We start from the raw sequence: 242,819 nt of genomic DNA, 5'->3' as shown, positions 1-242,819 counted from the left end.
ACTGTCTTTGTGCCTGTGTTGGCAGCGTCGCTGGTCTCGGATGTCAGCCGATGTCAACCGAGCACTATCACGCCGCTGGTTTCCAGGGTCCGGTGCCGGTCCCCTCGATGGAGTCTTCCGTGCTGGCGAACACGATCAAGGACGTCCTGATCCTCAGCGCTCTGCTCGTCCTGCTCCTCCTGATTCTCGGTAAGAGTTTATGCGGACAGTTACGCAACGCGAGATGTTTTTACCGGCCTTTCAGAGCCGACGAGAGACGGGGATCGCTCGGTTCTTCCTTCATTCATCACACTTGCGAGAAGTAAATCGCGTCGAGAGGTGGAACCGAGTCCTCGGTTTCCTCGGCAAAGGGGAGAAATCCACGAGAGTGTTTATCAGTCCTCTCGGAAAGCCTCCCTTTTCTGAAAAAATAACGTCAAATTAGGGATGATCCCTCCTGACACTCCCGCTTATTTACCGTCTTACCTGCTCACGGTTATTCGGCTGATTTCCGTAGCCTCAGATTTATCGAGATCCTTTTTCTACGTACTACTCCTGTGCAGGTATGCTCAAGTGGTTCGTCGGCATTTTCTTCCCCGTCGTCAGTCGATGGGGTCTCGACACCCTTTTGGAAGGGGGCTGCAAGATCGAAGGCTACTTTGAGCCGGAACTCCGCTGCTGCAGCATCGTCACCGACTCGGAAGGACGCATCGTGCATCCTGAGACAGGACGAAGATCCGTGCGGATATGCCGAAGGTTCATCGTCGCTGATTGGACCGATCCGTAACTGCTTTTCAACACCTTTGTTTGCTCTTTCAGGCGAACGGAGTTCCTCCTCAATCTCGTACTCTTTCTCACTTGGCCTGTCGCCGTTTGCCACAAGCGTTGCAGAGGCTCGTTAGCCGCCAGACGTGAGAGATGTTACAGCGACGAATCCAAGGTATGTTTATCAGTGATAGATGACGATATCAAAGATCCTGGGTACGGGAATCACGGACAGACGGACAGACGGACAAAGTCGACGAGTAACAAGGGACGTGCAGGAATTGGGAGTAGAAGGAGAAAGAGAAAAGCAAGAGACTTGATATCACCCCTCGACGTGGAAAGACTATTCCGCGGACTTTGCTGGAGGGCGCATTCGCAGGACAAGTAATGGCGTTCCTCCGCCGCCGGGGATCAAGTAGGACCGATCCTCGAGCCCAGGAACAGACCGGAGGAAATGGGAAGTATCCTGGAATACGACTTTTCCCAGTAATAAACTGGCAGAAAAGGGGACAGGGACGAATTGACAGACGTTGTACACTCCTTGGGAATTTATATTCGAGTTATACAGGGTGAACCACGAAGTGAAGGAATTAATTTGTAGGAGTAACTCAAGGGGTTGTACCTAGGCAGGAGGTTGAACAAAGCGGTTTTTCAAGAATTTTTCATCAAGAGACATTTCAATTTATTAATACAAAAATTTGTACACGTATTGGAGTAACATTGAACTTTGTTCTGATATTTTTTATTTGCAAAAATAATGATTTTCAAAGCTTGATGCTTTAGTGCGTCTTATAAAATGTAATAAAATATAGTTTTGAGAAAAACTCGTTCAAAGGTTCACAAGCACTTTCAAACGCTCCGGGGCTTCTTTGCAAATGTGCGCGTAACTTCGAGAATATTTGACTGACCGACGTGAAATTTTTTGTGCATATACTCGACTATATGTACATACGTCACAAAAATGAATTAAAAAAAAATCGCTTTTGAAAAATCCTGACTAGATATAACCTCTTGAAGTTCAAAAGATACTTTGAGAAGGGTTTCTTCAACATTTTCTTGGACGAAACGTTCGGAAGTGACCATAATATATTTCCTCCCTTTCCCGACCCCGATTCGCGAATCATTTGTCAAAGCGTTTCGAGACTTGTAGTTACGAGTCGATTCCATTCCCAGAATTTGCCAAATTAACGCTCATCCCCTAATTGAGCGTCGGCAATAATTCGGCCGGAGCCGCAAATCGATCGACATTCGTTTCGTATTGGGCAATATCCGTTGCGGTTCGGATCCCGTTTCGGATAGTAAATGACTGACCGTAGTTCTGACCGATTCTAGATATGCCTGCTAAAAGAGGAGGTAGACGGGGACTCGTGTTGCGGCCGGAAATTAATAAGCGTCAACACCTACGGGGACTGTAGGAATTCCAAGATGGAGGACGAAGACACGAGATATGTTATGAACGAGCTCAAACGGTCCAGAGACTCGCTCCAAGACGGCGGTAAGAGGTGCAAGGTAGGGCTGAGAAATCGGAAGTGAATCACTCGTCGGAGGAGAACGACGATCAAGATCGACGTCAAAGGATATTTTGTCTGTTTGCCTGCATAATCCGATCTCTGTCGGTTGAGGAGAGAATTACGAGAGAAACGGAAAGAGAGACGAAGAGTGATGTGCCGTTTGATTAGGGAGCGAGAAAAGAGTCTGACAATTAATTATACGTCGAGTAGGTCGACGGTCGACGTGTCGGGGATACGTAGAGATTGTGTGTGTTTTATTTTATTTTTTTATTATTAAATAGACCGTTTCTCGTAACCCATGATGTATTGTAGTATATCTATATCGATAACCGACGAATAACTATAATTGTCTTGTTTTTCTCAATAAAAATTATCTCACCAATTAACATACGCACGTCTGCAGACAGAATAGGCCTTTTCATTTTACAAATTTTTTCTTCAATCTTACTCGATTTTTTCTTCTTTTTCACACTTATAAACTCTTTCGCAATTAGACCAACGACAGTTTATCTCTGTATTGCAGAGCTGCAGATCGCTCACGATTAGTCAGGATTACTCGTCCAGGAATTCCTGCCTCACTGGTAAGTTCGGCTCACTTGTTCGTAAGTCCCGTTTTCCGAATATGTCAGCCACGTAAGTGGGTTAAAAAAAATTTTCGAAAACGAAAACAAAAACCCAATCCAATCAGAGTTGAAGAAGCCAAATCAAAGTTCCCGTGCATTTCGTCAAAAGAATCTCATCGTGTTATGAAATTTCAACGGAATTCAATATTACTTACAATTCGGTAACTGTTTTTAAAGAAAAAAAAACAAAAAAAATTTTTGTACGTATTTCTATACTTTTTTATTTAGACTGTGAAGAAATTGGGGAGTTGGAGATTAGATTTTGAGATGATCGAAAAATTGACCCCCCGTGGGTTTGCAATCAAACTTGAGGGAATACAAAACGAAATTTGATTTAAAATTGATCAGCAAAGGACAACGTTCATAGGGAGTAGAACTTTGAATTCAAAAAGGGGTGAAGTTATAATTTCGCAAATCCCGTCAGATAAAGAAAGAAATATAAGCATAAAAGAAGAGAAAAAGCTGGTGATGTGTACGTATTATAAATCATCCCCTAGTCTCCGCGCAGCTCGCCATCGGAGAAAGTAAACACATGCCGGCAATATTCAAGTTAAAAAGTTTGTTCACGTGCCAATTAAAAACGCCCGCTCGCCTCCCTCGTTTTCATCACGTTGTTATTTAACCCAGCGCGCAGTATCTCGAGTAAATTGTAAGAATTATCCAAGTTCTGCTCGACCCTCTCTTCCGCCTCGTCTGGTCATCTCTCCCTTTTTCCTCCGTCATTTTTTATTCATTTTTTTTTCTTTCTTTTGAATTTTCCGGGATCTCACTTCCGGTTGCACCCACCCTGTGAAAACGACGCGATAATTTTATGGGGGAACGAGGCGATCAATTTGAACGATAGTCCGTCGCTTTTAATTCCGACCGGAAGTCCGCGTCTATGACAGACGGTTGTAAAAAGTTTTGCGAGCTTCCTTTTTCCCCTACTCTCTCTCTCTCCCCCTCTCTTTACCGACGATTTTCGCCCCCCTTCTGCCGTCACCTCCATATTTCAACCCCCAGAGCAATCCGCCCTCGAGTTCGTCGCCCAGCTCCTTAATATCAGAGTCGTTTTTCGGAACCTGAAACATCCCATTGGAGGCCTCAACGTGCCGGTGGGAACGCCGTACAGTTTAAGAGGGTACTTTATGAACGCGGAGAACGGGGGTTACCGGTTCATCACGGCGTGCCCCTTCAAGCAGGTAAGAGCTTCCCCCAAGACGTCGCCCAAAGCCGGTGAAAATTAAAATTTAAAAAGAAGAAAGGGACGGGGCTGCCGGTGTCAAGTTGAAATAAGAAAGAAGGGAAAACATTGGGAGGGGGGAGAAAAAAAATATTCCACCCCATATTTCGCAGGATATTAATTTTTCCATTACACTATATTAACAGTATAAATCGCGGAATTTTACAAAATTCGAAACAGGCTTCAATTACGCGGTTCAGAAGCATTTTCTTTCCTCTACACTATCTCTGATTCTTTCGTCCGAATTCTAATAAATATACATACGCACATTATTTTTTTTCTCCATCACGCTTTGCATATCTCCATCGGCGGGGAATTTTGCGAGGATCCCTTATTGGCTGTATTTCGATCTGCGAAATAATATAAACGCTGTTTTTACCCCTCGAAACTCGGTTTTTACACGTATCATGCACATTTGTATCAGATTTTGAATACGAGAAAGAAGCGTGAGGTTTAGTTTAAGATTTATTTATGCACGGTGATTCAAAAGTGTAGCCGTTTTTGTTTTCTGTTTTCTGTTTTTTTTTTTTTATTGGTAGTAGAAAGCGTCCTTTCTATAAATTAATACAAAATGCATGGAGAATATTTTTGGTAAAGAAAGAGCGAAGAATGGCAGTCAAAAGCTGGTGGAAAAGTTTTCGTGTAACTCACGCTCGCTTTGCCTCGGGTCTTTTTTTTTTTTTTTGACGTCCGTTTCTTTACTCGTTCATTATTCTTTTTATTTTCATTTTTATCGTCGTGAGAAACAAAACGCTGAATATTATACGAGAAGAAACGGGAAGAACGGTTCATTTCCGGAATATTATAATACACACACCCCGTCTCTCGTTTTCATCGTAGGAGGGGTATAAAACAGTGTGAAAACGTGGCTATTCCGCGGGGGGCGTTTCGCTACTCGGATCGAGGAAACTCCGCTGCGGAAAAGAGGGCTGGATGGGGAAAATTTTTGGTGGGGGGGAGTTAATCGTTGCCCAGCTCTTGCGAGTAAACTGTTGTTTCAAAAGTAAAATTACTCCTCGGGATGTCATTTAAAACGAAGTTTTCATCTCGTCAGAAAATTTACAACATCTCGTAAAGTCTTGAGACCTTCGATACATTACAACCGCTTCTCTTATTCTCTCTTTGCCATTTTCTCTCTCTCTCTCTCTCTCTCTTTCTCTTTCGCACGAATTTATATCAAACTAACCATGAATAATAATCACATTTATTCCTAGTTATAAAAATGAAAAACGTGATTTTTCAAGCCAGGATGATTTTATTACTGCGGATTTATTTCGCGCGAATCCCGCGTCAACCCTTAAATTTCACGTTTTTTGGATACCGTGGAAGTCAATTGGGACAATTTATTCCAGCACTGGCTGATCGATAACGGATTTAACAAGAAGCCGCTAAAACCTGCGCGGACTTATCCGAGCAATCAGTTTATGCGAACATTCGCTGACGCGGAAGAGGTTCTCAGGAGCGAAGAGATATCCCTGAAACCCAAGGGAATCTGCCTCAACGTCCAGTTTCCTGACCAAGAGTGATCGTCGATACGTGTAATCGCGTTTCGCAACTATAATAAATATGTAATTATAGACTCGATTAAATACACGTACGATCCTTACTTTGCCGATTTATTATTGGCCGCTTTTTACGAAGGGAGAAATCGTCGCGAAAATTTATACGAAATTTAGTGAATTGTTCGGGAAATTTTGAACGTTTCGAGCCGGATTGTTTTGTCCCGTTTTCCCTGCCGGCAGATCGATGCTCGTTAGTCATTCCTTATTTCGTACCGCTGCGGAGGGAATTGAGAACCCGTAAAGTTCGTAACGACGCCAATCCACCGAAGTCTCGATAAAGCTCCGCAAAGACAAACGAAATTACAGAACTTTATTCCTGATTTTCTGTTTCCCATCTTCGCCCCACTTTTCCCTTAAATAATTAGGCTTATAGATCGAGACGTTACGATTGGCTCAAGGCGGGCATTGAGGGTAAAAAAAATATTCAACTAAAGGAAAATTTGTTACATCGATTTTTGGTTCTGTATTTTATGGGTCTGAAGTTGTTTGTGATATTGTTTCATATATATTTTATTTTTTTAATATTTGAAAAATTTACGTATTGATAGTGAATTCGTTTTACATACTCTGGTGAAATCGTTTTCGTTTGGAATGCTGGAGAAACAGAGAGAAAAAAGGAATCTTGCGAAGTTGAAGACAAATTTTACGTAAAAATTGCATCTTGAATGACAGGAGAAGCGACGCTGTTACTACGTAAGCCATGAATTAGTAAAAATAAGTTCGGTTTCATTTATATCCTTTGGTTGAAAATTTTTTCCCTCAGGCACCGGTGTAGGTATATAAATATAAAATTCAATTTTGAACCCGTGAATCGCTGTTGCTGTAGAACGGAATAGAATGATTCTCTATGAAACTCAAGGGGCGTGAAATTGTGCCATTGCTTTCTCTGGCTGACGATTTTTTTCGCCGTTTCTTGTCTTTCTTATTCTTGAACGTTTTTGCGTCTCTTTCTTCTCTCTCTTTCTCTGTGATTGAATCGGGAGAGCACAAAACCGTCAAACACATGGTCGCGGCCTAAAGTACTTCGTGATTTTACTACATCGCGTTATGCAGATCGAAAATGAAAACGTGAACAGGTACTTCGTGAAGTTCAAATTTGACTATACTTAAGCTTCATCAAGATTGTATAATGAGATGTATTGGAGAGGTGGGATTGGAATTCCGAATTTGAAAAGTTCCGAAAACGCCGAGTTCCAAATTTTTTCATGGCGAAACTTCAAGTAGAGAAATTAAACTCTGACGAAACATGACAAATTTATCCAACCAACTGATTCCAATGACTCGATTTGAATGTAACGAAGAATAACTTGGTGGCTGAAATTTTTGAAGAATAAATTTAAGCTTCGGATATACTTGCAACAAATTCGTATTCCTATTTACGAACTTATTCGTGAGAGAGTAATATTCAAGTGGTACGAAAGTGAGGTTTAGAAATTTTTGTGACAAGATAGAATCGTATTTACGTGACCTTGAAACCGAGCGATTGGATATCGGTGGTGAGAATTAAACGGTGGAAAATGAGCGGAGTCGATGGCCGCGTTTTCGACATAGAATGGAGAAGGTATAAAGGAGGCAGCGATCGAGTTTCCGAACAAGCATCGCATCGACGAGGAATAGAGAACAATGGGAAGCTCCGTTAAAGTTTTGCCGCGTATAGAAGCTTGCGGCGCAAAACTGCGATTACGGGTATAAAGAGCCGAGCTGTAAAACGAAGGGAAAAAATGAGCGAAAGAGAGTGGGAAAAAAAAGGAATCCGTAAAAAGCGAGGAAACACGAGCAAGAGAAGAAAAAACACACAACGGAAGCTGCAGATAACCCGGAGCCGTAGGGCAGGGAAAAAATGGGGGAGTGGATGCGCGCAGTCAAGGCTTGTGTAACTCACACGAGCCGCGAGGAGCAGGCGATAAAACTACGAAGCGCGTGAAACGTCAACATCCGATCGTATCGGAGAGGCTGGTTGGCCAAAAGGCTACTTTGTGTCAATCACTTTATCCGTAAGCTACGAGGATCGATTTCGAGCGGGAGAAAAATTGAAAGGACTGGAATTACACGCGAAAGCTCGTTCAAATCGAATCGGAATTGTTGAAAAATTGAGTCTTCCATTTCAATATCATTTTCTACGAAGTTACTGGAACAGATTTTCTTTCTTCATGTTTGTTAATCGTAGTTATAATGAATAACGATGCTGTGTTGTAAAATCGAATCTTCAGCGATACCGAAATGATACAAAAAAAAAACAAACTTTTCAATGAATTTTTGGAGAATCTTCTTTTGAATAAGATCAGACATCGAGGAGTGATTCATCGAGTCGAGGAAATTCACAAAACTGAAAATCTTGCATCATTCGGAATTTCGATGTTTCAGATTTTCAAATTTTACTCATTTTCGGCCAATTCGAAACTTTGACGTTTCGTCAAAGTTTGATTTCTTTACTTCGAGTATCGCCATAAAAAAATTCGGATTTCGTCGTTTTCGGAGCTTTTCAACTTTCGGAATTTCAACCCAGTTCCGTATTCAAATTTCCCACTATTTTCTACACAGTATTTTTAAAGAGATCCTCGTACCTTGCCAACGTAACAATCCTACAAACCACCCAAGGTGCGATCATCTCCTGACAAAATCATCGAAATGCATCGAATTTTTCTCTTCCCTCGGCTCACCGATGCAGCATGCACTCGAGTTTGTGTACTTTCCCCCGACCTAACAGGATCACCAAAGGCGGCCACGGTAAGTGTATAAATATTTGGCTCACGAGCCTTCTCGAGGGCTTGACGAAGGGCGTAAACCACAAGTCGGTGGCGTCTGGATGCAGCCGGATTTTTCCTTCTCCATCTCGAGCCGCGAACGGGGGAAAGAAGCGGTTTTTCGAACCAATCGCATATCTCTCTCTCTCTCCCTCTCTCTCTCTCTCTCTGCTCGCCGACGTTTCGCTCTGCGTCTCCTTCTTTCCTCACGGAGAGATGAAAATCCCGGCGTGCGGGCGACTAACCCGAGAGCTCGGTTCATTCTTACTTGCGTAATCCTGGCGAAGCTCCCCCGGGGGCTTAACAATCAGAGGAAAAGGCGCTGCCGGCTCTCCGGGCGTCGCGATTAACCCAAAACTAGATACTAACTTTATTCTTCGAGACCTTCTCTGGGCGTTGGCTTTGTGCATAGGTATATATGTATATATATACACATGTACAATACGCAATACATACATATTTCAACATTCTAATTCTCGAAAACTTTCCACGGTATACAGATGAGAATAATTTCGCGCAACGGGCTTGCGAAATGATCGATATTATTATAATATACAAAAATACACGTATAATTTTTCTCACGCAATTATTGTCTGGGCAAAATAAGTGACGGGGATTGGAAAATTAGAAGCTTTATATCGAGACTCGTATTGATTGATTATCGTTTTATATTTACAGACAGAATTAAACCCTTCTACCGAGCAACGCAACGTTCCAAGTTGATTATTAGTTGATAGTTAATAATTAAGTCGAACGTTTCCTTTTGTTAGAATGTAAAAAAAAATTTCAACTCGAGATTAAAATCCGGTCGAAGAATTTCTTCGTGATTATCGTTTTCTTCTTCTTCTTCTCGAATCGTGGTCACCGCATCTTTGCATCCGCAGTGCACGGTTCGACCGCATTCGGGAAAGGTGCATCATCACGATCATGAGAATCGTGATGCCGATTCGTGTTTCGCGGTTTGCGGCTGAAACAGACGCGGAACGCTCATGGCATGGTGGGAAATGAAATGCAAGATGGATAAAATAAGCTTGGAAATCGGAAGCCCTTATTCAGCTTCGTTTTGTACCGACAGCGGCTGGCTGGCTCCGAAAATTGTCGTAAACGGCATCCTGCAAGCTGCCAAGCTTCCGTCTCACGCCTCTCGGTACACGAGAGAGAGAAAAAAAAGAGTGGAAGAGAGGATTCTCTCTCTTTCCGCCCTGCGGGCCACATAATCTAAGGTCTTCACGCCGTCTGGATACGCAAAGCTGGCGATCAGAAGGATAAAATAACAGGCGTCAAAGAGCGTGTTTCAATCGCCGTTTGCGACGTCAATTGAAAGCTCTTTCAGCCAACTAAACTCTCCATAGAGACTTTAATGAATCCGGATTGATCGTCTAGTCGGATTCCGCTCTCATCGTCTCCTCGAGACAAGTTTGAAATTTCCGAATGGTATAATTGACGATTTTTCACCGCCGATTTCACGACCGGTGGAGTATTATTTCGCGAATCGAGCTTTATCCGGGAATCAATTGACACTCGAGACGAGGAGAGCGCTGTGATCAGAGTATGGTATCCGTTCTTCAACGAGCAATTTGTCCCGCGCTTGATACTTTAATTGAATTTCATCTTAGTAGCAGCAATGGCGTGTCAAACGAGCTGACGACAATCGGCAACGTTTATCCGGGCCAAGTGGATCACTCGGTGATATTTTATAGGCACGAAAATAGATCGGGATGAATGAGAAGAGCCGTTATTATATTACAGCATACACACGCGTGTGGTTCACAGCGTCTTGTCATTATCGTTATAGTATATATATATACACATATGTGTATATGTATATATATATATGTGTATTCGTTATTCAAACAGGGAGAAAAACTCGGCCTCGATTAGACACGCGATATACACCCAGCTCATTCATCGCACGTCGAGAGGCTGCTGCTGCCGGCGACCAAACTCGGTGATTATTTTAATTATCGTTAAATATTTGTTCAACTTAGCCGAGCATCTCGAAATTTTCAAGCCCGTGTCCGCCTGCGGGAGAGAGAAGAGTATATAAGTTTCAGGGAGGAAAAAGAAATTAAGGAAAGAGATTAAACTGTTGCAGTAAAACGAATGTTCGGAATGGAGATCGGCGATAAAATTGCATAATTAGAAATGATTACGGATTCATCATGCGGGGTAAGGCAAAAGATGTATAATTATACCGATCGGTTAGAATGCTCTCAGGGATTGCAGGACGATAGGAACGAATTATTATGTATAAAACCACTTCAACTTTTTACGATTATCTCAACAAGAAAGTAAACTCGTCCTCGGTGATCCGGACCGTTAAATCTCGTCGTTTCGAACCCGGACAAACTCGCATAACTCGAGATTCTAACCGGGGCCTTGAGCTGCTGAGAGCCGGCTTGAATTGGTCCACTGGGATCCATGAGAGAGCGATTGCGAAATCGAAGACGCATGCCATTCCGAATTCAGACGAGTTTTTTTTCTGCCAACTGATCCCTGCAGATCAAATAATAATGTGAAAATGGAAAGAGAGAGGGAGAAGGCAAAAAATGTTCGACCCCGCGTAATTCAGCCAAAGTAGGTCTCAGTTAATAATATTCGGGATGGGTCTGCATATTTGTGCACAAGGATTTTCGACAGCCCGGAACTCAAATCTGAAGTTATTCTCGAGCTGCATAATCGGCGTTTCAAACGAACGGTAAAATATTACATATTTTGCGTTTTCCTCAAAAACTGCGATCGATAGATCGAAAATTACTTGACCATCGTGTAGAGTGTAAAGTTCTACATCGAATTATGTCCTCACATGTCGGAAGCAAAGTTGGATTAACAAATTAAGACAAAAAACTATTTGACCAAACTTCCCCAGACTCCGTCGATAAATAGAATTTCTTTTTTTCTCATTTATTAAACCGACTCCGTTTCGAACATATGAGGACATAATTCGATGTAGAATTTTTCGCTCTACACGATGGTAAAGTAATTTTTCATCTATCGATAGCAGTTTTTGAGGAAAACACAAAAAATGTCAAATTTTACTGTTTTTTTTTCGAAACGCCAGCTATGCAGCTTAAAAATGACTTCAGATTTGAGTTTCTGAGGCTCGAAAATCCTTGTACACAAGGATGCAGCTATATTCTGAATATTTTTTATTCGACCAATTTCGACTGGACTACAAGATTGAGGAGCGAGCGACTCGGAAATTCAGGATCGAATAATCCTGAAATTATCCAGCCACGTGTAGCAGGTTCTTATTTCACGGTTAATTGGATACTTCGAGAAGATTTTTCGCCTCCCTGCATTCCGATCACGATTTCCATTAATTTTTATCACCTTGTTAAATTTTCACCCATGCAGTGAGTGGATGTTACAGATATCGACCCCCGCGATGCAGACAACAAGTTGAAAGAAACGTTACGCAGCCTCTGAGTGTTGCAAGACGAGGACCAGAAACTGAGCTACGTGATTTCATTTACCTTCAGACCAGTCACGATCAGGCGCGATATCACTGTGAATGTAATACACGTGCCGTAAAAGAAATGAGAACCGAGTTGGAAAAGCTCGAGTCCTGTGAAATTATGGAGCAACTAATTTAGCGAATGAAAATCTTCCGTCGCCTCGCACTGCCTCGAGAGTAGCGTTATTGTTTCTCTTACATATATGCATAAAAAGCGCAACTGCATAGGAAGTTACGGAGTGAGCCTGCAGCTGTGCGAGATATGGAACGAGGGACAAGGTTCGCAATTAGGTTTCAAAAATATAATGCAAAAACAGCGCATAGAGGTACGGCAGCGGACAAAAAGAAAATAGAGAAGAAAAAAAGAAAACAAAACGTCGAGAATCAGATGAAAGCTCTGCAGTAACTACATAATTACGCCTCTGCCAACCTGCACTCCAACTATGCGAATGCGCATGATTTTAAACATTGGATTGACGAGAGGGTCGGCGAACTTTGCCCCGATTTTTCCCTTAGGGAACAAAAAAGAAGAAGTTACAACTTTTTTTCTTAAATTTTGTTCTCTTAAGGATATGTTGAAGAATCTGAACAAACATTGCCAAATCCCCTTTGCGCCACAGCGTCTCATATATGAAACACCTATTTTGAAGTAGTTAGTCAAGATTTATAATCAATTTTTGAGATGTAGCTGTCATTTTTTAAAAATTGTTGAATATACCTGATTTTTTCAAAATAAATGCAATCGTGGGAATGTTATTGGAATTGGAAACGTGGAACTCGGCAATCTTGGGTTTATGGGGTCGCTGAAAACGAATCCGACGTCAGAATTTCAAAATACAAGACAGTGAATGCAATATGGCTTACCAAAAATATAAAAATTGATCCCATTCGCTCATATTAGATACGTCATTTTGATTAATGAAAATTTCATGAGATTTGACTGCAAAGAAAAATGTATGCTTCGAAAGGATATAATTGTAAGGATTCGAGAGCTTTTTCTTCTCCTCTCATCAAGGAGTTATTTTTGAGATCCGCAAGACTTGAGCCTCAGTTTTCGAATCCTGATTTTACCATTTTCTCTTCCAATCAATTTCTAAACACTTTTTAACCGCCCACTCGCGTGATATGCAATTTTTGTAAGGCTCTCATTTTTGAACCCTTCGCGGGATAAAAATCCTCCACCTCCCACCAACGAGCCTGGTGAATTCCTCACTCCGATTACCGCGCATTTCGCTCAACCAGGTTGCATCCGATCGTCGATTTCGCCCGAGGCATGCCGGGTAGCCGAGCAACGTTCTTACGCAAGGGAATCGTGCCCACTAAAACGAGTTCGACGAGCACTCGCGGCGTGCCCTGCATGCGCTTGCGAGTGGATATAATCGTCCGTAACTCTACAAACGAAATGAAATTCACGTGGGAATTTGGAACTAAACTCGCCCCGCCGACGCTCCGCTTCATCCACTTCAAGAAAAGAATATATTCTTCACTCCCATTATTACCAGCGGCCTCGAGTTAAGGACGGCTGCATTCACGCTAAGAGGTTCAAGTTGCATTCTTCCTTATACCTGCGTGTCTCGGTAAAGAATTCACCTTCGTTCTTTCTCTCAGGGACCCAAAAAAAGGCCCCATGCCCTTGAAAGTCAATCGACAGTATTTTACATATTGCAAATATCTGTTGTTTACTCATTTGTTTTTATTTCTTCGTTAATCGGAATAAACTTAACTTTGCGCTCTTGAAATAATTTGAACCTATAATTATCACCGTCCAGCATGCGATATTGTATAATTGGGTTATTAACAAAATTTCGATATGCTTGTGACAGCAAAAAATGGTGCTGTGGTTGCATATTTGTCCGTTACTCTTAGTCACGAGTTTACGTACCGATACATCAAGTGGAATGTTAATGAGAGTAGATAAAAAATCAGTTCAATGTCGTCTTGCTACATCCGAGATATCAGGGACCTGGAAACCACCGCAAGAATCGTTCGACAAACTTGTCATTCCATTTCGACACTTCCTGTTCCCCTCGTAGTCGCAGACAAGTATAACGTTGCGGCGTCGGTTCGAAAAGATAACAAACATACAGCATTGCTAGAGTCGAGAACAGGGATACCTACTCTTCTCAATAAAAAAAGAAAAAGGTTGGATAAAAGTCAAAGCCCCAAAAACTTCTCACGCATTTAAAGTGTCACTCGATCGTAGTCCAGTGTCCTCGTCGAAGATCGGCTGGACCAGAAGAGACCAGAGACCAGAGACCAGACCATACAGACGGACCTTGCTCGCACACATGGGATTGACACACGTCTCTATAAGGATGAGGCTGAGGAGGAGGAAAGCTAGACTATCCTTTGTTAATGACTGCCGGTCTCTCGGTCCCACACCGAGAGAAGCGTTCGCCTCGCAAACGAGGAGAAGAGAGTCGGTCACAGGCTGCCGCACCAACACATTCTCGAGGGGCCCACGTGGGGTCCCAGATGGACGAGAGGGGGGCTGGCGGATGGTCGTCGGTCGGCACCGGATTTCTCGGAGGGACTCCTTGCTAGTCGCCGCCGCTTCCTTGGGCCCATCGCGTGTCGCGTCTGTAGCCGAGAGAAGAGCTCTCCGAGTCTTTTGCCCCTTGGGTGTTTTTTGGTTTTTGTTCGTACGTCACTCCCTTTTTTCTTCTTCTTATTCTTCGTTGTTCTTCTTTTCACGATTTTCGAAACCGCGGTGGATCGATCAACTCTCAGATTGTATAAAATCGATCCCGGTCTCGATGGTGGTTCACTCCACTCTCGTCGTTCACAGTGCGCGTTGATCAATGCGATCAATGAATTCCACCCCGTGTGACCCGTGTAATTAAATGTGCGTGATCGTCGGAAGGTGGTTTCTTCTTTTTTTTCATTTGACAGTGTCGTGGATGGTGCAGTTTTGTGTGTGTTACTCTTAGTTTGAGAATAATTCGGCGACGTGAGAGATATAGAGACGATGAAAACGATGCGTTTGGATCAAGGAACGTTTCTCTATTTTTCTGAGATGCTGGGATAAGCCTCGGGTACGTACTTGAGCATCTAAAAATCACGAATTTTCAATCCCATATAAAAGTTTGTCCTCTCTGCCTTCAATTTAAGTGACTTTATTTGGCCGGAAGGAAAAACTAGTCTGGATCGCAGACTGCGGGTCTGGACTGCATCGCGTCGTTTTTCATGCTTAGTTCAGCTTAGTTCGGAATGCGTTTCATATTTACCTTGTGTAGAACTGGAAGAGGAAGGAACGATCGTGTCCACCAGACTGTTTTCTAATTCGAATTTCACGCGCTTCTGAATGTTAGATCCTCTCATCCGTTTTTTTTTCCCCCGGCTATTGTCAGACGCTCCAAATAAACAACATCGGTATATTGATAAGCGTCTAATTCATTCCCTGTTTGTTCACGTGCCGCTACTGCTGTTGCGTTTTTCAAATTTTTATTCGGTTCATAAATTATTCTCTCCGCATGTATCTATATATAATCAATAACTTTTCACAACGTATACAACTAGTTCAAATATGCGTGAAAAAAAGCTCCATAATTATTTCCCGTATCATGTTTTTTTTTAAATACTACGTTACAAATTTTCAAATTATTCTTCAACTTCTGACTTCATCATCAAGAAGTTCCTTAATTCAGGCATTCGCATTTACATGAGTATGATGAATATATTGATGCATGACATATGGCTTCGGTGCGTTCTGGAGTCCAATCACAATTACCGACATTGTTCTGCTTCTCCATTATCGTGAGTCAGAGAGCGTTATGGTGAATGTGGGAGGTGAAAGAGGGAAGATTGTAGATAAAAGATAAGAAAAAAAAAAAAAAAATGAAATTAACGCTTTCCGCACGCACACGGTGCATAAAACTAGTCCGAGATAACGCGTCCTCTAATCTACGAACGTTTCCGCGATTCTTCTTCCGCTCCTCGAGCGGATGCTGAATCCTAATCGCACGATGCAGAATCCGCCGTTCACGTTCACATTTCTGTCGTTACGATGGATGAAAAATTGAAAGTTAAAAAAAAAAAAAAAAAAATTGCAATGACGCGCTATTTTTTATCCCACTTCCGTCACGCGTCTGCACAGCAGAGTGAGATTTGACACCCGTATCAAAAAGGCTCTGGGGGGGAAATCCTATTTCTGTCGGTAGTATTGCAACGTAAGCACGTGTCCAGCCGCGTGACTCTTCCGTTATCTTATCTTCGTTCCCTCGTACCGTACATCATTCACAAACACGGCTAACGAATTACATCGAAACCGGGTAAATTTCCTCGCGTTTAATTTTCATCTAATCTAATTGAGAATACCGAGTCACGAGGAGCGGAAAAAGATGAAACGAGCCGTTTGATAAAGCTTCTAGACGCAGTCAGTCAGTCAGCTGCCCCGGACATCGTAAAGCACGCCCCCTCTCAGATGGGAAAAACAAAAAAAGAGAAACAAAAGGAGACGCGAAGCAACGATTGGGAGTCTCGTACAAAAGCTGTCCTAAGAAACACATCGCGCATCGTGATTTTTCCGGCCGATTCGTCGATCCTCCGAATGATAGATAGAAAGCTCCGCAAGCTCTCGGAACGGATTCTCGATCGATCAAATCCCGAGCGTAACGACGACGTCGAGGCGGCGGAAAAAAGCGGGAATTTCGGTAGGATCGACACTCTGCGTGACCGTAAATTTCAGCAATGGATGAGATTCTTATGTGTGTCCCGGGAGGAGGGGGGAGGTTGGCGTTTTACACACCTCCTAAACCCGGGCGCGTCCTCCTCGTCCTCGTGAAAGAGTCTGGATAGAGGGTCACGAGCCCGAGTTATGACTCCGGCGATTCGAGATACGGCCCATTAATCTCCGTAACAAATTGGTGTTAACCTTTTGCCCGATAAGGTGCGGTTCTTTCCTCGGTTCCTGTCAACTACGGTACCAACGCCGGGAGTTGTTAATGCTGCAACGCGGTCTGCAGTCACGTCGAACAGATTATACCCATTCACGGAGTATTCACACGTACCCGGCTGATATCTTCCCCACCTCAGTCTTTCGGAGATTCGTGGGAGTGAGATCACGTACGTCGTCGCTTTCGAACCTCAGCGAGTATTAATTCGTACGCACACTGTGACTCGTCTTGGTATATTTCATCGCTCCAAGATGAGCGATCTACCAAGACCCAACGCTTGTAACGTATCTCCTTTAATGCTCGTCAATGGTTAGGATGCCGCGACCCTCGCTTTGTTCACGAATAAATTACATCGACGATGATGCCGGTTCTTCGCGATATTTCAGTATGGATATTTTTGTAAATAACGATTAAGCAAACTTCAGTTTTCCATTCAAATCACTATCATTCAAAAATGATAATTGATAATAAAGTACAAGTGTGAAAGAATTGATAAACAAAGTTTAAAAATTAATATTTTTCGTACTTTTTCTATCTTCGTACGGACTTTCTCGTATCAAACCCCAAACCTAATCTCCCATCATGCTATCGTTAAACCGCCCCTGATAGCGTTAATAACGACAAAGTCCATCGCATCTTGGCGAAAACGTTTTCCTTTTTCTTCCGAATATACACCCATATCAGCTATCAACCGAAAACTTCAAGACTTATTTATCGACGTGAAAAAGACAAAAACAAGCTTTGTAAGTAACAAATAAAGGTTTTGGTTAATAGTCGATGTACAGAATCGAAATTTGTTTATCTGAATAGAAACTCTAAGAGAAATTTTCATTTTTTTTTTTTGTTCACCTGTATAATTTTTTCAACAACTACAAAAAAAAAAGTCTCAAATGTGGATCGTGCAAAGAGACGATTAGTTGCATATTTGGCTAAACTATCAGAAGAGTGTAGATTTTTACTTTACAATACAGTTCAAGGCGTAATGAAATCGTTGATCAAATTCAATATACCTATAAAAAAAAAACATTCATTTTCATCAGTTGAGACTGTTCTTCCCTGTGATATCAATTTCAGATTGCGAGTCATAAATTTCCGAACGTAATTTTCACTGGTTTTATTCGTTTTCCTCGCGAAGGCGTCGAATTTTCACAGCAACGTTACACCTTCCTTTCCAAAAGTATTTCAAGAGCCTCTACGTGTAAAGCGAAGTGTAAAAGTTTTGCTCCACGAGTTCCAAAGACTCCGTTGATCTTTCGGGATCACTGCGTTGGTCCGTAGAACCCGTTTGCTTCGGTTATAACGCTGACGTTTCGTAGAGTCCACATGTGTTTCGATCTTTTTCCAAACCGCTGTTGGTCTCCGTGGATATCTTCCTTTTTCCCCCCTTCTCTTTATTCTTCCTCTGCAAATAGAGCACGTGTAAACGTGTAGGCATATATACATACAATAACCGGCTAGAAATAAACGAAGCATAGCGAACTGCAGTTTGAAGAGACGTCGTCCTGTTCCGTGACTTTTTTTTCTCCTTCACACATGCATGTATACATATATAGACGTACTCGGTAATAACCGATGATCACTGAGATATTTTTAGGCGTTAATCCAACCGTCTGCTTTACGAACTCCGTTATAACAGAGACGTGTATGATCGTTACATCAGAATTAGCAAGTGAATTGACTCACGTTGCAGAGCTTGGCGATGACTGACATCACCGGTGGGCCAAAGTTATTATTACGATATATATATATATTTAGCAGTGCAAGAGTGCCCGTGACAATGGTGTAATTTAAGCAGTCGTTTGTAGTGGTTACAACGGCCCGGACCGAAATTTGATGCAAAGCAATTACAGATGCTTGACCGATAATTCCTCTTATTCCACCTCGTCGCTACGTCTTTTACGGACCCAGCTGCGTTGTTAGTACAATTATTGCACAATATCGCCGAGATTAGATCTCGCCCGTTCGTTGTTTACACGTGATTAACAACCGGTACACGGTTTTGATCTGTCTTCAGATTACAACCGTTGGTTAATAATGTGCGGCGAAAATTAATTATCTTCGCGTCGGTTATACGTATCAGAACGGCGGCAGCTTGCAATAGCGGATTGATCGTATTTCATTTATTCCGAAGTCCGGTGAAGGAACCAGATAAGACGATGAGTAAAGTCTCGTGAATGTATGAAAAAAAAAAAAAAAACAATCAATGTTTCCGTTTACCTGGTCTGCGATTCACTTTGAAATGTTACAGTAGAATCCATTTAAGAGGTTATTTCTAGTTAGGAGGCCGAAAAAAGCGATATTTCAACCAGAGACATTTCAATTTGATAATATAAAAGTTTATATACATATTGGGGCAGCATTGAACTTGATTCTGATATTTTTAATTTGTAAAAGTAATGATTTTTAAAGCTTGATGCTTTAATGCATCTTGCGGTGAGCGAGATATCTCTGGACTGGATCGTGTGAAATGAAAAAACAAAAAATACGAAGGAATAAGCAAAATATTAATTTTTAACAAAAGAAGAAGTCGGACAGACGTGATATTTTCTTTGTAAGCACTTGAGCATATGCAAACAACGAAAATGAAATAGAAAAGAATGGATTTTCGAAAAATCTAGACCAAGTACAACCCCTTAAGCAGTGTGATATCCCTGCTTCTCTTCTCTTTTTTTTTCATTTTCGTCGGACCGGTCACTAAGCTCTGGTACAATGCAGTTGACCCTCTGACGTTTGAAAATTGTAAATGAACACAAGGCACGTACACGCGTATATGCAGTCACATGGAAGCTGAGAGTGAAGAGAACTGACGAGTCGCTCGGAGCGTCGCCAACACTTGAAACCCGTTTGAAACGGCGCGAGGTAAAGTTTTTTCTTACCGTCATTCCGGCGCCGCTGGTCTTCCACAGGCTCGTGTGAACGGACCCTTAGAACTTCCAAGGCTGACAATGAGAAGACCGCGCGGTTCACCGTCCATTAAGACGAACAATCGCACTTCGAGCCTTACCTCAAGGGTTTTTATCACCAATGGAGTCCGAATTGTCCAGCGTCAATTCCTCCGCGCACATTCGCACGGAGACACCTTGATAATCCGTCGAACCAGTTCAGGGTCGAACCGAGCCGAACATGGCTAATTGTCCTCCATTTGGCCGGTCACGTACCTCGACGTTTCCATTTTCAATCCTATATCCGGTTTGAATTAATTCACCTATCGATTAGGGGCTTTGATAGGTCGTTAAACCCATGCATATTATACCTGGGGAACCGTGACTGGCGTGGCTAATCGGCAACGCGTAATTTCGTCGGTTCGTTGCGAGCATGTGCGGTAGGGTGGTTCATATTTAATCTTTATTCTTTTTTTAAAGGTGCCACTAGAAGAATTTATGACAAATACTGAAAAATAAACGTCGTAAAACCTGCAGGAGGTGGGAAAATACTTAGAGGTGTGCACATAAAAATAAATAAAAAATATTACAACAATTGTTAGTAACGTCTAAATATTTTCCTACCTTCTCCGGGTCTTACAACAATTTTTTTTTTTTTTTTTTTCAGTATTTGTAACAAATTTTTCAAGTGGCACCCTAAAGAAAATAGTTCAAAAATGTTTCAACCTAATGGGCAGTGATGAAATCACTCGACCAGTCACGACCAATTTCACCAATTCACTGCCAGACGATAATGTCAAGACCGTTTTTGTACAGTACATATTCTGATCACTTGTGATTTGTGTTTCAGACCGAGGAGTAAGGTATAAATCGAGTAAAACAAGCCACCAGATTCTCCCCCGCAAAATGTGACGTCGTTGGTACCATGATGAGTGGTTTCGAAGAGGTCGCATTCAAGCCGCTTACAGGAGGCGGCAGCATCCCGTTCGCCGACGATGACGCTTCGACGATACCGAGCCAATCGGCTCTCTACCCACCGGAGAACCTGCAAGTGTTTCCGGGGGAACCGGAAGCGCGGCTTACCATTGGCCACTTCCGGGGTCCGCTGCTGAAGAGCTGCACGGAGAGCAGCGTGCCTTCGACGCGGAGTCTGAGCCAGAGTCTCGGAGCGGCGAGATCGGCGCTGAGGAAGAGCCGGACGGACGGGTGCGTTCCATTCGCCGGAAGTGGAGCGGTGGGGACGCGGAGGCGACCAGAAGTCGGTCCGGGGGTGGAGAACGGGGCGCAGCAGGAGTCGTCGAGCGGAGAGGACAGGTCGAAGAGCACGAACTCGATCGACGCCCACTCCGTGAACAACATCCTCGACCAGTACGAGGATCTCGATTACAGTCCGTCGTCGGGTCTCAGCGACGTCGGTAGCATAGACGTGAACAATTTCGAGGCGACGATGAACCTCCAGAGGCAAAGGGAGGCGGCATCAAAGTTGAAGAAGCCGAAACCAGGGCCGATTTTACCGCAGACAAAAATTGGCGCGAAAATCGGTAAGCCGATCGGTCTGCAGACTGACCAGCATCGGGTCAACTCCGAGGTCGAGATCCTTCTGCGGAAGGGCGAGGTCCAGAAGAGGGTCGACGCCTGGCTCAGCCAGAGCCAGAGCCAGGGATTTAAGGGGGGCAAAGAGCGCCCTCTTGTAAGGTCTAACAGTAGCAGCTGCTCCGGGTACGGCAAGGCCCCGAATGCCGAGGGTATAAGGGCGAAGCCTAAGGGAGGGGCTGAGACGCTGAGCTGCGACGAGCTGAGCGAGGAGAAGGTGCGTCGCGAGAAAGTCAGCGTGGGGGTGAACACAAGCCGTGGGCCCTACAAGGAGTACCTGGCGAACAGGAGTAGGGCCCGGCAGCAAGAGCAGGCACCGAAAACTACAGCGTCGCGGATCCCGCAGCGGGGAAACGCCGCGGTTAACGTGAGTAAAGCCCCGAAGACCGGTGGCGAAGCGGAGAGGGATAAGGAGAAGGCCCGGAACGGGCCCATCGCCGTGCCGACGCGGCGATCCTCGTTGAAGCGCGCTGCCGCCGCTGGCGGTGAAGTCGGGACAGTCAAGGCCGCGGGGCCCTGCACGAAGGGCCCGAGTCCGATCGGCGAGTCGCGGCCAAATAAGGAGGGAGAAAGCTGCCGCTCGGTTATCGACGCGACCTTGGCGCCGACGCTTCGGGCCCCCGCCGATCGGAAGGAGGGCCGATCGCGGGCCCCGCCGGTACCGAGGAAGGCGAATCCCGTGTCGAGCTTCAAACCGAACAACGCGATGTACGCGACCCTCCAGACCGAGGAGGATCAGCCCTTCGCCACCAGTCTTGGTAGCGAATCGGTTGTCCGGTCTCATTACGCGACCCCGAAGATCATTGAGAAGATTTACGAACGACCGATGCTCGTCATTCATGCCGATGACCTGGAGGACGTTCTCAGGCCGAACGCTGCCGCAAAGGTCTCGGCTTACGGCGATCGGCAAATCGGAAAACCGCGTACCACGGTCGGCGGGGTTTTTGCCCCACCGCCGGAAGACGATCGTGCCTTTATCGAGATCGAGGCTGGATCGCGGAGTGAGCTGCTTGAGACCATCATGGAGGACCAGAGGAAGGAGAATGGGGACCACCGGGAACCCAGGTTCGGCACCGCGAACCACCTCGAGACGATTTATGCCTCTCCGAGATCGTCGGGGATAGGGAAGGTCGGAGAATCGGCCAGGAACACCTTTACTACTTTCCGACAATCGCCAAGCGTGGTGAATTCTCAGGACGTGCAAAATGGGAACCAGGAGCTCGAAGCGAAGCCGGAAACGCCGTTGACGAACGGTGCTCTTCGTCCGGAACCGGAAATCGGCAAGGAGAAAATTCCGCCGGTTGTCAACGCGGTCCTGATGAAGACCCTGCGGTTTGAACAGGATCTGCCAGCCGTTGTGATAACGCCGAAAATCGAGCCACCAGAGAAAATTGAACCGGTTTTTAACCCACCGATCAACGGTTTCAACTCGCGGGACGTTCTCAGCAGCGATTACGACAACGTTTTGCTTCAGGATTCGCTCAGGGCCAAGGAAGAGAAGCTCTACGTTACGAAAGAGGAGATGGAGCATGAACGGTTAATGGAAATGCTGCGGAAGGGCGACTTCGAGGCAGCTAAATCGGTAAGTAAAATCATGAAAATTGTTTTGTGTGGGTTCTTTTACCGCTACTGCGGCGCATTTCCGAACAAAAAAAAAAAACTTGGTCCGAGGTTCAGCCGTTCTTCGCTCCTCGTCAGAGATCAGTACTCGACACGCGGGAGATTCAAGGGTCAGACGGATTCGGTATTTCTTGTACCTCTCGTTAGTGCCGTTACGGTCTACAAATCGCGTTATTCTACGCGCAGTAAAAACTGCGTGTAATTTTTCTACGGTTTCTGATTACGGGAAGCGTAAGAAGAAGAATTATTATCACTCTTTTACTATTCTGCCTTTGAAACCTACTCTTCTTGCTGTACGAGGTCGAAAAAAGAGCCAGGAATAATGGATGGTAAAATCGTACTGGATTTTAGACCTTCCAAACTGTACCCCTCCCGCCCTTAAACAAGAATTACTGATTATGAATACCACCTATAAACCATCTTCGAGCAATTTATTACGCTTATGGTCTCGGGAATAAAGGACATTATAAATATTGTACCTAAGTATTCGTCGGTAAAAAGGATCAGAAAAGATAATGAAATCCCGAATGAACTAATCTAACAATGAGACTGTACTTGCAATAATTCTAGCCAAAACAAATGACAAATTTTGTCTACCGATGTGCTAGCGCGTGTTTTCTTGCACGAGATGGAAACGACGGGTTTGTGAATTATGTCGCAATTGCGGAGATTGATGAGGCGAATGACGTAAGTTGGAATTAAGCCGTCGGAGGGTGCAATCAAAGGGTAAACCGTACACACGCGGTTCTCGTTTCGGTGATAAATCGAGGCGGATTTTCCTGGCGGCGATTAACCCGCGGCCAAAGTAACTCCGGATAGACAATTCCCCGTTCGTAAGTTCTCCAACTCGCTATTCGGGAAGAGATTAGCGGTAACCCTTCAACCGACGAGTCTAGAATCGGTACCGAAACGCCAGGTTATAAAATCAAGAGAGTGAGCGAGCTTCGATTGATCCTATTTCTCAGATATAACGGAACACACTGCTACCACGGTTTTCCGCAAAACCACGGGGAGGAGAGATTTTCCTTTGAAATATGCCCGCCATTCCTCTTACCCGAATAAATTACACCACCACACCCTCAAGGATCTTTCATTTCACCGAATCTGACTCCTCCTGTAGGAGATTTTCCCTGAATTCGGAAATTCAGTCTTGGCCTGGATCACGGAATAAGTAACAATATAATAATAAGTAATAATAATTTCTTACTCGCGACGTGAATGATTTGATTCACTGCGAAACAAGGTAAACACGTGTATTCCACTGTCGCTCGAAAATTCGTTCTCCTTCGTAATTACTAACGCCCGCAAATGAATTCTAAAGAAACTCCTAAATCGAATGGTTGAGAAAACTTCAAATCGATCATCAAGTACTGACATCATTCGGTGTAGATGTGCGAAATGCATTTTTAATTATTCGTAAAGCGACAGTTGCGTCAAGTTTTTTTTTTTTCTTCTCTTATTTCGCTTCTTGGCTGAAATTTCTTACAAGTTTCTCTTTATCTTCTCTACCCGCAACTCTACGGCGTGAACATCGTGCGGCTTGTAAGACTCCGAGGCGAATCTTCACCGCGTTCACTTAGGTTCTCACTCCTGGCCGCGACCTCGTTGAGCAGTCAACCTGTCCACCCACACCTCTATAGTCAACCACCTCGGAGATCGTGCCTTATTGGCCTTTCTCTGGCGCAATAAATTCCTATCGACAACGCCCGCTTGACCGTCCAAGTGTGGTGAAAAAAAAAGAAAAAGAAAAGTAATATAAAATGAGAAAATAAGAAAAATGATAAACACCCGGCTAGATTTAATACGCGCGTTTAAACGCGTGTCTCTCGAGAACGCAATAAAGCGAAATATACGGCTACGAGTTGTTGCCGGAGCTTTCCGAACGCGAAGAACGAGAGATTGCTTCTTCGTTTTTACTTTGTGTTTTTTTTTTTTTTTTCTCTCAGTTTTTTCATCCAAATCACTACCGCACGGTAACCTTAACTCGGATTTGCCAAGTTTTCACCCTTCGGGTTATTACTGCAGTGTAACGCAGGATGAGCTGGAAGCTCTGCTTGTACAGGATTATTTCCGGCCGTCTGTCTCTCACGAAAACCCTTCCCTTCTGTACACTGAAAGGGCGAACAGGAACCCCATACCTATCCTAAGCGAAACTTGAGCACGAAAGGAAATTGAATTTTGCGCAGGTATACGGATTCGCTGCCCTGCTCGATTAACGCTGACAATATCCTATACGTAGGTATATATCCGTCTCTATGTTTCGGTTATCAAAGGCTGAAGAACTCCGCGAAGCTGCTGTTTATTATGCTTGTATGAAGCAAGCATGTTTTATTCGGGTTTCATGCTTTATGTACGCAGTTTTCGTTTTCACGACCGTAGAGTCAGTCTGCTGATGCGCATGCGCGGAGGTGTTAAAAGCGGTCCTTTCCGTACTCCGCGCATGCGCCGTCGGGAACAAGTCCGACATTACGTGACCCTGACCTCAATTTCGCGCATCGTGAAAAACGCGTAACATACTCGCGTTATGTAAAGAATCGTGTTTACCACTGAAATTGAACCGAAGTTAGACTTATATTTCACTCCGATTACGAAAGAATTCATTCCTGTACAAGCATTTAATTGAAATTCGAATCAGATTATGCAATAAATTTCCGCGTGTTGAAAATCTACAAAATATCACATTTTCGAAAATCCCATGCCGTAGCTCGATTCCATTTTCCGATCCATCGGCATTCTCACCCTCGGACGAATCTTCATAACGACGGTGTGAAACCGAGCTCAAGGACATATCGCCTTCCGAAATAATTGTATAATCTATCGAAGGATCCGCCCGACGTAGCCAGAGGCGAGAAAAGTTACGGGACGCGTCGTCGCGCGATTCGGTTGATCTATTCACGGTGCGAGGGTGGCATTTTACCTCCAGCATTGCGGGGGGTGAATCCCGGAGAGCCTCGGTCGCTGGCGTCTCTCGCTTCGTACGTGATGAGACTCCGGTCTCCGTAGCTCCGTACCGAACACGCGGACGACTTCCGGTGCGGAACACCTTCCCCGCGAAACCCCTCAACGGCCTCCGGATCCGGACTCGGGTGGCTCTACCCTGGGGAGCATTCGCCCAGCGAATCGTCGGCTGTTCCGCTAAACTCTGTGTTTAGGGTCGGCGTGTATACGTATAAGCTCCGAGTCACAAGTGCCGGGGTAATTGAAACGCTCACGCGATTCCGTAGTATGCTAAATAAATTGATGGTTAATCGTTGCAATAATCTTTGAAACGTCGTTGATATAACAAAAAAATATCCAGCAAAAGGTAACTGTTCAGTGTAGGTATACTTATAATATCCAATTATAAATTTCTTGAATATTTTTTGATTGTAATAAATAATCAATATACACATATGAAATTCTCTCTGCGATGGCGACTTCTTTGTTTTTTCAGTCCATTTTCAACAAATTTTCTGCACCTATTTTACATACTTAAACACAGACTTTTCTAATCCTGAGACACGGTTGCATAATTTGTTTATGTTGCATGTATATGTACGGCACTGAATAGCGAAGGGGCGAAAGTTGTGCGATAAAATTTGTCTTAATTTTATGGCAGGTTCCATATTTTGGCAGCCCTTTGGGCGCAGCCCTTGCCACGCGATGGGCATAAATACTAATTACCAACAAGTTTGCCACCTGCCGTTGGAAAATCCGCGAGGTAATTGAGCCTGAGACCCGACCCTCGAATTCGCGGCTAAGGATCATCCCTAGCAAGCCTCGAGAATAATATCCGACCTGGCTGGCTCCCGCGAGATCGCAGAGAGACAAACGGGGCGACATCGGCTTTAGTTAATCTTCGTTTGGACCGGTGGTTCTGTTACAGGGGCGAGAAATGACCCCGTGGGTCGAAAAATGGTCGACATTGACGTTCACCATCCGAATATCGCACGGTGTTTTTTTTAAATTAATGTGATTCGTGTGAGGTGGAAATCGATGCTTTTTGGTATTATTTCGATCACGGGCTTTATCGCACGTTGTTGAGAAATTATCTAATTAAATAACTTATTAAATATAACCGCGACAATTGTTTTAAGAATGAGGGAAAAACGATAACTGAAATGATAAACACGTGCTCAGATATCGATTTTTCGTTTTAAATAGTTTTTGAATATCAAAAAATTGAGTACATTTCGTTTACTTCACTACAAGATAACTTGTACTTTGTTAGGAAAACTTTTTTTTTTTAAGGAAGAAATTCGCTGATACGGAGCTCCTTCTTCCTTCAATAGTCAACTAAATGTTGTTGTTTGTTGATAAAATATGAATGTCAGTGCATTCGTGAAAATTTAAATATTCGACGATACCGAAAACGTAGCGAAGAAAAAGGGGATCAATAAACTGCTGGGGATATAATCTTCTTATGGGAAGGGGGGTGAGGCTGAGAATGTGCGCCGTGCCAAAAGATCAGTAATCACTTGGTGAAATCGAACGAATCTGTTGGATTTTTAACTATTTTGAAACAATTTGAAATGCAAAATCAGCATGATAATATCTTGGTAGTTATTTAGTGATTTTTATTCTCCTTGGATTCTTTGTAAAAATTGAAGTTTCGCAAACAGTCGATGCACGATTATCTCTCAACGAAGAATCGTCGAAAAAGTATCGACCCTTGCCACTGCACGAACCCCTTCTCGACTCGAAGAAAACTGTGTAATATCTATTCTGCTTACCTGCCGACGAAGCGCACGAAATTTACTCGTTAGCTACGATAGGCGGTGCAGTGAGTCGAGGAGGTGGATTTCCGGAGAAAGAACAACTCGGCAAACAGGCAGGCAAATAATCCCATACCTCACCAGGCACAAGAACTCTCGAAGTATACCTCGAATTGTGGGGTGTGCGGGCAATAACCGTGAGAAAAGAAAAGAAAATCGCAACTGAAATTACGAGAGGGAAAATAAGGGGGAATTTCCAGCGTGTATGAGCCAATCAGCAAACTGCGCAACCCTCTCCCGCAGATGTGTCGGAAACAATTTGCGCCCCCCCCCGGCCATTCACCGCGGACAAGAACAACGTGGTCAGCATCCCAGATCGAGGGACTGTGCCAATCCTGAATTTCTGCGAGGATAACTCATTTACTTCCACTAAGGAAACGGTGCCGGATACCGAGCCGCGATCAGCTGGGAACAGAATTTCAACTCCACAGGTATAAAGGCACTTTTGTCCGTCTCGAAATCGGTTTAAAGAATTCTGATACTCGTTTCGAAAGGCGATGGGAAAACTCGATTTATACAAAGCTCTCTTTTCTTTTGCTGTGCGGTATGAAATATGTCTGATATTTCTTGGCCAATATTTGATAGTAACAATATTTGACACTTTTTGGTAGTTTACAATGCTGGGAACAACGATAAACGCAGGTTAATTGGCTCGGAGCGATAAAAGCTCGCTATAAGAAAGGCGAGGATGTTTGACAGCAAGGATAGCGAGGAGAGGATCGGGCACCGCATATCGCATATCCTGCAGACAGTGACTAAATCGAGGCAGGCGGTGCATGGGGAGAGTTGCAAGTAAGGCCAAACCGCAAGCTCTGCTAATTAAGTCTGGCTCTGGCACACCGGGTTTATATATCAAGTCTAAAACCGCCGGGTGTGCACCGATGAAATTTGTTTGTTGCAGTGGTAACCGCGGTAATTAGCCGGGAACAAAGCACAACTCGTTGCAGTTGCAGGAAGGGATGAAAATTCCGGTACCAATGCATCTGAGTGTAATTAACGTTACAATGATGCATTAAGGAAAATTAAGCTCTTTGTGGAATCGCGTTTTGTTCGAGACAACTGACATACCAGAGACTTTAGGCTGCATCGCGACTAAACCAGCTGCGGTTTGTTCGTTCACTCGGTCATCCGATCTCCGTGGTTTCAATTCTACCGCCCCCGCCCAAAGCTCACTGTTATAGTTTCTCTCCAGCCAGTTGATGTATTCAGACCGAATTCAAACGCGGTGCCGTTTCATTCCTGACTGACTAACCCTCTTTGTTCTCGCTCCTTGATTGGTATCGAAGCGACCTGCAGGTAGCCGGCGGCGAATTTCACCTTGTTGTACCTAATTAGGATCATGAGAAGAGCGACTGATAAATGAGAAAGTGGAATTAATTTAAGACGGTTGAACCGTTGCTGGTTAATTGTCGAGACTTAAAAATTCTTTCCCAAACCATTTCAATTCGATTTCGGCTACTTTGCCAATTTCGAGATCCTGTTTGGTCGGTGTTGAGAACAGACGGTGGATGACTGATGACGAATGACGCTGGAGTTTGGCTTTGACTGAGGAACAATCGGTGTGGGGACGGCTCACAACGATCGTCGACGAACTGGGTTGGGAATAGAGAGAACGAGGGTGTTGGAGAGGGTGAAAGGGAGGCTGGAGGTTCCCGCTGTGGCTTCAATTACTTATCAGCATCTCACGCGGATGACAGATCGCCTCAACCGATGTGATACAAACGTGAAAGTGTGAGGGAAACGGGAATCGAATCCGCATTAGGGACGGAGGGGAGGTTCAGAAGAGCGGGAACAGCTGGGATTCAAATCGCGATCAGAGTGGATAAATGATCGGGAAAATTCTCCCCGATTTCAACACGAATTAAGCGAATGTGCGTATCATACTTACGTCTGGCACAGGTGCAACAGTTTAGAGAGAAAAAGAATACCGAAATACGATGAAGAAGGAATGGCGAATTACTCCGTGGAACGGGTGTACAAAAAATTGAAAATCATTTACTTCACTCAGCGATGTGTTGGAGTATATCGAAAAATATTGAACACGTATTTCTCATCACGTTCTAATTTCTCTATTTAAGGGGTAGAAGACAGCCTTGAACTTCACCCCCAATAAATAAGGTACGCAATTTATCGTCTGTTGATGATCAACGATGTTAATCGGTTTTATCAAGAAAATCATGGTCATTATCGAGAACTTTTACAATACCGATTTTTGGGGTCAAACTTTAAGGGCGCTTCTTTCCCTTCAACGGCTCAGTTGGCACGTGAAAAAAAATACCTGTCCAATCGTTTTTGGTGTACAACAACATATCCCAAAATCAGTAAAATCGATGATGTACACTTCGAGTGCTTTCCACGCGAGTTAATCGCCCCTGTTTTTCTACTAGGCGTAGAATCATGGGCGACGGGTTTTTGCTACCGAAAATATCCGTCGAAAGGATAGTCCGTGACCCGTGGAAGATGTCGGAGGGCAGAGATCACGGGACGAGCTATCGTCTCGCAAAATCTGGGATGTCACCCACGGGACGAGGGGGATACATGGACATGAAATCAAATCGAACCACATGGTCGAGGTCTCGGGTGATCGGAGCGGAAAAACAGGAGCACATAGGAGGAGAAATAGAGATCAGTGGGACTTGGTTATTTCCCTGCATCGCGAGAATTCTCAACCCGCCCCCCTTATTGTCCCCGGCGTTAAAACCGACGCCGCTCGCGTGCTTCGCCGAGGTTATTAGACGTCCGGGTGTCGTTCCGGTAAAAAAGTGTCCCGGCACCTGGACCCGGGGTCTCGTTCCACGAGTTGATGGCCGTTGTTCGGCCATCGTGCAAGAGTCCGAGCCCCACTTCGTCGAATTGACTCTTACTTTTTATTATTCAAACTTTGCCACCCCGAAACCCTTCTCTCGTACCGCTTGTCAAATATTTATCGAGGTCGAATTCCGGCCAAAAATATACTATACGCACATAGGCTTGACCTTGAAATAAAGAGTTGCGCCACTATTTGATGTACCAAATCAGAACTCGTGTTTCACGCTTCAAACGGTGACATCCACGCATCCTGATCAATGGACCTGGAAACTTATTCAGGATCACTCCGACCGGTGAACCTCGTTCACGGAATTCTTCCTCCGAAATCTCTCGCTGCTTCTTTTACGTATTTTGATACCGATTCAAAAACGGCCCCTTCGAATTCACCGGTTCACCGAGGAAAGAGCTTGGAACTGGATCGTTGATTTCGCCATTCAGACCGATTCCCGCAGTCTGCACCGTCACAGCTGCATTCGCCCGGAGGGCAGCGGCCTTTGGTGCTCTCTTGGTGTGTACCCTGGATACTCCACGCTTCAGCCTCGCCGCTGACAATGGCTTCGAGATTGTCGAGGGCTCTTTGTGGCGAGGTGCACGACTGGTCTTGGCAGTCCTCCTCGCCTAGACCCCCGTCTCTGAAGATGAATTCCGGAGAATTTTCCGACTGCGGCAGGGCGTCAAGACAGCAAACGCTTCCTTCTTCCTCTCTCCGCCTAGCTATGATACAATTTCACGGCTAGGTGGGATCGCCGGCAATAAAACCACCCCGGCCGTGAATCCTTGACAAAACTCAACAGCACCCATACCCATCTTCGTAATTGGAGCTTGTTTCGCGGACTTTTTGCAAGGTGTTCCGTTACGGATCACAAAGTTCTCGGACCGCTGTTGCAAGCATCCGTACTCGCCGTTCAACCGACGAGCAAACTTTCTTACAGCCTATTTATGAACGTCCGTCGATTTCGCCACGTCTGCAATTAAGTTCAAACGGGTAGCGATAAAAACTTCACCACCGACGATCGTTTCCTCTGGTTGTCGATTCGTTTCTCCTTATCTTTTTTTTTTTAACTTCACCCCATCGCCGGTATACGCCAGTTATTGTATTCGCGAGTCGTCACGCCTCTGGAAGTCCGAGAAACGCGAATCGCGATAGGTGCTGTAAATCAGGAACCAGACGGACCGTGAGTCCTGGACGACGCGTACACCCCCAAGCCTGGTCATGGGACCCGGAGAAGGATCCACGGCACATCCGCACCATCAGCTCGGAGATTGGATTGAATCGTAGAAGGGCGAGAGCGGAGGGTCCGCCCTCGCGAATCAATTTGGTTGTGGCAGGTCATGCATCAAAACGCGAACCCGACACGACATTACCGCCGCCCTTGTCCAGACCACGGACTTCCCACATCAACCAGCCCATTTCCTGCATCCCTCGAGCTTGAGCCGGCGATGCGGAATCGACGGTATTCGGGGGCGAATCCAGCGATCGGTGTTTTCGAACTTGACACCCCATTGCGGATGGCTGCGATGACGTACATCCATACCCATAAATGTAATCCGAGAGACAATGCAGCGTTCGGATATGTCAGACGGTGCTGGCAACTTGTATTGTCCAGGACTACTGGTCTCCGGGTTGGCATTCCGCCTCCGGGACGCGTGCGTCGTGTCGGGTTGCTGTAGCAACCGTTGGGGATGAATCTGGCGACGCCGGGCGTCGCGTCGCGGGCGGGGCTGTTAGACTCTCAGTGCGCCTTGCGACGCCGGACTTGTTGGTACCGCGTTGGCGGTGGTCAGCCTGGGAGAATAGACTTGTTTCCGAAACGAATACTTCGAGACAAACTTTCTCGCTGGGTGAGAAAAGTCGCGTTAAAGTGCTTCGGTTCTGTGAAGTGCTGAGAATAGTACAATATCGAACTTATCGCGCGACGGAGGAATATACTTAGTCGAATGTACAGAAACGCGAAGTAAGGGAGACAACCGAGCGCGTCGCGATGAAAAGCGACGAACAATGAATTATCGTTTATTGCAATAGTAAGGACACGTCGTCGCTCCTTTATTCCTCGATGTGCGGACCATCAATCCTGAAACACATTTTGCACGTAGTCCGACCGGCTGGTTCGACGACCTCGCTATTCTCAACTTCCTCGTTTCTTCCAATATCTGTTTTTCGTTACACCTTGTAGGGAGAATTTTTTTTTTTTTTCCTTTTCTTCTCTTGTTCAAAAAACTTGTTGTATTAATTTTTACTCGACGAGTACAATGCGACGCGGTATGACAGGGACGATCAACGACGGTTGAATCGTCGTTCCCGAAACGCACGAGCCAACAGGTTACTCACGCATTAACTCTGCCGAAATACACCGTCCCACGGTAAAAGTTCTGGCTTTAATTATAAGGGCGGAGAAGAACGGCTCGTTTCGGATTAACCCTCGTCCTTATCCCTTTTTACCACACGGCGCCATGCGCCCTAATTATAACCGATTTATTCACCTCCGATTTACTTTACTTTCCTGCATCTCACTGTCAAGATTCACCTGAAAATAATACACAACTAAAACCATTTTCTCACGAAATATAAACAAGTGATAGTAAATGAAGAGACGAGTCGCGAAACAGTCCGTTTTTGACTTTTCATCCGAAATTAAGCTCCCGGAATTTTCAACACCCGTTAAGCTGGGTGCTTAGTTTAACCAACCGTGGTTTAATTAATTGAAAATACACGATGGGCGATCCCATCACCCTCTCGGCTCGACAATATTCGCGGCTTGTTGTTGGCGACTCCTAAGCCCCGTTCGTTTTCCTTTTTGATTTACCTTTATTCCGTATATTTTAAGTGCGCTTTTTTACCATTTCTTTCTTCTTACCCTCATTTTTCGCTTGAAGCAGCTGCTACAGCCGATGGTGGATGCCTGTCGTTTTCCCGTAAGTCCGGGGTAATTACAGGTTTATATTTTACGCGCGAATTACGATCTCTGGACAACGGTTAACCGCATCGGCGTTAATGGGCAAAAATTTGTACAAACAGCTGCAAGCGTGCGATCGTATTGCACGAAAACTGCAGTTTCGCACTTTATATCCTAGGCACTTTACGTTTTTTTTTTTTTTTACTTCATTTCCGATCCGTTCTACGTGTGTCGCCGCAGCGTTATTGTGAGCAAAATTTCCCTGCGACGATGTTACGTTAAAATACGTACCTACGTCGGGAAAATGCGATAGAAGTAAAAAATATAAAATATAAAAGGAAAGAAAGAATAGAGTAAAACCGAAGAAGAATAATGAAATAAAGAGGAGGGGAAAATAAACAGGAATAAAAATCTGGTAAAATGTGGTCAGAGATATCGAAGAATTTTATACATTGTGGACATAACCGCGCGCATCTATGTATATATTTTATATACATATTATACGTATAGGTACAGGTATATCAGGATGTACAGGCATTCATAATATTTTCCAGAAACATTTCAAGCGAAAAATTTCGCTGGAGGATTTTTTTTCACAGCAACCGCGTCTTGTCGGTATATTTTTCCTATTTTACAAAAACAAAAAGTACGTGTCCATATTTTCTCACAAGTTTTGATTCAAATTTTCGATTTTCCATGATATTGTGTTGCGTGCTACGGCAAGTACCGATGTAAATAATAATAATAATAATAATAATAATAATAATAATAATAGTATTATTAACAGAACGATAAGAACGCGAGCGTTGTTCAAACTGTACGGAAAATTGATTTATTAGTACAAATGGCAAAAATTCTATAGATAAAAAATGAAATATTGAACGTCGGGGTTGTTTATTTTGATATTTTTTTTCACCGATCGTTCATCGCGTGAAATTTTCATAATTAGCATAGTAACGGAGACGATTGTAAGGGAAGAGCGTTGATAATAATAACAGTTATTAATATTCGTATAATAAGAATGAAATAGCTGTAATTAAGAGACGGTCCTCTTGAATCGAAACTACCTAACCCAACGCTATCTCCACCCTCTCGTATAACTGCGCCTTTATGTGTGTATATACATATATATCTATATATAAATATATATATATACATATATTTACATATTTCCCTCTGTCTCGTTGTGAATAATGGGTTTTAAGGATTGGCCGCGAGAACTAAGAGAATTTATCGCGTGCTAGAGACGGATGCACCCGCTGCAGACATAAATGCATTTAAACAATTACGCTGCATCTGCTAGGAACGGAATTAATGCCTTTTGTGATATTCGTTCAACGACGTAATGATATTATTAGAAAATCCTTGAAAAGTTCGGTATATATTAATTACGGAAGTTGATTAAAGTCGATGTATTATACTCTATTCGCTATATACAATCAGAATAAAATACTCCCTTTAATTATTTTCAATTACTCAACTTTGCGAGAGCGATCGAATTACAGCGGCGTAAGGTCGTTAAGGTATGATTCGAAAAAATTAGATCTCAAACTCTCGGGACACGTGAATAAGTAAGAAAAGAAAAGAGAAAATGAAAAAAATATATATATATATATACTATATATAAGGCAAAATGAGAAAGGAGAGGGAAAATATTGCGCGACAAGATCGTGTCTCGCATTCAAGACGAGCCTGTCACTCTCTGGTAAAAGTCAAGCGGAAATTCTCTGCCGTTGAAGAAGAGCGATGAATTTAATATTAATTTATCCGGTTGTACCAACTCCGTCAGCCTCCGAGACGTCGGTGAATTTTCTTCCTCTTGCCAATTTCAGCGCAAAGCCTTCGCCCCTAAATGCCAATTCATTCCTTTGCTGCAAAATTCATTGTATGTAAGGGTGCGATTAAAGAGCTCCGACTTGCGAATCGCTAATTGTTATACGTACAAGTAAAATGAATTTTACGGATTAAAAATTGTCGCCGATTCTCCTTAATTTTTTTTCTTCGTTCACTCTTCGCTCCTCTTTCCGCCGTATGCTCAGTAATGATCGCGATCGAAACGTCTCCTTCAGCTCGGGCAACGATTAAGCGGTGAAACGAAATGAAATGAAAAAAAAAAAATCTAAAAAAACGTCCCAAGTGCCCGATTTCGCCCGGGGGAAAAGATAAATAATCTCGTGTCTGCGGTGTTGTGTGCACGCGAAAAGGGACCGAGGGGTGGGAATCGGTATGCTCGACGGGATAACTTCCGTCTCAGCGAAATATCCGTCGTATCCGGGACGCCGGGGCGTCGCGACGTGCACAAAGGGCGCGGATTCGAGCCAGAGTTATAGGTGTGTTGTATACATGTATATACCTAGGCGTATTTCAACCCTGGGAAAACTTTCATACAAGATCCTTAGGGGTGGCGTGGGACGAGTTCCTCGGACTGCAGAGACTGGATTCGATGCAGGGCGGCAAGAATTTACCCTCCGTGACGTGGGTAACTGACCCCGAGAAATCAACCTTCGGCTAAAGAGAAATAATGGCGTAAACACGTATATATATATATATGTATATATATATAAGTCGGAAATTTTCCTCCCCAAGTCCATTTTGCTCTCCAGCTTTCAACGGATGACCAGGAAAGTATTACGAAACTTTTCGCTTATCGTTCATCAACCCTTGTGCTTATATTTTTTGGTTCAGTTCCCGTAGACGTTAAAAAAATTAAAAAACACACATATATATATATATATATATATATATATATATATATATATATATATATATATATGTATGTATGTATATCCAGCCCAGAGATGGATTCGATAGCGAAAGGTGAATGAAACGAATGAATTTTCGCACCCTCGGAGAGTTGGAATAAGAAAATGGGGTCCAGGAGAGCGATTACAGGAATAAGAAAAAAGGGATGAAATTAATTAGTGAAATTAACCGTTTGCGAGGGCTGGAAAAATTAACGCAAGGGGGCTACTCGATTTTCGGTTAAATTCGTTTCCGTGTGAAATTAGCAGCGAGTCCGCTTGTTGGATGTACCCGGCATCGAGGGTATCGAAAATCGAATCTCCGTACTATAAACATTCACCTTAACCCGCGTCAACCCCTGTCTGCTCGAAGCGAAGGTCTCCTACCCTCTTGCCGGCTATAGACGTCACTCCAAATCGCTCGTTTCGAGCTGTGTGAAAGCGACAATGACACATTAATCTCACTGCCATTCTGCCGGACAACGATCGCTTCGCTCATTTTTTCATTATCGCACAGGTCGATAAGAGAGAAATTTTTTTCTAGAGTTTTCATTGCGATAAATAAATTTCGATTCTGTACATCGGGTGATAAACCAATACCTTTATTTGTTAATTATAAACTCGAAATTCGTGTTAACCGGTGTTATCGTTACCACTGCTATTACGTTCATTCTTTCCATAATTCTCCCCTCGTTTCGATTGTTATTCACACGTATTGTCTTCGCCACCCTGCATTGAATTCAGAATGTTTTCCTCTCGCGATTTCAATTAACACCTCAAATCCATTATGCATGTCTATATGTATGCGAGTGAACTCTGCATACGCGCGAGTTTCACCGCATTAAATAATATCTCGATGGCTGCACCGGGCGGCGGTTAAATTGGGGCTTAAATACCGGTCGCAAAACAACGGAGCTTTTGTCTAGCATCGTGGTGACCAGCTGTTTGCCAAACCGGATGATTGAGGAACTTTTTTAGTTTAATTTGCGCCCACATAAAGGAGCCAACTCCACGTGCCTCCGACTTTAATAACACCCCGTGTGCTTTATTCTATTTTCCTCGACCGTGAAACGTCGAACAATTTGTCCGAGAATCCATCCGAGGATTTCGATCCGAAAAATCCTCCAAATTTTCGACGCGTGATGCTCTAAACTCAAAAATGAAACAAAGAAAGGAAAAAAAAAAATAACGACGCAGTTTTCAACACGATTTACAAAGAAATAGACCAATTGCACGGAAATTAAATAATTGTCGAAACAAAATAAGGAATAAAGGAAAAGAAAGATTAGAGAGACGGAAAAATGTGAAGCTAGTTGAGCCGTGATGAGATATGGAAGTGAATGGCTCCGGTTTTCCGTTTTCAGCAGCAGTCGTGAAAGAAGCCTTGAAGTGCGCTCTGGTTGATTGCGAAATTACTGTGGCGAAGTGAAAGAATTTTCAAATTGTTCGTAGCGGGGAAATTTTGTCTAAGCTCTTTGAAACCATCTGGTATTAACACAGTTAACGAAGAAATATTCGTCAACGCGCGACGTTTTCTAATTTATTATAAAATAATTGCTCCGTATTAATCAAGCAGCCCGATAGTTGAGTCAACGAATTAGCCTCGTTCAATTCAATTCACGATCTGCAGAGTTGATTCGGGAACGATGAATTTTTTCCTTTTAATCAATCGATAATTGCGATACGAAATAAATCGTTCACGAAAGTTTCAACGGAAGAAGTGACAGAAATTTATACAATATTTGTTTAATTATGTAAAAAAATTTGAAAAAGCTCAATCATCTCAAAAAAGGAAAGTTGGAAGCCTCTTTACAACGGATGGGAAATTATATTAAAACGAAGATGATTAATTCCGTGTCCCGTTTTCGAAGATTATAAATTCCGAGGATCCAAGAAATACGAGGCTCGTGATCTAGATCCGTTCGCCGTTCGTGCAGCGCTTCGCTCTCAGCCGTCAAAAGTTTGAAAGTCTCGAAACTCACGGGGCTCGTTACAACCTCGGCTAATTATCTCTCCCTCTCCCTCTCCCTCTCTTTCTCTCTCTCTCTCTCGGAAGATTAGTAATTGCAAGTAAGTGAGCAACGGGGGAACAGGTACAAATTACGCAGCAATCTGGTCGAATTATCGTGCCGAACAAAAACTCGGCTCACTCGAACACGTCCGGAACTTTCTCAGATCATCCTTGTGAATTTTCAAACAGCGAGTTCTTTTTCTCTCTGTTAAAAACAGCGTCAACCGCCAATAATTTTCCACCCCACCTTAATTCTCTCCCTTTTCTTCGCGTAATATTTGACTTTCCGCCCCCGACGTTTTCAGAAATATATATATACATATATATAAATAATACCGCGACAATTGTGTGATGAACCGAAATCGGGGTTTTTCTCAGTTTCAGGGAAGCTTCTCGTCCCGATTGGGATTTCAAACATCCAAAACGAATTTGAATAATTTCGCCCTTCCGTAGCTTCGCGATTTACGATTCCGGTTTTTTTTTTTTTTTGGGTTCTTTTTTTTTGTTTTTTTTTTTCGACACGCTTCCTCCTCCCCTTGTCACCCGTATACGCTACACCTTTGAATTTCTCCTTTACTTCCACCCTCTCCACCCCCTCTCACTTTTTTCCGAATTACCGCAGGTGCGCGCCTCTTCTCCTCGCCTCGGCGTAATGTTATAGGCTTCTTGCATATTTCATCTCGGAAGGGAAAAGTGTCACGAGAAAAGTGGAAAGACAAGAGAGCGAGCTTGTCCCGGCTTCTTTTTCTTCCTATTATTGTTATTATTATTATTCTTCTTCTTCTTCTTCTTCTTCTTTCTCCTCGTCCCCTTTTATTCGCTTATTTCGCCCCAGCGAGCATTTGTTTTCGCGTTATAGAGACTCGATGGAAAGTTTTTCGTCTCGCGGGTTCTTCTTCCTTTTTTTTGCAAAATAAAATGAAAAGTAAAAAAATCTCGAGTCGCAAAATTCCTTCGGTAGAAACGCGTATAATTTTGAATGAATAAACGATGTTATTATACACGCGTAATATATTTATTATTATTGTTATTATTATACCTTCGCGGAAATAGGAAAATTTCTCGAAAAGGAGTGTAATTTTCACGGAGCGTGACGCCTGCCAATGACCGCAAAAACTTTACTGCGAATAATAAGGAAACTCACGGCTCCGCCGCTTGTACAACGATAAGCGGCACGAACATGCGGAATTTCACTCAATGCGACCATGCTCGTCCTTTATTACAACGGATAATTAAATTCGGTCTACGTTTTGGCCGCGGCTTTATTTAACGCGTGCGAGAGATCGGCGGATAGCGGGAAAAGGGTTGAGAGAAAGTGCCAAAATTTGAGTACATTAAACGCGAGAATGGCGGGTTGAAGCTGAACTTTAAAAATTTTAATCTCTGATCAGTAATTAATTGATGAGGGTTACGTGATTCCAATGATTTGATCAAGGTAGCAATTTATCGGTTTCAACGGGGTTGGGGTTGAAATTACGAATTTTGAAAGTTCCGGAAACGTCTAATTGCGAATTAATTTTATGGCGAAACTTGAAGTAAAGGAAACAATAAAGTTTCGTATGGTCGGAAATCAGACGGCTTAGAATTCCGCAATGCAAGATTCCAAAAATTCAAATTACGGTAGGGCAAAATTCTAAACAATAAAGTTTTCATACGGTAAAATTCTGAAAATTAAAATATACCAACATAGCGTAGTTTAATCAACGAGTCGGTGTGAAGAATCAGAAAAACTGAAAGTTAGAATGACCAGGATTCCGAACGTAAAAATATCGAAAATCCAAAACAAAAAAAGATAAAATTTGTGAAATTTCAGCGAGCCAGATATTCACGGAACTGAAAATCGTGGATCATTCGGAATTTCGATGTTTCAGATTTTCAAATTTTCTCATTTTCGGAACTTTGAACGTCTCGTTTCGAACCATTCAAGACTTTGATGTTTCGTCAAAGTTTGATTTCCTTACTTTAGGTTTCGCCACAAGAAAATTCGAAATTTGGCGGTTTCGGAACTTTCTAAATTTTGAATTTCAACAGCACCCCGTATCAGAGCAATTAGATCTTACGCTAGAGTGTAGAAGTTTTTGCGGACCAGTAATGTAATAAATCGCAGCTCTTCGGTGAAAAGTATTTTAAACCGGATATCATAGCGACACGGGAAGCAGCGTGCGTCATTTTCCGTTCGAAGATAGGATTGAAATCCCTGCGGTTCCCAAGGGAGCGTGGAGAAGAGGATCGAGTGTGGGAATAGAGCAAGGAAGGAAGGAAGGAAGGAAGAGTGGCGCAGAATAAGGTGGAGCAGCAGGTTGACGGGGCTAAGAAATCGTGGCACTGTTGGTTCCATTCCGTTTGTCGACGGGGGAAGAAAAAGTCGAGCTTTGCTCACGCGCCCGTTGTGCGAAGAAAAGGAAATGAAAGATTGCGTTAACCGGCGAAGCGTAAAAGTGGAAAATATGAAAATAGAGTTGAGGTTTTATCTGAAATACCACCACTGAACTCAATTTCCGTTTTCATCCGGTTCGCGGGTTATTGACGTTCCATCGAGTTACCGGAATGAAAAGTGAAGAAAGGAATGTAGCTGAGGAGAAGCTGAGAGAGAGAGAAAAATATGAGAAAAAGGACCAAGTAAAATGGGGGAAAATGAAAGAGTACAGAAACGAGCGTCTTAAAAGGTCAATAAAAATTCCCCCCCTTTTTCATCCTCCTCAACGGGGATCAGAGAGTCACTCTCTCCTGTTTACCTCCCTTCCTATTTTTCCGTGCTTTTCCTTCACTCGAAAGAAAAAAGGAGAAAGAAACAAAGAAAGAAAAAAAAAAAAGAAAAAAAAGGAGAGATGGCGAGAGAGGAAAACCGCAATCAACTAAAATAGAACGCAAAAAAAAAAAATTCTTCTCGATACTTTTCATCGGCAGCTCCGTCGGGGGTTGCAATTCCGTTAATTGCGGGGGATGAAAAATTCGTAGATCATCGAGTTACCGGTGCAATTTTACGCGGTGAAAAACGCGACGACGAATGTAGCGGAAAACTACGGGAATGAAATTACATTGACCAGGGTTGTCGGCTCCCACCCCTCGGCTTCCCCCCCCAGCGGCCTCCCTCTTCCCGTATTATACAGGCGCGTTGGATCCGATGTTTTATTGAAATTTTTCAAGCCGTTCTTTAAACCCCGTTACGTGGTTTGCGGCTCGATCTTCTCCGCCTTCTTTCGAATATCCGAGCTCGGTCCCGTCTATAAGCTCGCTGAATTTATCACCGCGTTTCGAGAATATGATTCACCCTGTTCTAGACTATGGGGAAAATGCTTTCTCAGGAAAAAAAAACGCAGGCTTTTCTTTCTTAACATGGCAGTTTCTTTCAGGAAACTCTGTATCGACTCACTGAAAATAATCGTAGAATTATCCCAGCGCTGTTTTTGAACACAGAAAACAGGAATCGATTTTCGATCCCGCTACCGATGAAACACTGCGTTATCTTTTTTTTTTTTTTTTTAGCGCGGGATTTCATTTCCGTACTTAAATACGAGTACATGATATGATTTATAAGTTTGTAAGAATTAATCAAGTCATTACTTGAAGACATTTACGAAAGTTGATGAATTTCTACGAGCTAGGTTAAAGTTGGTTACGTTATCGAGTAGCGAGACTTCAGGAAAGTGATCGCTGTTTTCCAGTTGTCGGACGACTGCGAAGGAGCCAAGTTTTCGTAACACGAGTACGTCTTACTTTGTTACGAAAATAACGGTTTTTCCGTTACATCGGTATAACAGCGTTGCTAATATCAACGGGGCGGGGTTGAAATGCCGAATTTGAAAAGTTCCGAAAGCTCCAAACTACGAATTTTTTGGTAGCGAAACTTGAAATAAAGAAATCAAACTTTTGACGTAATATCAAAATTTCAAATGGTCTGAAACCCGACAAGTCAAAGTTGCGATAGTGAAATTTTGGAATATAATTTTTTGAAAATTTGTTTTTCATAATTTTGCTCTATCGTAACTTGAATTTTCGGAATCTTGAATTCGGAACTTGGAGCCATCGGCTTTCCGAACATTCGAAATTTTGTCGTTTCGTGAGAGTTTGATCAATGCAGTTCAAGTTTCGCCAGCAAATAATTCGGAACTTGTCAAATTCGAAACTTCAATAAACTTAGTACTGCAGCTCGAGCCGATCTCAGAATTTTTATAAGAAACGAGGATGACCCTGTAAAGACCTAATTAATTATTCCCACGCGAGTGTAAGATCGTTGAAAAATCGTGCGAACCGAATTGACTTTGGTGTCAGCGGTGGGACGATCCTCCAGTGCGACAAAAAAAATGTCGAAAAATCACTCTCCCGTTCCGGAGGGTTGCGGCACGATACCGCGTCATTGAATTGCGAGGGTGAAGTCGTCCTCCCGAGTTCCGGGGGGGGCAAAGCGTCACGATAGGTTGCCTGCAGAGCGGGGGTGGCGGGTCTCGGGGGTTGGAGGAAGAGTCGAGCATGTGCTGCGTTCTTCAGGGTGCCGAGCGGGTCTTTCCGTCGACGGGGATGCGGCCGGGAAGCGGTTCGTTGTGTCCCGAAGGCGCGGACCTCCCGCTGGAGTCGCTCTGGGCAGCGGGCCTCGACGAAGGGATGGGTTTCCCTCAGCGTTGCTCCTACGCCCACCACTCTCTACCGACGCCGGAAGACCCGTGGCGGGACCGGAAGCCGGGCTGCAGCCGAACCCCGACGACGTCGACGGGTATCGGCTCCTCGGTGACGGACGAGATATGGACCTCGGCTCCGGAGCGTCGTCTGCTGCGAACCTCGACGACGTCGACGGGCCTCGGCTCGTCGTTGAACCTCCACGAGTCTCGCGACGCCGAGCTCGACGACTGCCGTCGCTTCTTTCCCGGCACTCCGGCGACTTCCGGCCTCGGATCTTCGTGCGAACGTCGCTCCGTCGGTCCCCCAGATCTACCCGACCACCTGTGGCCCGTCTCCGTCGACGACTCCGGCTGCTACTCGGCCCGCCTTAACGCGTCGCTTCGCAACACCGTAACCAGACAGCCAAGGCCCAACCACGATTGGATGCGCGCCGAGCGTGTGTCCAGGTTCAACAAGCATCGGACAATCGGAAGATCCCCGCAAAGGGAGCCCGAGGTTTGGAGGTCGAGGATCGACGATCTTGATCCTGGATACGCCACCGGCAGGATCACCCTGCCTCACAGGTGTCATCATCAGGCTAGACGCAGCTTTTCTACTTCCATTGTCGCCGACCTCGCAAACGCCTCGCCTAAGGGCTCCCAGCAGAGCCTCGGAAGTCGCGAGTTCATGGTGAGTTTTATGTGAACGTAAATTTCAGGACTTGACGAATGAACGTTGACGAATTAATCGATCTTGATGATTTGTTTGTGATTAAAAAAAAAAAGAAAAAAAATGAAAAAAACACCCATAGATGCTGTTAACGTTTCAGCCCTTTGGTCGGAGCCCTCCTCGGCACTGTGACAAATTTTATTTCACATCACTTAAGTTATATATGGTCCGTTTGACAACGATCAAAAACGAGAAAAAAGAAAAACGAGGAACTACTCTTGCTATGCGGTACAACAATTCTCAAGAACCAGTAGGCGTTGCAGACACAATAAACAATTCAAAACCCGATAGTATACTTACTAACTTTGACATAAAAGGACCACTCAAGGTAAATTGCTGAACCTTAGATGAACGAACACCTGAAATTTGAAAAAATGGAAATTCTTTTTATTCTTTGGACCATCAGCGGCGCCGATGTGGAAATTTTATCGATTTTATTTCGTATAATTTTCTCTCAGTGTAAGATAAAATTCAGGATAATTTTCACAACAAAATTGAAAGGAACCTGATTTTTCTGCAGATTTTTTAAAATCGACAACGACAATCCGAAGCGTATAAACGATCTATTAGAAATTCGATGATTCCGGCCTAAGCTTGTTACTCGGGGATTTTTGGGGTCGCTGATCACGAATCTGAAGTCAGAATTTGATCGTTTCTAAATCCAAGATAGCTGATCCAACATGGCGAATGTAAAATCTAAAAACCTATAAAAATTCAATCACACCGTTCGAAACTTGTTACTAGGAGGTTTTTGGGGTTGTACGAAGCAACAAAGATCTTTCGAAGTTGTACAATAAACTGTGATAAGGCTATAAGGACATGGACATTTTTTAGGTGATTGAAAGGGTTGATACATACACGGTTAAAAAAAAAAAAATGTCCCGTTAAATCCACTAAAATTTTTGGGTTGATTAAAACCATTTGTTAGTATACGACTAAGTGGGGGAAAAAAAGTAAAAATTACAACTTGAAGATTGATATGATAATTCAATTGTAAAATTACCAAAAATTTTTATCACACTCGTTAACAGAAATGTAAGAAATTTCGCAAATAAGAAGTCAATCTTTTGTTGTTAGTCAAGTTTTTTCTAACAGTGATACGACGCGAGTATGCACGACATATATATATAAGTATATGTGCATTACATATGTATCAAGGATCACCGAACGGTATTAATTAACAGAAACTAGAGCCGTATTTACGGCGAGCTTACCAGTGTAAATTCTCGAGAAGTTGCCTGCGCGTGCATAACCGAATCCAATTACCGGCGGTACCGGTAAAAGGGGCGAAACTCGGTGACGCCGGGGGGTGGAAATGGCCGAGGGTAAAGCCCGTGGCCCGTGACGGGCGGATTCCGCGGGTTGCACCATGAAGGTTATACGGGAAATAGTGCGTCCCGTTAACGTCATCGAGTATACGGTAACGAAATTGCGTTCGCAAAACGGCTGCGAGCTCAAAGACCGAGAGCGCGAGGATGGGGTTGATTAAAAATTTTTAAACTTCGTGGCCCTGCATGCATGCGACCGTGTTCAAATTAAACGTAAATTTCTTCCTACTCCTGGAGGGCGGCTCTGAAATTGGAGAGGAGTTTGAAAAACGGAAGGTTGTAAAGTCGGAGGGGAAAAAAAAAACAATAAAAAAAAGTAAATAAAAAAATTTACACGACGGGTTAATTCTTGCAACGCAGCTTCTTTTTTTCGAATTCTTTTTACCGTTATCTAGGGGGGTGGAGGGAAAAAATTGCGGATGATCGATTTCAACTCTTCACCTACCGGCGTTTGTTAATTGATAGCCCGACTAAAACGGATCGCTCGGCAATTTGAGGGAAAAGTTCGACGCGTGGCTGCAATTGACGGTCCGAAAGAGAGATCGTTGAAAATTATCACACTTGAGCGTAAAAATATTCCAATTTCGGGCGCAAGGTGTTTTCGTTACCAGGTGGAAAATCAAATTCGAAGGACGTCGACTTTGACCCCTTCGATATATGTTACAGTGTATCCTTCCCACTATCCTGCGGGATAGTTTAATAATCCCCATTTACGATAATCCAGTATAATCGGGATTAACTTGATCCCGTTTGCTCGATGGCGCGTAGCTTTGTCACCGCTTCGACGATATTGCTCCGAAGGTCTAAAAGACGACGCGATTCCCGGTTTGTGCTGAAGGAATTCAACCTACGGGATATTAATCATCGATGAAAAAATAAACAAGTATTATCCTGCGATAGATTCTGCGAGAAGTTGACTTTATTCCAGATAATTGGAGAGAAGGATCGATAAAGACACAGCGGTTTTTAATTTAACGTAATTATATTCAATGTTGTTTATTTTGTCATTCTTTTTCTTCTTCTTCTTTTTCCCTCCGACGAATGACGAACGAGGGATGAACGCGACTTTCACTCCTTCTCTCTCTAACTTCCATCTCTCGGGGGTTTACGTATAATTAGACTTGAATTTCAAAGCCCCCCGTAACTCTGCCATATTTTCATTTCATCCCATGAAAATCCGACTAATACCGTAACCTTCCCCGACAGAATATCGAGCCTCCTTTCGTTTTCACCTTCGCATCCGAAACGACGTTAAAACGGCTCGAGCTTCGTTAATCCGAGTATTTGAGATAAAAAATATTCTGCGGAGTTTCAAAGCTCGTTACAGTTATTTGCAAATTTTTGTCTCCAGATTCTAAAAAAAAAAAAGAACATTATACTACTATAAATAACGAACCGTGCGGTGTGGAAAAAATCACAATTGCGAAAAGTACGAACGCGCGGTACGTATTGCAAGCGAAAACTCGGAGTAAATTGAGTTACAGTTTCCTCAGAAGAATAAAGTCGACTAGGTTATATTACGTGTACATATATAAGCGAGGAGACGAAGCAGAAGAAGAATAAAAAGAAGATAAATGAAAAGAAACACTGATGAAACAAGAAAAAATAAATAAAAAATGTTAAAAAAACTCTCGCGCTCACTTTTGCAGCTGCTTTTGCTTTTGCTGCAACTGCAGCGACGAAACTTTTATATTAAACCCCACGGACTCGTCTTCAACCCGTCGCCTCGCTTCAGTTCAAACTATTCCCCCGTGAAACGGTGTTTTCGTCGCCGTTTATTCCCAAGAATTTGCGAAAATGCGATCTTGCGATAAAACGACACGCGTAGCGTTTGTGCATTATTTATTTATTTATTTATTTTTTTTATTCATCTCACGTTCGACGAAACTTTGCTTTATTTATTTTTTATAACATACAACATCGACAAGTTTCCGAAATTCTTTTTCATCCGCAAAGTTCGGACCAGCTGGCGAGTAAATGACAAATTGATACGGTTTCGGAACGAGACGGAAGAAAGAAAGAAACAAAAATTTACAAAAACTTGAGCAAGTGGTGAGGAAATTGCGAAAAAGAAGCTCGAAGGTAGGAACAAGAATAAAAATTAGCCGGCAACTTTGAGGCCGTTTTTATTACGACTAGTCGAAAAAGAGAAGCGCGGATAAAACGAATTGATATCCGAACCGGTACGTATGGAAGTTGAAAGTTCGTCATAATCGTGGGTGAAAACACCGCCGTGCAATCTTGCGCTGCAGCAAAGTGCGGCAAAGCTTGACCCGATTTTCCGCAAGCTGCGTTATAGTTTCCAAGGGATATACGAGGTGGGAAATCCACCCGATATTAGCCGCCGTTTTCGCGATATTAAGAATGCGGCTATCGGAGCCTCGAGCTTTCATTATACGCCCCGGTTAAATCGACTTCTCCGCGTCAAAAAAAAAAGCTCGGATTATACTTGAGCGGAATTTATGCGAGGCGTGCGAAATATTTCTTATTCTCATAACGGCAGCTCGTTTATATATGCGTGTATATATTTAATACTTCACATTTTCGGTCGTTAATGCTTCAACGTGGACTAGATATATTGCCGCAAACTTCAACGTTTGCCCTTCTCCGATTGTATATTAAAGCACGTATGTATTTGTCGTTGGTAAAATGTTAATTTATTATATTTACACGCGTGTAAATATTTATTTATAATAATTCATGTCGCACTTGACCGTTTTCGAAATTACAAGAGAGACACGTAAAATCGATTAAGAATGTTGAGAATGAAAGTATACGCTCGATAAATCGATCGCCGCCATTCCAATGGGTGATATATGTATTTACACAATTATGAATTGAATCGCGAGGTTTTCAACTACGAGTTGAATTAAATTCGATAGATTGAACACTCGATTTGAATCAGTAATAACCATTAATTAAACCGGCAGGCGAGTTATTCTCTACGAATTGAATACAGTGAAATTTGGAATGAGGTGAAACTTTTTTAACGACGAACGAAATCAATCGAATGGGTAAAAATTTTCTGGCCATTAAAAGGAATAGGTCCAATTTTTCCGAAGCCGAACCGAAGCTTCGGAATGCATTCTTAAACAGGCGAACGAAGAAATAACTTTTTGCAGATTGGAGGTGACACCGTTGAAAAACAGGTTTAAACGAAGAGACTTCTCACTCGCGTAGTTAGTGGAGGTCTATAATCTACACATGCAGCAGAACCAACGAACCGACCAAACGAGCCATGGCTCTAATAATCCTTGCGGGTGTCCGAGTAAGAGGAAAACTTTCTCGATGCAAATGTAATTAGTCGAGTCGAGGGTCAGCAATTCCTGCCGCGGATAGTAAAAGCTGCCGGATCGCGTTTTCCACGTACCAACAGTAAAATAACGTATACCACCGACGGTAAATTTTCATCAGGCCGGGTTTGAAATTCCCAAATTTGAGAAAGTTCCTAAAGCGAAATGTTTCAACTTATTTGATGGTGGAACTTAAAGTGAAGAAACCAAACTTTGACCAAATGTTAAGGTTTCGAATGGTCCGAAACTCGCCGCTCAAAGTTTCGAAAGGACAGAGTGCCGAAAGGGCGAGAATGAGAAAATTTGAAAATCTAAAGCATCGAAATTCCGAATGATCCAAGAATTTGAGGTCTGTGAATTTCTGGCTTGGCGAAATTTCACCAGTTTCATTTATCTTTGCTTTAGATTTCCGATATTTTTGCGTTAGGAATCCTGGTCATTCGGCTTTTCTGTTTTTCTCATTTTCTCTGCACCCACCCGTTGATTAAGCTACGCTGTGTCAGTATATTTTAATTTCCGGAATTTTGCTCTATCGAAACTTATTTTTCGGAACTTTGCTCTATCGTAACTTGAATTATCGGAATCTTGCATTTCGGAACTTTGATCCGTCGGCTTTCGGATCATTCGAAACTTTGTTGTTTCTTCAAAGTTTGATTCCTCAACTTCAAGTATCGCCAGCAAATAAATCAGAATTAGGCGCTTTCGCAACTTTTCGAATTCGGAACTTCGACCCCACATCCATTTCCTCTTTACTTGTCTCGTGACTAAACAGTTTGGCTAGATTAAAAAAAAAAAAGGAGAAAAAAAAACCGCTCAACTGAAATCCGAAAATTGTTCTCCCGCCACTCTCAGACAAACAGGTTACACAAAAACCGTTCGGGATTCCCGATTCCACCCACACGAATCGTCTACATAAGTCGGCTACTAATAAGTGGACAAGAATAGACGCTGCGGTGTTTCGAAAATAGTAAATATTAAGGCACGAGGAGCCAGCTGCCGACCCGAAAATGGCGGGAAAATTGCGAATTCCGAGGGAAGACGGCTGGCTAGACGGGCGGAAGATCAAAGTCTCGTTGCACCTTCTTTCACCACCACCTCCGGGTCTCCACTCTGGCATTTTGCGATCACCGAGCGTAAGACGCGGTGACGTGACAAACGGTGACTAAACGTGTTAAAATAGTGACAGAGGCCGGGAGCGGCGAGAAAAGGGGAACGAGAGAGAGAGAGAGAGAGAGAAAGAGAGAGAGAGAGAGAGGAGTTGCATTCCAGTCCAGGAGACCACCTTCTCGGAGTCGGCCGGCTTTCGTTTAGTCCGCGTTCCAAGTTTCGAATCGGGTCGAAATTAATCGGGAACCATTACAAATGGGCGAAAGAAAAATATTGTGCGATGTAACGAAGAGTTCAGTGCAGGTCTTGCGTATTTAACAAGTGAAGTGTATTCCTGCAGCTGATCTTCATCGGATGTGAGAAAATCTACGTTGTTTTGCCGAAAAAAATATACAATTAGACGGGGTGGAAAATTTATTAAAATCGGATAAGCGAATTTTGAGCACGAAGATTGCGATCTAAGTTTCGACCATGGGTGGTGACCGGAGTTTGTTCCGGTGTCTGGTCGCCGGAATTGCTTTCTCGAGTTGGAGCGTGAAGGATAATACGTAGTGCAGTCGGCGGATAGCGAAGTGCATTATACAGGTCACGTGGCATTTTGCAGAGCGTGAAGAACCGATACGGTATTCTTGTATTATTGTGTCGAGGAAGAGAAACGAGAGATCGAGTTTGCGCGGAAGGAATGTCTGCGTGCATCTTACGGAAAAAGGATTATTACAAGGATGTCGATAACGCGAGGTTCGCGGGATCGAATTTTTTGGCTGGCCGAATGGCGGGAACGGTGGCTTTTTCCTTTAATATACGTTTATATTTGTTCCGAATAATGGAGAAGAGTAATTAGAAAACAATATGCCGCAGCAGAAGTTTTATTGCGGTGATCGTGACAGCGGACGATTACCAGATCTCAGAAGTGAACTTTGTCAGTTGATTTCTTACAGAAATCTTAACGGCACGATTGTAAGAACCGGTGAGGAACCGATCGTTGGAGAGAAAATCAAGGTACGAAGGGGCGCGGTTGGAGTTACGAATTTCAAAAGGTTCGAGAGTGCATAATTATTTGGTGGCGAAACTTGAAGTTAATGAATCAAACTCTCACGAAAGAACAAAATTTTGAATGGTCGGAAAGCCGACGGCTCGAAATTCCGAATTGCAAGATTCTGAAAATTCAAGTTACGATAGAGCAAAATTCCGGAAATTAAAATGACCAGGTATCCGAACGTGAAAATATTGATAACCCAAAACAAAGTAAGATCAAATTGGTGAAATTTTACCAAGCCAGAAATTCATGGAACTGAAAATCTTCGATCATTCGGAATTTCTCATTTTCGCACTTTTGGAACTTGGAGCCTCGATTTTCAGCCAATTCGAAACTTTGATTTCTTTACTTGAGCTTCGCCACCAAAACATTCGAAATTTAGCCGTTTCAGAACTTTTCAAATTCGAAATTTCAACCCCGTCCCGTTATAAAATAATTTCGGCACTGATATGAAGGACACGGATGCTGCAATTTTTGAAAACTTGCAGAGAGACAAAGAACGAACAATTTATACAATCTTGCCTCATTCGTTTTTCCGTATTCTAACTCAACTTACGACTCTAATTAATAACAATCCGCTCAGATTGTATAAAAGGAGCTAATGATCGTTTATAATTCTCTTCTTATTTCGTACAATTTTCTCCTTTGTCTTATGAAGAAGACTGGCAAACATAAAAAGACGCTCCGCGATGAAAAAGTTGGAGCTACGCGTTTTCCTCGTTCTCTCGGGGTTTGTTTCTTCTCTCCGAGCGGTTGAATACTTTCTTATCGTTGGTGAAAAAAAATCTCGCTCTGATACTGAAAATATCGGACAAGAGTGAAGCAATTTTTGTATAAAAAATGCGAGACTACGTCGAAACTTTTTATCGTTACCGTGAATTGCGGATCTCCTCGCTAATTAAAAACTACGCGAATCGCGAGTCCCGGCTTCCCGTTCCCACGGTAAATGTTGACACGTTATAATTCAAGGCTCAACGGCCGTTCTAATTGTATAAAATACGAGTTTAAACAATTCATAGTGATAAAGCTCATCCCGCGGATTAGAGCCACGTACAGAAATCCGTACAGTCTGATTAACGCCGCGGGTTCTGCAAAATATGCTTCACACACACGCGCACACGGATATTAAACACGTGATTTTATCCCCGAGCTTACGTTCAACGCTGAAAAAATATGTCCAAAATAATGAATCACCGAAATGATTTATACATGGGGAATTCCATGCGGATCCGACCCTCGCCAATTCTGATTTAGTCGAAAATAATTTCTGTAATATTCTCAACTTTCGAACAATACGCTGAAATTTTTCAGATTTTTTATTCAGCGTCTCAATTATTCATAAATATTTAAAGTGATTTCGAAAATGACCTTGTTTAAGATTCTCAAAAAATTTTCACAAACCGTATCTTTTATTAAAAACATTTCAAGACCGGTTCCATAACGGGCCGAGTTTTTCCCATTTATTTTCAACGCGTTCAATTTTTTCACTAATATTTCTATATCGATCCCATCGTGAAGCGATTTCTGTCTATTTTTTTGGCACATTCAACTTTTTTTTTATCAAGTTCATAACGATCCCGTCTATAAATGTTTCAAGTGAAAATCCAAAGTTTTGAGATTTTTTCGGGCACTCCCAAGCCGTTTAAACGATGTTTCGGTTGATCAAAAAAATTGAAGGTGCTTTAAAAAAATTGAAATAAAATCTGCTCATTATGCGCATGGTCTCGGAATGTTTGGAAAATTAAATAAAGTTTTGAAAAGAATTTTTGAGACTCATAAAAGAGGTTCTTTTTGAAATCATAAATAAGAGTTGTGTTCGCATGGCATTCCCCATATGCATATAAGTGTGACGCACGTGACACGAGTTTAAGTAAAAATCGTATTTCACTCGGTTGATTAACGCCCTACGTATATTTTGCGTCGATGGGCCGAGCGAGGGTGACGTCAAAAAATAAGGGCCACCCTAGAAATTTTTCCCATGCTTTTTTACCCTGTAAAACCGTAATCGCCGATGCGGACGATAATCCGTTCACTATATTTAGGCACAAAGGAGAAACCCCCCGTTCACCTTAACCAGGAAAATACCTCATGGTCAAGGAGTGGCTATTTTATATGCATTGTATACGTATACAGTGTACCACGTACGGTTAGACATAGGCGCGAAGATATTTCAAACCGTTGAGCGTGATTAATTCGACTGGACTCGCTGGACGGCGTATAATATGCGTAATATCATATTCGTTTTCGGCGAGTGAATTTAAAGTTCATAAAAACCACTTCGCAGTGAATTAAAAAGAGTAAATAAAGTATCGCAATATTTCCCCGATTTCTAGCTGCAATACGTAGGTTATATCGTATTCGAAATTGGAATCGCTTTTCTTCCGACTCGCCGATAATTACATTCGTAGAACGACTTCTGACCTTCCACTCCCACTAAAACAATTTGTTTTACGCTGGAAATTCCGGCGTCTCAAAAATTTCATCAGTTTTTTCTCAGGTGGGCGGATCAATCCACGCGTAATGAGATCCGATCAAGCACATCTTTCCCGGCGGGCGTTAATTAGTACACCGGGTGAATATCGTGTCCCGGTAATTTAATTAACGACGCTGACAGAGAAAGCGATACACCTGAAATTCGTACATATGTCTGCATAAATATACGTGGTTGGAAGCGAAGACGCTTCGGGACTCGGGATGAGAGATAGTTCGATATTTCTCCGGGGGATGGAGAGCGACGAATTAACCTGAAATCGTCTTCAATTTCGTCAGACAATTATACAGGGAGAGAATACCGGGTGCAGGGGATGCTTCGCAATTCTACAGCAGGTTGAAAGCGGCCGGGAGACTCGAGACGTTTGAAACCTAAATCAACCCGCGCCTCACACCCCCTTTTCCCACCTCGCCCCGCGAGTGTAATAAGAGAGATTACAATTCACGTGAACACCTCAAGCCCCTCGAGGAACTCGAATTATTTTCTTAATTCAACCCTCTCGATCTCCTTCTTACACAGGATCGCAAATTGTTACAGCTATTAGTTCTCAGTCTTCGTCCCTCTGTAAGGGTGAAATAGGGGGGGTGCGAGTTTTTGACAAGAAAAAGAAACGAGAAAAGGATATTCGATCGGAACCTTTATGATTTTATTGATTTAATTGGAAATTTGAAACGAATTAATATCGCGTTGTCAATAATTTGAAGGATATTATCCATCGCTGTATCGTTGTTTTAAGGTTTTTTTGTTTTTTTTCTTCAAATTGTCACACGTTTCGATTCGCGAATCAATTCTATCGATGTATACAATTATTGTAACTTTGTGTTGCAGTATTAAAGCAAATACAGCGAAACATAGAAGATACAGAGCAAATTCTTATATCCAAGTAAATAAGTGCTCTCAAGTTAACGTTTAGAAAAATACTGTTTTTACAATAATAGCAACTGGCACGGCAACCAAGTAATTTATCTATTTTTAACATGCTTTCATCGCGAAGAGCTAAGATACTCTTGTTTAAATATACAGGGTGAGAAAGTATTTTCTTATTTCTAATTATTACTATTCTATACTCGTTAAATATTCTGTGAATAAAGTCCAACTCGAGAAGCTTGAGTTTCATCCTCCAGCCTCGATCATTGTTCGAATAGAGTTAATTTTCCGACCTGACTTCAGAGCTTATTTTACCCCAAAATAACTTTCAAGTTTGAAATTGGGGCTTTAAACAGCTGCTGTGCATCGAGAAGCGTCTTGATTGAATGCGGAAATACAGTTGAAGTAAAAGTTGAATCCATCTAAAGCCGGGAGTACCCGATGTTTGAAATCAGCGAGTTTGAAAGCGCAGCGGGGAAGAAGTTGAGGGGCGGAACCCCGCGAGAATTTAGATAGCCTTTAGACGATCGCGAAAGCGCGAAGAAGAAAGTTCGGATGTATCTGAAATGAAATCTAAAGTCGTTTAATTCCTGCACAGAAGAAAATATCTCCCCTCTATACGTTGCATATATATATATATATATATATATATATAAATATATAGGGTGAGCCGAAAGAAAAAAAGAAAACGGGACCGATTTGAATCGTGAATAAAATATGAAACGACAGAATTAATTATCGTATCGCGATTTCAGAAGGAAATTTAGTTGAACGATCATATTGAATGTTAATTTAATTTGTTTAATTTTCCCAGCGACTTTTTGAAAATCTGTTTTTTCCAAGAGCGTCTATCTGAACAACGAATGAAGATTTTTCATATTTTCAGACGCGAAATGAAAGATTCGTTCTTTTGCTTTGAAGGGAAAAAATTTATTCACGTTTAAAATCGGTCCCGTCGTTTTTCCGCCCACCCTGTATACCTGCGGAGGCTCGATATTTGCGGATTTAAGATTACAGTTGTAAAAAAATATAATCCAGAAGCTATTTGCTCGGCTGTAGGTATAATAAGCAGTGGCGCTTTGTTTCCCTCGAGTGCAACGTGCAGCAGCAGCAGCAGCAACGCGAATGGCACTAATGGCAAAAGGCGTCCGTCGCCGAGTCGAGAGTCTACAATTTATAGTAATTAAGCTCGTAAAACGGCGCACACACCGTCTGTACCCTGTTATTGCGTTTCGAATACTCCGCGAGTTATGATCCTCCGTATTTCAGACCGTTTAAAACACCGCCGCCCTCTAGGGTGGGGAAAAGAGAGGGAGGAAAATAAAAAAAAAAAAAAAACATCCCCCTTTTTAACCCGCATCAGACGCAAGGAAAAAAGGGGACGAACGGCTAATGCGAAAGCCACTGCACCTCTGATCTTCCTTTTACAGTTGGAACCAAAGTGAAATGTCTTCAATTTTCAACCCCCTTGAGATATCATTTTTCATATTTAATTCGCAGTAATCGGAGTGAAAGTGATCGGTACGTAACGAAATTTATTTATCTGAATAGAAGGTCTGAAATTTTTTTCTGTTCACCTGTGTAATTTTTTTAAAAATACGATCAGTTGAATGTTTGGCCAAACTATCCGGGTCAGAGAATTTTTGGCATCTCGTTTCGGTGCTCGGCGGTTTCAAAGGGACGAATCCCTGCGTGCCGGTCAAAAGGGCAAGGGGAGAAAAGGGACACACGAGTTTTCCCGTGTCGGAAAATTTTACCGCATCTACGTGTTCGCCAAAACCAGGGTTAAAATTCATTCGAGGGGTCGTGAAAGTTTTCTTTTTTACGCCCGAGAAATTGACAAGTCTGACCGATTTATATAATATCCGGCCGAAATTTCTCGATCTCTGTTTTTCTCTCATACACGTTGTTATAATTATCGTTGTATCTTTCCTCATCTTATTAGTCAATTTTGCTAAATAAAATAAGTGAATTATTTTTATTCCGCAGGTGTTGAAATTCTCCTTTACAAATGAATTGGAACATCTTCGTTTCAACAATTCTCTACATCGTTCAGCTTTCTATTTTCTATCTGTACACGAGCATCTATTTTTTACTCAGAACTGCCAGAAATCTGTTTTCGCGAAGTTCAGCCTAACAAACTTCTCGGTGAAATCTAATAAAACGTCACGGCTCAGCCTCTGAACTTCTCAAGCTTATTTCGTACCGAGAATACGATACGTGTTTGTGATGTATATAATACGTGTGCGTATATATACATATATATTATATACTTGAACTGTTTGTATCGTTTTATCTCATTAGCCCGAAATCTGGAGACGAGCTACTCAGTATATTTGCTTTACTGAAATTGGACTAATTGCTGTTGAAAACCGCTGCGGAAAATTTATCCTAAACCTTGAGAAATTCCACTTACACCCGTATCAACTTGAAATTTCAACACAAGACGCAACGATATTACTTGAAATATAATCCATCAATTTAAAACCCCTTATATAATTCACCGAACTCTGCGGTGAATCGTTGAGACTGAATAAATATTTCGTATACGAGATGTTTAAATTTTAGCAACAACTTTTTTACACGTCAAACTTTTCTCGCTATCGCGGTGAAAAGTTTGACAATGACGTTGAACAACATTCGCCGAATAGATTGTGAAAAGTATATAACGCAACGGCCGAACCTAAAGCCGCGATCCTTGCGATCGGAAATTCTGTCCTCGAGGAGGCAATTTTCACAACGTGTCGAGAAAATTCTTGAAACTTGGCCGGTATTGACGCAGCGATTTCTCGGCCTCCTCGCTCCTTAAACATCGGAAAAGTTTTTCGGCCGTGTGTGAATGCGTGTCTGTCACACCTACATCCGCGCCGATTCGGAAGCGAAAATTACGCGGCTAAGCGTTTCCAACTTCCTCGGCAACATGTACGCACGTGTATTAAGGTTCACCCACACATTGAGCACTCGTCGGATCGATCGTGAAACGTCCTGTTTTCGAACATCCGTGGAAAGGACTCAAGGACCAACGGATCCTGGACAAATACACGTGTTTATCTACGGTGACACCGCAGTGAACAGAGACCGTAATGGTTCGTTTCTTTTCGTTCTTTATTTTCATCGCTGTACCGATTTTACTGATTCCTTTTTTCGCTTCCAAGCCTCGTTGACTCGAAGTAATTATAATTCAGGTTTTAAGACTTGTTCGGGTGTTTTTTTTTTTTGTTTTTAACTCATTTTCTTTTACTTCTTACGTTTCGTCGTTCTCATTTTACTGATTTTCTGTAATTTTGAACTTCATTCCTAGAACCTATAATATCCTATAAAACGACGCTGTAAAAGCTCTCGGATACGTGGTGAGATAATTCGACAAACTTTCGTGAAAAATCGCTTTTGTTGCGAACGAAGAATGAAAGGATCGATGATTCCTTTGGCGGTGCTGCCTGGACGTGTCAATCCTTAAATGATACCCCGATTTTCGTCTTTGAAAAAACACAACCGGACATCTCAGGTGGAACTCGGATATACTTTATTTTTTCATACGCGTTCAAACACAAAACAAAGTTCTTTGTAGCTTTCAAAAGAAACTCGAATTGATCGAATAGCTTTATTCGTTAAAAAATTTCATACGAAAAGCATTTTTTTTTTCTCCTCGCACTGATCTTTTTATTTGTTCCTTATTTTCATGGTAAGAAAAAAAAAAAAATGGTTTCCTCAAATTTATGTAAATTAATATTTAAATTTTAAAGCGTGACGTATTTCGAAATTATAATTCAATTTTCCGATTCGTATTTTCACGCGTAACGTGTCACAAATAAATATGTACACACGGCATAGACGTAACTGAATTTGTTCGAAAAATTTTAGCCACATTTTATTACAGGTAGGACATACACGTGCGAATATTTATAACCGTCGCAAGGCGATATGCTTCTATAATTTCTCGGGGGATCTAAAAGCCGTAGCCGGTTGCAATGTGTTTTATATCCCGCAAGGGACATTCGAGATCTTCGATCGGTCGGCTCGGTGCTCCGGACGTGTAATTTTCCATCCCCAAAGAAAAAAGGTGTCTGAAAAGTATGCGTATAAACGGCGAAACAAATGCAACAAAAATGTTGAATAAAAGAAAAAAAAAAAAAATCGTGAATTATCCTCCCGGGATATATTGCCACTCTCTTTTTATCCTCCCGTGTTGAATTTGCATGTTCTAATCTTGGATATCAAATTTACGGAGCAGAATAAAAAAAAATTTTTTTTAAACTGCATGCATGTTGCACCGCCGTTACACGGTGCAGATACATCGAGAGTACGAATGTTGACACGAGTAACAGGAGACGATGCAGAAAAAAGGAAAAATGGCGGAGAGAGGGAGGAGAAATAATGGTGATAATAATAATAAAACGAAAAGGAATTGGAATAAAAAAGCAAATGCGGTAGCGAGTAAAGGAGAAACCGTGCGGGCAGAAATCAAGCTGATATGCGATAGTTTGTACATCAACGGCTCGAATAAACAGCATCTCATGTATTATACGTCAGGTGTATTATTTTGCAGCATATAATATCAGCTTGCCGTGTAAAGTTTTCAACGTGTTTTATACACAGGTATACGTCTGGTGTTAGTGACGTGTCCACATTGCACGCGTCGCGTTACGTTACGGCTCGTCTTACAGTCCTTCGCGAATTGAATTCGCATGTGCGTCGATACCTGCATCACCTGACCAAATTGATTATCGATAACTCGCGAGAAATGAATTGGAAACGGGTGAATCGGTGTTGCGAGCAGTGGTGGAAGATTGCGGGAAACCAAAAAGTCTCCGAAGTCTGTTCGGAGTATCAGCCGATCTCAATGTTTAATTTCGGAGCTTTCATTTTTCTACATCTTCACATTCTGTGCTTTATTCATTCGGGAATACAGACTGCAATGAAAATGGTTTTTCAGATAAAAGAGGTTTTGGTTAAATGAACTTTTGGGAAAACAGTTATTCTACTAGGTGATTTATCGAAACTCCCGATTACGTTGCACTGATTATTTGTAATTTTCAAAATTCGTGTCTCGAAAATTTCGGGTTTTCGACCAGTCGATTCCTCGACTTTTCGCTCTTTCGAGATTTTAAGCCCCACCGTAGTACAGTAAAGTAGAGAAAAAAAAAAGACAGTGAAAAGGAAAATGCGCAAACATTGTAAAACAGAGATTTTTACTTCTTCAAAAGGAAGTAGAACGGGCGAGGGGGGGGAGGAGAGAAAGAAAAATTCACCCCACATTTTAATGTTATCCCAAACGTCGTGTAAATTTCGTGTATATAACCGCAGGCGGTCTAGTCGAAGAGGAAAATGGAGAATGAGTGATACAACGTACGTGCTTCGAGTTCAGCCTCCGTTTTTCCTTTTCTCTTTCTTTCTCTTTGCGTTCGCTGCTTTTTGCATTTTTTTCGTTCCTCTATTTTATTTTTTTCAACCGTCACGCCACCGAGCGGAGGGAAGAATATTTTCACCGCGTGAATATTCAGCAGCGCGTGTACCGAGGATATCGTTGATAGGAGTTGGGAACAAAACTCGGGACGATACACTGACTCGTTTTGCAGTTCCGAGCTTCCGGTTTCAACATCCGGACCGTTTAGGGAACGACGGTGCAATTTTCACCAGGCTCAAAGTCGGTAAACCGAAAACGTATACGGTTTGGAAAAAAAAGTCTGTCAATATTTATCCTACTTTTTTTTTTGAATATTTTTTTCCCCACTGTTGCTGTTCTTGTTACCGTTTAACAGCGAGTTTTACACGATTTCCGCAATTTTCCATCCTTGGCAAAATATCGGAGTCGTTTTAGGGAATCAAAGTGGATATTACCGAACTTCAACCCTTCTTGGGGCGAGATAAAAATCGCTTCCTCTTTTCCCGGCCGTACACAACCCTCGATGTCCATCGTTGGATCTGTGTTCGTTCATGTCCCGCGTAGATGTGCGGACTTTGTTCGAAGGGTTGGGGGTAGTTTTGCGGGGCGCCAGCTCGTCGAACGTCGCCGCACACAATCGCCTAACGCGGCTGTGTATAATAACTGATATACAAAAAAAGTATACGGCACGTCGAAGGATAATAATAATGATAAGAATAATAATAGTAATAGCGATACCGGCAACATTTGCATATTGTAATAACAGCGAAACGTCTAGGGGAGAAAAATTGAGAGATAAGATAACCACGCTGATTCCTTATAATTCGCGGATTTGTCAGCAACAAAAAGGCCCGCGGCTTCCGGTAAAAGATGATCTTCCGCGGACCGGAAACGTACTCAATCACCGATCGTTTTTGATATTTTTTTTTCTTTTATCTCCAAGTATAAACCAGACTGCAGCAACTCGATGGAACGGGGTTGAGATTCTGAATTTAAAAAGTTCCGAAAGAGCCACATTTCGAAATATTTGATGGCGAAACTTGAAGTTCAGAGATCAAAGTTTGAGGGAACATCAAAGTTCCGAAAGTGCGAAAATGAGAAAATTTGAAAATCTGAAGCATCGAAATTCCGAGTGATCCAAGATTTTTAGTTCCATGAATTTCTGGCTTAGTGAAATTTCACCACTTTCTTTGTTTTGGATTTTCCATATTTTTACGTTTGTAACCCTGGTCATTCCGACTTTCGGTATTTCCAATATTTTTTACACCCACTCGTCGAGTAAACCGCGCTGTGCGATTATGTTTTAATTTTCCGAATGTTACTTTATGGTAAGTTTACTTTTTGTAACTCTGCTCTACCGTAACATGAATTTTCGGAACTTCGAACCATCGGCCTTCCGACCATTCGAAACTCTGTTGTTTCTTCAAAGTATGATTTCTTAACTTGAAGTTTCGCGATCAAATAATTCGGAATTAGGCGCTTTCGGAACTTCATCCCCTCTGAATCTGATTTCAAATTCAGCCCCTCGGTTCATCATCCCTCACGGAAATATCGAGCGAGCTGCAAAACACGGTAGCTGGAGTCAAGTGTTATTCAGAGAGGAAGAGAGAAGGGCAAGAGTAACAAAGGTGAGGATTCTGAAGTCCGAAGAGAATGGCTACTGCCACTCAAAAAGGGGTGGAGGGCGGCCTCCCTTCGTTCTTTTATCATTCCGACGAAGGTGCAGAGAGCGCCGAGGGCACTCAGTGAGCACGAGAGTTCTCGACTTGACTCTCTCTCTCTCTCTCTCTCTCTCTCTCTCTCTCTCTCTCTCTCTCTCTCTCTCTCTCTCTCTCTCTCTCTCTCTCTCTCTCTCTTTGCTCTCAGCGAGGTATCATGCCTGCTTACAAGTGAGCTTAATAAACAGCCCGGCCTCGAGAGCGCGCGAAACAAATCGCGATTTTTACCCCCGGCAAGAAACTTTTCGGCGAGCTTTCACCCCCTCCTTATAAGACTTTTCTCCCGTCAACCGAGACGTGGACTTTAATGCCTGAGGGACAGTCTTGTTGCCTACAGATTGCGGAGGTATGCTTTATCGCTGAACCCTCTGAAGAATTCACCCGCCAAACGGAGGACGAAGGACGACGTCCTGCTGGAAAAAAAAAAAAACAAAAAAAAACTTGGGGGAATTAGGAGGGAAAACTTATTCGACAGCTGTCTTGTTTTCACCGGAATTGTTTCCGCGGCAACTTTGTAGACTTCAAGCTGTGTGCGTCGTGTGTCACGGACTCGCTGCGAACTGGAGAAACGGGCCTTTTCAACTTTTTTTTTTGCATTCCTGCTTTGGTTAGTTATTTTTTGTTTTTCATTATTTTCCCCCAGATCCCGGCGAACTTGCATCGCCGACGTCGATGTTTCGCTCCCCATTCGTTTCCTGGACATTGAAAAATGATCTCTTTCTTCTGCTGCCCGCGTCTCTGAATCGGGTTAATATTTTAAACCACTCAAGCCACCCGAAAGGCCAAAACCACCACCCCAGCTTTTGGTCTCATCCTCGGTACCGTGTCAGTGAAAAACTTGATTTTCTGAGGGGAAAAAATGTACGAAATACGTTGGTACGTTCAGTCAACCCTAAAGAACCTCAAAGTGGATCCGTAATTGTGGAGAATTGCAAAAATTGCGAGGTTTTAGCAAAAGCTCTGTAATAAGTCGAATTAATTACCGGTATCTCTTAATTACTCGATGCTTTAATCCGGCTTAATCAATTCACCTTTCACCGTCCGCGAAAAAACCTCTCGTTGTTAAGCGTATAAATCTCTCGACGTTTCATTCGCTGCAGTCTTCGCTGTGCAGGATCATTCTACTATTATGTGCAGATATTTTAATCGGGTAGAAAAGAAATCGCCAAGAAAGCTGCTCTTTGAGCCAACCTCTCGAAATTTCCAGCTATCTCTTTCGCCCTAAAAGTTTTCCCCTTTTTTTCCCCGCTTCGCGGCGGCTTTGATTATTCCCGTACATAGCGTATTCCGCGATAACCGCGCTTCCAGAGCTTGCAACGAAAAGCGTATAGGTATACAATGAGAGCACTTCCACCATATAGATTCGGCATTCCACCTGGACCGTGTTCAGTTTTCTTCTTTCCGGTTCTATAAACTGGGGTTCTCGGTATTCGCGGAAATTCACGATTCTTGGCAAAGGATCCCAGGATTACGGATAACGCGGTGAATAAATATCAGAGACGATTTTCACGGCGTGGGAATGCCAAATTTTTTTCTACATTTTCTCTCATTCTTTGTTTGATACCCCGCCCCCCGGTTTAATTAAACTGATCCGACAAAGCTTTTATCGGAAATTATTAAACACTCGGAATCGTTCCTCGATTTTTATCCTCCGTTCTATTCACTCGCACATTCTTAATTCATTCCATTCATTTTCCCCTATCGCTTAATTATCCACTTATCAAGCATTTCATTCGCATTCGCGAGCATCTATGAATAAAATACGAAAAAATTTGTTACCCCAATTTTCACCGCGAAGTGGCTCATGCAGTTTTTAAATATAATTTCATCTCAATTTCCAGGAAGACTTTACACGTGTAGTTGTACGTGGTTCCTGCTCTCGGGTCCTTTTCACTGCGGGCAGTTAATAATGCGCAAGCTCCTCTTACCGCAGTTTTCTTTCATTATAACAAGTGGTCAGCAACAGCAGGTCTCGGTTAGAGCAACGAGGTCTAATCCCAGGCAATTAGTCTTCGCCCGGTTTTACCTCCAGGACTATTTTGTTCCTTTTATTTTATTTGTTTTACTTTTTTTTGTTTTCTCCCGTTCCGTCTCGTTTTTAGGACGATAAAGAAAGCCTCACGGTCAGCATTAGGTAATAAATAGGAGAAAAACACGAGCCCCTAATTAACACTCATTGCGTGAAATTTGGCCGTTTATTCTGCCAGAGATAGCAATTTAAACCGAATTCAGTCAAAAATTATCACAATTGTAATTCGTTGCTTGCAAATGATATGTATGTTTTTACCATATGATTGAGGGAAAAACAAATAAACAAAATGAAAGTTGAATCTACGAAGGTAGGAAGTTAAATTCCGGTCTCTTTTATGGCTTGTTTAAGGAATTGGAGCGAAGCTACACCCTCTCAACACCTGGAGGCGGAAGTCCGATATGTTGTCCACCTTGCAGCCCGCCACCAGCACCAACGGCTTACATTTCGAGCGCCAGAGCGTCGTCTCGTCGTCTGGGAGTCGGAGGACCTTCATCCCCGGAAAGAGATCCGCTCGGAAGATTGCTCAGGTTAGCTTGAATCGGTGTATTTTTGTCTATTTATTTTATTTTTTTTTTTCTTTAGAATTAACGAAAGCAACGAAGTTGAGAAAGTAGTCGGTTTCGGTTTTTACTGACCGAAAATCCGGACGGCACGGTGCAACTTTGAACTAAAACGCGTTTCCGGACTTTTGAAATTTCGCGAACCGAACTCGGATAGTCAGCCGTTTGTCAATTGTAACAGTTTCCATCCAACCTTCGACCGAAACTCGGCGGGCATTCTGCGACCGGAACATCGTTTAATCTTCGACGATCCGCAGAGTGCAAAACTCTACAAATTGAAATTTGTCGAACGTACTTCTGCGAAGTCGGGATCGGACTCGTGTATTGTGCGAATATTACAGAAGCGTGTTTTCCGTCCAACAAGGCATCGTTTCTGCGGTAGGTAAATAAATTCAAGAAAAAAGAAAGAAGCAATCAATAAGTGAATATAAATGAGGAGTAAAAAACCGCGAAGCTTGGTTCATTGTCGTCTGTTGGCGGAAGAAGGCATTACCATATCATGTTTACGGTATAAAGTACCGAAGCACATTTGCCGCGAGGTGCGCGGGGTGGGTATCTCGTTTGACTGATCAACCGAGTCAACATTTGTCGAATCCGGTTTCGCGTAGATCAAAGGTTACACGAGTACCTCAGCCGTGGTGGAAGGAGGAATAGATTTCAATTCGTGCTGAAATCGAACGGAATTGACGCTGCATCCATGATTCGGTCGCATGGCACTTTTTTCGCTACTAATTGCAGTAATCTTGAGGGGTTCTACGCAGTCAGGAGGCTCAAAAAAAAAAAAAACAGCAATTTTTCAAGGATTTTTTACCAGGCAACAGTATTTCGATTTATGGATAGAAAAAGTTATGTACATATTGGGGTAATATTGAACTTCGTTCTGATATATTTTATTTACAAAAATAATGATTTTTAAAACTGCTAGAGCACCTCTAAAAGAAGGCTTCTTCCGGTGAGCAAGATATCTCTAGACTGGATCATCCGAAGTGAAAAAACAAAAACAGATTTAGTTAATACGAGGTATTATCTGATCATTGATCGAACGAATATGCATAACATTAATTTCTCATAAAACGGTGGCTTTTAAAAAAAAATTTTCGCCTTTGTCTGTTTATGAAATGGAAAATATTTATCGGCGAGAAAAAGCCTTCGATCAAGGACTGGAAAATATATTCATAAAGCTTGCATAAAAATTTGATACTGATCGGTTCAGCCGTTTCCGAGAAATCTCGTTCACCGGCTTTGAAAACATTATTTTGAGAAAAACGCGTTCAAAGTTTCCAAAGCTCTTTCATACGCTCCAGGGCGTCTTTGAAATTATACGCGTAACTTTGAAAATATTTGTCGAATTGACGTGAAATTTTCAGCACATATACTTGAATGTATGAACATTACTGAAATAAAATTTAAGAAAAATCGATTTTTGAAATATCCAGACCAAGACCGACTGCATAATACAAGAAGAAAAATATCCCTCTGATTATTTTTGATTATGTATATAAGTTGTTGCATCGACTAATCCTCTCTCACGGCATTGTTGCAGATTCTTGAAGACCTTCTACAGGGAATTGGGGACCAGGGATCCACCCCACCTTCCGGCGTGGGCGGCTCCTCTACCTCTTGGCACCCTCTGCCCGGCTCATTTTCAGCCTCATCTACAGCTGATTCACAAAAGCGAGCAGGAGCATCGCCTCGAGAACATAAAAATCGACCAGATCTTCGCTCCCGTTAGGGTGAGTCGATTTTCGCTTTGGTTAATCAACCCCTTTTTGATACGTTTGCATTAAGGTAACCGTTTTTAACCCCTTATTGCATAAATTGTGAAGGCAATGGAATAAAAATTGTACATTTACTCGAATAGTTAACGGAACAATTGGAGATATTTCTTGTGAAACCAGGCACATGGGGTACCTGAAATTTCACAGTATGTTTAGGGTTGGACCGGCCGATAGAGGACTGCGCAATATTACCGCGTGCACCGAACAAACAACACGCAAACGGTATCGCGAGTTTTCCGTGCCTGGGGGAAACGGAGGACGGTGGAAATTGGGCAGTGTGCCATTCCGACTGTTCATGTTATGATTATACAGATAATTGGAATTCCCCGGTCTACCACTGCATTACGAACGGCTTTTCGCAGCTGCAAACACTCGCGCATTGTACACGCGACAGTTTCAATCAGATTATAAAAGTGGTAGAGAAGGATCGAGGGATGATGTGACGCAGAAAAAACATTCAAGACTTTTGTACCACGGAAGTAATTGGAACCAATTTTACTCGTGAATGAGAAAGAGATACAATTTCCAAGAAGAGGAGGGATAGTTTGAGTGACGTCGACTGTATGATTAGCCCCGTTTTCACCGGTATAAAATATAACCGGAAGAAGTTCCCCGGGCGAAAGGGATCCTCGATTTTTACCGATCACGGTTCAAGGAAGGAATCAGGCGGTGGAAGAAGTCGAAACGGGGTGGGATTCGCGGGGTTCTTCAACCGTGGATAAACAGATGAGACGAGGCTACCTGGAGCGGATCAGAGAGTATCGCGGGATGTATTTTATTGTTGGTGAGATACAGGCACGGGAAGAGAGGAAGAAAAGAAGAAAGAAATAGACTTCCGTCGGTTTATAGCTTCAATCCTCCGAGTAGCGGGTAGCCAGTTCTGTTCTCCGAAACAAACCCCTACGCGAGAAGCGCGCACACACGCGATATAACGCAGCCCAAGATATCAAACCAAAGTATGATAAATTGGCAACGAAAAACGCGCACGCCAACATTTTTACGAGGAACGAATAATGCCGTTGGAATTGTAGTGTGCGTGCGGCGTATATTCATCGGTACCGATATTGCGATACCGAGAGTTCTGTGCACGTTTTTCTCGCTCTTCTGATGCATCACTTTGCTAATGGAACCAGCTCGAGAAGAAACGATTTTTCTCCAGTTTACGGTGCCTTCCTTTTTCTGATCATAGCGAATTGCGCGATTTCGAGGTTTACCTTTGTGCAAAAGTACCAGGCCTGGCTTGGGGGATATTATTTTCAATTTGTGTCTGACGTCGGGTGGAAACTGGGGGACAATTCTGTAAACTGGTTCATACTGTCGCTAATTATACTAATGCTTCCAAACTGCCACCGCGCTGGTCGCTTCAATGGAATGCAAATTAGTATCTGATGCAAAGGTGGAGAGGTTTCTGTGCCGGTTGGACATGTTACGTATAGGTATATGTATAAATGTACCTCGAGAACTAAACTGTATTCAACGGTGCTTGGTTTACATGGAAATGTACTGCTGGGGGAGGGGCTGTATTATTTACATACTTATGCGTATCGCTATGCATATGATATAATATTATACACGACGTTCTCTCGGGAGAGTAGGCACATCCTAGCTGTATATTTAAATTTACGAAAATTTGTGTTGCTGGGTGAATCGTGCCTCTGTAAATGATCTACATATGTATCTAGATATGCGATATAATATCTGCAGCGCGGATACGGGCACTTGTAATGTAATTGCTTTACGCGTCGTTGCACAGAATCAGGTGAACCGTGCACGGTAATATTATTACCATATAAAGCTCGAAAATTGTCGAGATCAAACGGTAAGTTCGACTTTTACCGAAGCTATCGAAACACTCTGGAGTTGCACTTCTTTAACCTTTATGGGTGACCCACACCTCTTAAACTTCTGAGTTGGCGCGTAAAAATAAAATACGTATCGAATATTTTTAGGTCCCCTGAAAAATATCGCAAAATGAATGAAATCGGCGATATGCATCTCGGGTATCTTCCAACGTACTCTCACATCGAGAGTAGACCTCAACCAACGAATATCAATGAATTCCAGCTCAGTGACGGCTCGGTGTCGGAAGCGCCTCGTCGAGTGGCTATCGAAGGAGGACCAGGCAGCGGTCGAACGACGCTGTGCCTGCGGCTTTTGCACCAATGGGCGACTCAGGTCGACGGCGGTTCACCGGCACTGGCGCTGATCGTGCCGCTCCGTGAACTCCGGGGAAGTTCGGTGCTGAGTTACCTGTCGCGAGAGCTACTGCCACGGACATCGGGGCTGGGGGACGCGGCTACCCAGGTGTGGAGAACGCTGCACCTGATGGAGGACCGCGTCCTCTTCGTCCTGGACGGGTACGACGAGTGCGTGGGAGGCCGGCCCTCCCTCAGCGACGCGATCGACCTCTTGGAGGGTCGCCTCTTCCCCGACGCCCGCATCCTGGTCACCTGCTCGCCCAAGAATTCCGGGGCCCTTTCGCCCCTCGTTCAGAGACGCGTTAACCTCGCTGGCCTCGAGTGGCCCCACGTCGAGAGATTATGCGCGGCCTATTTCATCCACAACGACATCGCCGATCGCGTACGCGACTTCCTCGAGGTCCTTAACGCCCAGCCGCAACCCGTTCGACAACTTGGACAACATCCCCTTGGATGGGTTATGCTGTGTTCGCTCTACCAGGACTCGGGTACGTTGTACGCTATATTGAACTAATTTTTGGGGGAGGGTTCGATTCGAAAGGTAAAGGCTGGGCGACGGATTCGTTATTATTAACTCAGAGCACCAATGAACAGCTCGCATTTCAGGCAAACTAGATGAAATTAATTGTCCAAAACTTGTATTAAAGACAGTAAGTTCGACGTCCAGAGGATAGTTAATCGTTGTAATCGCGACGTACTTTGGTCACAACATCTTAGAAATTGCAAGAAATCGATTTCATTTGTTCAAAATCAGCTTGAAATAACTTTGAAAACGATTCTTGATCCGTAATTGCATAAACCTTTATTTCGCTTATAGGAATATTTGTAACGCGTAGATTGAAGTTATTGCATACGTAAATGAAAAACTTGAGGTACTAAATAAAATACTTTTTTTTTTTTTATTGAAGAATACAAAAAGAAAAAAAACAGTCAATTTTGAAGGTTATATTTTTGCATTAACGAAAAGTCCAAGTTTCCAATCACGAAGTAACCGAAAGCGAAACGAAACGTGAATTCTTCGCGGACGATTTTTTCGATTTTGGCAAAAGACTGAGAAAAAAATTCTCCATCCGACATTCCCCGTGTCATTTATTTTTCCACCTTCGCTCTCATGGCTAATTAAAAATTCCTTCACCCCCTTCAGGCAGCCTCCCGGAGGAAGGGAGCGCACTGGTCCAAGCAGCGGTGAAATGCATCGTAAAGCGAAGCCTGGACCCGCCACTCTCCTACACCGAAGAAATACCGGGTCACTGCAGAAAGCGGTTGGAGGACTTCGGCCGACTGGCTTTGGGAGCGCTCCGCGAGGGGCGCTGCTGCTACACGGAGGCGGAGCTTCGGGCCCGAGGTGGGGGGTTAGAAGTGACGCGTCTGGGTTTCCTCACGCGGGGCCTGACCTTTGGCCAGCGCAGGAAGCCCGAGCTTTTCACACCGATCCACGCGGCAGTCACCGAGTTCCTGGCCGCCTATTACCTAACCTCGGTTGCTCAGTACGCCAACATCCTGCGCCGAGAGCTGGAGGGCCTTCCCGCCGGTATAATCGGGCACCTCGCGGGCCTGCTGGGCCCCAAGACCCACCTGATCCTAAACCAGCTCTGCCCCCTCGAGGTTCCGCCGCGGGCCGTCTTCTCCCTCCTTAAATCGGCCGGCGCAAGTGACGGCAACATCACCGCCGTCTGCAGGCTCGTCGGTGCTGGCCCCGGGTTTGGGCCCGCTCCCAACGAGCCTCGCGTCGCTCCCCTCGTCCACACTGTTCCTATAGAGCTTGAGGGCTGGGCCCGCATCCTCGAGTCCTCCGCCTGCACGCTCGAGGCTCTCGAGGTCGTTTTTCAGGTCGAAAGAGGCTCGGATCCCAGGTTTCTTGACGACTTTTTTGAGGCCCTTGCCGCAAACGAGAGCGTCAGATTGGTCAGGATCACCTCGCTTCTCGGGCACGAGTTTCCGGTGGACGAGGCTCAGCGGCTTGCTCGTCACCTGAAGAGCGTGCTCGGGAAAAATCGACTCAACGATTTCGAACTCGTCATTACCTGTCTGGAGGAGTCGGCGCATGACAGGTGAGTCGATTCGATTAATTCCACAACTCACCGTTTCTTTACGCTTATACATGTGTTAGAAAAATCTTGGTATCGGTAACTGTTGTAATCGTACGAGAAATGAAAAGTTCACTTTTTAAAATTTGGGAAATTTGATAAGGCTTGGTTTTATTTTCGCTGATAGTATCTAATATACAACTGCGTTATAGACTCGGTGGGTATTACTAAACAGCTGCAGTCAGCTGGACTTCGTAGATTTGTTTCAAAGCTGAAGCATTCCTTTTCAATTACAACACTCCTGCCGAAACGAGGCAAATTTCGCAGCACAGTATCAAGAATATTCAATTAAACCGGATTACTCCGCCTGTGTATACCGAAGTATACACCCTGTGACTATTCCGAAACCCAGATAACTCGAGGGTCACAATGCTCGGCGCCTCTACTCGCATATAGACTGCAGATTGTGCCGGAGAAGTTTGTCGAGTCGATGTAACGGCGGGGTTGCATATAATGCAGCGTGTGCATGCATTGTTATATTTTCAGCTTATACCGTATCTGTATCCATATACCGTAGAGGTTTACGTAACTTTGCACGTAGAACTTGTCGCTCAAACTTCCGAGCAGCAAGTACTTTGAGTATGTATCCGAAGCGTTTGCCGCGATCCGTATTACCCGGTTCATCATAGACATCATACACACGTCGACCTATCGTCGAACTTTCAAAGTACCCCGGGTCTTCCATCTCGTTAATAACACGCTTACCATTATACGCTGTAAGCCGAGAGTTTTCTGTGAAACTCAACGCTGAACGCCTGCCGACAGGCAACCGAAGCTGCACTTTGGATATTTCGCCGTGAGTGATGTAGCTTCGGTTGCCTATCGGCAGGCGTTCACCGTTGAGTTTCACAGAAATTCACCGATATAATATAGAAATGCGAAATGTTTTATTGTACTCGATTTACCCTTTGAAGCGTACACTTTTCGTTGCAGTTCAAATTTCTTGAAACTGTGTATTTAGAGGTTCTCGAGGTCATCAAAAATGGGGCCAGATCTGAGAAACTTTCGAAAGCGAAAATGGTGGGTCTAATATGAGCGAATAGAATCAAATTTTATATTTAGAGCCCGCCGTATTGGATCCGCCATCTTGAGTTTTCAAATTCTGACGACGGATTCGTTTTCAGCGACCCCAAAAACCAAAGATTACCGAGTTCCGCTTTTCTAGTCCCCATAGCTTTCCCAGAATTACATTTATCCTGCAAAAACAGACATTTTCAACACTTTGTTTATTTATTTATTTATAGCACTAACTATATTCGCGGAATCATCATAATCCCTATTAAAACAACAACACTGAAGTCTCAGAAGTCCAATTGTGCAAAAAAATGACTGCGATATCTAAAAAGTTAAATATAAAACTTGAATAACCGATTCAAAAAAGGTGTCTCGTATACGAGACGCTGTACCGCAAAGGGTTAAACGATAATCGAACACTTACTCGGAGTAGACGAGGGGAAAATTTGTCAATTTTTTTTTTTCGTTCTTCAATTCAGGCTCGAGTGCGTTGTCAGCGCACTCTGTCGGGGCTTGGCCAACGCCTCGCCGCAATTGGCTCGCTTAGTTTTGGACATGAATTTGTCCGGTGAACAAGTTTCAAGGGTCTGCGAGGCCCTAAGAAGCTGCGTCCAGGTCCAGGCTCTCCATTTGCCCCATCTGGGATGTGGCCGTGAAGGACTCGCCTCGGTCGCTGAACTCCTCAAGGAGCGGCCTCTCCTCGCCCTGAATCTCGCCGGAAGTTGGGGTGCCAAAAACGAGGATCCGTCAAGCTCGGGAATCAGCATGGGTGAGTTAATCTTTTGCCAATTTAAAAAAGGAAGAGGAAATTTTATAATATAAATAATCAATACGTCATCAAGAATTTGATATATATATATATAAATACAAATTATCGTACGGTGTTAAGTTTATAATTTCATTTTTAATTCTCTTTTCTTTTTCCTCTCTTTGTTTCTTTATCGTCGAAGATCGTAAAGTGAAGAAATCCTTGAAAACTTTACCCCCCTGTTTACGTATCGTCATCCTAGCCTGATGTGTAATTTTAATCCTAATATTTTCCGATACGAGGTGATCGTTGCCAAGGAATGAGAACAAAAATAATGGGAAAAATTATTGATACCAGTAAAAAACAAAAAAAAAATAAATAAATAATAAACAAAAATAACGACGAAAAACACGAGAGGGAGAAAAAGGGGGGTTTGAATGCGGATATAAAGTTTGGATATACCTAAAGTGCGGACGGAGTTTGGGAAGCTGTATCAATTTCGGTGTACATACCTAAGCACGATTCCCGTTTCTCGATATATCGCTATCTTTTATATATACGGTTATACGTGCCGCAAGCCGAGAGATATCATTTGAATATCAGCGTGTCAGCAAACAGCCTATTTTCAAACTCTTCGAAAGAGGGAAAAAGAGAGAGAGAGAGAGAGAGAGAGTGAAAGATGGCCAAGGATATATATAATATATATATATTCCCGAATTTCAGCTTCCCGCATTCCGCGAGTTGTAGCTGCGTAAACATTTCTATACACACGTGATACGGGTGACGTTTGCGTATCTTTTGCCGGAGTTTATAGGATGAGTGATTCATGCAAATATCACATTTTTACTATAACACATCTGTACCTGACAAATTTGATTTCTCCATATCTTTCGCACAACTTGCGTCAATTTTTCTTTTTCAAATACGACGTGAACGTAATAAATTTAACGAATTTCGTTATACATACGATAAAATGATTGAAGTTTTCAATAATATCTTTAAACGCAACGTAGGTTGAATTTTTTTTGTTTTTTTGTTTTTCAAAAAATTTCAAGCTAACCATGGTGGTTTCCAGTGATCCCGGAAGTCCTTGAGGTCCTGGAAATGTTCTTGAATTTGCCTTATCCTTGAAAAGTCCTGGAAATAATCTATTTTTAAGATTTGCCGCGAACGATATATTTATTTGTGTTTACTGAGTAAAAGTATTTTTAAAAATTGGTTACTCTTACTTTGGCCGTATTTTTATTTCTTCCTGAATGTTCTTGAAAACCAGGAAATGTCCTCAAAATGTCCTTGGATTTTTTGTGATCACGCGTAAAAAACTAGCAGCATAATTGTTAAACTTGACAAATCCCTCCCCCAAATTTTCTTGCGAATACCGCAAAATCAAGACTCTGTATACGTTATATATATATATTGACAGGGTTATTTAAATTTCGGCAAACTCATTTTCCCAGTATGTATTACGAAGGTATTACCTATCACACTGCATACATACATATATACATATATAAATATACTCTGTAGACTTCATGCGAGAAAATTGAAGATCCTTCTTCTACGGTAAAACAGGCTATATTATAATACAGGGTTAATATGAATAAAGATGAAGGCCTATTCGGTTAAAAGACGCCTGGCAGCTGAATGTTGACGAGAAGTGCGCAGGCTGGTACAGCTTTAAGCTTTGGCTTTATACCCGGGGAATAAATTCGCGATTTATAATTCGCGCGCAGCATCTCGCGGCTTTTCAACGCACCAGACAACGCCGATATTAATAAGAATTTCGCGAATAAGGGGTGTGAAGGGGGTGAGATGCGTCAGGGAGCGGATCCCCGACAAATTCCGATTTCCAACCGCGAGTATATTCTCCCAACCCGCTTAATTCCACCGATTCGCAACTCGCGATTATCCCGCGTATTAATCAACAGTGTCAAGCCCCGTTCTCATCCCTCCTTAATGGGTTATACGCAATAGCTGGTTCCTCCATTTCCACCCCCTGTTTTACCGCCCCCGATTTTGCCCACCCTCACCGCGCCCCGTCTCATTCACTTAAGACGAACGAGAGTTCGCCAAAAGCACTCGGGATTGCGGTAATCTCGTTGCGCGTTGCTCTGGTTATACTCTGTAATGTTGTTCGTTATTCAAGTTCAACTTCTAGTAGATTAGAGAAAGGGTGAGAGGAGAGATTGAGATTCGGCGTGGCTAACAAACCGGAAGAATTAATTCTCTCCGACTTGTGGAAATGATAACTTTCTAACGCGTTCATTGACGCGAGAATATTAAATTAACAATATTTACAAATATTTGCATTACACTATGTGCGTATACGTAAGTACGCGAGAGGAAATAATTAAAAACAGACTGAAAATATAACAACAATATCATCGGACAAATAATACCCGAAATTCTTCACCGAGATATTTTCGACAACGTTCAATATTGTTTTTCTCCTCGTCGAAAAGTTTCTCTAATACTTTTGCGTAGTCCTCCACTTGTTATTCCCGGCGAATTGATTGGTGCTATAAATCAAGGATTGCTGCGCGACCTAGAAACAAGCGGGGGAAAAATAACTCCTAGATCGTATTATTTTAGCGACGCTGTAATAATTTCTCGTCCACGAAATGAAACTGACGACGCACCGAAAATCCAATACTCGAACAACTTTTTATTTTATTTTTTTTTTTTGCCGAAAATTAAACAAGAGAAGAAAGAAAGAAAAAAAAAAACACAGACACGGAGGATCCAATTCGGTTTGAAATTTATCGCCTAAACTATGCAGGCGACCCGATAATTGGCGCCTGCAGAATTTTTCCACGACTCATCTACGTCCCTCGGTCTCTTGTTTTTCACCCCTCCGACCTTACGGGGTCTCTTTTTTCCCTCGTATTATTTTATTTATTTATATCTTTCTCACACCAATTAATCCGTCAGCGTTTTTCGCCCGTCTTTCTTTTTCCGCCAGTTTGGACTTTTATTGCGCGCGTTCCGGCGATCAGAAATACTCGACGTTGGGTCAGGTCTCTTCTTGTAATGATTTAGCGACTTCGGAATACAACCGCGTATCTGTCTTATCGCCGCTTTGAAATGGGTTGACAGATCGATTGACGACGGGAAAAAGAATCTGGACGATGAGTCGAAGACTCTTTTCTGTCCGCGTAACGCTGTCCCTTATTTTACGTGTATGAAACTCCTCGAGGCGACAGTTTACCGATAGTTTTCTTCCCCCTTCGCATTCTCTTCCACTTTTTGTTACTCTCTGCATTTTTTATGCCTCTTATCATCTTCCACCCCAACAGATACTTTCTCCCTTGTACAGTCCCTATTTCCCTCCTTTCTTTTATGTATATTTTTTCATCTTTCGTCTAACGCAGATTGAATTTTTGAAAAATCTGTCACACGTGTTCCTGCAGTGAAACTGCGAAAAGTCGTAAAATCGGGATAAAAGCGTCGACAAATGATTTGCAAAAATGGATAACAGTCAACGATTTTGGATATTCTTCGCCATTTTTATAATCATTTTTAGGGGGTGTCACAGCTGCGAGATAAAAGAAAATTTCATCCCCTGAGACGCCTCTCGCGTTTAGGTATAACTTATTTAATAGATAATTGTTTCGACAAGCAGCGTAAAATTGTTGTGTCTAATATTGAAAATCCATGATAGATTTGTTATCGGTTGCGCACTTTGTCGGTAGGTATTTTTCCCGGAATTGCGGAACCACTCAGACCAATTGCCCCTCGCCTCGAGGTTTAAACTTGACGTAGACGTATTGCAGAACTGTCGGGTATTGAGGAAAGAGGGATAAAGAAAGAGAAGTTCAGACACCCGTTTTCAATTTACTTCTTCTATTATCGCGCCCGTCCGTCCGAAGGCTGATAATTGCCAATAGAAAACGATTTAGATACCTTCGGAGAGGTGGAAATGGAACTTTCCTCTTCGGGGAAATGCGAAAACGAATTCGTCAACGTCGCCGCGATTTTTCCTTCCCCGGAGAAATAAAACGAGCCGAAACGCTGAGGTGAAACTTCGTCAAAATACCTACCCAAGTTCGGAAGCGCGAGTTCGTGAAGTGGAGAAAATTTCGAGAGCTTTAACGCGAACGTGAGGGAGAATAAACGGAATAAGCGATCGAAACGACGCATTCTCAGGACTTGTTCACGAACTGCACGAACTGCAGTCGCTTTTGCAGATGAAAATAGAGGACGAGGAGCGAATTGCCACGTGTTGTGAATGTGCCACCGAACCAGGCACCTCACGTTTTCGTATGCTAACGCCGTATATCCACGGCCAGTGCAGGATCGAGAGATTAGGTAGAAGGCTTGAAATTCCAAGTTTCAAAAGTTCAGAGATGCGAATTTTTTACCGTTGAAACTCAGTGTAAAGGAATCAAACGTTGAATAAACATAAATAAACCAGAAATGGCCACCAGGATAAAATTAATCGAGTCCAAAAAAATCATCCAACATGACTCGATTGAATCGATAAAAATTAACCGATTATTCGATTATTTCGTATTGTTTTGAAACGATGCATATAAAACAAAAATTTCGTAAATTTCAGTATGCGGTCTTAATAGCGGAATTTTTTTTTGTTGATAATTTACAGTTTCATTAAAAATATTTTTCAATTTCAGGCACAAATATTCAAATAGGTACTTATTGTTAGTAATTAAGACAATAATCGCATAAATTGACTGTGTATTGCATCGTTCGTGGTGTTAAAAAAACAAAAACCGATTGTGAGATAAAATTATCGAGTCTCTCGATCAATCAATTATAGTCGATGAATCGGGAAAAAAGGATCGATTTAATTCGAAAATCGTTTGTTTTTCCTCATTTTCATCTTAAACTGACCCCTGCAAATTTCCATTGATCAGTGATTCCTTTTTTCAGGTTCCGGTTCTGGTTCGGGGAGCAGCGGTTGCGCTTCCAGCACCCTCGGAACTCTGCCTCTGAACCGATGCTACTCGTCGCTTCCTCGCGGAGCGCCAACGGCTTACGGAAGTCTGACGAGGCCCGCGACCCTTCCTCGACTTCCGCTGGGCCTTGGGCCTGTCCCTATGCCCACCGACAGGGAAAACGGCAGCAAACGCAACAGCGACAGCGTTCTCTGTCATCGACTACCCCTTCTTCATCCCCTGCCGACCTGCGATCTTCCGAGTCATCAGGGTACCGGTTTTCACGAGATATTCAGCGCCATAAGGTGAGCATTTCCCCTGGTATTTTTTTCTTTCTTTTCAAAAATAGAAGGGTCGCAATATCGAATTTTTAAAGGAGTAAAAACTTAATTTATTGAATTTAAAAGTAGGGAAAATCGAGGTATGAAGGAGTAGAAAAATAAAAAGGTCAGAACACGGAATTTCGAAATTTCAAATCTTCGCAATTCGTCTTGATATTAATATAAAGTCGTGTACGGATTTCAGAATTTTGGTTCTATGTTTTGACCTTTTTATATTTTGTTTTTCATTATTTCGACTTTCTATATTTTCGATTTTCTATACGTGGACTTTCTACACTTCGATAATTCTGCGAATTAGATTTTATAGTCTTTGAAAATTTGATATTTGGGTCCCTCTATTAATCGGCTATTCCTCCGTCTTCTGTTTGAACATCAATTTTTTCATCACCCTAATGAAGGGTTGTAAAATTTACATAGATTAAAGAATTTTTTTAAGAAACCATTTCGCAGATTATTTTTCTTCTCTCAATTTTTAGTGACAAGTATCCGAAGAGTTTTTTATCCCGATAATTATTGTTTCCAAACGTTTCTGTTACTTTCCGATCTTTTCTCAACATTTTTATTCCTTTCCAAAAGTGATGTACAAATTTTTTTTACTTATCTCATTCGTCATGACGACTTAATTCAAATCTATTAGAATCGAAATCCACATACCTCTGTTGATTTTAATATTACACATACGTATTGTACATAATTCATAATTTGAGAAGTAAAAGAGTCGAAGAATCGACCGTGAAATAGTTCTGCATATATTTTTCTTGGGGGAAAATTTTACTTCTTCCACCTCGAGGAGTAAGACGCGAGGGTAAAAAATTCATGGATACCATTCGTGCTTCCCTTATATATGGCGGTTCTATAGAACGATGGATCTCTTGAAGGACCACCTCTCAGGCGGTATAATAAACCTGCAGGAAGCGTCTCTGGGGCAAACATTCTTAACCCAATTCCTAACGAACGATTGTAGAAAACTCACCCCTGATAAAACGTGCCACCGATATTCAGCCGCTGATCAGAAAGTAAGAGAAGAAGGAAAAAAAGATTATTTCCACCGTCGAGTGGCGTCGCATGAAAAATGTGACGGGATTTTAATTAACTCATTATTACACGTGTGATAAAATCTACATTCGTATGTACGTACAACACAAACATTACCGTATATAATTCTAACACCTCGCGGAATCGATGAGATATTGCTTGAATATTTAACAAACAGATCAGCGAACTCTTACAGTTTTGTATGATAAAATACGGTTCGAAAATTTCAAACTGTTATAAATCAGTGAAGTATTGTTGATAAATTCACGGGGCTGAGTTTTAATTTCCGCACTTTTTTCCCGTTCACGTGTATAAAGAAGGTAGAGAGGAGAGAGCAAATTGCAGATGAAGTCAAGAAAGAGAGTCGAGTATTCGTTAAGGTCACAAAGTGATAATAATAATGTAAATAATAATTATCTTTTCTCGCTGTGTAAAAATTTGCATTACTCGTCGCTGTGATAATTGAATGAATAATCTTGAAAAAAAGCGTTGCTGGCCCCTGTATAATTTCCCCTTATTTCCGCCTTCGTGTAAATTATATTGTAGTAAATCGATTATCTCCCCAAATCGATGAGGTAGACCCATTCTCTCGCCCGTTTACCCTCTCGAGTCTCCTTCTTCTCTCCTTTGCCAAGTTCCACGGCCGAACTCCTTAAAAGCATTCAGTGAATTGAGTGCCTAACTACCAAACGCCCGTCGAGCATCCATTAGCCAACGCTTCGTCATTTTCTACCCCTTAACGCCTCCCCGAGGCGTTTGCGGTTGTGCAAGTTTCAACAGGCAGGGGGAGAGTTTTCAAAAACGTTCGATTTTTGTCGAACGTCTCATTTACTCCACCGCGCTTTTCAAGCCTCGTGATAAAGTTCGCTGTCATTCCCTCCAACGATCCAAGAAGTCCGTGATAATAGCGCTAAGCGATTCTTCTGACGAAGAAAGAAAAAAAAAAAAAAAAAATGCTACAATAAATTGAATCACAGCGAACAAAGATAACAATCAGAACAGAGTTACACAAGAGCAGGAAGTCGGCAAAGCCTTCGCGGCTCAGAGTGTAATAATCGAAGAATTTCAACCAACGCGACGGTTGGATGTAAGGAAAGATGGAATGAAGAAAGGGGGAGTGGGCGGAAAATCATGGAAACAAAGAAGCAAGGAAATCCGGTAAAATTGTGGTAGCTGAAATCCTCCACCCCCTGGCGGCTAACCGTTGTTTTATTGTTCATTCAATTTGACGGGTTTGCGAGCGATGCGTCTGGTTACCTCTGACACTTATAACGCACGTATCACAGCCCTCGGTCCTTTTTCGTGATCGATGGGGCTTCGAAAGCAGCCCCATGCCGCGGTATCATGTCTGTCCATACGTCATGAGTGTGTATGAAATATCGCGAGGCGGGGGCGAGGAAAAGTTCTCCTTGAAAAAGCTTTAGAAATGTTTCGTTTCCTTTTATTTTTCACGAGAGGGAGCGAGGGCGCGTCGATGCTATATGTATATTCACGTGTTATACGTATGTACATACGTACGTATATTCGCCGCGGATGGGTTGGGAAATTTTCCAATTTTCCCATTTTCGCCAATGAAATTCAGAATTGTAAACAACCCTCGGCGGTGAGCCGGTGCAGATTACACGGATGACTCTCATTTGGCAGATCAGCAACAGCAAACGATTACATCCTCGATTTCCATTAATTCATACCCGTATTGCGTTACAGCAATTTTGACCGCGTATTTCACGGTTTTGCTGTTCCGAAAGGATTTCCGCGAGTTTTACCACGCGCACTTGTTACGAGATATAAACTGCCTAACGAACAAACATTATTCGAAAAAAGATAAACAACCTGCTGTCGCGTTGTTATTGCACACGCCCCGCGATAAGGCAATATTTTTATTTATTTATTTATTTATTTTTTAAAAAACCGCGTAAACTCACGGGGTCGGGATATTAACGGGCTAAAATTATCCACCCCCTGGGGCTGATCGAAACTCGTCGTCGATCGTGCGTAACAGCGAGAGTATGAATTATAACTCAACGTCAAATGACGTTCCTACCGTCGAGTGCGGTAGCAACAATTTAACAGAGTACGGTAAATAACGCTTGGAAGCTAGAACCCCATTTTAATACTCGGGTTTGTAAAAAACGCGTCTTGAATAAATTTTACCCTACAATTTATTGTTCTCCTCGCGATTCGACTAATCACAACGGAATTAAATTTCGCTGCAAGCTCGAGTCACGCGGTCAAGTTAATTTCCCTTACGTTTCTGCTCACCTTTTACGTGCGGCTATTAATTACCGCAATGCCCAAAATTCCGAGGAAAAAATTTTTGCCAACGCGTCGATGCTTTTACGCCGCTTTCAGAGAGCCGAACTGCAAACTCCGGTCCTTGAACGTGTCCAAATGTCTTCTGGGAAGTCTCGACGCCGGATGTCTCGCCGAGACTATCAGACTGGCCCGAAATCTCGACGCTCTAAGGGCCGCAGGAGCCTCCCGACCAGCCGACATGATGCCCCTGGTTCTGGCCCTGACCGAGGCCCCCTGTCTTCAGCTCCTGGATCTGGCGAGTCCTCGATTAGCCCTCGACGATCATCCGTCCCGACTGCTGTGCCACGCACTCGCCAGAAATTCGACCCTAAAGCTACTCAGTCTGGAAGGATGGACGTTTAGAATAGAGGTGAGTCTTTATTTTTTCTTTTATTAATTACAGATACAGATTCCTGCACCGACACAGTTACCGACAGTTAGCCAAAACGCAAACCCTATTCTAGAATGCTTTAGGGTGGATGATATCCAGTGATCGCAATTCCACCATGGGGTGAGGGTGAGAATTTCGACATATTGAAGAATCCAATAGGATTTCAAAATTTATACAATCTAAGGGGTAAAGAGTTGAAGATATAACAGTCCTACAAAAAAATCTGAGATTGTCAGGATTATGAGAAATATATCAGATGAAAGTGCGCGTGGATTTCTATACTTTGTTGTTGCTGCATGTTGAAATTCTGGAAAACGTGTAATCTACATCTTTGCGTGTTTGAAGATTCGGTATTGTTACGGGAATTCTGTTACACAATGACGAAATTCGCCAGCATCGCTATGCGGTATGCATGCACAGTAATTAATTATCGATCAACGGAAAGAAGCGATTGTTTCGTGTCCTGCTAATTACCCGTCTCATACCGTCTATGGTTACATAATAGGTACACGCATACAAGGCAAACAACAATCTACCCCTCATACACACGAGTGTGTACGTGTACGTACAAGTACACCGAATTTGCTCGCCTCATTCGCCTTAAACCATCGTCGTGCGTAGCCGAGGCAGCGGAGACAAACTCCTCAGCACCTCGAAACTTCCTGAAATAATGGCCGGTATTCTGTTATCCAAACCCCCGGCAGCACCAACTCGACGGTTAAGCTCCTCGCAATAGACGAACCTCGTTAAGGCATCCCCGAGTTTACCAACCCTTGGATTATACGCGGAATTCTTTGTAAGACCGCGGAGAACTTTGTAAGCGAAGAAACACGTGATTTTGTGAATTTTTTAAAAGACCCCCAAATTGTACTTCATTTTACATCGTATTTTTTTTTTCATTTTTCACTGGTAAATTGAAGCGGTAAATCATCGAGTAAATATAAATAAGTATTCCAATCGCTGAACGAGTATATTATACCTGTATGCCTATAATGCGCACGGCACGAGTTGGTAACAAGTTTTTTATTCCGTAACAATATATCCTTTTCCGTGATATTACCTGCAATAAATTTCACAGCTTGGTGGGGGCAAAGAGGCAGAGAGACGGGGTTTTTCGGGGTTGGTGGCCCCCCCCAAAATTTGCATGAGAATACGCGTTACTTAGCGGGCCCGTGGGTATAGAGCGAGATAGCTGAACAGCAGAGGTGTAATATAAAATACTTGTATAATATCTGGAGGCGGAAAATACGGTCAGCGCAAGAATAACACAAGCATAATAATTCGCAAATGAAATTATTAGAAATTATTATATACCTATGGTGTGTGTATATATCGCAACTGCAAGCTGCCGCGCGATTCACGCCGGCGGTGGGATTCGAGCAACGAACAAAGGGAGATTTACCTGCGCCCTATTCACAATCTGCACCCCGCGATGCCGCCTGGTATAATACCTGCAACGATTCTCGAAACAATAGGCCACCCCCGTAATTCCCACCCCCGCATTCTCCGACAGAATGCAGGGAACCATTTGGCTAGAAATGTTAGCGAACGCCGAGATTTCAAACGCATCGAATCTGGATGTAGACAATAATACATCGTCCGATCGATGCTGAATTGCATTATGCAGGATTATTGTGGGCGGACCATTCCTGTTAATTTTATTTCTCTAAAGATAATTCTAGCTCAACAAGTAATCGTTAATTATATACATTGATCGATAAAATTCGAAGTAGGTATACCAGAAGGGTTCCGGATACAGATTCCTGCACCGACGCAGTTACCGACAGTTAGGTATAGAAGAAGAGTTCTGGATACAGATTCCTGCACCGACACAGTTACCGACAATTAACGAAGACACAAACCCTATTCTAGAATGCTCGAGGATGGAGGATATCCTACACTCTTGAACATTTCATTCAATCATCACACAAGCAGCTCGGGCATTTAAAGACGCGCGTTTCTTGGGCTGGCTTTACTGAAATTCAAAATACATTGAAAATCCCTGTGAAATATTCCCTTCGCGGGGATTTACGAGGGTTTTGTGGAAATGATCCGACAGAATCGATTCGTCGATTTCGCCCGAATATGTATTCCTTCAAAACCAGTGGGGGGATGATTTAGCCGGCAGATACAGGGCAAACGCTGCGGTCTTGATGACGGGTATCTGAGCAGCAGCATATTGTTTGGTTTTGCGAGCAAAGCTGGCGAGGATCACGGAACTGAAATTGCCTCGAGTATAACAGGGGTCTAGAATCGAGATCATGAGTCTGTGTGTTTGTGTAAAAAGGGAAAAGAACACACCCCGACGACATATTATTCCCCGCTCGAATATTCTTGCGAAGCTGCGAGCTTATCCGGGTTTCAGACGACCGCGGCCACTTTTCTCCTCCCGCGGTTTTTTACACCCGCAGACGGAAAAATCCCTGCCCGAATTTTCATCCGACTACGCGCAAGAAAATCCACTCTCAACCCTCCAACCATTAGTCATCGTATACACATATACGTCGAGTTTATCGCGGCGTGAATCAAAAAAATTGTACTACGGAGGTTAAAGCTTCCAGATAACTTATAATTGCTTCGATTGATTCGTAAATTATTCGCCCGAGAGTTCGCAAAGTTTTTGCGCTCATTTTGTACCCGACGAAACTCTCGTTTTTGATCTTTTTTCCGCCGTCGCGTGTTGCCCTGATATTACGCGAGGTCCTATACTTTTCCCTTTTCTCGCTTTTTCGTGTATACACACGCGGCTGTACAATTTCGAGAGGCCCTCTCAGCGATGGGGAGAACGAATCCCATAACCGTTATGTTTCATCGTCTTAATAGTGAGTTATCTCGAGGAGCAGTGCAGAGTCGCGTAGCGGGGTTGTATAGCCCTGTATAATATTCCGCGAGGGAAATTTATACAAGCTTCCAGTATAAGGTATATTATACAGGGATATACCTACCGGCGGCGGCCGGCTCTGCAGGAGTTAACGAGGCGTTTAAAATCGCCGACATCGTTATTTAACCGGTATAATGAGAGGGTGTTAACGTTTTTAAGGACGTGAGAATATTATCTCTTATGTATACGTATTTTCGTACCAGCTACGTAGGCGTGTTGAACATTTTTTTTTTTTTTTTTTCGTCACGAAAATTTACCTCCGCGCTGTATCGCGGGGAAGGGTCACGGAAGGGTGCGGATAAATATAATTAATCATTGTTAGTTTTGCCAGAATTATTCGATGAATATATTATACGAACGACGCGGAGATTGAAAATTCAATTCTATACACGAGATATACGTATACACGTTATACGTGTACATAGTTACGCGATATAATAAGGAAATTTACACATACGTAGGTACACACGCGTACACACACCCAACTACTTTCAAAGAGAAACGAGAACAAACTACACAGCTAGCCTGTGCAAACGCCTGACCTTTTCAGGAACTAAATGAACGAATTAATTATTAATGAGTTTAATTAATTATCAGCGTATTAAAAACCGCACTATTCCAACGTTTGTACTTCAGTTATTAATTACTGCACGTGAATGCTGCAGTATAACCATTCGGCACAGTTTGCAGGTTTTTATCATCCCTAAAAATAGTCGAGAATTTCATAAATTATAAATAATATATAATTTCATAAATTTTTATAAATATAGATCGATGCTTGTAGCAAATCAATTAATAACCTTTTGAATAAGGCGAGCCAAAATCCTATAACGAAACCGAAGGAATCTGGTGGAATTTTCAAAAATTTTAAAGCAATTCGAAATGAATCATTGATGCGACAAAGCTCTTTGAAAATCCAATAAATATTATCCGATTACTTTCGTTCTTCCTTACGAATTCGGCAATTCGATGAAATACGAAAAAATCTTTTTCCCCAGGAATCCGACAGCCTGACGGTATTTTCCGAGCTTTTACGATGCACAAGTGTCCGGGAACTGAGCTTGTGCAACGCTCGACTTCACCTGGCAGTTCACGAAGGGCCTCTCTCGAGGTTGGGTCGTCGAGACGACGCGGGAGCCGAGCTTTTAAGGGCTGCGGAACCGCCGGCGTGCCCAGCGATAGTTTTCCTGAGACTGGCGGGTTTCCAGGTGAGTTTCAGGCGCCGATCCCTCCGCCAAAAGGTCCGTTTCACCCTTCGCACCCCGAGTAAAACCCCCGAATTCTCCAGGTGACCGTGAACGACCGGCTCGCCTTGCGAGGTCCGCTGCTGCTGCCGTTCCTGGGCGGTTTCACCGCGCTTAGCGAGCTCGATCTGTCTCTGGACAAATCGACGATCGGAGGAAACAGCGGTTCGCTTTTATTCATCGACGACAAGATCCTGACGAGCTTCTTCGGCTGCCTTTCTTCTAACTTCCGGAGCCTCCAGTCACTGAGGATGAACTTCTGGCGTGTCACGCTCGAGGATTGCGACCGGACGATGCGGCACATATCCAAATATCTAAAGCTCTGCGGGCTGAGCTTCCTCAAGATGAACGGTCTCATCGTTACCGACAGCGTCAAGAAGGTACAGGTCGAGCACAGCTTCCTCGGCACCGTCGTCGCCAGTCTCCAAGCACTCACCTGGCTCTGCATCGACGGTATCGAGCTTTCCGAGGCGCAGGCCTCCTTTCTCGGCAAAATCCTCAGGGACCGTTTCCCCGGTTCTTCTCTCGAGATTAGCGCCAAGGATGTGAACGTCAAGGCCGTCAAGGCGCTCGTCGCTGCCGTCGAGGACGCCGGAAGGGCCGAGGTCCTTTACACCGGTGGCGCCCATTGCAGACTACGGTTAACGAAGGTCCAGAAGAACGGGAAGCACAAAAAGAAGTGAGACTCTACGCTGCGATTCGGCTAATACCGATTCGACACGTCTGATTGATGGACGAACTGTAATATCGATCTGCAGCAGCTCCGAGGGTTGCAGGGACTCAATTTCTGGTTATATTTCGATACCGGAATAAAGGGAGTTGCTAGGCGACTTTGATTCACGCTCGGAAGTTCGTATCCTTTATCCGATCATAATATATTATATATTATACGCGGTATCGTATATATAGCATACATATGGGTTTTTTTAGAGCGGATATAGATCGATGTGGCTTTTGACCCCGTTCGCTCGGTAAAATATCTGCAAACTTTCGTATCAGCGAGAAAAATGTCGAGAAATATTTTTTTTCTTCTTTTTCTTCTTCTTATTTTTCTCAAGATGTCACACGATATTCTTATTTTATTATACAAAGCTCGCGATCGATTCCGCATACGTAATTTTATTTCCCTCTTATGTAATATACAGTAAGGTATTAAAGCCATTTTTCTCTATCGTTTTTTTCTTTATCTCCTAACGTGACGTCTACGTAGATTAATATCGAGCGTTGCGTCGAATTTTCGGATGTTGAATATTTAAGTTATTCTGCAGTTTTTGAAATTGACCGTACATGCGATAAATCGACATTGAAAATGCAGAAAATAAAGAAATTAGTATATCGTTGAACGAGCCAAACTCGTTTTTTTTTTTTAATGTTTTTAATCACCCAATTAACGTTTTAATTATACTTGTATTTAAACGCGGAGATGTTTTTTCATTTCCGAATCGTCGGATTCGTAATTTAAGTTTTATCTATAACCGTGCCAAAATAAAATAAAAATATAGGTATAATAAAATTTAATACCAAATAGAGGCTACAATATAATTCATTAATCTAGATGATGATAGTGTTTCAGAATCAAGTTTCAGGGACACATTGTTAAGGAAATATATTCATCGCAGGCTTAATTAGGCTGTATCAATATTTATTACTCTCAGAGTAATTAATGAACTAAAAAATTCTGCAAGATCTTTATTTCTATTTGCTAACGGAAAGCCGGTTGATTGTTTTTTCTACAATTATTTATCCAACGGATCGTCGAATCATTCGGACGCCTGAAAATTATGTTACACATCAATTGCAGACGCGTGCGCAGCCTTGTCCCAAAAATTATTTAGATACCTTATATATCGCTTTCTTATCTATCGTACAAAATGTCGTATCTTGTTTAATCGGGTCAACGCAAAGTAGAGATTTGTAGTCGCTTTGTAATAGACAATATACGTACAACACTCGAAGTGTAATTGTTAAAAATTTATCTTAGTTCGCCCAAGGGATTGCATAATATATATATTATTTATACATCTGTCTAGAGTCTACTTTATCCATCGTGGATAGAAAAAGTATTGTAAAAAGTTTACGCAGCAAGTAAATTCGTAATCCGTGTATATATAATAACATACGTATATACGTGACGTTGAACAAAATTTTGAAAAAATTTCTAGGTTTCTTTATCATTTGCAAAAAACAGGCTGTCCATGTTATATTATGATGAAAAGTACGAATTATCCGAAAAATCATTTGTTGCTTAGATGATAATATATGTGTATACTACGCAAAGTTTTAAATGACATTTTTCGAAGTATATTCGATGGATATTGGATCAGCTGAGCTCTGTATAATAGTAATTAATTATATATGCATTATATAACTCAAAGATATATTATATCTCTGTATAATAGTAATTAATTATATATGCATTATATAACTCAAAGATATATTATATATATATATATATATATATAATATATCTTTGAGTTATATAATGCATATATAATTAATTACTATTATACAGAGCTCAGCTGATCCAATATCCATCGAATATACTTCGAAAAATGTCATTTAAAACTTATATATATAATATATTTATGAGTGTGGGTGTACATATTATATATTATATATATACGTATGCATGCGATATTGCTGATCAGATTGTTGGAAATTTAGAAATTTTATGAAATATGATACAGAATACAGATTATTGTTGTTGTTTTTTTATTATTATTATTATTATTATAGGTATATACACGTACGTATAAACACATAAAAGTTATCTTCAAAGAAACAGGCTATTGTATAAATTTATAAACTGATCTTTCCTATATAGCGTATAAATTATAATCACACGATGATACGATTATTATTATTATGAAAAAAAAAAAATTACAAGTAACGATTATTATTAGTATCATACAAAACATGACAAATGAACCGACAACCGAGTGATTTGTAAAATTGACTGCCAAACGATATTGTATAATTGTATCATAGAATAGAATTTGAGATTCTTTATTGATATATATATGTATATTATATATACTATTATTATTATAACAGTATCATTATATTAATTAAAGGCATAATCCGTCGCTCGTGTATGCATATAATTATCGTAACCATATAATATATATTATGGACGTACGGTATAAAGTAATCACAACACAATTAGTAACAGGAACGGTTGATAAATTTGTTTTTGCCTATAAGCGTTGAAGTGATGAATTTTTAGGGTCGCACTAAATTTGATACAATATTGATTATTTATATGACATATGTATAATTCCAGAATGTATCGTAATAGTCGATTGTTATAGCTTTATGCGACAGAGACGAGATAATTAATCGATCATTTCAAACAGCGTGATATAATAATAATAATAATAATAATAATAATAATAATAATAATAATAATAATAGTAATTGATTTGCAAAATTAATTATACGCGACAATTTGTATTTTTTTCCAATTTTTATATTATACTTTCGCATAGGTATTAAAGGTATATTATACATGTAAATAAGGTGGAAAAAAGTAAAATAATGAAAAATCAATTCAACAATAATGAAGAAGATTCGAAGAGAATTGAAATACATAAATTTGTAAACAGACAAATGACCGTATGCAGATATACAAAGTATATTTCTGCATTGTATAATCTGTGAAAATATCAAATTGTGGTTTCTGCATAAATTTTACACAACTGAATTATGCTGCATGGGTATTAAAGTTTCAGCTTTGGAGAAAAAAAGAAATTATGAAGAACAGATGAGACTATAAGATTGAAATTATCCTGCGAAACGCGGAGCGAAAATCGTTCCTTTCTCCACGACGCTATTGTACCGTAGCTTGAAAGCGATTTTACTATGAAAAATATTTATGTATTTATATATGTATACACATATCCTCCAAATAAATGTAATACGTGTTTGAAGAGCCCGTTACTGCTTTGAAAACCCATTGATTATCATTTATACGTACGTTTTTAAATCACGGAACGGATGCTTTTTTTTCACTTGATACATTTTTCAACCGAAATACAGTCGACTTAATAATTCAGTATTCACGTAACAGGTAAAGAGATCAGAGATTGAATTGCTTCGCTGTGACGGTTTGAATTTGAAGACGTCTCTAAAAATCACAATATGATTTCTTCAGATTTTTTTTTGTCCTTTAATGGAGTAGGAAGAAATAAGCGGAATCCAGGTTTCAAAATTCTATATTGAGCGTTTCATTATCGTTCGTTTATTTGTTTTTAATTCTGTTATTTCTCAATCATTATTATTTACATCATTTTCGTGTGGTATATAAATTACAAAAATCAGAATGATATTATTATTATTTCATAGATACATATTACGGTAACCTGTTTACTAATCAATGACGGTATAATGATAATGACAAGAATGATTATAATTCAAACGGAACATTACAGTGAAAAATTAAATGCAGGAAACACCGATTGTGAGTTAAATTTATTCCCAAGTAGGAGCTGAAAAACCGCATCAATTTATTTATTAAATACGAATTGAAACGATAATGGGTAGCGATAAGAGAATCAGGATTGTACCTGATTTGCTTCTCCATTTTACAACGTATAACTAACTCAACGCGCTATTCGGATAATAATTTATATTACCATTTATAATCATATTAGCATATTGTATTATAGAGGGCAATTGCGTATAATAAATATATTATTTATAGATAGAATATGCATTTACAATGTATTTACCTCGTCTACATAGAGTAAAATTTTTCATATCACTTTTAATCCTGTTTTACGATGGAATTCGCTACCTATTTGCACGTTTAACGACGAGGCGAAAATACGTGCAACCGCAACTATATAAGTTTCATCGTGATTAATGAATTATGCATGGAATGTTCCGATTCTCTTTATATTTATTTGTAGTATTGAACTAAAATTATCTATTACTTGCTGACGAAAATTTATCGGCGATATATATATATATGTATGTGTGTATTATTTTTTAAATAGAACATATATTTATTGTATATTACATGCACCGATTCGTTTATTACAATGTACATCATTTGTTTTACTTGTAATTATACATTTAGTGTCATTATTCCTGTAGAAATTTTTAGAATTTTACGTCAAGATGATAGCACGATTTAGATTATCCTAAATTTTGGTCCTAAGCGTGATAAATGCGGATTGATATAAAAAAATGAAAAAATAATTAGGCAAGGGAGTAACAAAATGCAATTTGTATATTATTAACTTGATGAATTTTTAACGAGGCGTTTGTTTCTTACTGTAAGTTTAATTTTGACTGGCCTTTGATGATACTCCTAACTACGTTGAAGAAAAAGGAAACTAGAAATTTTTCAATATTAATTGTGTACTATTTAACCACGTGTGCTAAGTTTAACGATAAATAATAATAACACTTAAATTACCTATTATACACTGTTGCACATATACAGATTAATATTGAGAACAACCTTTCTTTCTTTCATTTTTAATATATTAAATACGTATTACGTGTTAGGCCAGTAAACGAAAAACTCAGCACCACGGATTAAACGGAACGAAAAACGATTTAATTATTACAACCATGATGCGTTTTTTAAGTAAAATTCTTTTCCTATTAAGATTACACAGTATATATAATATACACGTGATATATATATATATTTATATATTCTTAAAAAAGTAAAAATATTCAACGATAATATTATATATTGATTCTACGATATTCGCGCCCCGATGCGAAGACCGACGACAGGCTTAAATAATATTACAGTAAATTATACATGGTCTAATTTCACTACAATTTTTAACGTCGATCGTCTTCCGGCAGGACTCAGAAGTAATATTTTAAATTAAACGGTAAGATCTAAAAAAATATAATTATCTATGCTGACTCGAGTTCACTGCGAAATTGAACTGGAAATGGAATAGATCGATCGTGAACTAATTTGTGACAAGGAAAACTGTGATGCAGGAAAAAAAAAACACAGGCAAGTTTGTCCATTAATTCGTCCATGCAAAAGCAAGGAATGACGTGTTCATTGTGGTACGTATGAAAAAAGAAAATAAAAACAAACTCTGCATCGAGTCCCTGTTCTTTGATCGTTAAACGACTTGCAATCTAAGTTTGTAACCGCGTCTGCCTACCGCGTTAGAACCACAAAAATTGAATACAGTAAATAGGCTTTTAGCTAAGGCGACGTTCCTCGCCTTTTTGCCACAGGTGGCACAGACGAAAAGGGCATCCTCGTACCTCCAATTACAATTATTTGTAAAAAGTCCATCATCATCAACGTTGTCATTTCCTACTCCAATTTTACTATCGATCGTCGATCACATAGGCGCATAGTCGAGCTGAACGGTAAGCTGTTTGACGCCGGCAGCCTGGAATATCATCTGAGTATGCGCGACGACGTATTTTGGATCGACGGTCCTTGCGACCTCGAGTTTCAAACAGCCGACGTAAATGTCTGAGCACAGTGTCCAAAAGTGTGGCTCCTGCACGCTGTAGACCCCGGCCAACTGCGTGATCTTGTTATAGCACTGGGGAAGAACGTGATCGAGAGCCGCCGGCTGTCTCTGCATGAGAATGGTGACGGACTCGGAAATCAGTGACAAAACGCTGAGTGCTATCAGGACGGCAATGAACATCGAGCAGATCGGATCGGCTATCATCCAGCCAAACATCTGCATCAATACAGCCGATATTATTACCCCGACGGATCCGAGCGTGTCTGCCAGAATATGGAGGAACACTCCCTTCATTATCTGGGAATTACCACCGCCCTGGCTTCCATCTATCTCTATGTCGTGGTGGTCGTGGCTGTGGCCATGACCGTGGTTATGCGAGTGCCCGTGGCTGTCCCCGTGAGAGTGCCCATGGCCTCCGCCGTGGCTGTGACCGTGGCCGTGCTGAAAGGCGTAAACGCCGACAAGGTTTACGAGCAGTCCAAGGACGGAGACAACGAAGAGGCGTTCATGTTTCACTTCTGGGGGCTCAATGGCTCGTTCCACTGCCTCTGACATTATGAAGAAAGCGATGAAGAGGAGGAAGAGACCGTTTACAAAACCGGCGAGAACCTCGGCTCTCACATAGCCATACGAGAAACGCTCGTTGGCGCGCCACTTGGTTATAACTGACGCCGCGAGTCCTGCTACGAGGCCTGTGCAATCGAAGAACATGTGAAAACTGTCCGATATCAGACCCAGACTGTTGGTCCATATTCCGTAAGTGAGTTCGACGAAGGCGAATGAGAGGTTCAGTATCAGGAAGAGAAACAAGTTCCGGGAGTTCTTGTCGGAGAATATCAGACGCTTCCAACTCAGGACCTTCTCCTTTATTCGACTACCTAATCCTCGAGAATCCTTGTGCGAGAGGGGAAGCATCCTTAACGATTGTACGAGCAACCTGAAATAGGAAAAAATTAATATCCGACAAGAGAGGATTTTCGCCGGTTTTCATTCTGTTTATTAGTATTCTATAAAAAATTTCGATTCACAAGATGTGAACCATACAGAGTAATGTATTCATCAAATACGAATGAATTTACTTAGAGTAACTACCTGAAGTCTGAAAGGACGATAATCTAATCGAAGGTAACCGAACAATTAACTCGATCCCATTAAGTCTTGATTTTATTAAATATAAACCTGAGCAACAAGTGGCAAAAAGAAAACTTTCCGAATTCCATATATTAATAATATCAAACAAGCTATAATCAACCTTTAATTCCGATGCAAAATTGATTGTGTTCGCAAAAAAATACACTTCATTTATTTAATATTAGCCTATCTTAGAGACGACATCACACGGAATCACACACGATACGAACACGTGTAGTCGTATAAATAAAAAATACCTATCGAATGTGCCCGCCAAGGACATAGCTCTTCAAATAATGTGTCGATATCGCTACACGAAACAGCGAGATCTGACTTCGCAACGTGGAATTCCTTACTGATTTCACGACAGAGACCGGCAATATTCAAGTTGTTCTAGTATTTTTATTGCAATGTAGTTTTGGTACTTAGCGAATTTTTTTTAAATCTCATGTTTTTGCTTAAATTGGTATTCTACCTTATGGCAGAGGTTTGGCTGGCAGTTGGACAGTTTCAAATTCGAATACAAATATGTTTGGGGCACTTTTAGGAGCGTGCAATAAAACCGAGCTATCCGCGCTGAGATGACGGAAATCGTCAATGCTCCCTCTTTTCTATCAGACATTCGGTGAAATAGGCGAGCGACACGTCGTCCACGTAAACAGAAGGTTAAGAACCGGGAGTTCTTCCAATTTATGATCATACTTGCCAGGCTGACAGATGCGGTGAAACGTTGGAATCGTCGGTTGCGAGAAAGGCTTGTTTACTTCAGGCGTGCGGAGTCGCAAGACATCTTCGGGGCATCAAAATATCAGGAATCCCGGCGGCGGTAAGTCCACCGAGTGCGCCATGTTCGCTGATTCGACTCGACACGCTTCTTCGAAAGCCCGCTGACTCGACTCGATCGCTGGCACTCTTGCCGCTCTTGCTGTCACCCATCGCAGTGGTAACTGGGTAACGGCAATTCCAGTATACTCTGTCTCTCTCGCGCTATGCTGTGATTGGCTGAGTCTTCTCGCTCTGCGCCGTGATTGGCTGAGCAGCCATGAAGCCCAGCCAATCACGGCGCGGAGCAAGAGAGACAGAGTATACTGGAATTCCTTTAACCGGTCACGCATGCGAGCATTGGTATGCTATGTTTATGTGTAGGTATCGTGGTAGGTATAAAACTCGATGTGTCAATCTGACAACTCAGCTGACTGCGACACGCGATAATCCAGAGCAATGCTCGCACTCGCAACTCTCGATACTATCGAACTTCCTTCAAAAAGGAATTTTAATGATAGATAAAAAGCTGGTATAACCGAAAGGAAAATCGGAAATCTGAAACAAAAGCCTTTCATTCTTCTTCGTTCCTCGTTTCAATAAACCGTCTTGTAAACCAGTCGGATTGACGCATCGTTATTCCTGAAAATCAAACGACTACGGGAGCCGGAAATCGACGAGCGACAATCCAGAGGTCGCAGCGGTCGCGGATTTCCAGAATGGCTGAAGTCGGGTTTCCCTTTTCTTTCCGAGTCGTCAGCCATCATGGTGAGTGGATATTTCGCACGCTGTTCCGCGCTATTTTACCAGTTCTAGTGCCTCGAGGGGCTTCGATTATTCCCCAATTTAACCTCTGTTATTTAGTCCCGCTTTATTCGATCAGCCGCACTGGAAATACTCGCGCAAATATTCGCCAATGAATCACAAACCTCGAGCCTCGTTATCACGGCCACATGGTGTACACAACAAACCTGCACGCCCTTTGAATCGTTTTAAATAACCTCAGTTTTTCGTGTCCCGTGTGAGAATCTTGTGACGAGATTTTTATTAGGCTGGAAAAATATGATTTAACCACTCCAAGCTTCGGCTGGCCTTTTGACAGAGAACACGACAACCTAACCTGTCTGAATTCGGTCAGCAACGCGATTTAATTGTATTTTTCGGCTACTACAATTACTTCACGAATGATGAGACTTTACACTGCTAGACAAACACTGTGGTGGTTGAAACTGATTTAATGAGTCTGACGTACAGATGGCAAACTACTGCCTAACGCTGAAGGATTCTTTCGCTCACCGTCAAGCTCTAACGATGGATGTTATTTAATTTTATATATTTCATTTTACAGCCGCCTAAGAAGGACACGAAGGGGTCTTCTAAGCAACCCCAGAAGACCCAGAAAAAGAAGGAGGGAGGATCTGGTGGCAAAGCCAAAAAGAAGGTTCGAAATTTTGTTCACTTCATTATTTGTTGTTACATGGCGCAAGCCAAAACAAATTTGCAGTTTAAAATTCTAAGGAGTGCAGACATTTTTACTACATCTTTTTGCACAATACAAACTGAAATAACTTCTCGTATACAATAATTCTTAAATCGTTCATTGTCAAGGATAATTATCTCAAATGACGATCATACCAATTGCCGGATATTCTATGAAGGCGAAAATACTGATTTAATGAGACTGATGAGAAAAATTTGAAACACAAGATTTTTGAATCAGGGATGTGTTGTGTGACAATTATGTAAACTTTTTTTTGTGTTATCGTAATTGCAGAAGTGGTCCAAGGGAAAAGTTCGCGACAAGTTGAACAACCAGGTCCTGTTCGACAAAGGAACATACGACAAATTGCTGAAAGAAGTGCCTCAGTACAAACTGATCACACCCTCAATCGTCAGTGAAAGATTGAAGATCCGTGGATCTCTGGCCAGGCGAGCGCTCAACGAACTTCAGCAGAAGGGACTGATCAAGCAGGTCGTTCAACACCACGCCCAACTTATCTACACCCGAACCACAAAGGGTGATGACCCAGCTGCATAAGCTGCTGTTTCCACCTTACCATGTATAATTTGGTTTAATAATAAATAAGGAAAAACCCAAATTAACTTTTACCCTGAGTATATTATACATCTTGAAAATATTTGCGAAATTCAGCGTCACCAATATAAAAGATAAACAACAGATGCGATTTCAATATACAAGGGATAACCTTGACAGTTAAAGTAATTGTGGTATATTCTTAATAGTTAATTAAAATTATTTCGCTAGCAGTTACGCGACACCGAAAAGTGCAGAAGCCAAAGCGGCCTTTAAATTTACGCCTGACGCGCTATCTGACGGCAACTTGCCATACAGGGGCGATTACCGCAAATTCGTTCGAAATCATTCGACGTTTGCAAGCGTGCGGAGACACTCGCAGCCGAGATTTGCACGCCACGTTATACAAATATTAAATAATTATCGTCTATAAATATTCTACTAAAGTACCGTTAGCTTTCTCGTTTACGAAATATAGGAAAATGACAACAAATATCGTTAAACGAACGGCTCCGTAAAATAAATACCGTCTGCGTCAAATTATTCGAAAACAAAGTATGATAAATTCGAATTCTTTGTCGTGGAATAAACTTCCAGGGGATACCATGTTTAAAAAAATACGCTAAATGAATATTGAATTAATTAGGTAGAATTACCACCTTCGGTGGTGTGGAAACGAGTATATATTTGAAATAAGTATCAGTTTTTAATATTCCTCAAAATTGTTGTTCTGAGATAAATTTGTTGGTTGAAGGTCTGTGCGCGATTCATGACATTTCCTTTTATTGTAGATAGAATTTCACGACTTTATCCAATAACTGTTCAAACTTTTTTGGTGTTGAAAGTCAGTAAACAAACCGTCAAGTATGTTGATTTTTCGGTCCTTTAAGAAGGGCTATCCTCAGAGATTATCAATACACAGAAGCAAAGGAGAAAAATTAAGAACCCCTCGGGTCGGCGTCAAAAGGCAACGGGTGTCAACAAAGAAGGCGGGAATAGCAAAATTTACTCGTTGACAAAATAACAAAATAAAGTAAAATGACAAAGTGAAGTAGACCGCATATTTACTGACCTCCGACACCGAAAACGTTTCAATCATTTCCTTTCATTTCTTGTACGTTGCCAAATATCAGATTGCGAAACGCTCTGTACCTGATGACAAGGTTGTCAAACAACAGTTGAAGAAAATATGAAGAGTGTTTGACGGTTGACACAGGCAACGGAGAGCGATATTTTCGCGGTCGTAAATTAACCAGTAATTCATATGATCTCGAGTGAAAAAAAAATCCGTATTCCATGCAAACCGTACTTCTCTCGTTGAAATTAGATCTCTCCAAACCGAACGTAATGAGTAATCCGCAATCGTCAGAGAAAGCTGTTTAATTTTTTTCCCTACGTTACATTTCGGCATTATACGTATATTATCTGTGATAAACGAAACCCCCAGGTGAGAAATAGACAGATGGGGAGGCCGTGGCACCGGTCAATTGTTTATTGTTTTATTATGGCCACGGTTGAATGAGACAAGCATTTTTCTGTGCCAAATTTTCCTCCAGGTACAAGTTGGACTTAATGCCAAATTTCCAGTGATCTCTGCACCTGCCTCCAGCACAATCTTCAATGACAGGCCAGGTAGGCCTCCCCATTTCCGTATTGCAAGTGTTTCGCCTCGGTCTATGACCTGGATTCTAAAATTTGTTCACCAAAAAGAAGGGCACCGAAAAAGAGGTACATTCACGTAGTCTAAAGCGCTTTTCTTTCCCTTCAAACGATCGCTTTACTGTATCGTAACAAAGAAAAGATCGACAAATGCGAACAGACAGTCCAAAGAGGCTTGATAAAGTACTTTGTTATTTCAAAGGAGTCAGGGCACCTCCAATGAAGAGCCTTTGGCATGGCCACGCGACTCAGCCCCCGAAATTCGGAGGTGAACGCGCTTGAACAGCGAGGCTATCTAATCGGGAAAAAAATTGGACAAGTAAGTAAACCATTTTATTTCCAAAAAATTCATGATTATTTGCACCACAGTTTGTTATGAATTAAATATAAGTTTTAATAGAGTCTATGAATTGAGGTTCCGTAGAGAAAAATGTAGAGATACTGGTACAACAATTTTCGTGTGAATTTCTGCTTCATTCTTGTCGCGCAATAGCTGCAGTTTATCGGTAGAACACAGATCTATGTGAAAACTTATCTTCACAATTCTTAAAACAAGAATGTATCGAGTCTTACGAAATATCAAATCACTGTTTTACCAGGGTAGCAGTATTCAATGGTTACAAAGTGATTGATTCACCCCAGTTAGCACAAAACTTGAAATCGTCAAAATGACGTCTAAAGGATGTCTTATGCGCCATTTTTTGAAAAGATATCTCAATGCCTAAAAGATGTCCTTGGTACCTCATAGACGTTAGAAAATGGTGCATGAGACATCCTTTAGACGTCTTTTTTGACGACTTCAAGTTTTGTGCTAACTGGGTCTTTACTTACTTGCACCGCTATTTCAAAACTCAGTATGTTTGCTTGATAAATTCGATGCTCTGAATGAAGATCAATTGACCGATTCACAGGGATCGTACGCCACGGTCCATTTGGCCGACTATGTGGACGGAACGAGTCCAAAGAAGATGCGGCTGGCGTGCAAGATATTCGATAAGGAGAAGGCCCCCCGTGATTTCCTGGACAAGTTCTTCCCGCGAGAGTTGGAGATCCTGACGAAGATCGAGAACCCGCACATAATCCAGGTGCACAGCATCCTGCAGCGCGGTCCTCGGGTCTTCATCTTCATGAGGTACGCGGACAACGGCGATCTCCTGGACTTCGTGAAGAGGAACGGCGTGGTCCCGGAGCAGCAGTCGAAGTTGTGGTTCCGGCAGATGGCATCCGGGCTTCACTACCTCCACGGGAAGAACATCGCGCATCGGGACCTCAAGTGCGAGAATATCCTCCTATCCCGTCGGTTTAACGTCAAGCTCGCGGATTTCGGGTTCGCCAGGTTCTGCGCCGACAACGATGGCCGTCGGGTGCTGAGCCAGACGTATTGCGGATCGGCGGCGTACGCGGCGCCGGAAGTCGTCTCGGGGACGCCGTACAACCCGAAACTGGCCGACGTCTGGTCCCTCGGGATAATCCTCTTCATAATGCTCAACGCCTCGATGCCGTTCGACGATTCGAACCTCCGGAAGCTCCTCAAGGACCAGATGTCCAGGAACTGGGTCTTCCGCTCACGCGTTCGCGACACCGTCTCCGCCCTCGCCAAGAGCATCGTCCGTCACATCCTCGAGCCCGACATCACCCTCAGACTCACCCTCGACCGGGTCCTCGGTCACGAATGGGTTCGCACGAGGAAAGAAAAGCCCGGATCTCTCGGCAGCAGGCTAGTTCATTCTGCGCCCCCGATCCACCCCCAGGTGAATAGAACAAAACCAGTTAAGCCGAGGTCCTTGCAACGCGATCGCGACCTTTCACCTGTCGACGCTAATGACGCAGCATCCACTCGCTCGCGTTCAGAGATCGGTCGGAAAATCGGGTCCGCTGTAACGAGCTTTGTCAGATATTGGGGGAGGATTTTCGGCTCCGGAGCTCAGTCTTCGTCTGCCTCATCTGCCGATCGGAAAGACCAACGAAATCTAACTTGCGGCCGGAAGTCGATCGTAGTTATCGCAGGGCCTTCCAGTTCTCGCTCGTTTCCGTCGACTGAAAAAGAATACGGTTTTCGTATCGCTGTCGAACCGCCGGAAAATTTCCCAAAATTTACAACGCCGGTATCTGAAGAGGTCAGGATCAAACGGTCGCAAAATATTGACACGGAATTTGCATACATTCCAGATCTTATAAGCGAATTAGTATTCCGGCGGCATCCGGTGCCTGAGAAACTTCAGTCATTGATCGACTCGATTCAAAAGGAAGCTGAATTATCTTTAAAACTTGATTTATCCTCGGCACCGTCTGCCCAAAATTCTATTGCTGCTTATTCCGTTGATCAGGAAACAGCCGTTCAGGTTTCTCTGGGGGAATTAGAACCAAGTCCGTTGATCGAGTCACATTCTAACGACAAATTTTTAAAGGTTGAGAAGTATGACGATCACAGTAAATTAAACGGAACCTCAAGTCGTCGGGCATCCGTGATATTTAAAGTGAAGGGATCAGTTTTCAGCCTTCGTCAGGCTAAAAACATCCAAGTAACCCGATAATGCGCATGAAATTAAAGAAAGCTTGTATCAGGTGAATTTTTCTTCATTTATTTTTCTATTTCTTTCCAAAGTCGAGGCTTGGCAGGAAATGGGAGAAACAATTTTTTATCAATAAACTATTGTAACATGAAAAACTTGAGTATTTTATTCTTTTTTTCACAAACTCTTAGGATGCGGGAAAAATAGATTACGATATTGTGTACATGCTAACGACAGTATTTTTGCCCAAAGGTCAGCGGGGGAGGCGTGAACATGGGTGGTTCGGGATTAGCACCGACCGGAAGTCCTCCAGCGGCGGCTAGAACGGGGATAACAATGTTCAAGAATCAAGAAAACGCCGTCCAAAGTACCGGTGCTAAGTCTATGGATGCAACGACTAAAGATTCAGCTGGACAGCCGCCAATTGTCGTTGAATAAGTGACAAGTGTGAATTGCTACTACAAATTAGAAAATAAAAAAAAGTTTTTACGAACGGACAATGAATTTACCATGTAGAAATTGAAACTACCAACCCTCGTACTTACTTCAATGTTGTTATATTCTTATACAATTTTATGATCAATTTATTATATGCCAAATAAACTTGTTAAGAACTGTCTGTGAAAATTTGTTCGAATCTGTATTAGATTTAAGAGCAACCCAATGAACACTATGCATATCTCAAGTAACGTACGTCGGTACTCGATTTTGACTGATTCCATAACCCTATAATGAGAATTTCGATCACAGTGAATTGGAGCAAATCGTATTGACCGTGATTCAATTTTAATGCGGTGTATTTATTTTGATTTACATTATGGTAAACAATAAAAAAAAATATAATGCTCATATTTGGGATACTGAGATTCTGTTAACGGAGAAAGAAAAGAATCGCACCATTCATCAGCATAATTCGTGTTTTTGTGGCATTGCCTATATTTTCACATTTAGGAACTACAATGAATCAATTAGCTTGCGATCGGATGTAACAGCGAAAAAGTGCAAAGACTTTTATCTGGTTGCGGATTAGCTGGATTGAAGAACGCTGAATTTGAATTGATGGGTTCTTCCGGTCTAAATCGGTATGACTAAGCTCAACCGATTACGTGTTTTGAATGATTCGATAAACCTAGAATAACATGCAATGTCAAAAGGCATTGCTAAGGACGATTGCACACGATACGAGATCATTGTGAACAACAGATCGGACGCAAACGCCGCAGGACATACGATTTCGTCGTATTTCTATAGTAATTTTTCAGGTATCGCTTCTACGGTCTTTTTGGAGTGTTTCGTGCATTCCCCAGATTCCAGTTGGTCTAAAAGATGTCTGACGAATCAATTCTAAGACTAAAGACTTTGGGCTGACGAGAAAAGAGAGCTAACCCCTTTGCATTTTTGGCGAGAATTTTCGCGACTTTAGAAAGTCCTGAAAAAAATTCTTTGATGCACTATTCTGACGTAATTTTGCGAGAGAAAACGATTGAGCGCAGTCCCAATACGCTGCGAGCAACGGATCAAAAGTTAGAGCCGAAAAACGAGGACCTGAGTTTTCGACATTTTTCAGCAGGTGCATTTTCGATCGTAACTTCTGTGCTGTTGATCCCAGGCCACTTTCGCTGTGTTTTCTGAGTTCCTGGGGGTCCAATTAGTCAGGAAAGGGTCATACGAATCGAATCTGAGACGAAAAATTTCCGGTCGAAAATTTGGCAAAAAAGTAAGGCTAACCCCTTTGCATTTTTGGCGAAAATTTTCGCGATTTTGAAAAGTGCTGGAATAAATTCTCTGATGCACTATTCTGACGTAATTTTGCAAGAGGAAACGATTGAGCGCAGTCCCAATACGCTGCGAGCAACGGATCGAAAGTTAGAGCCGAAAAACGAGGACCTGAGTTTTCGACATTTTTCAGCAGGTGCATTTTCGATCGTAACTTCTGTGCTGTTGATCCCAGGCCACTTTCGCTGTGTTTTCTGAGTTCCTGGGGGTCCAATTAGTCAGGAAAGGGTCATACAAATCGAATCTGAGACGAAAAATTTCCGGTCGAAAATTTGGCAAAAAAGTAAGGCTAACCCCTTTGCATTTTTGGCGAAAATTTCCGCGATTTTGAACAGTGGAGGAATAAATTCTTTGATGCACTATTCTGACGTAATTTTGCAAGTGAAAACGATTGACCGCAGTCCCAATACGCTGCGAGCAACGGATCGAAAGTTAGAGCCGAAAAACGAGGACCTGAGTTTTCGACATTTTTCAGCAGGTGCATTTTCGATCGTAACTTCTGTGCTGTTGATCCCAGGCCACTTTCGCTGTGTTTTCTGAGTTCCTGGGGGTCCAATTAGTCAGGAAAGGGTCATACAAATCGAATCTGAGACGAAAAATTTCCGGTCGAAAATTTGGCAAAAAAGTAAGGCTAACCCCTTTGCATTTTTGGCGAAAATTTTCGCGATTTTGAAAAGTGCTGGAATAAATTCTTTGATGCACTGTTCTGACGTAATTCTGCGAGAGAAAACGATTGAGCGCAGTCCCAATACGCTGCGAGCAACGGATCAAAAGTTAGAGCCGAAAAACGAGGACCTGAGTTTTTGACATTTTTCAGCAGGTGCATTTTCAATCGTAACTTCTGTGCTGTTGATCCCAGGCCACTTTCGCTGTGTTTTTTGAGTTCCTGGGGGTCCAATTAGTCAGGAAAGGGTCATACAAATCGAATCTGAGACGAAAAATTTCCGGTCGAAAATTTGGCAAAAAAGTAAGGCTAACCCCTTTGCATTTTTGGCGAAAATTTTCGCGATTTTGAAAAGTGCTGGAATAAATTCTTTGATGCACTGTTCTGACGTAATTTTGCGAGAGAAAACGATTGAGCGCAGTCCCAATACGCTGCGAGCAACGGATCAAAAGTTAGAGCCGAAAAACGAGGACCTGAGTTTTCGACATTTTTCAGCAGGTGCATTTTCGATCGTAACTTCTGTGCTGTTGATCCCAGGCCACTTTCGCTGTGTTTTCTGAGTTCCTGGGGGTCCAATTAGTCAGGAAAGGGTCATACAAATCGAATCTGAGACGAAAAATTTCCGATCGAAAATTTGGCAACAAAGTAAGGCTAACCCCTTTGCATTTTTGGCGAAAATTTTCGCGATTTTGAAAAGTGCTGGAATAAATTCTTTGATGCACTGTTCTGACGTAATTTTGCGAGAGAAAACGATTGAGCGCAGTCCCAATACGCTGCGAGCAACGGATCAAAAGTTAGAGCCGAAAAACGAGGACCTGAGTTTTCGACATTTTTCAGCAGGTGCATTTTCGATCGTAACTTCTGTGCTGTTGATCCCAGGCCACTTTCGCTGTGTTTTCTGAGTTCCTGGGGGTCCAATTAGTCAGGAAAGGGTCATACAAATCGAATCTGAGACGAAAAATTTCCGGTCGAAAATTTGGCAAAAAAGTAAGGCTAACCCCTTTGCATTTTTGGCGAAAATTTTCGCGATTTTGAAAAGTGCTGGAATAAATTCTTTGATGCACTATTCTGACGTAATTTTGCGAGAGAAAACGATTGAGCGCAGTCCCAATACGCTGCGAGCAACGGATCAAAAGTTAGAGCCGAAAAACGAGGACCTGAGTTTTCGACATTTTTCAGCAGGTGCATTTTCGATCGTAACTTCTGTGCTGTTGATCCCAGGCCACTTTCGCTGTGTTTTCTGAGTTCCTGGGGGTCCAATTAGTCAGGAAAGGGTCATACAAATCGAATCTGAGACGAAAAATTTCCGGTCGAAAATTTGGCAAAAAAGTAAGGCTAACCCCTTTGCATTTTTGGCGAAAATTTTCGCGATTTTGAAAAGCGCTGGAATAAATTCTTTGATGCACTATTCTGACGTAATTTTGCGAGAGAAAACGATTGAGCGCAGTCCCAATACGCTGCGAGCAACGGATCAAAAGTCAGAGCCGAAAAACGAGGACCTGAGTTTTCGACATTTTTCAGCAGGTGCATTTTCGATCGTAACTTCTGTGCTGTTGATCCCAGGCCACTTTCGCTGTGTTTTCTGAGTTCCTGGGGGTCCAATTAGTCAGGAAAGGGTCATACAAATCGAATCTGAGACGAAAAATTTCCGGTCGAAAATTTGGCAAAAAAGTAAGGCTAACCCCTTTGCACTTTTGGCGAAAATTTTCGCGATTTTGAAAAGTGCTGGAATAAATTCTTTGATGCACTATTCTGACGTAATTTTGCGAGAGAAAACGATTGAGCGCAGTCCCAATACGCTGCGAGCAACGGATCAAAAGTTAGAGCCGAAAAACGAGTACCTGAGTTTTCGACATTTTTCAGCAGGTGCATTTTCGATCGTAACTTCTGTGCTGTTGATCCCAGGCCACTTTCGCTGTGTTTTCTGAGTTCCTGGGGGTCCAATTAGTCAGGAAAGGGTCATACAAATCGAATCTGAGACGAAAAATTTCCGGTCGAAAATTTGGCAAAAAAGTAAGGCTAACCCCTTTGCATTTTTGGCGAAAATTTTCGCGATTTTGAAAAGTGCTGGAATAAATTCTTTGATGCACTGTTCTGACGTAATTTTGCGAGAGAAAACGATTGAGCGCAGTCCCAATACGCTGCGAGCAACGGATCAAAAGTTAGAGCCGAAAAACGAGGACCTGAGTTTTCGACATTTTTCAGCAGGTGCATTTTCGATCGTAACTTCTGTGCTGTTGATCCCAGGCCACTTTCGCTGTGTTTTCTGAGTTCCTGGGGGTCCAATTAGTCAGGAAAGGGTCATACAAATCGAATCTGAGACGAAAAATTTCCGGTCGAAAATTAGGCAAAAAAGTAAGGCTAACCCCTTTGCATTTTTGGCGAAAATTTTCGCGATTTTGAAAAGTGCTGGAATAAATTCTTTGATGCACTATTCTGACGTAATTTTGCGAGAGAAAACGATTGAGCGCAGTCCCAATACGCTGCGAGCAACGGATTAAAAGTTAGAGCCGAAAAACGAGGACCTGAGTTTTCGACATTTTTCAGCAGGTGCATTTTCGATCGTAACTTCTGTGCTGTTGATCCCAGGCCACTTTCGCTGTGTTTTCTGAGTTCCTGGGGGTCCAATTAGTCAGGAAAGGGTCATACAAATCGAATCTGAGACGAAAAATTTCCGGTCGAAAATTTGGCAAAAAAGTAAGGCTAACCCCTTTGCATTTTTGGCGAAAATTTTCGCGATTTTGAAAAGTGCTGGAATAAATTCTTTGATGCACTATTCTGACGTAATTTTGCGAGAGAAAACGATTGAGCGCAGTCCCAATACGCTGCGAGCAACGGATCAAAAGTTAGAGCCGAAAAACGAGGACCTGAGTTTTCGACATTTTTCAGAAGGTGCATTTTCAATCGTAACTTCTGTGCTGTTGATCCCAGGCCACTTTCGCTGTGTTTTCTGTGTTCCTGGGGGTCCAATTAGTCAGGAAAGGGTCATACAAATCGAATCTGAGACGAAAAATTTCCGGTCGAAAATTTGGCAAAAAAGTAAGGCTAACCCCTTTGCATTTTTGGCGAAAATTTTCGCGATTTTGAAAAGTGCTGGAATAAATTCTTTGATGCACTGTTCTGACGTAATTTTGCGAGAGAAAACGATTGAGCGCAGTCCCAATACGCTGCGAGCAACGGATCAAAAGTTAGAGCCGAAAAACGAGGACCTGAGTTTTCGACATTTTTCAGCAGGTGCATTTTCGATCGTAACTTCTGTGCTGTTGATCCCAGGCCACTTTCGCTGTGTTTTCTGAGTTCCTGGGGGTCCAATTAGTCAGGAAAGGGTCATACAAATCGAATCTGAGACAAAAAATTTCCGGTCGAAAATTTGGCAAAAAAGTAAGGCTAAGAAATTTTTCGCGATTTTGAAAAGTGCTGGAATAAATTCTTTGATGCACTGTTCTGACGTAATTTTGCGAGAGAAAACGATTGAGCGCAGTCCCAATACGCTGCGAGCAACGGATCAAAAGTTAGAGCCGAAAAACGAGGACCTGAGTTTTCGACATTTTTCAGCAGGTGCATTTTCGATCGTAACTTCTGTGCTGTTGATCCCAGGCCACTTTCGCTGTGTTTTCTAAGTTCCTGGGGGTCCAATTAGTCAGGAAAGGGTCATACAAATCGAATCTGAGACGAAAAATTTCCGGTCGAAAATTTGGCAAAAAAGTAAGGCTAACCCCTTTGCACTTTTGGCGAAAATTTTCGCGATTTTGAAAAGTGCTGGAATAAATTCTTTGATGCACTATTCTGACGTAATTTTGCGAGAGAAAACGATTGAGCGCAGTCCCAATACGCTGCGAGCAACGGATCAAAAGTTAGAGCCGAAAAACGAGTACCTGAGTTTTCGACATTTTTCAGCAGGTGCATTTTCGATCGTAACTTCTGTGCTGTTGATCCCAGGCCACTTTCGCTGTGTTTTCTGAGTTCCTGGGGGTCCAATTAGTCAGGAAAGGGTCATACAAATCGAATCTGAGACGAAAAATTTCCGGTCGAAAATTTGGCAAAAAAGTAAGGCTAACCCCTTTGCATTTTTGGCGAAAATTTTCGCGATTTTGAAAAGTGCTGGAATAAATTCTTTGATGCACTGTTCTGACGTAATTTTGCGAGAGAAAACGATTGAGCGCAGTCCCAATACGCTGCGAGCAACGGATCAAAAGTTAGAGCCGAAAAACGAGGACCTGAGTTTTCGACATTTTTCAGCAGGTGCATTTTCGATCGTAACTTCTGTGCTGTTGATCCCAGGCCACTTTCGCTGTGTTTTCTGAGTTCCTGGGGGTCCAATTAGTCAGGAAAGGGTCATACAAATCGAATCTGAGACGAAAAATTTCCGGTCGAAAATTAGGCAAAAAAGTAAGGCTAACCCCTTTGCATTTTTGGCGAAAATTTTCGCGATTTTGAAAAGTGCTGGAATAAATTCTTTGATGCACTATTCTGACGTAATTTTGCGAGAGAAAACGATTGAGCGCAGTCCCAATACGCTGCGAGCAACGGATTAAAAGTTAGAGCCGAAAAACGAGGACCTGAGTTTTCGACATTTTTCAGCAGGTGCATTTTCGATCGTAACTTCTGTGCTGTTGATCCCAGGCCACTTTCGCTGTGTTTTCTGAGTTCCTGGGGGTCCAATTAGTCAGGAAAGGGTCATACAAATCGAATCTGAGACGAAAAATTTCCGGTCGAAAATTTGGCAAAAAAGTAAGGCTAACCCCTTTGCATTTTTGGCGAAAATTTTCGCGATTTTGAAAAGTGCTGGAATAAATTCTTTGATGCACTATTCTGACGTAATTTTGCGAGAGAAAACGATTGAGCGCAGTCCCAATACGCTGCGAGCAACGGATCAAAAGTTAGAGCCGAAAAACGAGGACCTGAGTTTTCGACATTTTTCAGAAGGTGCATTTTCAATCGTAACTTCTGTGCTGTTGATCCCAGGCCACTTTCGCTGTGTTTTCTGTGTTCCTGGGGGTCCAATTAGTCAGGAAAGGGTCATACAAATCGAATCTGAGACGAAAAATTTCCGGTCGAAAATTTGGCAAAAAAGTAAGGCTAACCCCTTTGCATTTTTGGCGAAAATTTTCGCGATTTTGAAAAGTGCTGGAATAAATTCTTTGATGCACTGTTCTGACGTAATTTTGCGAGAGAAAACGATTGAGCGCAGTCCCAATACGCTGCGAGCAACGGATCAAAAGTTAGAGCCGAAAAACGAGGACCTGAGTTTTCGACATTTTTCAGCAGGTGCATTTTCGATCGTAACTTCTGTGCTGTTGATCCCAGGCCACTTTCGCTGTGTTTTCTGAGTTCCTGGGGGTCCAATTAGTCAGGAAAGGGTCATACAAATCGAATCTGAGACGAAAAATTTCCGGTCGAAAATTTGGCAAAAAAGTAAGGCTAACCCCTTTGCATTTTTGGCGAAAATTTTCGCGATTTTGAAAAGCGCTGGAATAAATTCTTTGATGCACTATTCTGACGTAATTTTGCGAGAGAAAACGATTGAGCGCAGTCCCAATACGCTGCGAGCAACGGATCAAAAGTCAGAGCCGAAAAACGAGGACCTGAGTTTTCGACATTTTTCAGCAGGTGCATTTTCGATCGTAACTTCTGTGCTGTTGATCCCAGGCCACTTTCGCTGTGTTTTCTGAGTTCCTGGGGGTCCAATTAGTCAGGAAAGGGTCATACAAATCGAATCTGAGACGAAAAATTTCCGGTCGAAAATTTGGCAAAAAAGTAAGGCTAACCCCTTTGCATTTTTGGCGAAAATTTTCGCGATTTTGAAAAGTGCTGGAATAAATTCTTTGATGCACTGTTCTGACGTAATTTTGCGAGAGAAAACGATTGAGCGCAGTCCCAATACGCTGCGAGCAACGGATCAAAAGTTAGAGCCGAAAAACGAGGACCTGAGTTTTCGACATTTTTCAGCAGGTGCATTTTCGATCGTAACTTCTGTGCTGTTGATCCCAGGCCACTTTCGCTGTGTTTTCTGAGTTCCTGGGGGTCCAATTAGTCAGGAAAGGGTCATACAAATCGAATCTGAGACAAAAAATTTCCGGTCGAAAATTTGGCAAAAAAGTAAGGCTAAGAAATTTTTCGCGATTTTGAAAAGTGCTGGAATAAATTCTTTGATGCACTGTTCTGACGTAATTTTGCGAGAGAAAACGATTGAGCGCAGTCCCAATACGCTGCGAGCAACGGATCAAAAGTTAGAGCCGAAAAACGAGGACCTGAGTTTTCGACATTTTTCAGCAGGTGCATTTTCGATCGTAACTTCTGTGCTGTTGATCCCAGGCCACTTTCGCTGTGTTTTCTAAGTTCCTGGGGGTCCAATTAGTCAGGAAAGGGTCATACAAATCGAATCTGAGACGAAAAATTTCCGGTCGAAAATTTGGCAAAAAAGTAAGGCTAACCCCTTTGCACTTTTGGCGAAAATTTTCGCGATTTTGAAAAGTGCTGGAATAAATTCTTTGATGCACTATTCTGACGTAATTTTGCGAGAGAAAACGATTGAGCGCAGTCCCAATACGCTGCGAGCAACGGATCAAAAGTTAGAGCCGAAAAACGAGTACCTGAGTTTTCGACATTTTTCAGCAGGTGCATTTTCGATCGTAACTTCTGTGCTGTTGATCCCAGGCCACTTTCGCTGTGTTTTCTGAGTTCCTGGGGGTCCAATTAGTCAGGAAAGGGTCATACAAATCGAATCTGAGACGAAAAATTTCCGGTCGAAAATTTGGCAAAAAAGTAAGGCTAACCCCTTTGCATTTTTGGCGAAAATTTTCGCGATTTTGAAAAGTGCTGGAATAAATTCTTTGATGCACTGTTCTGACGTAATTTTGCGAGAGAAAACGATTGAGCGCAGTCCCAATACGCTGCGAGCAACGGATCAAAAGTTAGAGCCGAAAAACGAGGACCTGAGTTTTCGACATTTTTCAGCAGGTGCATTTTCGATCGTAACTTCTGTGCTGTTGATCCCAGGCCACTTTCGCTGTGTTTTCTGAGTTCCTGGGGGTCCAATTAGTCAGGAAAGGGTCATACAAATCGAATCTGAGACGAAAAATTTCCGGTCGAAAATTAGGCAAAAAAGTAAGGCTAACCCCTTTGCATTTTTGGCGAAAATTTTCGCGATTTTGAAAAGTGCTGGAATAAATTCTTTGATGCACTATTCTGACGTAATTTTGCGAGAGAAAACGATTGAGCGCAGTCCCAATACGCTGCGAGCAACGGATTAAAAGTTAGAGCCGAAAAACGAGGACCTGAGTTTTCGACATTTTTCAGCAGGTGCATTTTCGATCGTAACTTCTGTGCTGTTGATCCCAGGCCACTTTCGCTGTGTTTTCTGAGTTCCTGGGGGTCCAATTAGTCAGGAAAGGGTCATACAAATCGAATCTGAGACGAAAAATTTCCGGTCGAAAATTTGGCAAAAAAGTAAGGCTAACCCCTTTGCATTTTTGGCGAAAATTTTCGCGATTTTGAAAAGTGCTGGAATAAATTCTTTGATGCACTATTCTGACGTAATTTTGCGAGAGAAAACGATTGAGCGCAGTCCCAATACGCTGCGAGCAACGGATCAAAAGTTAGAGCCGAAAAACGAGGACCTGAGTTTTCGACATTTTTCAGAAGGTGCATTTTCAATCGTAACTTCTGTGCTGTTGATCCCAGGCCACTTTCGCTGTGTTTTCTGTGTTCCTGGGGGTCCAATTAGTCAGGAAAGGGTCATACAAATCGAATCTGAGACGAAAAATTTCCGGTCGAAAATTTGGCAAAAAAGTAAGGCTAACCCCTTTGCATTTTTGGCGAAAATTTTCGCGATTTTGAAAAGTGCTGGAATAAATTCTTTGATGCACTGTTCTGACGTAATTTTGCGAGAGAAAACGATTGAGCGCAGTCCCAATACGCTGCGAGCAACGGATCAAAAGTTAGAGCCGAAAAACGAGGACCTGAGTTTTCGACATTTTTCAGCAGGTGCATTTTCGATCGTAACTTCTGTGCTGTTGATCCCAGGCCACTTTCGCTGTGTTTTCTGAGTTCCTGGGGGTCCAATTAGTCAGGAAAGGGTCATACAAATCGAATCTGAGACAAAAAATTTCCGGTCGAAAATTTGGCAAAAAAGTAAGGCTAAGAAATTTTTCGCGATTTTGAAAAGTGCCGGAATGAATTCTTTGATGCACTATTCTGACGTAATTTTGCGAGAGAAAACGATTGAGCGCAGTTCCAATACGCTGCGAGCAACGGATCAAAAGTTAGAGCCGAAAAACGAGGACCTGAGTTTTCGACATTTTTCAGCAGGTGCATTTTCGATCGTAACTTCTGTGCTGTTGATCCCAGGCCACTTTCGCTGTGTTTTCTGAGTTCCTGGGGGTCCAATTAGTCAGGAAAGGGTCATACAAATCGAATCTGAGACAAAAAATTTCCGGTCGAAAATTTGGCAAAAAAGTAAGGCTAAGAAATTTTTCGCGATTTTGAAAAGTGCCGGAATGAATTCTTTGATGCACTATTCTGACGTAATTTTGCGAGAGAAAACGATTGAGCGCAGTTCCAATACGCTGCGAGCAACGGATCAAAAGTTAGAGCCGAAAAACGAGGACCTGAGTTTTCGACATTTTTCAGAAGGTGCATTTTCAATCGTAACTTCTGTGCTGTTGATCCCAGGCCACTTTCGCTGTGTTTTCTGTGTTCCTGGGGGTCCAATTAGTCAGGAAAGGGTCATACAAATCGAATCTGAGACGAAAAATTTCCGGTCGAAAATTTGGCAAAAAAGTAAGGCTAACCCCTTTGCATTTTTGGCGAAAATTTTCGCGATTTTGAAAAGTGCTGGAATAAATTCTTTGATGCACTGTTCTGACGTAATTTTGCGAGAGAAAACGATTGAGCGCAGTCCCAATACGCTGCGAGCAACGGATCAAAAGTTAGAGCCGAAAAACGAGGACCTGAGTTTTCGACATTTTTCAGCAGGTGCATTTTCGATCGTAACTTCTGTGCTGTTGATCCCAGGCCACTTTTGCTGTGTTTTCTGAGTTCCTGGGGGTCCAATTAGTCAGGAAAGGGTCATACAAATCGAATCTGAGACAAAAAATTTCCGGTCGAAAATTTGGCAAAAAAGTAAGGCTAAGAAATTTTTCGCGATTTTGAAAAGTGCCGGAATGAATTCTTTGATGCACTATTCTGACGTAATTTTGCGAGAGAAAACGATTGAGTGCAGTTCCAATACGCTGCGAGCAACGGATCAAAAGTTAGAGCCGAAAAACGAGGACCTGAGTTTTCGACATTTTTCAGCAGGTGCATTTTCGATCGTAACTTCTGTGCTGTTGATCCCAGGCCTCTTTCGCTGTGTTTTCTGAGTTCCTGGGGGTCCAATTAGTCAGGAAAGGGTCATACAAATCGAATCTGAGACGAAAAACTCCGGTCGAAAATTTGGCAAAAAAGTAAGGCTAACCCCTTTGCATTTTTGGCGAAAATTTTCGCGATTTTGAAAAGTGCTGGAATAAATTCTTTGATGCACTATTCTGACGTAATTTTGCGAGAGAAAACGATTGAGCGCAGTCCCAATACGCTGCGAGCAACGGATCAAAAGTTAGAGCCGAAAAACGAGGACCTGAGTTTTCGACATTTTTCAGCAGGTGCATTTTCGATCGTAACTTCTGTGCTGTTGATCCCAGGCCTCTTTCGCTGTGTTTTCTGAGTTCCTGGGGGTCCAATTAGTCAGGAAAGGGTCATACAAATCGAATCTGAGACGAAAAACTCCGGTCGAAAATTTGGCAAAAAAGTAAGGCTAACCCCTTTGCATTTTTGGCGAAAATTTTCGCGATTTTGAAAAGTGCTGGAATAAATTCTTTGATGCACTATTCTGACGTAATTTTGCGAGAGAAAACGATTGAGCGCAGTCCCAATACGCTGCGAGCAACGGATTAAAAGTTAGAGCCGAAAAACGAGGACCTGAGTTTTCGACATTTTTCAGCAGGTGCATTTTCGATCGTAACTTCTGTGCTGTTGATCCCAGGCCACTTTCGCTGTGTTTTCTGAGTTCCTGGGGGTCCAATTAGTCAGGAAAGGGTCATACAAATCGAATCTGAGACGAAAAATTTCCGGTCGAAAATTTGGCAAAAAAGTAAGGCTAACCCCTTTGCATTTTTGGCGAAAATTTTCGCGATTTTGAAAAGTGCTGGAATAAATTCTTTGATGCACTATTCTGACGTAATTTTGCGAGAGAAAACGATTGAGCGCAGTCCCAATACGCTGCGAGCAACGGATCAAAAGTTAGAGCCGAAAAACGAGGACCTGAGTTTTCGACATTTTTCAGAAGGTGCATTTTCAATCGTAACTTCTGTGCTGTTGATCCCAGGCCACTTTCGCTGTGTTTTCTGTGTTCCTGGGGGTCCAATTAGTCAGGAAAGGGTCATACAAATCGAATCTGAGACGAAAAATTTCCGGTCGAAAATTTGGCAAAAAAGTAAGGCTAACCCCTTTGCATTTTTGGCGAAAATTTTCGCGATTTTGAAAAGTGCTGGAATAAATTCTTTGATGCACTATTCTGACGTAATTTTGCGAGAGAAAACGATTGAGCGCAGTCCCAATACGCTGCGAGCAACGGATTAAAAGTTAGAGCCGAAAAACGAGGACCTGAGTTTTCGACATTTTTCAGCAGGTGCATTTTCGATCGTAACTTCTGTGCTGTTGATCCCAGGCCACTTTCGCTGTGTTTTCTGAGTTCCTGGGGGTCCAATTAGTCAGGAAAGGGTCATACAAATCGAATCTGAGACGAAAAATTTCCGGTCGAAAATTTGGCAAAAAAGTAAGGCTAACCCCTTTGCATTTTTGGCGAAAATTTTCGCGATTTTGAAAAGTGCTGGAATAAATTCTTTGATGCACTATTCTGACGTAATTTTGCGAGAGAAAACGATTGAGCGCAGTCCCAATACGCTGCGAGCAACGGATCAAAAGTTAGAGCCGAAAAACGAGGACCTGAGTTTTCGACATTTTTCAGAAGGTGCATTTTCAATCGTAACTTCTGTGCTGTTGATCCCAGGCCACTTTCGCTGTGTTTTCTGTGTTCCTGGGGGTCCAATTAGTCAGGAAAGGGTCATACAAATCGAATCTGAGACGAAAAATTTCCGGTCGAAAATTTGGCAAAAAAGTAAGGCTAACCCCTTTGCATTTTTGGCGAAAATTTTCGCGATTTTGAAAAGTGCTGGAATAAATTCTTTGATGCACTGTTCTGACGTAATTTTGCGAGAGAAAACGATTGAGCGCAGTCCCAATACGCTGCGAGCAACGGATCAAAAGTTAGAGCCGAAAAACGAGGACCTGAGTTTTCGACATTTTTCAGCAGGTGCATTTTCGATCGTAACTTCTGTGCTGTTGATCCCAGGCCACTTTCGCTGTGTTTTCTGAGTTCCTGGGGGTCCAATTAGTCAGGAAAGGGTCATACAAATCGAATCTGAGACAAAAAATTTCCGGTCGAAAATCTGGCAAAAAAGTAAGGCTAAGAAATTTTTCGCGATTTTGAAAAGTGCCGGAATGAATTCTTTGATGCACTATTCTGACGTAATTTTGCGAGAGAAAACGATTGAGCGCAGTTCCAATACGCTGCGAGCAACGGATCAAAAGTTAGAGCCGAAAAACGAGGACCTGAGTTTTCGACATTTTTCAGCAGGTGCATTTTCGATCGTAACTTCTGTGCTGTTGATCCCAGGCCTCTTTCGCTGTGTTTTCTGAGTTCCTGGGGGTCCAATTAGTCAGGAAAGGGTCATACAAATCGAATCTGAGACGAAAAACTCCGGTCGAAAATTTGGCAAAAAAGTAAGGCTAACCCCTTTGCATTTTTGGCGAAAATTTTCGCGATTTTGAAAAGTGCTGGAATAAATTCTTTGATGCACTATTCTGACGTAATTTTGCGAGAGAAAACGATTGAGCGCAGTCCCAATACGCTGCGAGCAACGGATCAAAAGTTAGAGCCGAAAAACGAGGACCTGAGTTTTCGACATTTTTCAGCAGGTGCATTTTCGATCGTAACTTCTGTGCTGTTGATCCCAGGCCACTTTCGCTGTGTTTTCTGAGTTCCTGGGGGTCCAATTAATCAGGAAAGGGTCATACAAATCGAATCTGAGACGAAAAATTTCCGGTCGAAAATTTGGCAAAAAAGTAAGGCTAACCCCTTTGCATTTTTGGCGAAAATTTTCGCGATTTTGAAAAGCGCTGGAATAAATTCTTTGATGCACTATTCTGACGTAATTTTGCGAGAGAAAACGATTGAGCGCAGTCCCAATACGCTGCGAGCAACGGATCAAAAGTCAGAGCCGAAAAACGAGGACCTGAGTTTTCGACATTTTTCAGCAGGTGCATTTTCGATCGTAACTTCTGTGCTGTTGATCCCAGGCCACTTTCGCTGTGTTTTCTGAGTTCCTGGGGGTCCAATTAGTCAGGAAAGGGTCATACAAATCGAATCTGAGACGAAAAATTTCCGGTCGAAAATTTGGCAAAAAAGTAAGGCTAACCCCTTTGCATTTTTGGCGAAAATTTTCGCGATTTTGAAAAGTGCTGGAATGAATTCTTTGATGCACTATTCTGACGTAATTTTGCGAGAGAAAACGATTGAGCGCAGTCCCAATACGCTGCGAGCAACTGATCAAGACTTAGAGCCGAAAAACGAGGACCTGAGTTTCCGCCATTTCTCTGCTGTTGGTCCTTAGCTCTTCCTGCTGCGTTTACCGAGTTTCTGGGGTTCCAATTAGTCAGGAAAAAGTCATACAAATCTAATGATTTTTGATATTATTTCCAAATTCAAGATGGTCTCATGACTGAGAAAGGATTTGAGAATCCGTTTGTAACAATGCAAGATTAGAACCCCGCTGTGTTGCAGCATCCCAAAAGTAGCTACTTCCAAACAAAAATGGTTACATTTTGTCTCCAACAAGTTTATTTCAACAGAAACAATGCACTGTTACCTCTTCACCAGTAATTTCTATTTTACATTATAATGACAGATCGTCTAATCGTAACGATAAACACTCATAGGTACACTGTCAGAGTTGTAGGGATTGGGAAATAGTAAATGTGAACCGTTGAAGAAGTCAGAGTAGTATCACAAAATTGACATAACGTAAGATGTATCTTGTATTAATGACTAAATAAAATACTACAGTTATAAGCATGGTATATAAATAAATGCTTAAGCAATATGTACATGTATGTATGCGTCTATTCGTTATGTAAGAATTAAGTAAAGGCCGCTGATTTATATTATAGTATACAGTCGTCTATCATTTTCATTTCTCTATTACACAAGTTTGTTCATACAACGATATCAAAAATATTCATTAGGGACTAATAATTCAAACTCGATTACACTTTTCGTATAGAATAAATAAACTCAGTGTTATCAAAAATTTTATTTTTTCCTTCACGTCCGTATTGCAAACTCTATTCATTGTAGAAATTTACTGTACAGCTCACTCGTTTTATTTCAACCTCACCATACATGTTTCTCGTTAATTTCATCCTATATTGATTTTGATAGTTAAAGGATAGTAATTGTTAGAATGAATATAACCAGTGCCAGTTATATACAGACAAAAAAGGAAATTACATATAGTTCTGTTTGTACAGCGGGATACTTCAGTAAATGTATTTACCGAATCGAATTGGAGCCATAAGTGTCGCGTCGATAACAACAAAAAAATAAAATAAAAATTATTCTCAATATGCAGTAAATTCAGCTGAAGGTATAAATCTAAAAATACTGCTCGAATAATAAACCGGGTCTACGTTTACATGATCCATGCATGTATAAGCTACTTGTGTCCCTTAAGACTATGTAATCGTGTAACTACTAAGTGTCCACTATCTTACTCTATAATACGTTCTAATTTTCCTCTCCACTTTACTTAGTTTTGAATACAATAAGGCAACGGTTATCCTCTAAATAAATAAAGACTTTTCAAATAATGTACATTATCCGCTCCGGCTAGATACCATTATTCATGTATCTTACATACAATCATAGCGCGCTCGCCTATAGTCGTAGACGAGATCATGATTTTTACAACGTAACTGGATTCCGTCCGTCGTGTGAGTGTGTGTGCATGTCTGCGCGCCTAGTTTGGTTTTCATTCACAAGTTTTCTCAATATGTCTGTTTAAAAATTTTGCACGTAGAGAATGTTAGCAAAAATATAATTTAGTATATTATAATTATTATTCATTAATATATATATATATTTTTATATATAGATATATAAAAACTTTGTTAAAATATAAAAAAAAAAAGAAACAACGATTTGAGCAAATACGTATTTCCTATAAAGTTATATACATACACACTCATTATTATTATTTTATACTTCGCATATATATAATATACATATATATGTATATTCATATATTTATATATATATCAAAATATTATTGTTATTGCACATGGGTATACATAATAGTACCGTTAATTTAGATATTTCTTTCTTCCCTCTTACAGTGTTCCAACTTCTTCCGATACTTTCTTCTTCGTCCCTTAAATATATACTTTAAACTATATTCACATACGTAACATATTAATGTCCTCCTGTGGCCTCCGCACGTTGCATTTCTGTGTAATCGTTGACTTTCCTCCTGTGATAATTTATTTAACAAAATCAGGAATTGTATGAAAAAAATTTCTACACAACTACGGAGTGTATCGTGTGTAAATATATACAGATATATGAATATGTGTATACATATTTTATGTACAATTGTTCTTAAGCGAACGCTCTACGATCGATTTTGATAAACAAATTTTTATCTCCAAGGCACTGTAGCATCTAGCAGGTAGGTATATTTATAATCAATATTTGTCAAACCATGTGTACAAAATATATACCATATTCTAATATTTGTTGCTGTCAGAGATACGTACGAATATACTCTCAATACTTTTATAAGCGGTGCATATAATTTAAATGCCAGTTACACGGAAGACATGCTAGTAGAGTTTGCGATTCGTTTAATATTGTTCTAAGATATTGTTTCTCGCCCGTTTTCCGTTATTACCGAAAATTGTAACTCACCGTCACTAGTCACAGTTGCGTTACGAAATCTACATACGGTTATGAATGATTTGCAATTGACGGTAAAAGTTCTGAATCAAAATTAGCAACGTGAAGTTAAAACGAAGTTCGATGCATAAGTAGGGCTACGATTCCTTTTAATTCCGACGTTCATGTTTTGACGCTAAGTACTATTCACGATCTAGAAAGTATGACAGTCTGTACTCGAAAAAATGATTAAGTAGTTCGTCGCGAAGATTGAGGATCGATTATCATATACTTGAAATCAGTTCAATTGCTGTATGATGCAGTCTTTGAAACTCATCGTAAACAACTCGGACGTATGCGTGATTTTGAATACTGAACTAACTCGGTGCAGGTTTCACTCGTAAAAATTGTGCAACAAACTTGACACAAAGACTAAAATTAAAGTTAAAATGTCAAGCGATGAAGTGGAACTTCAATTATTCAAGTCAACTTAACAATCGTTCGAATGAACGGCGGGTGGCGGACTTCGTAAGAGATATGAGGAAATGATTTGTAAAAAAAAAAAAAAAAAAAAAAATAGAGCACGTCTCTTTCTAATGAGAGAGAGAGAGAGAGAGAGGAGAGAGTCAAGTCCGTACCTCAATAAATATATCACTCGAAGTTTGACAGATACGTGTAGCTTTGAAGTACGCTCGCTCGGTGTGGAGGACGGGGGTTGCTCGAAGTGAAGATGTGGGTAAAAAAAAATGAAAATGGCGGAGTCTCCGGATCGCGGAGTTCGAAGAGAGCCGACGTCATTGCTTTATCGGCTTCTTGAAGACGACTTCCGGTTTTCGTACGGGCTTTGCAGCCCGGCGCTCTATTCTCAGGGCTCGGTTCAGATCGACCTCAGGCCCCGGAGTCTCCGCCGCCATTTGTCAGTTTCCGGTACTGCTCGGCCGCCTTCCGGGTGTCTGCGTCGTCGCCACGGCGGCCGCCGCGGCGCTCAGCGCCGGAAGCGGGGTCTGGTGACAGTGGGCGCAGTGCAGACAAACCGTGCAGGCCCCGAGTTTCCGGGCCAGAAGGGCCCGCAGCTTCAGTGCCGGGCCCAACTTCATCCTCATCGGACCCGTCAGGTGGTCCTCGGAGAGAAGCGGAAGCGCGGCGCCGTCTATTCGGTGCTCCCGAAAGTTCTGAAAAATTAACATCAAGCGTAAAGGGGTTGGTTCACCAAAATTTTGCAAGTTTTTATAAAATGAAAGGAATTCGGAGGCCGCATAGACAAGGGGATAAATCAAACTGGCTGAACTTAATTGCTTGTTCAATGTATTTCTATGTATTATCAAAATTATTCGTCTAGATAAATTTATGCTACGTTATAAGCAGATAAAAGTTAATATTAATATGGAAAGTTAACTTCGATATTCGGAAAAGAAATACAGAATATTTCATCCTTTTCTTGTTATCTTTAGCGAGTCAAATTATTGAACCTCTTTCACAGATCATTCTTCAACTCGATGTTAATCTGGGAATTACCTTGTAACATTTTTAATCAGTTTGACAACTTTGACCGCTTTCTTCTGGATCATTGCAAACTTGTATTTTTGTTCTTGGCTAATATCTCCATTTTTGATCCATCCTATTAAGTTGACAGAGAAACGCCCGAGTAATTTACGATGTGTACTTTCATATTTATAGATCCGACTTTGTGCACACATAACATAAAGAATTTGAACTGCGATATTTCTTTGCCAGGGACTAATATAAATGATTGAGTGAAATCGTGAGAAAAAAAAAAAAAAAAAAAACCAGAGATAAGAATACACGCCGGTCTGCGTAATGGTTCGCGATGTTGAGTGAACGGGCGTGAATATCAACCGACTGAAGTGAGATGATTTTGTTAACAAACTTATAAATCCATTTGCTAAATTCAACAAATCCTATTTCTTCGCGTCTTTTTGTAGAAAATAAACCGAGGCTGTCGTCCTCGCTAATTTATGCTGATATTCGAAGTGAAAACGAACGTAAGGCGGCAACTGTGGTTTCGAGGCGTACGTACGCTCTTATTAGTGACGAACAACGGGTATATAGCTGCAGTGTACCTACGTTGTAATTAAACGTCTAAAAATATCGTCCCGGGCGATCCTGCAGTACCCACAGCGTGCATACACTATACGTATGTATATAATAACAAACCATCGGTCTGGACAGTTAATAACAAACGTGCGGTAAGACGGGCAGCGTCAGCATTTATACGATAGTATACCGGGTGAAATTTCTCTTTGAATAGATCACAGAAGGACGGTCGGTCGGGACACGCGATACATCTCTCAAGCCATATATTCACGAGGCAGCAGCATACGGCGGTGGCAAATAAATTTCTTGAAGCCGGAGAAAGAGGACCGGAGAACAATTTCATTCACCTGGGGGCAGAAGGTCCGCAGTCGGAACGAAGCAGCGGCGGGGTGAAGAAGCGAGTGCCCCGGGGATCCGGCCGAGAGTACCAGCCGGGCAATTAGAAGGAACAGCACTCACGGATGCTGGAAAGTGATCGAGCTGCCGGCTGGCCTGCTCCTCGTTCTTCGGGGAATACGACGAGGCCTCGCTACCAACTCACTGACACTCGTTATGAATGAAATATTCCGGGTGTTGTAGCAAACTCCGCCGGATGCTGCACGCAACTACCAACTTACGTGGGTATACGCCTCGCAGTCGTTCTTTCTCCGATCCAACCTTCTTCTTCTCCGGCTAGGCCATACGCACGAACCATCGACCAGCCCACAACCGGTCTCCACCACGGCAGAGCACGCGTGACTCGACCTCTTTGTGTTTATGATGCTGATGCTGCCGGTTACTCTCTAGGTGCTGCTGCCTTCAGCTCGAGTGATCGCTAATTACCGCGCCATAAAAGCGTTGGATAAGGGTTTCATTTTATGTAACTCATCCTCGGTCGCCCTCGATTGCGGGCACGGAACCATTCGGCGAGAATTGATTCGGCGGTAAGATGATATCCAACCTTGGATGAGTTGTTTGCGGCCGTTGCTTTTAACGGAGCTTCGCGATCTACAAGGCGGTTGTAATCCTCTGAAGCGGACATTTTTCATCGGAAATGATTTGTCGAATACTCGATTTCTGGTATATCTTTTGGTCAATTTATTTACAACTGGTCAGATTTACCTGAAACCCGGTTTTCGGTGATTTTTCTAACTGTGATTTCCAGTCGATCGTCTGGGTATTCGTGGTGTAGAAAATATGCACGAATTGCACTACCGAAACAACTTTCAAAATTTTGAGAACACTGGTTCCGATTCGTTTAATACGCTGGGTAGAAACGAGCGTATCAGATGTCTCGGCTAAATATCGCAAGAAGATGAGATACGGGTGCGAGTTGGGGAGGAATGAGGAGGCGGAGGTAGATTCATTAGCATTTTTTGCGAGAGAAGCTATAAGAGGTAATTAAGTACGAACTGTACGACTGCAGCTCGCCATGCAGCGGCGAGCAATTAGCGAGAAGATGACGGGGATTTCTTGCACATGCGAATGAATATTAGCAAATTAAACGAGGTTAGTTTCGCTGTGATTTTGCTACGCCCTTATGCGCGTCCCGCAGGACCCAGTTCCGAATATGAATCAACGAATTCGGAATACATGTGCGTAGAAATTCTTCTCTCTCCTGAATTAGCACACACGTTGAACTCGATGTCAGGTCGCCTCGGGTTGGCATTTCGGTTATCCCGATCTTCGCGAGTAGGTGATTGCGTTATGGAACGATAGTTGCTAATAACGTGTTTGAAGAAGAAGTAATTGTTGCCGACCGAGTCGTCCGCAACATACGCTCGGGGGTCTTCGGGACGGATCCCGAGCCTGTGGAGTTTGGAACTGGGTGGAGAAAATACAGGTTGTCTTCCCAGGTCGCCCGCGGTGCAGCACGAAGATGATATATCCCTGTGACCGCAACTACGTCCGCTGTTGACCCTCGCCGCCGCGGCGCGAACCTATCGTATTAGTTTTCAAGGGGTTTCTTTACTCGGCGGATGCCTGGACTGGCTCCCGCTCAGCTTCGGCCTCAACCGGTGGTCTCTCGCTTGCTTCTCGAACAAACGGAAGAGCTCCCAAGACACGTCTATAAAATACACGCCGAGTGACCATCGGGAGTGGAATGTTCAAATAATCAACGGTTTCACCTAGGACCGACAGATTTATTGATATATTCATGCGTCGCTGACCACTTGTCGGGCGAACTATAAAAACCACCGTACGAAATCTCCTTCGATTATCCGAAAACGCTGCTTTTCTATACAGTAAAGATATACATTTGCGAACGGCGATGTCGCGAGTGGGTTGACCGTAATCAGCACGCGTACCTACCGCTGTCTGGTTCGAGAAATGGAATTTTCATTTTCGGGTCGAGTCGTGCAGCTAAAACGGATTTTGAGGAGAGTAATCCAATTATACGTGTCAGTATGAGTGGTTACACTTATTTTAAAAAGTCTAAAACACCTTTGCGACATTTTACTCGTTCATCACTGCGCGTTACCATCCGTCTCATCAATTACGCAAATGCTGAAGTCACGGCCAGCAAGGGCACAATTTCATTCCAGTTAGTACAAACGGGAGAACTTGCGATTCCGCAGCCGATAAGTAATAACTTTTTGAATAGTCGAAGGATATGCCTGTGATTGCCACTCAGCGTAAATCAAAATCCAACATGGCACTCTAAGGAACGGTAATTGGTTGGTACTGAAGTGGAAGAAGATGAAGAAGAAAGATGAAAAACAACGCTTTGCGTGCTGCGCTATAGTCGCGCAGGACATCGAGAAGCTCGGTATTCCAATTCGTTATATACCGCATGTTGTTCTCGAGCAATTATAATAAGTCCTCAAGAGTTTCGCATGTGATACTTTAAGCATAGACGAGAGATCGAGAACGTTCAGAAGTGGAGAATCGTTTAGGAATTATGCGCTTCCTCAGGCAAATCACTCTGAAGTTTTTTATCACTTTCAAATGTTCCAGCTAACTGGCCATTCGATTTCAATCTGCGAATGGCTATCCGTGCACACATTAACGCACAGTAGCGTAATATTTGCAGGTATACCATGCCAATAAGAGGTGTACAAAATCGTTAAATTGGAAAGCAGCAGAGACGGTAAATTTAAGCGCGCGGAGATTTGTCTCAGGAAATGGGGGTCAACAGGATATTGCGATCAGGCTCTCTCCGCGCTCGGGACAATACTTTCTGACATACTCGACGCACAGTTCAACCAAACCCGCGTACACCTGTCTCGCGGGCAAGTTTAGCGAACGGAGCGAAGCTGGAAGAAATTGAATAACGCGCAAACGGTCGCGAAGAAACGAGAGAACGGGGGAGAGGAGGAGAGGGGGGGGGGGGGGGGCAAAAAGTATTGAAAATGTCAAACGACGTGTACGCGAGGTCCCGCATGTCGAACGGCGTGCAAAAAGTACCGCGAAGCGGTCAGCACCGGCAAACACACAGGTATCAACGCGAGAGCGGCTGGTGCGGCTGGATCAGGGGCCCGGGAAGCGGCCGGCTGCAGCAGCGTCGGGCGAAACGGGGTTACCTAAGGTTAGGCTGGGCCCCTGGGCCCTCGGCGGTTGGCTGGGTCGGGTGGGTCCGCGTCGCGACGACGACGCCGCGATCGGCTCGAGGACCGGTGACCCGCCACTCCCTGCCGAGGTCACCCCGCGACGCCCCGCGAGCGGCGGCTGGCGGGAGACGCGGACCGCATAGGCCGCTGGCACCGGCCTAACCAGATCAACATCCCGGTGCTGCCGGGGCCCGGAGACCTGCGTTCCCGGTGCTCCGGTTCGATCGGATCTGGGATCGTCGCCGGGTGACGGGCGGCGGGAGCGCCGCGGTGAGAAGCCGGGAGCCGGTGCGGCTTCCGACGTACGTCCGCGGCTATCGATTGTCGGCCGATGCCGAACTCATAGAGGCGGAGGGCCCGTATTTATTGCCTTGAGAAAATTATGTGCGATCGATCGACGATTTGAGTGCCGGCGCGGAGGTTTCGTCCTCTTCTTCTTCTTCTCTTCGTCTTCCATCTTCTTGTTTTAATGAACTTGGAACGTTTCTTCGCTCGCGGGACTCACGATATCCTGCACACACGCCGGCGACGGGACTCTCCAGAGATTTAAGAAGTATAAATATGCTAATGCAGTACGCAGGTTTCGTCCGTATGTATATGCAGCGCCACACCGGTGAACGGCGAAATGTTAATTGATTCGGTTTTTAAATCACGCTACTATGCACCACCTCATCTGCCCACGTATTCTCGATCCGCTCGGCTGTTTCGTTTTATTTATTTGTTGCCTTTTTTCTTTCTCCGTTGCTCTTTCGGCCGACGACGCTGCAACAGCCTTGAAATAATTAACATTTTACGCCCGTTCAGCCTCACTTTATACGTCCATGTAATGCAATGGAGTTGACAATTTTTTTTCCTCCTTAATTTACATTTCTTGTTTTTTTTTTTATCTCCTTCTTCTGAATATCTGTATTTACGACCGAGGTGGCTCCTTGGCAAAAGGTTACATTTTAAATCAGTTGAGCATAATTCCACGGTATTCAACGTACAGGTCTGGATTTCGTCAAGTCAAACCACAGGGAGAGGGGCAACGATAATGAGGACTTGTAGAGGCGTTTTGAGTTTCTGCTAGAGGAAGTCGTTCTCCCGATTATCCCGTCGGCGTCATCGCCGCGTCAGCCTGAAGCAAATGGAACACAAGGACGAGGACTGCACCTCGGTCCGTCCGGTGCTCGGCTCAAGTTTTACTTCAGCGTAATGATCTGAATCTAGATCCGTGTCTCACTTGCTCGCGGTCACCGCGTACGCGGTGTATCTACTCTGATGATGGTAACAAAATATTACTCGGACCGATACGAAGCGCATGTTGAAAATTCATCAACAAATAGCGTAGGGATGAGCGACGAGTATCTAATGGTAGGCACAGACGGACAACAAACCGTGTAAAGTGTTTTTTTTATTAATATCACGAGCCTCGGAGATTCAACTGTTCTGTGAAGCCATGCAACCGATCCTGTTGTAAGAAACTTTTCAGTGGGACATGAATACCGTCGTTTTCAAGAGAAGTGCACATCTGGCCGAGTGTGGTCTACGGTGAAAAAAGAAGAGGAGTTTCGCCCTGGTCCCTGTCACCGTATAATTGAGGGACATTCAAAGAACATTAGCGAAGACTAGCGGAGCGAAGGGAGGGCAGTCGAGAGAGCAGGTGGGCAGTCAGGCGTATTAATTGCTCATCAGCAGTAATGAAGGGTTTATAAGTTGATATTAGCATAACTAACTGGTTTCCTGGTAATGAAGCAGCTATACGCTTTCGCGAACACGTCTTATTCATATGATCTGGCCTGGTTGCTGGCTCGCCGCGTGCCTCTCCCGGTTCCCTGATTCTAGACCAACCGAGCGACGGCCTGCATGCGACGAGGATATTCACCGAGGTACCTGAACCCAAGCAAACTGCACACCGGAAACGTGCGATGACCATCGTTTAGGGGTTAGAACATCTTCGACACGCGATTATCCGTTACGAAAACATCCGTGGTTCAGTTCTAGCACCGATTATCATTTCCGCATTCAGGCACAACAATTCTCCGCAGATAATTCCATTCTCTCGTTTCGGTTTACAGTAAACAATGATCCCATCTTGTACAATCGAGCGCAGAGAAGAAAATTTCCAACCGGTATTGGACTATGAAAATTTCGTACCGTAAGCAAATTGCCGGATACAATGCAAAGTTCCACAATGTAGAAATGTTGTAAACAATGTAAACAGTCGTGGAATTCCAATATCAGCTCTACGATTTCATATTTCAAGACACCCGAGAGAGATTCGAAAGATATTCAAGCCTTTCAGGTCGCCGAACACCCTGTAAACGTCCTTGCGGTACACATGGAGTCATTATCGAGGTAATATACGACGTGAACGAGAGAGAGAGAGAGAGAGAGAGAGAGAGAGAGAGAGAGAGAGAGAGAGAGAGAGAGAGAACGGGATGCAGAAAGTGGCGAAGTAGGCGACGAGGAGAAACACGGAAGAACATAAGCCGAGGAAACCTCGTAGAACAGCCGCGTGCTCGAGAACACGGTTTCCTTCGAATCGTGTTCCCACATCGGATCACGCTGAATAGTAGTTAAATGTATTATTATCATACAAGACATTTGTACAGGTACAGCCGAGATTCCCATGGACGAGAGGAGCTGCATCGGGGGCTACTCACGAGCTGACGTATCTAAGCTCTCCTGATCCGCCGCCCCGCCGCAACAAGGATCAGCGCCGATCATTGAGATTTGTCTCCGACAATGAGCGGCTACCATTTGCTTCATCCATCCGGGTGACTCGACCGCGGCTGCTTCTCCCCGTTTGTCGATCATACGATAAAAGTGATTGACTTTTGAAACGGGTCCAGAAGCTACCTTCGGACCGACTGTCCGACGGCTGCTTCGTCCGAGATTTTTTATACATTTTCTTCTTACTCTCTCCCTCTCTCTCTTCTCATCTTCAATTAGCATCACTATACGATGCTCGTTATATTCTACCATAGGTACTTATACAAATTCCAGCTATCCCCATCACTTCATCGTCACTGTCCTGCACGACCCCAGATGAAAATATGCCAACTATCCTGGTTATCCACTTCGACTATCCACCGTGCTGGAAATTTTTAGGCAATCACAGTAAGGGCTTATACTCTCAAACTGCGACAGAAATTTTTTGCGGTTTTTACTTCCCTGGCATTTCTTCACGCTGATAGTGAGATCGATATGCGGCTGATGCCAGTGATACAGAAACTCCTGAGCTCTTGCTGTATAATTTCCTTAATTGCCAGGGTAAGAAGTGCTAATGCCACCAGAAACTAGTGTTTTGGGACTGTGCGTAAATACTGCGGATGGCGAATTGATTGTTGGATAGAAACGCGGAGGAATCTAGATGCTCGCATACTTCCTAGGAGGGAGAAGAGCTAGGCGGCTAGATGCGATGGAGTGCGAAGCGGGCACAGCGCGGCGTGGCGAGACTCGGGCTGGTTGGTGTGTCTTGAAAGGCAACCTTGCAATGACCTCAGGTGAACCCGGGTACTCGACATGTGGTGCGACCGTACTCTGCACGGCGACTAGACCTCCGGGAGGTTGGATAGATATCGCGGCAAGATCTACTCTGGTAGGCACGGGAGTCCGGGCTATGCGCAGCACCTTGGACGGCCAGTAGTTGCAACGCCGAGGAATTTCACGAATGCGAAATTCGCACTGATATCCCGCACCAAAATGCGCATAGACTGCTCGACGACGGCGATGGTCCAAGCGATACAAGATATCATCCCGAGTTACACGTTGTTCGCCACCAGGATGGAACCTATACACCACCTACTCGGTTCATCGAGCTTGTTGGCGATGCTTTCTGGCCAGGGGGTCGAGTTGACAATAGGACCGGTAGTATTCTCGATCTGAAGAGACGACGGGGTCCGCGGGGACGATCCGGGAAACAACGCAGAGCGAAGTGGTGGTGGTGGTTGTCTTGGGCGTTGGTATGTAGGCTGCAGCGCTATCGCTTATCGTTGCAGGCGAACAGAACCGACTGTAACTGGGATCCTGATTCCCATCTGCCCGATGCTGTGCTGCGGGTGGGGCACCGAAAGAGTAGCGAGAGTTAGCGGCAGAACGACATCGATCACCGTCTCCTCGAACGCGACTGACATTTTGGTGCCCGACGAGAGGGCCGGCGAGCCGATCGTTCATGTGTGTATAAAAATGACGCGTATAATGTCACGGAGGCTACCTACGCCCGAGACTATAAAAAGTAACGCAAGGTTGGCCGGGGCCGGACGATCCCAGCCTGCAGGTGTTGCGCAAATGCCGACGAAGATATCTTGAGTCGAAAAGGTTTTGACTGTAAGCTGACGGAGAAAGACATTTGTGGAACCCCGGTGTGATACTTGAAATTAATTTACACAGCAACTGAATTGTAGTAATTATGGGAAAATGACTTCGGCGACGAGGTGCAAGAAACTGTTTGTCCGGATAGTATATAACCGAAATCACGAAGCATGTCCGTTTAGTCTTGATTGTTTCTAAACATCTCGTGCTTGTGGACACGTCGTGTATAGAGAGTCACGAACGAGGATTTAATTGCCCCTTTGAAGAGATGTAAACGCGGTATCATTCAAAAGCTTGCATGTGTAGACATGTAAATAACTAATTGCTTGTTCGCTGCTAATAACTCTGGAGACACCTTGTACTACTGTCCAACAGAGAGAGTAACCAACAGCGTTTCAAACGAAGCCCTGGCGAGTCGCGGCAACCTTTGATCTTTCGAGACACAACAAGTTCTCCGACAGTTTGGTCGCTCCGATCTCCCCCTACCCCTTCCCCTTTCTTGAGTTCCTTGAACCCACCTTTTGCCAAATGTTTCTACTGCATTTCGGCCCTCTGCCATACATGGATTTCATCTTGAGAGTATCCCAGAAAGTGAAAAAGCTCGACAAGTTGAAACCACCGTTTTCTCCATCTTAAGATTAGCTCGCGATCAAGCTTTGCACGAAGATCGAGCTCGTTCACGATGTCTGGTTAATTTTTCGAGTCGAATTTTAGTAGTCGAATACCTACGACGATATCGCTACATCGGGATAGCTTTTGATTTGAAGAATTGGTTCGTAGTTTATCCTTCGTTTCCTTCGATCGGTCTCGGTGTTCTCGAGAAGATTTCGAAAACGCCGATTCACAAGTTCCGACGAACCGAATAAGCTTTAAGCGATCTTTAGGAAGCGGTTAATCCGGCATAAATGGGTCGTATGATCGTGAGACCTCGCGAAGAGGCGAGGCCCGGTCATTCCGTCAGGCGCTACATCATCGGACGTGATTCAAGACGCTGCGCGCTGGTCACTTCTTTGACTCAGATCGTTGTTTCAGTCCTAATTGATTAACTTTGTACTCCATGTCGAACCAGCGGAGAAGATCGCTCGATCCTCTCAACGAAACAGAACCCTAGAGAGCCGGCAGCGGGACGAAGAGAGAGAACGCCGTGCCGTCCTCTCGGCACTCTTTGCTCACGCTCACGCTCACCGGCTCCCGGTCAAGCGTGACCCGAACTGATGTCGCGCACTTTCGTGTCCGTCCTACACCGGGTTCACAACGTTGTCATTCTTTTTGTGATCTTCATCGCTCTTCCCGTTACACTTGACGGTTATTGGTTCTCCCCGGTATCTTCGATCCAAAAAACCGAGACAAAAAGATGCTTCATTTTTTGTCAAACAATTAATCTCGAGTAACAGAGTCCGGGTGAGGCCCGGTTCAATTAGATCATGGACATTGGCATTCACTGCTCAGTAAGAATCGATACTGATTTCAGATCCAATTTTCTCGAAAATGCGACGTGATAGACAGCATCTGTCAACGGTATAAAGAGTCACGCTGGACAGTCAACTCCATGCATGATGCAAAAACCGTGTAGGACCATGAATATATTCAGTGCCAACTGATCCGTGACTAGCGATGATTGCCGGTAGTTCGAGTTGTGCGTTATACGGAAAAAAATAAAATACACACACGCGTGTGGATACTCGTACTTTTGTTCCCAAAGATTTTCTCCTCTTCTTCTCGTAATACACACTGTGGTGGATAAGAAATTCTGCATGTACATGTAAGAATGCGAATGCAGCTTTCGAGGAGTTGGTCGTTCGGTCCAAGAGGTGACGTACGTGGCCAGGCAGATCTCATCGTCGTGACGTAACGAGCCGGAGTCTCCAACACACATGTATCAGCCGGCAATCCTACGTTGAGTTGTTAGGGTACCGGGGAATTGCATCTAGTGCGCCACTGGAGCGCACCGTGGTCGTAAGTCAAGAGGCGCGAGGCTCTGCTCGGGCACCTTTCCAATATGCCTGGGTGTACAACCCGAGGAGGAGAAGGTAGGAAGGTAGGCATAACGCCGCATGCAGCATGCAGCTAAACAGTCCGACCGACCGCGGAGTGAGATATAAACTGTCTAATCCGTATCACATTTTACGCGAGATCGAATCACGCTGCCTGGCAAACCGGCGGTGACTACGAGAACAGAAGGCGAACAGCCCCGTTTCGAATGTGACGTAGGTATCTACCTACCTTCCTACCTCCTACCTACCTACCTACTCGTTGCAACAGAGACTCTATAAATATGACAAAGTGTCATGTTCTCCAGCAAGTATACTGCGTCCCTCGATAGTACTGCCAAGGTATTAGGTATTATGCATGCTGTTACCATGAACAAAAATCAACGGCAATACCTCCACAACTCAACCATTGTATCTATCAGCTCTTTTCATTCGAGATAAAGACCCGAGGGATTCGATATCCGGTGATATTACCGCGGTCGTTGCGCGTGGAACGCGTACTGATGCTTATATACCGATACCGATTTTTACAGACTGGGTATTCAAAGTCTCCGGAAATCGGCAACGGGTACTATAAATGGTTTATAAAGAAAGTTCCTTTTTTTTAAACGGATTTATAGCCGTTTTCAAGCATTGTCGAAACTGATCAGTGCTAAAGATTACGTGTCACCAATTATTAGTTAGCTCTAAGCGAAAGATAAAAGAATAATGATTCTGAGTTAGGCCGTGAAATATTCGAAATGAGAAGAAAAATGGGAGGTACTGGATGATATCCTCTTACAGGCGGTTCCGCGGCAGTTGTACGAACACAAGTACGAAGGCAATAAAAGCAGAAAAATCAATCGAGCCCGCATTACCATACGTTATTGGTCGGCATCGGTCGCCGTGGGGTCGGACTGACTCAGCGTTGCCATAACTCTAAATAAATAAACCCTAGGACAGATAAATCTGCGATGCCGTGAGCGTGTTTAATGCAAATGCAATCATGTCCGAAGAGCTCCAGACGGTGCTTAAAACTTAGGTTCTTACCGGACGGAGAGGCTGAAGCCGTACGCGGTCTCGAAGAGATATTTGCGGATCGTTTGCCATCGGGCAAGTGACGCGACCCACGCACTGCCCTCGTTGACCCGATCCCATAGCCGATGTGCCTCCCATGTACAAACAAGAATCAGACTCGCGAACACGTACGTACGCGTCGGTTCCAAGGCAACATCGTCGAGGTAATATTCCCTGGCACGCTTAACAGTGGCGCGCGTTCTTCTTGCTACACGGTAGCATGATGAACACTACTTATGTTTCCCGGACGGAAATAAGCGGCGCACACGTGCCGCTCCGAGTAAACCGTGCGAATGATAAACTGGTATTGTTTGCCTCATAGTCGCGGCCCGAGGTTTCTCGACTTATACATCTGTAGACTGCAGAAGCCATCATTGGTAACAAGAAGCACGCTTTGCGATCCGCACGCGTATGACACGAGTCCGATAAACATCCATTACGAAACATTCCTACCGGACTATTGGAGCATTTGACATTTATTTAACTTGTCTACTACCGGACTTCGGTGCTTCCGCCATCGGGGGTCGGTAACAGCAACATTTCGTAAGGAATCCTTTTGCTGCGCAAGAAGCACTTCATGAGCGTTAGTGATCGTTCGCAATGACGGATGACGATTCAAGTCGCCGATACGACACAGGGTCCCTGTCGGGGGCTCCTCTTCACGCACAGCAACTCTGGCTCCGGGAGAAGAGCCGGAGACTGTCGCATACGGTGCACACCTGCAGCCGCCTTCGACGAGAAGCAAGGAGGAGGTGGAGGACGGCAAAGTAAATCTTAACGATCTGTTGACAACGCTCAGTTACGAGGAGCGATGCGATCTCGAGTCGAAGACGACGACGACGACGACGTCGAGGTTGGAGCCTTATATACCTTCTAATAGACAAATATGCCTTAATGCCTCGAGAAATGAGATTTACGCTCGGTCCTTTAAGCCAACTTCAACAACGTGTATCCGGTTACTTCACCCGCCTCTACAACATCCGAGGCTTAATGCCCTCGTTGATTTCTCTAGTCCCCACCCCCTACCCATATTTTTTTTTTGCTCCCTCACTTTTGCAAAATTTGCAATTATATAATTATTTTTTCTTTTCTCTTTCGACATAAGCACGCTGCTTCATTCTCGCGGTGTTCAAACGAGCCGGTTGAAAGCGTGCATGGATTGCCTGTACCAACTATGAGTAATGGAGGTCAACACTTACAGACGAAGGATTGTAACCGAGTCTAGTTTAAATTAGGTACTTACGGCTGCCAGTCGAGGTATTGGCGGCGCAAAGCATTAAGCAGTAATGGATTCTTACCTGCAACAAAGAAGGTATTACATGTATACTAAATTGAAGAAAAATGACAGCCGGTGTGCAAAAAGTTCGCTAACGTTCCCCAGTGTTTCTACACTATAACACATACCCAAAAAAGAAATTGCCGCACACCTGGCCACCTAGCGTGTACGTACAAGAGCGCCTCCACATAATTCTCGTCAAAATGATCGATCAATTTGCAGGCTCTCCGAGGCGCATTAGATTACTCATTTACTACATACCACCCGATTTAACTTGAATCATACACAAAGGTAAAACCAGTTCGCGAATGATTCACCACGAATACTTAACCGCCGCGTTCCGATTTATTTCCGAGAACGTCGTGTCGCGGGCAATGCTAGCACCACGATAGCTAGGAACTAGCTAACTAACCGAGTGCCTACAATCCAGCCAGCTAACGAACTAACTAACTGTTGTATTGAAAAGAAACAAGTGTAACGGAGGTGCAGGATAATTTGAAAAGCACTTTCAGAGATCGTCAGAAGCGGGGGTCGATCTTCGGGCACAAAGAGCTTGCTATGTTATTAATTACAGGGCAGCAGGGGGTAGCCCAGTGATAATTATTACCACCGATGCATCTGCCCGCAGCAATAACTCGGCTAATTGTTCGGAGCGTCCAGTGTAGAAGTCTAGTCGTTCAGTACGGTGAGTTGCAGGTTAGATTTCCTGGTACCCGTTTCTTGTCAAATAAAATTCACCCACAACCGGCAGGAAGGAAATGTTTTCACGACGGTAGGCAAGTCCTCAAATTGTTATTTGTTTTTCAAATATCAGCACACAAAGGTGGCGGTTATATTCAATTCTGCTTCCGAATTCCAATTCAAAAGTTTGCAGATGCGGAAATCATCATCGATGATAGATATATACAGAGGGTAGATTCCCGGAAATGTGTTTGATCGCTCGGAGGCGCTTTGAAAAGATTAGAACGGCGCCTGAGGGCCGATTGTGACCGAGCGTTGAGTTTGCGCTCTCGTCAAAAGTTTCAGAGTCGCCTGTATGCCCTTCCACGTACGGAGCAGGTACACAGCTCAGCAGCACCACCTCCTTTGATTACATTTTAATCGATACTATTTCACTCGTTGATTGAGTTTTTGTCGGGACCTGAGGCAGCGCCGCGCCACGCCGCGGCAGGCCGCATTGCGCAAGACGGGTTAGAGAAAACCGAATTAATGCGTAAGTGGATCAACGCGAAGCCACCATTCCAAAAGACCGACAGAGGACAATGGACAATGTTGTCTCGAGATCCCATGATACCTAAGTTGGAAGCTATCTGAGTTACGGCTCTCCAAGAATCTAGCCGTTTCCACGAGTCCGCCAACTCCAGAGCCCTATGACCGGGCACTCAGAGAGTTTCTACTATTTCCGCTTAATAAGGGCGGCAGTCACGCCGGCGACGTTTCGGCTCCAGAGAATCGATTCCACGGGGCAGTTGAATCGGGGGACAAGGTCAGACTTATAAGAGCTAGTCGGAGTTAACAAGCCAAGCGAGTAACGCGGGTTGCGATGGCGGCGCTGTGCTTCTACGAGCTCAAAGTCAAAGTGCATCTCGATCGACGAGGCCACGTTCCACTGCTGCCTCTTGACGTCCTGAGCCGAGAGAGAGACGAAGGCTGAGGGACGCTCCAGGGGAAGCGAGGATCTGATCGCATCGTGTGTGGTCGACTCTAAAGAGGTTAAGATGGGGTGCCGCGCGCTCCACCCACGCAATCCGCTTCGATTTACTAATCTTTATATACAGTCTGCTGCTGCCGCTTCTCCTTGCGGCCGACTAATTTCTCAATATGTGCTTCAACTACGTTGAGTATCTATTTCGGAAAATTTCAGCTGTCGATGACTCATGTTTGCGACAAGTGTTCATTAACGAAGTTGCAATAACGTACCTCAACTCCAAGACAAAAAAACTCCAAAACTTGTACACACGTTGACTTTGAACCGTAAATAAAGCGTATCGCAATGGTGTACAGTCGAGGCAATTTCCCGCTTCATTTTCGCATCACCAGTTTATTTATTTGACACATCTGCTGAGCGGGATAAGGTTACTAACGAACTCGTGTTAATTAATGCCAGTTGTAAGTGAGAGAGCTACCGCCTCTTGGGTTCTGCACTTTTCCGACCACGCTGGTTAGATTGCAGTTTGTTTGCATGTGTGTACGTACCTCTTCGCGACTCTTCGCTTTACCTTTTGCAGCTCGAGCTTATCTCGCGCCAACTCACAGTGAGTGCAGAGGTCGCGACTCGTGCTGTGAAACGCTGTCCGCGGTTCAACGAGCCGCGTGCTCTTTTTGTAACCGCGATATCTGATACGAATTCACTCGAGGAAAAAGTACTCGGTCGAAGGGAGTATACATCAACTAAATACATGGAAAATTCTAACGATTTTATACCGATTCAAACAACGTGAACTTTTTCTTCTTCCTCATTGGTACCACACAAATCAATTTACTGGATCATCGCGCGCGTGAAAATTCCAAGCGTTGCAGTTTCACCATACATAGGTTCGCACACATACCAACCTGCCCAGGTATCTCGCGATCATTAATACGCGCTGTGATCATTAAAAACTGTAATGATCGATCGGATCTAACGCGCAATCATTAAACTGGAAAGATGAAGGTGCGGTTGCAAGAGAACATGCGTACCCTCCCTCGATATGCCTTTCACCCGACAGTGGTGAAGCAAAAAAAAAATAAAATTATGAAAAACTTTGGGCAAAGTATGTGGTACCTTTCCGCGCGATCGGTCCTTCATTTCTCAACCCCATTGTTAGACATTTACATTATAAGTATATTTGGATTGTATACATACGCAGCTTGCGTACACGGCATCAATCGGCCGTCGTTTCTTTCTTTGGTTTATTAGAATTTTTCATTCTCTATTTAGTCAGTTTGTTTTTTTTTCCTTTTTCTTTTTTTTTTATTGTTCTCTTTTCGCACCGTAATTACTTCTAGTCTGCTCGCGGTGGTTCAATAGCCAAACTTATAATTTAATGGTTAATTATATAAGAGTCTCCCGCGGTTGGGACGCGGGTAGCCACTGGGCGGCCACGGTGACGTGCAGGAATGTTTTCTCTTATCTCCCTCGCACTCTTCCTATCCCTCGTGCCCTCCTTATTCCTCCCTGCCTCCCTCCAGTTGGTTTTATAGTCGCAAGCGGTCGGCATTGGCCGACGAGTCAGTGAGGACCAATCAGTGCATAACAGCTTCCCTTTTTGTGTACACATGTATATACATACACGTGTGTGTAGGCTGCTGCTGGTTTGTTGTTCAGTTTTACCTCCTTCGAAGATTGTTTATAATACTGCCGAGAACGTGCACTGTAATACTTTCTTCACGTATTCAGGCTAACGCAAACAATGCCTAATGTTTTTATGCAATAACGGATAAAAAAACAGAACGAGAAAATGATGGCTCGAGTGATGGAGAGTGCAGGAGACGAAGAACACACAAGGTACGGATAGAAGTCCCTGCAATGCATTAGATCTTTCCGTGGATCTGGCGTAGAAATAAGATCTTTCTTCTTCTTCTTCTTCTTCTTCTTCTTCATCTTCATCTTCGTCTTCATCTTGTTCTTCTTCTTCTCAGATTCGCGTCACTGCGGCAGATCTACGCAGAGTTTCAGCAGAAGTCGAGCCCGAGAGATTGAGAACGGGTTTCACCGTGGAAATAATTACGCTCTGCGACGAGGATACGGGCGTCCATCCTCTCCGACGTTCACCACCGTATGCCGCGCGCGTCGCGTCGATGCTGTACACACCGATGCACGCCGATGTAATTAACGGCTCTGTAAATCAGCACCGGTTAACGCCGCCGCGAACCACAGAAGTTATGGTCTTGGCAGTTTTCCGATTTGTTAGCCAACTTGTTTATGAATGGGGCACGATAGGATAGGATGGGATAGGACAGGACAGGACAGGATAGGATAGGTGGGTGGATGAGTGTTGTACTGGGCACCTGACTGGCCTGTTGCACTCTTCCATGCTCTTTAATATCACTGCAGAAGACACCGAGTGAGTTTTGACTCTTATTACACATTTTTAAGCATGCTTGCTTTTTCGCTAATGGATCGTACTTGGGAGTTGAATACGGCATTTGCGGAATGCAATATAAATATAGGTAGTCGTTGGTTACACATTCTTCAAGATTTCCGTAAGATCATTTAACCGTTCATCCGATCATCAACGTCTATCAGATCCGTTCCAGATGAGTGTATGTATACTTTATACGACGCGGTTTTTTCCCGTTCATGCAGCTGAGCTCACCAATCCGTACCCTGTAAAGGACATTCGGGTAAAGGCAGGTTAGTACGTTCCGTCGAAATGGCTATATTATAACAGTACTGATCGCGACCACGCGAGAAGGGATATCGTGTAAAGTGAAGAAAATGACAAAAATAGTTGTCGGCTCTGCAGAGTTGATACAAGACGGTGGGTACGTAGGTACACAGATACCATTGAGATGAGGTGATACAGATCTGTCCATGAGCATCGCGGTGGGTGGTTCTCCGGAGTAGGGGGAGGTACGGACGTTCGGTCAACCTGCAGATCGTTCCGCGTCCTCGAACATCGCGCACAGTTTATTTCTCTATCCATCTATCCGGCTATCCTCTTCTGTGTCGTGTACACCGTGCCCTCTCCCCGCCATTGCGCGAAGATGGGGCCCAGGGGATCGGAGGAGAACGTCGCGCGGTAATCGTCAAACAAATTTCTTCCTCTTCTTATTTTTCTTCTCTTTTTTCCTCTTCGTTTTTTTTTTTTTTTTATCTTCTACTTCTAGCTCTCAGCTCTCCGCCGCATCCCCGGAGGGCCTTCCGTTGAGGACGCCATCCGTCGATGATGAGTGTGTGTCCACGTAGCGAGCCTACCTGCTACACAAACACCTCCTCGTCGAGACAGGGCAAGTGTGCGTATGTACCCGAGCACTTTGGCGACCGTTGTATGTAGCAGCGACTAGGCGTATTCCAAACGATAATTGGACTCCTTGGGTTGATTGCAGCGTCTTGGCGTTGCGCGGAAAGAAAAAGCATGGCATAAACGATGCGCGGCTTGTGGCACAGGTGGTCGACTTTCCGTGTGCTGTACTCGAGACGACGGCTTGGTATCCCAGAGCAGTATTCCGCGCTGGATATACACTTCTATGTCAGCAATTTGGTACCGTTAGGTTCGCGCGCTGAAGGTTACGCTGCGGGCTTATTCAAGGATTGATCAATTTCGTCTACCACTATTTTCGTCTTATCTAACCGGGTACATTGCAATGTTTTCAGATACTGCAACGCCCTGCACGAGTTTGCGCAAAATCGTCAGGATCACAAGGGGATCAACTTCGAGCGAACTCCCCCCGACGATGAGACCAGAGTCATTCGATAACGCGACAGTACCAGCGAGATATCTCTCAGAGTTGTTTTGGCCCTTGGGGAGTCTCAGCGTTACTGGGTGCTTTTATAAAATGTTGGACAGTAGGTGGAGGGAGAGGAAGAGTGTTCTCTCTTCTGGAAGTAATCGATTCCGGTTAACATCGCGGAGGAGAGGAACCTGAAGGAGCGACACGGGTCCCACGTGATATCATCTATATGGACCGTTCGCAGGGCCCCTGCTCCTCATCTCCGAGAAGTCCAATAAAAGGAGTGTCAATGGGACCATGGGGACCAGCCCAGAGAGCGACTAGTCAGTCCCCCTAACTCACCGTATAATCACCGCCATTGTATTATTGACAGCGCGACAGGGCGACATTGCAGCGAGAGAAAAAAGAGCACACGAGAAATAATAACAAAATGGAAATAAAGAAAAAGTAGCTCCGTCGTTACTGCGACGTGGCAGGAGCCGTCGGATGAGATCGAACCGGCAGCAGCTTCTCCACCTCTGGCCGAAATTACCGCGGGTTAATACACCTCCGTGCCGTAGTCTTCGAGAGATTAAAATTATGATAAAAGTCGGAACATTTATGAGCGTCGATGTGTACACAACAGGTCTTCGCCTGGTCAACAGGAGCGGAAGGTGAAAGAATTCCTGATTAAATTGCCGATTTATGTTAATTTTGCTTATGTATACCGCGGGTGTTCAACGTCGCAATTCAAGGCTGTTCGTCTTGTGGTATACGGTCAAAGGTTATGGGCTTTACTTGTAATGAAGGTGATTAATCTGTGAAACATAATTTAGAAACTTTTTTTTACGCAATATAGGCATTTAATTCTTCTCGCAACCAAGGTCGTTACACGAATCCAGCTTTCGTTTATTGTTGTCATGTTAGTTTTGCTTCGCATCTATAGGATATATTAAAAAACGCGTCAGATAAGACAGGTATGTAATGCACATATCTATTTACTGCTGTACTTAAATCACCTATTTGTACTAACATATTTCATATATAGTTAAATCAATGTGCTCGCCGTGTTGGGAATGTGTTCATAAATATTACATAAGACGTTACATGGATTAATTTTATTAGTTACATCGTTAAAGAAAGATATATGCATTAATAGGTGTGTGAGTCTTAAACAAAATCAAGCGGCGATATCAAGGTGTATTCGTACGACAACTTTAAACTTTTACTTCTGTCTTCTCTATGAATAATACATCCTCGCGATTGAGACGGCAAATCAGATATACAAACTTCAGTAGTTATTACTGGTCGCTACGATGATAGCTATGCTAATTGTAATCAATACTTTATCCAATGCCTTCGCGAATGTAACCCATAAGCGCCTTAACCGGCCAGTTAGTTCGAATTACCGGTTCTTATAAACACATTACCACAAATCGTGGATTTGCACATAACTTTCCGTAATCTTACTGGTGAAACTGACGAGGAAGAAAAAATCCGAAAATTAATGTTTTGTAACTGGAGAATGTTTTTTGTCATCTTCATACCAAAAAGTCGTGTAATGTGCTGGGTAATCAAGTAATGAATCAAATAGTTCGCGTTTAATGATTGTCGTGCAATTTCCTACGTGTCGTTATGCTATAATTATAGCAAATACAACACCCAGAACACAAACAAATCAAAATCTCACTTTACGTGTATTACATACTAAGTCTACTTGATGACACGAGAGCACACCTTAAAAGTCTTCTTTAATCATCTACTTGATCAAAAACAGAAAACGAGTGAAAAGTAAGAAAAATTTAATGAAGTTCCCCGTGGGAAGCACCACAGAAGTAAGAAAATAAGTTGAAAAAGGATTTGATAAAAGGGAAAAAGAAAAAGAAGGAGAAGAAGAACGGGAAGAGAAATGTTATCGAAATCAATTGTTGGGCCAATAAACAGGGAGTCAAAAAGAGGCTAATTGTCGGTATACAGTACCGTGGAACCACCGCGTCCTTTCCCCCCTGCCCCTCTGCCGTCGGTTGCCCCAACCCCCCTGTTGGTTGCGGTATGTAATTACAAGGGAGTGACTCGCCGCGATGGAGGTGCTTATCGGTTCGGTCCCATAAGAGAGAGAGAGGAGAAGATGGGGCCTGATCCAGCCCGTGGGACCACCGGTCATTTAATCCCATGACACTGTGCATTGTGGCCTGAAAGGCTTCCAGCACCGCGTACCTACCAACTTTACCGAGTGAAATTTCTCGTCACTTCTCGGAGTTACGATCCACTACTCATAATGCGATCGGGTAAACTAAATCGTCGCAGTAACATTACCGTGGACGTAAATATTTTACATAAATATGTCAGAGCGGAGACGCATTGAAGGGAATGAAACTGACGCGTAATCATTGCTGCGCCGTTGAGATCTCGATTTGTAATGACAAATGGCTAATGACTGGTGACTAATGATCAATTTCTATCCCCGTCCATGTATTGCCGCGTTAGGGAAACTGAGAGCCAAGCCGGGTGAACCGCGTATCTCTTTACACAAGAAATCGAGGCTGCTGCAGTATATGCAGGGAATCGTGGACAATGAATCGTGACCGAGTCCCGACAAGAAACGTGTTGTTTCATTCCCTGCTACGGAGCGAGAGAGACGAACGGTGGGTAATGTGTTAGATAACAAACAATGACGACGGCATATATATCGGATCGGTAAAGAATTGAGAAGGGTTACAGAGGCGACGATATATCTTTGGGGAAATGGGTAGTCGTTGACGTCTCGTGTAGAGGCACTCCGTGTGGTGGGACGACTGCGCACCAGATTAGGACCGGCGATAGCTGGAGGAGTGAATGTCCCGAGATTTTTTGCACTTAGGAGGAGAGGTGAATATTCACTCCGATCGAGCGAATGGGACGAATACGAGGAGAGGGGGGTCGGCTGACCCCAAAATAGCGGAGCACTTCATATCCCGGTGACTCGGTCCCGATAGAGTTCCAGTCCGTTCGCGAATCAAGTCCATATGGTTCCATTAGCGAAGATGCAAGACCGGCGAACAATGTTTACCAGGGTAAACGCTCCGGGAGGTTAGTTGCAGTGTCTGAGCGCCACGTGGCCGGTCTCTCGGGCTGCCGTGATTGCAGCGTTAGGGTCCATCATTACGAGACCTCGAGATGACCTTCTGCGGACCCCCGTGCCCGCAGGGACGCGCACGGCGGACGGACACGTACGAATGCAGTTCACCGGGGAATCTCGATCTGCGCTCGGGAGATGCATTCGGCGTCTGCGGACGCGAAGATCGAGCGGGTAAGGCGGATTTCACAAAGGGCGCAGAGCGGAGCCCCCAGGTGGTGCAATTTCGGCGGGTCGATTTCCCGTCGCGAGAGATTCAAGATTCGCTGAAACGAACGCTCCCAGGTTCAGCTCCGCGGTTGGATGGAGAGAGGACCTATTGTGTTCCGGACGTAGGTACCGTCGCCGGCGCGGTAATCAGAGCATGATTATTTGTGAACAAAGAGGATAATTTATGATCACGTGATCTTTCATTGGGATCGGACCAGGCTGCGGCTGCGGGTGCCCCGTTGAGATGAAGAAATGGCAGGACTCAGGGGGAGGGCATCGCCAGCTCCGTTCCAGGGGCCAGGGGGCGGGGAGAAAGAGGGAGGAGGGCAGGTGAAGAGCATCAGAGTCATGCGAGCTCCCTCAGGGGTCTGACCCCCTGACCCTATCAGCCTGCTCGCGCCGGCCGAGTGCTCGGCATTGTTCTTCCATAACCGTACCCTGCGCAATACACAGCCGCCGAACGGCATTGTCTTTTCGTTGAGCAAAAGCTCGCCGCCTATGCTGTCTGCTGCAGAACGACGTAATTTATTGACTTATAAACCGTCTAATTATCCCTAGGTAATTGCTCAATTTTCGATCGATCGGTGCACCTACCAATAATAAAGCTACCTGAATACATCTCCTCCTTCTGTGCATGACCTATGACCAGGTCTCGGACCCTCGTCCTTGTCTCAACTCGATACCGCAAACGGGTGGAGAAGATGAAAAAATTTTCAACATAGACCCTCTTTTGTTGGCCAATTGTAAATAGAGTGACTCACTGACCGGCAGTGTAACTTTTCTGAAGGAATAAAACAAAAAAGTACATAAGAACCCAATCGAAACGAAGTAAAAAAGGCGAAGAGAAAAAAGTAATGCCTCCAAACTATTACCCACGAGCTCTTACGGGGGTAACAAAGCCACAAATGTCAGAGGTCGCTCCGGGCACGTTCAGCCCGCACCACAGCTCGATCCATCCAACCTCTCAGCTCGAGATCAAGAACAACGCGGAGGCGAGCAAACAATGCACTGTTTGACGTAGCGATATTATTTCGTTACCATTCTCCTGTTTCCAATCAGAAGATATTGCGCTGCTGCAGGTGACACGCAATTTCGTCAACCAGCCCATAGCACGATATCGGTAATCGTTATCCTAATTCATCCAAGTTTGTAAGTTCCGAACAACTCTCAAGATGCTTTCCAACTTCGCGCGCGATGTTCGCAAGATGTACCGGAGACCGCTACCTCCCGCAGGGCTGTGTCATCGGCACCATTTACGCACGGATGGGCTTAAGACCGTGAAGGCGCGGTTTCTCCGGGCGACGTAGAAGCCGGCGATCATCATAGCATCGATCTAGATTGGAGGTGTCATTATGGAGGTCGGTTCGCCTCGCGTCATCGAATCCGTGGGCATAGCTGCCGGTGGAGCAGGAGGAGTTGGCGACGGTCATCACGGCTGTGTAGAGGCCAACCTCACAAACCACCTTGCACGAAGCTTGCGGCTTTTTCCCCGTCTTCTTAGTCGAGGCTCGAGTCTTCTTCGCGGTGCCTTCAGCCCGTGGAATTTCCCGATGACTGTTATTAGGTCGACGATGCCGTGTTGTCCTCGCATCGCTTCGCGCGCTACTTTTTACATTTCGGTCGACTTGATTTTACGCGCCGGTGCATATCCGTTGCCGTTGCCGTTGCCGTTGCCACAACGATTCAGGGTCGTCGTTGTCGCGGATCAAATCATACCATCATTCCGTGGATAACCATCATTCCCATCATTATTTCTCATCTCAATTATCCCCAGTATACTCTCATACTCGTCTTCCTAGCCCGGTCTGCTTCCGTTAGCGCATCACCGCGAGCTGGAGGCGGATTACCCGCTGCCAGAAGTGGCCATTTGTCCGTGAAGATACATCGATGATCGAGATGGCCCCGCCATGCGGCGTATCAGGAGAGCTCACCCAATTCTCCCGCAATAAAACTCTCTTTCGAACGGGGGACGAGGAGACGGGTGGACGGTCGACGGCGGTCGAGAGCCAGTTCTTAGAACTTGGAGGCTTCGAAGCTCCGAGGCTTCGAGGCTTCGAGCTCGGGACCAGGAGGATGATGGCTGACGGGACGTGAACGTGAACTCGAACGCACGCGCCAGGGGCAAGCAGAGGCTCGAGCTCTGTAATCACTCGGCGAGCACGCACACCCGCAAGCTCACACGGATGAGAGTATAAGCCCACACTCCGGATCTTCCGCATACTAATTCCCCGAGGTGGTTGGGCTGCGAAGCGTGTATCTACGTCGCGTAGGTGCGCGCCGTACGCGTCTGGGCCCAAGAGGGCCCCTCGACGGCACGCCAGGCTCACGCTCACGCGCGTCCTCCCAGCCGCACATCTGCGTAATTGTCCCCGCCGGCAGCATTCGAACGGGTCTACGTTCAGCAGCCCGAAGTAGAAGGAGAAGAAGAAGAAGACGAAGAAGAAAAAAGAAGAAGAAGACGAAGAGTAAGAAGGCAGAGGAGGGTCCGACGTACAGTATAGTTTCTTTCAAAACAGCGAGTACTCTCTGCCTGGGAAGTCGGTCCTGGCTCTATCGTTTCCAAGGAGAACATTGTCAGTCATTTTTCTCAACTTCTGAGCAATTACTGGCGTCGTCGTTTCCATCCAACAAAGTCGGAACCGCGACATTGTATACTTATCGGCAGTGGTCGGGGTTTAATTTTGCAGTTCTGCGTTACGGGCGTATTGTTTGTGGTGGGAAAAGATTGCAGATTCCATTAAAACGTCAGGTGGTTTGTTGCACACGAAACCCGGCGTCGACTGAACCACCGTATTTTGGTCCAAAAGGTTGTTAACTTCAGTTTCAGGAAACGAACACGCAGTTTTTGAGTTTTCATTCCCCTTCCAAAGAGTTTACATGTCACGAATGTTGAATCGGTCAATTCTTCCCTTGTATAACGCCGTAACCTCTGCACCTATCCGTATTTAAGTGAGTTTTGAATTCACAAGTACCCCCGAGGCGATGAGGCCAGTGGTGGGTTGGGTAACCACCGGTCTACCATTTCTCAGCACGCGGTCTGCATAATCCCTCCAAGCTACGCAAAGTTCTTGCGCCTGCCTCGCCCCGGGACGAAACGCGGGCTTAATGATCAGCGTTTCGTGATTTATTTTTGGAAGAGGGTTAAATCGGCGCCGTACGCTGCTCCTCTTCTTAAGCTCTTCACCAGCATCTCGACCAGCGTATACCAAGAGACGTATTTTCCGCCGCGGCATCAGCCTGCTGCCGTAGCCGGAAGCAACGCCACAGATTACACGGGTACAGCGCGCGTCATTCCGGTTATTTCACCCCTTCTACCATTTCATAATTGCTCTGCAGTTACTATCACAGGCTTAACGCGGAGATCTTATCGGTTTGATTCAAAACCACGATTCCACGCAGTCGAGGATTTTTTTTTGCACCATATATCAATGTAGTTCCTAGCCTTAGCCTCGCTAATATGCAGCTGCAATCTAACGTTAGTGATCATATCCAACGACTGGAAATCGTTTACTAGACGCGTGTGGTCCCCATATACTATGACGCAACAGTATCGCCCCATCATTGTACATGAGGCAGATGAAAAGCGACATAATACGAATGGATCGATATTTCTTATTTTTTGGATTCACGGAAAAACTGACCGAGTAATGTAGTAATCACGTTTTGGTAAATTGGCACCAGCAACGCTATCTGGCGCACCAAAGGGAAAACACGGGGTATCATGTTTATCATATGCTCAAATAACGCGGCTGGTTAGCAGCTAGCTAGATCAGAAGCAATGTTGCACGACTCTGTGTACAGGTAAAGAAAGCTGGTGGCGTCTGTGGCGTTACCGTAGGTGAGGTGCATGAGCTGGCTGGTCGTCGGGTATGTGTTCTTCTCTCTTTCTCCTACTCCATAGCGATGCGCGCATGCATGCATGCATGCATTATACGTGGTGTATGATATATCACTGCAGCAAACACGGGTATATAACGACGTACGAACAGCTCGGCCTATATTTGTAGATGTGTTGAAGATATCAGAGCCGAGCAAAAGGCGTACATATGGGTACAACCGGCGGGGTCACATGCCTCGCACGTCTCTCACAATCAGACACATGTTCCACGTTGTGTGATTTCGACACGGCCGCATTTCTAAATCATGTCGATGCCTGACTGCCTCAGACTGCCATGCTTGGTGGTATATAGGCGATGGCGATCCCATCCCCGGTACCACCGGGTTGTTACCTCATTGTGTTCATACGATATGCTCAATTCGCTTTAAATAGCATTATCTTGTTCGCTTATTCAGACGGCAGTCGGTCAGGTACTGGGAAAGTATCCTCCATCCGTCCCGTATGTCGGTTGGATCGATCGGCAGCGGCGCCACCACCGTCGCTGCCTGTTATACCGAGGGTAATAAATCTTCTTAACACTTTAGGCTTGCCGATATTCTTATATGTTAGACTGCTGCCTTTACGCGCCAACACCGAAGAACGCTACAGCTAGGAACATGTACCAGTCAAACCGACTTACCAAGACAGTTGATTATTTTTACTATTCGATGGAGCTCGAAGGGCCTGCAGATATTTCGACGAATAAGTCAAGCTCACAGACCGAGACGGTAAGACGAACAACATCGATGATTGGAAGAGCTGCTGATTGTCGTTGCATTAGCGCTGGTACAGGATCTGGTCATGGTCTTCACGCGGTTACTATTACCAAGCACATGGAGTCCGTCGCAGGAAACGTGAATGAGACCATGACTGAGTCGACAAAATTACAGAAGACATGACGGCGAGTAGAGGTGACACAAGTACCAAGAGGTAAGGTAGAGGACATGAGTGTTAACGGATTCTTTCAAGTATCGGAAGAATGAATTTGACATAGACGTTTTATCATAATCCCCGAAGAAGTGACGCGCTTTCCAACGTTTAATTTCATGACAATAAGTCGCCCGAGAAGAGTAAGCAATGTTCGTGCAGTAATGGCTAATAGGATTGAGTGAATCGAGGGAATCGCGAGGCTGCCTTGGTGCTAATGCCTTCTTTCCTTCCTGTCACAATCGCTTATACTCATCGAGCTCTCCTCTTAACAGGCAAAGTTAACGATCCCCATTAGGGCACGCCACGCTTGCTTGACTAATCGCAATGCGCATGACTTCATAGTTCACGTAGAAAGGCTATTCGTCTCGTACATCCTCGAAACTGTCAGCCTGATTCTAAACCTCCCACACAGATGCAAAAGCCTTTTCCTTTATCTGAGCGTACATAAATATGATCAATACATTATAGAGTTCAGCATTACTCGGGCAAAGACGAGCACTGCATGAACCGTAAAAGCTGTCTCCCCTTCTCGATTTTCTCTATTTTTGCTGAATCGAATACTTAAGGTGCCCTCACGTTTATCCGCAATGCTAGTACGTGATAAATACAAGGAAGGGTTGGCAAAGTGATGCAATGTAACGTAACGCAAGTGAGCTCGTCTAAGAGCGAAATGGCGTGACGACGTGTAGCGCAACCCAGATCTGTCACACGGAAGGGACCTCCGCGTTGGTGGATCACGTGATCAGGTAGGTAGGTATCGAGGTGAAGCAAAGGTGAGGGCAGCTCATTCATCAACCACGTTTAACTACGCGGTTCGTTCTACGTATTACGAGCGTCAGCCGAAGAGGAAAAAGGGGCACATATCAGAGCACGTGATTCGTGATTCCCAGCTCGTTTACGCCGCCGCGCGTATTGCAATCGAGCGCTTCAAAGCAGCCGCGCGCCGGTTGCATAATGCCTTGCAAATGATAACGAGATAGGTATCCATCCTTCTCTACGTGTCTTCCGTAGGGAAAGTTAAAGGTTCAATCTAGGCATAGAGCGGAATTCTTTGACCGAAGAAAAATTCCACGATCACTTGATGTATTCACGTGGGAATCCGTACAGCCTCTGGTGAATGAGATTTTCCCGAAGTAGTTTCGTCGGTCAGTACGGGAAATCTCAAAGAGAAATCCAGCCCGTCTCTCAGACACCTGCAAACTCGAGATGACATTCAGTTCCGATGAGTCCGACCTCGGCAAGGTCGAATAAGGAACCCTGACGTCCGCTTCGACTGGCAGGTGTCGTTCGTGAGGAACATGATTGGTGACTCTCGTTCTTGACGCAGCGGGATGCCGCCTAGCTGCATAACAGTACAACGTTCCGTTATAACTGCACACCGTTTTACTGTTCCCGGCCAAAGAAGTTCGAGATAAGATGTATTGCTATCTAGTTAACTCATATTCGTGTATCGTTTGGATAAAAACAAAACACAAAATTATCACTCTTTGAAGGAGAATAATTAGGATAAAAGTAATAAATCTGAAAAACGAATCGAGATAAACAGCTCAGAATATCTGTATCTGAAATTTCTAATCGCGTGCCGGCCTCCAGGCTTGAACGATGACACAGTGCTGGCCGTAGTATCGTTTGATGGCCAGTGTATGGGACTCGATTCAGGAAGACAGTGGAGACAGGGGTTGACATGAGCACAATGCGCGAGTTGACGGAGTTTTTACGTCAAACAATAGATGGTTCAGCAGAAGGAAAACATCCTTTGTGTCGCGTGAACGAAGTGTGAAATGGAAACACTTCTTTGGATAGTGGAATTATCCGGGTAAGCTACTGCAAGTGGACAAGAAGTTATACGAGTGATGAGCACCAGACGCAATCTTTAAAGTGATTACGAGCATTCCTCTTCCCCCGGTTTTCACCCTTGAATTGTATAATCATTTAAAGAAATCCCGGACGTGAAACTCTGCGTATTTGGAAAAAGCTTCCTAATAATATATGGCACCAATTTATAACGATCTCTCGGATTCAGTGATAATTCATTCGGATTATTGTTACTTCTAACCTCGGGCTATGACATTCATCACCGATGTGATTCCATGCCTGGTCATTACTGCGGCCCTCGGTATAACAATGGTGCATATCTTCCAGCTGGTTCATGTGTGGGTTATACGTAGCAGAGCATATGATCGTGGCTGATCTCGCGGCATAATGGCGTTGCAGTGAAAACGACTCACCGCCAGCTGGCGATGGAGGAGTCATCGTGAAGCAACCACGAGTATGAAAACGTGAGTGATGGCTCGAGGATGGGGAACACGATCTACAGCTCATTACCATTATCTATCTCGTATCGGCGTACATATAACAGTTATACACTAGGAAATTAGGACCGCGGCAAGTTCGCCGAAGAACATTGTACGATTGCAGAAGAGTACGCAACGTTTAGTGAGCACAAGTGTAACAGTGCAGAGCAAAATGGAATGGCGTATGAAATCAAACATAGAGAGAGTTGATAGAAAAAAGCGTGGAAGAATCAGGGGAATCCAGAATATTTTTTTCTAATCGGCTTGCGCAATATCAAGAATAGTTGATGCTTGCCTGAAACGATCGATTGAAGGCTTGATAGACATCGGATTATTGACAGATGATGAGATGAAGCCGGTTGAAAGAGAGAAAGCGCGCACGTGGCTGAACGGACCAATTAGTCCCAGCGACGAGATTGTAGTCACGGTTAGGAGGAAACCAGGCCCGCCGATCGCTGACCGATGACCGACCACGCGCTGCTCCATCAGGAACCATTAACGGCCGCCAAAGTAGTGGTCAAAATCCATTCACATGAGGAAATACCGCTTTCTACTTATTCGGATTTACATAGGCCAAAAATTAGAAACCGATATTATTAAGATGTTGCGTTTTTTTTTTTGTTTTTTTTTTTGATGATACGTGCAGTGGCACGTGCTAGTGCAGCAGGCGATAGTTGATCAAGATTCTTCGCAATTATGTAAGTAAAAATTCACCGCAAAAACTTTGCATTTAGCATTTAGCTTTGCATTATATTAAACACAGCTGTAATCTCAGTTTTCTTCGCCTCGAAACTTACGATTAGCTAACAATCAGATTATTACTGCCACACACCGTGGCGGCTCCATCAGCTTCTAGCCCGGTGGCCCGGTGGTGCCGAGTAAAGGTATCTCTCTCTCGGTAAATTACAGGAAGCTGCGGACCACCCGGAAGGTCTTCAGATTACTACCAAGGGTGGTCCAAGACCAATTCGTACTTGCAATCAAGCTCGGTATCCAGGACCCTCCAAGGTCAGCCGAATTAATCGGACGAAAGCAAGATGAGCTCGGTCCATGATGAAGAAGAGGAATGGAGGTGTAGATATAGTATTGAAATCGGCTAATGAATATTTTCTTCCCATCGGCTGCCGCGATGCGATGCTATGCAATGTAATGCAAAGCGTCGTGCTTTGTCTCGACTCACGATTATCGCTTATTAATGATTAATTGATTGCTGCGGCAAGCCCGTTGCAGAGTGTGGTACGTGTGTGAAGGTGTTACATGTTAACTTCGATGTAACAAGAGGTCAACTTGGTTCAGATCATGCTCTGCTCTTGCTCGTTAGAAAGTATGGGTAGGTATACCCTACGCGACGTGCGCCAGTCGATCACCCAACGAACGGGACGAACTCGTATGGGAAGAGGCCGAGAAACGGATACGGAATTGAAACCCTTTTCCACCGTCAAAGCGTACCCGGTGGCGCACCTTGATATCCTATCGCTTTTTAGCTTCTCAATTACGGAACTTCGTTACACGTCTTTGCTCAATATTGATTCCAATGAAAAACGATAATGAAACCATTTCCTTCAAGTACCCCGATCTGTATTTGGTAACCCTCAATAATGATCTGAGGAGTCTAAGCCGTTCATTTAACGTAAAAAAAAGTTGCTGGATGTAAAAAATGTGTTTTTCAAAAAAATGAAAAATAACCTTTTCGCGCATCAGCAGAGAATGTTTCTTGGACTTTGGACAGGAAATCCGTGATAGGTAGTAGCGTGAAGCAGGGTTTGGTAGAAGCGCAATGTCGCCCGAAGAGATTATCTTAGCGGAGATGACGGTAGGAGGAAGAGAAGAGTTTAGCAGACCGTTGCACAATTCTCAAGTTTTATTTAGTAAGTATGTATATACGTTCATACATACGTATATATACGACGGGATGAACCACGGCGGGGAAAGTTGAATCTTGCGAGACTTGATTTAGTAGACAAAATCCTTAACTGGATCTCTCGCTCGACTAGAGTCGAGCGGAGTGGAGTGGATTGAAGCGAACTCGAGACTCCGTTCGAGTCGTCACATTGGTGCTGAGAGTGGGTATAAACCTCTCGAGATAGATCGGTTGTGTAACCCCCCCTACAAGCTATCCAAGTATCCACACATCGTGGAATAGATTTTATTATACACGCGCGATCACGCAACCGATTGGCTACACGTTGTGCTACACGAACCTCTGTGCCGACGTCTTTGTTGTTCTCCCCTCTTTTTTTTTCACCTAATATCTTTTTTCTTCGAGTGACAATACAAGGACGCAGACCGACCAGGTGCTCCGCGATTAAATATAACACCGACCGCATGCAACGGTATCCGAGAAAGTGACGGGGCTCAGTTCTCTTATCCTACAAACACCTCCACAGGGGGAAACTCGAGTAAAATGAACAATTGAGATATTTTTTTATCTCTGGCGAGTATTGCACAGTATTGGTGAGACACGTTTCAGGCTGACTTCAGAAACTCTCGGTAATGGTGTATAACGATCGATGAACAATGTTCATGGACGAATTTTAACACGCTTCGATTCGCAACCAAGCGACGATTCTCAACGCATATGTTTATGCCAGATTTTATCAGGTAAAAAATCTATTTTCTTAATCGTAAATTTTATCGGCCTAGCACGTGTCCCGTTAAATTGTCTAATTAGCATACCTAATTACAACGAATAGCCTAATGTGTCACTTGGGCAGATGATACCTGCAAGGATGCGTAGTGTAGAGTTTCCAGAACTTTTTCATTTCAAAAACGGAAATGACTTGTACTTTTGACATTAATTTTTTTCCTCAATTTTCTTCGCGTCTATTTGCAAATAAATTGATACCATACTACCGTAAGAGCTGTCAATCTTTTCCAAGGCGCGATTTCAACTCTCTGGGCAATGTTCAACCTTACAAAACATGTGTCAAACAGTCAACCAACGAATCTCTTTATTTCCGTATTTTCTATCATGTCGTCGTGTCTACGTCTTTAAACTGCAGAGTATCTGCCACAGAAATAAGTTCGTTTTTTTCTTCTTGCTATTTTCTTACTTTTGTTACAACCGAAGCACGAAAGACCGCGAATAAACCGATAATAAAAACTGTATCACAATTTCTGCACATGCGGCAGCCGACTGCGGCGCGTGTTATATATGGCGCATGCATGGAACCTAGACGACAGGGAAATTTCACCGGTACAATCTCGCTATGCCGAGGTCCCTGTATGTTCGAGAGAAAGCGAGTCGGGGACTAAGTCTCGTGTATCCGAGGTGTCCGGAAGGTAAGAACACGTCGGGATGTTGAAGGCATCGCTGCAAGTCCCCACTGCATGCAGCAGGGTCATTACAACGCTCCCTGGGACCGCGACGTCGACGGAATGGACCCGTACGTCTTCCTGCTCCTGTCCAATTGACTGATGTGTCTATACCCGCGGCACTACTTTATGCGCTGAAATACCTACTCCGCAGCTGCATCGAGTACTGCCTATTCCCCGATCGAGGATAAATCGAAATATCGTCCGCATAGCCGTAACAGTAATCGCGATTTTCCACGACGCACACTACTGATCACACCATGGGGACTTGGACTGATTTCTAGTAAGTGCAAAGTAGTCGAGCTGTATATACAGTCGGTGGTTAACGTTTAGGTTGTCTGTCGACGCGTGACATGCGAAGTTCATGGAATGTTAGGAACAAGAATAGCTAAGATAATAGTGGTGGAGAAACTCACCTGGGCATACTCGGAGCATATATCGATGGACGAGACGTAGTTGACGACATCGTCGACGGACCACCTGTTGACGGACTGACCATCGCCGCAAGGCATGTGACCGCACAATGATGGACACCTGACGGGTGGCGGTGTGCTGGTACGTTGGGCTGGTTTTGGCTTGGGCGAGACGCTTTCCGGCCTCTTAATTTCAGTCCGCTGTCTCTTACGGGGTGCGAATCCCCCGGAATTTGAGAGATCGAGAGGACTCGTCACAGCCGCGTCCCTCTTGTTAGCTCCTGGTGATCGGGACAAATGCGAAGAGGACGGGTTCAGAACTCCGATATCGAGAAAGGTGACCAAAGGCAAGTCAAGAAAAAATAGGCACTCACCCTTCAGGTAAGTCTCGAGCTCGGCTACGTTCTGCGCCGCGTTGGCGGTCCTGACCATGTGGATGAGGGCCTGCGTCGAGGACATATCGAGCATCGCTGGGAAGACTGGATTGTTGAACACTGTTTCCTGCTTCTGCTCTTTCGCGTCGTTATTCGACAGAGGTGAGGTCGTCGGGACGGTTTGTGGCTGAGGTGCGACCAGGGGTGCCATGAGGCCCACGAATGGCGCTGATCCGGCCTTGAAAGCCGGAAACCTCGGATCGAGACCGGGTGTAAACCCGTTTCTCGGGGTGCTGAAGTAGCTGAAAGAGAGAAAAAGATATTCTCGTTCACGATGTGTGCAAGGAGATACGACAGGTTTTTCCGCGATGACAGATTCCCGATGCTGCGCGTACACGGAACGCGTTTTATATCGCGTGCGGAATGCGACAGGCGAGGTGTGGACAGATATTCCAATTTTTCTAATTACCATTGCGTGATCGTTTGGCGATCATTTGAAATTCTTTGCCGGTTACAGACACGCGTTACGTGCAGTTAGGCACACATTTCATCTGTACCTACGAGTCTCTCGTACCTCGCAGCTATATCGCCTCACAGATACGATCGCGCACTGTCGAACGAATTATGAAATTATAAACCCGTGCGACACGGTTCAGCCGTGCGACGCCTAGCCGGCCAACGCGCGATATGTGTGTAATGCATGTGTACAATATTTGTACCGTGGAATTAGGCGTCACCAACTGTGCAGACCACTGATAAGATCGAGAAACCCGATTTGTCACCTCGCCTCGTCGTGTCGGTAAACGGGTATGTCGGATAATTTGAATTTTGTTTTGCTCTATTCTTTTTTCACGTGTATCTCTCAACGATATAGCTATATTATACAATCACGATTTATCGATGTATACACAAATGTGTATATATATATATATATATATATATATCAGTTTTCCCAATGTGACAAATCGTCGCAGATCTTGGCTCTAGATTAATAAAGTCTCAACGAATGAAAACGAGTATTTAAATAATTCGTAATAATTCAGCCTGTTATTACTGTTTATCCAAAGTTGAAAGACTCTCCGAACGAGTTAATGAGAGACAAAGATAATAAGAATATAACTTGTGTGTCTCGCTTACTCGTTCGGATGGGCGTTATTGTACTTCGCTGCGAGACTCCTCATGAAGTCGCTGTAGTTTCTGCCCATCATCTGCTCCATGTGCTTGAGATGGTGCGGAGGCTGGGGGCCTTCCGGTCCCCCGAGTGACGTCGCATTAGGAGGCGTACCTGGATGACTCAGCGACAGCGGGGTCACGCTCCTTGACGACGTCGAATTATTGTCGGGTGTTAGCCGCTCCGTTTTTACCTGTAATACAAAATTCAAGCCCCGTTGTCATCTACTCACGCTTGAAAGGGAAAATCAGTTGAAGAAGAAGAAAAATCGTAAGAAATAGGGACCGTGGTGGAAAATTTCAGGCGATTATTGGACACGCGTTGAACACAGCGCCATGCTTATCCGGCACATGAGATTAGACTTATTGTTCGTTGATAATCCGACGTTATCCGACAGCCGTCTACCGGTAACAGGGTAAATTCTGTCTAGATTCACTTAGAAAGACCTCAAGGTAGGTAAGCACATACATGCACGGACATAGTCAGAAGCAGGGAAATATCTCCTAGCATTAATCCTACGAACAGATTGCATCTGAGATATGGTAATGAAGGCAGCGTGTGGCGTAACAGTTGACTCCTCGCGGGCAACACCGCCGTGACACTAAGCGTCTCGCGCAAGTCTCGCTTCTTCTTATAATGCTGCTGCTGATGCTGACGCTGATGCTGACGCTGCTTCCACTCAGTGCACATACTGTCCTTTCCACAATACACATTGCAAGTCTCTCTACGTGTACAATACAAACACACTCTACAGAAAAGACAACAGAATAAACAAACAAATCGTTACTCGTCTCTCGCAGCGGTCTGACAAGGAAGGTATTCCATGTCGATCTCATGATCTTGCCGATTGGATTTATTTTTTAACGTGTCGTATTAGAGTAAAAACTATGTGACACGTTTTTTTTGTTTACCTGCCATTAAACACTTGGAGGGGGTGAAAACGACCCCTAAATATGGATACTCAACGGGGTGATTGCTTAATGCACTTGATGGATTTGAATGAAACCAACGCTGAAATGTTTTACTGATATGAATAGCCGGTAGATTCTATGAATAGCAACATTACAGCGTTGGTTTGATTCAAATCCGTCTACCACATGAAGAGATCAACCCATCGGGTGCCCATCTTTGGGGATCGTTTTCACCCCCTTAAAGTGTGTTTAATAGTAGATAAAAACAAATACGTGCCAAAAAAATTCCAAAAAAAATTAAATCAGAGAGATCGACCTAGGATACCTTCCTTGTGAGTGAGAAGCCTGTAAACCAGATTTCGAACGGCCTGTCAATAAGTCTGAAAAGTATATGAAAAGAATATTCTGGGGGTAAAAAATCTGGCACAAAAATTAATGCACGATCACCAGCCTCTGGTGGACTATCGTGGGGTTTGACTTGACCAATCCTGATGGACTTGGAGCACAGTTTTCTCACCTGAGCGGTGTCGAGTCCGTTTTGGTTCTGCCGCCTGCGACCTCGAGGCGGCCTGGGGGTTGCGGCTCCAGAAAGGTGCGCACCCTGAGGGCTGCCGCCCCGGGCGTCCCTGCCGTCCACCGCTGCGTTAGCAGCCAGGGTGTCACCGTCGTTCGTCTCCGTGTGAGTCGCTAGATCGGCCGCTTCACCGCGGTCCCCAACTCGAGTACCGCCACCCGAGGATACGGTCTCACCCGCCACCTCACCTGAAACGATAAAAAACCCTTAATTGCAGCTAATTTTACGCTGGACGCAGGATAAAGTGAGGAGGGGACAGAATCGTTCACGTTTCCAACTGCAGTCATCCGTCGCACAGCTTCGTTCAAGCTGGCTTTGAGTTTCCACATGTCAAAACCTGGTTCTGTTCATTCGTCATACTTGCATTATAATACATGAGAACAAGGAGATTGACTACCGTTGAGGAAGATGTACCGTGTACATCGCTCTGAATTCTTTGATGCTGTGTATTTCCGAAGCAGAGTTATACCGCAGTGCGGATCGTCATGCACCAGTGAAAATATGGTCGACCGTTCGACTCGAATGATTACAAACTGTAACGAATGGCCGCTGCCGTCGTCGTCGTTGAGTATCGATCTTGGTTGGCAAGAAACGACCGCTTATTGGTATCCAGAGGTCGCCTTGTGGTTAGAGTTTACGTGTATCTAATTATTGCGCCGCATATTTCGACCTTCAATGCCTTCTGTCGATCAGTCCACTTCCTGCTTATCCATGAGATTCATTCCAGAAGCGAAAAATTCCGAGAGATTCAAATACAGGGCACTTTACGGACAAAAATGCCGCGAGCTTTCTTGAATTTCTAAGGTAAAAAGAAATTCTACAGCTCTGTCTTTTCTTTTTGTTTGTCATTTCCTACAATATATCTGAGATCGATCGCGACTGAGCATAGAACTCGAATGATCCTGGTTGACAATCAGATAGCAGAAATGTCGGAGGTGCTGGATCGTAAGGAAGGTACAGCATGGACGCGTACATATGAGAATAAGTTTATTATCTACTCGAAGATAAAGATAAGCAAGGCATTCGGAGTCCGCGGTCTGAAGTTGTATAAACATCATGCCTCGGAGATGCAGAAGTCAATTAATTTTACAGTGACAATTTCTAAAGATAATTAATCGGCGAAGTACTAAGTATACGAAGTGCGCATGCTCGTATATATTGGTAAGACCGGGTGCGTGTGTACATTTCTAACGTCTAATACCGCGCACGACTCGGTTTCAACTCGTGTGTGTGTGAGTCTCTGTGCCTGCGTTTGTTTTTCAATATACGTGCGCAAAGGAATAAGATCAGAATCAAGTTCCCACCGCGGGTAATTACCGTAATTAAAATCTTGTCGGTTGTAAATTTGTCCTCCCTTCTTTCGTTCTCTACTCGCTTTTTCGTACGTACCTACACGTATCCCATGGATGCAATGCGCGTGTATAATGAACGGACGAGCGTGTACCTAAAAACCAATAAATGACAAGGAAATGTCTCCACGCGGGGGAATATGAGCCAACGAGTGGATAAAATACCACCGCATAAAATAGAACCTAATTATTCGAAGGCCTTCGTTACACGCTTTGCCGATCTTCTTGGTTTCTCGCGCGTACACGCATGCGGTAATATAGTATATTCTGAAATGAAGATATAAACCGCGCTCATTCCGCACCGCGTTTTCCGATTGACTACTACTAGGCACTTGTGAATAAGCCCTGCACCTAATTAAAAAATTCAATCCGAGAGCTTCGCTCGCTGTAATCAGATTTTCGGAGAGTATGACAGACGCTGTTACACTGCGTGTACAGTACAGGCACCTGAATACCTGTTATAAAACTAAAAAACTGCATCCTCGGCGACGCCTGAAGGCGCGCACGCTCGAAGTCTCACAAGGCAATAAACTTGCGCAGCGCGTAAAGTTGGTTTAGTGCTTTTCACTCGTTTTTTCCCATTCGTTTCTTCATTTTTCATCACTTTGCTTTCTCCTTCTTCTTATTTCACATTATATCAGGATCCAATGTCCGCAGCCGCGGTACGCGAAGAAAGAAATGAAATCGTATCTCTCTTGGATATCTCACTCACGCATTAAAATTTCAGCTTTATTTTTCACCCCGGTCAGGTGTATTTTAATACTATATACTGTTACATCGCGGATGATACTGCATGGGTGGCATGTATGAAATTTTCAGCAGTCAAAAATTCCCAAAGTATAGATTTATACGCCTGACGCAGAAAATATAAACTTGTACTGTACCCACACAATAATTTCGTAACCTAATCATCATCGCTGCACAAGTTTTCATCAGTATTTATCGTGACTGGTTAATTGTAAAAACTTCACATACCTACGTGTTCATATAACATTGAGTTATTTACTCCAAATATTATGATTGGTAGATTTTTGTATACCTAGAACTACTATGAATTGTTGATTGTCAATAAACTAAAACAAGTCTGAGAACCTGAGTTCGCCCAGAAAACTAATTACGCAAGCAAGTCTCCTCAGTGAACGCTTTTTCACTTGAATATTTCAATTGAATCAGTTATAGGGATGAACAGCGAAAATGTTTTGAAATAATTTTTTCTCTTTCCTTCTTGTCTACGTTTCAAAAACCTGTCCCGCGTAAAGCAGGTGGACTTATTTGTCATAGTTTTTTGTCACCTGTTTACTTAACTCTCTCATACTCATCCGGGAGTTCGATGTGGTTGACAACTGGCAAGTAGTTGCAGAGTAGCACTGCAAGACGACAAGATGTTTAAACTATTTACGTACAAAGTGGCTCCTCGGAACGGTGAAGAATAATTATGATTATTTCACCAGCTCTCGGATACACACGCGCGGGTAAACCAGTGAAGTCGCCGAGTGGTGCTAGGCGGGCATCCATCGGTTCTATAGTCACGTTCGCAATGAGCCCGAATATCATTTAAATAGCGTTAATAGCAGGTGCACGTTTCGGTTAAACACACCTCGTATTACCCGAACACAACTTGCGTGGGATTGTATGGTAGCTACTTCGGTATATCCGACGTCTTTCTTGTTGCGCACCACACGCGACCGCGCCTACTCAAAGATCCACTCGACGTCGTCACACTCTTTTTCATGCAGCCGGTAATCGAAACGAGAGGTATATTTTCTCCAATCAAATAAAATATAGATTTCACCAAGAAGGGAGAGAGAGAGAAATAGGAAGAGAACGAAACGAGAAGCTCGGAAAGGTTGCGAGATCGATCCACGAATGGATAAATAATCAAATTTTCTCGTTATGTAAGTTATCATCCGTACATAGATGAAAAAAATTATATGCTTCTCGTGGGGAATGCGAGGTGGCAGAAACGGATTCATTAGCCGGTACGAATTTCCATAATTGGGCAGTAATTCGGAGTCGTAAACCTTCCGAGGTTGTTAGGAACGTTTCGCCCCGGTGGACATAATCCTTGCGTAGTAAACTAACACGTGGCGTTAATTCTCTGTCTCTTTCTCTTTCTCTCTCTCTCTGTCTCTCTCTTCCTCAATCCAAATACGTGAAAATTTTTGTAACCTCTTCTAGGAACGGCTCGACAAAAATATACTAGGTGATAAAAATTTCAATCACGATGAACGATCAAGCTATTCAATGAAATTCCGTGTATGGTGAAAAAAAAAAAAAAAAAACACTTCGGTTGCAAGAAGTTCAATAAAATTGTCCCACGACTGAATGACAAGGATCAAGAAAGTTAAAGAAATGAAGAAAAATTAAACGTCACCATATCTCTTCGCATTCCATCGGACCGTGATCGGAATCGATCGAATCGCCAATCGATTTACCAAGACCTGACCAACCGTTTCAAAGTTCCGCGAGCTGACACAGCCGCCCTGATCCCTGAACAAACGCGCACTCCTCGTTCAAGGATCCTGTGCAAGGAATCCACGACAAGTGGCGCTAGGATGGGAGGATTTATGTTGGCAATAAATGGAGGGATCGGTATTACCCGTAATTCTTGGCCGCAGCGATTGCCCAGTGTTACGTGTAGCTTTGCGGTGGTTTCCCGCTTTGTATTCATCCGAAAGAGGGACAAAGGTCAGTGTCCGGTAGCCGCTCGGAATACATCCGATAATTTATGGCAGTCGTTAACGGCGCAGAATCTTCGCCGAGCAAGGCGAACTCCCCTACCTTCAGAGCCGAAACTGCACTCCGTCGGCGATCTTATCAGGTCGCGCACCTTGGCGCCTTCCTTCGCCAAAGATAACCCAACCAGCTATCTCCACCGTCTTTTCGGAGTTTGCTGGAGGCGGGAATGCAGCCCCTTCGGGCATTGTTGTTGTCGTAAAATGGCACCCCCCGCCCGCGGGTGCTGCAAGGTGTGCGTCAGATTGACCATGGTGCTCGCATGGCGATCAAGATAGCTTTGACAAATCGGAAAAATTTATGGCCGCTCGGTCAAGTCGGGTAATCACTTTGCTGTGGTGATCGTCAGAAATTGACGATGGGTCGTAGGTCATACTTTATACCGTATAAGACGATAAAATTACCGTTTTCGAACAAGGTTAACGAATACTCGGTTTGCATAAAGTTCGTTCCAGTTAGTTGACCGTTGATCCGATTCCGCTACACGATATTTATCGTCAATGAACATCTTCTATTTTTCTCATCAGCTGTCAAAGTCGACTCTTCTCTTACCGCTCATGATTTTCCCTCGCGTCAGTCCGTACATAAAATTCCTTCTATCGTTTTTGACGTTTTTTTTTTTTCTTCGAAATATAAGTATCAGAGAGCGTTGGCGTGGCAGTCGTCGTCGCACGGAAGGTTTGCCTGTCCGATCGGCGTTGGCATACACGGGAGAGATCGAGGAAAGACGCGTGGTCGAACGTAAGAGCGTGAATGGTTATCGAATGGTAGCATCGATATTTGAATAATTTTAACGAGCAGACAACCTGCACAAGCGATAACGCGTCGCTGCGCATACTGTGGTACAGGTATCGATGGCCGCGTGTTGGTCAGAGAATCCGATGACGATGACGATAATTGCCGCGTTTCGTATATATGCAGGTACCCGCGTATGAGATATACAAGGTACGAGGACACGTCGTACCCAAAATTACACCAGCAGCCGGTCAACACTCCGTCGTTTCGGTTACAAGTCACATTAAAGTTACAACGGGAACAAGTCACTCGGAAATACTCGCGCCAGCATCGACGATGTGATAAATCATTCAACTTTTCGACCCATGGTTCACAAAGTTATCCCGATGAACGAGGGGACATTCGTCTGAACGATAAATATTTGAATAAAATTCGAGTCACTTTAGTAGGATTTTTCAGTCCTTCTTGAAGCGTTTTTCGTAAATGGGCATAAAAGGCGATAATATGCGTAGCTGTATGCACATCGTGTAGACCTAAACGCGGGAAAAAAACTCGAGATAAATATATTTTTAAAATCGGTTAGCTGCTGGGGCGATTTGTGTACGGTGTGTGTGTGCGCGTGTGTAAACTAGAAATAACCGCGTAGGCTTAAGGCACGCCTTGTACGGAATCAACGATTAGGTTGGTTCGTGGTTAGAAGAAGCGGACCCTCAACGCCATAGTCCGTCAACCGTGGCAAAGCTCTTCTTTTGCTTACTCCCATCAACGCTGTTCGACATCGTCGTCCAGCTGTCTGTCGGCAGTTCATATGTAATAAGATCCGTAAAGTTGGTAATGTATTATACGTGTGTAGAGGAGGTATGTCATACGAATATAACACACGTCAGGTCGGATGTCGAAACGCATTGAATGGGACGGAATCTTGTCTTCCTTTTTACTTCCTCCATTTCTTAGATATATTGGAAAACCGAACAAATTGCAATTCCTCTTTCATCTGTCCACGTGTGCTTCTACTTCTTCTTCTTCTTCTTCTTCTTCATATTGATTTTCTTCTTTCCCCTTTTCTCCTTCGGCAGCAACGGGTCTGCGATTTGATATATTCACTCGTCGAGAGAACGAGGATAAGAAAGAAAAGAGAAAGAAGGGAGACAGTGTGTTTGCTACGGAGGATGGAGAAGAAGCGCGACTTGCGATCCAGCAGCAAGACATACCTGCACCCGGTCCGAAGCAGGGTGAGATAACAACGCGGGTAACTTGGGATCGCAATTAAACGGCACAAAAAGGTCGGCCCTTGGGGCACGCGACACGACTTGCCACTCAGCGATACTCGTTCAACTGACGTTCCTGTGATCCGCTTCGTAGTTTGCGGTCACTCCTGCCGGTGCAGCAGCTGCCGACGAGACGAGGAGATCATGCGGGGTTGATTGAACCGTGATTATAGCTTCGGGTACGCACACGGCAGCTGGTATCCAACAAACTGCAAAATTCTGGAGCTACGTAAGCTCAGTGATAATCACGCGTACCACAGAGTGGAGAATCGCAGTGTCGACGACATCGCGCCACGCGAGGATAAAAGATGTCGGATACAGGTACTCGTGTCTTTTCGGATACGAACGTTACTTGCGGTATCCGTCGCGGTCATACTCGCTGCAAATCGAGAGCCGTGGGCAACGAAATCAGAGAAATGACACCTGGGTCGTTTGTCACTGGCTCTACGTAACTCTGCAGGGCTTACGACTCGGTGTTTTTCTTATACTTACTCCGCAGCAGCACCCGGTCTCTCTGCCTGCTATCCGTCTCTCGACAGACGTGTACATACATAATACTTGATCGCAGTTAGGTATACTTGGTATACTTGAACAGGTGCGTAATATACTTACACACTGCACTATATGGCGTACATAATTCGTATATGCATATTTGCTTACGCACACGAACGAACACAGAGGCAAATGGGTGCCTGCATTAGAACACGCCGTCAACTCGTACAGATGCAGGCATGATCTACGTTTCGCATACAAATATAAGTATAACGTGGCACAACATATGCGGAGAGCCGGTGATGAGTATTACACACGGGATCCATTCCATACCGTTTTTCAGGCTGGTCAAATATTCACAGGGCAAAGCCCGCGTCGGGCAAGCAAATAACTCGACGGACTACTATAACCAGGAGTCGAAAGCTCCGACGGTTATGATATTTGCTGAACGTGTTCGGGCTAGTCCACCACCACCAGCCGTGTAGCTACCGCCGCTTCTATATGGAGTTGGTTTGTTCGTTCGTTCGTTCATTTGGTCGACTTTAACACAAGTGGGTACCTAATTAAAAAGCCGTTCAAGCACAGGTACATGTCCTGGGTACAAAAATGGCTCTATTGCGCACAGTGAAACACGCACGTTTCATCGGCTGGCGTGCAGACTTTTCAACACGGGGAAAACTTTGTGGTAGCGGAAAACGGGACCGACGAATTAATTACGTACGCGATTCCGATCAACTCCGCACGAGACTCCCTAATTCGAATTTTTTAATCGACAAGTCGACGTTTTCGAGCTCAGTCCGAATACACGGCAATCCTACCGCGTTCCTCGAGTATTATTGGCGCAATGTCGAAAAATGCGACCAGACAATCGTACCTACTTGGACCAAGACGTAAGATGACCCCTTAGGCGCAGTTCCACGGCGGTACCGAGACGACAAATGAGTTCTGCTTTGTAGCCAGTTAGTAATGGTAAGAGAAAGGTGTAGCAATCTATAAGAGGCTTACCGTTGTTAACGATAGCTGTAACACGTGAGCGATGTTAGTTGATTTTAACACGTCGTTACGAGATTTCACACCCTGGGTGTACCTTCGCGAAGAGAAGAGAAGGTTTTCTAAGGCGTCCACCAAATCGGTCCGACCAGAACGTCCGTCCATCGCCGGGGTGGTGCAGCGAGGTACGGGGCGAACAATGCTCAGGCTGTTGGTTCAATTTCTCGCACATCTATTTCCAAACAATTTTACTCGTGTGTTTTATTTCCCTTCGTATCTTTTTTTCCTTTTATTTATTATTATTATTCTTATTTTATATATTTTTTTTTATCACACGTCCGCGGCTTTCAGAAGACGCACGTGATGCAGCTCGACTGCCACCGCCGCATCATCGGGAGCGATTCAACGACGAAATTTACTTTACGATCACACCAAGCAAAGGAGGAGGTCGTGCTCAGAAGCAGAAGTAGCAGCAGCAAAAGCATACCTGCCTACCACACTGTACCGTCGGTTTTTATTTATTTATTGACGTGTTAGTTTACCGGTGCGACGTTTATACCTCCTCCTCGGTAAGAAGAAGATAAAGATGAAGAAAAAGAAGATGAGTTTCTGCAGTTTGTTCACAAAATCATCACGCCCCGCCGCCTCATCTCCTAAACCCATATTTATAGGTGCTACTTCTTCGGCGTCAGGTGAGTATACACACAGGCTCTCGACACCCGTTCGTTCCTCTTCTTTCTGCAGAGCTCTCATCCGCGGAGATTCAGCGCTGCGATACAGTTAGGCAAATAGAGGATTCGGGTTCCTAGATTTGATTCATATACTCTCCTACGGTGCGTATTATATGTAGTGCGTGCCTGTAATAGGCGTGCTACAAAAAAAATACGAGTTCTCGTAAACGGTAACAAGCTTCATACCCTTCACGTCGTATATTCGACGGCTAATTTTTCCGACTCGTCACGACTCGAGGTATCTATGTGACGAAATAGCCGAGAATCTTCCGTAAGAGCGTGCAAGGCATCTGAATAAAATCGCATACGAATACACCACGCAAGGCGTCAGCTTAAGCCGACCCACCTGAATTCGTACAATCCGGTTTCAGTTACGCACGAAGAGATTTAGGAGGTACTTTTTCTTATTCTACGTTAAATTCGCTGAATTAAATACCATATCATAGAAGCGAATACGTTGGTGAACTCTGATGCCGAAAAAAGTTTGTTCATCATCGCGGTTAATCGACGCGCAACTTCCGCCGGTTATTCTATGAAGTAAACACTTGAAAAAGAAAACAAAAAGGAATAGAGAGAAGAGGAGGAAGAAAATAGAATAAAATAAAATAAAATAAAATACAGAAATAAATAGGTGTGCGGCTAGGACGTAGCCGAATACAGTGTGATCGGAGGAACCCGAAGTAGTAGCCAGACGGTGCCGAATGGCGGTGTGGTGGGGAGCATAAATTATCCTGCACAGCCTCTTGGTAAACGAATTGACCCGCGGGGTCAAAAAAGAAGTGCTGTGTGACAGGAATAATAATTGCCGGGGAATGTGTTTTGGGTAGCATTAATTATTCCCGCGTTAAAAGCTTCTTCGGATAGATTATTATATTATATTATACATTAGTAAAGCAAAGAATGTCGCGTGTAGCCCCGACGACCCTGCATACCAACCCTGGTTTGACCTCCGAATAATTTTGAAGATAAGTATTTTCCGTTCGTCGACGAAGCATCCGTATCTTCTCGTTCTCAACAATCACGGATGTAAATCTAAACAATGAATCATTACGGGACTAGATTGCGGAGATGAAATTTTCAATCAAGGTTTAATTCCGGACGGCATAATTAACCAGTCACGATAGCGAAGACAGGGATCGCTGTTCAAAGCCACGGAAAACGTGAACGGAACGCTTTCACCGTAAGGTGCGAGTAGCCATTTACTGGATATTTAATTAGTAAGGTGATATTCTCAAATTTCTCTAAACGGACCGAGATCTTTAGCGCCACTATATGCCAGTCTCTGACAAATTATCGATCAAATAAGAATAAGAAATGGAAGAAGATAACGAGGAAGAGATTCGGAAGCCAAGATATATTCGAGTCGCTGCTTTGGCACGAACATACTTATGAGGAACCTGAGCCGGATGTATTTCCGTATCGGAGTCGCTTCCTTTCAGACGACGTCACGTCGTTTCCGATACATCCGGGGGCAACTATGCAGTCCAAGTATATCGATTCAATCCCGGAAGACCGTGCAAAGTCAATACTTTCGTAAAATTTAGTCAATTTCTTAGGGAATCTTTATTGATTCTATTCTGTGTCAATTGCCTGCCAAAAAACTATCAATAGCTTCTACATTTAGTACCGCAATTTCTTTTGTAGTTTCCATATAAACCAACCAGAAGTTTTCATCAAGAAATCGTACTTGACTTTTGATCTTGCCTCGAACCATTATATTGGACAGTACACCGTACAAAATTGAAGAAAATTCGTCCTGTTACAGGCACCAGATTGATGTCTATTTCCTGTGAACTTCCTAGTTTCGGAAACGAACAATCGTATTCGTAATTCTCAAACAATCTTTCCATCAGATGTGCGACCACATTGAAAAATGTTATACATCCAACAATGTAAATGAACAATATTGTGCTATTTTTGCGCAATACGATGCTAGTAATACCTTCCACTCGTTCGACGACCTGGTTCATTTGAATACATCGCTTTGATCGGCATACCGCAAAGCACTAAATTTTTTTTTGCCGACATTCTGCATTAATTTGTGTAAATATTTGAAATGGTGAACTGTCGTAGGTACTTACCGCTAAAAGGTCATGTGAAAAAGCGTAACCGTTATTCAGCATAATGAAAATCGAGTGCACTAGGAGCGAATGGAGTGGATAGTATCGACGACGCCGACGTCCGTAGGACCGTGGCGTTAAAATCTCTTATGCGACCGTAATGACCTTGGGTCGGCCGGGCGTGAGGCGCTCTTTAACAAAGCACGTCAGCTGTTTACAGTCGGAGATATAGCGGGAACGTGTCAGGGAACAGAGCTAAAAGAGCGAAGGTGCGACACAATGGCACGGCCACGTGATCGGCAAGTGTTTATTACTGGCGTGGCGGCGGCGCGGAGCATCGCGGTGTCAGGCGTCCAGGTAGCCGCGCCCCGAGTTTGGAGCGAAGGTCAAACGATGACGGCGACGACGACGACGACGATTCAGTGTCGCTGTCGCTGTCGCTGTCGTTTTCCTCCTCAGCCGAGTTGCTGACTCGAAAAGGGGGCCGCATTCGTGCCAGCCAATAAGCAACGCATTCCTCAAACCGATTAGCTCCCATTGTCTCGGTCGGCGTTACCTTCCATACGTTCTTAAACAATTAAGGAAGACTCTCAACCCTGCAGACTCTGGTTGAAAGATTCTAGCTTTTCGCCGACGTTCGGTGGTTCAACCTTTAATCTACGCAGCGGCAAAACTTGGGATCTTCTTTTTTTCAAATCTGTAAAACAGATCTCTATCGGACAGCAATAGCGAAGAGTTAATCAGTGGCCTCGACTCATCGCTCGATTACGGATTCAACCGGTGTGTCAATCTTACCGATTCAATACACCGCAACATTCTACTGCATGTTGCATTGGATTACTATTCACTGTTTCGTATACTTATCACTATTGATCAGTAACTGTTCACTGATTGCTATTTAGAGAATGGTGGAGTAGCTCACTAATTTAATTTGTTAAATTTCTAATTCACTCCGATTGCGAAACGACTGTTTACTATTGTGAGTGGCATAACAGTTCTAAGAAAACGTCCCTTATAATTAGATTAATTCTTTTCCAAGTCTAAATTTAAAAGCCTGATGGATTTAGGATTGATTTTTAGCGTTAATCGCACCAAACTTTAATAAAAGAACTCGTACCTACAATTCACCATTAACTTTTCGCCTCACAGACCTCATCCCCGTCCATTTCAGCACACAAAGAGCCGCTTCACGGTTACCACGGAAAAGAAACTTCCTGATACTCGACAGTTGAAAGAAATGGCTTTTGGCTTTCAGGATCGTGATCGTCCGAGCCCCCATGGTAGAGAAAATAAGAAACTGGAGAGGTTGAGAAGAAGAAGAAGAAGAAGAAGAAGAAGAAGAAGAAGCGAATTAAGAGACAGTCCTCGGGAAGCAAAGTAAGGATATTTTTTACCGGGATCTTGGATAACGGTTAGAAAAGGATGTACTAAAAACTCTGGTAATTACCGAACGAAAGTTTGGAAGATCCGCGAGCGGGAGTCACAAAGGGACGCCGTCGAGGACCTGATCCCCTGTACACTATAAGGTGGAAATAAAGAAGGAGCCGAGATGGCGGCGGCCTCTTGGCGAGCCTGAAAGAGGGACGCGGGATCCTTGACAGGGCCGGTAATTTTGGTTACCGAGTACCGGGACCGGACGACTACGCGACGTCTCAATCGTACATTCACGACATTCTCAAGAATCGTCGTAGGGCCCCAGGTGGGTACGGTGACCCCGGTTACGGCCGGAGAAAAACGGCCACGAGGTCATGCCGAGTTGCATTTCGCGAGCGCATCGGACAGATGTCGGCTCGTAAAACAGGGACGAAGCGTTGTCTTCCCATCGTAACTTCCGACTGCAGGATGGCGGCAGGTACCTGCGGCACTCGAAGACCTGCTCCGCGAAGAGAAACCGAGTATAAAAGGCACCGTTGCAGCGTGGCATGCAGCGTTGCATCTTGCACCTCGTGCGATGACGCGGCTACTCACCAAGATGGATTATTATAGTGGTTTCTTCGAGGGTTTCTTCTTATTCCTCGGTGAGAAGCGTCGTCACGGCGACAAAGGGTCGAGGCTGCCATAGGTCATCCGAAGGTCATGGTAGCCTACCCGACGCCACTGGCAGCCGGTCGACGAGTCATCTTTGCAGGTACCCACCACTAGCACATTGCCAATTGTCTGTGTCATTTCGCGTTTTGCGTCAGCTGCGCTGACGTTCCTACCGGGAGACGAATACCTTCCTAGCTGGTTCACAATCAGCGCACAGGTCACCGCGTAGCTGGTACGAGCTATCGCAAAAATTGCTTCGCCATTTTCGTAAACGAGTGAAGTGCGGTGAGTCCTACACGGCGGTAGGAACTTCCCGAATGCTCGCTCCGTGTTTTACTGGCAGCCTTTTATCGACGGTTCCAGTTCACTGGAAACAGATTATTGTGCCGTTTCTTCATCTCAGAGTCAGCCTGCGAAGACATTTGTGTAGGTAAAGGTGAGGTGAGGTGAGGTAAGGTAAGGAACGAGGCGAGACACGAAGTGAAAACACGTTTTGGGTCGCTCGGAGGACACGCGGCACCTCGACTCTCCCTTCCACCTTTGCCCTCTCCTCATATTCCACCATTCCATTAACCAGCCGCCTTCACCCTTGTACCCGCGTGGCGAAGACCGTGCGCCAAATCATTATTCATCGTGGATGTGGACAAGCTGGATGAAACTGAGGAGTTAAGAGGATTAGCAGACGACGTCGTCGCTTATTCTCTGGTCCTCCTCAGATTCTCACCACCGCCGACTACCTGACTACCTGACCAAAAATGTCGGTGACGCCTCTGGGTGACTGCATGATATTTCAAGATACTTCGCAGTCATAAATTTGCTTCTAATGACTCTCAAGTACGTCTGCATGTCACGATTTAGACAGACTGCATCAACAAGACGTGTTGAATTGTACTCGGGGCGAGGGGGAATTTTTCACTTTTTTAAACGAACAATTTAGTGTTCATACATTCTCGCAGTACGCAGCAGTCTCCGAAGAGTTGCAATATCCGACTTTTGCGCTACTACCAAGTCAAGCCTACCAAAGCTTTACGGTTTCTAACATAAAGACAGAGTAGAATTTCAAACTTATAAAGTTGAAGAATCACTCCACGTCCCTTTTGCCCAAGTGTCATGTTCCTCGATTTATCGTAATTATATATGCAAATAAGAAGAGATGAACATGACGGGTGATTAATAATATCAAAGAAGACATCTCAATTCTACTTGTGCCAAAAATCCGCTGATATATACAGTAAGTATCAAGTTATGTTAACATAGCAAAACACGGTCAGCCCATGAGATTCGATTATTTCCTTCTGCCCAAGTATTCCCTTTTTCCCCAATCTCGTCCCTTCTAGTCATCACATGGCGGCATGATTAATTACAAATTTGTTAAAAGACGTTGTGAATCGGATATACCAGCTTGTCTTCATTACGCCCGTCTTGGAACCCCGTGGAAGCACGAACAACAGCCTTCAGCTTTAGAAATTTTCCGTTTATTTTCATTCAGGGAGCGTGAGGATAGTTGGACGCGTAAACACATATGGTAGGGAAAGTGTGAAGTGATATTAATTAGCGCGCGACGTAAGCGCATGCATATACGGTGGTGGACGAGGATATTCTCAACTTTTCTGCTAGCTCAGAGGCACGGAATTATCTTACGCATGATCAGAAGGACGTGATGAGGAGATGAGAATCGTTGATGTATATGTATAAACGCTGCTGCCCCGCGTGCCGAGCCGTAGGAGAAGTGAAATGGCTGATGTATTTTTCGAGACACCCGATACACGAAAGTTACCTGGGTCGGGACCCTGAACTCCCTCTCGCGATGACCCCGGACGGTCGAAAGGTCGTCCCGAGGAATGTCGGGCTCTGATATACCGCGCTAATGAACCGTCGCGGCGCTTCCAACTCCGTTTCGGTATCCAACAGGGAAACTTATCTGCAATAGGGGCCTAACCGCCAGTTTTCGGCCCACCTTCCATTTCTCATCATTTATTTAGACCCGAGAAAAAGGCTCCCAAAACCCTCCGACTTCACAATTCAGCAGTTCAAAAGGTTTCACAAAGTATTTGGAATGCTTTCCATCCGAACAAGTGTCTCCGCTTATTATCGCTTTCAGGTAACCCAATAATAGTAATAAAAAAAAAAAAACAAACTTGGAATAACTCTAGGCGATACACTGAACTATCGTAGGATTGAACTAATTACAAATTCATCGTAAATTTTTTTTACCCTTCCCGAATAGTTGTGTAATACCTATGTGTTTTACGTGCATCGTATTTTTAGGAGGCATATAACACTGAAGTCTGCATACAAGTGAGCGTGGAAAAGTTGTTTCCGTCTTGTCGGTGGCGTGGCGCAAAAATTTCAATATAGATATGGATGTATGAGCGAGTGTGCGGCGTGGGTAATTGAATACTCGTTTCACAGTGATTCGTGCCGACCAAGGACGTTGAGGAAGTGAAGAAGACTCGGGACCTGGTGGCGCGATGTAACATGTGTTTGACGCGGCTGTCGCAAGTCGGCGACGACCTGCAGATCCTTGATAATACAGCCTGACTCGGCTTACGGCCTGCGGCGAGTCTTATCCTCGCCCCGGGCCCCGGGTCTCGACGCCGCGGTTGATCCTTCCTTTCAGCCCGACCTTTGACCCGGCCGGAGGCGCGCTTATGGCCAACGGTCTCGCTTGCGCGAGTGTCGTTAAAAATTCTCCAAGACTGCATTGCCTGGACGTCGGTATAAAATATTCGCAAAAAGGCGCGGGAGTGACGATTGGCCGAGTAATAATACGCGCTGAGTTATAGATCGTTGATCAGAGATAACCGTCTGGAGGAAGTGTTGGTGTAAAATAAGACGAGGAGAAAAACCAAATTATCAAACGGCCACACGGCATATGGTCAATTGAGCAGTTTAGGAAAAAAATAAGATGCGAGAAACGGGATATCGCGCGAGAGCGCAACATTTACTTGTAAATTGGAGAGATCTGACTGGGAATTGTGAAAACTAGATTCATGTTTTATGTAAAACGGCTGTGGTGGTATAATCGTGCGGTACAGAAAATTCCGGAGAGTTATTGGGGCGTGATGGAGAAGAACCCATAAATGGGCCCACGCCGTACATCGCGAGGAAAAGCGATAAAATTCGACGACTAGCACCTACTCTGGTCTTCTGTCTCTGGTTCATGATCCTTTGGGCCTGCAGCGAACTGCGGAGCGCTCGAGTTAAATTATTTCATGAAGAAGCTGTGCAACGGCATGCAGCCGCAACGACTCCAGGGATAAGTTTAGCACAGCACGGACTCCTTTGCGATATCTCGTCACGACCATCTGCCGACAGACACGCCTTGACACACAACAATGCATGCATGAATTAATAGCTCCTGCCACGTACCACCTCTTGTTACAACAAGATCCACATCTTCATTATACCACCGGGAGGTCGAATCTCTTTGTTTCGTTATCGCGTGCAAGAGTAAAATACCGATGCAAATTTTTTGCACAAAACAGGCGCGTTGATTCTTCACCTTTGGTGATATAAGAAACGTACTGATTATGGTCAAGAATCATTTTTTCTAATCTCAACTTGATAATACGAAAAACAGGTTTTTAGAAAAATTAATATCTGTCGTTCTTTTCAACAAACTCCTGCGTTGATCTCGAAAGCGGCTGGATGAAAAAATTTTAAACTTACAGGATTTTAAAATCAAATGATAGTCATAAAAAATTGGCATATCCGGTTTAATTTGAAGTTCCGGCTTTACCTTAAATTAATCGATTCTCAACGTTTAACCGAGAAACCTATACTTTTACTTCATAATTATTTTTTCTCGTTGAACAACTATCGCGAAAGTTCGTCAGACAGACCGACAGACTCTTCCATTTCATTCTAGTGAAAAGTATCGCGAAAATACTGTTTTACCAGCTTGTTTTGTCTCTTTATCCATAATACCATTAAAAAAACTAAAGACTAAGCAAGAATTAATATCGTAATTATAAACTTGTCGTGGGTGGAATGGATAAGAGTAAAATTTGAGAAAAATCATTTTAAAGTTGAGGTTGCAAACTTTGAAGATGCCTTTTCTACATTCTTCTATCCATAACCATTCGCAAGGTTACAGACATATTTAGATAACTCAAAGTTTAGAATTTGGAGCTAAATGAAAGTGGTTAAACACCTAATTCCTCTCGCAAGTATCACATAGATATATCTAAAAAAAAAAAAAAACTCACAAGATTATAGTCACCGGGATTTTTTGTTTTTTGACGTGTCTCGTGAGCGGAAGACGCGTTATAGGATGTGGCCGAAGAGAGCTTACCTGTAACAAACAAAGAGAAGAAAAAGAGATTATTTCTATGCATGTATGTGCGTATAAATAAGTCAAAGTGTTTCAAGCCTCTTGAACTTTAATCTATAAACCTACCACAAGCATTTTAATAAACATAAAATAGAGAAAGTGGAAACTTCCTATGTGACTTCTACGACGTATATTTTTCACCCGTACTATACGCCCCACGCTTTATGCACCCAACCTGCCTGTGTGTATGTACATAGGTATATAATACTTGTACATTCATATGTAGCGAGCGAACTAACACACGTGTCAAAAATGATTTCACGGTTGATAAGAAGCAATTGTTAAAGACTTCCAGCTTCGAAACGTCGTCGATGGACAACTCATTGTCTCTGTTTCAATAACTTGTTGTCACACGTAAGTCTTCGCCGTGACTCATACCCGCTCAACTCGTTTCGGTGCAGTTCTAAATCAGTGTCGAAAAATTCACGCATGGGAATTTACTCATTTCTCCTCAAATGTCAGGCAAAAAGATTGACAAAAAAAATAAAAAAATTTCGAAACGGAATAATATTACACTTTGATTGCTATTTAATTTTATTCTTCTTTTTATTAGCTTTTATCGTCACGCACTTATTCGCGCAGTTTCTAGGTATAGAATAAAATAATCCGAGCATCTCGCGGCGCAGATTTATTGCACGATGAAATTAATTGCTTTACGACTATTAAAAACTTGCCAACTCATTTACTCTCAATTTTAAGGCTATTCAATTTAAGCGACGAAAAACGTGGAATGCAAGCTATGATACACATCAAATGACCTAGGATTTATTGTATCAAGAGTAGGTAACTTCTCGAAAATTTTATTGCCAAAAGAAGAGAAACGAATCCTGATTTTAACATCGCAAATATCTCTCAACTCTAAAAGCTCCATAAATCAATGGAAGGAGTGAAAAAAAAATGTCGCGTATAAATAATAATAATAAAAAAAAACATTCGAGATGTTCTCCCGTCTTTCGGATCCACGAGGGAACGAGGAGACGAGAAAAGGAACAAGAAACACGGGGAATAGTTGGGTTACGGCGACGTGGGAACGAAGAGGGGGGAGAGGGAGGGCAGAGAGTGACATGAATGACGACGCGTACTCCCGTCACGTGGGCAGGGCACAATGCGGGGTGCGGCATCACCTCTGACACGGTGAGGTCGAGACCTCAGATCGGTGACTGCTGGAGGCTAGAGTCCTCCGCAAACGGGTATAAGGTGTATACGCGAGTGTCGAGAGTCTGGCATATACGCCGCATCGAGACGAGGGACTTCACTCGTAGTTGCGTGTAGGCATGGGATATATGTTATTGTGCAGCAGTGCTCTGCCCAACCCACACACACCGACGCCAACACACTAATCCTCGAGGAATTTCACCGGGACCGGAATACAAATAACAATTTAGACAAGATAGACTCTGCGCTCGAAACACGATCGGTCCACATCCGATCGTCTGGCAGGCACTGCTCAACTTTACCGTCTTCGAAGAAGGTCGAACCGACGATATTGAATGGTTCCAGCTTAAGCCTGTCAGCTAATGAAAGCCGAGGATCGATTCGATGCAGTGAGACCGGCGCCTGGATGCGACGACGACCTTATTGTTAGAAAAAATTGATAATCTTATTCGTTCAAGTTACATTACAAAAGTATGTGAAACTACCGTCAACGTTCAAGCACAATACCTCAATTGCAAATGTTGTGTTACTGCGGTATTTTCAAAAAAAAAAAAAAAAACTGAGCGATAGTCAAAGTAATTGACCGTAAGTAATTCAGGTCACTTGACAACCGTACGCTGCTACTGCGAAATACAAATCAAACTAAAAATACAACGGACCAGGGGAATTTAACCAAGATATTTCCTTGGGTGTACAATTTCGGTTGAGGTGCAGTTTCCTGATATCGTATGACAGAACCCGAACGGGAGTGAAACCCTATGGATACGAATGGCCTTCCTATGGTATAACAGAACACAAGGTGCGTCCTGCACGTCCTGCGCCACACGCAAGTAAAGTACAATAGAGTGGTATGGAGGTACGGACGTACACATGCATACGGTACCCCACCTCGTAAAGGTTAAACGCGCGATCTCGCCCACGGCGACTCGTATCTTACGGATGAAGACGTTTATGACGAACCTCGTGCCATATCTACACGCACCCCACCTTCTTCCTCCTCCCCCTTCGGGAGGACGCGAAGCGCCGCGGCATCACTCCTTCGACCAACATGGTTATCTGTCTCTCGGGAGTGTCGCGTAGTCGTGGAAATTTCACACGTAGATGGGTGTCGTAGAATGACGCAATCGAAGAAAAGGACGCGGATTAAATAGTGGATTAAACTCGTTCTCGAATATACATGTATATCGTAGACGTATATGTAGTGATAAGCGATACAAAATGCGAGACCCAAAATAAGATACTTTTCCACTTTGACAATGGTCGCAGGAATATGAGGAACGTCGTGTTGCAATATTCACAGCGATCCAAGCACCGTATCCAGAGACTGGAGAGTACGCGCGGCAGTGGACTGTGACTTTGGGATGAAAGAGCGAAGATAGTTGATGGCAGGAATTATGCACGGTGAGTCTGACCAGCTGGACCGCAAGAGGTTAGACCTCGCTGTCGCCGGGGTCAAAATCGCTGACGCAAAACCTCCTCTCCGCATTGTGCGTACATATAAGTATGTACGTGGGTACATATAGCGCTTCGCGAACGCAACCGAGGAGGAACGAGCGAGTCGCGAAGCCAAGACGACGGCAAACACGAGCGCCACACATGACGAGCGTTACACACGTATGCGTACATGCCTTATGCATACGTATAGGCAGATACACGCCCGGTGTCAACAGCGCTCCGCAAAAGTCAGAGGTGACACTGTTATAAAGGTGACGATGGTTTACCGTTGCGTAACTCTTCACTCTCTCGTCAGCTCTCTGTCCCCCTCGGAGAGTCTCTCCTCTCCGCCTCTCGCGGTCCCTGCTTCCAGCTTGACGGTAAACAGAAACCACGACACGTAGATATACGTCTGGAGGTAAGCTACGGCCTGCTTCGATGAGTGTAAAGAAAAATCGTTCATTTTGCCACCTTCTTTCTTTGTCCCAGACACACGTTCGCCAATAACCATTATCCATTATTCCTGGGCTGCAATTTGCGAACGTTGTTACGGAATATCTTTCTCCTACATAAGTACCGAAAGTTTTTACCCCTTATAAAACAGCGTCGATTAGAAAAAGCATCGGACATCCAGCTACTCACGAATCACGGAAAGTCAAGCGTGCAGCAGCTATACTGAGAAGATAGATCTTTAATGAGGATCTACAGAACTGGTTTGAAATTGAACAGGCGTAACGCGACGGCTAGCCAAGAATTTATTTATTTCTTTCTTTTTCGCAGACTTTGTTCAATCTATTATTTTATCCTTCTCCTTTCCCGTAGCCGTTCAGTCTTCACATAATTGGAAAGAATGGTATCTGCACGGTTAGACGGTACCGTGAGGTGATCGATCAACGTCGTACAAGCGCGGGCAATTGCGCCTGTCGTTAGACTTATCTTGCGAATTGATAAACTGAAACTGATCTCTTGTTATCGATTAAATCAAACACTTTAACGCCCTGGTTGTGCTACGCGACTGTCGATCGTAGGATCGGAGGTTGCGGTATCAATCGACAAAGTGTTAAAGGTTCCCTTCAATGGGGACACTAAAGAACGTGAAAATGTTTATCGCGGAGCACAACGAGCAATGAATTCCAACGAAGGCGTCGATACTTTGTTACCATGCCCCACTCCCACGCTGATTTAACGTCCTCTAAAACCGATCGTATACACGACATGGCTTAATAAGCATTGGCAAGAGATCGGGTAACCCGAGTCCCCTCGTCAATCCCAGAAATAACGACCTAACTACGAGGATCCAAACAGCTTTACCTCGGGGCAGTTTAACGGCGACACGCACCTCCTCGATTTCTAAAAGCTCGAATAAAAATCGGAATGCCGCAAGTGTGAAGAGCGGATGAATTGTCCACAAGTCGACGGAAGGAAGGAAGGAAGACGAGCCTATTATTTCGTATCAATCGCAGGTATTATTTATCGCAACGTCGACCTAAAGCGCGCATGATAGCAAGAGGCGTACGTACGTAGGCCGGTGTCGAAAGAGAGGCCAAGGATACGTATCGATCTGTATAACGGTTACAAAATTAGCGTTCCCGGGTCTGGCACCCGAGCTCACTGAGAACACACAAGCGAACAAACAAGCAAACGAGCAATACGAAAGATAGTAGGTAGGTAGTAGCCTAAAAAGTAATAATTTTTTACGTTACGCCACGCGTCTCGAGTTCTACCAATACCTACATCTAACTTACTTTCTCTTTTTAGTGAGAAACAATTCAGCCCGAATAAACCTGCGGACACTCTGCAGGAACGCGTTCCCGATTCCTTCAGTATCGTAAATCGTTCGCGGTCACGGCGTGTAGCTCAGTGGGCAATCGCGTACCGGCTGAGAACCGCTGCTCCACATCGGACGCAGGGCGGACCGGTTCGGGTCATCGAGGTTCTCCGGTGAGGTCAGGCAGGCGTCCTCTGAACGTGCGCGTTGCAAAGGAGGCGCGCACCCCTGATCACCAACACGTGGAAACGGTGTCGCTCCACTTCTGGAACGATTTATGCTGCACACTGGCCGCGCCCAGCCGCCGCGTCGCGTCATCCAGGTGTGCATTCGCAGTTCGCACACGTGTCCAAGGCGTCCGCCTCGACTTCGTGCCGGTGTGTCGCGATGCTGCGGGCAGGTGATAAGCCCACGAGCTGCACGGAGCCCGGACCCTGTCGAACCGAGAGAAGGAATATCGCCGTGAGATGTCCCCAGATATCGGTGCCGGGCTGCCAGGTCTGTGGGACCCGCCCGCCCGCGGCCGAGATCCTGGGTCAAGATAACGCCGGACTAATGTCACGCCCGACCTGACACTTCGAGATCGAGAGACGAGGTTGTAAAGTGATATTAAAGGATTAGCGTTTCTCTAACGCCGGACGAAACCACCTGACACCTTTGTTCGGACACCCGGTACCTGAGCGTTGAGATATACGTTAAAAAGGCACTCGCCTAACCGCGAATTTCATTCCTTCTTCTCACCTCTCGCGATACGTCCCAACAATTCTAAGCTCACAATTCTTCCAATAGATTTGACCTCTGCACTCCTTATGCGATATTCAAGCATGATGGTTATCAGCTACCAAAAACTTATTGCTATAGATCGTCGCATCGTACTGCTGGAAAGTCAATAATTTTTCCGTATAATCTTATCCGTATGATTCTGAATCGTCGAGGAAATGTCATATTCGTAGCGGCGCGGTAAGAAGGTAGATTTCTCCATTCCGAGTTCAACGTTTACATCCAACTCCGACGTAACATCTACATGCGCAACAGTTTGTCGCCGCTAGTCTCTTCCTGCCTTCGACTGCATAAGCTATCCCTAATAGGACAAACAAGTGACATTAACGACAAATAACAATTGAGATATCCAACCATTACCCGGCACCGACGTCGTGGCGGCGGCCGAGTACCACAGTACGAGCATTCATTACGTGTACCATAAATATGAAGGAATTAACTTTCAAAGATGTCGACGCGAGGCTGTCACTTGGGTGAAAAACGAAGCTGCAGAAGCGGGGTGAACGGTAATTGAAAAAAAAGCTCTTCGTACCCGGTTCAATCCGCCTCGGGGAGAACCAAGGCCGCGTATCAACGACCTGCGTGACCCCGCACCGTTTGAACCCTCAGCCCTGGTGCAGACACGCTAACAATACAACGGACAGAGACCCATACACTGTGGCCTAAGTGCGTTTACACTGCAGCGAAGCGCGTGCGGCGGGCCCCTGGTGCCGACGACGCACTGCAAGTAAGGAGGCAAGGAGCTGCGCAGACCATCGGGCCCACTCAAGTCACGAGTCACGAGTCTGGAGTCACACGTCGCATAAGGCAATGGTATGTGCTCGTCCGGCCTGCCTGTCTGCCTAGCTGCCCGACCGACTATCAGCTCGGCGGCCTACCTCCGGCTGGATGAATGGTTTTGTCTTCGCGATCTGACGTTACGGTCTAAAAGGTTTTGGGCATATTATATAGAGTTGTCCTTTATCTGTGCTGGACCACCACCCCCCAAACCACCTTTCCGTTCCTTTTTTTCCTCTAGACTTTAGAATTCAACAGCTCTATCTCCTCCATTATTTTTCTTTTGCTTCAGCCTAGGTCATATGTAAAGCTTTTCAATTGACGTTAACCCTAGTGGTCACACCTCAGTAGAATCGCATAGCGGTCACACTGGGTGAAATTCAACCCAAACGTAATATATTGCTTCAAAAATGAGATCTAGCAATCTGAAAAATAAGATATCTAAGTATTGTTTAAGGATCGCAGAAAAAGCTCTCTCTCAGTTTTCTTAGCCAAAATTCATTGTTTATATATTGTAAAACATCGGCAAAGTTGAAGAAAGTGTCAAACATGTCGAAGAGCAGGTCGTTACTTCATGTGAAGAATGGCGCCATGAGGCCCATTTCCCATTTTCATGACTAAGCGACTCTACGAGGAGTTTGAATCATATTTGGGGAGAAATTCACCCCAAGTGACCTATCGGGTCTTAACGATGAAACTTTGGATCAAGGTTTTCGCAGTGAATAATGACTGAGGTCATGTCGTCAAAAAAGCATCTCGACTCTCGTCACACGAATCAGTAAAGAACCATCAGCTCCTCGTCAGATCACGAAGGACTCTCTCCACCTGCGTTTGCAGCGGTGCCCTCATTAAGCGACATTGTTCGGACGTCCATGTTCCGGGTTGAGGTCGAGGCGAATATACAGCTATGCCTTGGACAGGAGTCGTAGGGTGGGGCGCAGTGAGCGAAGCGCAGGAGTGCGGCTGCAGCGGTGGCAACCGCGGGTGCAATCTCCTGGACAATTAGCCTGGAGTTCGTGACGGGCCCCTCCTCGTCGCTGGCTTGAAACAACTTCTGTTCTCGTTCAGGAAGAGAGCTGCTCAAGCCAGGTTCCCCGCCCGCTTCAATCCGCAGTCCTAGTTTCTTACCTGTCGCTTAGGTCCGATCGACCGGCGGCAGGTGAACGTCACGTAGCGACACGACAACGGTGATGGGACCGGTTCAAAATAGGCGTTATATATTCAGTTTGGTTTTTTTTTTTTTCTTTTTTTGTTTCGCTTCCCTCGATCATCACAACATTTCTACGGTCAAGATTGATTCAAGTTAATACTTTCGATCTTGGATCCAGAGAACGTGGCGTCAAGTCTTATGTAAGGATTTAGTTTTAGCGGGTGGAAAGTCCTGAAAACATGACACAATTAATGATATACGATCTGCAATCCAAACAATTTCCCACTTTTTTTTAACCTTTATTTCGCAAGCTCGTATTTACGATCGACGGCAAGTTTTTGATACTCCGGGACTTAAGTGCAGGATACAAGGTGCACACATAACATGATTGAATTTTAGACGTCAGCGGCTCATATAGTAGCTGATAGAGGAAATCAACGAGGCGCGGCGAGTGCTCCTCCCAAACGATCCTTGCTCGAGAGCTCCTGCCCAGCGATCGCTCAAGATAATTAATTACCCGAAGCCTTTCACACGCCATACGGTATAATATGAGATTCGAGGTGTAGAGCCGGACGGGCGGAGAGGCAGTCAGGCGTGGGCGAGGCGCGAAAGATCCATTCATTACTACAGGAGTAACTGGCTGTTTCGGGCGCACAGCATCGCCCGCTGGCAAACGATGCGACTCCGATAAGCGTAGATTAGTCGCACATTCCCCCTCTCAAAAACAAAAGATGTAAAAAAAAAGGTGGAAAGACTAAATATAAAACATATTTGCCGGCTGTCGTACATGCGGATTATCGTAATACACGGAAATCTCACAATCAGTGTAGCTATTCACGCACAAGCGGTACAAAAATATTGCGCGATGAGTTTGTTTCTCCTCATCTTTGATCTCTCCGTGACGTTGGCATCGTATTACGAATAAAAACTGAGCAAGATCGGAATCGGTTCCTGATTCAGCCGTGCAGCTCACTTCTTGAAGTATCACGCCGATCGGAGTTCGTTCGGTTGGCCGTAGTTGAGAATACGAAGGAGGACCCCCTGTTGGCGCCGTCGCTTAAACACTCCTCGATCAAGCTCGGGAAACGATCTATGGGATCCATCGGTGCCCCGGAGTCCCCTTACCGAGATATCTTACCAGTCGTATAGCCGCTGCGTGGGCAGTCGCTGTTTGTCTTGCCCTCGACTCCTCGCGGCGCTGCAGATACTCGAGATCGTAACCACCTCGAGCACGCGGACACGCACAGACATGTAGATACTCACATTTGTATCCGAGCTTACACACCTCCGTTGCAAAGCAACACCGCCAGACTCTGTTTGACAGCTGTTGACAGTTGAGCAAGTATCTATTGCTCGCTCTTGTTAACCAGGAAGGCGGCAGCACCCTTCTACCTGGTGCATGCTCACCGTATATCACCGTGAAATTATGACAACCGTAGACGCCATACGATAGGTACACGATACCAGAGAAAATCTGATACCTGGCTAACACAGCGTCCGGAATTAATTCACTGGTTGCGGTCGTTTCGAACAAATGTAATATCATTACCGGATTTGATAGATTATTGAAAATGCGTTCCTCTCAAATTCCGGTATAAGCGTTGTAGGAGCAGCGGTAGATTTGAACCGCTGAATCGAACCTGAATTCTGAACTCGAGGCTACGAACCATGCAAACTCGTCGACGCGTGGGAGTTTTGATGGATCGCTATTCACGACCTTTTGCACATATATTATACCCGTACCCGTACACGTCTACGCTATCGCACAATGGTAGATTAAATAGCATCGATCGATTCCGATAGTGGCAAGGTTATACATTGATCTGTGTTTCAGGCAGTGGATTTCTACGGCAACATCCCACATGCAGGCTTGGCATATCAACGTTTGATCTTCGGCGCTATAAGAACCTCAATATCCGTCAGTTGGGAATAATGAAGATAATACTGGAAAGTATAAGTGGGTGGTCATTTAAACTCTGCCACTCGTCGCGATCTAAGTAGGCGAGTTGATCGATCAACTCGTTGCATGCATCACTTGGCTTGGGAGAACTCGGTGTAAAAAGAGACCACACGGTACACCTGATTAATTACCGACAATTATTGAAGGTAGGCAGATAAACTCCCTTGCCCGGTCTGTCCCAGATACATATAACATCGATTTACGCAGTTGATACTGCAGAGGAGAACGAGTTTCACCGCGCACTGAACGCTGTTCGAAATCCATCACGTCCAAGGAGAGAGAAAGAGAGAGAGACCAAGTGCAACTTGTAAACTTTGGCACCGCGCAGTTCGTGTCTTTTGGATTGGTAATACCTACCATAAGCAAAGCAGCACTGAATACGTGTTACGAAAACGCGATATATCAGTGAACTGATCGCGATGAAAAGTCGATGCAAGTTTCTTGTAAATCAAGAATAGCAAAACTACTTGTCACCAGTTGCACTATCACGGTGAACATGCCGAGCGTCGAAGAAGCCATGCCGATGTTGCACCCCGTCGCTTACGACGCGCGGTGAAGTCGGAGCAGAGCACAAGAGTCAGAGAAGAAGAAGCGGTAGGAGAAGGTGAGGTTGGCCGAGGTGCCCCCGGGGCGGCGGGTCACCCAGATTTCAATCTAGATACAGCATTCCTCAGTTAATTAGTACTGCCTGCCCAGCCAGCGATCTCCATCACTGACTGAACTGCTGTCCAGCCACCACTTCGCTCCTACACGCATGTGCCTAACCCGAGGTTACCTACACCTCGAGGAACGAAGGTGTGCGCCCGTCACCCATAAGACCGCATCGATGATCACGTATGTGTGCAACCTGTCCGTACACGCGTATAGATCAGAGCACGAGTGCAGTTGGCCCGGCGTCGGCGGGTCTTCGAGGCGTCCGGCAATCAACCTTCGATGATGATGCTGCCCGTGCTGCCGTTACGGCAGCCCTCTTCTTGCCTTCTTAGTTAAATGTTTATCCGGTTTATTTTTCATCACTCTTTGTCTTTTTTTATATTGCTTTCTATGCACTTTTTTCTATCCTTTTCATCTCAAGGCCGCTTCCAGGTCTGCTTCTCTTACATGGCACATCGAACAGTAGCCCCGGTGGAGAAATTCCTGCCTGTTGTGCTAACCGCGTTCATCGTTTGGCTACGATATTATCACAACCGGAAAAAAACGTCGCAACTATATTGATTCAGTTATGATTTCGTAACTGTAATAATAGCATCTATAGTTTATGAGTTGTGGATTCGTTGTAGCAAATTGATTTCTATTTAAATGCTCAAATTGCGTAGCGACAATTTCTAAAAATTGTTGGAACACTCCAACACCGGAATACTCACCAATAGGTGTCATTGCGGACATATAACATATTTATTACACAAAGCGTTAGGTTTCGAGAAACGTTTAGAAATCGGGTTATCTTCTTGACATAGTGCGCGATCGGCGATGTATCGAAAGTGAATCGACGGATCAGATGTAACAGTTCCACAGTTGTACCTATTCATCTTTCTGTGTTACTGGTATATACGCATGTAGGAGTATAAAATAGCGTTAAAGAATCCTTGCTAATTTCAGCCACGAATGGTATTCTGTAAGCTTTACGTATACAACGTGTGCGTGTTTGTGCGTGTGTTTGGATCGTATGGTTACGAGGTGAATTAGAATGATTTACAATGATTAGCTCAGCCATAAATATTCACGCCACCAATAGCGTAAGTAGCGACGGAGCAGGCTAGCCGACATTTACAGGCATGTATGAGTGTACCACATTCGAGGGTCAATTAATTATCAATACAACTTCCGTCAAATTGGCATCGAAACTCAACTAATGGCCGATGAACTTACCCGGTATAACACAAGTACACAACCAGATGCTGCGTGTGACCCACGGCATTAATCACACCAGTTTGCATCATTTTTGATTACCACTGACGATACATAATTCCGACCTAGGTCGATAAATTTTACCAATTTTCTGACATTTTTATACGTTTCAGATAAAGCCGATTCCTAATGCTCCTAGGTACGTTAGACGCCTGCCCGAAGCAATATCGTGCCTCGAATGTCGAAGAAAGTAATAAATGATAATAACCGAGAACTTGAAGACACTAAATAACGTTTATTAAACGCGATTACCGGGACTTCGTACGGATCGTAATAAGTTTTCGCTTCTTCGATACCAGCAACCAGAGTTAAAATTTCATGTTTTCTCACCGACGCGAGAGCACCCGAGTTAACGATCTCGTTTTATCGCTACGGCCTCTCCGCGTTCATCGCCGATCTCGAATAGCCGGCTATAGGCTGAGAAATGCGTGGCTGAGAAGCGACCCGGTGGTCACCACCTACTCGACTCGGCGATCAATGCCTGCTAATTGAAACGCAATGTCACATGCAGGCCCGCGACGACGCCCCCGGCTAATGAACCAATTGTGAAATGCGTCGTTAATTTGGCCCCGTCGCGTCAGAGTCGTCCGGCTATGCTGTGATTAGACAGAACGGTTCGAAAACAAGTCGGGATAACGATCCTTCCGCTGATAAACAAATTTCTCCAAAATAAAAGTTGACAAGTTATACGCGCACCTACATATTTCACCTTCGGTTACGTGAAAAATTAACAATAATGCGAGAGATTATTACAAGCAATAATATAAGATCGTTCCTTGAGGATGCAGACCGGGTTGAAATTCGCTAATTGACAGATTCGCGGTGCAAATATCGCCTCCCTGGATAAGCTTGACGGTAAGACCGTTGGGCCCGAATTTTTATTGGTCAAAGGTTGATGCCGCACTATAGTGCAGTAAGAAAGTAAAGTCGACCGCACTGTCGCGGGCTGAGCTAATTATACCCGACAACTTCTTTCATGCAATTCTGCAGCCCTCGTGCAGTAATAAACGTTAAAGTAACTGTTCAAATATTTCCCTCTTTACGATCCTCGAGACGCGTATATGCATGTAAGGGAATTATCTTCAACAGAATTACCGTTTGCGGTGGTTCCGGATTTTTACCGCAAGAAGAAAAATCGGTCAATCCGATACTTTTAAATCGTGCATTTTTACACGTACACCCAGAGAAAGCTATTCACTCTTTCGATAAAATCGATTCATAGCTTTATTTTCTGGAATTCTTTTTTCCACTCAGAATCGATTTGTAGCCAGCATTATGGACTAATAAGCACCTCGTAAACTCAAGAATAACATCCAGAAAATTTCCCTAAAGAGTACAAATGATTCGAAAAGCTTTTGAGAACACATTTAAAATACTGGTCGAGAAGCCAGATATTGAGCTTAAAAAAAAAGTATTTGGAGGCGGAAGGGATTACGAATAATGGGCGCAGTTGATAATGGCTGAAACTGCCGAACGAACGAATTGACCATGGTATTTGTTTATCCATTTGTTTGTACGATGTTGACCCGAGAAGAAATAACTGCATGTCGTAATTCGGTGCGGAGCACGTATTATTGTCAGCAAATTACCACCGAATAATAGCTCGGGGCTACGACGTGGCAGCGAACGGAATCTGTCTTATGGTTTTTCTTTAGCCGGTGGTGTGCAGCAGACTCAAATATCCCTGAGTCAGAACGGCGGTGACTCAGGTGTGTCCACGTTCTAACGAAAGCGGTCAATCGAGTTTTTCTTCGCGTAGCATAAAGTCGATTAAAAAACAATAGAATTCAGCCTCGTGTTCTGGATCGAAACGGGGCCCGTTGCATAATGCCTTGACAAATTACCGGAGGATGCTGAGAGGTGAAACGATTCGTGATGAACGATTAGCGAGCAAGGATTGAAAATTCGGCAAGTATAATAATTTTCGTTCATGCGAGAATCGCAACAATTCCAATATTAATCGGCAGGCTTCGGGTTTATATACGTGCAAGCCGGAAGATCGAAGGTTAATCAAAAGAGTCCAGTGCCGCGACTAACGTTCTTGCACCTCTTTATTGCACCATCTTTCACATTCATGGATGCACTGAAAGCCCGGGCTTCAGCACTCACCTCGGTGGTTGAGTAGAACTCACAATCGGCGTTAAGTGGCTCCAAACGGCTCTACTATACGGAGTGAAGTTCACGATGTGTAAAAAGAAATAGGAACGAGACGAAGTAGAAAAGAAAAAACAAATCTCTGACAAACCAAAATGCGTGGATATTTTTTCAAACCTTTTATTTTCGACGTGGGACTTTTTTTACGACCAACGGAAGGTCCGCAAGAATAACGGAACTGACTTGAAAGAGTTACACCTGACCATGTCGCTAAGTTCATATCGCTAGGATTTTGGATTTTTATAAATTTGGCTATTTTTTTAAATTTGGCTATTTCGAAAGGATAAGAAAGCGCTGATTCTGATGTACGAGATCTGGCTTGGAGAATAAAGAGAAATAAACATCGAACGAGAAAAACTGAACACATGGAGAAATTGACGGAGGACGAGCAGGAGTTTGTTAAAGACTGTCACGTTTCGGGGTTTTTCTACATCATCACCACAAGCACATCAAATTGAAGGTGGAAAAAATTTATAAGATTGAATTCGAAAGAGTTTGCTGCCCTGAAAATCTACCAACGATCTATGCGTGTCGAAATAGACGATAAGTACCATCTTTGTTACGGGTTACGTAACCTCGTGATGGATTTCGGACCTGCGAACCCAAGTGCAACCTGATACAGGTTGTAGGCGGAGAATGATGTCGAATGCTTGGGTTAATAAAATACATGGGACTAGGTGGTTCGAAAAATAACGGACAGACGTTGTTCTTGAGTCGGTAAAAAAAAAAAAAAAAAAGAAAAGCTAAGAAAAATAAAATCAACGAACACTTCGATTGCATGAAAATGTGCGAATTTCAATAAAATTTACCGTTCACCGCCCATTTCGAGGTGGTACATACGTGTAAACTTGTACAGGATAACGGAGGAAAAAAAAATGCCAACGTTCACACACAGATTATTTCCAGCAGCAGAGTACTGGATGGTGGTGGGATTACGGTACTTAGATACACAGGGATAATGTAAGTTGGAACTTGGTTGGGAACGTTTTCTCTGATCGGGCATGGAAGCTGAGCGTTAGGTGAGTTGTCAACCAGTAGAGAGCCGGGTGCGGTTCACTCGGGGAGGCAATACAGCCGCGCTCGTATTCCCAGGACGTAGCATTAACCGTGGAATCATCCTGAAATATGGGGAGATAAAAACAGCAGGCTACGAGGAGGAGGAGGAGGAAGAGGAGGAAAGCCGCGGTCTTCTCTTCCTCCCTGGCAGCAGCACCCTGCAGTTGCAGTCAGGTCAGGTTACACGCTTCGGCAGCGAGTGTCATCCTCGCGACTTAACAAGCAACTAACCTTCGCCCGACCAATCGCCTCTCCTTACTTGAAAAAGACGTTAATATCCTCATCCCGTTTCGCGCATGCCATCGTCAAAGGTGCACTGGTTGACTTTCCACTCTCCGAATCCCCAGGATAAGTGAAGTAAGATAGTTTACGATACTTTTGAAAGAAAGATGATTCATCAAAGGTAGATTTTATCGACGTCTCTAAGTGATCTTTCCGCGATGCATTTCGATTGGTCCGTATCAATGATTTTTCAAAACACCAAAAACGTTCAGAGTGTCTAAACCGTGAGAAAGGATGACCCCGTTTACAGGTATTAAAGCGAACAGAGCGTCGTTGATGTTCACTGGAAATAATTCCAACGGTCCATTCGCGCCCATACAAAAAATGTTGGATTTCATTTTATCTTCGAGGGTGCAGCGATAGATTCAATTGCCGTCCGATGTTAACAACACAACGCATAGTGTAATGAGATTCGAATTCCACAACCGACTCGCTAAGAATTATGCATATTGGGAACTCCGGTACAGTCTTAAATACAATTAGGCGTATTAGGAAGTTGAAGGGCCGCGTAAGAGCGTTCCAAGGGTCGTAGACGTCCTTAAGAAAGTGTCGAGTTGAAATAATGGCTGAAAACACGTCTATATCAACCCGGAGATCTCCATCGCCTCATTTTCACGATCGTCCCCGTCCTTTCTCGTCCATGGGAGCCTCTTTCGCTCCTCTCGCAGCTCCCCCCCCCCCCCCCCCCCCCCCGCTTCACATAAGACGATCCTCGTAAACTCGCCGTTTTACCGCATCTCCCGGCATATTTACAGCATTTAAACATATTTACGGTGCACCCTTCTTGATTTTCACTCACATATTTCTCTCCTTCCCTCCCTCCAGAGTCTAAATTAAGTCACGCTTGAGGCAGGCTGCGGCCGTCCTCTCGCAAATTCTTAATTTCTCGCTTTTCCAGTATCCGATGAAAATCACGCCTCGCGCCGTATTCCTATCTCTTTTACATTCTCAGCCCTACGTTGAATAGCGTTGAGAATATTCGACGTCCCTAGGAATGGGGAAAAACTAAACAAAGCGTGGGCGTGTTCCGAGTCGTCGTGGTACACAAAACGAAATACAAGATAAGTAAAAATAGTGTTTGAATTTACGTACAGGAAGTTGACTGGACAACAAAGGGTTTTTAGAGACCGGCTGCGGGGGCTGAGGCAAACGCCTTCGGGCTATTTGGTATTCGAAAGGGACGCTCAAGCCAGACGTCATACCAACACGGTGCCAAGTGCCGGTCATCGTGGGATGCAGACGCCGTCGGTGACATCTAAATATGCGGAGACTCAAGTACCTCGCACTTACCGTCGCTTCACGCTACTTGCCGACAAGAAAGATTAAGCAATTTCTACTATCGACAGTGTCAAAAAAAAAAAAATGCAAGGTTGCAAGTTGACAAGTTGATCTGATTCCTAATCGCCAAGGTTTCCGCATTTGCGAAAAAGGTGCTTTCAAAATATAAAAGGCGGAAACGGCTATGCAGTTTTCTCTGGACAGAGTTCCTTTGGAGAAACGACACATTTTTCATATCGTGAGAGAGGGAGAGACAGAGAGAGAGAGAGAGAAGCTCTCGCATGATCAATTTGGAAGCGAACCACCTGAACAGCCGAATGATTCGGGATGAATGGTCGGTCACTGCATAGTGAATACACACATCTGTTTGGTATCATTACCGACTGGCTCGACGCGTCCGTAAAAATACAGCCACTCATCCGTGACGTAAAGTTGAAAATATATTTTTCCCACAATTCCATACCAAACAGGTGGTTTTAAGAATTCGAGTCTACAGTACATATATAAACCATTAAGCTGAGGGATTACGTGAGTTGAAAGGAGAATATTGAGGTGTATTTAGGGGGTCGGTGAAAGAAGACGCTTAGACAAACCCTCGCCAAAGTAAACGAAGGTATAATTTACCAGCTTTTTTCGAACTTTCCCTATTTCTTTTCTCTAGAGCTCCCACTCTCTTTCTCTTTCTCTTTCTCTTTCTCTCTCTGGCTCTCTCACACTCTGTCTTTTCTGTCACTCTCGAACGACCGAGGACTAGTGAACAACAAGATTTCCGAGCGATAAAATTGGCAACTCCAACCATAGCGCCTTGAAATTTACAGAGAAAGTTAAGCTTGCACATCGTTTGTAAAAAAAATGAATTCGATCCAAATTTCTTGGCTAGAAAATTAACTCTAGAATACAAACACAAGCGACATGAAATACCTACACTTACGAGTCCATTAATAACACGAGACGGAGAATCAAAATTTAATAAAATACCGAACTGAATTTTTCTAATTCCAAAAACTTGAAAAGGTTGGGCTGGAAATTTTGGCTGCCAGCTTCAGCTTTGTTCAATAACCGATAGCTTCGATCGACTTTTGAAACATCCTGATTTTCGCACTACCACCATTCTTCGACTCCCCAAGCCGTGTGGCCAAGCGAGTGTGACGTTAATCTTTGATGAAACGGTCAAACCTATCGATCGCAGTTACTCAACCGGGTTCACAGATCAATCGTCGAATCGCAAGACTGCGGCTACAATAAGCCGATAACACAATAAGACATTGGCTGAAAAGATTTAAGGATAGTAATCGGTGCGCGTGTAAGCCGCAGCTACCATATCATAATTGTAATCAGCAACCATATCTGCAGTACAATGCAAAGCCCAAGTAGAAGGTACGTTAGGTTCTTGCGTACAACACGTGCAGCATGAGCGGTACAACTGGTAGATACGTTTACACGGGGGCACAAAATAAAGTTTTGACCGACGCCAAAGAGACCAGCGGTTCTTGTACTTGGGCTAATGGACTCGGCTGTAATGCAGTTTGTATCCGCTAACGATCTCTCTTTTTACACACACACACACATACAATGATTAACCCCGTTTGCCCGATCGCCTTTACACTCGACCCTTTCACGATATGACATTTACCGTGATTGCTGAACTAGGATTTGTGGTTTTCTTCAAATACCAAATTTAGCAGGTAATATCTCTTTGTTCGACTTAATTAGCCGTTTCTGGTATACAATAATTTGTCACTTACGTAAGGAGTATAGGTATTGGTTAATTAGTTGGGTCAGCTGTTCGTTTAGCTGACCACAATAGCTCTTAGCGTCACCGAAGGAATATGATTTTTTTTCACAGAGCACCCTTTCATCCGTAGGCTTTACTTCTGTCCGTTCCAAAACCCTCGACACGGGACTCGACAACGCTTAGATTACGGATTTCAAACCTTGGAGGAAAAATCGTATACTCATGCATCGCGGAGTAAGATTCGATGATTAAAAAACCTCTTTCGGCGTAAATTTAACAGCTTTTTCGACCTTCGCACAAATCAATTCAAATAGGAAAAAAGTTTCAAAATCCCGAGAAGATAGAAAAAAAAAATTGATTATAAGGTTCGATTCAGCGTTAATTGCATGACTGGTAGGACAAAATATGTAACCTGACCTGTAAACCATCTATGAATGAGTAAGTTTCTGTAGAATACTCAACATACTTCGACGATTAGAAATGGACTAGCCGCTGCTGCTACACTAATTCAACTCCTCTGTAAGTCATAGTCCAAAAAGCAGTTGTTGCTGTTGTCCAGGGAAGCCACGCTGTTTGAAACTAATAGCTTCGCTATTATTGCCGAAAATGACTTGCCAGCTTTCGTTTGAGGCGCGGATCGCCGCCGCTATACCGAATGCCGATAGTGATAGACTCGCCCAATTTTCTCAGCATTGGAGGATTCATGCTTGAGGTGATGAATGCGGTTGTCGAAAAATACGTCAAGTTTCATTTTTGCTCCACAGTCGATTAGAACGAAGTCTGAACTTTACCTACCCAAAACGGAAATGAAGAAAAAAAAACAAAAACCACAACAACGAGCAACGTACCTGCAATAGCTGTGCATTCTCTACGATTGCAAATCATTCCGAGACCCATAAAAAAGCGACGCTAGTCTGTCAAATAAATAACGAAACAGTTGATTGGGTTTCTGTACATGAATGTCAGCGGCTAACGTTTCTTCAACTCCGTCTCGGTGCCGAACCACCGCAACTCTGTGTAAATTAAGGTGGTTCATTTTTTAACCTTTTTTTTTAAGACGATACTCGAAAATTTGGTAGCAAAGATATTTAGAGATCGCTACCAATTGTTGTAATATTTTTTATTTATTTTCATGTGTACGCCTTACGGTATTTTACATATATGAAGGTGTATGATTTGAATATCCGAATGTCGAAGCGAGGTCTTTCTTCCGTGTGACTTAACCAGCGCGCAGCGAGTACCTACAGCATTAGGTACGTACATCCGGAGTAAATTATTAATCCGACAGTGGGCCGTGTGCGGTGTTCGGTGAGCACGTCGATCATTACAGACGAAAAGTTTTTAATACGAACCCACGGGGCTAGGCAAACGCGATTGGATTCGCTTTACCGTTTGAAACCAGAGCCAAAAAAGAAACCTTTTACCAGCGGTGAGCGCCGACAAAAAACGTTAATTTATGGCCTGTGTACACTGCATAATTCGACTTTTAGCCGGGGTCAGCGGGAGCCGCGACCTGCAGGCTCCTAGGCAATGCTGGTGTTAATTTCTACACGAGGTTCCCGTGCCTGTGTTGGTGCAACGCGCATCGCCCGTAATGTATCGAAAAAAATAGAATCGAGAATAGAACGCCTCGGACCTTAAGGTATTACACGCACCGGCGAACGTAGAGCAAAAAGCAATTTACGATTAAAAACTTTGTACGCAATCAATCATTCGTCATATTCGACGGTACGTAATATCGGTACCTGCGTGTAAATGCCTGACGGCGGCGTACAGCTGCGCTAAAATCATCTCCGTCAACATTATACGTACGCATACGTACCTACCTACATTTTCTTTGTCACTGTGTATGTTCTTCGTTCCGTATATGTATACACCCTTCTTACCCGCTTCGTACCAACAAAATTCTACTCCTCTCTCCGTTATTACAATACAATACCGACGGCTTTATCGTCGTCAGGATCTTTTAGTTTTATTTCTATTCGACTGGTTTACTCCCCCCCTCCCGCGGAATTGAAAACGGTACATTTGATTGGCCAAAGTAAATACACTTTGACGCAAGGGCTATAATACTCGAGATTTTTTAGCGAGCTTTCGAGGACTTTGAGTATAATGAGCGGCGTCCTTTGGAGACTCGAATAATCATATGCGTATGGGTATGTAGGTGTTTTTGTGTGTAGGTATATATTATACTTGTTTATGCCAAGTGTCGGTAATTAAATTTTTTCTCATTTGCTTTCTTCTCAACGGCTGACCGTTTAACCCGCTGTAATGACATTAATTTCCACAAGTAATTGCCGTCATACGCCTGCTACACGCGGATACGATGATAACAGGTGATTGAAACTTCTTGTAACCTAATTAAAATATAATACACTCGCGACAATGTTTCAGTTAATATTCCCCGAGGCTCTGATAAAAAACGTGACGATTTTTTTCTTGGCAGCAGCAGCAGCAGCAAATTACTTGATAGGCCGAGAGCAAACAAGAACGGAAAAAAAGCAAAAAAAAAAAACAGTCAATTCTCAATCCGGTTATTCGATTATTGCGAATTCTTCTGTAATCTATAATCATCGCGTTCTCGTCGCGAATCTTTATTCTTCTAGCATATACTTGTTTGCTTTGTAAATTTTCAATAGAATTCCAGTGAAATATTTAATTTCTGCTATCATAAAATACGAATTTTATAATTAATTCAAATAATGATTAAGTGCAAAAATAAAAATGCAGCAAAAACCAAACTTTGAACGATCGAAAGTTTGTTATTGCTTCAATTATCAATTGAATGTGGTACTTATACACAAACTATTCAAGTCCGATGTAATATTATACGAAAATAAAATCTATTTGTCTGTTGATGTAAAATTAACTAAATCACTTGTGAAAAATATCATTTCGATTGATCATAAATTTAATACAAACACCGGCGTACATGCAAAGGATTAGAATAACCGAGTGAGACGTCGGTTAGAATCGACCGCTGTGGCAGAGAATTCTCGCGGTATTTTTCGATTAGTTCCTAATTTCGTATATTTGAAGGTATAAGAATTAGGAGAAGAGGAAGCACGGTTCTAAGCGTGAAAACTCGTCAATGCGGAGTCCGCGATATACGTTCCGGCTCAGCGAACCGCGCTAGTATTATCTCTCGATTTATAGATCTCCGATCCAGGCCGAGGCTGCAACCTCAAAATCACGCCAGTTTTTTCGGGCAACAAATCACCAAATCGCAACGTCATCACAAAGTTTTCCCAATTAATCAAATTAGCAACCGCTATACGATAAATCGCAGCGAGTTGATTTCTGCAACGGCTTAATTATCATCGGTGTATCGATTTTCCACGCGTGACGGTCAACTAATTGTCGCCAAGCAACAAGAAAGAATTATTATTAGGTCTTGAAAAATTTCACTGAAAATTGACGAGCTAATTTTTCTCACAAAAATATTATACACATTCAACGGTTACTCTGCACTCTGCAGACGAATATACTATCAGTGACTTAAAGAAGGGTTGTATTTGACGAGATTGCCTCAAAGACGCGATAATTCTGGACACTTTGAGATCGAAGGAAACCTTGACAATATTTTGGAAAGATCGAGAAAAGGAATGAGGCTGGATTTATTAAGGTTAACGCAACGAAACATGACGAAAAAAAATCATTATTGCACAATTTTACAACGACTTTGAAGAAGTTGATTTTTAAAAATAAGATTACGTTTCCTTTATCACGATTTACTAAAATTCCAACATTCTCGAAGGTGCGAAATAACGATTTTTCCCAAACACGCGTGATCGTTACAGCAACGTTACCGACCTAATCCTCATGAAAAGGAATATACGATTGAAATAGAGAGTCGAGCGAGCGTTTAGAATGAAAGCGCCGTTTCTTTTCGACGACTTAAAATTAGAGGAAGGTGGGGGAGGGTAAAAAAAAAAAAAATAAAAGCCGAAGGCAAGTAAATCGACTCACCAGTATAGCACCAAGCCGGCCAGACGACGGGGCTCTCGGTGTCGAGCTCCCTCATCCTCTCAACGACCCGCGGACATCGCCACTCCGATCGTCCCGGTGTAACGTTCGTCAAAATGTCCAGTTTGCAAATGTTTACCCGCAGCCTCAGCGTTGAAACAAGGGATGGAGGTAGGCAGGGAGGGGGGATTTCTCTCCGACGATCGATCGATTGATTCCTTCGACGACGATTAGGACTCGTCGCGATAAAACGGGGAGAGAGAGAGAAAGAGAAAGAGAGAGAGAGAAAGAGAGAAAGAGAGAGAGAGAGAGAGAGAGGAGACACTTCAGGCCGTAGGGTGAGATCGAGGCGTACGGAGAAAGGGCTTGAAGGCAACGTTCGTCCTTCCGGAGCGTCGTCGACCTTGGCCGATGCACCTGTCGACTTATCCCACGGTTCGAACTGTCACTTAATTAGCTTGGCGACGGTGGCGGCGTTCCGGGTCTGAGGATGGCTAATTCATGGACCCGGCCTAGCCGGTGGGTCCTTTAATTAAGCTCGACGCGTCGTCGTCCTCCGGCGTAAATCCCATGTGACATGCGCTGCACGTGGCGCGGTCAGGCAGGATGGGCGGTGGTTAAAAAAAAATATATCGTTCACTGTTTCACACAGATGCATTGGTGATGATGATAACGAGGATGACGACGGCGAATCGCGGAGGTAATTTTCTCCGACTCGTAAACGTGTCTCTCGATGATAGAATTATTAAGACGGTGGTGACAACGGAGTAAAATCACTGTTTCACAAGTAGTAACAGGAGGTACGATATCGGACGCCTTATCGATAACAGCGACATAGAGGGTCGTCGGTTGGTTCGTTCCTCACTCCCTCCTCCTCGTCCTCGCGCGGAGCACACCGGGAATTCCCGTTTCCTTACAGCCGTTATAATTATGACAATTGTAAATAGACCGCGCGTCTCGGGGATGACGGAAATCCGCGAAATATGCGACACTTGCGATGCGACAGAGGAGATGATCCAGCAGAGCGCAGGTTGGCGCAGCACTTGGTTCGGTGCACCTGCCGCGAGGGTCCGCGTCGGAATGGGAGCGGGGCAACGGGCGGCAGGTAGGCAGGCCCTCGTCCCGCAGGTACAACGGAATTAGGTGGGGGATCGGTCACATGGGGAGTCGCTTCGGCCACACGGAGCTCCGTCTCGCCCTGAAGGAGTAGGAGCACAATCGTCCGCGACGCACGGCCGAACGAACGCTCTATGCCTGTCACTGCGACTCCCTCCCTCCCGCCCTCCGCCGTACTCTTTATGCATACATACCTGCTCGCATTCGGTTCAATCATGTTCCTCTGCCTCACCGTCAACTTGTTTTATCGTTACTTTTATCTCTTCTCTTTCTTCTATCTTTGCCTGCTTTCATCTGTGTATTCATCTTTCTAACTTATTGCTAATATCTGTAGTATTCACTTTTACCTACTTTTATCAACTCTCTGTTATACTTTCTCAACTTTGCTTCTAATCTTCTTGTCGGTTTTATGGTATTTTATACCTGTTCACATTTTACGTTTACATCGATGTTCTACACAATGCCCGAGGGGACTTGTCTCAGGGCGAATAAACGTTTCTCCCTTCCTCTCTCTCTCTCTCTCTCTATCTCTATTTTACTAATGTAAACTTCTCATTCTGTCGTCATGTTCTACTTTTAAATAATTCAGCTTTTCTCTCTTTCTTCCCGTCTTGTACTTACATTTGTATTTATTTATTTTTCTTCCCTCTTTTTGCAAAACTACTTATTTTCTTTCTATTTTTCTTTTTTATATCGTATTTCACTCAATTATCCACGATATTGTACCTCAACGAAATTGCCTCAGGGCTTAATATTAGGCTACGGCATTAATAAACCCACATATGATCTGATCTGATCCGATCTATCTCTCTTTAGCATCTAGATAAGCTCTTTACAAATATTGCACAATTACGTACTTATTTTAATCAGAAGCACAAAAGGATTCATAGTTTTTTTTTTTTTAATTTCCTAACCGATATCAGAATACAAAAACAATTATTTTTCAATACATCTATTCGAGAGAAATTCTGTTATAATTGTCGATAACTGTCTAAACCCTAAAGATTTTTGCCTCACGCTAGCGTGTAGATATAATTTTCACTTTATTATAGCTCGTCGCGATTTTACAATCATATCCCGATATTTCACTCGGAAATGAGAACAACATTCTTTTGGAATCGCGAATCGCGGTTTTACGCCTATGAAATGAACAAATCCGCGATATAAATCGTGACAATATGTCAAACTCGTGCGGAGAATCACAGCTGTCACGTATGTTGATGTATAATTTATGTGTGCCAGATATAATCGGAATTGACCACTCGTCGAGACACGAACGAAACTCGAGCCGGAGAAGATTCGTATCGTGACATTATAGATTTGCGAACTATAACGAAAAATTCAGTGGCAGACTTTTCGGATCGCAATTTTGCTCATTTAAAATCATGTTCCACTTAAATAATTAGTCACTTTGTTTTTGTTTTTCTATGTATATAAGATTTGAAATTATTACATAAATTTTATTATGAAGAAAAATAAATAAATAAATAAATAAAATAAACGTATCGTTTATGCACACCGACGTCGCTGACTTCAACCTCGTTGAAATTCCGTATCCGACGTACTTTTTGTGCTACCGTGAATTGAATTTCTTTAAAAATCCTCCCCATCATCACTCGCAGTGTCGTTAAATTCGTATGATTGAAACTTCGCGTGTAACATGAGAGGCGGTCGAGTGCAGTAATAAGCCGTGAGTGCATTTATCCAGAAAACCGGAGGCCAGCGCACAGTGCCTATACCAACCGGTGGCGTATATCGAGCGTGTATTTATTCCAATGATTTACGACCACGGTCTGGATAGGCGCGTTCAGGTTCCTGAGGAAGCTCCTGCGAGACAAGGGACTACAACGTCTTCATGTGCCGCAGCTTCCCTGCGCCCACTTTTTGCTAACGGTACAAATTAATTGCAGAGGATTCAGACAAAAGCGATTTTAACATCGGCGATGATTTATGTCCAGTTCACGCGCCTCGGACGCTCCCGTATTGATAAAATGGATAATTTCCGTGGTTGCTCCTTTTTTTTTCTATTTGCATGCCGTTTTTACAATAAAACGTGTCAGAAATAGTGGGACTCATTTTCACAGTGCACGATTTGAAAATTTTCTAAAAATCGTTCCTGATTAGTACTAGATAAAAAAAATATGATTGTTGTTTTCAACCTGCCTTTGTAGACGTCGAACCTGCGCTCATTTTGACTTTTGTTCTTCGGTGTAAATTTTTTCTCTTAACTCTCGGCACTGATGCCGGTTTTACGTATCTCAGTGCAAGTCAACCACCATTACATTCTATTCTTTTTCCTTTTCTTTCTCTTCGAATTCTGTTGTAAAATGTGTTTTGAGGAATTGCCATTAGGGCCGAAACGTCGATTCTCATCAAGTTTTTCTTCATTTTAACCCGACAACAGCTTGAAAAATTTTCAAATTAAATATAAAATTCTCTGAAAGAATTATCACGAGATTTCGGGTCGGATTAATCATTATTATTATTATTATTGATCAACCAACAATAAATTACAAACGTAAGAAACCTGCAGGAAGTTACAGGAACCTGTGCGTAAGACTGGTGTACTAACAACGAAAAAATCAAAATAAATAAATCCTAAAACAACCACGCAACTGAAGAAAAAAAAAAAAAAAAAAAAAAAAAAAAAAAACAACGACCGTAAACGAATGACATCGAAAATTCACCGATACGCTACCGAGGGTAATAAAATGTGACACGTCGGCTCGTGGAGGCAGCTTTTGCCGGCTACCGGCGGCAGGTTGACTCGGATTCGAAGGCTGTAGCGATATAACGGCAAGAGCTGAGAGGCCGCAAATACGCAGGTATATATCCTCGCCCAACTATTAAACCAGATATCCACCGCGCACTTGTTAAGCGTGTACTCCACACGCGTAGTAACGCCGCGTAGCCACTTAGAGAGAAAGAGTAGGTAGGTACTGGAATGGAAGTGGTGGTCGTGACACGATCCAGCGATGCGTGAGCGCTGGATGGACGGACGATACCTACTTTTCGTTCATTTTATTGCCACATTATTCCTCTTCTTCTTCTTCTTCTTCCTCTTCTGGTCCTTTTCCTCCTCCGTCTTCTTCTTATTCTGCTTCTTCGTAAGGAATTACGTGTTTAAAATTATACGTTTTGAGAGTAGAAACCGGCGCGCGCGCGCCTCGCGAGCTGCCTCGAGTCCATTCCGTTCCCCATCCATATCCATGTAACGTGTGCTTACGTGGGGACACGCGAGTGGGCCGTGATGGCGACGGTAATTAAAATCGTTTTAATCGTCGTATGCAGCTACATTATCGAGGAGAAAATTAACCGCTTCTAACTGCAGCGTCGCGACGACGTGCAGCGAACTGAGCTGTATCCGTTAATCGCGGTGATTAACCTTGCGGCTTTGAAAAAAATCCCAGCTCATTCGCCCGAGATAACGAATTGCGCGAATTAACCTTTAAAGTGAAACATGGAGTGTTTCGCGTTCGCGTGATTTCTTGCCATGTGTACATATATTTTGCAAACAAGAAGGCGCGCGGCGTTCTCCCCTCTACGAAAATAAAAAAAACCCCAGACTGTCGGATCTTGGACTAGAAGCCTCGAAGAAGTTGCCTGAATTTTTTCAGAATTTTTGGATCCCTTTAAATGGCGAAAACAACGGCAAGACGCGGAAGATGTCCGCATGTTTCACTTTAAAGGTTAAAGGTCAAATCGAACCCTGTGCAAGGTGTTTTCATTGCCGATGACGTTGTTGAATATCAGCCTGAAGATCACAACTAAAAGCAACAGCTGCAGCAAATTGAATCAATGATCGATGAATTGATCCTAACGGTATATTTTGACGCGAAGACGTTCGGAATTTATCAATCAATATGATGAATTATTGCGCTGCGTTTTAGCCGTTCGGACAGAAACGATAATACCTACTGTAGACAGTAATTTGGCAATTATTCAAATAGAGTTTGAAACAATTCGCTGCTGTAGTCTTGTTGCAGGTGCAACTTGTTCAATGAGTTTTGTATAACCTAATACCGTTAGCAAAGAATATACCGTTTGCGGGCTTTGCCACTCGTCGAAAATATCTCTAAATAACGGCAGAAGGATCAACACTTGTTAACAACCACCGTGTACTGAAAAAAAAACGAATAAGAAAATTAGCGAAAAAACGTTACGTCCACGGTGTAAGAACACCTGTACAAAATTATTACGTTCTCCATATATATACATTACATTCAAGTATGATATTTCGGACTGACGATTTAAGCCGGAGAAAAGAGTTTACAAAAAACAAAAAGATCTGAGGCTAATTTATTTCGACTCGCTTCTGGCAAATTTCGTAACGCACATGTCAGAGCGGCCATTAAATCTCTATCACGAAATTCCCCGACTTTTCCAAGTTTTCGAAACAAAAATCTGAACAATTCGGGTAAATTGGTTATAGCAAATTGATAAAGTATATACTCATGACAGTACGAACTGTCATTTGGGTCACACTGTCTCATCCGGCCGATGAGTAAAATCTTTTGTAAGTTGATATTTCGGAATATTCAAAGTTTGATGAAAACCTTCCGGCAATGGTGAAGAAAAAGTGTGTTGTCGATCCAATTTATCCGAAGCTTAAAAAAAATCACGGGACGTATTTGTGCGAAGAAAAAAATACAGTAGACGATTTTCCGACTTTTCGCAAAAACCTCCGACATTTCCCTGACTGTTGCAGAAGTTTCGAATACCGTGACATTTCCAGTTTTTCCAGAATTCTCTGACCAGTAGCGTGGATAGGTAATTTGCATTGTACAAGAAGATCCGTAGTCAAGGAGAAAGAACGCCGTGAGGATAAATGTAAGAAAAAAAATAAAATCATTATCGACTTGACCAGTAAAATTATCAGAGGGTTTATCGCGTTACGGAAAGCAAAGTATCCCTAATTACGAGGTCATGGTACGAAACGCGGTGCAATGAACAATCGCGAAGTATATTAGTGCACGCATATATACACCAGCTGCACTATAATAAACCGAAACAGGTACAAGAAGAAACTGTAATTGTTCCTGCAATTAGTTTCTGTAAATACATATATTGCCATTATGACGTATTAACCGACAAAAGCGTTTTCTACGCTCATTTTTACAACCTTACGACTGCTTGCTTTGTTGAGCAGATATTACGGGCAGGTACCTTATACATTATGTCTGTAAATGCATACGTGCTTAAGGATCCGTCCAATGTTGGTGCAGGATGCAAGCAAATACTTGTACAGTTTAAGTACTTAAACCCATTGGGCAATGGATAATAATATGAATTGGAATATATAGTAAATAATGATGATTATCGAATCAAGCTTTCGAGAAAAGAGAAACAGAAAATAAAAGCAAACTGTTGATTGTGGAATAATTCTCACTTAAATCTAGGCATAATTTCTTCTTTCGTTATTATTGTTATTGTTTTCAATATTATGTTTTTTTCATCAATTTCACATCATCGTGTGATGGACCATTTCAAGTTACTTCCTTCTAATCAAACGGGATCTCTCCATCGAGAATTCGAGAGTCTTTATATTAATCCCTCATAAAACTGACACTTCCACGTCGACGTCCCGTTCCAGTCTCGTTTCCTAACCACGTTTATCGGTCCAAAAGGATGAAAACACGAGGAAGAGGAGAGAAAAAAAGCTACCACCAGACACCTAAAAGCATTTCGATATATAGCGTAAACAAATATATATACATATATATGTGTGAGGAGTTAATTGAGACGTCGTATTGAGCGCGTCGCAACGGCACTAAAATCCGGAGAAAAGATAGGATATCCTGAGCAGGCGGCGTGTTTCGGGTTCGAATGAGGGCGGATACCCTGAAACCTGGGATGTCGTCTGGATCGGGTTTTTTACGTCTATAGACAACCCGGAGCTGTTACGGCGGGAAACTTAAGATCATCATCAACGTCGTTCGTGGGGAAAAACGGAATGAGTCGCTGGAAATGGAAATTACGTTTGTTCCGATTTTTAAATGAATAAATTATGAGTTGATTAAAAAATTATTTATTATGTATTTTACGATTTATTCTTAAACAGAAGTAAGAAATCACTTTTGCATTGGATTTTTCGAATCAAGAATACAGGATACTAGATTTTCAATTAAACATGAGTTGAACTCTAAATGAAACTACGAATATAAGTTCAAGGAAAAAACCTGACGTGGAACTTTTTGAGTATTTTTCCGGTTTGACTGAGTAAAAATCTATAAGTTACAGTGTAAAAATCTGTGCAGTCTTTTGATTGCAGACCTGTGTTATTTGTAAGAATTTTTCAAGCTTAATATTGAACCTTTCTTTTCCTCCAAATGAACTCAAAATGTATACCGCCGGTTTCTTTATTAATTTATCGTCCACTCGAGAGAAGATAAATGAGCACGAATATGTGATATTATACTATTTGAAGAAACGAGCAGATATATACGGCTATTCAAACATGGATATAACGGATTTTTCTCACTTGTGCCGTGATTATCCACTGATCAAGATTCGCGAGTTGATTCTCGTCAAAAATATTCGCCAGATTTTTAGCCACGCCCTTTCACGCAACAGTATTGTAGTTTATTGCTGTATACACGCCGCGCATAATTATACGCCTGTAATTTATTTTCATTCCTTACTCCGGCTAATTATCATTGGTTTATAAGCGAGCGTTGAACAGACCTCGCCTTTTTACGACAAATCTTGCATGTAAGTTTGTAAGTATATAAATTGAGACGTCCGTAGCGTCGAAAGTGTAGATCGAACGAACGTCAAACATCAATCGTAAATTTGTTATACCGAATCGTTTCTCGGGAATAATGAATTGGAGATTCACCGTTTCAATTAACGACAATTTTAATACATACCTTCTCGCTACAAATTTAAAATTTTCGTGTTTGCGTTATAATACGACGGAGAATGTTTTTTCAACTGTAATCACGTCGTTGTCGTCGTCTCGACAACACCGTCAAAATTGACTCTACTTGAAAATTTTACAACCTGAATATAATTACTTTCGCGACTTTTTCGATACAGACGTGCAGGAATCCATATATTCTTATGCCGCGGTATATGCGTGTAAATAAATGAATCGAGTGAACATAGGAGGAGAAAAAACGTCAAGTAAAATATACGCCTCGCATATTCTTGCAATGTATTGCTAAATGAATCGTAGTTTAGTGTAAAGACGATCGCGATATTTACGCGACTTCTGAACAGCCGGTAAGACATCGATAAATTAAATTTAGTGCAGCTGCAGAGTGTATATATACGTCACGGGCCGAATTTACACCGAGAAAAGGAGAGAATGAAAAAGACGGAGAAAGAAGAGGGAATGAGAGAATGAGAGAGAAAGAGAGAGAGATTTCGGGGTTACAAAAGTCATTGATAAAAGCGGCCGATCTGGTTGAATGGACAGAGCTGGAACGATTGACGTTAACAAATTTTACATGGTTGACTTTTAACTCTCCGCGTTCGATCCTGCATCACGACACAGAAATCCCCCCCCCCCAGGATGACCGATGAAAATTAGAGTAGTACCGTTGAACCTCGAACGAAATGAAAGAGAAGAAGAGAGAAAGAAAAAAAAAGAATAAGAAAAATAACGATGATAAAGAACCGAAGAAGCGGAGACCGGATGTCGAAGTGACAATAAAACTGATCCAGCCTCGAGCGAGAGGAAAAAAAAAACAAACAAACCGATAAATAAATGACATAAATATGTAAGTCTAATTGAATCAGAACAAGAAATGCGTACCTGATAACCAGTTTCAAAAAAAAAAAAGAAAAAATCATTTTGAAATTTTTTAATAAATAAGAAGGGGGGAGGGGGAGAGGGGAGAAACACAAGGAGAACGAGGGTCGATAAAATATGTCCGAGCATCAGATTCTAACGTTCATCGAGCAATCAGATAACATTATTAGACCAGGGTTGCCGGTCGTGTTTGCATCGATATCCAATTAGTAACGCGAGGTAATCCGAGACTAGGCGATTAATTTTCTGCGGCCGCGTCTCCGAAATGCCCGAGGATAGGAGAGAAAAAGATGGGGGGGAGAGAGAGAGAAAAACTCGTGTCGCCGATGGGACGACCGTCGTCAGAGAGGATAAACCGATAATAGGAGATTTACGATTAATAACTCCGAAGCGCTGCAGCGGCAATGAAGACGTTCGACGTCCCACGGAATGCGCTTTTTTTTCCACATAATATTCACGAGACGCCATCATCGACGCGTGACGCGTTTACGCGGCCGCGCGCGTTCGAATCAAGACTCGAGTCGACTTAAAATATCGTAAAGCGACTCAACGGGCTCTCTCACTTAATTACGACCCTATGAAATATACTGCGCAATTATAATACACCGTATATATACAAAATGACGGACAAGTGAATTTAGTGTCTTTCGGATAACTCGAAGCTCCGCCAGGCCATTTCCTATTACGCCCATTTTGATATCATTATACGGGCATCCATGCTCTTACGGTATCGCCGTATGCGATTTCAGACAAGGCTACGAAATGAAGACGAGTTTATTTTTTCTTTTTTTCTTGTTCTTATCAGTGATCATAAATTCTATGGTGGTGAAATTTTTGATTCCAAAAGAAAGTGATTTCAAGATCTTGCGTTCGTCAGAAAAAGTTGTAGCCCAATGAACACACAGATTCGTAATGTTTCAACAGTCATCAAACGTAGTATCAGCAACTGTATAATCATACTAACAAGAAGCCACCAATTGTATACATTTATTTTTGCAATTCGAACAATGTTTGAAAATTATACTTCAACGATGCTGATTTTACTGTAGTCACACTCATTTCCAAATGAAAAACAACAAAATGAGACTTTTCTTACAATTAGTATAACCAGTCGAACTCGATGTTTCGGATCACGGTGCGGTGAGCCTAAGCCGCATGATCGGAGACGAATGACTCGGACCCGACGTCGGAGAATCGCTTCGGAGTAAAATCAAAGGATGATACACTTTTATTGCGATTAATGGTGGAACATGGTCCCGGCAAGAGTGGCGGGCACGGATGGATACGTCACGTGAAAAGAGAGCTTTGAGTTGAACTCGGTTCTCGATTCTTGGTTCTCTTCTGTTCTTAGGAAGCACGGACTGGCCGACCCGCCGCTCGAGCAGCACAAAGTGCAATTTAATAATTTTTGCGTCATAAAATCGGAGGAATGAGCGAGGCTAAAAATGAATAACTGGAAGATCGTTCACCCTGGAGGGCAGCATCGGCATCAACGGCAAAAGCGGCAGCAGCAGAGAGCAGTTCGTCCAGTTCGTCCGTTCGCCGTTGAAAGTGGCGCTCGAATGCGCCTCGCCGAGACAAACTGACCCGAAGCCGCATTGTTCATTTTTTTTATCTTCCGGGTGGAATAGATTATCTTTTATTTACGAGCGATCCGCACCGCTCTGGAGACGAGAAAATTGTTTGGGAAGGTGCCTCGGGGGTAGCTTGAACCGAGAGAAGAAGATTGTAAGAGTGGGCATACCCACTTCCAGAGAAAAGAGATCTGCGGAGTGGTCATGGACGGAGGAGAGAAGGATCTAGAATTTTATTCTAAAAGCTGTAAACCATTCAATATACCGACACTACCAAGGTGAGATCCACTCAAGATCCATCACCTGCCTTCCCTTGGCCACCTTTGCAGTACTCTTGATGATCAGTGGTACAAGTGTTTCTCCTTTCGTGTGCAACTGACGAGTAGGTGACCGATGTGTGCCCAGTTATAAAGCTGTACAAGCATAATTCACTTCCCAGGTAATCTTCAAAGACCCGTTCACGCGTTTCACCTCGATGGCTTGTGTAACGATGCTAGAACTGTGTTTTTTCACTCATCTGGTTCCTTGTCTCCGTTCGCCGCGGCCTCGTTTCTCCTCAAGGAGTTTCGTGAGTTAGGAATAATTGACTACTTTCCGGTAAATTCATTAGTCCAGATTATGAGAATGTAGTCATCCGACGAATAGTCACCGCTATCTCGGTTCAATTACCCTCTTCTAACAAGGAACGTATCCCAGGTCGATCTCTGCGATTTGATTTTTTTTTTTTACAATGTGTTACAGTGGACTAAAAACTAAGCGACATGTATTTTTTTTCATGTGCCATTAAACACTTTAAGGGAGGGTGCCAAATCGCACCTTAAGGTGCATTACTTTGAAGGGTGGTTCCACCCCTTTAAAGTATTTTATGGTGGATAAAAAAATACGTGTCGCTTACATATTACAAAAGCAATCGAATCGGAGATATCGACCTGGGATTATACCTTCCCTGTAAGAGACTGGCAAGAATCTTATTGTTAGATCGGAAATGGTGAAGACCAGTGGATCAACCTCGTCTCTACAGTATCCTACAATAATTCCTTCTATGTTACAAGGCTCGTCAAGGATCACCTGTCGGACAGTCGAACGGACGTGATGACCCGCAGAGAGAGAGAGAGAGAGAGAGAACAGGAAGAAGAAGAAAAAGAAGAGGAAGAAGAAGATGAAATTGGGCCGAAAAAATGGGGCTTCAATCTAGTGTATTGTTGCGGTCACTCGATGCGCAGTCCGTGATCTGCCAAGAACGACTGGCTCCGCTATAATGATACTCCGGGAGTATTAAAGTCCGGTCGCAAAAAGAAGTACCAGAGATGGATGGTAAACTTAGCTCGCGATTCAAGCTCAGCTAGTTCTTCAGTCGCGACGCGAGTCAAGTTCATCAGGATCTCCGTTCCTTGCGATGAATATACAGGTTCGTTGTTGAAGACGTCTAAAAGACGAAAAGAAAAACAAAAAAAATTGGTCAATGAAAGTTCCCGGTGCATTATATCGAGGACGGTCTGCAGGCATAGTTCTGGGTACGCGAAGCGTGATCCGAATCAACCAGGGAAGAAAAATACTAGAAACGAACGAGAGAAGAAACACGTGGAACTTTGAATAAAGTCCAATCGAGACGGTGAAAAATTTCCACGTGTTTTACGACAAGTCAACGGCCTCGAAAATCAATCAAGGTAATTTCAGAATATCTGATCTTTTACGCAGATTACATATAAAAATGTGACGCGCACGTACGAGATAATGTCAACATTGCACATCCTCTTCTTTATACACACACACACTCGCCCGAGAGTTAATATGCTCGACAAATAGAATATATTTTTTAATAATTAGGGGGGAGGGGGGGGGGGGGAAGAGACCCAATGACGACAATTCTTCAATCCGCTATCGCTTTGATGGAATGGCTAACGACGGCGGCCATCGCGAGACGTTCCTCACCATGAGTTTGCTGCCCACCTTGTTCCATACATGCGGCGATTCAATTCGGCAAACCGATACGGTGTAACCTGCCGCTCGAGTACGCGGCCGCCCTTCTCTCTCTCTCTCTCTCTCTCTCTCTCTATCTCCTTCTTCGACTTGCCAACAATCGATGTAATCTTCGATCTAGAAAGAACAACCCGTGCCCAGGAGGCGGGGCTCCGGTTCCTCGGGTGCCGCGTTAAGCCGGGAAGCACTTGGCAGCTTCTTTCCTCGATGTGAGAGAGAAGGAGAGATCGATGTGTCGGGTCCAGAGAACGGATCGCCGATCCCATTCGCAAACTCTGTAACATCGACTCGCGGATACCTCCGTCCAACGATGCACGTGATCCTTGAACCCAGAATCGAAAATGCAGTATGACGGAAAGATATGGTGGAACTGAACCTTGGTTAATGGTTTGACATGCCCAAACCATCGTCAACTTTTAGACCATTTTCACGGTCGGTATGACGTACATCTTGTATCGCATAGGCCCTAAACCAAGATCCAAGACAATTACCAATCATTTATACGCTTGAATTGTAATTTTGCGAAAAACCATTAATTTTGAACATAAAGTTTGATTGGTCCCATGGAATTAACACACTTCTATTCTGGAAGGGGACGAGAAGAAGCGTGTACAGCATAAATGAGCACGTAGATCTGAACTGAGCTGAGTGGAATTGAGATGATATCGCGGCTCGGCATGGTTATCGAAGCGCTGAGTGTAGGCCCAGCTGGTTCTCTCGGTGCCGCACGTCCGCCAATGACGCACTTCCGGTCACCTCAACCCATGCTGGCCGGCAAGCTATGCTTGGCTCCACAATAATAGCCGAGAGCCGTTGCTATAGATTTATCCAGCGTGACTTTTTGCCCCGTGACGACCCCGCGGAGAGATATTTGCTCTTCTTCCTCCGCAGCTGTATTTCCTCCGTTTCCCTTACTTTTCGTTGTCATGTTTTTTTTATTCGACTTTAATGCCCTTCCTGGTTCTCTATAAATGTTGCGCTTCCGCCGCCGGACGCGAATTCGCATTGATTCGTACGAGAATAGGACAGGAATGTAAGTAGAGTAACGCGATTTTTTTTTCCTTTTTCTTATGATGTACCAGCCCGGCGATCGCAGCCTCTGTTTGTAATTTCAAAAAACTTGACATCCTCGATTGATCGCTAATTATAAGAAAGTATGAAAGTGAAAGAAATAAGAGACGAGATGAAGGAGGAAAAGAAAGTGATAGATTTCGTCGTGACAAATAATTCCCAAATTCCCCGGGTGACGATAAGAAAAGACATTGACAAGAAATGTTTTCTGATTGCTCGCCAATTTCTCTCTCAATCTGAACTGCCTGTTTTTCTCCCTACTCTGTCATTCCATCGAGAATCGGACGTTTCAATTCACCTCTGAATAAGACTGATGAACCGTGCAAACATAATTGATTCATTGTCAGAAGACTGTTCGACGTAATTATTTCGCAAAATGAAATATATTATACTCAAGTGTACGCATATTTTTAGTAATTGAAGAACACGAGACATTTACACTCTGCTTTTTACCAACGTACAGAAAAAGTAAAGAATAAAAGATAAGAGAAGAACGAAACTCGGAACTGATCGGACGATAAAATATTTCGTATGTTAACGGCGAAGAAATATTCTTATGCTTACCCATGTATATAATATATACATATACCTATTCGTCTATACATGCATTCAATTATAGATCAATATACCAACAACGCGATTGTGTCTGTGATCCAAATTTTTTTACACTACCTTTTTCAAATCAAAGAAATTGATGGGCCAGCAGCATTATTGCGCAATTACTTCACGCGGATGTACCATTATATTGGATCATTATCGATCGATCTGTATCTTTCTCACCTCGGCTTTCACTCGCGTTGCTTTTATACACGTAGAAGATAGATAGATAGATACGAATAGATACACCGTCTACGTGAGGAGAATCAGATCTATTTGACACGTACGGATTATAATTGGAACAGAAGTTATACGTATACTCTATAAGCCGATGCTCAATAATCAATTGGCTAAGTTCCTGAAACTAATATTGTAGACTAGAGAGTCTAGATTCACCATCGATCTCATTTGCTTTCACAACAATATTAAAATCTTCCTAACACTTGTCTATTTTATTTTCCAAAAATTAGATTACTTTAATTTCCATCAAATCATAAAAAAGTCATGTCAGATCTCGATTTTTCGAGTACAGAATGAAAATCAAACCCGAGAATTATATCGTATGAATTGTGCTAATTCTGACTACATTTTTCGACGAGAAAAAAAAAAAAGAAAAAGAAAAACATTTTTACTACGTAATATTGGTAATGAATTATTGCGGCGCTATAATAATTCACTCCATCACATATGTTCCGGTATAGTCGAGTGATTCGAAAAACCCGTTAAGTCTATAGTTACAGGTGTTTGTACTACTTTCTACACTTATAACGATTCACCGCGCGCAATCGTAGTAATTTCATAAAAACTAATGGATAACACTTGAATGGGATAAAAATAAGTCTATGGAAAAAATGCGCCCCCGATAATATATTTATAATATAGATATGAGTACGAGAAGGAAAAAATTACAGTAGGATACCTTTAACAATTTTTTTCAGGCGTACGTGACTCGTACGTATAGATACATAGAGACACATGTAAATATATGTATATGAGGCGTTCCAAAATCTTTGATAAGATTTTGAAAGAAATCGTAAATCTCTTTAAAAAATCATTCATCAAATCAGAGATACGGTATCTATTATAATATATTTTTAACAGGTGTGCAAGTAGAAAAATCGATTTAAAAGAAATAGAAAAAAACGAGGTCCTACTCTGAATCTTGTGTGAAAATGTTTCATATCGGTAACGAAATATTTTTTTTTCCTTATTTCATAAAAATCAATTTGGATTTTTTCAGATGGGTTTAAAAAATCATAGGGTAAAGACGAGCGATTGAAAAAATTTGAGCCCTTTTTTCGTAAGCTTTTCAAGGATCGTACTAACGTAAGAAAAATCCTTGGTGAAATTAAAAAATGTCACGGTCAACCGTTTACTGAGTTGGCGTGAAATGCCCCATATATATGTATATATATACACACACACACACACATATATATAATACATATTATACATATCCCGCTCATACTACCGGCGAGAGTAACGGCCAAAGGCAGAGATTATCAACGGACATTAATGCTTAATTGTTTCAATATAAATTAACTTGGATAAAATGCATTTTCAATTATATCTACCGGATAATAAACGTCGTCGTATTTTATGAATTACATAATAACGTCCCGCGTAGCCCACAGCATAATATGTGTACGTATACATATAATATTACGACACGGAGGTAAAACGATTCGCTTTCTGTTCTCTTTTAACACGCACTGAAACGTAGAACATTGCATATATTCACCGTATATTAAAATGGAAAAGATTTCACTCGTCGCTGTAAAAAGGTATCATATTCATACATACAATCGACTAAATCGATATGAATCTAAATTTTCGAGAATAGTAAATAAGTTTGGCTTGAAAAATAAATTCATTTTCAGACCCCGACGATCATTTAATAACCAGGTGTAAGAAAATTAAATTACCACCGCGAAGCGACTGAAATAGCCTGCGATTTATACAAGTTTACGAACTATCGGAACAACAACGCGACTTAGCTAAAGATTTGGCCAGTGATTTGAGTTGCAAGATACGGCCACTTTGACGGGGATATGCGTTACGCCTCGACAAAGAAGCGGAGAAACATTTTGTACAAGAAGAAGCTTCGCCTGGGGGAAAACCCCGGGGATAACAAAGTTACGTTGAATCGTTTTTACGGAAACGTCCGCTGATTTACAGACCATGAATATACATTCGACGTCCGTAAGATCTCAATTAAAACGCCAATGTGGATTGAGCGAGGTGCGTTGCAGCCTCGGCGAGTTTTCCGGTTTGAAGATACGGATGACAGGAGGTTTAAGTCAAACTCGTATACGCACTATTACGTAAATATAATATAAGGTATACGTGGCTAAGTCGTTTAACGTCAGGTTTATCACCTTCTTTTTCTCGTATTATGAAAAATAAATAAAAAAAAAAAAAGAGACGATAATACACTCTCCGCAGTGATTTCATGGAGCAACAGACCAAACTCTCCGTGCTCTTCCAGATATGTATATTATAAGTATAGATAATATTTACCCGCATATAAGCGATAATGTATTCAAATTCATTTCATACAGCCGTTCTTCACACATCGCATACACCCAGCTTAAAGAGCGGGCGCGTCTCTTGAGTAGTTTTAAATTTCAAAAGATCCATCCGTAGTGAAGATAGGTAGAGGTAAGTACCTGCAGGCGGGCTCTTGCCGAGCTGCATCTGTGGGCATTATATACCAGTTCGTTCGAAATATCTGTCACCGAGTTCAATGTATGTATAATTATCAAGTGTAAAGAGCAGCCGTTCTTCCCTCTTCTATCTTCCGTAAGTCTGATTTCTAAATGAAACGTATGATGAAAAAAAAAAAAAAAAAAAAAGAAATAAAGAAAAGATTACGTAGAATTTTGGAAATGTTTAGATTTTCGGGAAAAGAGAATATCCGCGAATCGCGTAATTTGAAATTATGTCTTTTTCCAAATAATGGTATCTCTTTTCCGTCAAACTTTGACGAATGATAAGGTTTTCGATTGCGCTTTTAGCGAATTAAAAGAAATCACTCGACTATTCGCGTCTAGCTTATTTTCCCTCGATTTAAGGTTACAATTAAACACCGGGCAAAGAGTGCATATATTTGAACATGGCGAAATACACGTTTTGTTACTATTTAAAAATCTGAGTTTAGCCAAATAGCGATCGATAGAGATCAGTTAACAGCTAAAAAATTCTATTTGGCTCAACTAACATCTGTTAATAATAACGTAACATTTATATCACCATATTCAAACCTACGTTTGTCAACAGTAAATAAACTCTCTTCTCAACGTACGTTACCGCGGAATAAAATCAAATATCTTCGGCATCTTATATTCAATTTTCCGAATTCTTTTCATCCAACCGACGATCACAATCATACCTAAAACGAGTAATTAAACAAAGATCCGCGATCATCCCCTCAAAATCTGAAGAGCAATATAACGGCTGATAATTTCTTATGGTATTAGTCACGGGTTTCGGTAGTCGGCGTAGCGGCGCGTTACACAATTGTAACAAGTCTCCCTGCGGTAGCTTATTGTTAGATCACCGCTGTACCTAAGCGCGGTCCGCGTCCCAAGAAGAAGCCCGACATGTTCGAGAATCGTGCACGTGAGCGATGGACAAGCGGTCCAGAATACATCCGGCGTATCGTTACACGTGCGATGGTGTAGGTGAGTAATCGAGGTGTAAAACTGTTGATTGCCGGCGCAGCATCTCAGCTTCTCTCTTCCCTCCGGACCCGCAGTGGTAGCCGTGGGCGTGCCGGGCACGACCGAAGGGAGACTTCCAAGACCCGAGGAAGCCCTCCTCCTCCTCCTCCTCCTCTTCCTGCCGCGCCGCAGCGGAGCTACCGGCAAGAGCGCCGTGCGCACGCGGGTAAAGGAACAAATAGAGAAGCAAAAAAGTTTCAAAAAAATAAACTAAAAAACAGAAACAACAACAACAACAACAACAACGAAAGGGAGTAAATAAAGTTCCACACATCCCCGGGTTATACGGTCAACTCGCGTGCGTGTATAGCGATCGGGACGGTGGATTATACGGAAAAGCTACGAAGTGAAATAAAAAGAAGATGAGGGAGGGAGGGACCGCAAAACAAACAGGTTGAAAAAAAAAGAAAAAATATTTGCTCGAGGTAAAAAAGAGAACCGGGGCACGCAGGCCGGCGGGATCCGAGCTCTCTCTCCCATGCCCTTATTATTAATACCTGGAGGTTGTCTTATGTACGTACGTACGAATCGCCTTTAACTGATGGCGCAGTTCCAAGTATAACGCTTCGCGTCGTCGCGGTATTAACTGTTGGGTACATTTGTTTCGTCCTCTACGCCCATCTTGAAATTATTATTATTCTTTCTTTTTTTTTCTTTTTTTTAATTCTTACCACAAAACTGAACGTCGGGAGAAAAAGAAGGAGGAAGAGATAATTAAATTTGGAATTTATTTAACTTGGGACAAGTTCCCGAAGGTGGCATGAAAAGTCGACGTAGTGAAGGAAAAACGTAATGGAACGGAAAAAAAAAAACATGATAATGTAATAAGATAAAATTTGAAAAGTTTAGTAAATAAATAAGGAAAGTAACGATGAAGAAATAAACGTACCGATGAAAAGAGATAGATAGGTAGATAGATTAGATTTATTTTACCACAACGATGTTGGACAAGAATTAGAAACACAAGTGAAGCAGTAATAGGAAAATTGAAAGAGGCGAAACCAAATGTAAAGGTATAAAGGAATGTACGCGTAGAACAAGGTAAAACTGAAATAAAATAAGAGAGAGATAAAGAGTCTGACTTCTCGTACATTGTCGAGGCGAACTTCATTGCCTATGCGGGTGATTCAAAATTGCATTCAAGGAAAAATTCCTTACCGAAATTTTGTACACTTCGCAGTTGTTTGATCCGCGCGAATTACACAGTCCAAACTTCTTATACCGACAATGAGACAATTTGATCATTCCTACCCGAGATAGAGTAGCGATCCGTTTATAACCCTTTGAGAAACAAGTTTAACGCTGAAAAATAATTGTGAAAAAGGACGAATGATTTCTTTCGTTTTGTGAAATCGCATTAATGATTTAGTATATATCGGGTATTAATTCTCTTGTTAATTAGACTGAATTTCACATTTCAAGTTGCATATACATGCAATTCTGGTACAACGTACAAGTTAAGACCATAAATCGAAGCAAGTGATCTCGAGTTATGCAGAAACAGTGGAGCAGCGGCAGTAGCAGCAGAAGACGTCGATGTTAATCGAGTTTTTGTACTATAAATCAAAGCGAACGATATCCAGATTGAATGACACCGGTATTATACAGCCGTCGCGCTCTTAAGTTATCGCCGGTACTTTATCCGCGGATAATATTAAGTCTCCAACCGTATATACGCGTTGTACGAAAACACACACATATACATATATGTATGTAGAGAATCTGGCAGAGGGATTATAAATACACAATCTAATTGCTCAATTGACAGTTTGAACGGAGTATTAAACCCGCAGGATACAGACAGAGCTGAAGCTGGAAATATATGCATCGGGTCTCGCTGTCGAGGCGTAACACAAGAAAAAGATCATTCCGTGGCAGGAAAGTGTAGATACGGTAATAAAAATAAAGAAATAAAAGAAATAAAAAAAAAAAATAATAATAATAATCTCGAATCAGAGCCTGCCGCGACTGAGGTGAAAAAATTCAGCTTGAGCTAATTTATAGCATCGCGTGCAAATCATCCGAAGCATGCACACACGCGTATATATATTATATGTCTTTGGCACGGTACGCGGTAGCTGCATCGGCGATGCAAGTTCATCGGAGAGACTCGCAGCACACGCGTGCGATGCGAGGATCCGCTGCCTTCCATCCCATCCTGCAAAAGCTGCTCACGCGGGACGCGCGAGACGGTCGCTCGCATTTTCATGCTTTGCCTCTTGGATCGCTTTTATTACCGTCTTCCGGTCCCTTGCCTCCAACATACGAAGGTAGGCAAGTAACTCTATCGTCGCGAGGAAAGAAGTGTAATTACATGAAACAATAAATTTTTCTCTACGTACCAACTGTGTGTTTACGGTTACTGCGTGTGTAAAACCGTGATCTCGTTGAGGATTGCGAAATTTTAAAACGTTTCGTCGAACGGTCGTTTATAGAAAAGGACATCAGCATTGAAAACATGCTCGGTGTGCAGACGTAAGCCCAAACGCCGAAGCACGAATGGTTTCGAATCGACGATTTCAGACGACGAACGATTAGATAAACGTTAAAGAGTAGCCATTGCATGGTATGGCCCCACTTTTGATATGGTTCTTTGTAAGGGTCGGACTAAGTATTTCATAAAGATCCATCGTTTTCATTATAGGTCTAAACGATCCCCGGAACTCTTCCGTTTTTATAGCACAAATCTGATCTAGATTAGATATGTGTTTGGTTTTCTATACGTACGAAGTACGACGTTTGGAGCCGGAAAATGCGGTTTTTATTTTCCATATTTTAGTTGATCGAGTCTACGTTACATTTATGTTTTGTAATTTTTAATATATATTTATCAGACCCCTACTGATCGGCGTACGGGTGAATCGGGTTGGGTCGCGAGCCCTTCGTCGAAATCGTGTTGAAAAAGGAATTAGAAAGACCAGCGTGGTGCAATCGGGAGTAATTTTCACGGAAAGGCAGTTTATACCCTTGGTAAATTATATCGGTAAAACGATCGTTCCGTGGCATAAAATTGTTGCAGCTTCTGCTCGTAACTCAGTAGCAGAGATTTCAGTTCCTAGAATCTACCTCAGCTGCGCACAGTGGCATCAGCACGGAGTTAGTTCGCGAGAAAGAAAGGAACGAAATAGTATTTCAACGATTAGCAAATCACCGTTACGTACATCAAAGTATAAGTTAAAGTCGAGGTTCGAAGACTCACCGAAAGGGTTACCGACGGAGGTGTCATCCGACGCTGCGTTGATCTCGGAATCTGTAAGAGAAAACAAAATATCGTAAGACGTTAAACGACGGAGGTCACACACAGATTGGCAATTAATTTCGAGTCCAGTTTGTCCCAATTCTATGAAGGGCAGAGACAAGAAGGACTATCTCCGAGTATAAAAAGTGTCCGTAAAGTGCAGGGAAATTAATTACGACGGCGTTGCTGCAGTCAAAAATTCGACAAAGCGCCAATCAGATTGAATCCAATTGAACCCTGATTGCTAAGCACCGATCAGATCGAAACCTTGTCGCTTATAAGCGCCGTTCCGATGACTCGTTGAACGACTATTTCCTGCTTTTTGTCGTACACTTTTTCAGTCGACAAACTCGTACGTGAGATATTTCTCCTCACCTCTGCCCGATCCGTAACGATCCCATCGTAATGAGTCGATTCGTATTTTGAATATCACAAGATCCGAACCGAACGACTCGATCGCGGCGATTGAAATTTCGACAAAGCCTCGATGCCGATCGGATTGATCAACGTCGATACGTCAATAAGCGCGTATCGTCAGGTCCGGTTGAGCCCAGCTTTAAATGCAGACGCCACCCACGAAGCCGAACACTGTTTAGCATGCTGGACCCGGAGGATCGATCCAGGAGCACGAAGCTGGCAGCCGGTGCACCCGGCTATCCGACAACGTTAACTAATACCGATTCAGGGGTCCTCCGGTGCCCTTCGCATAGCCGGCTAGTTGATTAGAAATACGTTGATAAATCAGGGCAGCCCTCGTAATTGATCAGTGATGTATACGAGACTGACCACCGAGGATCGGATGCCTTGCAGAAGAAGAAGAAGGAGGAGGAGGAGGAGGAGGAAGAGGAGGAGGAAGAGGAGAGATGCAGGGTGGTTGTTAACCGCGGACGGTGTATGTAAGACGGCGAAGATTTTTCTAACCTCCTCCCACTCTCTCTCTCTCTCTCTATCTCTTTCGTTTTTCCGAACTAATTTTTTACGCCTCTTTTAATTTTCCAACCGCGTCTCATTAACGAGTCAATTAAGCGAATGAAAAAATGTCACAACTATATGTATAATGCAATGGAAGACGCCCGTTTAATTGGACCACGCGAACTTAATGCCGCGACTACGATTTCCATATATCGTGCATGTCTCGTATGTGCTTTGTGTATGTACCTAGACGTTGTCACGAATGGCTCAGTCTGTTAATTGTAAGTCCTTTAACCTTTTGCGGCACAGAGTCTCGTATATCAGAGACCTTTTTCGAATCGGTTATTCAAGATTTATATTCAATTTTTTATATATCGCTGTGTTTTTTTTTATTTTGCGCATAACAAGTCTTCGAAGATTTCGAAGATGTTGATGTTTCAAGAAGGATTACGATGATTCCGCGAATACAGTGAGCGCTATAAATAAACAAAATGTTGAAAACGCCTGTTTTTACAGACTAAATGTAACTGTGGGAAGGTTGTGGGGATTAGAAAAGTATAACTCGGTAATATTGTGTTTTTGTTGTTAAAAACGAATCCGACGTCAAAATGTCAAAATTAAAAATATCGGATCCAATATGGCGGACTCAAAATACAAAAATTTTATTTTAGGAAAAAAGCTTCAAAGTTTTAAGCTGACGTATGGCCGTAACACTCGGATCGTGTAAAACCGTTGACCGTTTCCACGATTTTCATACTGCACCTCTAATAAGCTGATAGTTCGTGGAATTTTTCGGCGTCTTTGTATAATGAGACGGCCGGCCCGACATTTTTATTATGTTACTTTCCGTTCGTCGGCGATATTACGGTGACGTTGATGATGCGAGGTGAAGAAGAGTCATTCACCGATTCGTCGTGTTTTTTTACCACCTATTTTTTATATCGCCTCTTGTACCTTGATTGCTAACCACTGGAATTCCGTGTTTTCGAAGCTTTTTTGAATTCTTGCAATATATGCAAATCACTCGCGGACGTAGCGCCGGTAATTATTACACGAATATATCCTTTCGAAAACCGGTCTCTATATTATACGTGTACATTTTTTTTTTTCTTCTTGTTCTCAGAAAATCATTGATAAAATACACTTCAACTTTTTCGTTGCATCAAATGAAACTTCCAATTAACCAGGAAAATGACTAATTTATCGACCCACACGTGTAAGCAAGGAGATTGAAAAGTGCCTGAAGAGAAAAGAAAAACGAAGTTTGGACTATTTTACCCCAATTATACCCAAAACCAGCGTATACCTAACAAGTATATAAAATTCTGCAGAGGCTCGGAGAATTTCATGTAATAAAACTTACAGATTACATCGTACAGCGAATAATGTTACCTCTGAAGTAATCGGACAAAATTCGAAATCCGCAGCCAAGATCGAACATGGCGCGTTGCAAGTTGAATAGCCGAAAATTTCAATGGTAGATCGACGAATTCATAACATTTCTAAATATCACGCATAATCGAAAAGTTGACGAGTTGAAGTAATTATAATAATAACGTCACGCGTATCACACGGATCATATTCAATGCGGTTATCAAAGGTGGTACAGCCATGCTCTGATCGAATAACACGCGTCGGCTTGCAGCGAGTGTGTCCGAGGTGCGTTTTAACACTCGATAAAGTCGCCAGCTCGCGCATAAACCTTGTCTGTCAAACCACGCGGCGTCGGTATGCATAAATACACTTCACGCGATAAGGTCTATTAGTCCCTGTCTACCGTAACACTGTCAACTAAACTGTACCTGTACACGCATAATGTGGTAACAAGCGGGTAAATGCCGCCCTCTGAATTATAATATTATAGAATTGCTGAAATCCCTGGATGTCACGGCTCGGAATAATGTTGAAGAGTTATTCGTTCGCACGCAGCTTCGTGTACCACGTATGGTGTATGCGTACATACCGCTAAATTTTAAACTAAAAATTGAATAATCCAAGCACTTGCAAAAGTCTCTATGTATGTAAATTATAAGCAAGGAATTATTTATTTATTTACCCGGGAGAATAATACACTAGTTACGGAATCGATTTTCTTTTCTCTTTAAATTCATGTAAACTTAATTTTTCGATTACTGATTTATCGTTCTAACGTTTCGACGACTCTGCTACAGTTGATAAGAGAAACTTTTACTATGTATGTACTATGTGTGTGTACAACAAGTGCTGTATAATGTATAAACACAACACACACACACACACGCACATATGTTCTCCGTTTCCATACAGCAAGATAAATGGTACAATGAATTATCGCGGGTATTTTACCGTTTTTATTCATATTTCTCTTTCTCTTTTGTCTCCTTTTTTTCTTTTCTTTTCGTTCTTGCTAAACGTTTATATAATACAGGCACACCACTCTCGTCGCATGTCTTGGCTAATGAGAATTATTTCTTACGAGTGAAATGCGTTCAGCCACGGTGTTTCGAGCTACGTTGTATATTATTACAGGTTTGCACACATGCGTATAAATATTATACGTGTATCCTTCGGTGCAAAACTTGGTGTATATAAATACGTGAAATGCATGTACACGAAATAACTATTTTCGAGCTTAAACGCACGTGTGAACATACGGATTATGTACACACGGAAGATCGTTGAGTAAAATAAACCTCAACTAATTTTCTGCACATTAGTTGGTAAATTTATTACACGCGTTGGTGAAATGTGACGCAGTCGTGTGTATCACACATGACCGTCATTGCTTCTTCAACTGCTGGATTACGGTATACGGTTATTAAAATCCTTCTGCACTTAAATCACCATTTTTTTCCCCCTTTTTTGCCTTTCATTTTTCTTCCTCTCTTTCAATTTAATTACTAATTTACAGCAAGTTTATTTCATGAAATGTACAAGGATCTTGTAACATGTATGGAGAAAAAGCAATACTATACAGATCGTTTGTCATTTCGAAGGGATTTTAAATTTAAAAAAAAAAATCAAACCAAAATGATCCGTTCAAATTCAAGCATCGCTATAAATCCCTTCGATCGTTATATATAAATAGATATTTCATTTCTTATTTCCTATTCATCTCTCATCCAAATTCATGCGGGATTACATTAGGATAAATGAAATTCCAATAAGGCTCCAAAGAATCGATCACCCGGGTTAACATTTCGCTTTTAAAATCAGCGAATCCTCGTACGGCCGATTTCGGTCGAATTCGCGCGTTAATCCTCGAAGGTGGGTCGCACGGTTTTAATCGGCGCGACGTGAGCGGAGGATGCTGGGTGGGTCCGGGTCCGGCATCCTAACGCGAGCCTCCATAGGTAGGCATAAACGTAAGAGCTACAAAAGCGCGCGAGATGAAAGAGAGGCTGTATCGCGGCGCGAGGCGAGAGGCTGGGAGAAGAGAGTCGAGATCGAGATCGAGCGCGTCGCGTGGGAGTTCGCGGCGAGCAAAGAAGCCCCGGGATCGAGGAGGACCCCGGTGGGCGGACCTCCGGGAGGTGGCGGAGGCTGGATAGGAGGAGGCGTTGTCGAGGAGCGCCGCTCTTCCAGGCCATGCACGAATAAAGCGTATCTGCCTCGATCCTCGCGTGTATCTCGAAATTCGGCGAGAATCGAACTCGAAATCCGTTCATACCGCGAATCGCAGCAGCTGTAGAAAAATCGTTGCTTCGATCAGAAAGGGTCATACAAATCGAATCTGAGACCAGAAATTTTTTGGTCGAAAAATGAAAAAAAGTAAGGCTAACCCCTTTGCATTTTTGGCGAAAATTTTCGCGATTTTGAAAAGTGCTGGAATGAATTCTTTGATGCACTATTCCGACGTAATTTTGTGAGAGAAAACGATTGGGCGCAGTCCCGATACGCTGCGAGCAATGGATTAAAAGTTAGAGCCGAAAAACGAGAACCTGAGTTTTCGACATTTTTCAGCTGGTGGTTTTTCCATCGTAACTTCGTTGCTGTTGATCCTAGGCTACTTTCGCTGCGTTTTCTGAGTTCCTGGGGTTCCGATTAGCCAGGAAAGGCAAGGCCGGATTTAATGTGCAAGGGGCCTGGGGTTACACACATTTTTCGGAGCCCTGCGTGAGGACAATGTCTTTGCAAATAGAAGAAAACTTTCAAAGTTAAATGCTTCGTATTCGGGTTATTAATTTTGGTTGTTAATACAGTCCAACGATAGGTAGAAGGCGAAAAAGAAGCACACAATTTTTGCAAAAACATAAAAAACTTTGTGGACTCTCCGCATGATTCAGCACTACTCTGGCCAAATAAGTTCAATGAATGAGCAGCGCTGCAGAATCGAGAAAAGAACTGTATCAATCAATAAAAAAATTAATATTTTGATAATAATATTTATATCACATTTTTGACATTTTAAATTATTTGAATTGGTTTCTGGAGATGCAAAATGAAAAAAAAAATTCTAAAAAAAAAAGATAACCGGAATTTAATTCACTAATCCGTTTTAAAAGAGGCTTCAATTTTGTTTTTTAAAGTGCCAGTTGCAAATTTGGATGCCCTTGAGCGTGCGGGGCCCGGGGCTATAGCCCCTGTAGCCCCCCCCCCCCCCCCCTTAAATCCATACCTGCTTCGATGATGAAATGGTAGTCCACGCTTTGTATTGTGCGGTTGGAAAGAGTGAAATCACCCGTGTTGCTCTTTTTTCTTATCTAGTAGTCGTCGCAGATAAAATACGCATAAAAACTTTCACATGTCACACAAAATGAATAAAGTTGCTGCATCGACCAATATTATTGTAAAAACAGTCTTGTTTCCGACTTCGAACTGTAATCACGTATTTTCCCATTAAAGCATTTTGTTGCCCAACAATTAATTTGTACTTGTACTTGTGTTCGTGAGGATATGTACTATGACATACTGAAAATCTAGTCAATTTAACCGGGAGTCAATTTCCATAAGAATTCCGCGGAGGGCCTTTCTGAGATTTTTTGTTACCGTATATAATTGTTCTAAGAAATGTGTATACAACGCTTGATGATGTTTACGCGGTTTTAACAAAATAGAAGGCAAAAAAAAGGATACCGAAAAAAAAAAATTTATTCTCGAAACATTTACCCGACTATAAAAATAAATGATGAACCGAAAAAAATATCATTCTCTATAAATATTGAAATGTATAAATGTACCTACAAATTATAGCAGATCTGTGAAAAAGAATAAAAATTTCTCACGTACAAAGTCAAAGTTGTAGAAATTAAGCAATTAAATTTTCACGAGTGCGCGCATAACAATCGTGCAATTAACCGATCTGTAACCGTATAATCGGATAAAGACTTAACAATGGTGCGGAAGTGTTGAAGTGCGATGTATACTGCAATCTTAGGTCTTCCACAACACGCGCAATGGAAGTTGGTCGCGGTAATTTTGCGCGTTGGTATAAGAATTTCCTTACGGCTTAGGCAAACCGCACACGCGCAAAAACGTGCATACCTCTACTAATAGATATATGGTAGATGCGAACTTGACGCAGCGCGGCAAGCAAAGGAGGACCTCGAGGCTTCCTTTTGTACAGAGTCGGAGAATAAAATTAAGATGAGACGAGGTAGCGAGCGATCCGCGTGGGCGTTTCAGCCACGCGCCGTAATAATTATGCAAATTATCGTCAAACGCGACATTATCGACTGAAATCCATACGTGAATATCACTCGTGCGGAAACAAGTTGCGTGTAAAAGAAGAAGTAAATTAATCGACGAGACAAAAATCTACAACCGAATACGTCGGATGTATATTCATACGTGTATGTTGCTTACATTGTCCGATATTTTCCATCAAAGCATATTTATATATACTATATATGGGAAATTCCATGCAAACCCGACCAACGTCTGATCCTCACGATTTCTGATGCAGTTAAAAAAAAAAAAAATTCTGCAATTGTCCCAACTCTGAAATGGTATCCTGAATTTTTCCAAATTTCATATTCAACTGTTCAATTAATTATAAATATTTGAAGTGATTTTGATAAGGACCCCTTTTAAAATTCTCAACAAATTATCAGAAACTGTATTTTCTATTCCAAACATTTCAAGACCGGACCCATGATGAGCCGATTTTTTCAATTTTTTTTTTTTCAGCATGATCTGAAAGTTCCCGAAATATTCTCAAAACTTCTACTTTTCACTTAAAATATTTCTAGACTGATTCCTTTATCGAGCAATTCTTGTCTATTTTTTTTTAGCGCATTCAATTTTTGCTATCAACTTCGTAATGGAACCGATCTAGAAATGCTGTAAAGGAAGAATAGAAGTTTTGAGAATTTTTTTGTATTTTCATACCGTCTGAACAATGTTTTAGTTGATCAGAAAAATTGAGAGTGCTGAAACAAAAAAAAAATATTAAAAAAAACGGGCCAGTCTTGAAATGTTTGGAAAAGAAAGATACAGTTTTTGAGTATTTCCCAAAAGGTCCTTTTCACAATCATTCTCAATAATTATAAACAATTAACCAGTCAAATAAAAAATCTGAAAAAATTCAGGGTACTGTTTCAGGATTGGAAAAGTCGCAGAAAGAAATTTGAGCAACGAAATGAAAAATGGTGAAGATCAGAACTGCATTGGTTGGATTCGCACAGAATTCCCCGTGTACATAATTCTTGGAGTGCATATTTTGTCATAACGAAAGAAGCACAAATCATTGAGTACCATAATCGGCATGCAAATTTGACATTAAAAATCTTGCAAAAAACAATCGTACTGTGTTGAATCAATTCATCCTGAAATGGACTGAGGTAGGTGCGCAAATATAACTGCAAAGATCCAGGTTAAAACGCGAGCGAATTGTACACGCAAACTGAGGGAATAATTCGTCATATTTCGTCGAATATGCAACCCATATGTATATATATACACACATATATGCGAACACAGAAATATACGTATAATGCGTGAAAAGCAGAAAAGCAGTTGGTGGTATAAGGTGGCATTTGCCTACAATGAGCTAGCCTTATGACACTTGAACTTTGACACGACATTTGACGTCTATTATCTTATACGAGAACGACGACGACGTGCCGGGTATAAGTCGAGAGCCGCCGAGCCTTCGACCTACACCAAACGGGGATGGCAAAAAATACAAAACGTATATATACGTACATCAACGAGTCTTGCTTGACCGTAGTGAAAGCGTCGAATGTTGCTCGATAACGATGTCGATCAACAAAAACATACACATATACATAATGACAATGATGTTGATCAAATTTGAGACCAACAATTCTCGACCCGTAAAAACCCAGGATGTATGCGCGATATTTCACAGCTTCAAATCGATCAAGTTTCGCGTTCGCAATGGAATCTGCATTTCTGTTGGAAAACGTAAAAACACAGCTTATCGTTAATAAAAAGCAACACTGCTTCGACAAGAATGAATACTCTGATTTATACTCAACGTTACACCTTCATAATACTCGAGGTATAATTAACGCTTGCCGACTGGAAGCTCCGATTCGTAAGCCACGTTCTTGAGCCACGGTATTACTGTTACACATTTAACGTTTCTTTACAAAACTCGTTTACGTACGTTATTACAAATATCAATGCTGATCGCGCCGCGTACTTGACAGACCTAATCGCAGGTTATTACTGACATAGCGCAGGTCTAGAGGAGCGATTCGGTGACAGGTGTTGCGGAGTTAACGTACATGCACTGTTAAATAATTGGCAGTAAAAACAAAACTAGGAAAACCTCGCAGGCTGCATCACCTATCCAACACAAGTCACCGTGCAACTTATAACCAGCAGAAACAATCAACTTTCCAAGTCGTTCTAGATTCCTTCGGAAAATCTGTCACACACTTCCACCTGGAGCATTTTGCACGTTAGAGGCGCGATAAAGAACCAAAAAAAAAAGATTAGAAACGATTGGAATAAAACCAAAAATAAAATAAATAAAAACAATAAAAATAAAAAAGAACATACGCGGGAAGAAGGAACGCGCGACTTAGATTTCCATATTTCGTTATCGATTCGGAGCGACGCAATTAGGCGAGTGTATTCGGCAAACGCGTCACGACGGCTGGTTTCTTTCGATTCGTACTGGTTGTGAACCTGATCTCGTAGCCGCAGGCGGCACCCGTCGCGACGGAGTTTCTCGTACGGTTTTGGATCAGGGTAGGGAGGAGGGATGGATGGGCCAAGGGTCAGGGCTGCGCTCGACGCGCGACCTACGCGACCTTCCTGACCCACGCTCTTGTCAAATGTCAAACGACGACGATGACGGCAGAGGCGGAATGCCCGCTGATCCAGATGCGCTGCGAACGATCCGTTGCACGTTGCGAGCTCAATTTATACCTACGCGTGTCATTCTTCGTACTGGCGGAACCGAAATCTTCGAGTCCTATTCTTTCAACCCTTTAATTCACGCCGGTACGCCCAGCGTTCCGCATGTTTTTTTTTTTACATCTCTTTACGAATTAAACCACATTTTTTTTATAACAAATGCTGAGTTTTTTCGATTGCACACGGTACCCGGAATATTGCCAAGTCTAAAAAGTCATGTAAAATTTATTTATTTATTTATTGTTGAAATGGTAAGTGTAAATAAATGGTCGAAACTCGTACTTTTCCACGAAAAACAAACAGTCTCTGTTAATCTGTTGTGAAAATCCAAATGCCAATTTTTGCACATACTTAATAAATACCGAAAAATTTCACAGAATTATTTGAAAAATTTTCTCGTTGTTGTTTTTGCCTGTCCGCCAATTTTAATTTTCGAATTTTGAAACCAGATTCATAAACAGCGATCTCAAAAGCCCATTTATGCAAAATATCGAGTGAATCGCATGCGAGGAAAAACATGTGACTTTTCACTTAACAATTCGATCATTAAATTCGTTAATAAAATTCAACTGGTTTGACGAAGTTTTCGCTGGAAAGTTTCAACATTCAATTATATACACTTTATTACTCAAAAAATGAGTGTTCATGTACGCATGGTACAGATCAAAACACCTAATTTTATTTTAACCACATAAACTTTGATTGCACAATAGTCAAAATGGCGACGATGAAACAGATGGTAAAAATTTCCGAACTAATAAAAAATCTAGTCCTACTTTATTGGGATGTGTTTCTTCGATCGAATAAAACGTCGCTAAATTCTACAAAAATCGATCATGTAGAAACATTGACAGTCTGTATGGTCAAGTGAAAATGCACATTGTTTCAAAAAAAAGAAAAAAAAAACACAATTCCTGTTCAGCGTGTGCGAGCCAAAAAAAGTCACAACTTTCGAGTATCTTCCACGTGACCCCTTATAATAAGCATTATTACCCTGCGTAATAGACGTGACAGAGAAACTCAATAAAATCCAAGATTCCCGTGAAATTTTCCGTCCGTAAATATGCGGCATGGTGCAAGCTGCGCCGGTCTTGACGATCATCTCCAGACGCGTAAGATATCGCGGTAAAATACGGCCTGTGGGATTCGAAGGAGACCCCGAAGACCCGGAGCATCGGATCCGAGCTGAACGGGTCGAAGCTCTGGAGGGTCCATAAGCCAACCTCGAAAGCGGGGAACGTGTGACCCCGGCGACCCGGCGACCTATGAACCGGGCTCCATGAGGCACCGAGAACGTCGAACACCCCGCCGCACTCTCGTATCGTTTCTTTGACGTCCTCGTATTATACTCCGTGAAAATGCTTATCGCGTCCAAGTTTTGCTGCGTACGCGGTAGCCACTAAAAATAAGCTAACAGATTCCCTGACGAAATTGTAATTTTTGCAATAACTAAAGACCGAAATTACAGGCTGTCACAATTTAAAAGACGCGTTACGTTTTCAGTCGAACTAATGGAAGAATTTCTTTCATGCGTTCCGGCATCAAACTGGTGATGCTGTGGAGGATGGAGCAGTTTCTTTTAAAATGGAATTATACGTTTTACTTTCAAATCGAATATTCTTTATTGGAAAATATACAACTTCCTCAGGAAATGTGTTTTTTTTTTTATAAAGTGAATAGTTTCAGGAAGATATATAAATTCAGGAAGACACGGGGGAGGTGGATTCAAAAGTATTGCCCTTGGAATTCATTTGCACGTATTACTAACTCTATTATAATACTCAGCTGTACACACCCCCACCCCCGTTAAAGAATACCTAAGATGACTTTTTGGAGTCAGTTCACGGCAGCACATAAATTCCAAAGCCCGTTGAACCTCTCACCGATAATCTCAAATTACCAAATTTCTGCTCATCCTGCAATTTTGTAGATATCTCGCGTAAACGTTTGAAGATTTTTTGCTAACTATAAACATGGCGTGAAGTATATATATATATATTTGTATATATATATAGGTATTACGTACGTACATACGTACATAATATATTCGCGACATGGCCGTAATGACGTAATTTATGCGATACACGAAGCAACGACAACGCGTGCAGCCCGGAACCCGATAAATGGCAGCGTATTTTCCCGTTTTATATGTACAGGGGGAACCGCGTCCAGGATTAAAGGTCATCGAGGTCTCCTGGATCCTCGGGGGTCGTCTCCCAGGTCCCCGGGGGCCACGTGTTACATGTCGCGGTGGGAACTCGCGACGTGACCGTCTCGATTATCCATCCGTCCGCCTCCGGCTCCGGGGGGCCAGCGATGTAACTGGACCATGGATTTAGATCGGAGATTAGGACTTTTCGAGCGGATTTACGGGCCAGAAAATGCCGAAAAAATACGTACGAAGGCCGGATTGCGAGGAGAGTAGGTTCATCTTTCGAACTTCCATGCTGGGTAGGTACGTTTCTCGTGATAGAGTTTCGCTAGGGGATGTCCTGGTCGATTTCGACGTTGTGATGTGTAAGTCTCCAAACCTGGAGGTTGACGTAGCTCAAACGCAGAAATAGGCTCAACAGCCCCATTCTGAAGAAAAACACTCGAACGCATTTTCATTTGATGTAGAAATAAAGAAATGGCGTGTCATTTCTTCACTTCTGCGTCAGATAAAACTGGATTGAAGTTTTTTTGTTGCTCAGAATTGTGTATACAGAATGGGGATGTCAAGCACTTCTTTGCATTTGACAATGAGATACGTAGACGTCGATATTCGAAGATGAAAATTTAGAAATTGGCATTGTTACTCCGCGATTTCCTATGGATCTTCAAGTTTCGTTCTATTTGTTGTCTTTTATTTATGTCGGTTATTTATATTCGCGATAAATCTCAACATACCGAGGGTCAACAACGTTAAGTGGCTATAAAACGTCGCATAGTGCGGGGTTCCATAATCGTCTTTCAAATCTCGCCGAGATATGCAGGTTTCGCAATGTTTAGAATCTCATGAGAGAAATCTACAGTCTGCGGCGTGGCAATTCGCATCAAACTATCTCTGTTAAAAATTATTGTCAATTTACTGTACAAAAGAATCGTCGATTTACGAAATCGGGTTGCAAATTTAAAAATTCTGTGCAACGACGTAAATTACTCCATATATTTGTACTGAATTTACAATGAAAATTTTTGATTTAACCAAAATGTATCGGCAAAATATTTTTGTTCTTCCTTCATTAAAAAGTGTGACAAATCGCCGCGGTGTACAAGTCACAGGTGTGTGTGTGTGTACGAGAAATAGAGAGAGAGAGAGAGACGATATATTCGTTAATTGGTTAATTAAGAGGAACTAGACCACCGCGAGCAGCGAGGCGCGGTGAACTGAATGAAAATGCGTTTCCTTATCTCACCCGTAAAGTTTACCTGCATGTATATCTATATATGCGCGCGCGTGTGTGGTATATGTATAGTATACGAGTGTGGATGAGAAACGTTTTTACTTGTATATCATTAATACATTTACAATTGTGAACCTATTACTCGCATGTCTCTGATTGTATAAGGTACCTCTCTGCAGGCCGTATCAAACAATACACCGAGCGTAATTAACACCTGACATTTCAAAGCTCATCCACAGATCCGTGCGGTTAGATATACGGGAAGATACTTGACATACGTACCTACATACGTGCCTAAATTTACAGAGTATTTAATCTGTAAATTTACAAGGGTTTAATTTTTTTTTTTTTTCTTTCCATTTTATTTATTTATTTATTTATTTATTTCACTTTTCGTTTTTTCTTCCACACTCCTTAATACTTCCCCTTCACCTTATTCGTTCCGTCTAATTTCTCAATTTGTCGTTTTTCTCAAATTTCACGGACTTTATATACGCACAGTGTACACCTCGTACTCCCGCGGCTCTACGCACAACGTTTGGTTGATCGAGAGCTCGGCGTAATCGCGTTGGACGTTTAATCGAGGAGTCATTCTCGGCTACCTTTACATTACACCTCGCGACTTAGGCATGTGCCTCCCGTATCGTATATATGTAACTTACCCACCGACAACAACCTTCCAACGAATTAATGGTATCAAATTATAATGCCAGTGGTATAATTGATTACGTACGTTGGTTTAATTGCACCTATTAATAAACGCGGTTTCGTTGGCCCGTCGTTGTGTCCCTCAATAAATGCTTCTTGCTACCGTAAATACCGCTCAATGAGATACATTAATTTTGAATCACGTTGCTGCTGCTGCCGCAGCTCGTTTCGCCGCACGGACATTAAACATAAAATTATATTGGTCTTATTTTTCATCATTTTTTTTATTTTTTTTATATGCATCTGCGACAAGTTCACTTATTTATAAGTTTTATTATCATTTTTCTTATTTCTTTGCTTACACCGTGATTCGGCTCAACTTATACTGTTACAATACATCTACCTGTAAATTTTTTTGATCTTTTTGATAAATTTTTTTTTTTGCACATATTACGTACCGTTTTTTCGGTAAAATAATTGAACATATTTGTTTTTCCAATGAGTTTATTTTTATCCTCTCACTTATGCGCAATTTTTTTTTACCGCGTAAGTTATCTTTTTCTATTCATCGTCGAAGAACGTTGGGCGAAGGCGAACCTTTACTGTTCAGGAGCCGATTTCTTTTATGCAGGTATCATGCGGTATATATATATATATATAAGAGAGAAGTAGCAAAAAAATAAATAAATAAAACATGGGGGAAAAAAACCCGGCTGAATAAATAAAAGGAAAAAAGAAACAAAGAAAGACGAGAAAAAAAAAGAAAAATTGCGATAAAAAGAGTAAAAATCTGAAATGCGCCAACAGTCAGAGCGAAACCCTTCAGACGCGGACTCGCTAGACTTGAAGAGACAATGGCATTGTTTTTAGACTTCAAAGGGCTCGGCCGCTGCAAGGTGGACCTTTGCGCTCGCCGTCGCGTCGTCCCTAAATTCTTCTACATATCAACCTTCGCCGTCCCCGAAAGAGCTCGGGACACCCGAAATCCCGAACCAAAACTCAAGATTCGATGTCTGATCGTCCACTACCTATTCTTGTTAGCGTATCAACAGCGGTTTTCGTCAGAACCTCATCAAGCCAGATCTAAATTTCTAAAAATCAGTTCAGTATCTATCAAACTATAATACGTAACAATCGCATGCGCCAAATATTGAGGGAAAGAAATCCGTTCAAAGATTCTAACGATCTGGTCTACGAGGAATTTTTTCATAACTCAGCAGTAAAGCAATTTATATATATAAGCATATTAGTATTATCAATAATGAGATATTATTCAAGAAAAAAATATACATCAAACAGATCAATGTTGTATTGATGAATGTAATTTAACTATAACTTTCAAATTACAACGACGAGGTTAAATTTTTTACCGCAAGTTTGCGAGCAGTTGTATAAATTTCTCGAATTTCCCTGGTGGTTAAAGCTGATCGGGCCCGTTGAGACTGAACCCTCCGAAACGTGGGACCGCAACGGAGTTGAATATTTCGCGATTGGATCTGAAGCCGCTGCTACTCGGTATGCGGTGAGCTTTGTCAAGTGGGGAGAAGTAAAGGAGGGAGAAAGGGGGGTAGGGATGGTCGCTGGGCCCGTCAGAATACAAAATTCGGCAAAATTGAAGCGCGGCGAAGAGCTACGGAGAAGGAGAAGAAGAAGAAGAAGAAGAAGAATAAGAAGAAGCAGCAGCAGAACGGAAGAGAAGAAGGAAGAAGAGGGGCCCGCGAGGTCCGAGAAGCCACCGCGGGCGGCCCAGTAATTGCTAGGGAAGCGGGGCCCCTCCAATAAGGCCCATATACTCTTCGGCGGGCCCGGCCCGCGCGGCGTATGTAAATGCGTATTGTCTTACTCGGTCGATAAAAAGACTCGACGCCGCGCTGCGTTACCGGCTCTCTCGGCACTACGGCCGCGCGGCTCCGCAGTCCGCGGTATATTAGCCGCCCTTTGATTTATACCCCACTGCCTTATATGCACCACAATGTCCCAACAAATGCATACGGTGCATGCGCCCCCCTCTCCTCACTTGGATGAGAGACGGGCGCGATAGCCGCGCGGGAAAACGGCGGACATTCGAATACGAATTACGTACCAAAACCACTCCCTTTGAGTGTTGTTTTTCTCGTTATTGCTGCTCGAATTTCCACCGTACACTCACGTTCTTTGGAAAGGGTGGTGATCCTAGAAATGAAGGTCAAAAGGTACGAAACGAATCTTGTTCACGTTTCGGCCCGAGTGGGGGATAGTGTGGTTCATTTTTTTACTTTTTTTCTTAAGGACCACTCAAGAAATTTGTTACAAATACCGAAAAAAAATTGTTGTAAAACCTAGAGAGGGTAGGAAAATTTTTATAGGTCGCTACCAATTATTGTAACATTTTTCATTTATTTTTATGTCTACAACTTACGGACTTGTACGAGTATATAGGTATATATTAGTTTTTTTTTTGTATCATGGTCCAATTAATCGTTCTCCAATCAACAGCAAACTGCGCCTAACAATTCCGCAGTTGACTGTTCTTGTCTTTTATCCGAAAGATTAATCCTCGCGGAGAAATTTGGATAACAGTGTTTGTTACCCAGATAGAAGTATCTATCGGATCACCTCGACGTCCCTGTTTCGTTTTCAGTACTGATTTTTATGAACAATGATTACTTGGACTACGGTACGAAATAAAGAATACCACCATTTTCAACATATTAAGCTCAAAAATCAACTTTTACAATCACGTTCTTTGGTTATTTTGTTGCAGAAGTTTTTGGTTGTATTTAACCAGAGATTCCACAGACTGAATTGCTGCAATAATCGACTGTGCACATGTACAGAATATCCATAAGTCTAATCCTCCGAATGAATTTTAAATAAAGAATGGAAAATAGAGTAGATTGAAATTGAAAATTAAAGATAAAAAAAGATGCTTTCGTAAAAATTTCTCGCTATCCTCATCTCTTCTTCTCATTGCAGCGAATCTATCGTTCCTATAAGGGATTGAATAAAACTCGCGAACAATGCCGCAGCTACCTCGGCTAGAACGCGCATAGCTCGGAGTATCCGATCCGGTCCATTTGCATCACGTGCTCCGAGTGAGTGCAGGATATCGTCCCGCATCTAACCCCCTCGACAATTAATAAATATCCTTCCATTAATGGTTAAACGCTGTTTACTCATTTATTTATTCATAACCCAGCTGCGCGATATCAATCTAGCCTCTCGTATGCTCCGCAACATGGATACGTACGTAAGTATATGCTGTGTGTATATCCGTCTTGAAAGCACTTCTACGCTCTGAACGGAGGTACAGGTGGCCGTGTGTATAATCGCGGTAAACGGAACGCCCCGAAGACCGCCCTTCCATCGGAAGAGATTTTTCAACGCGCAGAGTTTAAAATCCAATTTTCAAATTGATCTCACTAAGGAGGGGGAGTAGAGCTTGGACGGTCTAAAATCATACCTATTTACAGGAGTTTTTTTTTTTTTTTTTAAGGGAACGAAAACACTTGGAGCAATTTCAGTTTGAGGGCTTTATTATTTATAGTTTCAAGGACATTTTAGAATTTTTTTAAAATTCAAATTAATAACAAACGGTGGCAGTATTTTCATTTTCTTTAACAAAAAACTCCTAAAACTAGGTATGATTTTAAACTGTCCAAGCTGTACTCCCCTTGAACAAATAAGTTGTTACTATGTGATTATACAATTCCTCGGTTAACTTCAAGATTTATTTCTGCATACCAAGATAGTGTCATTGGATGATGGCAATCTAGCTAATGGCTTTCCTCTTCTAGGACGCAAATGATCCCAGAATATGATGCGATCGACTCGAAAATCTCGTGAAATTCTCCAAGCATTATTCACGAAACTATTCACAATTTGAAATTGACTTGTAGTTACTCGACATCAAGAAACAGCGACGAAGGCTTGTTTCGCGTATTCAACCGCAGATGACAAGTATCGGTATACCAGGCATATATCTACCGATAAGATTTGGATGAAAAGGAATTTCCTAACAAGTCGAAGGAACGGGATGTCACAGAGGGATTCGAGGCAAGTAAAGTTGCAGGTGCTCGAAGTAGAATTGGCGATGCTGCAGGTAGGGGGATGAGGAGGAGAATAAGAAGCGGGATGAAGAGGAGGAAGAGGAGGAAGGAGAGGCAGCGCGGTAGCCTGCCAGAGACCTCGTTATCGGTCCAGTGTTGATATATGGCGCGTATTGCTCCTCCATCCACGCCCTTCTTGCCTCTTGCCGACGATCCTTATTATAGTTACGCACAGCAGCCGACTCTCGACTCTGCCTCGCCTCTCTGTACTCCATTGTTCTGACCGCGAACTGCGGACACATCCGCGCCCAGGATCGTAGCCTCTGACCATATAATACCCGCCTTCCTATGTAAAACTTATAAAGACGACGGCGACGTGATATCAGGGAGTAACCTTGAAAGCTTTTTCTTCCCACGTTTCAGACTAAAAACTGGGAATAAATAATTACGACCATTTTTTCACCCTCAACATCCTCCGAGAGCACCGAAAAGAAAATTTGTTCCAATCCGCATACCGCATATTCGGGGAAAAACATTTTTTGCAACCGTAATTTCGGAGAATATAAACTAATTATAAACAATGATCAAGCCGTGTATTTTTACTTTGGTATTCGACGGTTGCCAAAGTGAATGGTTTATTTATTCAAGCGTGAAGATATATTGAGGTAATTTGCGAGAAAGGTGAAAAAATTATATACCTTTCAACTTTAATTAACACATACGATCGCTTTCATTTACGAATTTTATGCATCAGAGTTTTTTTTTTTTTTTGTAGAGCTTTCAATTCTCTACAAAAATATGTACCTTCTTTGTTAAAATACAGAAAACAACTTATAAAATTTCAAGGAGCAAAAACATACTTCGATCACAAAGCGGACTGTCTAACAATTAGAGTTGACATTAGAGAGAGCTGAAATTTTCAGGGAATTTTTTTTTGTTTTACACTTAATTTCCAAGCGTTTAAACTCCTGGGAGTATAAAAATTAAAAAACAACCAAACAACAAATAATATATATATATACACACACACACATATATATATATACATTATACAGCGATAGCTTTGAGGGGCATCGGAATCCGTTACAACATGGCATGTTTCAACGTATGGTCGAATTAGTCCAGGTCGAGAAGCTGCCGCGACTTTTCTTCTTCTTCTTCTGCTTCTTCTTCTTCTTCTTCCCGATCTTTAATGCGAGGTGGGGGTCAGGGCGTCGTCGCAGGCAGTATAAGCTATATCGCATCGGAATACAGGTTGCACGAGGGTATAAAAAGGTCTGGTGTTGGTTTAACCAGCTCTCTACGTTCTCCTCGACGCGGCGTTATGATGAGAAATGTAATTTAAATTATCCACGCTTTTTGCCCGAGCAAAGATGAAGAAGAAGTGGCCACAACACATTTTTTACAACCCCTTTCTTTTTCTCCTCTTCAATTTTTATCCCACGTAGGAAGCAAACAACGATATTAAGTCGGGCGCCCGTGCGGGCACGGCGCCCAGTCGAACGGTAAAAACGAGCCTACGCGAAACAGGATCAAACAACGAACGCTAAGGTCCTCGAAGCAAGTGTTAAGCCTAGGTGAAGACATTGATGCCTCTTGGGATAAATTCGAAAAATCACCATATATATATACCGATCATCGTGAATCGACAGAATCACGCGCAGTCGGACGGTTTTTACGTTGGGACAAGCATGAATTTATTAGCCTGAATTTCTCGAGAATATATACAATGAGAAAGCACAGAAAGAATTTTAAAAAAACTGGTTAAGGTACATCTGCATTCAGTTGTCGAATCGACGGTGCAAAGAACCAAAAATAAAAAAAAATAAAATAATAAACAAACTACGTACGGGAGAATCTACACACCTAATATAATAATACTGTACGAAGAACAGAATCCGGAAGTCATTGCAAGGATAATCAATTAATTATATCCTGTGGCTCGCGAACTTGCGTACATATAAGACATGTGCAAAGCGTGGGTAGGTATGCTATATATACGTATATATATATAACCCTCTGAGGTGAAGGAAATTTCGGAGGACGATGAACCGTAATTACCAGTCTAGATAGAGCACAAGGCGTGCCGTTCTGCCCGGGCAAATGTGCGTGGTTTTCTTTCTTTCTTTTTCTTTTTTTTTTGTTTATTCTCTGTTTGTTTCGTTTTTACTATTTGTCTCAAGCGGATTCCTTTCCGGCCGTATTCGTGAACCGATGGAAGCCAAGGAAGAAGAAATCGGAATCGCGGGAGGCGATGAGACGAGGTAAAAACGATGAGATAAAAATTTCCAAGCTTGTTAGGATAACGTAAATGCAATACGTTGGTAGGTACGTGGAAGGATGAATGAACGTAGAAATGGATGAATGAACGAACGGATGAATGAATCGCGTGCAGGAGGTGGAGTTGGTCGGAGGACCCTGACGTCGCGATGCGAAGTTCCTAGTGCAGCCCGGCTGCCTACATCTGGCCGAGAGGAAGTCTTCTTCACTCAACTTCCTGTCCACCGTTCGTCGACGCTCTCATGTCCAACATTAGCCATTATAATATCATCTCTCCTCTCATGCCGCTCCTCCTCGTTGTGGGAGAGTAAGCATTACTCACGTGTACTTACTTACGTCGACTCCACAACCTGGGACCATGCACCGACTTATGGCATTACGTGACCGAGCCTCGACGGAGGAAGAGGTTCATTCAATTTCATCCAAGTTCATTCAGAACCACCATCCAGTCCATGCGATCCTTCCAGCGAAAAGATAACCATGAGAAAACCTCTTCGCACTGGGTTGTTTCCCACATCCAAATCGATACCATCGATCCAGTGCCCAACAAAGAGGAGCAAGTTGGTTGGAGGTTCGTTTGGTTTCACCCAAATTCATTCATAGACAACCTGCAGTCCATCTGATCGTCCCAGCGAAAAGACAACCATAAGAAAATCTCATCACACTGCGTAGTTTTCCACATCTGGATCGATACTCATCGACGCAATGTTCAACAAAGAAGAGCAAGTTGGACCGAACGAAAAGCTTGTATAGCTCGGTCGGTATTATCAAGCAGTCTTTATTCTCTAATCTGAATCCAGTTGCACCATCATGTTTATGCGAATCAACGCGTTGTATATCGTTTATCGTTGAGATCGCAAGACATAAAGTATATTTATAAAACGGCGCAACGCGTTTCGAATTCCGTCATGCAACCCCGCCTCGGGTGCATTATAAGCGCGCGTTGATCTCGTTAATGCGCGTAACACCCGCCGCAATATCCGGCTGACGTGGAGGAGTTTAGAGGCTTAGATGCAACCTCGATGCTGTCCGCGACTCGATTTTTATCATTTTTACACTACTAGCGGTTACGTCGCAGTGTCGGGGCACGGTTACCTACGTGTATACGGTCATTAAGAAGAGGAAAGGGGGAGGAAGGAAGGGAGCCTGCAGCACCGCGGAGGAATCGTTTATAAAATGACAGCGAAATAAACCACGCAAAGCCCACGCAGCCCGGCGCTCCACCGAGCAAACCGATAATACCCATACGAACCTGCCCCATTGGACGGCAACAACATGCGCTATATATTTGCCTGGTACATGACAGCGACACGTACAGCAAGTTCCACCGATCGACTGTCCTTAATCGTGACTTTCAATCACCCGTTTCTTCGTCACCATCATATTCGAAATGAACAAACAACGCCGAGCCCTCTCTCTCTCTCTCCTTCTCTCGCATGGGCTACATCTGCCATACCACTTGAAAACAAGACTAGGTACTAGGATGGTTCATTTTTCAACTTTTTTTTCTTTCAAAGGTGCGTCTCGAAAATTTTTTGATAAATAGAGTTAAAAAAAAACTGCTGTAAAACCTGGTGGAGGTAGGAAAATATTTATAGGTCGCTACCAATTATTGTAAAATTTTTTATTTATTTTTATGTCTACACCTTACGGATTTATACATACATATTAGTTTATTCTTTTTGTATCGTGTTCCGATCAACCGTTCACCAATCAACAGCAAACTGCGCTTATTCGAAAGATTAATCGTTTCGGAGAAATTTGGATAACAGTTGTTGTTACCGAAAGAGGACTGTCGCATCACCTCAATATCTAAATATTTTCCTACCTCCTCCAGGTTTTACGACAATTTTTTTTTCCCCGCATTTGTCACAAATTTTCGAATGGCAGCTTAGAAAAAAAAAGTCAAAAAATGAACCACCCTACCAGATACCCGCATCACTGGAGATTTGTTTAAATTGGAAAAGGAACAACTGACACGAAGAAGGTACCTCAAGAAAGATACTCGAGGAATTAACGCGTTGACGAGGCAAACTCTATAGGTTCTTGTATAAAATGTGAATTGTGTAAACAGTAAATTGTAGGAGTGGCTAAGTTATGGGCGACTGGGATGGCTGTGGTATATGTACTCACGTGTCTTGTTAACGATAGAAATCTGATCGGTACGGAGGTACAATACTATTATTTTGTTTCTATGCTTCGCAGCCATTAGCTGCTGCCGAGAGACGTTGGAGACCGCCTGACACTAATGATTCCATTCCGCGCACCCGCGTTGACACGATTGGTAGTAGGAATTGCGCACTGCGCAACCGGGCCTCGTATCCTATGTGCCCGTTTCCACATACGCCTAGATCCTTAAGAAAACCGGCGCAGTGCGTGTCCGCCTATTTTCGCAATTCCATAAGCTGGCCGCCTCGCCGTGCGAATATAATAACGTCTCCTGCACACGCAACTCGAGCATTCGTCTATCGAAGAAAGGTTTATGAATAACAACGAACTCGATGTGCTCCGGAACGTATAATAGTTCGCACATCTTTCAATCGTTCGTGATAATTGATCCCGCGACGCGGAGGGAATGGGGAAATTAATCATTTACCATCTCGGTTCGAAAGTTTTAAAACAGAACGCCGGAAGCAAATGTTTGATTCTTATGCTCATATATATATACAGTTTGAACCGTTCTGACCTTTAATTAGCTGCTACGGACCTCGCAGAATTAACAGCTTCCTGCAGCCGGTAAATAAATATACCTACCCGGAGGAGAGAGGAAACCTGAGGCGTTTTTGGTGTAAAGTTGTTGTGCAGGTACATGACGCACACTTTACGTTACACACATATGTAAGAAATCAATCGTAAACATTTTTCTGCACCGTCAAAAACTGAAAGAAGAAGAAGCTGCAGGGATTGAATCAAACGTAGGTACATCGTACAAGTTGCCGGAAGTTTACTGCGTTAAAAGTTTAATAAGTTCACAACTAGGACGATATAATACGCTTCGAGTAAGTAGTAAAAGTAATTTGATCAAGTAGGAAATAAACAAAGAGAGAGGAAAATCCCGTAGTGCCGGCATTTACTGTGCAATGCGCGTTGCTGCATACAATTGGAATTCTGATTAAATTTACAGTTCTTGAATTTCCTTCGACCAAAGAACAAGATGAGATGACACAGTTCTGCAACCAATACTGTTTCTTATAAAGTTTTACTCACTGAAATCGGGAAAAATACTCAAATAATTCCATCACGCCAGGTTTTTTCCTTTGAACTCGCGTTTGTAGTTTCATTCAGAGTGAAACTGACAGAGAGAAATGTAAGTCATATGGACTCAGCACACTCGAAAGCACGATATTCGCCAAAAGTATCCCATGCAGCTGATATAAAATATTTTTTTTCCCGACCTGTGTAATGGAATAACGAATTGAACAATTCCCTGTAGATTTCAGTACGCAAATGCCATTGGCTAATCGAGATCCCTATCGATCGGAAAAGGTACTCCTGGAATCCAAGCGGCGCAGCACTTTGACTATACTGCAAGTTCCTACCGCAGGCACACAAGTCGTCTCTGGCTAATTACAGAGCCGGTGTCTTATAAAACCGTGCATAGTTTCCCCGGGGTGAATAAGGGGTTGAGATTATTTCAGTATAAGTAACCAGGTATATAAATTATGCCGCGATAAGATTGGAGGAGAGGCCCCCAGGTGCCTAGGTGCCCCAGCATGGATGAACTATCAGGTAACCAGCATGGATCGATGCGGACGTAATCGGACGGGGTAATTAAGATTAGCGCTGGACTCGGTTGGTTCGTTTAGTTTTCAGCATTCTTACCGACTTCGTACAGTGATCGCGGCTCCTTTCCTGCTACTGTTTCTGCTGCTGCAGGAGCTGCACGAGAGGCTTGGACGACGGTCTTAATTATTGCACGGATACCGAGCACCTCGGGTATGGTCGTGAGGTGGACGCAGACCTGCCCCAACCCAACCGTCACGGCGTTGATCCTAATTAAGTTACAGTTAATTAAGATCAAACTTTAATGTACGCGCTCGTTATTATACTCTCTCAAAATAATTAATTCCACACGGTACAATCGAGGTCAGTCACGTACGGTGTACGTATACCTCGCGCTCGAGCCACTCTTTCGCTCTTCGTATCTATCCAGTTTGATGCCCGATCTGCCCCGCTGATTTCTAGGCTGTTAAAGCCACGCTATTTCCTAGCGGATATTCGTACAAATGGAATATTGTTTGTTCCCGTAAACTCGACGCGCCAGAAAAACGACAACACAAACACGTACCGTCAAGGTTTTCCCCATCGTTCGTATTGTGTCAATGCGTGATACCGCAACAACATTTCATCATCGGGGAATCAATTCGCATTTTATTTTTTCCCTAGACAAATTTCAAGAGAAGGAGTAAATAAATTCGTAGAACACAAATGATGGAGCGAACGTGTACATCCATCCAAGAAGCAAGTTGACGGAATGATGTTTTTCGTTTTCGTTCTTTTTTTTTCTCTTCCTTTTCTCTCATTGGTCGAAAAGTCCGACGCATGGCGCATAATGAATCCCTCGCGGTAGGTACTGGGTACACATTACATTCCAACAGGCATCTATACATAATAGGAAAGTGGAAACAGGGTGACGTTCTCGTCTATTTGAACTCCGGCCAGAGGCATGCGATGCTAAACCAACATTGGGTGCGGTTTGGTTTGGTTTGGTTTGGTTTCTAGGAAAACACTTCACGAACCGGGTAATCTAATCTGATCGGTTATGCCTCTGCCGAACTGACGGAAATTGAGCGAAAGATAATCAATTTGTCTGCAATAATAATTAAAGAGAATGTCGGTACGAGACTGAGATAAATTGCGGATTGACGAAAGCCTGAAAGAAGATAAATATGATCCAAAAATCAATCCGCATGGATGGAAGGGAAAATATGCAGGTGTATTACACCATTAAGGTAAGTGATACGTGCGCGAATAGGTGTACCTGCCTATAAAGAGGCGTGTTACCCATGAGCATGCAAGAACGCGTGCATGGGGGTACGATAAATTATAAAATCAAGATGACTATCTAAGTTTATATCTAGGATCTGGTTTCTAGTAAAGCAACCTAAAGCGCAGCGAGCTTACAGTATCATTAGTGACTCGCGAAGCGGAATACATATTAAAGTTTCACCGAGGATGGTATATACTATCTATCGAGAAGAGGAAGAGGTTGGTTATGTAATACGGCTGGTATCCGAGTAGTTGCGAGGGCGGTAAAACCGCGTACCGCGGCTAAAAGATATCAGCCGCGTTACAAGAAGGGCTCTCCAGGATACGGGCATTATACGAGGCAGGAATGAATCGGATCCGGACACGACACGAACCACACCTGGCATGGTACTCAAGCGTACAAGGTGGCCGCGTTCAGCAACCGTTTCGGAAACCTCTAATAAACTCTACGCCAATACGAGCCAGCGGTATATAAGCCCGTAATAACACGGGGGGAGGCGCTAATTATTATAAGGAGAAGAGGAAAAGGTGTAGTTTAACAGAAACAGAAGTGGAATAAGAAGAGGAAGGAGGAACCACCGACCGTCATACCCTGAGCCAAGAAACACATGGAACCCGTGTTCCCCTGTGTTCGATGTTTAGCGCTGAGGATGAACCTTCTCTTCTCCTCTTCCCCGGATAGGTAGATAGGTAGGTATATCTCAACTCTTCGACCGCGTTCACGGTTCGCGCACCGAGTAATGGTGGCACACGCCGTTACCGCATATCTCTCCCTCCCTCCCACCCTCTCTCTCTCTCTCTCTCTCTCACTCCCACACGCAAACTTACACATGGAAAATCATACCCACCTACGATATTTAGAATAATTAACATGATTGCCATCATAATATGTACCTACATACATGACGGATGCAGGGGGCGGTGTGTGCAAGCACGCACAAACACCAAAGGACTGCATCTCCACCGTACCGAGAGGCAAATTGCATGCCCAGTCTACACCCTCCCATCATAATCAATTGCGAAATAGTTGTAGGTACAGCGTGTTCGTGGAGTATACGATTCAAGTTGGTGGCGTTACTGTAAAAATGCATGTTCGGGAAACATCTTTACTTTGTGTCGTTGGAATTGTATGAAACTACATAAGTAAATCATACCGAACCAAACGTACCCATATTTTTCAAAAACCAACTCCTTGAAAGTCATTATAAAATTGCAAGTCAATTAATTTTTTTCTCTTCTTTTGTGACGTTAACATTACTTTCTTCAACCTGGTGATGGAATCGCTTGAACTGTTCAAGCAATCCCTGATTTATCTTTCTACGCGATATTCTTGATGGACGAAAAAATTCAACACTACGTCTATACTCTTGGATTCACGGAGAGAATCAAAGATCACATTTTACTAAAAACTGCAGGAAAAGAAGGACACGTCAGGTTTTTTAGTCAAACATTTTCTTTTTAATGAAAACCACTGTGTGTCGAGTAAAATCTGCTACATTTACGGTAAAAAAATAAATATAATTGACACGGGTATTTTTTTTTACCAAAAACCTCGACGTCTTCCACTTTTCCTGCAGTTTTGAGTAAAGTCTGGAATTTTTCTTCTCTCCATGGAGTTGAGTAACATAAATATCTGTTCGTGTAATTACTTGATTTCAAGAAAGGAAAACAAGTCTACAGTAAGCCTTATAATAATATATAATATTGGGCACGAATTTAACTTTTTACCGTTTAATCAGCGAAATCCGATCATTAGCTATTTCCGTACAACAAGCGAATCGCAGGCTGCGCTGATGCCCTGAACTTTTGTGAAGCGGTGGATGCATCCGAGCCGGTCAGCGGCGATCATTAGGCTTACGCTTCGGTGGCTGCAGAGCCGAGACCAGACCGGGAGGGCATCATCGCCGACCCGCAAACCCGCTCGCCTATTCTCTCTATACTTTCGTTCCCCTCTTTTCTCCACCCTTCCTTCTTCTTTCTCTCTCTCTGCTGCTCTGTGCAGCAGTTTGTACTCGACAGTCGTATATTGTTAGTTAGTTAATTTAATACCAGCCACTGCACACCGCGGAATTAAGTTCTTATCCTGTTTCTTCGTCTTCTTCTTCCTCGAGAACTTATTACACAGGCACGCGATACAGAGTCAGAAATTAAACAACAGCTACGCCCCTGCATTGCACGCCTTATACCCCTAATGATGTATGTATCGAGCGATCTTTCGTCAGTTTTATCTCTAACAGTAACAATAAACACTACGTATTGTAGATATAATTGGAGTCGAAGCGTAAACTTTACAATCAGCGCTGGTAGAGTGAAAACTTCAACGAAACTAATGTTTGCAACGAATGTCACGACCTGAGTCGAAAATAATCTGCTGATTTGTAATTGGTTGGTGTATCAGAGTATTCAACTGAATCGATCAAAATTTTCATAATTACAGTAACAAATTTGTCAGATTTTTTACTTTCAATAGAAAATATTAACAAAGAACTTATAAATATATATATATATATATATATATGTAAGAAATTATCAACCACTCGTGAAAATGTACCTACTGACTGAAATTGTATAATACGCGATACGCAAATTCTGTCAAAGGAAGTTGCTAGCCCGAATCAGTGACCTCATTTCCTTCCGTTTGGCCACACCTCACATCACATCCGCGCCAAATACGTATATAACGCGTAGTTGCAACAACTAAACTGGGAAAAAAAAACCCGCGAGTCGTTCCGTCTGCGCGAAACTGTTTGTCTGTGAAACGTCAAAAAGAATGACTAATTATAGCTGAATTGAAACAGAAAAGCTCACAGGGATGAATTGAGAATTCAGTTCTGTATTGGAATGGGAAGTTGAATTTTTTAACCGACGCATTCGAGTTACGAGAAATTCTGGAAATTTAGAATAGTTAAAATAACTGTTCACCGAGCAAGCCTCGAGGAAGAAATTTTTTTCCTAAGTATGGAAATGATCGGACTATATTGAATCGATGTCTGGATCAAGCGGTAAGAAACAGGTGGTGAAAATCACCACGGCGAATTCCAAGAGGATCTTGGAACAGAAGCCAATTGCATCGGAGCCAAGAATTGCAAAATTGCGTGTAGGCCGATAAATACGGCCCAATATGCAACCGGAGTAGGCACGCCACGGGAATCCAACTAATTTTAAAACGAAGCTAAAAAGTACCGGCAACTCTGACAACAAGTTTTATTAGCACATCAGGTACGATAACACCGTGAATCAACTTTTCTTACCACGATTCACAAAGTATTTTTCTTGGATAGCTATCATGGGGCGGGGTTGAAATTCCCAATTTGAAAACTTCCGAAACCGCCAAATTCCGAATTTTTTGGTTGCGAAAGTTGAAGTAAAGAAATCAAACTATGACGAAACATCAAAATTTCGAATGAACCGAAACCCGACGCTCAAAGTTCCAAAAGTGCGAGAATGAGAAAATTAAAAAATCGGAAAAATCGGAATTACGAATGATACAACATTTTCAATTCTGTGAATTTCTGGCTTGGTGAAATTTCACCACTTTGATTTTCCCTTGTTTTGGGTTTTCGATATTTTTACGTTCAGAATCCTGGTCATTCTGATTTTTAGTTTTTCTCATTTTTCACACCCACTCGTTGATTAAACTACGCCATGTGAGTATGTTTTAATTTCCGGAAGTTTACGCTATCGAAACTTTACTTTTCGGAACTTTGCTCTATGGTACCTTGAAAATTCGAAAACCTGCATTTAGAAAATATGAGCTACAGATTTTCCGACCATTCGAAACTTTGTTATTTTCTAACAGTTCGATTTCCATACTTCAAGTGTCGCCTCCAAATAATTCGGAATTAGGCACTTTCAGAACTTAATACCCCGGCACGCTAGCACAATTATCTACCACCATACCAGCCTACAATTATAACGTACCTGTACTTACAATTACCGCAAAAAAAAACTTTAATCGTGCATCTACATCAAACCCTGCAGCACAAATCCGCGAGGCTTCTTGACCGGGGTTTTAAAGTCGTTCGTTAGCTCAGATCTGTCATTACAAGACTTATTACATTACAGAGATCAGCCTGGACGTCGCTTCGAGTCGCGTCGCGGCTCTTTGGTCATGCTTTTACACATGCATACGTACAACGCAGAGCCGCGAATAAACGAGAAGCGGATCCGCAGTCTCTCGGAAATATATAACGTATAGTATAGAATACATACACACACGAGATGCACACGTTCGCGCCGCTTTGCTGCACCCACGCACCGCACACGGTCACAATGTAAAGCAGCTCTCGGCTGCAGATGTCGGAAGATATGCACGCCTGTTCCGTAATTAATTACCCTTTCGATATTGCGGGAGCAGCTTGCGCGACTCGTTCGAATGGGTTATATACGTATAGAGGGAGGTAGATTGGTACACAGGTACGTAATGTACAGGAATTATGTATATGCTGTGTGGTAAACGCAATCTGGTGAACGAGCTCGGCGTGGATCGCATTATTTTTTATTTTTTTATTTTTTTCACTCCATGCTATACTTGGGTTTTCGTCCCTTCTTTTCCGTAACATTATTTGCGATAAATTATTACTTCATTCTTCTCTTTCGGTCACTCACTTTTCGTTCATTTCGTAGGACGTAGGTGAATTCAATAATTGTGCTATTTATTGCGAAGGGAAAAAATATTTAGAAAAAAATAAAAAAAAAAAATTAAATAAACGTACGAGTAAATGAACTAGAGACAGAGTTCTTTTATTAAAAAAAAAAAAAAAAAAAAAAATCCACCCCCCCCCCCCCCCCCCCAACATGGATCCTTGCGCATATCGTAACTACCTAATCGGAATTTTCAACGAAATTTAAAAACGTAACTCGACAACGTGGGTTACTGTCGCCGCTTTACATACTACATTATATCATGTATGGATACATGTTTACGTACCTGTAGATACACACCCAGCGCCTAGAAGCGATAATAATTATCGATCAATATTTTATTCCGTGGAATTCCGCCGGTCTTAAGGCTTTCAGAAAATAACTTTACGAGCATCGATACGGATAGCCGAGCGGTTAATTGCCTTAGACGGTATCGTCGCATGCCCGCGTCTATAAGGCAAGGGTGGCTGGCGATCGGAGTTGCAAGAATTATGCATTATACGCTGGTACGTAGGTTTTGCCGTGTAAAATGGAAATTAAAAATTTCGCATCGCTGCATCCTTCGTTGCAGATTGTCACGTGTTTTTTTTTTAATTTACACTGGCAAAATAACAGGAAAAATGAACAAGTTTAATCAAGTGAAAAGAAAAAATTACGCACCACTGTATGTAGTTAAAAAATTCGGCGTATTTTTTTCAACATTCCCCCCCCCCCCCCACCCCCCAAAAAACAAAAAGACAATGAATAAAAGTCGCGATAATTTGAAAAACTGCGTATCATCGTTCAGCGTAAATTGAACAGTTTTTCTAATTTTGTTCTTCAATTCTTTCATTCATCCACCCGTATAACCAGACATAATCGCTTGGCGAATTATCATTATATCACGCATTGTGTATCGCGTAAATACGTGTGTCATAAGTCTGACAATTACAACCGGCACGTTCCACAGCTGCAGCCAGCACATATGTAATGCTGTAAGCCTCTGGTTTTTAACGGAGTATAAACGCTCATTAGCATTCACCGTTCCTCGTATCCAGTGCAGGCTGGATTCTCTTATATGCCTCGGAGTTGCGAGGATAATAAACGCGTTCTATAACAGGTGAGCGATACAATTAAAAGTTGGAAAATCTACTCGTCCGAAGAAAATAGATCGAACTCCAATCAATCGCATTTTACAAAAGCGACAAAAAATTCGCGTTGTCGAGGTGGAGTGGAAATTTCGAATTGCAAAAGTTCCGGAAGCACCGAATTCCGATCTTTCTGTGGTGAAACTTGAAGTGAAGAGGTCACACTTTGACGAAACATCAAAGCTTCGAATGATCCAAAACCCGACGCTCAAAGTACTGAAAGGACAAAATGCCGAAAGGGCGTAATTCGGACAAGTCTAAGTTCGGAAAGTGCGAGAATGAGAAAATTTGAAAATCTGAAGCACCAAAATTCCGAGTGATCGAAGATTTTCAGTTCCCTGAATTTCTGACTTGGCAAAACGTCACCTCTTTGATCTTTCTTCATTTTGGATTTTTAATATTTTTACGTTTTGAATCCTGATCTTTC

At 43.1% G+C, this 242,819-nt stretch overlaps 5 protein-coding genes across 7 annotated transcripts; 3 read left to right on the top strand and 2 right to left on the bottom strand.

The window, feature by feature from the left end:
* The first annotated feature begins 14,422 nt into the window (after positions 1 to 14,422).
* LOC124301813 (uncharacterized) lies at positions 14,423 to 86,486 on the top strand. Its single transcript, XM_046757254.1, has 11 exons — positions 14,423 to 14,898; positions 20,491 to 22,815; positions 62,990 to 63,168; positions 64,745 to 64,934; positions 67,044 to 67,665; positions 68,322 to 69,228; positions 70,758 to 71,047; positions 75,917 to 76,226; positions 79,650 to 79,962; positions 83,863 to 84,072; positions 84,153 to 86,486. The coding sequence occupies exons 2-11, from the start codon at positions 20,566 to 20,568 to the stop codon at positions 84,789 to 84,791; spliced, it is 5,910 nt and encodes a 1,969-aa protein (XP_046613210.1). The 5' UTR covers positions 14,423 to 14,898; positions 20,491 to 20,565; the 3' UTR covers positions 84,792 to 86,486.
* Positions 86,487 to 87,572: 1,086 nt separating this feature from the next.
* Positions 87,573 to 92,628, bottom strand: LOC124301814 (zinc transporter 7-A). 2 transcript variants are annotated; one of them, XM_046757256.1, is made up of 2 exons: positions 92,409 to 92,628; positions 87,573 to 91,512 (listed from the first exon to the last, which is right to left on the bottom strand). In XM_046757256.1, the coding sequence occupies exon 2, from the start codon at positions 91,488 to 91,490 to the stop codon at positions 90,438 to 90,440; it is 1,053 nt and encodes a 350-aa protein (XP_046613212.1). In that variant the 5' UTR covers positions 91,491 to 91,512; positions 92,409 to 92,628; the 3' UTR covers positions 87,573 to 90,437. The 2 variants fall into 2 exon arrangements, with proteins under 2 accessions (XP_046613212.1, XP_046613211.1); XM_046757255.1 differs by having other exon boundaries at positions 92,413 to 92,628.
* Positions 92,629 to 93,093: 465 nt separating this feature from the next.
* LOC124301815 (40S ribosomal protein S25) lies at positions 93,094 to 94,571 on the top strand. The gene is made up of 3 exons (XM_046757257.1): positions 93,094 to 93,236; positions 93,817 to 93,909; positions 94,243 to 94,571. Exons 1-3 carry the CDS (start codon positions 93,234 to 93,236, stop codon positions 94,504 to 94,506), a joined length of 360 nt encoding a protein of 119 aa, XP_046613213.1. The 5' UTR covers positions 93,094 to 93,233; the 3' UTR covers positions 94,507 to 94,571.
* Positions 94,572 to 96,397: 1,826 nt separating this feature from the next.
* Positions 96,398 to 99,113, top strand: LOC124302009 (testis-specific serine/threonine-protein kinase 2-like). The gene is made up of 3 exons (XM_046757736.1): positions 96,398 to 96,481; positions 97,074 to 97,913; positions 98,928 to 99,113. Exons 1-3 carry the CDS (start codon positions 96,398 to 96,400, stop codon positions 99,111 to 99,113), a joined length of 1,110 nt encoding a protein of 369 aa, XP_046613692.1.
* A 14,916-nt stretch (positions 99,114 to 114,029) lies between these two features.
* On the bottom strand, positions 114,030 to 192,081 carry LOC124303481 (uncharacterized). 2 transcript variants are annotated; one of them, XM_046760731.1, is made up of 8 exons: positions 191,018 to 192,081; positions 152,830 to 153,074; positions 151,368 to 151,594; positions 150,231 to 150,532; positions 149,860 to 150,137; positions 130,315 to 130,369; positions 116,782 to 117,315; positions 114,030 to 115,739 (listed from the first exon to the last, which is right to left on the bottom strand). In XM_046760731.1, the coding sequence occupies exons 1-7, from the start codon at positions 191,070 to 191,072 to the stop codon at positions 117,032 to 117,034; spliced, it is 1,446 nt and encodes a 481-aa protein (XP_046616687.1). In that variant the 5' UTR covers positions 191,073 to 192,081; the 3' UTR covers positions 114,030 to 115,739; positions 116,782 to 117,031. The 2 variants fall into 2 exon arrangements, with proteins under 2 accessions (XP_046616687.1, XP_046616688.1); XM_046760732.1 differs by lacking the exon at positions 130,315 to 130,369.
* Positions 192,082 to 242,819: the final 50,738 nt, after the last annotated feature.

Source organism: Neodiprion virginianus, chromosome 4, assembly GCF_021901495.1.
Source record: "Neodiprion virginianus isolate iyNeoVirg1 chromosome 4, iyNeoVirg1.1, whole genome shotgun sequence".
NCBI lineage: Eukaryota > Metazoa > Arthropoda > Insecta > Hymenoptera > Diprionidae > Neodiprion > Neodiprion virginianus.
Note: the sequence above shows the minus strand (reverse complement) of the source record. Positions and strands in the feature narration are given on the sequence as shown.

What these genes read in the sequence shown, in the direction of transcription:
- LOC124302009 (XM_046757736.1), top strand. Translation starts at nt 96,398, where the DNA reads ATGGCCACGCGACTCAGCCCCCGAAATTCGGAGGTGAACGCGCTTGAA. An exon ending in TCGGGAAAAAAATTGGACAA is followed by an intron (nt 96,482 to 97,073) that starts GTAAGTAAACCA and finishes ACCGATTCACAG; the next exon opens with GGATCGTACGCCACGGTCCA. An exon ending in CGCCCCCGATCCACCCCCAG is followed by an intron (nt 97,914 to 98,927) that starts GTGAATAGAACA and finishes TTTTGCCCAAAG; the next exon opens with GTCAGCGGGGGAGGCGTGAA.
- LOC124301813 (XM_046757254.1), top strand. Translation starts at nt 20,566, where the DNA reads ATGATGAGTGGTTTCGAAGAGGTCGCATTCAAGCCGCTTACAGGAGGC. An exon ending in CCGCTCGGAAGATTGCTCAG is followed by an intron (nt 63,169 to 64,744) that starts GTTAGCTTGAAT and finishes GCATTGTTGCAG; the next exon opens with ATTCTTGAAGACCTTCTACA. An exon ending in TGAGACTGGCGGGTTTCCAG is followed by an intron (nt 84,073 to 84,152) that starts GTGAGTTTCAGG and finishes CGAATTCTCCAG; the next exon opens with GTGACCGTGAACGACCGGCT.
- LOC124301814 (XM_046757256.1), bottom strand. Translation starts at nt 91,490, where the DNA reads ATGCTTCCCCTCTCGCACAAGGATTCTCGAGGATTAGGTAGTCGAATA.
- LOC124303481 (XM_046760731.1), bottom strand. Translation starts at nt 191,072, where the DNA reads ATGAGGGAGCTCGACACCGAGAGCCCCGTCGTCTGGCCGGCTTGGTGC. An exon ending in GCCGGCTTGGTGCTATACTG is followed by an intron (nt 153,075 to 191,017) that starts GTGAGTCGATTT and finishes TTATCGTTTCAG; the next exon opens with GTGAGGTGGCGGGTGAGACC. An exon ending in TATGCTCCGAGTATGCCCAG is followed by an intron (nt 130,370 to 149,859) that starts GTGAGTTTCTCC and finishes TCTTTGTTGCAG; the next exon opens with GTAAGAATCCATTACTGCTT.
- LOC124301815 (XM_046757257.1), top strand. An exon ending in GTGGCAAAGCCAAAAAGAAG is followed by an intron (nt 93,910 to 94,242) that starts GTTCGAAATTTT and finishes TCGTAATTGCAG; the next exon opens with AAGTGGTCCAAGGGAAAAGT.